Consider the following 288358-nt stretch of genomic DNA (forward strand, 5'->3'; position numbering starts at 1 on the left):
AGTGCATGTTTGCGTACATATCTGGAGACTGAAAGAATATAAAAACAGGCAGGTTCTTGAGGAAAAAGTCAAATCATCAACTAAAATTCAAAGTTGACTTGGAAATTGTTCAGAAGTACAAAGTCTGTATGCTTTATTCTACAACAATTATTTATAGGATTCAACTTGGCAATTGTCTTAAATACGTATCACTGACTTTGAAGGCATGCATCAACAAATTGCAAAGGGCTTTTCCAAATCCCTATAAAATATGAAATTACACTTATAAAGATAAAATCAAAATAATCTATTATATTTTCATTTAAATGGAAGATATCAATAAATAGAGAGAGAGAGAGAAATAGCTGTGGCAAATGATAGTTCCAGCTTTCAAAACAGATAAATGCAACTCTATGGACAAAATATTGGGCATGATGGTTTTGGTGTAATGTGCCATTAAATACTCAGATCATTACTTGAAAATCTTGGCTAATAATTTTTAATGTGGTTACAGTAAACCTGACTAAGGATTATCCCATACTTTTAAATTTGCTTTTAGTAAATATGTATATATGATTTTGTAATTTTTCAGTATTTGATAATTATTTAAAACCAGATAATTTCAAATCTCTCATGAACCTGAACATCAGCTTCTGATGCTTATTATTTCCATTTTATATTTTGCTTTTAATAAAAAATAAATTTTCAGTTGGATTAGAATGCAAAATTATCCATTAGCAGAAAAAAAAACCCAACCCTGTACTCTAAAGCAGGAAGATGAACCATACTTCAGCTTATTCTTATTCCTAGCTAATTCTTTCATAGTGGAGAGAGCCCATCATATTAGTGATGCCACTACAAAGAACATTGCATTTTGTGTACTATCCAGTGTAACATATATGATAATGGAATGAGGTGGTGGTGTCATATTTAACAGTAGAGGTTATTTCTGGCCCCAACAATACTTGTTTTGAAATAAGTATCTTGGTGATTGGTGACATTTTTGATGGGAATTTGTTTTTGTTTATGCAGCTTAACAGTATGAAATAAAGACAAATTTAGTACACGGAACTGGACATACAGACATATGCATCTTCTCTAAAAATAGCATGGTGAAGTAATCCAAGAATCTTTTTAACGTCCCTCCCCAAATCTCTTCCACAGTGAATAATCTGACAAGGGGAGCTCAAAAAGCCAGGGAATGTTCACTTTGCTCTTCTGCCATAAGCACCTTCTCCTTTTGCTAAAGTTTTAACTGAGGTGGTGTCCATGGCACTAACAAACCTCTCAATGGTGGCATCATTTTCAGGTCATCTGGAGTCTGTGATTTTAATAGGAAGGAAAGTTTGTTCTCTCCCCCACTAGCTTCCCCCAGTGCATATGGGGAACCTAATATTCATATGAATAAAGACATCATTGGACAACTCTAAATGATGAAAGCCCAGAAAAGACAAATGAATCTTGAGTTGCAGAAGAGGTAATATTGCTGCAGGATCAAAATTAAAACAAAAGCAGTACGAAGTTTGACTCAGCCTAGCAACTCTATGCAAAGAATATTAGTAAAATGAGTTTTTCAATTTGTTTAGGCTATATGCAGCTCAACTTTCCATAGAGTTAACGAGCTGTCAACCTTTCCCCTGTTTTAGTTTTAATTTTGATCCTGCAGCAATGTTGCTCTTTTGCAACTCAAACTTTATCTGTCTGCAAAAACTCTAAAGATAGTATGGTAAACTTAGCCAAGAATCTTCTCCACCTTTTACCATCAGGTGGCTGAGATAGCAGGCATTTGGAAATCCTACCAGAGAATTAAAACAAAGCACAGAACCCTCAAACTGCCAAGCCGCTGGGTAGAGGACGTGAAATTGAGGAAGATCCATACTACCCATACTACCCATTATTACACACATATTCATACCGTATATATTATGTTGGAGCTTAAATGCATATGGTTATTACTTTTATTCTATGCTCTATGATAATCAACTATGTGATCCTGCCTCACCCATCAGTAAACATTTTGAGGACCTTATAATTGCTACTATCACCACCCCAACCACCTAGGCTGATCATTTACTATTAGCTGAAATTGTAAAAACAACATTTTAGCACACTATAATGGGAAGACTATGACCTGGTAAGTTCAAGGTAGGTTGGAGTTCCTAAAAAAAGAGAAGCTAAAAGCATTATTGCAAACAATTCTAATAAGAAAAAACTGGAAGGCAGCAAAAAATAGCCACAGAAAACTTAAGGAAGATCTCTGTATAATAAGGATATCTCACACACACACACACACACACACACTTATTTATTTATTTATTTTATATCTCTGTATATAAGGATACATCCAGGAAATGAAAAGACCAGGTCCCAAAGGAAGGACTAATGTGAGCAAAAGGAAGCTCAGAATGCATTACACTTAAAGATAAAGGTAAAGGTTCCCCTCGCACATATGTGCTAGTTGTTCCCGATTCTAGGGGTGGGTCTCATCTCCGTTTCAAAGCCGAAGAGCCAGCACTGACCAAAGATGTCTCTGTGGTCATGTGGCCAGCATGACTAAGCACCAAAGGTGCACGGAACGCTGTTACCTTCCCACCAAAGGTGGTCCCTATTTTTCTACTTGCATTTTTTACATGCTTTCAAACTGCTAGGTTGGCAGAAGCTGGGACAAGTAACGGGAACTCACCCCGTTACTCACCCCGTTACGCAGCACTAGGGATTCAAACCGCTGAACTGCCAACCTTTCGATTGATGTTATATTTACATAAAGTACATTACATTGTTAAATTACATTACATTGCATTACACTTAGTGGATGCTTTAAAAATACACACACACACACACAAGGTTAGATACAATCTCTGTAAAAGCTGCTTGGTGAAGTTGACAAAATACTTCAAAATCAAATCAGATCCTTTACTACAATCAATAACCAGATATACCTACAATTCAGTAACAGTATTAATGGGGGGAAATGATAAAGGGGGCTGAGAGCATTTTAAACAAGGCAGAAGAGGAAAGATACAAAGTAGCAAGTAGAAACTGGAAAATCAGAATATGTTTAAAGTTTGTAAGGCAGCAAAAATGGCAAGATATGCTTAACTGTTAAGCAAGCACAAAGCAATATTGCTGTACAAGAACCAAGAACCTAGAACAGTATTGAATAGAATAGAATAGAATAGAATAGAATAGAATAGAATAGAATAGAATAGAATAGAATAGAATAGAATAGAGAACAGAACAGAATAGGAATAGATCTGGAAGGGAGGTCTTCTTGTCCAGCCCCCTGCTCAAGTAGGAGAAGTATTTTCTTTAAAACCTCCAGTGATTGAGTGTCCCTGTGAAGGCAAGCTGTTCCACTGGTTAACTGTCCTCACTGTTAGGAAGTTTCTCTTTAATTCCAGATTGCTTCTCTCTTTGATTATTTTCCAGCCATTGTTTCTTGTTCTGCCCTCTGGTGCTTTGTGGAGTAATTCAACCCCCTCTTCTTCGTTGCAGCCTCTCAAATACTGGAATACTGCTATACTAAATAAATTTATTTAGATCATAGATACATAATAAATACTGATTTATTAAAGCATTTGGACAATTAAAAATGTGGTGATGAAATGCAGCTATGTTCACTAAAATGCAATAGCTCTACCTGGAATACTTTGAACATAATTGATTACCTATGCTTAGTTAATAGTTTAATTGTTGTTGTTGTTGATGATATGGGTAATAGCAGGAAAGTTAAAGAAACAAACTGAGGGACTAATTCTGGCTGCACAAGACCAAGCCTTAAGGACAAATGCTGACAAATCCAGAATTGAGATTGAGCAACAGACAGTAAGTCTTTCTATGCAAAGAAGCTGAAGAAACAGTGGGCCACTTGGTAAGCTGCTGCAAGAAGATCATCCAGACTGACTACAAACAACAAAGTAGCAACAATGAGACATCGGAAGATCTGCAAGAAATATCATGTGCCTGCAAGCAAGAACTCGTATGATCATAAAATATAGAAAGTCATAAAAAAATCTGGATAGTGGATGTGGTGGTACCTGGAGACAGCAGAATAGAAGAGAAAGAATTGGAGAAGATAACAAAATACAAAAACCTACAAATAGAAATAGAATGACTGTGGCAAAGGCAAGCAAGGGTAGTACCAACAGTAATAGGCCCCTTGGGTGCAATGCCAAAACAACTGGAGCACCACTTGAACAGCATTGGCATTGACAAATTCACCATCAGTCAATTGCAGAAGGCGGGTTTACTTGGAACTGCTGCCATCCTGTGAAGATATCTGTAACACCATCTAACACCCAGATCTGCCTATTCCAGGTCCTTGGTAAGGACTTGATAGGTAGACAAAAATGCCAAACCTAGTCTGAATATCAGGCTCACTGTGCGATGATCAACAGCAATAACAACAATGATGATAATTTTCTCCAGGTTATATAAGACTGCACAAGAGTTTACAATAGAGAAAAGAGTTTTAAAAAGTATAGGACAGGGGTGTCAAACTCGTGGCCTGCAGGCCAGATGCATCATGTGATAGCCCTGCCCCCACCTGGTTTAGAGAAGAGGGGGAAAGTCCCAAAATGTCATGTGACATCACCGTGATGATGTGAGTGTGACACCCCCCTGGTATAGCAGAATGGCAGTGAAATTCAGATTACTATTATGTATTAAAAAGAAAATGTGGTCATTCAATTAAAGCTTAAAGGTTATAAGAGCACCACAACCATCATTGACAATGTTAATTTGTGATCTTAGAACAGTTCAGTAAATTAACTCCAAGCAATACTGTCTTAAACCAAACTTCATCTTTTGTTTCTATTTGACTACTTCATTCTGTAACTTCCCTTTAAAGTGGAAGAAAATGTCAATGTTTGAAGTGATTCCGATTATTGCTTTTTTGATTTCAAACTCAGAAAAATGCAGTGTTTTTGATACAAATATGGATGTGTACAGAGGCTTTTTGACACACAAAAAGCAAAATCATCACTGGAAAGCCAGTCTACAGACATAGCTTTAGAAAAATAGTTAAAGTTGCATGAAATGAGAGTAAAATGGCAGCATGCACTTTTTATTTCTTTCATCCATTTATAAGTCACCTTAATCATGTGTATTAAATCCATAAAACAAATAGAAAATGTAAATAATCAGTATCTATTTTGCTACCAATTATTTTGTGGAAAGAAACATGGAGAACTAAGAAATAAAATCTCAGTATTGCCTCAGGACCATAAACTTCCCCCTAGGTCTGCAGAAAAAGCCACATATTCCCGAAATGACAGTAAGTTGGGACCCTGCAAACCTTGATGAACGTACCTTGATGAACGTATCTTTTCTTTTATGTACACTGAGAGCATATGCACCAAGACAAATTCCTTGTGTGTCCAATCACACTTGGCCAATAAAATTCAATTCAATTCAATTCAGATACAGGCAACTACATAAAAGCCACATCTCCATGACATCGTTTTAACAATACCTGCTTAACTAAATCTAAATGCTTTAACAAATTATGCCAAGTGAACCAAGATCAACCAAATCCACTCAGGTTAAAATGTTCCTAAGGCCAATCACATTAAGCCAATAAATGCATATAGTTTGTTCCTTTTTGCTTCACATGTTGCACAAATAGTCACTGTAATTCAAGCAATCATAGCATATCTGAACGTCAGAAGGTGACAGCTATTGGCTGCTTTGGGGTCTGCAGGCTAAGACTGGGGAGTTTGGAAGCATTACAGAAGAAAGCGAACTCCTTTCATTCTCTTACCAATAAAATCACCTAGACTTGTCCATTAAGTTAGCAGCATTTCCAGTGAATTTAAAGGAGCATTTCTCTTTAAATCGTGCAGAAATATTTTCACTCAGTTTTTTCTCTCTCCAAGAAGCAAAAACAACATTACCTGATCCCTAATTCCATTCTGGCCAGATTCACAGGTTGATAAAGTGGCTTGTTTGAAGTTTAACAGCCAACCTACCTTGAATGGTAGGCCGCGATTCTCCCTCTCTCCATCCTCTCTTCCCTCCCCATCACTCAGGTCCTACCCAGGCCACTCCCATTCAATTAGGCCACCTTTAACATGACAATGATTCGTGAAGGTCTGTCTGCCGCAAGGCGGGCCATAAAAGGTACCCCAAGGAGGCTGTGGGGCTTCTATAGCTCTTCCCGTAGGCTTCCGCGTTCCACCCATGAACGCCCAGCTGGCCATAAATACTGCTTATCGAGCCTACACCTCCGGAGCAACGGTCCCCGTAATGGGTTATGAGCAGTATTACTGGCCTTCCCCAGAGGAGAAAGCGCAGGAGCCAGTGGACAGTTCGAAGGGGGGCCCTCCCCCAGAAGCTTTAAGTGACGTGGAGGAAAAGGCGCCCCACAAAAACCCAAGTAAGTTTCCAAGGGTAAGGGCTCCACTTCTAATATTTTGGTGGTTCCCTTGCCTGGGAACGGGAGCGAGTGTTCGCGCATCGGTGCGAGTCTTCTCTCAGTACACGTGTGTAAATCTAACTGTTCTGGTTTGTGTACTTCACTGTTTTACCTGACTCGATGTGTAATCTTAGTCCTAGACGGAGCTGTTCGTTTCTCGAAGGGTCAGAGCCTCTACAATTGATTTGGGAAAGTCTTCGGACGGTTCAGCCACGTGGGATTGCAGCCGAGTAAAACGCATCTGCTGCAGTGTTTCACGTAACCCACGTTTTAAGTCGATAAGAGTGAATTTTCATCATGCTAATTCCATATAACCCGACATAGTAGTGACAAACTACTATGGCTGATTCATAGAAGACTAGAAGCGAGCAAAATTATGTGTGAGCCTAACTTTTAGTGAACTCTTTACTAGAACTTTGAATGAACATGTGTGGAGCTTTTAAGGAGCATCTTAAGCAACTAAAATCCCCTTTGGAGTTGCACCTTGAAAGTAAAATCCCCCAGCGTCTCCATATTTACTCCGAAGTAGTTCGGAGATGGGGAATGAAGGGGATGGGACTGAAGCGGGTCCTTCGCGGCTAAGAGTTCTTAATAGGATGGCAATCAGGAAGAGTCGCCCCTGATTTCCACCTTACCTTGCTTAATCGGCGCGCGAGAGGAAAAAAGCCGCCTTTCAAGTAAGGCGATTGTTCGAGATTGGAAGGTTTCCCACGAGCGAGATAGATCCAAAGAAAAGGAAGCTGGTGCTGGGAAGCGGGCCTGTCATGGCTTGGGTGTTTAGTACCTTCTTAAGTTTGGCCCACAAATTTCTTTTCCAAATTTGAGAGAGTATTCTGGCTGTTTGCTAGTTTTGTAAACTGCAATTATTAATGTTTAGTCATGTGCGTTGCAAAACCAGTTATATGTTTAAAAACTAGGCATTTGGATGCTTAAAAGTGCACTGTTTGTATTTTAAAACAATGGATGTTGCTGTTATGAAATATTATGAAATACAGTGTTAACAATATAAAAACATAAAGACACCAGCCAGAATTTAGTTTCTTTAATTGAATGCAGTGTTTGCTGTCCACTCAGAAATAGTTTGAGCATTTTTCCTGCAAAATAAATGAAAATATTTTTTTTTATTTCACTAGGCAAAAATAAATTAAAATTTAGGAATTTTTTGTGAAACAATTTGATATTAAACATGGCCAATTAGAGTTTGACACTTTTATTAATTGATGACTCTAAAAATCTATTAAAATGTATCATACTGAATTAATACCTTTCATTCTGCATGCACATTTTTTCAAATCTCAAAAATCTAAGAATTTAGATTTAGTTTGAAAGTCTGTACATCATTTCATCCCTTATGCACAGTGAGAAAATAGCTCTTTATTTACTTTATATATATAATCTAACATTATTTGAGGACCTTGGTGTTCTCTGAGCTTAGTGGTTTTCTTGCAGAGGTTTCATTGCCAAACTAGGTAACTTCATCAGTATTAGAAGGCAGTGGGGTTTGTTTTATTCATATACACTAGTGGCTTACCCTGCCAATGTTTAGTAGTTTAGTAATGAGACCTCTGCAAGAAAACCATCACTCTCAGAGAGCATCAAGGACCCGACAGTTTCAACCCTGAGCTATAAAATATTCTATTGATCTAATTTATTTAAAAGTCATCATCTTTTGCCCTTAAATGCTGTTTTATACTTGATTTCTAGATCTTTCTTCAAGTTCTGGAATATTAATTCTTTACACCCCCGACTCTGCCACCAGTCCCAACAGACAGTCCTCTTCTCCACAGCTGACTTCTACACCCCAGAAATGCAAAGAGGAAAATCCGGGAAGCAGGAAAGTCAAAACAAAAACACGCACAGCTTTCTCTCAAGAGCAATTGGAGATACTGCACCGCAGATTTCAGAGCCAAAAGTATCTCAGTCCACAACAGATTCAAGAATTGGCTGCAGCCTTGAAACTCACTTACAAACAGGTAAGGACATCTGGCACAGCCTGAATTCAGCCCAAGACATTTCCATAATTATAGAGAGTTAGTTTGGTGTAGTGGTTAAGACACAAGGCTAGATACCAAGAGAACATGAATTAGTCTTGCCTTAGGCAAAAAGCCAACTAGATGACCTAGCTCAGGCACTCTTTTTGACCTAGAAAAGAGGCAATGGCAAACTATATGTGTATATAATACAGCGATCACCAACTGGTGGGTCCGTGGACCACTGGTGGTCCGCGAGAAATTTTGGTTTTTTATTTTATTTGCATTTTTTATATTGCATTAAATCAGGGGTCCTCAAACTATGGCCCCTGGACTGGATACATGCAATGAACGCTTGTGTTGCTGCAGAGTATCCCCCTTCAGGGTCTTTTTGTATGGGTTAGAGTCTGCTTCAGCCTCCTGGTGTGAGGCTTTGGGCGAAGGCTGGAGGGAAGTGCTACTGGTGGCAAAGAGCCGGAGGACCTTATATTCCAGTGGGACTGCATCATGGCCTGGAACTGGCTGACCATCTCAGCCCACTGAGCCTCCAGGTGCCTGTATCTGGTCTTACATTCCTGCAGGTCTTCCCTCTGCTTGAAAAGCCTATGCTCCTAATCCTCAGTGAGGTGCTTCTGCTGAGCCTCCTTCTCAGTCAGATCCAATTTGAACTGAGTCAGCTGTCTTGCCAACTCTTTCTCATAGTGGCTGCTTAGCTCCAACAAGTGCTTCCTGTTGGGGCCCTAAGGAGCCCAGGCAGGCAGGGGAGGAGGGGAGAGGGGGGAGTAGAGGCCAGTGAAGCGGCCCTTCGGTGAGTGACATCAAGTTGGTCATGCCCACCCAGTCACATGACTACCTAGCCACACCCACCCAGCCAGTCATTAATGGTCCATGGGATTTAAAATTATGAATTTAGTGGTTCCTGAGGTCTGAAAGGTTGGGGATCCCTGATATAATAACAAGGTTGATGTGGGAGAGTTTTAACTGGTCTGGAGGATATCTAATTTAGACAAGTCTGAATCCTAAACCTAAACCTCCAGAATTAGATTTTGAGTTATTTTGACTAGAGGCTCTTAGGATCAGTCTTTAAGGTTGTCTTGGTGTCTCATAATCTTTGAGCATAAGTTCTTTCTTATTCTTTCTCTAGCTATATCTAAACTGCATTTCTCAATCATGTGAATGTTTAAAGTGAGATTGATAGATTCCCAAATAGTTTTTAAGTCCTCTGAACAATTTTTCCTAATTTTTTTTATTTCTGCAAAGCTTGGGGTTCCTTCAAGCCTGCTGCCACCTACTGGGCCCTATCTAGTTGTAGGTAATGACTATTGGTTTTCTGAGCAGCAAATAACAAAATCATCCAAGTGCATTGTATAAGCCTGTCCAGCATCTTTTTTCCTCTTACTGCATGCTGCCAAGAATTGGAAGCATAAGGATATCTGAATTGTCTAGCTCTGCTGGTCTCATTGTTGGACAGCCAGGTGCCTTAGGACAGGGATCCCCAACCCCCGGTCCATGGACCAGCACCAGTCTGCGACATGCTAGAAACTGGGCTGCACAACCAAACAAAGCCCCATCCGCGGGATGCAGGAAGCACGTGAAACCACGCCTCCTCCAGTCCATGGAAAAACCTCTCTCCATGGAACTGGTCCCTGGTGCCCAAAAGGTTGGAGGCCACTGCCTTAGGGAAGATCACATATTCTGACAAGAGAGTAGTAATTCTTTTTCATGTTGTTCCTTAGAATCTGGTGTTTAAGACTGCCTGCAATTCTTAAGGATAAGGGTTCCTAAGATAATTAAGAGCCATCAAGACTCTAGCTGTGAATTTTATCCAGTCTCCTTTGAAAACACCTAAACCAGAGACCTATTACTACATTAAATTGTGGTAAATTCTATACTTTAATTTTGTCTTGTAAAAAGAAACATTTTTCTTTACTATCCTCAGTAAGTGCTAACGTTATAAGAAGTGGAGGCAAATTCTTGACTTATGCCTTCTCTACATTGCATATTTTAAATACTTCTGTAGTAACCAAAAATGTACACTGTATTCCAAGAGCCAAGTCTGCTGGAGCCTTTGTGTCCAGAAAAGGACAATGGCAAATGGTATCCTATTTTTTCATCACATTCCAGGTAAAAACATGGTTTCAGAATCAACGGATGAAGTTTAAGCGAACTCAGAAAGAAACTCTGTGGATGAGAAAAGGAATGTGTCAAACTCAGGTAATCTGGTAACCCACTCTTAACACCTATTAAAAAGATGCTCATTCTTTATTAAAGTAGCCTGATGGTACATGGAATCATAGCTGACAGGTGAAGCACATGTTTTGCATGTTTTCCCGTGCTCAAAGCCTTGCATTTTCAACTGGAACTGCAAAAATGCTTCTGCCATAAAACTTAGAATATGACTAGATAGAGGGAATGTTTTTGACCTAGAGGGAATATTGATTATAAAGCACCTTCTTCTATTTTCAATCCCTATTGTTTAAGAACTGGGGGCTAATGCATATGGGGCTTTTTGAACAAAAATGCACCAATACAACTCTTGTTTTGCTTGTTTCTCACAGAATAGTTATTTGGACATAAACCCAAGCTATCATGAAGGTTACAGTATTGGTGAGGCCAGGAACATCCATTCACTGGCTGCTGTGCATGAGAACTACACCAGCAATCAAAACTATAGCAGTTATAATAGTGACCACCACCAGGCCTACTCTAGTCCTCAGAATTTTTATCCAGTTGGTGAGGATGGGAGCTTCTTTGGAAAAGCTGGTGGGGCCTGTTATAGTCCACAAACCATCAACTATATCAACCACCAAAAGATGAATTTTTATCCTGGCTTCTCTGCAAGCATGGAGTATGCCACCATGAAGATGGAAGATGGGTATACCTTCCAAAATACATCTGCTGCATTACCAGGAGCCCCTGTCCTCCAGCACTATCAAAGTCCTCTACAAACTCAAGGACCACGGAGCAACTGTAACTCCTAAGCTGCTTGCTTTTGTAGTGTTCTTTATTTTACCAAAGTCTCCTACCTCTTCCCACTCCCTCCAGCAAAGGGACCGTGGCACTTTTCAAAAGCTAGGCTTTTGCATAGATAACAGTGTGTTTGTGTGTATGTGTGTGAGTGATTCTGAACTTGACTTTCATTTTGTCTCTCCTGGCTGGCCTCTAGGAAGAGATTGAATATGGAAGGCAGTTCTCATTTAGGAAATGAGAATTCAGGGAACATCAGAATTATTAGCTCTGTGCATGACTTGCCTTTAGTTCCCCCCCCCCATTCCCTTAATGCCACTTTATAAATAATTTAGCTGGAGTTCAGTACAGTTGGGAAGAGGCTCTGATTTGTGAACCAGTTCCTTTGTCTGATGTCCTTAGGCAGATTGGTTGAATTTTTCAACAAACAGATCATTTTGCATGTGGCCAATTTGAGATTTTTAATGGCATTAAAATCCAGGAATCAATATGATAGTGAATTTTTGTTTATGTGCAAGATTCACAGAATGAAGAGATAACTATGATTTACTGTTTATTGTCAGAATAGTCAGTGTAGCAATTCTAAGAAAGTGAGAAAAATGCCTTTCAGTAGGCTTTCCATTCCACTTGCTACCTTGTCTAGATAGCCACTCACCTGAAAGACAAGAGTCATTCTGACTGAACCTGAACCGTGAGCATTTCCCATTTACCTGTTAATAACCTGTGCATTCCTCTTTGTACTTCATCAGATCAAGAGGACAGGTTTTTGTTTGTTTCTCCTTTAAATAAGTATTAGTTGCTTAGAGAATTATCAAGAATCCAGCATCATTGTCGTTAGAATGCAATAGATATTACTAGCCAATTGAGAGACGTTTCTATATTCCAGTTCTTTTTGCTGTGCAAAAATATATTTGTATGAGTGATTTACGTGGAAAGAGCTTTTGTTGTAGTTGGCAGAAGTGTATTTCTTTCCTATGAAACTTTGGTGCTCTAGGTTTATTTCTGATTAGTTCTACTTAACAATTTTTCAGTTCCATAAGTTATCAACAACCAAAAAGCCTGGAAGTTAGAAGAAAAATCTATTGCTGGCAGCTTTTCAGAATAAAAAGTTGTAATATAGTCGCTTTCCAAATAGGGGGAAGAAACTGGTGGAAGTACAGTTTTTGAATTCTTAAGTGTTGCTTTTAATTATTGGAAGTTTGTTACAGGAAGACCTCACAAAATGTTTTGTTAATCTGCAGCATTTTGCTCTATTATCACTAGTTTTTCAACTTACGTACTGTAAGGGATTTATGCTACAGTGTTATAGTAAAAAGCATGAAACCTGACTAATGGGTTCTGTTCTTGAGTTTGATTTATTGTACATATTTTACTGATTTAGGGTTGGAAGGAGCTGCTGAATCTGACACACTATTCAGTTCTGGAGTCTAAGTTAAAGCACCCCTAATACATGATGTTCATCACATATGCAGGGAAGGAAGTCCCACCATTTTCCATTTCTACTGTCAAACTATTGTTTTTATTGGCACTAGCAGCACAGATTATCAATCCTTTGCTCAGTGTGAGCTCTAAAGTATGACTGAAGGCTGACACCTTCCAACCTCTCTATGAAGATTGCCAGTGAAGGGAAAGGTGCCACTACAGGAGGCAACCTAATATTCAGCTGAAATTTGATTTCAATTATTTACTTTTCTGTTCTTTGAGCTGATCCTCCAAGCATCAAGATGACTTGCCAAAATCAGGATCATGCATGTGAAAATGGAGAAAGTGATTTTATTTTTGGTTCTGAATTTGTTTTCAGTTTCAAACAAGAATCTTCCTGGACATTTCATTATCAGGGAGGGTAGATTTTTTAAAAAATAAATTCCACAGCATCTCTGATATATAGAGTAGAATTGCTGTGCTAGAGAAGGTCTATCAATGCTTCAATGTCAAATCACTTTCCACCAGTGCCAATACTAGAGTCCCGTAGTAATCTTGGTGGACTGGGCATAGAATCTCAATAAATCTGTTGGTTAGACCATGGTTACTGAAGCTCAGAGACCAACACTGTTCAAACTTGGAAGCTTATACCATTTGACTAACATTCCAAAAGCAATTGAGAGGAGGGGAATAAATCTACATAAGGACAATTTTCAAAAATCTGTAGCCATATTAAAGCTCTGGGAGCCATAACTTGCCAATTGAGAGATTGGTTCTCCAACAGCTTAGGACATGCCTCCCACCTGACTTTGACAAATATCAGTTTACCTACAGGGGGAATAGGTTGACAGACAATGCCATAGCTACTGCTTTACATTCTGTAGTGAGCCATCTGGAGAAACCCAGGAACTATGTCAGGATACTTTTCAGCTCAGCCTTTAACACCATTCTGCTGAGCATCATTGAAAAGCTGACTGACTTGGATTTTGCCTCTTCCATCTGTGACTGGGTCAAAGACTTTCTGAGGGACCGGCCACAAACTGAGGGTTGGGTCTGTCATATTCACGCCCCTGAAGCTTAGCACTGGCTCCCCACAGGGCTGTGTGCTCGGTCCCTACCTGTATTCACTGTACACACATGATTGTGTACTGTCAGACCCATCTACTGTGATCATTAAGTTCGCAGATGACACCACTATACTGGGTCTTATTATAGGTGGAGACGAAACAGCGTACAGGGAGGACGTTCAAAAACTATCCACATGGTGCTTAAAAAACAACCTGTATCTGAACATCAGCAAGACCAAGGAGATGGTGTTGGACTTTGAGAGGAAGAGAGAGGAACTTGCCCCACTTCACATCGAGGGGAGCTGTAGAGAAAGTTTCCTCCTTTAAATTCCTGGGAATCCATCTCAGCAAAGACCTCACCTGGAAAAACAACACTTGGCCCAACACAAACTCCATTTCCTTAGGGTCTTGCATAAAAATGGTGGAACAACAACTGATGACCTCCTTTTACCAGTCCACAATAGAAAGCATCCTCACATATTGCATCATGGTATGGCATGCTTGTCTGACAGACATGGATAGAAAAATATTACAGAGGGTGATGAGCACAGCACATTGCAAAGCATAAATTACATAAAATTTATAATTTTATATAAATTTACATAAATTGTAAAGCACATTGTAAAGCATAAAGCACTACTTTATCTTCCTTCCTACCTAGATATAGAAGTATAGTGAGTTGCACAAACAGGCTGAAGAACAGTTTTTATCTGTGGGCTGTCAGACTCCTGAATAATAGGAGTCTAACTCCTTACTAACTATGTAGTAAGATGGATTGCAGGGCCGGCTCAATGTGTAACATGTTCACATCGGTGCAATAGGACTGGGTGTTTTGTTAATATGATTTCTTGGGTTAGGGATTTTTTGTCTTCACTGTGAGTTGTATTGTGTTGAGTGGGGTGCACTGAGGGAGCTCAAACAATCTCATTGTAGGTATGTTGTGCACTGACAATAAAGATTTGAATTGATCAAATGCTTTTTTAAAAGAAAATAATGCAGGCCAGTGGCAACAGCTGGTGTGCTACCTGCCCTCAATTTCTAAATTCTTTGTGTGTCCAATCACACTTGACCAATAAAGAATTCTATTCTACTCTAAATGATTTTCTCAACACAAGCTCTAGAGCCTGGACTCTGACACAGGTCAACCGGTAATTACACTAGTGAAATTTCCTCTTCATTTTGATGAAATAATGGCCAGATTTTTTTCAATAGCTATGCTTTTTGAAAGTCTGTGCATATATTTGAAGCATTGCTTTCCTTTAGTCTCTAATCCAGTAAAACATGATTAATCTTCATTTTAAAGTTAAGCAATATGCAGAAATTTAGCATATTCCTCAGCTTGAAGGACTTTTGTCTGCTAGAATTTAAATTGTGTAATTGCAGCAACCACAACTCCAATTCCATTCTATTTTGCTTTTGTACTGGATTGAAGAATAATTGTATTTAATGATTTCTATTACATGTCATATCAACATTTTGAACTGGGGACTAAATTATAGACTGGTCATTTTTGAAACTTGGAAGTATTTGAATAAAAATGGTAAAAAAACCATAGGGATGATGGTTGGGAAGTGACAACATAACAAAAGCAAATTTTAAGCAAAGTGATACTACTCTCTCCAAGTCTTTATGAATGTTAGTCAATATATGAGCAGTATACAAGCCAAAACCAACAAACCTTCATTGTCCCAGTGGAATCTTATAAAAGCCTATTCAGAAGCAAGACAATATTGAGATCACCATCTTAAAAGTATTAAAACAGATTGAGTGGAGTTTCTCCCCCACCCCTTCATTACTCCAGGAAAACAAGCTGGAAAACAATCAGAAGAAAGTTTTGAATTATTTTCTAATCACAAGTTGCAAAAGGGGAATCTTACTGATAAAGATGGAATAAACTTATCCATTTCTTATTCCTACCAGCACATTTCACAGTCCAGTCCAATCTATCTTCTTGCTGGAAGTAACAATAGTTCTTTAGCCCAAAACATGCCTTTGTCTAGGGATTATCCATGGCAATGGGAGAAATAAGAGTGCACAGTAATTATTTGAACTGCACACTGTTTCCACTATAGGGAAGGAGGAATTTCAAAGATAGAAACATTCACTGCCTGCATGACAAATATGCTGTTCTAATAACTTTCTTCTCTAGCAGTTTATTATCTTTCTGCTTGTGGTAACAGATTGCCCACTTTTGTTTTGCTCCAGCATTTATGTTTTCAATAGTTACTTGACATAAAAATAATTTTGTTCATCCTTTACCCATCAATTATCACCAAGTTTTTACCTGCTAAGTTTATTTCCCATACATTAGGCTGTTCAGGATACAGAAAGCATGGAAAGCACAAAAAGTTTTGATTGCAACGATGTGGTACCAGTGTACTTTAAAAAGTTTGCCTAAATTTATTTTTTATTTATTTATTTATTTAGTCATAACAGTATATATAAGCATAAGCATAAGCATATATATAAGCATCAGTATGTAATGACTATATTAATTGGATATAATGAAAGGAGACAATAGGACAGGAACAGTAGGCACGCTGGTGCTCTTATGCACGCCCCTTACAGACCTCTTAGGAATGAGGTGAGGTCAATAGTAGACAGTTTTTGGTTAAAGCTTTGGGGATTTTGGGAAGAGACCACAGAATCAGGTGGTGCATTCCAGGCATTAACAACTCTGTTACTGAAGTCATATTTTCTGCAATCAAGATTGGAGCAGTTAACATTAAGTTTAAATCTATTGTCTGCTTGTGTATTGTTGTGACTGAAGCTGAAATAGTCTTCAACAGGAAGGACATTGTAATAGATGATTCTATGAGTTAAAATCAGGTCATGTCAAAGGTGGCGGAGTTCTAAGTTTTCTAAACCCAGGATTTCAAGTCTGATGGCATAAGGTAGAGAACTTTTTTTATCTTTTACAAAAAGACACTGAATCTAAAAAATATCCAAGTAGCACATAAACTCTCTCTTCCTGAAACTATAGTATGCGACCTATCCCTTGACACTACTCTTCGATTCTTACTATGCTACAGAGCCCCCGACTATGACATTACCCACGCAAATATGCTAACCTCAATGCTAACATGGACTACCTCTTGCCCATACCCTCTTATCTTCCTTGGTGACTTAAATCTACCTCTCATTAACTGGACAACCAATGAATGTTCAACTGACCCAATCCATACTACACTATACAACGCTGTTACAAACCTAGGTCTTGAACAACTTGTAACTAACAATACAAGACTCAACAACTGCCTTGACCTCATCTTCTGCAACAATCCAAACTCAATTTACGGACTACAAATTAAAGAACCTTTTTCAAACAGTGACCACTGCATGATTGGATTTCGTCTCAATATCGTCCATACTTAAATCGCCATAACACCAGAACTCCCAACTACAACTTCAAGAAAGCCAATTACGACCTTATAAACAACGATCTTTCACTTCTGAACTGGCAAAATCTGTTTGCAACCTGCATAACCGCTGATGACCTCTATAGAATCTTCCTACTTGAAATCAATAGAGTCATTAAATTATATGTACCACGAATGACTACCATGTCCAAGAAAAACAAACTACCCATATCAATAAAAAGCTTCAATCAAAAAAATCCTCTGAAAAGAAACAAAAAAGGCTATGTTACAAACTTCAGAAACCGTTACAGAAACATATGCAACCAAATAAAAACTGAATGCACAAATTACCACACCAAGCAAGAAGAAAACCTTCTACGCACAAATTCCAATCGTGCCTTTTATAATTTTGTCAACAGTAAACTTAAAGATTCAAGATCCATCCCACCACTAAAAGATTCTAACAACAAAGAATGCAATGACACAGTCAAAGCAAACCTCTTCAACATTTTCTTTGGCTCAGTTTTTGTTAACTCCGATAACACATATCCAACATTCCACAAACGAACCAGCAATGACTATGATGATTTAACTCATATAGATTTCACAGAAGACAACGTTGGTAAAGCTCTTCACAACTTAAAACCATCGCTTTCTATTGGACCTGATGGTCTATGTGCATATTTCTTAAAAAAACTTTCCATTAATATAGCTGAACCCCTAAGTATTATCTTTGATAAAGCTTTCACTACCAGTTCTCTTCCCAAACTTTGGTCACTAGCCACAGTCATCCCCATCTTCAAAAAAGGAGACCCCAGCTTAGTCGAAAACTACAGACCGATCTCCCTTTGCTGCGTCACCTGCAAAGTCATGGAATCTATCATCAATCAATCCATTACCTCACACTTAGAAACTAACAACCTACTCTCCAACAAACAATTTGGTTTCAGGAAAAGTTATCATGTAACTTACAACTTCTCCACTGCAAAAACATATGGACTTCAAATCTAGATCAAGGCAAATCAATAGATGCAATCTACATAGACTTCTGCAAAGCTTTTGACTCAGTAGTACACGATAAACTTCTCCTTAAACTAACATCCTATGGCATCTCAGGACCCCTCCACAAATGGATATCTGCTTTTCTGTCTAACAGACAACAAGTGGTCAAAATTGGCAATGCTTTATCAAATCCTGTTCCTGTCAAGAGTGGCGTTCCTCAAGGCAGCGTCCTTGGACCAACACTCTTTATTCTATACATTAATGATCTTTGTGACCATATCTCAAGTAATTGTGTTCTCTTTGCTGACGATGTCAAACTATTTAACACCACAGACAACACTTCTATCATTCAAAACGACCTTGACCATCTAACCGCTTGGTCTAAAATTGGCAGCTCCAAATTTCAACCAGCAAATGCTCAGTCTTACATATAGGAAAAAGAACTCTAAAACTAAGTACATACTAGATGGACATTACCTTACAGACGACCCCATCCCGTTAAAGACCTTGGAGTTTTCATGTCAAATGATCTAAGTGCCAAAGCCCACTGCAACTACATAGCAAAAAAGCTCTAAGAGTTGTAAACCTAATTTTGCGTAGCTTCTTTCCAAAACACCACACTACTAACCAGAGCATATAAAACATTTGCTAGACCAATTCTAGAATACAGCTCACCTGTTTGGAACCCTCACCACATCTCTGACATCAATACAATTGAACGTGTCCAGAAATATTTTACAAGAAGAGTTCTCCATTCCTCTGAAAACAACAAAATACCTTATCCCACCAGACTTGAAATCCTAGGCTTAGAAAACCTGGAACTCCGTCGCCTTGACAAGACCTAAGTTTAACTCACAGAATCATCTATTGTAATGTCCTTCCTGTCAAAGACTACTTCAGCTTTAATTGCAATAATACAAGGGCAACCAATAGATTTAAACTTAATGTAAACCGCTTTAATCTAGATTGCAGAAAATATGACTTCTGCAACAGAATCATCAGTGCTTGGAATACTTTACCTGACTCTGTGGTCTCTTCCCATAATCCTAATAGCTTTAACCAAAAACTTTCTACTATTGACCTCACCCCATTCCTAAGAGGACCATAAGGGGCGTGCATAAGCGCACAAACGTGCCTACCGTTCCTGTCCTATTGTTTTTCTTTTCTTCTTCCTATATATGTTTATATGTGTATATACTATATAATCTTTTTGTATGATGTTGTGACAAAATAAATAAATAAATAAATAAATAACTCTTGTAAAATATTTCTGGACACGTTCAATTGTATAAAGTCAGATAATCAGGGCCAAAGCAATACAGCCAATTTATTTGATATATTTATCTGTACAAACGACCATCTGGGTGGATGTATTCTGTAATAAAGTTGGTGCTGAGATGAATTCCAAATTAATAATTTCTTTGGCCATCTAGTCCATTTTACTTGCCAAAGACCACACTTTTAAATACTACATTCATCTAGCTCTTAATACTTCAATGTAATTTGGCCTTTTCTGATGTGGCCCAGATACTTGCAACTTTTGCAGTGCAAATGCCCTCATATGATCAAATGATCTTCCTCTACCAGACTTTTACCCATAATTGGCTGCCATAGGTGTTTGTTTTAGGGGAGATGTTTAGAGCTCATGTATTGTTTTATTCTTGGAATATTGTAATACGCCCAGAGTTTGGAGTGAGCTGTAAAATTTATAACAAAATTGATCATACAGTATCTACTCTCTTGAGTATCAACTACTCAAATCTGCCCTCAGACACTCGACTGCAGTTTTTTCAGTTTGTCTACAATGACTACATGGTTAAAATGAACAAGTACTGAGAGTGAGTTGGACCACCATATAAATTTTCTAAAAAATTTTATGTAAATGAAAACAGTGGGTAAAATAAAAAGCCAAGACATTTCAGAAGCTACAAGTGGAATATAAATCCACCCACTGTGCTATTTTCTTGCTTTGCTTTCAGAAATTATTGCAGCTATAATAACATTACACTTTAAAGCCTGTTCAACAAGATTGGTTGATAATGCTGGAAGCTACCAAGAGGTGATACTTTTCTATACAAAATTATAGCTCTCCACTCCAACCATTTATTTCCTGATATAAGGAATATATCTGATATATCTATTTTCCATTTCTAAGACTGGAAATCAGATTGAAATTGATTTAATTAGTCAAAATAATCCAAGGTTGCCTGCAACTGAAACTTTATTCCCTCCTTTCCATTATTTAACTCAAGAATAATATGTCAGATGAAAAGCAATCATTTGTCGAAGATTACAGAGAATATTTTCTGACGATACCAAAAATCCTATTTCATCTGCAGAGAAGCAGATACTGTATTATTTTTAGTACTCAGCAGATCCAGTATTTCACTATTGAGCTCCTGAATGAAATCTCTACGGTGATTGGTTGTGTAAAGTGGCGGCTTTGAGCCACTCACTCTGTCTCAGGTAAACTCTCTAACAGTTGATAACATTAGGAGAAATTAACCTGTAAGGCAGAGAAAGTTTTTTTTTTGTGTGTGTGAATATAACATACAATGAACTTAAAGGCAGTTCCAATAATAGTATAGTTTCCTCTATTTAACTACTTTTGATAAAGATAATTGTTTTGTCTTGCTCATCCTCTTGTTGCAAAGGATATTGATTAAACTTCACATAGCTTCCCTGCTATTTATGGACCCTGAGATCCCCTCAAGACTGCACCCCACAAAAATTCAATGAAGTCCAAATCACAGAGGCTGGATTTTACCATAGTTTTCTACAGAAGCGAGAGGTAGAGGGGGGAAGAGAGAGAGAGAAGAAATACAAAAGGAAGGGAGGGAGGAAGGCAAAAATTTGGTAAAGCAATATGTGTGGGCCAAATAAAGAGATAAAGAGATAAATACCCATGATATGCAAGAGATTGGGCAGGGGGAAAAAATCATCTCCTTTTGCAAATAGTTTCAGGGGCTCAGTCCATGCCCGAAGGAGAGGCAATTTTGCATTTCATTTTGCAGTAGCCTGAGGCTTTGGCACCCCATGCTATGTCTGCACTTTCAGGAAACCTGGGACTGAGGATGTTGATTGAATGAATGGTCAGTCTCAATAAGAGTCAGTTTCCTTGTTGCAGCCAGGGTTGATTTCTTTGACATTTTCTTGACCTGTGGCATTAGAGGAAAAATTTTTGCATGAGAAACTGCAAAGCTTAAGCCTTAATGCTTGGATATATCACTTCAGGGGACAATTATAATGGCCCTGCTGTTCTGTCTCATTTTCACCCAAGTAGGGGGAAAATACCTTGCAGGCTTCTTTATAAGGATTACCAAGATTATGCATGCATGGCATTCCAGAGCATATAAATGCTAATATATATGATGATTTTGAACAGTGCTTGTGGAAGAAATAGGAAATCCAATTCATAAGGAAGTTGGAGGGCAAATGTGTCTATTTTTTCTGGCACCAATTCATTTTAATTTGAAGTTTTAATAGATCCTTTTTGTGTTCAAATGCCAACAGTAGTGGCCAAAATTGTGGAAACCTTTTGGGAAAAGTGTATTTTCTAAAACTAGCTAATAACACCACTTTTTTTAGTAGTACCATAAAATTATATATCAATGGAAAGATAATTTAATCAAGAATGTATTGCAATAATTTTTATGAAGGATTTGAATAGCAGTTACAGTATAAAGAAGAAAAGTGAAACACGTCGAAAAAACAAGATTTACAAAAATTATCACCATAGAAAAAATGAGATATTCAAAAATTATCACTTCAGTTAATACTTAGTTGGGTATTTATTTATTTTATTTATTTTATTATTTAAATTTATATACCGCCCTATCTCCCAAAGGACTCAGGGCGGTTCACAGGCATATAAAACATCAATATACAAAATTAAAATAATCTTTAAAAAAAAAAAAAAAAAAGGGTAACCTTTAACATGACCTTATAACATCTTCCCATGGAGTGAACCAAGTCTTTTAATTCTACAGCTGTTATAATGTGAAACCAAGATTGAATGAATGATTGCTTCTATTTACTGGGTTTTATTGCTGGATCGCTTCTGACTAACAAGTTTCTTTAGTTAGCTCCATAGCTTTTCAATTGGGTTAAGGTCTGGGCTATTCCCAGGCCATTCCAGCAGTGGAATATGATTATCTTGAAACTCCCCCCAAAAAGTGGTGTTATTAGCCATCAAACCTCAAAAATACATGTTTCCCAAAGTTTCCACAATTTTGGCTGCTATTCTACTAAAAAAGTTCCACAGGCATATATCTCTTTCATATGCAGAATGGATGAGGCAATTATTTAATAAAACTTAAACAGCTCATATATAAACCCCAGATGCCAACATTTTTCCATTGTCCAAACTTCTCAGATGTGAAATTATGTAATGCTATAAAATTCAACCTATTGGAAGAAATAAAGCAGAAACATACCAGACCCCACAGAAGTCTCTACAGCTAATGCTGTATAGTAAATAAACCTATACGATGGGAAAGGTTTGTCTATTCTAACTCCATTCCTGAGTTTTTAAAAATAGTTTGTTGTGCAGATATTAAGCACATCAGATGAAATCCAGGTATGGAAATAAAATGATCAGGGAAGCCTCACTGGAGCCTTTGAAAACTTACTGCCACAAAGATGGGGGGGGGGGGCATCAACCTATTTTCCAAAACAGGTGGCAGGATAAGAAACAATGAATGGAAACTAATCAAGAAGAGAAGCAACTTAGAACTAAGGGGACATATCCTGACAGAACAATTAGCCAATGGACTGTCTTGCCCTCATAACTTGGGGATGCTTTGTCCCTGGAGGCTTTTAAGAAGAGACTGGACAGCCATTTATCTGAAATAATATAGGATCTCCTGCTTGACCAGAGGGTTGCATAAGAAGACCTCCAAGGTCCTTTCCAACTCTGTTATTCTGTGGTTATTATTACTTGGATTCCTGAGAGGCATACAAGCAGGTTCTTTAATCAAATATCTGAGGTTCAGAGGCAAATAGTCCTGATGCTCAGGTGACTCTGAATGACGAGAAGACTTTGGCAGCAATTCTGCTTTCTCCTTCTCCAGAAGGCCAACTTGCACTGAAACTTTTCAAAGCCAAGACCCTGCCACAGCTTTCATGTGGAGCTCAGTTAAACCTAAGCATTACCTGTGATAAAGAGAGTCCCAAACTGCCTTCCAAGACAGTTATTCTGAGAACTGAAATTTGTTCCTAATGTTATCTACATTGGGAGGGAGGGAAGAAGGAAGGAAAATGATATGTTGAAAGCTAATTTTAATCAAAGTTTGATACATCTTATTTTAATAGAAGAGAATATATGAAAGCTCAGCCTGACAATGTGGACAATTAATGAGTGGAAAGGCTTGCCTCCAGAAATTGTGGATGCTCCATCACTGAGGTTTTAAAGAAAAGATTGGACAATAATTTGTCCAAAATGATATAAGGATTCTTGTCTTGGGCAGGGGGTTGGAGTAGAAGACCTCGGAGGTCCCTTTCAGCCCTAGGATTCTATGAACTGCTTCTTGGTGATTTCTTGGTGCTATCTGGTTTTGATTGCTTGCAGATATTTCATTACCCAACTAGATAACATAATGAGTATGAGTGAATGCTGGGTTTGCTGCTTGTTTATGTATAGTACCTTACCCTGCCAGTTTTGGTAGAGGCATGGTTTCCTCCTTGGTGGTTCCTTGATTATTCTTATTCTGATAGACAAATATTTTTATTTCTGCAACCAAAAAATATAAGCTAAATTACAATAACTGGATTTTCCAGCTGAAAGGTTGATGTCCATAGGACACAAGCAAAATATAATAGTTCTCAAAGGATTTCAGTATAAGACAAACAGAAGAGCATAATCCTTGACTTTAAGGCAGCATTATATTTTGACTGACTTAGATTTTGTAGGTTTTTCATATTATTACTATTTAATATCTTGCTATCAGCTCTGCTGGAAGGTAAAATTTGGAAATTGATTTATTTATTATGTGCCATCAAGTTATTTTTTTTACCGTAAGCAACCACAACCTACTCTCCAATAAACAATTTGGTTTCAGGAAAAAATTATCATGCAACTTACAACTCCTCCACTGTAAAAACATATGGACTACAAATCTTGATCAAGGCAAAACAATAGATGCAATCTACATAGGCTTCTGCAAAGCTTTTGACTCAGTAGTACACGATAAACTTCTCCTAAAACTAAAATCCTATGGCATTTCAGGACCCCTTCACAAATGGATATCTGCTTTTCTGTCTAACAGACAAGAAGTGGTCAAAATTGGCAATGCTCTATCAAATCCTGTTCCTGTCAAGAGTGGCATTCCTCAAGGCAGTGTCCTTGGACCAACACTCTTCATACTATACATTAATGATCTTTGTGACCATATCTCAAGTAATTGTGTTCTCTTTGCTGACGATGTCAAACTATTTAACACCACAGACAATACATCTATCATTCAAAAAGACCTTATTTATTATTTATTTATTTTATTAGATTCTCCCGAAGGACTCAGGGCGGTGTACAGCCAAGATAAAAAGAGACAATATACAATTAAAAAATAAATTAAAAAACTTATTACACAGTGTGGCCGAAATTAAAATAATTAACATCTAAAAACCCCAGTTAAAACTAAAAATTTAAAATTATAAACTAAACAATTAAGAAAGCCCCGCACGAACAAACAAGTATGTTTTCAGTTCGCGGCAAAAAGTCCGAAGGTCAGGTATTTGTCATAAACCAGGGGGAAGTTCGTTCCAAAGAGTAGGGGCCCCCACAGAGAAGGATCTTCCCCTGGGGGCCGCCAGCCGACATTGTCTGGCGGACGGCACCCTGAGAAGGCCCTCTCTATGGGAGCGTACGGGTCGGTGGGAGGCATGAGGTAACAGCAGGCGGTCCCGTAAGTACCCAGGTCCCAAGCCATGGAGCGCTTTAAAGGTGGTAACCAAAACCTTGAAATGCACCCGAAAGGCAACAGGAAGCCAGTGCAGTCTGCGCAGGAGAGGTGTCACATGGGAGCTACGTGAGACTCCCTCTATCACCCGCGCAGCTGCATTCTGGACCAACTGAAGCCTCCGAGTGCATCTCAAGGGGAGCCCCATGTAGAGAGCATTGCAATAATGCAATAAGGCGGGAGGTAACAAGAGTATGAGTGACTGTGCATAGGGCATCCCGATCAAGGAAGGGGCGCAACTGGTGAACCAGGCGAACCTGGTGAAAGGCTCTCCTGGAGAAGGCCGCCACATGATCTTCAAGCGACAGCCGTGCATCCAGGAGAACACCCAAGTTGCGCACTCCCTCCTTTGGGGCCAATAACTCACCCCCAACAGTCAGCTGCGGTTGCAGCTGAGTGTATCGGGGTGCCGGCATCCACAGCCACTCCGTCTTGGAGGGATTGAGCTTGAGCCTGTTCCTCCCCATCCAGACCCGTACGGCTTCCAAACACCGGGACAGCACTTCGACAGCTTCGTTGGGGTGGCCCGGGGTGGAAAAGTACAGCTGAGTATCATCAGATGACCTTGATCATCTAACCACTTGGTCTAAAACTTGGCAACTCCAAATCTCAACCAGCAAATGCTCAGTCTTACATATAGGAAAAAAGAACCCAAACACTAAGTACATACTTGATGGACATTACCTTACAGATGACCCCCATCCCATTAAAGACCTTGGAGTTTTCATGTCAAATGATCTAAGTGCCAAAGCCCACTGCAACTACATAGCAAAAAAGGCTCTAAGAGTTGTTAACCTAATCTTACGTAGCTTCTTTTCCAAAAAACACTACACTACTAACCAGAGCATATAAAACAGCGGTTCTCAACCTGTGGGTCGCGACCCCATTGGGGGTCAAATGAAGATTTGCCAGGGGTCGCCTAAGACCATCGGAAATATGGGAAGTATACTTGCGAGTCGAAGAATCGTGCTCCAATGGCTGACTCCACAAGCCAGCTGCAGGCTCTTCAAATCGCCAGCCGAATTCAGCTTCAGGCATGATGAATTAAAAAAGAGAGAAATCTTTGCTCTGATGTCTCCCTCTCAAGCCAGCTGTAATCACTCCCAATCGCTAATCTAATCGCCTAATCTGGCTTCAGGTGCGATAAACTTAATAGGGGAGGAGTCTCCGCTTTAATGCCTCCATCCTCAAGGCAATCGCAAGCAGTTCAGATCGCTAGCCAATACGGCTTCAGACGTGATAAATTCAAAACAAAAAATTTTTTATGGTTGGGGTCGCCACATCGTGGGGAATTGTATTAAAGGGATTGCAGCACTATAAAGGTTGAGAACCACTGATATAAAACATTTGCTAGACCAATTCTAGAATACAGCTCACCTGTTTGGAACCCTCACCACATCTCTGACATTAATACAATTGAACGTGTCCAGAAATATTTTACAAGAAGAGTTCTCCACTCCTCTGAAAACAACAAAATACCTTATCCCACCAGACTTGAAATCCTAGGCTTAGAAAACTTGGAACTCCGTCGCCTTCGACAAGACCTAAGTTTAACTCATAGAATCATCTATTGTAATGTCCTTCCTGTTAAAGACTACTTCAGCTTTAATTGCAATAATACAAGAACAACCAATAGATTTAAACTTAATGTCAACTGCTTTAATCTAGATTGCAGAAAATATGAGTTCTGTAACAGAATCATCAGTGCTTGGAATACTTTACCTGACTCTGTGGTCTCTTCCCATAATTCTAAAACCTTTAACCAAAAACTTTCTACTATTGACCTCACCCCATTCCTAAGAGGACCATAAGGGGCGTGCATAAGTGCACAAACGTGCCTACCATTCCTGTCCTATTGTTTTTCTTTTCTTCTTCCTATATATATATATATATATATGCTTATACCTCCTAATATTTACTCATATATATGTTTATATACTATATAATCTTTTTGTATGATGCCTACATATATTGTTGTGACAAAATAAAGAAAGAAAGAAAGAAACAAACAAACATGGATAGATTTTCAATCAACCCTAACCAAGTTTTCCAGGTGTTCCAACAGGGCATGGATTGTCACTGTAACTGAATTCATCTACTTGGCTGCTGGTCATCCTCTTCTTCTCTTTTCTTCCACTTGTCCAGAGAGTTGGGTCTTTGCATAGCATCCGGATAGGATAATTTGAACTGACCATTTGTACCTTGAGTGAGAACTCTGGGTTGATTTGTTGGATGATTCATTAGTTTGTTTACTTGTCTTCCCAGGTTATTTTCTGGCCTCTTCTTTAACATCAAAGTACAAAAATATCAATACTCTTCCTATTCTGCTTCTTCGAAGTCCAAATCTCACTCATAGAGTGCCACAGAGAATACTATGACTTTCATGATTTTGATCTTTATGGACATGGACACACCCCAGCATTTGAATACTTTTTCAAGACTTTCTTGGCTGCTCTACCAAATACTAGTATGTTGGGCATTTCCTAACTGCTTATTTCTTTATTATTGGTGGTTGATCTTAAAAGTCAGGAACTATCTGTTGTGCCTTGCCCACTCTCACTGCAGCCGGGGCCTTCTTATCTGCTTCCGAACGCTGAGGAATGTCCTAGTATGCCTCCCAGCCCCAGCCCTGGCTCCATGCCCAGACAGGCTGAGGAGGAGGAAGCACCTCCCGGCCCCAGCCCTGGCTCCATGCCCAGGCAAACGGAGCAACTAGACCCCTCCCCCTCCCCTACAGCATGTGAGCCTGAGGGAGGTCAATTACTAACAGCTGCCGACTGGAGTGACCCTCGCTTCAGAAGAATTGATAGGCGGCGGCGTCAGAAGGAAGGGAGGGGCAGGCCTGGATAAGTGCTGAGTCATGGAGCCACACCCCATGGCCTATATAAAGGATCTGCTTTCTGGCATTCTCTGAGTCAGGCAAAGACGAACATATCTTGCTGAAGTCACTTTCTGGTCTCCTGCCTGCCTTGAGGACTTTGCTAGGACTTTGGCAAAGCTGCAGAGGCACGCCTGATTCGGATTTCCCTGACCCGGCTGTCAGCGGAGGAGTGGGACACAACATCTTGCCTGACTCCTACACATCTACACCACAAGATGGATCAGCAAAAGCTGGCGCAGATTGTGCAGCAGCTACAAGCAGATAACCAGCAACTGCAACAGCAAGTCGCCCAGCTGACTGCTCAACTGGCTGCTGGGAATGCCCCAGCAGTCCAACCTCCTCCTCTTCCTCCTCAGCGCCATAGCCCGGTACCGGTGCCGGAGAAGTTCTCAGGACGGATGGAGATGTTCCCGGCCTTCATGGCCCAGTGCCAGATCTACATGGCAATGCGGCCGGGGGACTTTCCAGATGACCGGGCCAGGGTGGCCTTCGTGATGAATCTGTTGTCTGGCTAGGCTGCTCAGTGGGCCACGCCTTTGGTGCTCAGGGACAGCCCCTTGCTGGCGGACTACCAGGGGTTCTGGGGGAAACTGCGCCTAATGTATGATGACCCCGTGTGGGCCTGGACGGCCGCCCAGTGCCTAGGAGAGATCCAACAAGGGCCGCGCCCCCTCCGGGAGTACATCGCGGAGTTCCGGTTGCTGTGCCACGATTTGGACTGGAACGACATAGCACTGGCAGACACGTTCCAGAAGGGCCTTTCGGAAGAGCTCCAGGATGAGCTGGCTCGGGTGGAGGCGCCACGGACCCTCGTTGACCTGGTGCCCCTCTGCCTGCGCCTCGACACCCGTCTCCAGCAACGCCCGTCCCGTCGCCACCAGCAACCGTCAACGACCGTCGCACTCCCTCGACCCGTGCCGACCCCGTCCCGTGCCGCCCCGCGCTTTGTGGCTGCCGCCGAGGAGCCCATGGAGTTAGGAGCGGCCAGGCCTCGCCTGACGGCCCAGGAGCGGAGCCGGAGGCGCCAAGGGGGGCTGTGCTTGTATTGTGGGGAGCCCGTCCATTTCGCCGCCGCATGGCCCAGGAAGCGCGGCGGAGCACGTGCGCCCGTCCCCGAATCCCGGCCTGGCCAGTCGGGAAACGGGGCAGGCCCGGCCTAGGAAAAACCTTAGGCTGGGTACGGACCAAGTCCCCGCCAGACATGGCCGACGTGGACCCCGGGCCCCCTCGGCACCTGATTTTGGACACCCGGGTGTGGGTGGGTGACCGGCCGGAGGGGATCCCGGCGCACGCACTGGTGGATTTGGGGCCACCACGAACTTTATGGACCGGGCCTTCGTGGACCATTTTGGGGTCCCCTTGGTACCGGTGGACCCTCCGATGAGCGTCGAGACCATCGACGGGAGGGAGCTGGTGGCTGGACCCATTAACTTCGCCACGCAGCCCTCACCATCGGGGACCACGAGGAGTCGATTCGCTTCTACGTGACGGCGGACCTCCACTTCCCGGTGATCCTCAGACTGGCCTGGCTGCGGACTCACGACCCTCAGGTGGCCTGGTCACGGAACGCCATCTCATTCCCCAGCCTGCAGTGTGTCGACCACATCCGCCACACCTGTGACAGCCAGGACGTCTTCACCCCGGCCGTCACCGTGCCCCCTGAGCTGCAGGACTTCGCTGACATCTTCAGTGAAAAGGAGGCGGACCGCTTGCCCCCGCACCGGCCCTACGACTGCCCCGTGGACCTGCAACCCGGCGCCCCGCTGCCAACGGGACGCCTGTATTCCATGTCCGAGCCCGAGTTGGCCGCCCTCAGGGACTTTCTTGACAAAAATCTGGCCCGAGGGTTCATCCGGCCTTCCAAGTCCCCTCTGTCGGCCCCGGTCCTCTTCATGAAAAAGAAGACGGGGGATTTGCGCCTGTGTTGCGACTACCGCCGGCTGAACGCCATCACGGTGCGGAATCGCTACCCCTTGCCGCTCATCCCGGAGCTGATGGACCGGCTGCGGGAGGCCTCCATCTTTACCAAGCTCGACCTCCGGGGGGCCTACAACCTGGTGCGGATGCGTGAAGGGGATGAGTGGAAGACAGCGTTCGGCACCCGGTACGGACACTACGAGTACACGGTCATGCCGTTCGGGCTGACCAACGCCCCCGCCGTCTTCCAACATTTTATGAACGATGTGTTCCGGGACATGTTGGATCGGTTCATGGTGATCTATCTGAATGACATCCTGGTCTACTCCCGGTCCAGGGAAAGTCACCTCCAGCACCTCCGCCTGGTCCTGCAGCGCCTGCGGGAGCACCAGCTCTACGCCAAGCTGGAAAAGTGCTTTTTCCTCCGGACGTCCATCGAGTTCCTCGGGCACATCCTCTCACCCGAGGGGATCGCCATGGACCCGCGCAAGGTGGAGGCCCTGAGCAGCTGGGAAGCCCTGCGTCGGGTGAAGGATGTCCAGCGGCTGCTGGGCTTCACCAATTACTATCGGACCTTCATCCCGGGCTTCGCCACGCTGACGGCTCCACTCACCCAGCTCCTCCAGAAGAAGGTCCCGTTCCGGTGGGGTTCCCCGCAGGAGGAAGCCTTCACGGCTCTCAAGAAGGCTTTCGTCACGGAGCCCATCCTGCGACATCCCGACCCGCACCGGCCTTTCGTGGTGGAGACGGATGCCTCCAACGTCGCCCTCGGAGCGGTGCTGCTACAGGCCCCGGCGGATGGTGGCACTCTTTTTCCCTGCGCATACTACTCGCAGAAGCTCAACCCTTCCGAGCGCAACTATACCATCTGGGAAAAGGAGTTGCTGGCTATCAAGGCTGCGTTCGAGGCATGGCGGCACCACCTGGAGGGGGCCCGGCATCAGGTGGAGGTCCGAACGGACCATCGGAACCTCGAACATCTCACCACAGCTCGGAAGTTGAACCAGCGGCAGATCCGGTGGTTGCTGTTCTTTGCCCGGTTCAACTTCCGCGTCACCTATATCCCCAGCGGCCACAACCGGAGGGCAGATGCCCTGTCCCGTAAGCCGGAGTACCTGAGCGCCCAAGACCCTCTTCCTCCACGGACAGTACTGCCGGCGGAAGCCTTGGCCGCCGCCCGGGAACCACTGGACTTATGGGCCTGGGTGCGAGAGGCGCAGCGCCAAGACGCCTGGTCTCAGCAGCGGCGAGCGGAGGCGGGCCCCACGTCTCCGTGGACATTGGAAGACGACGTACTCAAGTTCCGGGGGCGGTTGTATGTGCCCACGGGACCGCTCCGGTCCCTCGTCCTGGCCCAGTGCCACGACAACCCTGCCGCGGGCCATTTCGGGTTTTTCAAGACTCTCAACCTGGTGACGCGGACCTTCTGGTGGCCCCGGGTGCACACTTCATCCCGTGCCACGGGCTGCCCACCGCTGCCAAGACGGCCCATCTCTTCTTGCAGCACGTCTTCCGCCTCCATGGTCTGCCGGACAGGGTGGTGTCCGGCACCGTGGGTCGCAGTTCACGGCTCGCTTTTGGAAGAGCCTAATGGCCGCATTGGAGGTACAGGTTTGCCTGTCGTCGGCGCACCATCCGGAGACCGACGGCGGGACGGAGAAGGTCATTGGCGTCCTAGAGCAGTACCTCCGGTGCTTCATGAACCAGCAGCAGGACAACTGGGCTGATTACCTGTCCCTGGCGGAGTTCGCATTCAACAACTCCCAACACACCTCCACCCAGACCCGTTCCTGGCCAACTTGGGGTACCATCCGCGGCTCTTCCCACTGGTGCCCCCGGACTCCCCGGTTCCCGAGACACAGTCCTTTCTCTCCGAGTTGCACGTGGTCCAGCAGATGGTGCGTTGGCAGCTGAATCGGGCGAAGGAGGACTACAAGCGGGTCGCTGATCGTTCCCGACGGGCAACACCCCCGCTGGTGGTCGGAGACCATGTGTGGCTCTCCACAAAGCATCTCCCGTCCGACCGGCCGGTGAGGAAACTGGACCACCAGTTCATCGGTCCGCTCGCCGAGGCGGTCATCAATCCGTGGCCTACCGCTGACCCTGCCGCGGGCCATTTCGGGTTTTTCAAGACTCTCAACCTGGTGACGCGGACCTTCTGGTGGCCCCGGGTGCACACTTCATCCCGTGCCACGGGCTGCCCACCGCTGCCAAGACGGCCCATCTCTTCTTGCAGCACGTCTTCCGCCTCCATGGTCTGCCGGACAGGGTGGTGTCCGGCACCGTGGGTCGCAGTTCACGGCTCGCTTTTGGAAGAGCCTAATGGCCGCATTGGAGGTACAGGTTTGCCTGTCGTCGGCGCACCATCCGGAGACCGACGGCGGGACGGAGAAGGTCATTGGCGTCCTAGAGCAGTACCTCCGGTGCTTCATGAACCAGCAGCAGGACAACTGGGCTGATTACCTGTCCCTGGCGGAGTTCGCATTCAACAACTCCCAACACACCTCCACCCAGACCCGTTCCTGGCCAACTTGGGGTACCATCCGCGGCTCTTCCCACTGGTGCCCCCGGACTCCCCGGTTCCCGAGACACAGTCCTTTCTCTCCGAGTTGCACGTGGTCCAGCAGATGGTGCGTTGGCAGCTGAATCGGGCGAAGGAGGACTACAAGCGGGTCGCTGATCGTTCCCGACGGGCAACACCCCCGCTGGTGGTCGGAGACCATGTGTGGCTCTCCACAAAGCATCTCCCGTCCGACCGGCCGGTGAGGAAACTGGACCACCAGTTCATCGGTCCGTTCCCCGTCGAGGCGGTCATCAATCCGGTGGCCTACCGGCTGACCCTGCCGCGTTCCATGCGGATCAATCCCGTCTTCCACCGGTCCTTGCTGGTCCCTGAGGCCCCGCCGTGTCCCCTCTGGTGCCCGGCGGCGCCCGGCGCTGTCGACGAGGACAGGGCGGAGGAGTACAAAGTGCACAGCATACGCGACTCCCGCTGGCTGAAGGGGCGCTTCCAATACCTGGTCGCGTGGCAAAGGTACGGAACCGAGTTCACCTGGGTCAACGCCTCCGACGTCCACGCCCCGGACCTTCCACGAGCAGAACCTGGCCCGACCGCATCCCGATCGTCAGCCCCGGGGGAAGGGCCCTGCGGTGAGGGATAGTGTTGTGTCTTGCCCGCTCTCACAGCAGCCGGGGCCTTCTTATCTGCTTCCGAACGCTGAGGAATGTCCTAGTATGCCTCCCAGCACCAGCCCTGGCTCCATGCCCAGACAGGCTGAGGAGGAGGAAGCACCTCCCAGCCCCAGCCCTGGCTCCATGCCCAGACAGGCTGAGGAGGAGGAAGCACCTCCCGGCCCCAGCCCTGGCTCCATGCCCAGGCAAACGGAGCAACTAGACCCCTCCCCCTCCCCCACAGCATGTGAGCCTGAGGGAGGTCAATTACCAACAGCTGCCGACTGGAGTGACCCTCGCTTCAGAAGAATTGATAGGCGGCGGCGTCAGAAGGAAAGGAGGGGCAGGCCTGGATAAGTGTGCTGAGTCATGGAGCCACACCCCATGGCCTATATAAAGGATCTGCTATCTGGCATTCTCTGAGTCAGGCAAAGTCGAACATATCTTGCTGAAGTCAATTTCTGGTCTCCTGCCTGCCTTGAGGACTTTGCTAGGACTTTGGCAGAGCTGCAGAGGCACGCCTGTTTCGGATTTCCCTGACCCGGCCGTCAGCGGAGGAGTGGGACACGACACTATCTACCATGTCACTATCTTCATTGTCAATTCTAAGTGGATGCTCTACCTGTTAACTGTTAGTTTGGTCTTTTTATATTTAACTAGCTGGATACCCATGCTTCACTATAAAACTATGTGATCAGGCTTGATAAATCAACACTTACAGCTTGAAAATTAATGAGTAGTTATGATCAGCCTCTCCCCTCCACTCAGCCTTGCCTACAGAAACGTCTTCTATCCTATCCCCTTCTCTCCCTCAGGCTTGCCCCACACAGGCCTCCCCTATCCTATCCTCTAGCTTTTGCTGTGAAAGTAAAACTGAAAGTGAAACTTCTCTCCTTTGCTTGTGTTTTGCATTTGGAACAGATTTCTTTTCAGGTGGGGCGGGGGAGTAGAACTCCTTAGCATCAGAGCATGTTAATCATAATATAGGAAATACTAATGCTCTGATGGTGATTTCAAAAAATCCTTTTTTAGTGAGCATCTAAAAGCCAAGAGGAACATACGGGGCAAATTTCAAGTTTGTAGGCTTTATGGTTCTGGAGTTTTCATGATTATGGCATGAGTAGTTTTCGCTTTTATATACATATAGATTTTAGTCCCAGTTTTTCACTGTGCTCCTTTGCTTTTTATTATTAGAGTTTGCAGGCCCTCTGCATTTTTGGATATCAGGGTAGAGTCTTCAGTGTGGATTATTCACATTTTTTCCTCCAATTTTAAAGCCACACTAATCTTCCAATCCAATTAATATATATTCAGCACAAAGAGGAGAGTATGCAGCCTAGTCACACTCTTTTGCCAACCAGAAGCAAGTGTTTCTCATCATGTTCTGGCTGTTTTCTGGCTTCATGACTTCTGTATATATTTCTCATGAGGACAATGAGTTGTTCCACAGTGTGATGTTATTCACACAATCAAATTGATTGCACAATAGTTTGCACACTTTGTTAAACTTTTTTTTTGGTTTTACAGTGTAACTGACCTCTTCCAATCTGTTGGCTACTGCGTCACTCTCCAGATTTGCTGGCATACAATAGCTTGGATAGAACCTTCATTGAACCTTCTTCTATTACATGCCATATTTCAGTTGTATTCCATCAATTTTTGTAGCCTTCCAATTGGTAACGAACAGAGTGCTAATCAAACTTCATCTTATAGAATTAGAGATTCTTGTAAGTAGGAAATATTTTATACGATTTATTGAAAGTTGGCATCTCTATTGTACAGTGTTTCAATATATTCCTTCCCTTCCTTGAATGAGATATTAATAATTTGCTCATTTACCAAATGAACAAAAGAATTTTATATACTACTATTATAGATAAAGAGCCTAAAACAATTTTTTCTATTGCTAAGTTTATAATTGCAGCCTGTAGAACATACAGTATGCATTGCTAATAGCAATCTGCAACTAAGTGCAATCACAGGCTTTTTTATCCCATGTGTTCTGAATTTGTGACTTCTACTACTACTACTATTGCTACTATTACAGAAGAAGGGGCATTCAAAGAAAAAGAATATGAAGAATGCTGAAAAACTAATTTCTGCAGATAGGTAGCCTCAGTGATGGGATTCAAATAATTTAACAACCGGTTCACCCAGGATCAGATTGGCTATCATGGGTGGTGTGGCCCATTTTCCAGCTCTGCCCCACAAGCGGGATGAGCCTCCCACAACGGCCAGCCTGACCCTAAGCGAACCGGTTGTTAAATTCCTGGGTGCTGTGCTACACTGGAGAAATGGGTAACAGAGCAGCCAGCAGGAGGGAAGGAGGAGGGAAAGTGGCCTTGTCCTTCCCTCACCCCAGCCACTCTGTTGCCCATTTCTCCATTGGAGCGCAGTGCCCACGATCCACTTCGATAGTGGGGGGTGGGTAATTTAACAATCTGAACTGGCATGAACCGTCTGAATCCCACCACTGGGTAGCCTGCTTGCTGCAATGTTATTCTTGGATGCTCTTGGAGTTTATTTTTAATATGCAGAGGTAGAATGTGAAATTTGCTAGGATGTGCTAGCAATAGTGCTAGGACACAGGGCCTTAAAATACTTTTGGGAGAAGTCAATGTAATAAGTTACCTTTTGTTTTCCACTCCACATCTTCCTCAGAAATTGATGCATGCTTAGTGATTTTGGTAGAGGCAGAAGAGAAACTGAAGAATTTTGAAGAGACATGAAGAAGATATTTGATCTGGATAAAAGAATTTAACGTTTACCCAGATTCAGTTAGATTCTCAGATCATGTTAAATCATGGTTTATTGAATGAAACACAGCTGGCTGAGTTTACACAAAACATTAATTGAAAACTCAAAACCCACATACTTAACATACAGTACCAATCAGTCTCCACAGTTTATGTGATATTGATCAGCATACTTATTCCTCCCATCCCATTTACTTCAAATCTGGCCAAGACAGCTTGCCTGGGGTCCCTTACTACCTCCCCAAGTACCTTGGATGAGAGGGATATTCAGATGAGAGATAGATCCAGCCCAAGATCCCTGAGAGAACAAGGAAATATTAATTGAACACAGAAAGTTCTAATTTTCAAGGAGCAATATTTGATATTTGCTGATGTCAGCAATAATCTACTACTTCCAGATTTCAATCTGTGTTGCCCATTTCCTAGCTTGGATCTTTTCCCTACTGTTCAAACATACAGTACAGACAGGGCATTGGCTGAATTCCAAGTAATTCATTGTTGGCTTCTGGTATTATCCAGAGACATTTTCCTGTAATCTTCCACAGATTTGTATAGACAAGTGGGGGGAGGGAGGAAATCCTCTCTTCAGATTGTTTACTACTGATGTAGCTTTTTCCTCTCTCTTTAAGCAACCGCTTCTGCCACCTGGCTACAAAATACTGTAACTACAGCTGTCTTTTTCTCATTTCCAATTGCTGCCACTTTGTGGGTATGCTTTATTTATTTATTAGAATATAGAAAATAGAATAATAAAGTTGAAAGGGACCTTGGAGATCTTCTAGTCCAACCCCCTGCTCAAGTGGGAGATCCTATAACATTTTAAAGAAATGGTTGTCCAATTTCCTTTTGAAAGCCTCCAATGATGGAGCACCCACAACTTCTGAAGGCAAGCTATTTCTTTGGTTGATTGCTCTCACCATTAGGAAATTTCTCCTTAGTTCTAGGTTGCTTCTCTCCTTGATTAATTTCCATCCATTAATTCTTGTCTTGCCTTCTCTTGTTTGGAAAATAGTTTGACCCCCATTTGACTTTTTAGGAGCCCCTCAAATACTGGATCCCTGCTATCATGTTTCCCCTAGTCCTTTTCATTAGACATTAGACCCGTGATGGCGAACCTATGGCATGTGTGCCACAGGTGGCACACATAGCCATATCAGTGGTCACGTGAGCTCACCCCTGGTATGCATGCGCGCGCCGGCTAGCTAATTTTCAGGCCTTCTAGGAGTCTCTGGAGGCTGGGGACAGCAAAAAAGTCACTTCCTGTCCAACCGGAAGTTGGTAAACAGGCCATTACTGGCCTCCGGAAGGCCCCTGGGTGTGCGTGGGAATGGCTGTTTTCATCCTCCCAAGACTCATAGAGAGGCTCTGGAGCCACGTGAGAGAGAAAAATGGGCCTACCGGGCCATCATATGCCAGGAGTGGGGGGAGGAGTCACACATACATGCACGGGGGGGCGGGGCGCATAGAATTATAGGTGTGGGCATATGCGCATACGACCCCTGCTCCCCCCTCCTGGCATGCAATGGCAAAAAGGTTAGCCATCACTGCACTAAACATACGCAATTCTGGTAACCGTTCTTTGTATGTTTCAGCCTCCAGCCCCCTAATCATTCTTGTTCTTCTCTGCCCTCTTTCCAAAGTTTCAACATCTTTTTTTATATTGTGATGACCCGAACCAGATGCAGTATTCCAAGTGTGGTCTTACTAAGGCTTTGTAAAGCAGTATTAGAACTTAGACTTTGGGTTCATTATGTAAATCTAGGGGATTTTTTATTTGCTTTTGACTCAGTTGTTGACTCCTGGTGGCAACCAGGAACAGTCTGTGAAGTTTTCTTGGTAAGATTTTGGAAGTGTTTTTCCTTTGCCTGCTTCCCAGGGCTGAAGAGTGTGGTCCAGTGGTTAGAATGCAGGATTGCAGGCTAACTCTGTCCCCAGCCAGGAGTTTGATCCTGATGGGCTCAAGGCTGACTCAGCCTTCCAAGGTTGGTAAAATGAGGACCCAGCTTACTGGGGGCAATATACAAACCGCTAAGAGACGACTGTAAAGGACTATGAAGCAGTACATAAATTCAAGTGCTACTGCTACTGAAGGCCCAAGAATACTCAGTTGGCTTCCTATCTAATCTGGGATTACTTTAATAAAACTATCTAGTATATATGAGATAATTATTTAATCTGTGATTCACACTGTTTTCTTGCCTGATGCCTTCACTACACCAGACTAACTCTCCTATTTTGAAATTATTACAATCTGTGAAGTATTTATAATTCATAGACTGTAAAATTTTAGATTACTTGCAGTTTATTATATCATTATAATAGTTTATATTTTATTATAAAAATACCATGTTATGTTGTCATTTTATCTCACCTATTTAATATTACCTTCATGCTGTAAGTTCCCAACTGGAAGAAAAAACTAGCAGTATGCCTACAAACCAATTTAAAATCATACACATATATTAATGATACAATCTTGAGAGCATACTTTTCAATTTTACAATGAGGAATGGGGCTGTCGTTATTCCATATCACTTTTTCTTTAATATTTTTCATAATGTATGTTTTGAGTTCATTTTAGCAAACAAACCTCTTAAAACTAATTTTTTATCATAGCATTATTTCCCGACTTGTGTTTTTAATTGTACTTAAACCATAAATCAAACAATGCAGATCAATGAACTGTGACAGTTCTGAAAACAGCTCAGCTAACTACATGAATTTACATAGCACCCCACTCAAACAAGCCATGAGTGCCATGTCAACATATTTAAGAAACATGACATTTTTAAACAGATCCATATGTTGTCCTAAGAGATGCAGTCCCCAATATCCAAGGTTGTACACTCAAATAAGGGAGGGAAGTAGTTGCTAATTTCAGCAACCTCTGCCTTCTAGAAATCCCTCTGGGGTTATTATATGGTGTGACTCAGTGAAAAAATAACTGTATCCAGGTTTGTCTTGATAAGCTAACAAGTTTATTCAGCTGAATAAAATGGATTCTCTTAAAGATGGAGGAAGCCTGAACACAGCATGAGGCAGATATGTATACATTTCTTTGCTGTCACTTAGTTACATAAGAGGAAACTGGCATGCAACACATAAGGTATAGAAATACAGAAATTATAAAAATAAGTCAGGCACGCCTTTTATGGTTTTGGTCACATGCTTAACCCACAAGTGATGGCGAACCTTTTCGGAACTGCCAAAATGGGAGCATGCGTGCACGTGGGTGAGCGTCGGAAACTGGAAGAGCAGCTCCCAGGTGCGCATGCGCGGGAGTGCTGGAAAACCAGAAGAGAAGGTGCACATGTGCACGCAGGGAAACTGAGCTTCCGGTTTCTGGCGTGCGCATGCACCTGGTCTTCTGGTTTCTGGCTCACATGAATGTGTGAAGACACGCATATGCATGCGGAAACTGGAAGCTCAGCTTCCTGGTGTGTGCATGCATGCCAGGGAACTGCTCTTCCTGTTTCCAGTGCTCCCACGTGTGTGAAGACCAGCTAGTCTTCATACATGCATGTGCCCCAGAAACCATAAGACCAGGTATCCGGCGCTCATGCACACACTGGAAACCGGAAGAGCAACGGGTAATGGCTGGCATGCCTGGAGAGATGGCTTTGTGTGCCACTTCTGGCACGCGTGCCATAGGTTTGCCATCGCTGGGCTAGGGGTTTCCTGTGTAACTTTCCATGGCCTCCAAGGCCTGAACTGTAATTTTGACATCTCAACATATGCTCCTTTCAGACAACCATTAGAATCCTCAGATTGCTCACCAACAGGGTTTTAGAACATCAATATTTACATTATTCAGTGATGTATAGAAAATTTACAAAGGATTTGCAGAAATTTGATAATCTGTTATTTACGTCTTGGAAAAATACATAGAAAAGACTTGGAACAGATTTATAGAAATTAATATTTTGAAAATGAAGCAGACGGTATTAAGCTTTAATTTTACAATAAATGTAACTGAAATGTAACAAAATGAAAGACCCTACAATATTTTTTTAAGCTAACGTGCTGGTTTGTAAAGAAAAAAAGTGTTGGGGCTTGGAAACCATATTGCCTTGCCTTTTAGCAGAATCCAAACAGAAACTGAAGTGAAATTGAGCATTTCTGATAGGGAACAAATATTATGGAACTTTTCTTATTGCCTTTAGTGATATGGAAAGATTATGAGACTGATCCATTTGTCCTCCAATTTGCATAAGATTTCACATTACATTTAGAGAAAAAATGAGTATCAAGAGATAATTATTATTAATTTATCAATCACTTTAGGTGGCACTACAAATTGCTCATCAAGCATCTCCTCAGTTTTGGAAAGGATTTATTCTTGTATCAGGAATATAGCCTATCAAGAATACAGCAATGAATAGTTGCGTCCTAGAAAAAAATAGAAAGATGAATAAATGAAGTACTTTGGTTTGTTTTCTAATACTATATTACAGTCACTCAACTGCTTTAATTAAGAGTGCAGTTGCCCTTGATTCTCCCTGTCAGCTTCTTCGATTTGCTCTTCTGTCAGAATCACAGCTTTGTACTTCTCATCAAAAAGTTTCTCGTTGGTTTCTGAGTGCAAGTGATTAAAACAAATGGTCCTGAGATGCTCTGGCAGGTACTGAAACTCTTCATTGTTAATGTCTGAATTCTGCATTCTAGAGTGCAACACCCACCAGCGCCCCCAGAAGCCTACATCGAGGACCCGGCTGGGAAACTCAGTCCACCGTGGCTTTAAATACTTGCAGTGCGCTTGATAAAGGTCTGCTCCGGTGTCGAAAGGCGCCTTGTAGAGAAGTGAGAAAAACACAAGGTTCTGAACCCGCAGCTGGCCTCGGTTTCGGAGCACCATCAGCCGCTGGGTGTGCTTTTCCGAGCTGCTGCTGCGCGTCCACGGCGAGAGGAGTAGGAGAGTTCCCGAGGCATCCAGGAGGCTGGAGTCGAATGAGGCTTCACTGGGGTTGCGGAGGCTGCAGCTCACCGTTCCAGCTAGCAGCGATAGGTAGAGCCCTGTTTTCACTGGCCGCTGCCGGATGCCTTGGGCGACTTCTCGGCAGGCTTCAGCATAGTCGTGCAGGAGACTCTTCCACCACAAGGCTGAGGAGAGAGAAAAGATAGAATTTTTTATTGGCCAAGTGTGATTGGACACACAAGGAATTTGTCTTGGTGCATATGCTCTCAGCGTACATAAAAGAACAGATACCTTCATCAAGGTACAACAACATTTACAACACTTAAATATATATAGGAAGAAGAAAAGAAAAACAATAGGACAGGAAAGGTAGGCACGTTTGTGCGCTTATGCACGCCCCTTATAGTCCTTAATGATAGTCATAGGGTACAAATTTAACACTTAAGGATAGTCATAGGCTACAATTAAGCAATCAGGAAACTATCAATATAAATCGTAAGGATACAAGCAACAAAGTTACAGTCATATGTGGAAAGAGATGGAAGGAAGAATGAGATCACATTAAGAGGAGCGGAAAAGTAAGTTTGGGGGGGAAGGGGCAGACGCTCCTCAAACAGCCTCCCTCTTCGGCCTGCGAGGGGCAAAACGACTTCGGCTACCTAGGCGGCCGGCGCGGAGACGGCCCCCAAAACTCGGCTTCTTCTCCCCCGTCTCTCCGGGATTCGGAGTGCCCGTCATGTCCGCTCGTCCTGAGATGCGACCGGACGCGAAACCCGACCGGACCGCCAAAACGGTAACCAAGAGGAAGTCAGGGCTGGGAGGGAAAGGGCAGCGTGTCACGTGGTTGCTGCCGGTAGTTCCTCCCCGAAGGCAAAAGCTCATCTTGGCGTCCCTGCGCCGGCATTTAGGGCCGTAGGGGATGGTCGGGAAGTATAAGGGGCCAGCTGTGACAGTTTTACATTCGCAGCTGTTTATAAATGCTCATAAACAGGAAGATACTCTGCCACCAAATAACCAGGCGCGGAATGCAAGGCTTCGGGGTCTTCAAGAAAGATCCGCCTTCCCTCGCTTCCAGTGGCCACAACTGCGGCAGGGGAAGGATAATCTAGGTGCCCCGTGACGAAACCGCGGCGGCCTCCTTGGCGTAGCCGGTAGGGGAGGAGTTTCGGATAATACTCGAGTGCAGCGCCGGATATTTCCCTTCATCAATAGGCCTTCCGTGGCTTGGCTGTGGGCTGGGAGTTCCTCGCCTTCCCGTCCCCCTCCACGTAGGGAGATTGAGGCGGTCCTATGAACGACGTGGAGACGTGGAATAAACACGGTTTCGCAAGTGAGTGGTGACAGGTGACTAGAGTGTGGCTCTCGGCGTCTCTGAGCATCTGCAGAGTGCCTTTCCACAGTCGGTAAGCAGCGCCTGACATCCTCCTCTCATCCTTCCACCTCTCCCAGGTGATCAGTGCGGGAGGGCCGGGTAGGGCAAGGCTGGTTTGTCATGGAGACTCGGCGTTTCTGTGGATGAAGGAAGAGAACCGAGAGGCTGAAGGGTGTCTTCTGCCCCATCCACCGAGCTGCCTTTTATAGTCGTGTTTTCTCTGAAAAGCTGTCTCTTTCCCTTTGTAGGTACTCTGGCCTCATAATGGCTGCTTCAGATGAGCTCAAGTTTCGTGGTGAGTATTTTCTCACCATTTAAGCAGATATGGACACCTAGTCAAGCAATGTTTTCCCTTTTGTTAGGTTTTGTTATTTATGAGATACCTCAATTATGCCATGTAGCTTACTGTGTCTGCACTAGAAGCACTCTTGTCATCCTAGAGCAGGGGTCCCTAACCTTTTGGACCTCAGGGACCACCAGGCCCATAGTTTTAAATCCCGGGGACCACTAATACGAATCCAGCGCGCCGCTTGCTGAAGCACCTGGACTCCCAATGATGGGATGGGGTCCTTCAGGCACTATCCCTCCTCTCTCTTTTTCTCTTTCTCCCCCCCTCCCCTCTCTCTCCACTCTTTCTCTCATTCTGTCTCCTCCCCTCTCTCTTTCGCTGTCTCCCACTCATTCTGTCATCTCTCTTTCTCTCCTCTCTCTTTTTCTCTTTCTCCCCCCCTCCCCTCTCTCTCCACTCTTTCTCTCATTCTGTCTCCTCCCCTCTCTCTTTCGCTGTCTCCCACTCATTCTGTCATCTCTCTTTCTCTCCCCCCCTCTCTTTCTCTCTCTCTCCCCCACTCTTTCTCATGGGCCAGCCAGTGTCTTGGGACTGAGAGGAAGTCAATCGTCCCCCCGAGACTGAGGTGCAGAATCACCAACAATGGATGGAAGAAACTTGCAGCTTTGCAGTGCAGCCCTCGCCGGCTGGAATGAGATAATAGTGCAGGGGGGGGATGGTGCAGGTGGGCCAAAGCAACGGGTGGTGGGAACCCCAGGCTGTTTCTTCCCCCTGCTTTAGCTTCCTGTCGGCTGAATCCACCAGTGGCTGTCCCCGCCCCTCGCCCTCCCTTTCCAGTTACTTCTCACCTGGCAAGGGAAGGGGAGGGGGCGGAATGGAGATTCGCTCCATATTCCAGAATGGGAGTGAAGCTTCGTCTCTTGCTGGATCTTTCTCTCTCTCCCACTCTTTCTAATGGGCCAGCCAGTGTCTTGGGGCTGAGAGGAAGTCAAGCATCTCCCCGAGAAACCAAGATGCAGGTGCACCAACAAAGGCCAGAAGAAACAGCCGTGAAATCCAGCTCCCGCTCTGGAATATGGAGCGAATCTCCATTCCCCCCCCCCCTTCCCTTGTCAGGCGAGGGGCGGGGACAGCCACTGGTGGATTCAGCCAACAGAAAGCTACAGCAGGGAGAGCCTGGGGTTCCCGCCACCCGTTGCTTTGGCCCGCCTGCACCGCCCCCCCCCTTGCACCATTATCTCATTCCAGCTGACGAGGGCTGCACTGTAAAGCCTCAAGTTTCTTCCATCCCTTGTTGGTGCTTCTGCACCTCAGTCTTTCGGAGGGATGATTGACTTCCTCTCAGCCCCAAGACACTGGCTGGCCCATGAAAAAGAGTGGGTGAGAGAGACAGAAATAATGAGAGAGAAAGAGTGGGGGAGGGAGAGAGAGAAAGGGGGGAGAGAGAATGAGAGAAAGAGTGGGGGAAAGAGAGAGAAAGATCCAGCAAGAGATGAAGCTTCGCTCCCATTCTGGAATATAAAGCGAATCTCCATCCCCCACTCCCCTTGCCAGGTGAGGAGTGACTGGGAAGGGAGGTTGAGGGGTGGGGATAGCCACTGGTGGATTCAGCCGACAAGAAGCTACACCAGGGGAAGAAACAGCCCAGGGTTCCCGCCACCCGTTGCTTCGGCCTGCCTGCACCGTCATTCCCCCACCCTTGCACCATTACCTGATTCCAGCTGGTGAGGGGTATGCTGCAAAGTTACAAATTGCCCGAACCTCCTTCAACAGCGGAGATTTACAGTCCCACCATGAGCTGCGTGGCTAATCCCATCTTCTAGAGCTCTAGTCATGGGACATGGCCAATGCTTATCCCAGAACAGAACTCCATTCGGGTGCACCACGGACCACCAACATTTTCTTGCGGACCACCAGTGGTCCGCAGACCATTGGTTGGTGACCGCTGCTTTAGTGAACAACTCTTATTACATTTGTGATTTTCCATATCATACTTTTAAGCTGCACTATATTCTGATTTTTCTGAATGTATAAGATAATGACTTTAGTAATACTGAAAGGGAAATATAACTCTTATGGATAGTACACATAGATAAAATGATCCTGTTACTGTAAATATAAATGTAGCTCTTTTCCCCCACTATTTTGACAAATATTGAGTGATATTCTTATGTGTTCTTAGAAATTCTTTTAATTTCTAAGTCTTGCATTTAAATGAAAGAAAATTCAAACTTTGTGGATATTTTTTTCTTCTTGGGGCATCATTAACATTTCTAAGATTTCTCCAAAAATCTCTGAGGAAATGTCTTCTAATTTCCTACTTTTTTTGCTTAAAAATCCAAATTGTCTGCAAAAGCTCAGATCCTTTTTCTGCCTTTGTTCACATGCTTCTTAAATACTTAAAAAAATATTTTTTATTTAGTATGCACTAGCAAAATTTCCTAAGTTTAGAAAGTGCTGTTGCAGGTGGCCCTTTAATGTCAGACTGAAGTTTGATTTGAGTCAATTGGATGAAATTGATATTTTCTCTGCAGAATTTAATGAAGCCATGGATTTGCTGGCTGGGAATGCTGATGCTACTACTCCTAGCATTAGTGAGAGGCAAAGCCACACAACTCTAAATATGTCTTCCAGCTGTAATGAGGAATATGAGCCAGATGAAGAAGATGACAAAACTGAGGTGAGTTTTGGGGAGATGGAGGAAGCTGCGTGAACTTAGTCTAGGGACGTTTTGACATAAATTGGGAGATAGTGTACACATGAGAGACATAGATAATAATCATGTTTTGATTAGCAGAGTAGTAGACATACTTATTTATTGCAGAAAATATTTTTCCTAACATGTGTCAGAGGAACATAGAAATGTATTTGTCATATATATATATGCTAAATTTATGTTTTTCCGAAAGTTTGAGGTGATGTATGCAGAATTTAATTTTGTGTGCAATAACATTCCTGCACAGTATGTAAAGTTGGGCTGAAGGATGACTAGTCCAGAGTTGTTTGTTTTGCTTTCATAAGTGAGGATGGACTGGAACTGAGATATCCAGGACCTAGCTGAAAACTTTAACCACTGGCTGTTTAGCTATTGGGTAACTATCTTACCTGTCCTGGCTACTATGAAATTTGACCTCAATATTTGATATACATTTAATATGATGCCCATTTTATCCCAGCAGGGAAGAGTAGGAAAATTTGCATCTTAATTTCTGACACCTCCCTACTTTTTCACTGTAACTGATGATTTTTATTCAGCTGTTTATAAGATTTAATATCCAATCTTCCAATACTACTCCATCAATCAAATATAATTTCAAATAAAATCTCTCAAATATATTATTCATCCACAATATAACAGTAAGCAGTTAAAATCATTACATCCACATTATCTAAATTCATAAATTTCACTTTCCATCCTTCACAATTGAATAATATCATCCCATAGATTTATACCATACGAATAGCAAATAACAAAAATCCTATAATTTATATCCTAAACAAATCAATTCCAAAAATTAACCATAATCATCATATTCACATCTTAAACATTCCTCCCCTCTCCCATTCTATTTTCCATCATTTCCAAACCAATTAACTTAGCATCTAACAACAAAGGATTCCCACTCTTTAAAACATTAATATAAAAATGTCTCGCTTTCATAACTGAATTAAGAAAATACTTTCTGCCTCTAAAATTCACTGACAAACCCATTGGGACTTCCCATCTAAAATATATCTGATGTTTCTTAAACTCATCCACTAAAAAAGCAAATTCTCTTCTCTTTCTTAACATTTTAGGAGGAATTTCCTTCATCATTTTATATCTTGTCCCAATATTTGAAATATATTTTTATAAAAGGCTTGCAAAATTTCATACCTAACCTTTTTAGTTGTAAAATAAATAACCACATCCCTCGGTACTCTATTTTGTCTTGCCCACCAAGAATTAACACGATAAATTCTTTCAATATTAGTCTCAAAATCTTCTGGCTCCACACCCTTTATCTGAGCAAAGGCTTGCGTAAAAATCTCCTTTAAATTTTCCTTCCTATTTTGTTTCAACCCCCTCACCCTTATAGCATATTCCATTAATCTATATTGTAATATTACTCTTTCTTCATCTGCCCTATCTATCTTTGCCTGTATATCTTCCATCTTATTATCTAAGTTCCAATTGTTTTGATTTTTTTGAGTTTCTTCTATTTTCCTTTGCCACTCTAAATTAGCTTTATTAATTTCTGCAAAATCATCCTCCATCTGAATACAAGAGCTCAATATTTGCGCAATTGCATCCTTTACCATTTTCATTTCCCTCTTCTGCTCTTCCACCACTTCCTTAAAATCCAACATCTCTTTCTCTATTTCATCAAATTTTTGATCTATTTCTAAAAAATGACTCTCCAAAAACTCCTGTAAAAAATTTCTTAATTCCTTTTTAATTTCTTCTTTTAATTTTTGAATCTGAGCTGAAGAAATTTCAAAGTTTTTAATGACTTTTGGCACTATTTGCTTAAAAGCCATTTTTTTAAAAAAAATATAGCTTAATAATGGACCAAGAAGGGAAAAAAAAATTAAAAAAGAAAAATTCAAAAAACTTTTCTTCTAAATCACTATAATCCCAAAGAAGAAGAAAAAATATAAATCATAAGATTCTCGTTTCTTCCATTTAATCATTCCTATATATCTTCTATTTCGACACTAGCTGTTAGTAAGCATTTCTTTAACTTTCGTTTTCAATATACACATTCCACAAAACCGCCATTTGCTTTCTTCTCTTCTATCTTCGCAGCAAATATATCCTCAGGGGCTTGCAGTCTTCTTACAAACAAATGTTAAAACTCCAGTTTCTGCTCCGTCCACGTTACAGTCCATCATAAATCAACTCCAACCGTGGAAATTGGACGCTTCGTTTGTCCGCCATAAAGGCAGAAGCCTCGCCCAGCCAGGAGCTTATCAGGCTATGGAAGGAGATCTCCCTGTAAGCCTTTGAAGCTTATTAGGGTGTCTCAACTTCAAACCTGAATGCTCATCTTTCCTTCTTTGCCCGAAGGAGAGAATTCCAAGCTGTCGGACCCAGATTTACGATGTCCTGACAGCTCTTACTGACTAGGGAGTTAGCAGCTAAATCATAGCTGCTCTCCACGAAGCGGAGCCATACCGGAAGTCTAACTATAGTATTTCTTGACAAATTCACATTAAAGCTCCAAAAAGGAATTGGTTATAATTTGGAATTCATGCAACAAATTAGGAATAAAATTAGCTCTGTTAGTTTGCTAACATGAACAGGGCAGAAATAATCATATTTTTTAAAAATAGAGAAATTAGCAAACTCAGCCACAATACAGAGATCAAAGTGACAATGGTGAACTCATTATTCCTATCTGATACTCCAAACGCTGAAACTAGCTAGGATGGGCAATGTTTGAGGGACTAAACTTCAGGAGGCCATATAATCTTTAATCTCCTAAACATGCTTATGATTACTAAAGAAGGGTACCCCCTTCTCTGTGGGGGCACCTACCCTCTGGAATGAGCTTCCCCCAGGACTTCGACAACTTCCTGACCTCTGGACCTTTCGCCGCGAGCTGAAGACGTATCTATTCTTCCGAGCAGGACTGGCTTAAATAGGGTTTTTAAATATGGATTTTATTGGGGTTTATTTTATATTTTGTATTGTATTTTAAATTTTAGGCCACATTGAATAAGTTTTTTAAAGAGTGTTTTTATTGTAATATATTGTATTATTTTATCTGCCTGTTTACCGCCCTGAGTCCTTCGGGAGAAGGGCGGTATAAAAATTAAATTATTATTATTATTATTATTATTATTATTATTATTATTATTAAAGAAGTTGAAAGGGTTTTAAATTGGAGAACAGAGGCAAGCTCAATTTTTGGCCGTTTGGGGAGCAGTTAAGGTGTTTAAGGGTGGGGATTAAGAAAATTAACAAAATGCAGATTTTTTTGGGTGCTGAATTTTAGCAGCAGAATTTTGGAGATGGTGATGTTTTACACACCATGTGGGTAGAGCTACTATTCTAGCTTCTATTTACATTTTTTTTTAAAAAAGTTTATTTTATTTCTTATAAACACATTGTAAGTGTGCATTCTCTTATTCATGGTTAATCACACGTATACATATAATTTTTTTAATAAAAAAGTTTATTTTTACATTCATATCCAACAACTCATCCAATGTACAGTCATATACAATTAGTCAGGCTTGCCCAGTCACCACCCCCTCCTTTTAACTCTCTTCCCTCTTCTACCTTCTTCTACTTTCCAGACCTTCCTCCCCTTCTCTTATCTACATCCTCTCCTCCCGCCACCCTAGACCTTCCTTCTCCCTCTTCTACCCCTCTTCCTTCCTCTTCTCCCTCTTCTACCCCTCTTCTCCTCTTTCCTACCTCCTACTCTCTACTTTCTCCCTCCCCACCATTCTAAAATGGTAGCTGGGCAGACCCGACCCTACATTAATTATATTTATACATCTTCAGTAATCTCTGTACATTAACTATCACTCCATCCTCTACCCTCAAACCCACCCACCCCCGTTCCACTTCCCCTTACCCCCCACCCCCCCACCTGACTTCCCAGAACAAAATGCAGGGTATCAAAACTAACAATCATAATCCAAAATAAATCTTAAATTATAATCTCTAGTCACTCCACACATAATCACACTCTTAATTCCCTTCTCCTTCAAAAATATATCTAATACAAAATATTTCCTAAATTTACTCATATGCTATTCGATATTTTTTTATCTGATACTTATTTTGAATATAATCAATCCACATTTTCCATTCTAAAATATATTTTTCTTGTGTATAGTCTTTTAAATAAGCAGAAATTTTTGCCATTTCTGCCAGATTTGATACTTTAAGTGTCCATTCTTCATTTGTAGGTAATTATTCTTTCTTCCAATATTGAGCAATCAAAAGTCTTGTGGCTGTTATTAAGTTCAAAATCAATTTAGTCTCTATAGCTGTACAATCCATAATTATTCCTAGTAGAAAGAACTGTGGAGTAAACTTAATCTTCTTTTTCAGAATGTTCTGCATGATCCACCATACTTTAATCCAAAATGCTTTAACTTTTTTACAAGTCCACCATACATGGTAATATGTGGCATCTTCACAATCACATCTCCAACATTTAGCCTGTACATTAGGATACATACATGACAACTTTTTGGGGTCTAAATGCCATCTATAAAACATCTTATAAAAATTTTCTCTCATATTTTGCGCTTGTGTAAATTTAACATTCCTCACCCAAATTCTTTCCCAAGTTTCCAACATTATTGGTTGCTGAAAATTTTGTGCCCACTTAATCATACAATCCTTAACCAATTCAGTCTCTGAGTCTATTTCTACTAATACATTATACAACCTCTTAATATGCTGTTGACCTTGATCTCTCATTTGTTTTAACAAATTATCCTCAGTTTGCTTAATACCTATTTTTTGATCTAATTTCCATCTAGCTTGTAATTGTCCATATTGAAACCATGTATAATTTTTCCCTTCTTCCCCCATCTTTTCTCTGGATTTTAACTGTAATTCCCCCTTTTCCATACAAAGGAGTTCTTTATAAGTAACTACCTCCATCTTTTGATACATATTTATATCACGTGTCTCGGGATTGCCCATATTGGAATCTTTCCATCTAATTTATATTGATATTTCCTCCAGACCCTCAATAATGCATTTCTAATTATATTATTTTTAAATATCTTATCAGCTTTCTTATCATATAATAAATAGGCATGCCACCCATATAACAAACCATAACCTTCTATATTCAAAACTCTTTCCTCAGTTAAATTAATCCAATCAGTAATTAATGATAAGACAACTGCTTCATAATACAATTTTAAATTAGGCATTTTAAGACCCCCCTTTCCCTTGTGTCCTGCATTATTTTTAATTTTATTCTTGGTTTTTTGCCCATCCATACAAATTTATTAATCCCCTTTTGCCATTCCTGTAATTTAATATCATTCTTAAGCACCGGTATCATTTGAAACAAAAATAAAAACCTGGGCAAAACATTCATTTTTATAGCCGCTATTCTTCCCAGCAAAGATAGTTGTAACTTCTTCCAACTCTCCATTTCTTTCCATACCTTCTGCCACAATACCTCATAATTATTTTTGTATAATTTGACATTTGAAGCTGTAATATATATTCCTAAATATTTAATCTTTTTAACGATTTCAAAACCCGTAGTTCTTTCTAACTCTTCTTTTTGTTGTGTATTCATATTTTTAGTTATCATCTTTGTCTTTTGCTGATTCACCTTAAATCCAGATACTTTACCATACTGACCAATTATTTCTTTTAAACCAGTAGCTGAAAATATTGGTTGTTTTTTTTTTGTTTACATTTATACCCCGCCCTTCTCCGAAGACTCAGGGCGGCTTACAGTGTATAAGGCAATAGTCTCATTCTATTTGTATATTTTTACAAAGTCAACTTATTGCCCCCCCAACAATCTGGGTCCTCATTTTACCTACCTTATAAAGGATGGAAGGCTGAGTCAACCTTGGGCCGGGCTCGAACCTGCAGTAATTGCAGGATTTGTGTTCTTAATAACAGGCCTTACCAGCCTGAGCTAAACCGGCTCAGTTGGTTGAGATACAGTAACAACCAAGTCATCTGCAAAAGCTCTTAATCTTTGGCATTGAGGGACGCGAAACATTCATACGTTTCCTCCCTCATTGCGTTGGCAGATAACCACCCGGCCACCCTGTTTCGGGTGACCCGCTCTCTCCTTCAACAGGAGGGGCGGGAGGACCCATTACAAGGGTGTGCCGAGGAGTTTAACGGTTATCTATACGATAAAATCGTTCAGCTTCGGGATGGATTGGATCAAAATTGGGTAGATCCAGGCGAGAGGTTCGAGACTCGTCTTATTGAGACTGTTTGGGATAGTTTTGACCCTGTGACTCCCGAGGACATGGACAGGTTGCTAGGGAGCTTGAATGCCACCACATGTTTACTGGACCGTGCCCCTCCTGGTTGATACTGGCCACGCGGGAGCTGACACGAGGCTGGCTCCCGGGGATTACAAATGCTTCTTTGCGGGAGGGGGTCTTTCCTGCTGCCTTGAAAGAGGCGGTGGTGAGACCCCTCCTCAAGAAGCCTTCCCTGGACCCAGCTGTTTTAGGAAATTATCGTCCGGTCTCCAACCTTCGCTTTACGGCGAAGGTTGTAGAGAGTGTGGTGGCACGTCAATTACCCCAGTACCTGGATGAAACTGTCTATCTAGACCCGTTCCAGTCCGGCTTTCGACCCGGATACAGTACGGAGACGGCTTTGGTCACGTTGGTTGATGATCTCTGGAGGGCCAGGGACAAGGGTTACTCCTCTGCCCTGGTCCTATTAGACCTCTCAGCGGCTTTCGATACCATCGACCATGGTATCCTGTTGCGCCGGCTGGGGAGTTTGGGAGTGGGAGGCACCGTTTATCGGTGGTTCTCCTCCTATCTCTCTGACCGGACACAGATGGTGTTGGCAGGGGGGCAGAGATCGACCCCGAGGCGCCTCATGTGTGGGGTGCCGCAGGGGTCGATTCTCTCGCCTCTCCTGTTCAACATCTATATGAAGCCACTGGGTGAGATCATCAGTGGTTTTGGGGTAAGGTACCAACTGTACGCTGATGATACGCAGCTGTACTTTTCGGCCACCCCAACGAAGCTATCGAAGTTCTGTCCAGGTGTCTAGAAGCCGTACGGGTCTGGATGGGGAGGAACAGGCTCAAGCTTAATCCCTCCAAGACGGAGTGGCTGTGGATGCCGGCATCCCGGTACAGTCAGCTGCAGCCGTGGCTGACTGTTGGGGGCGAGTCATTGTCCCAGATGGAAAGAGTGCGCAACTTGGGCGTTCTCCTGGATGGGCGGTTGTCTTTTGAAGATCACTTGATGATTGTCTCCAGGAGAGCTTTTTATCAGGTTCGCCTGATTCACCAGTTGTGCCTCTTCCTGGACTAGGATGCCCTATGCACGGTAACTCATGCTCTTGTTACCTCTCGCTTGGACTACTGCAATGCTCTCTACATGGGGCTCCCCTTGAAGAGCACCCGGAGGCTCCAGTTAGTCCAGAATGCAGGTGTGCTGGTGATAGAGGGAGCGGTTCGGAGTTCCCATGTAACACCCATCCTGCGCAGACTGCACTGGCTGCCTGTTGTCTTCTGGGTGCGCTTCAAGGTATTGGTTACCATCTTTAAAGCGCTCCATGGCTTAGGATCGGGATACTTACAGGACCGTCTACTGCCATCTTCTATCTCCCAGCAACCTGTGTGTTCTCACAGAGAGGGACTCCTTAGGGTGCCATCAGCCAAGCAATGTCGACTGGCGGCTCCCAGGGAAAGGGCCTTCTCTGTGGGGGCTCCTACCCTGTGGAACGAACTTCCCCCTGGACTTCGACAATTACCTGACCTTCGGACCTTTCACCGCGAACTTAAGACTTATTTATTCTGTCTTGCTGGACTGGCTTGAATTTTTAAATCTTTTAGCTGATTTTATGGGTTTGAAATTTTTATTAATTTTATAGAGTTGATTGTATTTTAAAATGGGGCCAAATTGAATAAGTTTTTTAATGTCTGTTTTTAGTATTGTATGCGTTGTTGCTGTATTTTATCTTGGCTATAAACCGCCCTGAGTCCTTCGGGAGAAGGGCGGTATACAAATTAAATAATAATAATAATAATAATAATAATAACAATAACAATAATAATAATAATAATAATCATCATCATTATTATTATTATTATTATTTTGCTGTTTAATTCTAATTCCCTTTATTCGATCGGAACCACGTATTTTATTCAAAAGAATTTCTAAAGTTAAAATAAAAAGTAATGGAGACAAGGGGCATCCCTGTCTCGTCCCTTTCCCAATTTTAAAAGTTTCTGTTAACCCAACATTTACTATTATTTGTGCTGGTTGCGTCTGATATATTGCTTTAATTGCATGGATAAAATAATCCCCAAATTGCATTTTTTCTATTACTTTAAACAAAAACTGCCAATCCAATCTGTCAAAGGCTTTTTCAGCGTCCAGAAAAAAGAGTGCCGCTGAAACTTGGTTGTTTCGTTCCAAATATTCAAGTAAATTTACAATTTGCCTCACATTATATCTCATCTGCCTACCCTTAATAAATCCTGATTGATCATTATGAATTATTTGATTCATCACTGGCATTAATCTATTAGCAAGTATCTTGGCAAATATCTTGTAATCAGTATTTAAAAGGCCTACAATTCTCTGGTTTAATACCATCTCGATCTTCCTTCGGTATTAACAAAATAAAAGCTGTCCTCCATGAAGGGGGAACATCCCCTCCCATTTGAATTTTATTAAATAACTCTTTAAGTGGTTCAACCATCTCATTTTGTAAATTTTTATAATAAACAGCTGTTAAACCATCCGTACCTGGTGCTTTACCGATTTTAAGCTGCTTAATTGCTAACAAAATTTCCTCTGAAGTAATTAATTGATTCAATTCTTCCCTTTGATTTTCTGTAAGCTCACAAATATATTGTTGTTGTAAATATCTTTCTAGCTCTGTATCATCAATCATATCCCTAATATATAACTTAGTATAATACTCTAAAAACACTTTTTTAATCAAATTCTTTTGATCACTTCCTTGCCCCTATATTCTATTTTATCAATTGTTCGTGATTTCTGTTTTTTCTTTATTAAATAGGCAAGCCATCTTCCTGGCTTGTTAGCATTATTGAACGTATTATGTTTTACATATTGTAAATTAATTGCTACTTGATCTGCCATCAACATGTTAAACTGACCTCTTAATATATTTATTGATTCTTTTATTTTACTATTTCCTGGGCTATTTATCAATAACTGTTCTTTCTTTTTAATTTCCTCTTCCAATTCCTTTTTCTTTTTCTGCAGTTTATTTTTATATTTAATGTTCATTTGTATAAGATTTCCTCTCATATAAGCTTTACTAGCGTCCCAAATCATCTCTATAGATGTCTTTTTTTTCATATTCATAATAAAAAATTCTTTCATTTGCTTTTTACATTCATTTACATTTTGTTCGTATTTAAACAAGTTCTCATTCAACCTCCATAATCTCCTAGGCTCCTTTTCCTGATCAAACTCAATCCAAACTGGACTATGATCAGATAGAGTTCTTGAATAAATCTTCGTCTTCTTCACTCTGGAGTACAAATCATTAGAAATCAAAATAAAATCAATCCTCGAAAATGATTGATGCCTGTCAGAAAAGAAGGTAAAATCCCTCTCTTCTGTATTATGTTCTCTCCAAATATCTCTTAATTCCAAGTCCTCCATCATTTCAAAAAAAGCCTTTGGTAGTTTTGCCTGGCTTGAAATCTTCCTTAAACTTTTTTTGTCTTTTCGAGTATCCAACACACCATTCCAATCGCCCATTAATATATATGATTTATAATCCCAAAATACTATTCTTTTATGTAAAAACTTGAAAAAAAATTCTTCTTGTTGATTTGGAGCATAAACTCCTATAATGTCTTCTTTCCCTCAAACAAAAGTTCAATAGCAATATATCTTCCTTACTTATCCACCTCAATTAATTTTGCTGATATATCCTTCTTTATATATATAACTAAACCGTTGTTTTTTTCCAAAGAGGAGGCAACAAAATGTACTCCCAGTTTTGAATTTATCAAATATTTCTGGTCTAAAGATCTAATATGTGTTTCTTGTAAACAGATAATGTCGTTTTTAAATTGTTTCAAATAATGAAATACTTTCCTTCTCTTCTGTGGTGAATTCAAACCCATTAATATTCCAAGATAATAGTTTAATTGCCATTATCGGCCAAAGGAAACTTTTGGAACACCAGCCGTAGATCACATTTTGCATAATATACTATTATACCAGTTGGAATATCCCATCTATATTCATTCTGGCGTTTTTTAAGTTCATTCACCAGGAAGGCAAATTCCTTCCTAGCCCTTAACATTTTTGGTGGAATTTCCTTTAATATTAAGATATCTTGACCAGCAACCTGAATCTTCTCCTCCTTATATGAAGCTTGCAGAATCTGATTTCTCACTGTTCTATTTGTAAAATAAATAACAACATCCCTTGGCAACATTTTTTGCCTTGCTATCCAAGAATTCACACGATATATTTTGTCAATTTGATAAGCCACATCTGCTGGACGGGCTTCTAATATCTCAGCAAATGCTTCAGAAAAAATTTCTCTTAAGTTCTCTTGTCTATTCTCCTTTAAGCCACTGATTCTTAAAGCAAATTCCATATTTCTGTATTGTATCAAAACTATTTCATCATCTGTTTTTTCCATTTTACTTTGAAATTCATCCATTTTATTTTCTAATTTTGAATTAAATTGCTTGATTTCCTCAACTTCCTTTTCTAATAAAATTACATTTGTTGCCAAACTTTATACTGTAATTACAAATCCTTCTTTAACTTCTTTATTTCCCACTTGAATTTCTAATATCTGCTCTTTCATTCAGACATTTCATCAGTTATTACTTTAACTTTTTCTTGTATAAAATCCTTCAAATTCTCCTGTAATCCTCCAAATTCAATGTTCTAATATCTGCTGTATGAGCTGGAGAGGCATCAGCTGATGAAATTCCAGAGCCCTTTGTTACAGTAGACTTTAATTGTTTGGCTGCCATCTTCTATAAAATTGTTTATTTATTTATTTATTTCCAACTTAATATTCACTTTAAATCTTCTTAACCTCCTAAAAACACAGTCTTTTAAAGCAATATTTAAAAATCTCCCCTAGATTCTATCAGCAGGCAGCAAGGAGTTAAAGTAGCAAACAGCATGCAATTTACCAGCGGCACATGGCAAGCAGTAAAAGTTCTGTCACTTTCGCTTTCCACTCGTTAGCTTAACAATTCGCCACCATTTTCTTGCTATTTTCAAGCTTGTTACAAAGTAACGGGGAATTGGCTTGGCTACTTGCATAAAGTTCTCCCACTTTCGTTCTGTCCGGTATAATCCTTTATTGTCCAAAATAGATCTTGGCGTTTGGTCGTGGTGATTGAATCCGCCAAAGCAGAAAAATCCTCGGATCTGGAGCACTTCGGGTTGCTGGAGGGAACTTAACCCTTTTTTCTCAGGGGTTTTAGGGAAGTTCTACTTCTACCCTGCAGCTCACCTCCTCTTCTTCTCCCGAAGAGGGTTTTTTTCGAACCGCTGGACGGCAGATTTAAGCTGTCCTAGCGATTCCACATAATCCAGAGGTTGGCGATCGTAAACATCGCCGCCATTACCTACGGTGCCAAACCGGAAACCTACATATACATATAATTTTTAAAGAAAAAAAACACTTTTGAATTACATTCAGGATTGCTCTTCTACCCTTTCTTTTCTCTCATTTTACAACAAACCTTCTTTCTTTCTTTCTTTCTTTCTTTCCCTTCCCTACCTTCTTCTCTCCTCTCCTAATTTCTTCTTTCCTCCTCTCCTTCCTCTTTCCTACTTCCTCTTCCTTTCCCCACTCCTCCCTTCTTCTCCCCCTATTTAACCACCTCTCCTACTCTTTTCCCCTATCCTTTCTTCCTCTCCTTTTCCCTTTCTTCCATTCCTCTCTCCTCCTCTCCTATCTTGCCCTCTACTACCCTCTCCTTTCTTTCTCCTTTGTTGTCCAATATTTCCACTCTTGGTATCCGAGCAGCCCCAATTTTCTATTAATATATACTTTCTTTTCAATTTTACCCTTTACACATCTATCATCATAATTGTACATTTATATAATAACATTTTTCCCCATCCTCTTTTTCTATTTACACTGGTGTCCCCTGGGTTTCTATTTCCTTTTGTCTTCTCTCTCATTTAACTTTACCTTGTCATTTATGTCATCTTTTATTCATATTTCTTTTCTAACCATACATAAAATCTTCCCCATGTCTTGAAATACACCGATCCCTCTTTATCTTCTATTCTTAATGTTAATCAGCTCATTTCCGCAGTCTAAAATCTTCTTCATTACTTCATCTTCTGACGGGATTTTTTCTACCTTCCAATTTTGTGCAAATACAATTCTTGCTGCTGTTGTTATTTATGATTAAATATGTATCTTCTTTACTATATCTCTCCGGTAAAATACCCAATAAAAAAATCTCTGGTTTTAATTATGTACACTGATGTAACATTTCCTCTAACCATGTCTGTATTCTAAACCAATATTTTTTGCTTCTGTACATGACCACCAGATATGATATGATCCCGGCAAATTCAAACATTTCCAACATTTAGCTGATTTATCCTTACACATTTTTGATAACCTTTCTGGTGGCATATAAAACATTTTATATATATTTTCTTTATATGCAGTTGCCATTGTTAATTTATAATTCCTTTCCCATAGTTGTTGCCATCTCTCTAATTCTATTGTATAACCAAAATTTTTCACCCATGTTATCAATGTCTCTTTTACTTCTTCATCTTCTAATCTAATTTGCAATAAGTAATTATACAGTTTTTTAATCATTTTTTCATCTGTTCCAGTCATTTTCTCATCCAACTCTGATTTTCCCAAATTAAAACCATATTGTTTCAAGTCTTTATCATATCTTGATTGTATTTGCAATTGCATGTACCAGTCAGTCTCAATCCCTTGTTTTTCTAGTTCTTGTTTCTGTTTTAATTCTCCCTTCTCTGTTAAAATGTCTTTATATCTCACAATATTTTCCATGTTGATCGTATTTGGATGTGTCAATGCTTCTATTGTTGAAAGCCACATTGGTATTTCGATATGTTTTTCTTTCACTCTCTCCCATACTGTTAACAAACCATTCCTTATTACAGTGTCTCTGGAAGTATCCATGTATCCTGTTTTTCCCATACCATAGAAAAGCATGCCAGCCTAGTTGCAGATCATGTCCTTCCAAAGTCAATAGTCTTGTATTTCTCAATAAAATCCATTCTTTAACCCAAGTCAACATCGCTGCTTGATGATAAAGTTCCCAATTTGGTAGGCCGAACCCTCCTCTAGTTCTAGAATCTTGAAGTAGTTTAATTCTTGCTTTTTTTCCTTGCCATATATATTTCCATATCATTTTATTCAAATTTTCAATGTATTTTTTCTCCAATTTTATCAGAATCGTTTGAAAGAAAAACAAAATTCTTGGGAGTATATTTATTTTAATTAACACTATTCTTCCCATTAGTGATAATTGCAAATTTTTCCATTTTCCCAAATCTATTTCAATTTGATTCCTCAATTTGTAGTAATTATCTTTCTTCACAGTAATACACCTTGAAGTTAATTTAATGCCCAAGTATTTCACTTTCTTCAGTATTTGAATATCTAGCTTCTCCATTAGTTGCTTCTTTTGCTTTTCTCTCATATTTTTAACTATAATTTTTGTCTTATCTTTATTAATTTTCAATCATGCTACTTCTCCATATTCCTCTATTTGCTCAATTAACTTTGGATCGTTTCTGTTGGTTCTTCCCTAATAAATAAATGCTTGTAGTTTATAGTCTTCTCTTTTGATTTTCATTCCTTTTATTTCTTTATCTTATTTTTCTGTTTAAAATTTCTAGGGTTAAAATAAATAATAATGAAGATAGCGAACATCCTTGTCTGGTTCCTTTTCTAATATCCACTTTTTCTGTCATTTCACCATTTACTATTACCTTTGCCGATTGATCTTTATATATAGTTTTGACCATATTAATAAACCTATCCCCAAAGTCCATCCTTTGTAGTTTTATAGTCATAAATTGCCAATTCACATTATCAAATGCTTTCTGTGCATCTAAAAATAACAATGTCATTTGTTATCGGAATGTGTTTCATAGTATTCCAATGTATGCATTATAATTCGTATATTATCTCTAATCTGTCTTTTAGGTAAAAAACCATTCTGATCTGGATGTATGAATTCATTTAACAACCTCTTCAATCTTTCAGCCATAATTGATGTAAATATTTTATAGTCTGCATTTAATAGTTAAATTGGTCTATAATTCTTTATTTGTTGTAGATCTGTTTCTTCTTTTGGTATAAGAGTCATATATGCCTTCATCCATGAGTTTGGAACCTTGGCTTCTGTTAATAAATCATTAAATACTTGTAACATTGTATTGCTTAATAAATCTTGCAGCTTTTTGTATAGTTCTGCTGGTAATTCATCTGCTCCTGGGGTTTTTCCATTCTTCTGTTTTTTAATTCCCTCCATCAATTCCATCATTGATATTCTTTCTTCTAATGTCTTTTTAAATTTTTCTGGAATTTTAGGAATCATCACTTTTTCCAAATATTGTTCTATTTCCCCCTCTAGTATCTTCTCTTGTTGGTACAACTTCCTATAATATTTCTCAATTATTATTTTTCTTTTCCTCATTTTGATAACATATCTTTCCATCTTGATCTTATAATTGATAAATCAATTCCTTCTTCATTTTATATGCCAGCCATCTTCCTTTCTTATTTGCATTTTCAAAGAAATTTTGCTTTGTTGATTTTATTTTATTTGCCAGGCCTTTATTTTCTATTAAGTTCAATTTATGGTTTTGCAAGTCCATTAAATTTTTAATTTTTTTGTCTTGTGGATTTTTTTGCAAATCTTTCTCTAATTTGTTCTATTCCTCCTCCAACTTCTTTTGAGTTTGTCTATTCTGTTTATTCCTTTTTCCTACGTAAGTCATTACCAGTCCTCTTACATATGCTTTACTTGTATCACATAAATTTTGCAATGATGTATCTTCTTTTCTATTTTCTTTAAAGAAAACGGTCAGTTCTTTTTCCATGTATTGTAAAAAGTCTTTTTCATTTAATAAATTTTGGTTTAATGCCCTTCTCATTCTTTTTCTCTGCCCTTTCCATGTCATTGTTATTGGATTGTGGTCTGCCCATATATTTGCTTCTATATCAATCTTACATATCTTGGATATTAAATCTGTTGACAGCCACATCATATCTATTTTTGACCATGACATATGCCTGAATAGAATGTATACTGCTTCTCCTTTAAATTTCTTATTCTCCATGCATCTTGTAAACTTAATTCCTCTGTCATTGTATGAAATGCTTTGGGGAGCATCTTTCTTAAGAATGAGAGAGAGGGAGAGAGAGAGAGAGAGAGAAAGAATGAGAGAGAAAGAGGAGGAGGAGAGAAAGAATGAGAGAGAAGGGGGGAGAGAGAAAGATGAGAGAATGAGAGAGAATAAATGGGAGAGAGAGAAAGAGAGAATTATAGAGAAAGAGTGGGAGAGATGGGGGGGAGGAAAGAGAGAAAGAGAGAGGAGGGACTGCCTGAAGGACCCCAGCCCATCACTGGGAGTCTAGGCGCTTCAGCAAGCGGCACGCTGGATTCGTACTGTGGTCCGCGGGATTTAAAATTATGAACTTGGTGGTCCCTGAGGTCCAAAAGATTGGGGACCCCTGGCCTATAGCATATTTTTTAATTCTGCATTGGTTTTCTCTTGCTGTATTGTACTTTCTCCTGTCTTTTGTCCCATGGTGCCGGATGCTGTTGATATTGATGGTAATGATAGATGTGTTGTTTTCTTCATCTTGTTTCTTCTGTTCAAACTGCCCAAATTGTAATCCAAATAATCAAATTTTGAATCCAAAATCAAAATCAAGCTTAGGTTCAGGTTCTTGTTAGCCAATCCACTTACCGTATATACTCGAGTATAAGCCGAGTTTTTCAGCACGTTTTTTGTGCTGAAAAGCGCCCCCTCGGCTTATACTCGAGTCTACGTCTCGATGTACTTCGGGAACCCCGCACAGGAGACGCCAAAGAGGCGGCGAGATCGTCCGGCGGGATTTGCCCAAGGCTGAGCAGTTGCGCGGACCGAGCCAAGCGGTCCCAGTCAGCGAGCGGTGGCGGGCGGCGCTCGGCATGTCGAAACCCTCCTCCCTCAGCCGAGAAGGCTGGCGGCTCCCCGCCCGCGCGCGGACCGAGCCAAGCGGTCCCAGTCCAGCCAAGCGGTGAAAGCGACATGCGGCGCGCTCCGCTTTCACCGTTCGGCTGGACTGGGACCGCTTGGCTGGTCCGCGCGGGCGGGGAGCCGCCAGCCTTCTCGGCTGAGGAGAGGTTTCCCGACATGCCGAGCGCCGCCCGCCACCGTTCGGCTGGACTGGGACCGGCTTGGCTCGGGTCCGCAGTAACTCCCGCCAGGCTGTGCCGCGAGGAAACCATTTAAAAGCCCAGCTTCTGAAGCACGGAGGGAGAAGAAAGAAAGCCCTGGCGGTGCAGTGAGAGGGCGGGGCGGGGGAGCCGCCAGCCTTCTCGGCCGACGCTTTCACCGTTCGGCTGGACTGGGACCGGCTTGGCTCGGGTCCGCGCGGCGGGGGAACCGCCAGCCTTCTCGGCTGAGGGAGAGAGGGTTTCCCCGACATGCTGAGCGCCGCTCCACTTTCACCGTTCGGCTGGACTGGGACCGGCTTGGCTCGGGTCCGCAGTAACTCCCGCCAGGCTGTGCCGCGAGGAAACCATTTAAAAGCCCAGCTTCTGAAGCACGGAGGGAGAAGAAAGAAAGCCCTGGCGGTGCAGTGAGAGGCGGGCGGGGGCCGCCAGCCTTCTCGGCCGACGCCACCGTTCGGCTGGACTGGGACCGGCTTGGCTCGGTCCGCGCGCGGGCGGGGAGCCCCAGCCTTCTCGGCTGAGGGAGAGGTTTCCCGACATGCGGCGTCGGCCGAGAAGGCAGGCGGCTCCCACGCCCCGCCCTCTCACTGCACCGCCAGGGCTTTCTTTCTTCTCCCTCCGTGCTTCAGAAGCTGGGGTTTTAAATGGTTTCCTCACCGCAGGCGGGTAGGAGATGCTCGGGAGCAGCGGCGGAGGCAACCACCACGTCAGGAGGCTTTCAAGAAGGCGGCGTCCGAGGGGAGCAAGGCCATGATGCAGAAGCGCGCCAACCCCAAAGGCCCCGCCGGGGTGGCGCCCAAGACGGCTGAGCTGAAGGTCTTCAAGTCGGACAGCGTGGAGGCTCGCTTGCCGGTGGCCTCAAACCTGCGCAAGCAGAAGTCCCTCACCAACCTGTCTTTCCTGACCGACAGCGAGAAGAAGATGCAGCTCTACGAGCCGTAGCCTCAAAGGCGGCAAGCAGGCGCCCTCGCTCATGTCCAAGAACCTCTCCCGGTCCGAGCACTCACTCTTTCAGGCTAAGTTGGCCCCGGCCACCAGCAACAAACCGCCGCTGGCGCCGTTGCCTTCCAACCTGGGCAAGCCCAGCCGCATCCCGCGGGGGCCTTACGCCGAAGTCAAACCGCTCGAGCTAGTAGTCACCGTGCTGGGCGACCTGGAGCAGCTGCTCTTCAGCCAGATGCTCGGTGAGTCAGCCCGTCCCCTTCCTTCCCGTGGGGGTCTGCCGGGATTTCCCTTTGTTTAGAGCTGGGAATCCTCCTTCCTCAGCGGCCTTTCCCTGCCCCAGTCCTCAGAGCTCTCTCTCCGGATCGCTCTTCTAGTTGACCCTATACTTTAGGCTGGAACAAGCGGTTTGAGAACTGGGTTATTGCTTTACTATCTTCTCTTGCTTTTTCATGCTCGGGCAACCCTGGGCTTTCCCAGCACAATTGCAGAGTAGACGTTTTGCAATTTTCGTTCAAATAAATATTCATGTTATTTTACTTGGCTCTATCTTTATTTTTTACATTGACCAGTAGCTGCCTCATTTCCCACCCTAGGCTTATACTCGAGTCAATAGTTTTTCCCAGTTTTTTGTGGTAAAATTAGGTACCTCGGCTTATATTCGGGTCGGCTTATACTCGAGTATATACGGTAAGTAAAAAAAAAAAGTCTTCGTTGAAGAGAAAAACCAAAAATCAATATTTAAAAATTAAAAGCCCAAAATATATCAAGAAAAAGGGGTCCAAAAAGGCAATGAAATAAAAAAAAAGAAAAGAAAAATAGTCACTAAAAAAAATTAAACCAAGGGGAAAAGGCAAGAATAACAAATTTTCCAATGCCAAAAAATACAAATTAATCCAACAAGCGAAAAGCTGATTAAAAAGAAAGAGAAAAAAATATATCCAAAAATCCACCGTTTCAAATTTATAAATCCAGCAGGTAAAAACAATAGACAGTTCATTCTTTAACAGTTTGCAAATGTTTTATAACTTTCTTCCCCCTGCTGCAAAATCACAAGACTCTTTCTTATCAAAGTTCTCTTGCCAACTTTCAAAACACCGTCCAAGATCTTTTCACTCTTATCTTCTCCTTTATTCAGATTTTTTGTTTAATTTTCTGAAGCACCATTAGATGGCACTGCAGTTTACTCCCAGTACTTTTAAAATTATATTCAATCTAGTTTTCTTCTTCCAAAGTCAAATATAAATCTCTCTGACCGGTCGCAGATGGTGTTGACAGGGGGGCAGAGATCGACTGCGAGGTGCCTCACTTGTGGGGTGCCACAGGGGTCGATCCTCTCGCCTCTCCTGTTCAACATCTATATGAAGCCGCTGGGCGAGGTCATCAGTGGCTTTGGGGTGAGATACCAACTGTACGCTGACGATACACAGCTGTACTTTTCCACCCTGGGCCACCCCAACGAAGCTGTCGAAGTGCTAACCTGGAAGCCGTACGGGTCTGGATGGGGAGAAACAGGCTCAAGCTCAATCCCTCCAAGACAGAGTGGCTGTGGATGCCGGCACCCCGGTACAGCCAGCTGCAACCACAGCTGACTGTTGGGGGCGAGTCATTGGCCCCAATGGAAAGGGTGCGCAACTTGGGTGTTCTCCTGGATGGACGGCTGTCGTTTGAAGATCATTTGGCAGCCGTCTCCAGGAGAGCTTTTTACCAGGTGCGCTTGGTTCGCCAGTTGTGCCTCTTCCTTGACCGGGATGCCTTATGCACGGTCACTCACACTCTTGTCACCTCTCGTTTGGATTATTGCAATGCTCTCTACATGGGGTTCCCCCTGAAGTGCACTCGGAGGCTTCAGTTAGTTCAGAATGCAGCTGCGCGGGTGATTGAGGGAGCGACACGTGGCTCCCATGTAACACCGCTCCTGCGCAGACTGCACTGGCTACCTGTGGTCTTTCGGGTGCGCTTTAAGGTTTTGGTTACCACCTTTAAAGCGCTCCATGGCTTAGGGCCCGGGTACTTACGGGACCGCCTGCTGTTACCTTATGCCTCCCACCGACCCGTACGCTCACACAGAGAGGGTCTTCTCAGAGTGCCTTCCGCCAAACAATGTCGGCTGGCGGCCCCCAGGGGAAGGGCCTTCTCTGTTGGAGCTCCTACCCTTTGGAACGAACTTCCCCCTGGCTTGCGTCAGTTACCTGGCCTTCGGACCTTTCGCTGTGAGCTGAAAACGCACTTATTCATTCAAGCAGGATTGGCTTAAATTTTTAAATAACTTTTAAATGGGGTTACTATTTTATGCATTTTAAGGTTTTAAATTTAATTATTTTAAATTTCGGTCATCTGTGGAATATGTTTTTTAAGTCTTTGTTTTAATTGTATATTGTACTGTTTTAAAATTGGCTGTACACTGCCCTGAGTCCTTCGGGAGAAGGGCGGTATAAAGATATACATACATACATACATACATACATACATACATATATATATATATAATCATCTATCTATCTATCTATCTATCTATCTATCTATCTATCTATCTATCTATCTATCTATCTATCTATCTAAAATTTCAAAAGTCATTCATTTTACAAAAAAGTCACTTTGCCCAATCTGCTTTCTATTTTTAAAAACAAAGTTTCAGCTTTGTCAATTTAGTTTTCATTAATGTCATCCGCTTTTTCACCACTGTTCCCAGAAGTGGGGAGATAGCTTTATTCCGTTCCCTTCCCTCTCCTCTTTGCCATTTTCATTCAGAAATAAAGTTTTTTAAAGTCAGGGAGTATATTATATATATAATAATATTTTAAATATTTCTAATATTTTAAAGATGTCTGTAAGTATTCTCTTCATCCAAATTGTAAATAAAAATATTGAAGAATAGAGGACCAGGACTGATCTGTGCAATGCCCCACTTAATGCTTCTCCAATCTAATAAAGAGCCACTTGACAAAATTTGGGTTTCACAGCCTGGAACTGATACTTAAATACGGTACTGTCAGTTATTGGCCTAGCCTAGTAGAATACTTGCCAATTAAAGTGCACTGCTGGTTCCGGGTAAGTTATCTCAATGCTCATTAAATCACACTGTGAGCTCTGCAGTGGCAATGTATTTGAAAATCATTGGGAAACTTTAGTAGGTGCTGACCTGCCTCCTGACCCTATTATTTCCATCTTGAACTAACTGCTTTTTATGTTGTAATTATTTGATGTTGCAGACTGTACTTTACCTTTATAATTTTTAATGCCCAATATAAAACACAGGTTATATAACAGTTATAACAGTTATATATATTTATAACGTTCATAACTCGAGTTATGAACGTTAGCGAATGTTTGAAGTTATGCAATACGCGCCCCCTAGTGTTTATGAACAAGTCCCAAAACTACGAATGTTGTAGCACCATGGCAATTGTTTACCCTTACGAATGACCATAGAGGGTCTGCAATATTCGTCCTGCCAATCCCCACCCCCACCCTGGGACTTCATAGGCACTGTTAGGCCTGTTTTGGTACTTCAGGCCTTTGGTGAGTACACAGAGAATAGAGGCCGAAAGTACCGAAAGATCACACAAGATCAGTAGTCCCAAGATCTCATGCTACTGATCTCTAGTGATCTCATGGAATTTAGGTCTCTGCTCTCTGCAAATGGAGGCCTGAATAAGATCTGCAGCAAAAGTCTTTGTAAATGGAGGGAAGGCCTGAAACATTGAAGCTTTCCTTCCATTTGTGAAGCCTTTTGCCACCTTTGCAAAAAACCTTTGCTGCTGAGAGTGGGCCAGGAGGGACACACATGTTGCTTCGGAGCTCCGTTTTTGCCAGGAAAGGTCTTTCCTCAAGGCCTCTGCCAAAGAGAACAGAGCCTCCAGAGAGAACATGCATCGCTCCGGAGCTCCATTCTCTTCGGCAGAAGCCTTGAGGAAAGGCCTTTCCTGGCAAAAGCAGTTTTGGAGCAATGCACGCTCCCTCCAGGAGCTCCGTTCTTTTTGAAGAGGCCTTGAGGAAACACCTTTCCTGGTGAAAACAGAGCTCTGGAATGACGCACTCTTCCTCTGGGGGCTCCATTCTCTTCAGCAGAGGCCTTAAGGCAGGGGTGTCAAACTCAATTTCATTGAGGGCCGCATCAGGGTTGTGTTTGAACTTGGAGGGCCGGGGTGGGCATGGCCAGCTTGACATCACTTGTGTTGGGGTGCCTGCGGTGGCTCAAGTGCTCTGCCAGCAAAAACAAGCTCCCGAGCTGCGTTTTGGCTGCGACGGCTTCCTGCAACCTTCTGTCAGTGAAAATGGAGCTCGAGAGGGCTGCACACAGCTCTCCCGACCTCTGTTTTCATTTGCAGAGGCACTGCAGGCTGGTCCTTTGCTGTTTCCAGGATGGCTGCACAGGCCACTGGCCCCCAGGCCTTGAATTTGACATCCCTGCCTTAAGGAAAGGTCTTTCCTGGAAAAAATGGAGCTCTGGAGCGATGCGTGCTCCCTTTGGGGGCTCTGTTCTCTTCAGCAGAGGCCTTTCCTCAAGCCCTTTCCTGGTGAAAACAGAGCTCCAGGTGCTCCCTCCGGGTGCTCCATTCTCTCCGGTAAAGGCCTCCTCAAGCCCTATGGAGTTCTTTGAAATGGCACCCCATAGCCTCATAAACACTTTTCGGCCAGAGGCTGAAAGCTTCTGGGGGCCATGATCTCTTGCGACTTCAAGCACCCATCCACTTTTGCAGAGAATTGGTGCCTGAAGTTTTTCAAGATTAGGGCATCCAAAAGCTACCAGTCTGTGCACAAAAAGTTTTTGCATGCCAGTGGGAGGCTTCAAGCCTTTGGAGGAAAGTCACCGACGTTGCCTACCACTTCAGAAGTGGCAGGCAGCCTTGGTGAGTCAGAGAAGCTGAACAGGGCATGCTCATCCTGCTTTCCCTCTTCTCTTGCAGAACTTCACAAGGTAAATGACCCAGTGTGGCAGCATGGGTGTGTGTGAGCAATTGTGGGAACCCCAGGTGACGGAGAATGAGGTATCTCGGGGCATCTGGGAAGGCATGGGGTACTTTGAAGCAGGTGGCTTGTTCCATCACTAGGCCCCCCATGGCCTTCCCCACCCTGAGATACCTCATGTACACTTAACAGGCGAAAGGAGGGAGTGATCACTGCTTTTATCGTTTTATTGCTCAATTAATTGTTTTATTGCTGTCTTTAGTGCTAGGCATTGGAAGGGGGTAATGCTTCTTGAACTATGAGCCAGCTGCTTCGGCTGCCATAGGTGGGTGGGGGAGAGCAGTTCACTCCTATGAATCCTTGGGTTACGAATGGAATGGGTAGGCTCTGTTACATTTATAACTTGAGGATTATTTGTATACCCATTTTCTCTCCTGGACATGAAGAAAGCAGTGATTTCCATTTTCATTCTTGCAGCTCTTGATCTTCCAGAAGAAGAATTCCAGTTTCTGGACGTTTGAATATTACCAGGCCTTTTTCAATGTTGACACATACCAGGTACTAGAATCCATGGGCCATATTTTGAAGGCAAAGTGAAAAAGCAAATTCTGAAAGCAGTTCTAATATGTGCCAAAATTACTTCAAGTCTCTTGAAAATTTTTTCTTTAGAGTAACCTAAACTCCAAATTTCAGGAAATAGAATTTAAACATAGCAATCATTTAAATATTCTTTTAATTAAATAATTCATTAACCTAGTTATTTTTGAGCAGAATCCAGTGTTGTACTAGTACAGAGTTTTTATTGCTAAACATTAAAAAAATAAAACACTGAATAAACACTACAAGATTTTTGTCCTCCGCCTAGTATTGAAGTGGGGGAAGGAAGAAAAGAACGATTAATAAGCCATCATGTGTGGTTTGAATGCCCTATGCTTCTGAAATCTGTTTATGTGACAGGATTTGCTTCTACTCCACTCCTCCCCCTCTTCCCTTGCATTTGTTTCAGATGGTTCCCTTGCAAACTCCATGGGACAAGTTCCATCAATTAAAGCTGTTTTTGAGGAAAATATTGTTCTATGCACAAAATTGGTTTTTAATTGGAAGCAAATTATTTTATTTATTTATTTATTTATTTATTAGATTTTTATACCGCCCTTCTCCCGAAGGACTCAGGGCGGTGTACAGCCAAAAAGATAAAAACTCAATATATATACAATTAAAACAAAAATTTAAAACAGAGCATATTAGAAAAAGGCCGACATTAAAAATTTAAAAATTTAAAAACCCTAACACAATAAAACCCAATTAAAATTAATAAAACTATTAAACCAGTCCCGCTTGAATAAATAAGTATGTTTTTAGCTCACGGCAAAAGGTCCGAAGATCAGGCACTTGGCGTAGGCCAGGGGGAAGTTCATTCCAGAGCGTAGGAGGTCCAACAGAGAAGGCCCTGCCCCTGGGGGCCGCCAGCCGACATTGTTTGGCGGACGGCACCCTGAGAAGACCCTCTCTGTGTGAGCGTACGGGTCGGTGGGAGGCATAAGGTAACAGCAGGTGGTCCCGTAAGTACCCGGGTCCTAAGCCATGGAGCGCTTTAAAGGTGGTAACCAAAATCTTGAAGCGCACCCGAAAGACTACAGGAAGCCAGTGCAGACTGCATAGCAGTGGTGTTACATGGGAGCAACGAGTGGCTCCCGTTACTACTCGCGCAGCCGCATTCTGGACTAACTGCAGCTTCCGGGTGCACTTCAAGGGCAGCCCCATGTAGAGAGCATTGCAATAATCCAAACGAGAAGTGACCAGAGCGTGAGTGACTGTGCATAAGGCATCCCGGTCAAGGAAGGGACGCAACTGGCGAACCAAGCGTACTTGGAGACGGCCGCCAGGTGTTCATCAAAAGACAGCCGTCCATCCAGGAGGACGCTCAAGTTGTGTACCCCCTCCCTTGGGGCCAGTAACTCGCCCCCAACAGCCAGCCGCGGTTGCAGCTGACTGTACCGGGGTGCCGGCATCCACAGCCACTCCGTCTTGGAGGGATTGAGCTTGAGTCTGTTTCTCCCCATCCAGACCCGTACGGCTTCCAGGCACCGGGACAGCACTTCAACAGCTTCGTTGGGGTGGTCCGGGGTGGAAAAGTACAGCTGAGTATCATCAGCGTACAGATGGTAACTCACCCCGAAACCACTGATGACCTCCCCCAGCGGCTTCATATAGATGTTGAACAGGAGAGGCGAGAGAATCGACCCCTGAGGCACCCCACAAGTAAGGCACCTCATGGACGACCTCTGCCCTGTCAACACCATCTGCGACCGGTCAGAGAGATAGGAGGAGAACCACCGATAAACGGTGCCTCCCACTCCCAATCTCTCCAACCAGTGCAGCAAGATACCATGGTCGATGGTATCAAAAGCCGTTGAGAAATCTAATAGGACCAGGGCAGAGGAGCAACCCCTATTCCTGGCCCTCCAGAGGTCATCCACCAACGCAACCAAAGCCGTCTCCGTACTATAACCGGGTCGGAAGCCGGACTGGAACGGGTCTAGATAGACAGCTTCATCCAGGTACCGGGGAAGCTGCCATGCAACCACACTCTCTACAACCTTCGCCACAAAGCGAAGGTTGGAGACTGGACGATAATTCCCCAAAATAGCTGGATCCAGGGAAGGCTTCTTGAGGAGGGGTCTCACCACCGCCTCTTTCAAGGCAGCGGGGAAAACCCCTTCCACCAAAGAAGCATTTGTAATCCCCCGGAGCCAGCCTTGTGTCACTTCCTGAGTAGCCAGTACTAACCAGGAGGGACATGGGTCCAGTAAACATGTAGTTGCATGCAACCTCCCCAGCAACCTGTCCACGTCGAGAGCCACAGAATCAAACTCATCCCAAACAACCTCAACAAGACGCGTCTCCGTCATCTCGGTTGGATCATCGCAATTTTGGTCCAAACTATCCCGAAGCTGAACGATTTTATCGTATAGATAACCGTTAAACTCCTCAGCACGTCCTTGTAAAGGGTCATCCCGTCCCTCCTGATGAAGGAGGGAACGGGTCACCCGAAACAAGGCGGCCAGGCGGTTATCTGCCGATGCAATGAGGGTGGAAACGTAAGAACGTTTCGCCTCCCTCATTGCCACTAGGTAGGTCTTAGTGAAAGACCTCACTAGTGTCCGATCAGCCTCGGAACGGCTAGACCTCCAAGTGCTCTCTAGGCGTCTTCTCTGGCGTTTCATCTCTCTCAGCTCCTCGGAAAACCAGGGAGCCAATTGAGATCTACGCCGGGTCAGAGGCCGCAAAGGCACAACACGGTCCAAAGCCCCAGCCGCGGCCCGTTCCCAGGCCGCAACTAGTTCTTCAGTCATGCCGTGGGCCAGATCCTCAGGGAAGGGCCCAAGCTCCGTCCGGAACCTCTCCGGGTCCATCAGGCGCCTGGGACGGAACCAACGCATTGGCTCCGTCTCCCTGCGGTGGTGGGCGGCAGTCCGAAAGTCTAGGCGGAGGAGAAACTGATCTGACCATGACACCGGTTCCATCACTATATCTCCTAATTCCAGATCATTAACCCACTGACCAGAGATAAAAATCAAGTCTAGTGCGCCTCCCCCAATGTGTGTAGGGCCATCAGTTACTTGAATCAGGTCCAAGGCCGTCATGGAGGCCTGGAACTCCTGAACCACCGTGGATGACAAGCCGGCCGATGGCAAGTTGAAATCCCCCAAGACTAAAAGTCTGGGAATCTCAACCGCCACCCCAGCAAGCACCTCTAGTAGCTCAGGTAGGGCTGTAGTCACGCAGCAAGGAGCCAGGTACGTGATCAACAGACCCATCTGATTCCGATGGCCCCACTTCACAAGGAGGGATTCACAACCAGCTATCTGAGGTACAGTGGACTACCTCGACTCCAGACTCTCTTTAATCACAATCGCCACCCCCCCACCCCTACCTTGGGCCCTTGGCTGATGGAATGCGCGGAAACCCGGAGGGCACAGTTCAACCAGGGGTACACCCCCCTCTGTGCCCAACCAGGTCTCCGTAATGCCCATAAAGTCCGCAGACTCCCTCTGAATAAGATCACAAATCAGGGGAGCCTTATTAACCACAGACCGGGCATTGTAAAGCATCAGCCTCAGACCCAAGCTCTGAGGGTCCTGACCATCCGGGGAACGAGTAAGGACTGAGGGGCCGGAGCACGTGATCGCTTTTAGACATTGAACATGTGCTCCCGAAGAATGATACGGCCCCTTGCCTCCGCCATGTCTGCCTCTCCCACTTACCGTGCAGATGGAATGACACTCTCTGCTCTGAACACTCCCCTCCCCCCGTCTTCGGACCAACTAAAGTAATGCTGTGAGCGCGCGCTGAGACTGGACATACCCCTCCCCTGACGTGTTTCCCCCAACACCCGCCCTTACCCTCCCTACCCTTAAAAATTCCCTATTTAAAAATCCCCAAAGGCTCTTTCTCGACGCATGCCACCTCTGTGGGTCCCAAGACCCGTCATTGAGGCCGGCCCTAGGTAATGAAGCGGGCCATTCCTGCGAGGCGGGGGCACCTCGCAGGCGCAAGAGTTCATGTGCAGAGTATCGCATGAAGGAATAAGAGTCAGCGAAAGATGGTCATATCCTCAGATAGGCAAAGCATATTAAATGATGGTCCGCCCTCCGTTGATGTCAAATGCCGCAGATGAAAAAGCGACCAGAAGCCAAGTCATGGCCACATCAGGTCGGGAAACAGCCGATGGAATATCACGGCCATAAGACAAGGCCCGCCACTGATGCCGCAGATGCCAAACACGGCCAGGGAATCGGGTCAGACCAGGCCGGGGTGCTGACCCAAACCACGGCATGGCCACCACAGGACCGATCAAAGGCCAAAGGGACTCAAGAAATCGGAAGATCACCAATACCGTCTATACCGTCCATACTGCCATTAATAAGCCGCTGGTGGAAAACATGGCTGATGGAAAAATACCGCTGGTGGAAAGCACAGAAAGCGCGGTCGAAAAGTCAGGCCACTGGTGCGTCGCTCCGCCGCCATCCATACCACCATTTAATATGCCGCTGGTGGAAGCGCGGCTAATAAGAAACGCAGCTGATGGAAATGCCACTGGTGGAAGTCGCTGATGGAAAACGCTGTGAACGAAGACCAGGCTACTGGTGCGCCGCCGGTGGTTATCGCGGCTTAAAAACCCAGGGCCAGGTCGCGGCCAGGAGCCAGGCCGGGAGTCGGGAGCCAGGAGCCAGGCCAGGAGACGGCCGATAGTCAAGCCAGGAGCCAGACCGGGAGACGGCCGATAGTCAAGCCGATAAATTCCGGCGGCTAAAATCCCGCCTGCTACTGCCACCAGTGCCGCCAGCATCAGCCGCGGCCAAAAATCCCAGCCGCCGATGCTCCAATGTTCCTCAGTGGTATGTAGCAGGCCAGACCAGCCAGAAAGAAAAACGCCGACCTGGGCCCTAAAAATGGCCGCCGCCATCCGCTGCCTGCCCCAGAACTCGGCTCCGTTCTCGGCAACCGGGGGTCCAACGAGGCCCGAAGACCTCCCCCTCGGTTGCCGGCATGATCATCTAACGAAGCGGAGGAACCAGACAGCCCGGCGGTCGGTATTTCGGCCCCTTCGGCCAGGGAAAGCCCTGCCTACCATCTCCATGAAACTCAAAATGCTGCCATTCGAGCATGCGCAGAAGAGCACATACTTTTTTGCATGAGATCTGAACTCTCATAGAAATCCATATTATTAGAAATGGTTCTAATAGTTTAATTAGAAATTAATTTCTGCAAAACAGAAGGCCATTACTTTCCAGTTCCTATTGCCTGCAGCCTACAAGATTGAACTCAGTAACTCTCATTAATAAATCAAACTGAATTAAAAGGATCTGGCTAACATCAGTTTTGAATCTAAGGCAGTGTTGGGATTCAAACAATTTAAACACCGGTTCTCTGCCTTAATGATTTCATCCATCAACCAGTTCATCAAACTGCTCAGAAAGTTAACAACCGGTTCTCCCGAAGTGGTGCAAACTGGCTGAATCCCACCACTGATCTAAGGTATTATAGTATATGCAGAAAGTACCAATACAGAGAAAATATTGTGATAGTAATGCTATCATTTATTCATGACTAATTCCTCATGGCTCAATCCTTGTAGTAGAATTACAGCTGCAATGGAACATATATTGGCCTAGTCTAGTGGTTAAAGCACCAGGCTAGAAATTGGGAGACTTGAGAGTTCTAATCCAACCTTAGCCATAAAAGCCAACTGGGTGACCTTGGGTCAGTCTCTTTCAGCCGAATTCACCTCACAGGGTTGTTGTGGGGAAAATAGGAATAAAAGTTGTTTGCTGCCTTGAGTAATTTGTAAAAATAATAAAAGGTGTGATATAAATAAATAAATATATATAAGGTTTCTTAAAGTAATCAGTTAAAAATAGACTATTTTAAAAGGCATTTTTCAAGTTTCGTTTCATTCCCATTTTTTCCTATCACACAAAAATGATCCTTGTGAAAATGTGCTTGTATTACAGAAACATTGGAATTGAACTTACCATATTTTTCGGAATATAAGATACACTACCCACCCCAGAGGGTGGAAATGTTGGTGCATCTTATACACCGAATACAGCCATTTTTGGCCTCCTAAAACCTCACCCTACTCATCTCATTTATAGAGAATTTGGGAGTTAAATTGCTGAAGCATGGTGTTTCCCTATTTATCAGGTGCTGGACAGAATAAAGGGCTCCCTACTTCCTCTACCAGGGAAAAACTTTGTTTGGCATCACTTGCAGAACAATCCTGACCTCTATGGTGAGTGGAGAAGCTCCTACTCCAATAATATATTCTTCTTTATTTGATCACAGAATGACTGAGTTGGAAGGGACCTTGGAGGTCTTCTAGTCCAACCCACTGCTCAGACAGGAAACCCTGTAACGTTTCAGATAAATGGTGTCCATTTTTTTCTTAAGTCTCCAGTGTTTAGTGCTATTCCAAAAGAGTGATAAACCCACATTCAAGACCAGTCTAAACAATACTGAATAGACGAGGGAAGAATTGATGCACAAATAATCTATTTCTCCTGCCACCAACAGTCAATGTTCAGACTGATCCAGGTCTCTGATTTGGGGATCAGCTCATAAATTTGATGGGTAAAGAGCAAGATCTCTTTTTAAAAGAAGTCTTCACCAAATAAATGGACAAAGTGAGGCTTAGAGTCCATCCCTTAAGAATCATCTACTTGCAATACAATACAAGCAGGCCTCAAAGTACAACTATAACTGGGACCATAATTGTGGTTGTTGAGTTGTTTTGGTCATAAGTTGAGGCATCCACATGACCAGACCTGATCTTTTTAGCATTTTTAAAGCAGTTGTTAAGCCAATCACATAGTCATTAAGTGAATTCACTTTCTCGAATGCATGTCTTTTGACGAAAACCATTGCAAATCACGTGACTATAGGATGCTGCAACTGGTCGCAAATGCATGTTGATTGGCAAGCATCCAAAATGTGTTCATGTGACCATGGGGAAGAGAACAGCACATTTTCCAACAGAAGCGTTTTACAGCACACCCTTTCTAAGGCCACTGTAGCTCCAATTGGTTGTTAAACAACCGGTTGCAAGCCGAAAACTACTTGTAGTTGATGAATCACAGACCAGAAACTGTAAGAAACCTAGATCAAAGGTAGTTTCTTGCTTTACTATCACAGATGCAAGAAATATGCAGAAAGCCTCACATTTTCCTAATTTTCCATTTACTCTGTCAAATGCACACAGGCCCTATAGCAGCCCTTCGTTTTTAGCCCATTATAGCAGGGTTGGGAAAGGCCATGCAGCATTTTTATAGTAACAAGTAGATATAGTAGGCTGAAGCACCATGGTTATTTTTTTTATTTCAAGGATGGTTCCATTTACCACAAGATCTCAAATTCTGTGCTGAGATACATGCCCCATTGTTAAAGTGCTGCTAGGTTTCAAATTTTTTTGCCAAAGTGCCATTTCTCCTTTTCCTTATCCCTGATAATGGAAATGTAGCTTTAGTGCTGTTGGTCCTATCTGTCCTCAAACCTTATAAAATTAAGGAAGGTGGCAAAATTTACTGATACCCAATTCTGATATTGGCTCTTTTGCCCCTCATAGGACCTTTCTGGATCTGTGCCACGTTGGTATTCACATTAGCCATCAGCGGTAATTTATCTTACTTCCTGGAAAAAAGAGGGAGCTCCTCCTTCCACTACAGCCCTCAATTTCACAAAGGTGAGATTTTGATATGAAAGTACTTCCTAGAACGTCAGTTCTGAATGTCAGCATATTACTTGTTGAATTATATTGCTAATCATTTTTCGTGTATAATTTATATACAGAAACATATGTTTATATGCCACCCATCTTACTGTGGAGTGACTCTGGTTGGTAGAAGTGTATCCATATCAATAGGCAAGATAAATATGTGGAAAAATATTATTTTGTTGCCTGCTGAGTATTGATACATAGAAATAGCACTTAAGACTTATATGCTGCTCCATAGTGCTTTACAGCACTCTCTGAGCTGTTTACAATGTCAGCATATTGCCCTCAACAATCTGGGTCCTCATTTTACCTACTTGGAAGGCTGAGTCAATCTTGAACTGGTCAGGATCAAACTCCTGGCAGTGGGCAGTGTTAGCCTACAATACTGCATTTTAACCACTGTGCCACCATGGCTCCTGATTTATACATACAGATGAGTATCTGTTTGGCTACGAGTAAAGAACTATCTCCTTGTCTTGTATTTAAAATGTGCAAATGAAGAACATTATTAAAAATGTATAAATCCTGGCTTCCAACTTTTATTTAATCCCCTTAGAATTGGAACAAAGGCATGTATTGTTTACTTATCAGTACTGAGAAACAGTTTGCACAGAAACCAAAAGATTTGAGTTTGCCTTAGGCATGAAATTACTTTGGGCCAGTCATTATCTCTCAGCCCAGCCCACTTCACAGGGCTGTGTGGGAAAAATAGGAGGCAGGAATCTTAGGCACGTTTGTCAGTTTGTCATCTTGAGTTATTCGTAAAGGTGGGGGAATCAAAATGATAATAAAGGACTACTTTACAGACTATTATAAAACATAATTAGTTTATTCTATGAATTCCCTTCTCTTCCTAGATATGATGGAAGGCTATGACATGTTTCAGTTTTAGTTCTTGCTAGAGAATGGTGCATTTAATACAGTTTTCTTTTTGCGCAGTGACTATTGCAAGCATAGTAATCTACTGCTATGCCTGGCTGGTCCCCTTAGGTTTGTGGGGCTATCTACAATGGCGAAAGGGAATTCATGTCACCACTGATGTGTATTCTTTTCTGGAAATGGTGTGCATTTATGGCTACTCACTGTTTGTGTACATTCCTACTGCGGTAAGTTGTCAGGCATTTGGCAGATTTATCATTCATTCTCTGTAGAATATATTCTTGCAAGGAATTGCCACTTTTTGGGAAAGATGGATTCTTCTTCAAGTTGACCTTAACAATTTTGACCGACTGATTCATCTTCCTTAATAGGTTCTGTGGCTAATCCCTATCCCATGGCTGCAGTGGCTCCTGATCATACTTGCAATAGGGTTGTCAGGCTCAGTTTTGGTCCTTACCTTCTGGCCAGTTATCCGTTCAGACAGCAAGCCAGCTGCTTGTGCTGTAATGGCCATTGTTGTTTCTCTTCATATCCTCCTAGCTATTGGATGCAAGGTATGTATCTTCTGTTCTGCACTAATGTATTTTAGTTGCTGAGAGAAACAGACAATTGGAGAATAAGCATGTTTAGGTTTTTGTTTTTTGAGCCTAGATTAATATATTTTATGAAAGAGTTTGACTTGTATATGTTTCAGTTAGGGTATATAATTTTTTTCTGTATAATCGCTCTTTTTCTGTGGACTGTGTTAAGATTCAGCCTTAATTGAGCCAAATGTAATATCTGTAATGCATGTCTCCAAGTTGAAAATAAAGGTTAAATGCTTTTAAAGTGTGGAGTTGCAAATTGCAAAGTGTTAGAGCACTGAACATCTTTGAACACTCATCAGACTATCCTGAAGGGTAAGTGGGGGGAAGGAGAAGAATAAGTGAGCAGTATCTGTGAAGCCAGGGTTTGGAATAAAAAAGCTGCTCTGTTTGCTCCTTTGAACATTTTAAGAAATTGGGTAAGAACAGTCATTATGATGAAATCCAGGTTATTGGTGGAGGGGACATGGGACGGAGAGTCCTATTTGATTCCTGCTTCAATCAATTTAATCTTGTCTTTTTGAAGCTCTATTTCTTTCAGAAACCAAGCAGCACATCTTCTACTCCTATTGCTTATACAACTGCAACTCAGCAGCAGAAGCATACACTCTCATTTACTGCAGCAGAGGGAAAAGGAATCTGATAACACCCTGCACTAGACTTTGAAAAATATGCAAGTATTTTAATTCAACTATTACTATTCCCTTGCTCATCCATATTAATGGAAATGCAGAATCACAACACTATTGGAAAAGTTTGACCTTTGGATCTCTCCCTAATATTTGTTTTATTGAATTGCTTCTTTTACAGACATTGATCTTCAGTATCCAGTATCCGGGAAGAGCACTCAAGACACCCTATTGGAGAGACATAAAAACCCTGACCTGGAAGAGGATCCTGCTAGTGTGCCAAGCAAAGGCATTACCATTTCAAAATTCATTGTTTTACTGCTGTCAGCCAGAGCACACCCGCAGTTGGCCTGATTTAGGAAGCAGCTTACACTAGAAGCCACTTGCAAGGCCTGGCAGTTTTAAGCATTTAGAGCTGCTTTGGTTGATACAGCTGCCAATTGCTCTGCTGTAGCCGGGTGGCCTGTTGCAAGAGGACAGAAGAGATGGGCTGCATGAAGGCTTTGTCTCTTACATCTATTTCAGCTAAATCCTAGGTCAATTGCAACAGAAAAAAGCAGGAAAATTTAACTAAATGGGTGCATTCCTGTGGGTTTAGCAAATAATTACTATGCGAGTGAAGTTCTCATATAAGCCAAAATATCACTTAAAATTAATTTAACCATTTAATTTCTTTGGCATGCAAGGCTAATTTGAATTAAACTATCATCTCTGGAAAGTACATTAGCTTTTTCTTAACTTCCTATATTAATATAGAGCAGATCTTTGCAGGGATGTCTGTTAAAAAGCCAGTACTTCTGCTGTATCCAGGACTTGTCTGGCGACTTGTGATCATGTTAACGGTTAAGAAGCCTAACAGAGAACACAATAATTTCCTAAACTTTCCTTAACTATGACTAGAAGAGAGAATCAAGTGACTCTTTAGCAATGTAAGAAAAGTCAAATCATTTGATGAATATTTCTGGTGGGAAGGCACTTCTTTCAACTGCACTTCAAAATAGGTGAATACAAATAAATTTTAAGCTGTTTCATCTAAACCTGGGATTGGGAAACCAGCTACTACAAACAGATCTTCAAAACCCTCCCAGTTTTATTCAATAGTCACAAAATCATTGATCAGCCAGACCCAACAATTGGCTTTATAGACCCACAATCCAGCCACTGAAGGTTCTCCAGAATGGTCCCACCCCTCCCCCCAATTCAGCCACTATTGGGACCCAAAAAACATTGCCTTAAGTAAGCCACTTTTCTCCTCCATAAAATAGTTGCTTGTCAAGTCCTTTCAGAAATATTGGCTTGAGGCTCTTCAGAAGGAAAAAAAGAATGGGTTACAAATTACACATAAAAGTACTACAAAGGGACTCCATAACAATTGCCAATCTATTTAGAGTCTCTTGGTTACTGCGGGAAGCAGACAAGTTACATACTAAACCACTTGGCATCCACTTTTGCCCAGAAGGGAGGAACTAATCATAGGTGCTGTTACACCTTAAGAACAGATTAGAAAATGGGATTAGGTTTAAAATGAGCAACAGGAAATTGATACACAAACCATTTTCAGTCAGCAACAATATTTTTGGTACATTTGTGTTTTAAATTTTTTAACCCTTTGATGCTCCATCAATATTCCCAAGAGATAGGCAATCATCAGACCTGCTGATAAGATGCTTGTGGCATATAAAACAGTCTTCTTTCCTCTCAGATGTTTTTCACATGGCCCAAGACTTACAGCAGTAAGATGCTGGAGCTTTTCTGAAAGCCAGGAAGTTGATGGGTCTTTGTATTTCCCAGGAGACATTCCTCCTAAGTCTTAATGCAACAAACACTAGCTCAGAGATTGGGATGCCTAAGAAATCAACATGGATATGCTGCTGGATTCTTACCTGTGCCCATTCTACAGCCAGCTGCAGCCCCTTCATTTAAAATACTGGGAGTGTAGCAATAAATGATCAAGTTTCTGTTGTTGGTGGGCTGCCTAGAGCATGTTAGAAGCCCTATGGCAGTTCAGATTTGCAGCCTGTGCCTAATGCCAATCAGTCATGGCAGACTGAGGAACGATACTATTATTGACATGATTGGTTGTAAGACACAGTAAGCACAGGAACTCAGTCATGGTTGAGCAAGTTGAAATTTCCAACATTTCATGAAAAATGTATGCAAGTTCACTATTAAGCCAGTGGGTTTTTGTCTTCTATTGTACAAGGGTTGGACCATCTCTGGGTAACCTACTGGAAGGCAGAAGAGATCCAGAGAACTGACTGCCAACTGGTGACATACAGTGAGCAGGTGGGCAGAGAGGTGGAACTTTTTCTCCATTTGGTTTTCTGATGCTGTCAGTTCAGGGATAAGGGTTTCTTAGCTCCCATAGTGCATTGTGTTGGTGGTGATAGACATGGGGGATGCCATAGAAATGGCTGGTCCCCCCATAGTGAATTGACTGTTGACCGGGTAATGAGCAGTTGAAGTTCCTCCACTCTGGCCACTAGATGAGCCTGTAGCAGGAGAGAAAAGCATTCAGCTGGATATAGCAGAAGGAATTCTAGTTTTCAGCAAAAAGTCTAAGCACAACTAGTCACCTGTTTTTTAAAAGTGGATTCAGATCCATTTCTCATCTAGCAAATTTCAATTTAAAATCAAAACCTCACATTTTGTAATATAGCTGGCAAAATGTAGTTTTAATGCCATGGGAGGGTGGGGGTAAGAAATAGAAGAGGAGACATGCTGTCTTAGAGTGCCATCTATAAAGAAGAGCTTGCTGCCTCTTTTGCATGGACAGGACTGACAAAATGCCAATGGGTTCAACTGCTCAGTTCTAGTCCACATTATGCACCAAAGATAGCAGGCTCTTGCCCCTGAAAACTCAAGCCAGAATAAACCAGTCAATAACCATAGTGCCCCCAAAGCTGCCTTGATGCAAACTGATCTGATGCCAAAATCAGCTAGTAGAATTTATTCCATCTAGAATTTTATCTAGCTTAAGTTTCAATTTCAGGAATAATGTCAATTTCAAAATGTACTGTAAAAGTATTTGCCCCTTCTCAAACCCAACATGCTGCCTGCTACTTTTCTCAGCCAAAGTGTTCAAAATCCTACAGAGGAGAAGAGAGCACACAGGGCCACTTTCCCCTCAGTTCCAAAAAAGCCCAAGGGCAGGTTTACCTTGGACAATCCCTGTGCTCATGATGGATCCCATCCGGGAATGGGTGTGATTGACAATCCCAGTGTTGGCTGCTTGGGAAAAAAGAAAAATACTCAGACAGGCCTATCTCTACACGGGGCTACTTCACCTTTAACATGTTTCCATCATCTGCAAGTACACACATTACAGATGCCTCATCCATCTCTAGTCCAAAAACAGGCCATGTGCATGCAAAAGGTCTAATCTCTTACACTCTTATCTGATTAACAACTCAGTGAGTCATCATAAACGAGAATGGAGATTGGGAATTGAGAATTTTTTCTCCTGCAATTACCTGAAGGTCAAACAGAAGCCATTTCTCACAAATTAAAAGGGAGGGAGCAACTAGAATATTAAATTTTAGAAATCTAAAGCTGAGCTGAATGTGACTAACATTAATCTCTCTCTAGCCTCTTGAGATACACCACTTTTCCAGCTTGGCAATATTATAACCTACTGTGACAAAGAAGCACTGTCTTGATAAAATTATGCGGGGAGAAGCAGATTTGATTTGGAGGGTTGGGGAGCAGGAGTGTCCTATCCCAAGGGTGTTCCAGAATAAAGCCTTTTACTTCTTCTGACCCTAAAAATAGCAATTATAATTTGTTCCTAAGAAAATGCTTTAATAGAACACTATGAGGTGGCTGTGAGAATGATCTAACCATCAACAATAGGTATCTCCTGGGAAATCGGCTCAAATATAAAGTCTCCTTTAAAAAAACCATTTCATTTCATCTAATATCAGCAAGTTTGAGATGTGCAAATCTTTTTATGTTTCCATCCTGTAACCAACAACCCTAAATCTTCCTCATCCGGAATACCTTGGGCCTGAATATGCCTGGCAGATATTTGGGAGTTCTTTCCCAAATGAAACATTAATTGGCAAGCAGATGAAGAGATTCAGCTCTCTTCAAACTGTTTTGCAAACATGCAAAATGACCTGTGGGCATTTGTTAGGCACTATTTCTTATTGTCTTCGAAAACACAGAATAATCTTTTTTGTTATTATACAATGATTCATGTGGGTTCTAAATCTGGTACTTACAGAATTAGTATTTTATCTAACTACCCATGCCTTAAGGAATGGCTTGAAATTCAGCTCTTTCTTGGCTATAGCTGAATGAATTTGCAAGGATATAATCCCCCATAGAGTATGTTGTTTCTCCCCATGCTCTTGGCAAAATTCTGCAGCATGTTTTTAATGTTCTAATAACTTAGAAGTTTTGAGCACCACAGCTGTATCTGACAAATCAGTTCAGAAACAATCACAAATACCAGAAGAATAGGCATACTCTTTACACTATAAGGTGCCATGACTTTGATTCTCATTTCTACTAAAAAGTCCCCAGAACAAATAGAAATGGGGAAAAGTGATTCAAACCCACTTTGCTGTCAAGGTTCATTAATAAAGTCTAACTCAAAAGGACAGGGGAAAGTTCTTTCTACAAAGTCATTTTAAGTTCAAAGGTGGTATAATGTCCACCTCTCTCTTGTATAACTGCTTTTATTCTGAAATTATGCTGGAGTTCATTTCTGAAGAGAGATTAACATTACCAAAGCTAGGTGCCTTGGAAAGCTCTGAGATATCCTTTCTGTGAGGAAAAAGTCCTGGTTTGCTACTTTTTATTCCAATCGTGAATACAATGTTTATGTTTTATTAGGTTTCCATATGCTATTATCCTCTGATATCCAGTAGAGGAAATAGTCTATTCTAACAAGGGGCACTAAGATGAACTGAGAGTTATTTGATTTTCTATTAAATCACTGAACTCTGCAGTGATCTTGCCTAATCTATACCATTTATGTAGATGGAAACACAATTTCTGTTAAGTATTTAAATATGTGGAACCCAGACTTGACAAGTCTTTCTGCCGACCTGACCCTGTTTTCATGAGGACATCATTACCCATCAGGGAAATCACGTTATATTGCTTGTAAAATTAGGGATTTTGACTGCCTACTGATGAATCCACCATCAATTGCATTGTTTTTCATCCTGTTTTGCTTTAACTTATTTTTGTTTCTATCTGTAATTCTGGTCTGTGCCATAATAAAAATTATATTCTATTCAGGGAAATCAACTTAGAAGATACCCAGATAAAAAAAAACAGAGATCGCAAGAGGAAAAATCAGGGGTAATGAGAATTACTCTTAATACATTTGCTGGTTTCTGGCCATAATAGCTTTATCTATTACATAAGCTTTCAATTGTCAATATTAATGCAAATAACCAATTTAGATACTTTCCCAATGAAACATGTTGCAGGTACTTTTGTTCAATTACACTGTACAGAAACAGATTATTTAAAACCATACCATTTTAAAACTTATTTTTCTGAACCAAAAAATTATAAAATACTACCGCTCTGGAACTAAATTCATGTTGAGTTCTAAGGCAGTAGAGTACATTTTTTTCTCACAGGGGGGTGAAACAGGCACAGCATAAGTCAAAAAATAGAAACAATTCTGTGGCCGAGGGTCCACATACCCTACCAGGCATTCAGAGGAGAGTACTTAGATGAAGCAGGATATATTAGCTTTCCGAAGGGCTTGCTTACGAGTGTTGCACCATGTATAACACCCCAAAGACTCGATACTGAGGTCATGGTGGTGATCTGGGCTCCTCAGGTCTGCCACCAAGACTGCTTCCTAGGACTCCCCCTTTAAGCCAGAATCTACTGCACAATGCAAATAAACTCACCTAGAGGAATAAGGTTGTTGTGGCCAACATTAGTGCCACCCGCAATCACACTGCTGAGGTCATAGGCTGTGGGCATTCCTATAGCACATTAGAAAGGAATAGAGTCAAATGTGAGCATGGTGCTATTCAAGACACAGATCTTCAAGGACTCTGCCCAACCCTTTTGGACACTTAAAAAGCACTTACAGACATAGGAGTCTCTTTAGGGAGATGCAGATACTCTCTCTATAAACACTCTCTCTATAAGCCACATTTAAATGGGATGTTTATTCCTGCCCAATCTGAAAGCTTTTCTACCTAGGTATATGAATGCAGGACAGTAAAATAAGTGAATACACAAAATTATATTCTAGTATGGAGAAGTATGGGAGACAAGTGATAACACAGATGTGGCTGACATCATCGGCGGACAAGGACTCTTTAGACTCAATTTCCCAGTCAGAAGACTAAGACTAGCAGTCAGTGTTGTTTGGGAGCTGAAGGAGGAAAAATGATGAGAAAAAGCAACTTTATGCATGTGCTTGGTAAGAGACAACTTAGTTTTTCTTCTGCTCTCAATAGATGACACAAATGTGATACACTACATAACCATTATCATAACATAATCAAGACTCTTCCAGGAATGGTGATAATGCCAATGGAATGTGTGTCACGCTTATACTGTTCACCCAGAGGAAAAAGGTGCCATATCCCAAGCAGCAGCACTCTTCTTGCAAAGGAACCCTAAAAAACATCGAGCCTATCCTTTCAGAACTCTTTAAAGCCATCCTTTTACTTTATGGAAAGATGCCAAAGGATCCTACTGTAATGATCCTGATTGCTCATGTCCTAGACCCAAACTAAACAAGAGGTGGATGTAAAACAGTATCTTAGCCCAGACGTGAGAAGCAAGAAATACAGTACCAGCAACGGCCATCCCTGTGTTCATGTTGTAGGCGCCACCTGTGTTCCACATGTTCTCTGAAGGAGATGTATAGTGTGAACCTGGCGGTGGTGAAGGAGTTGTACCTGTGTACCTGAAAGGCAGACACACACACATTCACTTAATCACCAGCAACAATTCTAGTACAATCCCCTCTTGCTCATTAAGCCATAAAGTGCCATAAAGGATAAAGTGCCCATTAGCCTTTCTAATGTGAAAGATCCTGTATAAGAACCTTACAGCTCATTTGCAGAAAGACATCATGTTTATTCTGCAGTGGTTATTAGAACTCACTGTGTCTAGTTTCTAGCCTGATGTCTTAACCATTATATTAAAATGGGCCTTCCTATACATGCTTAGATCAATAATATAAACTCACTACCCTTTAATTGACAGTTGCAATCAATATTTTTTAAATATTTAAAATTATGTTTTTTAATGTGATACAGTAATGAAAGAAAGTAATTAAAATTAAATAATTAATACAGTAATTAAAAGAAAAGATAAAATTATACAAAAAACATTTAGATAGCGTCTTCTCTTTCATTTTTCCTCCAGAGTTTATGCTGTTTCTCTATACTTTTTGGGGATGTCTTCAAGCCGCTATTGCAGGAAATATTTTTCCCCATTTTAAAAGAGTCTTTTGTCTTTTTATAGAATAAAGCACTACAGAAATTTAAGTCCATACTGTTTGTTAAGAGGCCATGGTGGACCACAATAAAAGTGCCTCCTATCTTTTCATCCCTGAAATCTCCTCTCCAAATAAAACTAATGGAAGAGATTGAGTTCAGATTCTCTCTTCTGTATCTCAAAGGTGCTTTTTCAACAGGCAACTGGACTTTGTTTTTCCTTGAAGACATTTCGCTTCTCATCCAAGAAGCTTCTTTAGTCAGAGTGCTGATTTACCACCAATACTTAGAAGGCAAAGTCTGAACAACAAACGACAGCTAATATCTTAAAAGCCAGCCATAAACATATCCCAATCAACATTTTAAAAAGCCACATACAACCGGCACTAAAATAACACATAAAGAACAGCACACATTCTGCTAGAGAGAAGATGGGCTCCAGCATGAGTCTGAAAGCTTGGAAGACAAAACTTCTGGTCGCAATGACTGACCCAGATTGGATCTTGCAACATTATCCTGGGACATGTATATTTGTCTTCAATAATTTTTATCACTCCGGAATTGCAGCAGAAGCTGCACAGAGATTCCTTCATCTGTCTGATTTCCCACTGAAGATGCCAATAACACCAAAGCAAATCAGTTACCAAAAGATGGTTCTCCTTCCCTCTTGCTGATCAGTATTAGTGGAGAGATACCATTTTCCTTTACTTTGCCTTTTCTGATGCTTTTCCATTTTTGAAGCAAGATGATTTCAGCCTAAATTCTAGTCACTACCTGATCCAGTCCTGCTTTCACAGCAGCTAAACAAAGAAGTCTCTTCTTGTGAGACTGGTGGCCATATAGATTTGATAGATAAATAAATAAATAAAAATAAAACAACACAAAAATACCCTTCTATCCCTGGCCCTTTGCTGTTGCATCTCCTTGCCCTTTACCTAGCCTTTCAAGCTTCTCAGTGATCCAGACTATAATTTATACTCTGTCTAGGTTTACACACACTTAAACTGGGTTAACAAAACCTAATTGTTGAATGTATTCACACAATGAGAGACAAGGGAATGCCGCTGAATTCCAGTTTGATATCCTTTTGTTTATCATGGTTTTTAAATGCTCAGTAGCCCTGCCAATTTAAAAACAATTCTATCAGCAAACAGGCCAAATCTGCATGGATATCTCCTTCTTCAAAATAGTGACTAAATTAATAGACCAGCGAAATACTGTGGACATAATATAATTAGACTTCAGCAAGGCATTTGACAAAGTAGACCACAACCTACTTCTTCGTAAGCTAGAAAAAATGGGATCTTCACCACCAGATGGATTTGCAACTGGCTGACAAACCGTACTCAACGAGTAGTCCTTAATGGGTCTAAGTCTACATGGAGAGAAGTAAGCAGTGGGGTGCCACAAGGTTCTGTTTTAGGCCCAATACTCTTCAATATCTTCATAAATGACTTAGATAAGGGAATAGAAGGGGAACTCTTCAAATTTGCAGGGGATACTAAGCTGGCAGGAATAGCTAACACCCTAGAAGATGGGCTCAAGATCCAGATGGAGCTTGACAGACTTGAACACTGGGCCCTATCTAACAAAATGAAATTCAATGTAGAGAAAAGTCTTACACATAGGTAAGAAAAACCAAAATATATACATATAAACACATATAAACTAGGAGAAACCAGACTTAATAGCAGTGACTGTGAGAGGGATCTTGGAGTCTTAGTGGACAATCAGCTAAATATGAGCCAGCAGTGTGCAGAGGCAGTTTTAAAAAAGCCAACACAATCCTAAATTGCATTAACAGAGGGATACAATCAAAATCAAGTGAGGTACTAATACTACCCTATAAAGCCCTAGTAAGACCACACCTAGAGTACTGCATCCAGTTTTGGTCACCACACTAGAAAAAAGATATTGAGACTCTAGAAAAAGTGCAGAGGAGAGCAACCAGGGTGATTAGGGGACTGGAGAATAAAACACATGAAGAACGGTTACATGAACTGGGCATGGCTAGTCTAGTGAAGAGAAGGACCAGAGGAGACAGGATAGCCATCTTCCAATACTTGAGGGGCTGCCACAGAGAGGAGGGGGTCAAGCTGTTTTCCAAAACACCTGAAGGCCAGACAAGGAATAATGGATGGAAACTGACCAAGGAGAGATTCAACCTAGAAATGAGGAGGAACTTTATGACAGTGAGAACAATCAACCAATGGAACAGTTTGCCTTTGGAAGTTGTGGGAGCTTCATCACTTGAGACTTTCAAGAAAAGATTGGACTGCCATTTGTCGGAAATGGTATAAGGTCTCCTGCTTAAGCAGGGGGTTGGACTAGATGATGCATTAGGTCCCTTCCAACTCTGTTTATCTGTTATCTGATACCTTGGGGTACCCCAATGCTTACCTCCCTCCATATAGATGTAGTTCCATTAAAAACTGCATGTTGAAGTCAGTTTGTCAGCCAGGTACATATCCATCTGTTGGTGATGGTGTTTTTCTAGTTTAGAAAGAAGTAGGTTTTGGTCTACTTTGTCAAATGTTTATTCCAAGTATACTATGTCCACAGCATTTCCTAATCCACCAATTAAGTCACATTGTCAAAGAATGAAGTAAGATTTCTTTGGAATGTTTGCTTCTGGTTATAACTTTGCTTGCTTCTAAGTGTTTGCAGATCTATTGCTTGATTATCTTTCCCAATTATTGATTAGGCTTCAATACTTCCGAGATCATATCTGGCATTTTTATTAGAACTCTGGGGTGTAATCAGTCAGATTCTGTTGATTTGAACTTGTCTAGGGTGGATAGATGTTTCCTTACCATTTTCTTGCTTATTTTAATTTGTATTACTTTTTTCTTTTTGCATGAAGACAGGTGCAAAGATAAAGCAACTCTGCGTTCTCTCAGCTGTCTTCACTTCCTTGCTGCCATCTCTCATTGGTGGACCATTACTTCCTTGACGAGTTCTTGTTTTTTACATGTTCAAAGAATGTTTATTATTATTGACATTTGTTGCAAGCCTTGCTTCATTCTGAGCCTCAGCTTTCCTGAATTCATCTGTGCAGATTAGGGCTATTTGCTGGTATTCTGCCTTAGTTATATCTCTCCAATTTTTATACTTATCCTTTTTTTTCCTTTCAGTTTATCAGAGTTCTTTGTGCAACCATGCTGGTTTCTTCTTGAATTTCTTATTTTTCTTTTTCAGTGGTATTGAGCTGGTCTGGGCTTTTATAATCATATTTTTCAGTTTCCTAAACTTCTTCACCCCTTCATGGATTACTGCCTTGTCGTGGCGAAGGGGCTTGCGTAGCTCAATGAAGCTATGAGCTATGCTGTGCAGGGACACCCAAGACGGACAGGTCATAGCAGAGAGTTCTGACAAAACGTAATCCACTGGAGAAGGAAATGGCAACCCACTCCAGTATCTTTGCCATGAAAACCCCATGGACAGTACAAAAAGGAAAAAAGATATGACGCCGGAAGATGAGCCCCTCAGGTCGGAAGGTGTCAAATATGCTACTGGGGAAGAGCGGAGGGCTAGTACTAATAGTGCCAGAAAGAATGAAGCGACTGGGCCAAAGCCGAAAGGACGTTCAGCTGTGGATGTATCTGATGGTGAAAGGAAAGTCCGATGCTGTAAAGATTTTTTCTCCATAGGAACCTGGAATGTAAGATCCATGAATCAAGGCAAGCTGGATGTGGTCAAACCAGAGATGACAAGACTGAACATCAACATCTTAGGAATAAGCAAACTAAAATGAACAGGAATGGGCAAATTTAATTCAGATGAGCATCAGGTATACTACTGTGGGCAAGAATCCCTCAGAAGAAATGGAGTAGCCTTCATAATCAATAAAAGAGCAGGAAAAGCAATACTGGGATACAATCCCCAAAATGACAGAATGATCTCAGTTTGAATCCAAGGCAAACCATTCAATATCACAGTAGCTCAAGTCTATGCCCCAACCACTGGTGCTAAAGAGGATGAAATTGACTGGTTCCATGAAGCCCTATAGCACCTGATAGAATTAACACCAAAAAATGATGTCCTTATCATCATGGGAGATTGGAATGCTAAAGTAGGAAGCCAAAGGATAACCGGAATAACAGGCAAGTATGGCCTTGGAGTACAAAATGAAGCAGGGCACAGGCTGATAGAATTCTGTCAAGATAATACGATGGTCATAGCAAACACTCTTTTCCAACAACCTAAGAGATGACTCTACAAATGGACATCACCAGATGATCAACACAGAAATCAGATTGACTATGTGCTCTGCAGCCAAAGATGGAGAAGCTCTATGCAGTCAGTAAAATCAAGACCAGGAGCTGACTGTGGCTCAGCTTCTTCTTGCAAAATTTAGGCTTAAACTAAAGCACCAGGCCACTCAGGTATGAACTAAATCATATCCCTGATGAATATACAGCAGAGATGACAAATAGATTTAAGGAATTAGATCTGATAGACAAAGTGCTTAATGAACTGTGGACAGAGGTTCACAACATTGTACAAGAGGTAGAAACTAAAACCATTCCAAAGAAAAAGAAATGCAAGAAAACAAAATGTCTGTCTGAGGAAGCTCTGCAAATAGCTCAGGAAAGAATGGAAGCAAAAGGCAAGGGAGAAAGACAAAGATACATCCAGTTGAATGCAGAATTCCAGAGAATGAGCTGCCTCCGGGGTTACGCCAACTCCCCGACCTCCGGACCTTCAAACGTGAACTGAAGACTTTATTATTTCATCGTGCGGGACTAGCCTAAGTGTATTTTAATTGTAATTTTAAAGGGATTTTATGTCGGTCTATGACCGTTTTAGTTAATTTGGCCTACTAAATATTTGTTTTTAATTCTTTTAAAATTTGTTATTTATATTCTGTGTTTTAATATGGCTGTAAACCGCCCCGAGTCCTTCGGGAGAAGGGCGATATAGAAATTAAATTATAAAATAAAATAAAGAAAGAATAGCTAGAAGAGATAAGAATGCATTCTTAAATGAACAGTGCAAAGAAATAGAAGAAAACAATTGAATAGGGAAAACCAGAGATCTATTCAAAATATTGGAGATATGAAGGAAACGTTTCATGCAAAGATGGGCATGATAAAGGACCAAAATGGCAGGGACCTAACAGAGGCAGAAGAGATTAAGAAGTGGTGGCAAAATTACACAGAAGAATATACAAGAATGAGCTTAACATCCTTGATAACCATGATGGGGTGGTCACTGACCTTGAGCCAGACATCCTAGAAGGTGAAGTCAAATGGGCCTTAGGAAATCTGAGCAACAACAAAGCTAGTGGAGGAGACAGTATTCCAGCTGAGCTATTCAAAATCTTAAAAGATGATGCAGTAAAAGTGCTACACCCAATTTGCCAGCAAATTTGGAAAACTCAACAATGGCCACAGGTTTGGAAAAGGTCAGTTTAGATTCCAATTCCAAAGAAAGGCAATGCCAAAGACTGTTCAAACTATCCCACTATTGCACTCATTTCACATGCTAGTAAGGTTATGCTTAAAATCCTACAAGCTAGGCTCCAGCAGTATGTGGATCGAGAACTACCAGAAGTACAGGCAGGATTTCGTAGAGGCAGAGGAACTAGAGATCAAATTGCCAACATACGCTGGATCATGGAAAAAGCTAGGGAGTTCCAGAAAAACATCTACTTCTGCTTCATTGACTATGCTAAAGCCTTTGATTGTGTGGATCACAACAAATTGTGGCAAGTTCTTAAAGAGATGGGAGTACCAGACCATCTTATTTGTCTCTTGAGAAACCTGTATGCGGGTCAAGAAGCCACAGTGAGAACTGGACACGGAACCACTGATTGGTTCAAAATATGAGTCCGGCAAGGCTGTATACTATCACCCTGCCTATTTAACTTATATGCAGAGCACATCATGAGAAAGGTGGGGCTAGATGAATCAAAAATTGGAATTAAGATTGCTGGAAGAAATATCAACAACCTCAAATATGCAGATGATACCACTCTAATGGCAGAAAGTGAAGAGGAACTAAACAGCCTCTTGATACGGGTGAAGGAGGAGAGTGCAAAAGTTGGCTTGAAACTCAACATTAAGAAAACTAAAATCATGGCATCCAGCCCTCTCAATTCCTGGCAGATAGATGGAGAAGAAATGGAGGTAGTGACAGATTTTATTTTCCTGGGCTCCAGCCAAGGGGACTGCAGCCAAAAAATTAAAAGACGCTTGCTCCTGGGGAGGAAAGCTATGGCAAATCTAGACAGCATACTAAAAAGCAGAGACATCACCCTGCCAACAAAAATGTGTATAGTCAAGGCTATGGTTTCCCAGTTACAATGTATGGCTGTGAAAGTTGGACCATAAGAAAGGCTGAGCACCGGACTTCCGGTTGGCTCCGCTTCGTTGATGGCGGTCTTTTTTTGACCGCTTACCCTGTGAGCCCGTAGAGCTGACAGGACGGCGCAAATCAGCTGTCCGGCAGCTTGAAAATCTCCCCCTTGAGTGAAGAGGGAGAGAAGAGCATTCGGGCTGAAATTGAGCACCCCGGAGAAGTCCCAGAAAAGTTTCTGGAGACTCGAGGGGAGTGCTCCTTCTAAAGCCTGAAAGAAGCTCCGGACCCGGAGGGCATCTGCCTTTTGGCAGAAAAAAACGTAGCGTCCAATCTCCGCGGCAGAAATGGATTTGTGCTGGATTGTAACGCGGACAGAGCAGAAACTGGAGTTCTAGCATTTGTTTGTAAGAAGCCTGCAAGCCCCTAATAGAGGATACATTTGTTGCAAAGATAGGAGAGAAGAAAGCAAATGGCAATTTGTGTATTGGAAACGAAAGTTAAGGAAATGCTTATTAACAGCCAGTGTGGAACCAGGAGATATACAAGAAGATACTGACTATATGGAAGAAATGAGAATTTTATGATTTATATTTTTCTTCTTCTTTGGGACTACAGTGATTTAGAAGAAAAATCTTTTGAATCTTTACCTTTTAACCCCTTTTTGTCCCCTGTTACTGGGTAGGTTATATATTTTTAAAAAATGGCTCTTAAGCAAATAGTACCAAAAGCCACTAAAAACTTTGAAATTTCTTCAGTTCAGATACGAAAATTAAAAGATATTAAAGAGGAATTAAGGAATTTTTACAGGAGTTTTTGGAGACTCATCTTTCAGAAATAGATCAAAAATTTGATGAAATAGAATGGAAGTTATCACTTACAAAGAGCTTTTGACTATGGAAAAAGGGGAATTACAGTTAAAATCTAGGGAGAAATTGAGGGATGAAGGAAGAAATTATACATGGTTCCAGTATGGACAATTGCAATCTAGATGGAAAATAGATCAGAAAATTGGTATAAGGCAAAGTGATGATAATCTGGTAAAACAAATAAAAGATCAAGGTCAACAGCATATAAAGAGATTATATAATGTATTGGTTGAAATTGATTCAGAAATGGAGTTGGTTAAAGATTGTATGGTAAAATGGGCACAAAATTTTCAACAACCTATAATGTTAGAAACATGGGAAAAAATTTGGGTGAGGAATGTTAAATTCACGCAAGCACAAAATTTAAGAGAAAATTTTTATAAAATGTTTTATAGATGGCATTTAGATCCTAAAAAACTGTCATGTATGTATCCAAATGTGAAAGCAAAATGTTGGAGATGTGATTGTGAGGATGCTACCTATTATCATATATGGTGGACTTGCAAAAAGTTAAAGCCTTTTGGATTAAAAATATGGTGGATTATGCAGAACATTTTGAAAAAGAAGATCAAGTTTGTTCCACAGTTCTTTTATTAGGAATAATCTCAGATTGCACTGTTATAGAGACAAAACTGATTCTGAATTTAATAACTGCGGCAAGATTATTGATTGCACAATATTGGAAGAAAGAAGACTTACCTACAATTGGAGAATGGATTAGTAAAGTATCAAATTTAGCAGAAATGGCAAAATTTCTGCCTACTTGAAAGACTGTACACAAGAAAAATATATTTTGGAATGGAGGAAGTGGATTGATTATATTCAAAATAAGTATCAGATTAAAAATATCAATTAGTTTTTGAGTGAAGTTAGAATTATTATGTATTAGTTTAAGAAAGAAGGAATTGATAGTGTGATGGTGTGAAATGGAATATGTTTTATGTTATATTTTAGATTATGTTTGTTAGTTACAATACCCTGTATTCTGTTCTGGGAAGTCTCGGGAAGGAGGCGGGAAGGGAAGACTATAAATTGATTGGTTGCCATTGTACAGGAATAATGGTAGAATTAAACAAGTTGGAATGGTGTAATGTCGGGACTGCTCGGCAAACACTCCCGAAGGAAAGGGTAAGGAAAGAGGAGTAAAGAAGGAAGAAAGCAGGTAGGTAGGTGGGTAGGGAGGAAAGAAGGAGGAGAAGAAAGGATAGGAGGAGGAGAAGAAGGAGAAGATAGAGGGTTAGAAAGGATGGTAGTGAGAAGTGGGAAAGAGGAGGGGAAGTAGGAAAGCGAGGAGAAGGTGGTGGGGGAAGTTTAAGAAGGATGAGAAGGGAAGAAAAGATTAAAGGGGGGAGTGGCAGTCGAGCAGCCCTGATTGAGTATAATTTGAGTATAGGACTGATTGTTGGATAAGTGATTGTATTGTACACTGGTCAAATTGTGGGAATTATTATGGAAAAATAAAATAAAAATTTAAAAAAAAATAAAAAAAATTTGATGAAATAGAGAAAGAGATGCTGGATTTTAAGGAAGTGGTGGAAGAGCAGAAGAGGGAAATGAAAATGGTAAAGGATGCAATTTCACAAATATTAAGGTCTTGTATTCAGATGGAGGATAGTTTGGAAGAACTTAATAAAGTTAATTTAGAGCTGCAAAGGAAAATAGAGGAAATTCTAAAGAATCAAAATAACTGGAACTTAGATAATAAGATAGAAGATATACAGGGTAAGGTAGATAGGGCAGATGAAGAAAGAGTAATATTACAATGTAGATTAATGGAATATGCTATAAGGGTGAGGGGGTTGAAGGAAGGTAGGAAGGAAAATTTAAATGAGATTTTTACGCAAGCTTTTGGGTGTGGAGCCAGAGATTACCGAGGGATGTGGTTATTTATTTTACAACTAAAAAGGTTAGGTATGAAATCTTGCAAGCCTTTTATAAAAATATATTTTAAATATTGGGACAAGATATAAAAATGATGAAGGAAATTCCTCCTAAAATGTTAAGAAAGAGAAGAGAATTTGCTTTTTTAGTCGATGAGTTTAAGAAACTTCAGATATATTTTAGATGGGAAGTTCCAATGGGTCTGTCAGTGAATTTTAAAGGTAGAAAGTATTTTCTTAGTACAGTTATGAAGGCAAGACATTTTTATACTAATGTTTTAAAGAGTGGGAATCCTTTGTTGTTAGATGCTAAGTTAACTGGTTTGGAGATGATGGAAAATAGAATAGGAGAGGGGAGGAATGTTTAAGATGTGAATATGATGATTATGATTAATTTCTAGAATTGATTTGTTTAGGATATAAATTATAGGATTTTTGTTATTTGTTATTTTTAAAGTATAAACCTATGAGATGATACTATTTAATTTTGAAGGATGGAAAGTAAAATTGATGAATTTAGATAATGTTGTGGATGTAATGATGTTAATTGTTTACTGTTATATTTTGTATGGAACTTAAATGATTATTCGTTTTAATTGATATGCTTTGGATATAAGTTCATAGATAGCAAAAGTTATGAAGTTAAGTTGGAAATATCGTATCTGAGTGACTTTATTTGTAATGATACCTGATTGATGGAGTACTATTGGAAGATTGGACAGTAAACATTAAGACAATTGAAGAAATATATAAGTGATGAAAATTTGAGCTCGAGAAGATGGACTGTAATTTAAGAAATGGACTTATGAAATTTGAAAAAATATACAAGTGGAGAAAATTTGAGAAGATGGACTAATCTTAAAAATGGACTGTAAGAACAAGTAATATATGAAGGGAAGATTGTATTTGTATTGTTTTTTTTCTGGTTTTTTTTCTTTCTTTCTTATCTCTTTATTTTTATTGTAAGGGGATTTAAAGTTTTAGAGAGGGGTGGGAGTTTATGTATATTTTGTATATTTTAGCTTGTGATTGTTGTAATACCCGGTATTTGCTCTGGGAAGTCTGGGGGGGGGAAGGAGGGAGGAGGGGGAGGGGGGGAGAGAGGTGGAAAATGATACATGGATTGGTTATCAATGTACAGTAATGATTGAAGATATGAAATTATAATTTGAAATGAAATTGGGGCTGCTCGACTGCCATTTCAGAAGGAAAGGGAGAGAGGAATAGAAGGAAGGAAGAAAGTAGGTAGGAAAGAGGTGATAAGAAGGTTAGAAAGGGTGGAAGAAGGGACGAGTGGAGAAGGAGGAGAGGAAGTAGTAAAGTGAAGGAGATGAAGGAAGGGGAAAGTAGTAGAAGGTAGAGGGAGGTGTGAAGAAAGGAAGTGGCAGTCGGGCAGGCCCGAATCAGCAATAAATAAAAATTGAGGATTAATGATGGATAATAGATTGTAGATAAATATGATGTTGGAAAATGGAAATAAAATTTATATATATATATATATATATATATATATATATATATATATATATATATATATATATATATATATATATATATATATATATATATATATATATATATATATATATATATATATATTTGTTTTCTGAGGTTTTCACGGTGTTTGTATATAGGTCTTTGGTTGTTGGGTTTTCTCCGTGTAAAATTGGAAGTGTCTTGGCGACGTTTGAAGTCTCATTTCATCTTCAGGCTTCAGCTTCGTGCTTCTGGGAGCAATGTGTGATGCAGCTGTTTCTTCCTTTTAACTGCTAGTGGGGTTTGAACTGATTGGGTGGGAGCTTGGCTGTGCTCTGATTGGATGGGGGTTTTCTGTGCTCTGATTGGATGGGGTGTGTCCTGTGTTGGTGGGGGCTTGGTTGTGCTCAGTCTAGTCTGTGCTGCAGGGGATTTGAGCTGGTGAGCTGCATAGCTGTTGTTTGGCTTTGTGGTCGTGCTACATCTTCATAGTGGGTGTCAGTCTGCTGCATGAATGGATTGGAGGGTTTGAAATGGCTAATGTTGCAGCTGCGGTCTGGCTTCTGGTCCTTGGTGGTGCTTCATGATCAGTGTGGGTTTGGGTCTGCTTTCTGGGTGGATGTGCGGTGGTGACATCCTGTGTGGACCTTGTGAGTGTGGATCTGGTGTCATTCCTCGTGTTAGGGACTCGTTTGTCAATAAGGCGGGTTTCCAAATGGCTGGTAGGCGGAGGTGTCATCTCGTTTGTTCATGCTGTGTGGGCGTTTTCTATCTCAATGGCTTCTCTGATTATTCTGTTGTTAAAGTGTTCAGTTTTGGCGATAGTTCTGGTCTTTTAAAGTCAATATCATGTCCTGTGACTTTAAAGTGTTGGACCAGGAAGAAGTTGGTTCCTCTTTTGAATGAGTTCTTGTGTTCTTCAATGCGTGCACTTATTCTTCTGTTGGTTTGTCCAATGTATGTGGTGGGGCAGGCGGTTGCTGGGATTTCATATACTCCTTGATTTTCTAACTCAATTTTGTCTTTGGGGTTTCTTAGGATGGTGGATATTTTTCTGTTTGTGCAGAATGCTGTCTTGATGTTGTGTTTGTGGAGGATCTTGCTGATTCTGTCTGTGGTGCCTTTTATATATGGGAGGAGGGCTGTGCCGTTTTCTTGTTCTCTGTCTTGGATTTTAGTGGGGGGTTCTTTTTGGATTAGCTTGGTAATCTTATTTCTTTGGAATCCATTGGATGTTAGTACGTTAGTGAGAGTGTCCAGTTCGGGTTTTAGGTGTTGTTCATCAGCTAAGCATTTTGTTCTGGAGATGAGTGTTTTGGCTACGGAGTTGATCTGTGCTGGGTGGTGGTGTGAGAGTGCGTGCAGATAGCGGTTTGTGTGTGTTTTCTTCTGGTAGATGGTGTGTCCTAGGGAGCCATTGGGTTTTCTGTAGACTAAAACATCCAGGAAGGGAAGTTGGTTATTAACTTTATTTTGTTTCTTTATTATCATAAAGAAACAAAACTTACAGCCCAGCGACCTACTCGTGAGCTTTGATGTCATATCCCTCTTCACCCAAGTGCCAATCAAAGAAGCCTTGACAGCTATCCAAAACAAATATAACCCCCCCAAGCACATCCTAGATCTGACCAACCACTGCCTATCCAACACATACTTCATCTATAATGGACAAAAATACAAACAAGTAGAAGGAGCACCCATGGGATCACCCCTCTCACCTGTCATTGCCAATCTCTACATGGAACACTTTGAAACCCAAGCTCTAGAAAAATCTGATCACAAACCCAAACTCTGGCTCAGATATGTAGACGATACCTTCATAATCTGGCCACATGGGAAAGAAAAACTTGACAACTTCCTCACACACCTCAATAGCCTACACCCCAAAATACAGTTCACCATGGAAACAGAAGTTAATAACCAACTTCCCTTCCTGGATGTCTTAGTCTACAAAAAACCCAATGGCTCCCTAGGACACACCATCTACCAGAAGAAAACACACACAAACCGCTATCTGCACGCACTCTCACACCACCACCCAGCACAGATCAACTCCGTAGCCAAGACACTCATCTCCAGAACAAAATGCTTAGCTGATGAACAACACCTAAAACCCGAACTAGACACTCTCACTAACGTACTAACATCCAATGGATTCCAAAGAAATAAGATTACCAAGCTAATCCAAAAAGAACCCCCCACTAAAATCCAAGACAGAGAACAAGAAAACGGCACAGCCCTCCTCCCATATATAAAAGGCACCACAGACAGAATCAGCAAGATCCTCCACAAACACAACATCAAGACAGCATTCTGCACAAACAGAAAAATATCCACCATCCTAAGAAACCCCAAAGACAAAATTGAGTTAGAAAATCAAGGAGTATATGAAATCACATGCACCGCCTGCCCCACCACATACATTGGACAAACCAACAGAAGAATAAGTGCACGCATTGAAGAACACAAGAACTCATTCAAAAAAGAGGAACCAACTTCTTCCCTGGTCCAACACTTTAAAGTCACAGGACATGATATTGACTTTAAAAAGACCAGAACTATCGCCAAAACTGAACACTTTAACAACAGAATAATCAGAGAAGCCATTGAGATAGAAAAACGCCCACACAGCATGAACAAACGAGATGACACCTCCCGCCTACCAGCCATTTGGAAACCCGCCCTTATTGACAAACGAGTCCCTAACACGAGGAATGACACCAGATCCACACTCACAAGGTCCACACAGGATGTCACCACCGCACATCCACCCAGAAAGCAGACCCAAACCCACACTGATCATAAAGCACGACCAAGGACCAGAAGCCAGACCGCAGCTGCAACATTAGCCATTTCAAACCCCTCCAATCCATTCATGCAGCAGACTGACACCCACTATGAAGATGTAGCACGACCACAAAGCCAAACAACAGCTATGCAGCTCACCAGCTCAAATCCCCCTGCAGCACAGACTAGACTGAGCACAACCAAGCCCCCACCAACACAGGACACACCCCCAGCCAATCAGAGCACAGAAAAAACCCCATCCAATCAGAGCACAGCCAAGCTCCCACCCAATCAGTTCAAACCCCCACTAGCAGTTAAAAGGAAGAAACAGCTGCGATCACACATTGCTCCCAGAAGCACGGTTGAAGCCTGAAGATGACGAATGAGACTTACGAAACGTCCAAGACACTTCCAATTTTACACGGAGAAAACCCAACAACCAAAGACCTATATACAAACACCGTGAAAACCTCAGAAAACAAATATTGCACCTCTACGAGGAGGAAATCCACCATCTGACCAGGACCTATGAAAAACTAGAAGTCCAAAGAGCTTCCATTTTATGTGACCTCGCATTCCTACGAAACTGCCGCGATCAAAATTTAATCCCCAAATGCTTCCAATTGAAATTCCACTCCAACTCTGCAGCCACCAAACGATCCTAAAAGAACAGAATTGGCCTTAATCAGAAATGAACTTCACACAAAAGATTCCTCCTAGATCAAATCAACAAAGATCTCCTCACACTTCACCTCAAACTCAGCAACAAGATGCACCCTGCACTTTGGGACAAATCCAAACAACTTGCCGCCTGAGAGCAAACACAGACCACCCTCAAGACAGACACGCACACCAACAAACTCAAGACTACAAGAACGCCAGAAACAAACCCCTCCACCCTCACAGCAACACATGAAACAAACAGTGCATAACATCTCAGATAGGATCCTCACCAAAGCTGAAACCGATGTCCTTTCCAAAGGATTCAACTTTGCAGTCACTCCCAAATACATCCCCACTGAAACCATTATATGCGGAGTTGAAACCAGCCTGACCAAAATCAACCCCGATGACGCTAACAAAATCAGACTCGAGATCTCCAACATCCTCTGCACCAGCAAGCCACCCAAAAGCAACTTACCCAAAGAGGAACAGACAGCACTACTTAACCTGAAAAAAGATACCAGCATAATAATCCTACCAGCAGACAAGGGCAACGCCACGGTGGTTATGAACACATCTGACTACCAAACCAAATTAACCAACCTACTCCAAGACCCTGCATACAAGCCCCTAAACACAGACCCCACCACCTACCTAGAAAAACCACTAGATCCAAAATAAAAGCCTCCCCATCAGCGAAGAAATCCAACAAAGAATCATTCCCAGAGAGAAATCATCCAGATGCCCTAAGCTCTATGGCCTCCCAAGATACACAAAGAAGGAACCCCCACTCAGACCCATAGTCAGCTCCATAGGCTCACCTCTACAAAACCTAGCCAAATTTCTCGCCAAACAACTACAGCCCTATGCAGAATCCATCACCTCACACGTAAAAACTCATTCCAGTTCATAGAGATCATAAAGAAACAAAACTTACAGCCCAGCGACCTACCGTGAGCTTTGATGTCATATCCTCTTCACCCAAGTGCCAATCAAAGAAGCCTTGACAGCTATCCAAAACAAATATAACCCCCAAGCACATCCTAGATCTGACCAACCACTGCCTATCCAACACATACTTCATCTATAATGGACAAAATACAAACAAGTAGAAGGAGCACCCATGGGATCACCCTCTCACCTGTCATTGCCAATCTCTACATGGAACACTTTGAAACCCAAGCTCTAGAAAAATCTGATCACAAACCCAAACTCTGGCTCAGATATGTAGACGATACCTTCATAATCTGGCCACACGGGAAAGAAAAACTTGACAACTTCCTCACACACCTCAATAGCCTACACCCCAAAATACAGTTCACCATGGAAACAGAAGTTAATAACCAACTTCCCTTCCTGGATGTCTTAGTCTACAAGAAACCCAATGGCTCCCTAGGACACACCATCTACCAGAAGAAAACACACACAAACCGCTATCTGCACGCACTCTCACACCACCACCCAGCACAGATCAACTCCGTAGCCAAGACACTCATCTCCAGAACAAAATGCTTAGCTGATGAACAACACCTAAAACCGAACTAGACACTCCCACTAACGTACTAACATCCAATGGATTCCAAAGAAATAAGATTACCAAGCTAATCCAAAAAGAACCCCCCACTAAAATCCAAGACAGAGAACAAGAAAACGGCACAGCCCTCCTCCCATATATAAAAGGCACCACAGACAGAATCAGCAAGATCCTCCACAAACACAACATCAAGACAGCATTCTGCACAAACAGAAAAATATCCACCATCCTAAGAAACCCCAAAGACAAAATTGAGTTAGAAAATCAAGGAGTATATGAAATCCCATGCACCGCCTGCCCCACCACATACATTGGACAAACCAACAGAAGAATAAGTGCACGATTGAAGAACACAAGAACTCATTCAAAAAGAGGAACTAACTTCTTCCTGGTCCAACACTTTAAAGTCACAGGACATGATATTGACTTTAAAAAGACCAGAACTATCGCCAAAACTGAACACTTTAACAACAGAATAATCAGAGAAGCCATTGAGATAGAAAACGCCCACACAGCATGAACAAACGAGATGACACCTCCGCCTACCAGCCATTTGGAAACCCGCCTTATTGACAAACGAGTCCCTAACACGAGGAATGACACCAGACCCACACTCAAGGTCCACACAGGATGTCACCACCGCACATCCACCCAGAAAGCAGACCCAAACCCACACTGATCATAAAGCACGACCAAGGACCAGAAGCCAGACCGCAGCTGCAACATTAGCCATTTCAAACCCCTCCAATCCATTCATGCAGCAGACTGACACCCACTATGAAGATGTAGCACGACCACAAAGCCAAACAACAGCTATGCAGCTCACCAGCTCAAATCCCCCTGCAGCACAGACTAGACTGAGCACAACCAAGCCCCCACCAACACAGGACACACCCCCATCCAATCAGAGCACAGAAAAAACCCCATCCAATCAGAGCACAGCCAAGCTCCCACCCAATCAGTTCAAACCCCCACTAGCAGTTAAAAGGAAGAAACAGCTGCGATCACACATTGCTCCCAGAAGCACGAAGCTGAAGCCTGAAGATGACGAATGAGACTTTGTCGAAACGTCGCCAAGACACTTCCAATTTTACACGGGAGAAAACCCGAACAACCAAAGACCTATATACAAACACCCGTGAAAACCTCAGAAAACAAATATATATATATATATATATATATATACACACACACATACATACATATATATATATATATATAGATAGATAGATAGATAGATAGATAGATAGATAGATAGATAGATAGATAGATAGATAGATAAAGAAATAAAGAAAACTCAGACTTATTTATTTATTTATTTTATCGTATTTGTATACCGCCCTATCTCCCTACGGATTCAGGGCGGTTCACAGGCAAATAAAAAGGTACATATAAATACAGAATAAATTATCAATTAAAAAACTTATTCTACACAGCCAAATAGTCAAAAAGAACAATATAAATAATAAAACCCATTAAAACCCGTATAAATTTAAAATCTAATCCAGTCCTGCGCAGATGAATAGATATGTTTTAAGCTCATGCGGAAGGTTCGGAGGTCCGAAGTTGGCGAGGTCCTGGGGGGAGTTCGTTCCAGAGGGTGGGAGCCCCCACAGAGAAGGCCCTTCCCCTGGGTGTCGCCAAACGACACTGTCTAGCAGACGGCACCCTGAGGAGTCCCTCTCTGTGAGAGCGCACGGGTCGGTGAGAGGTATTCGGTAGCAGCAGGTGGTCCCGTAAATAGCCCGGCCCTATGCCATGGAGCGCTTTAAAGATAGTTACCAGAACCTTGAAGCGCACCCGGAAGGCCACAGGTAGCCAGTGCAGTCTGCGCAGGAGAAGTGTCACATGGGAGCCACGAGGGGCTCCCTCTATCACCCGCGCAGCCGCATTCTGAACTAACTGAAGCCTCCGGGTGCCCCTCAAGGGGAGCCCCATGTAGAGAGCATTGCAGTAATCCAGACGAGACGTCACGAGGGCGTGAGTGACCGTGCATAGGGCATCCCGGTCTAGAAAGGGGCGCAACTGGCGAACCAGGCGAACCTGGTAGAAAGCTCTCCTGGAGACGGCCGTCAAATGATCTTCAAAAGACAGCCGTTCATCCAGGAGGATGCCCAAGTTGCGCACCCTCTCCATCGGGGCCAGTGACTCGCCCCCAACAGTCAGCCGTGGACTCAGCTGACTGTACCGGGATGCCGGCATCCACAGCCACTCTGTCTTGGAGGGATTGAGCTTGAGCCTGTTTCTCCCCATCCAGACCCGTACGGCTTCCAGACACCGGGACAGCACTTCGATAGCTTCGTTGGGGTGGCCCGGTGTGGAAAAGTACAGCTGAGTGTCATCAGCGTACAGCTGGTACCTCACACCCAAGCCACTGATGATCTCACCCAATGGCTTCATATAGATGTTGAACAGAAGGGGCGAGAGAATCGACCCCTGAGGTACCCCACAAGTGAGGCGCCTCGGGGCCGACCTCTGCCCCCCTGTCAACACCGTCTGTGACCGATCGGAGAGATAGGAGGAGAACCACCGATAAACGGTGCCTCCCACTCCCAATCCCTCCAACCGGCGCAGCAGGATACCATGGTCGATGGTATCAAAAGCCGCTGAGAGGTCTAATAGGACCAGGGCAGAGGAACAACCCCTATCCCTGGCCCTCCAGAGATCATCCACCAACGCAACCAAAGCCGTCTCCGTGCTGTAACCGGGCCGGAAACCGAACTGGAACGGGTCTAGATAGTTTCCTCCAGGTGCCGGGGAAACTGACATGCCACCATACTCTCTACAACTTTCGCCGCGAAGCGAAGGTTGGAGACCGGAGGATAATTATCTAAAACAGCCGGGTCCAGGGAAGGCTTCTTGAGGAGGGGCCTCACCACCGCCTCTTTCAAGGCGGTCGGAAAGACTCCCTCCAACAAAGAAGCACTCGTAATCGCCTGGAGCCAGCCTCGTGTCACCTTCTGAGTGGCCAGTACCAACCAGGAGGGGCACGGGTCCAGTAAACACGTGGTGGCATTCAACCTACCCAGCAACCTGTCCATGTCCTCGGGAGCCACAGGGTCAAACTCATCCCAAACAATGTCAACAAGACCGCCCTCAGACGCCCCATCTGGATCCCCGCAATTTTGGTCCAGACCGTCCCGAAGCTGAACGATTTTATCGTATAGATAACCGTTAAACTCCTCAGCACGTCCCTGCAACGGGTCATCCCGCTCCTCCTGGTGAAGGAGGGAACGGGTCACCTGAAACAGGGCGGCTGGGCGGTTATCTGCCGACGCAATGAGGGACGAGACGTAGCAACGTCTCGCTTCCCTCAGTGCCACAAGGTAGGTCCTATTATAGGACCTAACTTGTGTCCGATCAGCCTCCGAACGACTGGACCTCCACGAACTCTCTAGGCGTCTTCTCCGGTGTTTCATCCCCCTCAGCTCCTCGGAAAACCAAGGAGCCGGTTGGGATCTACGCCGGGTCAGAGGCCGCAAAGGCACGACGCGGTCTAAAGCCCCAGCCGCGGCCCGTTCCCAGGCCGCGACTAGTTCCTCAGCCATGCCGTGAGCCAGACCCTCAGGAAATGGCCCAAGCTCCCTCTGGAACCTCTCCGGATCCATCAGGCGCCTGGGACGGAACCAACGTATTGGTTCCGTCTCCCTGCGGCGGTGAGTAGCGGTCAGAAAGTCCAGGCGAAGGAGGGAGTGATCTGACATGACAAAGGTTCAGTGACTACATCCCTCAAGTCCAGATCCTTCAACCACTGACCAGAGATAAAAATCAAGTCCAGCGTGCCACCCCCTGTGTGAGTAGGGCCATCGACTACTTGGGTCAGGTCCAAGGCCGTCATGGAAGCCATGAACTCCCGAGCTGCTGTCGATGATGTGCCGGAAGATGGCAAGTTGAAGTCCCCCATGACTATAAGTCTGGGGGTCTCCACTGCCACCCCAGCCAGCACCTCCAAGAGCTCGGGCAGGGTGGCTGTCACATAGCAAGGAGCCAGGTATGCGACAAACAAGCCCATCTGACACCTATGATCCCACCTCACAAAGAGGGATTCACACCCGGCAATCTGAGGTACAGTGGTCTCCCTCGGCTCTAGACTCTCTCTAATAACCACCGCCACTCCCCCACCCCTACCCTGAGCCCTCGGCTGATGGAGTGCACGGAAACCCGGTGGGCACATTTCCACAAGGGGCACACGCCCTTCAGTGCCCAACCAGGTTTCCGTAACGCCTATAAGATCCGCGGCACCCCCCTGAATGAGATCATGTATTAGGGGGGCCTTATTGACCACGGACCGGGCGTTGCACAACATAAGTCGAAGGCCCTGGCTCTGAGGGTCTTGGCCATCCGGGAAACGGGAGAAGGAAGGGGGATCGGGGCGCGCGATCGCCTGTAAACATCGAGCGCGCCCCCCCCAAAAACTATACGATTCCCCCCTTCCGCCATATCTGCCCCTCCCATTTACCGTACAAATGGAACCACCCTCACCAAAAGGAACGCAATCCTCCCCCGTAACCTTCGAACCTATTAAATGGACACCGCGAGCGCGCGCAGGAACTGGCTCCCCACCCGACGGGCTGCCCCCAGCACCCGCCCTTGCCCTCCCACCCCTTAAAAATTCCCTATCTAAAAAACCCCAAAGGCTCTTCCTTGACGCATGCCACCTCTGTGGGTCCCAAGACCCGTCATTGAGGCCGGCCCTCGGTAATAAAGCGGGCCACTCCTGCGAGGAGGGGGCACCTCGCAGGCGCAAGAGTTCCTGTACCGAATATCGCATAGATGTCATATAAATATCACGTGACTAGAAGAAAGAATTCTCCACCAGGATGGTCCAAGACTAAAGATCTCTCCAGGCCAGCCCCTCGCTCCAAGAACTCCAAATCTTGTCCAAAGGCCTGACCACTCCACAGGTCCAGGCCTTTTCCAAGAACTAGGCCAGGCCACGCCAGGCCAGGCACCTCCGAAGGGGCCGACACGTTGTAAAATGCCGCAGGTCCCAAGCGCGGCGAGGAGCGGAATAAGGACGGTCCAAAAGAGAGTTTCATACAGGGAGGGCAGTGTGGGGGCCAGAAACAACCCTCCATCCCCCTCACACCTAAAAACAAGTCCAGGGGGCGGTCGAGACACCGTAATTAATCCGATGCAGGAAAAGTTATTCTGGTGCGAAAAAGCAGAAGAACAGCCGCGGCCTCGTCTATCAGCAACGAACAACGAGCCGCGGCCTCACCTCACATCCGGAGTAATGGCCGCCGTTCGCCGCTCGCCCTCGCCCTCCCGGCCTCATTCTCGGCAGCCGTGAGTCCGAGAAGGCCCGCAGACCTCTCCCACAGCTGCCGAGAGGATGGTAAAGCGGGCCGGGGGGTGCAAGCAGCTCGGCTAGCCACCTGGACGCTGCCATCCAGCGAAGAACATCCCGTCAGCGGCTCCGATCTTCTAGCAAGCCGCCATCTTGCGCATGCGCAGAGACTTCAATGGATAATTAGAACTACAGAACAATTGCTTACAATCTCTTTCATTGAGGACCCGTATACTGCATGAGCCAGAAAGAGGGGTGTGAAAATATCTAGACCCCACACATCCTGGACATAAACTCTTTCAACTTCTACCCTCAAAACGACACTACAGGGCACTGAACATCAGAACAACTAGACACAAGGACAGTCCCTCCCCCCATTCCGCAAAAGGTAGTAAGTCCACCCAATTGTCTTGTTGATGATTTATGTAACACCGCAGATATTGTTCTAGTACCGCGTTCGAGTGTTCACAACTTCCATTAGTCTGGGGATGATAGGAGGAGCTTAATCCTTGAGTGGAGCCTATCAGCCACAAAAACTCTTTCCAAAACTGAGAAGTAAACTGAACTTGATCCGAGATTATGCGTTCTGGAACTCCGTGAAGTCTGTAAATGTGTTGTACAAACAATTTTGCCAAAGTTTTTGAAGAAGGTATTTTGGAACATGGGATGAAGTGGACTTGTTTGGAGAACAGGTCTGTAACTACCCAGATTACTGTATTGCCCGCACTTTCGGGTAGCTCCACTATGAAATCCATGGATCTTTCCTTCCAGGGGGCTCCTGGCCGGGCTACTGTTTGAAACAATCCAGGAGGCTTACCTGGTGGTCTTTTAGATGATGCGCAAATTGGGCAACTTGCTATATAAGATTGAATGTCCTTTTTAAGTCCTGGCCATCAAAATTGTCTCTTAAGAAGGTGTAAGGTTTTCACAAAACCAAAACGCCCTGCCATTTTAGCATCATGGCATCGTTGTAGTATGGTTTCTCTAAGTGATGCAGGAACATATAGTTTTGCTTCAATCCAAGCTAGTCCATCACAGAGCGTGCATTCGTGCGAAAGAGCCAAGAACCAGTCATCTGTGTTCAGAGCCTCTTTGAACGATTTAGTTAATTCATCTGGTAGTGATGTTTCGGTTTTGGTATGGCTTCGGGTTACATCCGGGGCTGCTAATTGTTGAATGGGGAGCATTGGCCGTATCACCTCGGAACGTGTTCCATTGTATTGAGGTAGCCGTGAAAGAGCATCTGCCAGGAAGTTCTTTCCTCCGGGAATGTAATGTAGCGTAAAATTAAAACGGTTAAAATATTGAGCCCAGCGGGCTTGTTTAGGCGAAAGTCTTCTAGGAGTTTTTAGGGTTTCTAAATTTTTGTGGTCAGTCCATACTTCAAAAGGATGGTTAGATCCCTCTAAGAAATGTCTCCATGTGCGGAGAGCCCAATGAACTGCAAAAGCTTCTTTTTCCCAAATAGCCCACCTCCTTTCAGTTTCAGTCAATTTTTGGGAAGTGAAAGCACAAGGTTGTAGTTTACCATCAGCGTTGTCTTGGAGCAAAACTGCTCTGACTGCTACATCACTAGCGTCCGCTTGTACTACAAAAGGAACATCCATGTTGGGGTGTTTTAAGATAGGCTCAGCAGCAAACAGTCGTTTTAACTTTTCAAATGCTACTTGACATATCATTGTCCATTCAAGGGGTAATGAAGGTTTGGGTTTTGTATTTCCTTTAGTTTTTAGGAGGTTGGTGATAGGGAGAGCAATTTGAGCAAAGGAGGGGATGAATTGACGATAAAAGTTCGCAAATCCCAGAAAGCTCTGCAACTGTTTGCGCGTGCATGGGGGTGCCCATTCCAAGACCGCTTTTACCTTCTCCGGGTCCATTTCTAATCTGTCCACTGAAATGCGATATCCTAGATAGTCTATTTTTGTTTGATGAAATTCACACTTGGATAACTTGGCAGAGTTTGGCTGTGAGTAATTTTTTGAGCACCGCTCTTACTCGTTTTATGTGTTCATCCATTGTTTCTGTGTAAATAAGTATATCATCAAGATAAACGAGGACCCCTTTAAACAAGTGTTGATGGAGTATTTCATTTATCAGTTGCATGAAAATTGCGGGAGCTCCTTGCAAACCAAATGGAAGCATTCGAAACTGAAAACATCCCAGGGGGCAGTTGAAAGCGGTTTTCCATTCATCCCCTTCCTTTATACGAACTCTGTAGTAAGCCTCTCATAGGTCTAACTTGGTAAAAAAACTTCCCTTTTGCTAGATGGGCTAACATGTCTTTCATGAGCAGCATGGGGAATACATTTTCGGCGCAAATGGCGTTTACGTTCCTATAGTCGACTATAAGACGAAAGGAGCCATCTTTCTTTTTTTGGAACATCACTGGTGTAGGCACTCGAGGCCTAGCCAGTTGAATGAAACCCTGCTCTAAATTCTTGTCTATAAATTTACGTAGCTCCTCCAATTCTTTTTGGGTCATGGGGTAAGCTTTTGGCTTTGGAAGCTTTACCCCAGGAAGTATGTCTATTGCACAGTCAGTAGGCCTATGAACTTACGAGAAGTCTTTCACTAAAGACTTCTCGTAAGTTCCAGTATTCCTTGGGGATCCTCTCCTCCCCTTCTATCCGTTCCGTCATTGCCCCCATCACATCGTGGGGCACGGCAAGCTTGACCCTAGTGTGTCTTTCTTTCACTTTTGGTGCTTTAGAGCGAAAACGTAGAACCCTGTCTTCCAGTTAATACGTGGGTTCCATTTTCGGAGCCATGAGAGGCCTAACAGCAGAGGTTAGTCCTGTTGTGTCTTGCCCGCTCTCACCGCAGCCGGGGTCTTCTTATCTGCTTCCGAACGCTGAAGAATGTCCTAGTATGCCTCCCGGCCCCAGCCCTGGCTCCATGCCCAGGCAAACGGAGCAACTAGACCCCTCCCCCTCCCCCACAGCATGTGAGCCTGAGGGAGGTCAATTACCAACAGCTGCCGACTGGAGTGACCCTCGCTTCAGAAGAATTGATAGGCGGCGGCGTCAGAAGGAAGGAGGGGCAGGCCTGGATAAGTGCTGAGTCATGGAGCCACACCCCATGGCCTATATAAAGGATCTGCTTTCTGGCAGTCTCTGAGTCAGGCAAAGTCAAACATATCTTGCTGAAGTCACTTTCTGGTCTCCTGCCTGCCTTGAGGACTTTGCTAGGACTTTGGCAGAGCTGCAGAGGCACGCCTGATTCGGATTTCCCTGACCCGGCCGTCAGTGGAGGAGTGGGACACGACAAGTCCATTCCCAGGGCTACTATAAAATTTAGGACCTCCCAATGGTCTCCGATCGTCATTTCTATGGGTTCCGTAATGAAGTGGGAAAAACATCCCCCTGCCACAGAGCCATCCAATTGGCAGAAAGCTATAGGCCGACTCAAGGTTTTTAATTTTAGTTCCATTTTCTCAACTACTTCAGGGCTATTGATGCACCTGGTACACCCGGAGTCTAGAAGCGCTAACATTTCCCCTTTATTCCCCGAGGAAGGAACATGCAGTTTGACCTGGATTATCAAGGGCCCCCCTTTCCAACTCACTAGAAGGTCTTCATCAGAATCGGACGTGGTTTCGCTGTCACTGGACTCGGTCGGCGTCCCACGGTCCTCCTCGATGGGAGTGGCCTTCTTGGCGACTCACGCCTTCTTAGTTGGCTTTCCTGGTTCCTTTCCACCACTAGGGGTTGTCTTTGACACCAGCTACACTCGGCAGTCAGCCGCTCGGTGGCCTTCTTTTCCACATTTGAAGCAAGTGGTGGAATGTTGCCTCCCACTCTCCGTAGGGCGTCCTTTGGAGGACCTCTAGGGAAATGGGCAGGGTTTTGCCTTCCAGTGTGCTCAGCTCGACTGCGATCCTTTGCCAGCTCGATTTCCATCTCCGTTGCCAGGGTATGCCAGCCGTACAGTGTGGTTGGAGAGGCCCATGCCCAGCACAGCGCATACAGATCTCCATTTATTTATTTTATTGATTTATTTATTAATCAAAATTTTATACCGCCCGTCTCCCGAAGGACTCAAGGCGGTTTACAGCCAAATAAAATAGCAAACAAAATAAATACAGAATAAAATACGACTTAAAAAACTGATTCAATTTGGCCCAAGTTAAAATATCACTAAAAAATAAAACCCACTATAATTAAAACCAAACAATATCTAAAACCCTATGCCAGACCTGCGCGGATAAACAAATATGTCTTCAGCTCGCGGTGGAAGGTTCGAAGGTCCGGAAGTTTACGAAGTCCTGGGGGAAGCTCGTTCCAAAGGGTGGGAGCCCCCACAGAGAAAGCCCAACTTCTGGGGGCCGCCAGCCGACATTCTTTGGCGGACGGCACCCTGAGGAGTGCCTCTCTGTGAGAGCGCACGGGTCGGTGAGAGGCAGTCGGTGGCAGTAGGCGGTCCCGTAAGTAACCTGGCCCTAAGCCATGGAGTGCTTTAAAGGTAGTAATCAACACCTTTAAGTGCACCCGGAAGACCACAGGTAGCCAGTGCAGCCTGCGCAGGAGTGGTGTCACATGGGAGCCACGAGAGGTTCCCTCTAACACCCGCGCAGCTGCATTCTGACCGAACTGGAGCCTCCGGGTGCTCTTCAAGGGAAGCCCCATGTAGAGAGCATTGTGGTAATCCAAGCAAGAGGTAACAAGAGAATGAGTGACCGTGCATAAGGCATCCCGGTCCAGGAAGGGGCGCAACTGGCGAATCAGGGAAACCTGATAAAAAGCTCTCCTGGATACAGTCATCAAATAGTCTTCGAAAGACAACCGTCCATCCAGGAGAACGCCCAAGTTGCGCACCCTTTCCATCAGGGCCAGTGACTCGCCCCCAACAGTCAGCCGCAATTGCAGCTGACTGTACCGGGGTGCCGGCATCCACAGCCACTCCGTATTGGAGGGATTGAGCTTGAGCCTGTTCCTCCCCATCCAGACCCGTACGACTTCCAGACACCGGGACAGTACTTCGATAGCTTCATTGGGGTGGCCTGGGGTGGAAAAGTACAGCTGTGTATCATCAGTGTACAGTTGGTACCTCACCCCAAAACCACTGATGATCTCACCCAGTGGCTTCATATAGATGTTGAACAGGAGAGGCGAGAGAATCGATCCCTGCGGCACCCCACACATGAGGCGCCTCGGGGTCGATCTCTGCCCCCCTGTCAACACCGTCTGCGTCCGGTCAGAGAGGTAGGAGGAGAACCACCGATAAACGGTGCCTCCCACTCCCAAACCCTCCAACCGGCGCAGCAGGATACCATGGTCGATGGTATCAAAAGCCGCTGAGAGATCTAATAGGACCAGGGCCGAGGAGTAACCCTTATCCCTGGCCCTCCAGAGATCATCCACCAATGCGACCAAAGCCGTCTCCGTACTGTATCCGGGCCGGAAGCCGGACTGGAACAGGTCTAGATAGACGGTTTCATCCAGGTACTGGGGTAATTGACATGCCACCGCACTCTCTTCAACCTTCGCCGTAAAATGAAGGTTGGAGACTGGATGGTAATTTCCTAAAACAGCTGGGTCCAGGGAAGGCTTCTTGAGGAGAGGTCTCACCACCGCCTCTTTCAAAGCAGCGGGAAAGATCCCCTCCCGCAAAGAAGCATTTGTAATTCCCTGGAGTCAGCCTCGTGTCACCTCCTGCGTGGCCAGTACCAGCCAGGAGGGGCACGGGTCCAGTAAACATGTGGTGACATTCAACCTCCCCAATAACCTGTCCATGTCCTCGGGAGCCACAGGGTCAAATTCATCCCAAACAGACTCAACAAGACGGCTCTCCGACCTCTCACCTGGATCCACCCAATTTTGATCCAAGCCATCCCGAAGCTGAACGATTTTATTGTATAGATAACCACTAAACTCCTCGGCACATCCCTATAATGGGTCATCCCGCTCTCCCTGTTGAAGAAGAGAGTGGGTCACCCGAAACAGGGCAGCCGGGCGGTTATCTGCCGATGCAATGAGGGAGGAGACGTAACAACGTCTCGCTTCCCTCAATGCCACAAGGTAGGTCCTACTATATGACCTAACTAGTGTCCGATCAGCCTCCGAACGGCTGGATCTCCAGGAACTCTCTAGGCGTCTTCTCTGGCATTTCATCTCCCTCAGCTCCTCGGAGAACCAAGGAGCCGGTTGAGACCTACGCCGGGCCAGAGCCGCAAAGGCACGACACGATCTAGAGCCCCAGCCGTGGCCAGTTCCCAGGCCACGAATAGTTCTTCAGCCGTGTCGTGAGCCAGACCCTCAGGAAACGGCCCAAGCTCCGTCCGGAACTTTCTGGGTCCATCAGGCGCCTGGGACGGAACCAACGTATTGGTCCCGTCTCCCTGTGGTGTTGAGTGGCGGTCCGAAATTCCAGACGAAGGAGAGTGATCTGACATGACAAAGGTTCAATGACTAGATCTCTCAAGTCCAGATCCTTCAACCACTGTCCAGAGATAAAAATCAAATCCAGTGTGCTTCCCCCAATGTGAGTAGGGCCATCTACTACTTGTGTCAGGTCCAAGGCCATCATGAGAGGCCATCATGAGAGGCCATGAACTCCCGAGCTGCTGTCGATGACATGCCGGTCGATGGCAAGTTAAAGTCCCCCATAACTATAAGTCTGGGGGTCTCAACCGCCACCCCAGCAAGCACCTCCAGCAGTTCGGGCAGGGCTGTTGTCACGCAGCAAGGAGCCAGGTACGTGACCAACAAGCCCATCTGACCCCTATGACTCCACCTCACAAAGAGGGATTCACAACCGGCAATCTGAGGTACAGTGGTCTCCCTCGGCTCTAGATTCTCCTTAATAACAACCGCCACCCCCCCACCCCTACCTTGGTCCCTCGGTTGATGGAATGCTCGGAAACCTGGTGGGCACATTTCAACAAGGGGCACCCCCCCTCCGTGCCCAACCAGTTTCCGTAACGCCCATAAGGTCCGCGGATCCCCCCTGTATAAGATCACAAATTAGGGGGGCCTTGTTAATCACGGACCGTGCGTTGCACAACATCAACCGGAGGCCCAAGCTCTGAGGGACTTGGCCACCCGGGGAACGGAAGAAGTCTAAGGGGTCGGGGCGCGTGATCGCCTTCAGACATCGAGCACACGCCCCCAAAGATCGATATGACCCCTCACTTCCGCCATATCTACCCCTCCCACTTACCGTGCAGATGGAACCACCATCACAAGTAGGAACGCACTCCTCCCCCATAACCTTTGAACCTATTAGATGAACGCCGCGAGCACACGCAGGAACTGCCCCCCCGGATGGGTTACCCCCAACACCTGCCCTTACCCACCCTCCCCTTAAAAATTCCCTATCTAAAAATCCCCAGAGGCTCTTTCTCAACGCATGCCACCTCTGTGGGTCCCAAGACCCGTCACTGAGGCCGGCCCTTGGTAATGAGGCGGGCCACTCTTGCGAGGTGGGGGCACCTCGCAGGCGCAAGAGTTCATGTACAGAGTATCGCATAGCAAAATAGGAATTGGCGAGAGATGGTACTGTCCCAGTTGGCAGAGTATTATTATATGATGGTTCCTCCAATGGATACCCATTATCTGATGACGATTCAAATGGGGGCTGGCATATGATGACAAAGATGGTATAAAGATGGAAAGAATAGACAGATAGCATCTATGGCATCTAGTCCATGATAAAATCCTGATAGAAAGATCTCCATAAGTCAAGGATATACTGCTAATCCGTCCATGACCCAGTCCTAAAATCCTTGGATATAAGGTGAGCGGCGCTTCCATCACCCCCATTGATGCCCACCGTTGATTCCCAGATAAGTCCCCCAGCAGATCACAAACCAGTCCCAAAACGTCTTCCACGATAGTCCCAAGGGACCATTTACGGCCAAAGAATCCCAACAAGGCCATGTAAAATGCAGATGATATTGCACTATTAGGAAGAAACAAGCCAAAATAGGCCATCTTTGTAAATGTCCACAAGGGTCACCTCCGACCATCCTCTCATTAAGGGAACGAGATCACTAAACTCCTGGTTGTAGTCAGCCACTGGTCTCCTCCCTTGCCTCATGGTTTTCATCCGGCCTTTGGCCTTCTGCTCTGCCAGGGGGTCCTCGAACCTCCTCCTCAGCGCAGTCATGAAATGCTCGTAGTTTTGCAGTAAGGGGGAGTACCTGCTGTATAATGACACAAACCACGCAGTTGCTCTTCCAGTTAGGTTTTGGGTCACAGCTCTAACCTGCGCTGCCTGCGACCAATATTCTTCCCCCCAGTCCATCATATGGTTATTCACTAACGCCAGGAACAGTCCTAGCTCCTTGGCATCTCCATCAAATTTCCCAGATGGTGGGGGGGAAATTTTAGGCTTTTTCCTTCCTCTGCGCAGCCTCACTTGGCCAGCAGGTGGCGTACACCCTCCATCCGACTCAGCTGCCTCTGGGAAGGGGATTTCTGGTTCTGGTTGTTCCAAAATCTCTACACATTGGGAATCTCCCCCAGTTGCTCCCCTGGCAGTTCCTTCATCCTCTTCTCCCTCCCCCCTGGAGGACCGAATAGGGGATTCATACCTTTGGCGAGCTGCTTGCCTTACTTTCACCTCTCGGTAAAGACGCAATGCCTCATCTAACTGGAGCCTGTCTCTGATTTCCTGCTCTTGTTTCCAATCTGAAAGCCTGGCCTTCCCCTTTCTCCTTTTAGTCACTCCAGAGGGAAGCTCTTCAGGATCTGGCTGCCACATTTTTTCTTCCAGGTGCAATTGTTCCATCCACCGGGCTCTGCAATCCTCCAGTTCAGGGTTACAACTAACAGAAGAAATATCTCCGGGCGGCTCCTCCAGTTCAGAAGCTGGCTGGCTTCCCCGCGGTATTTAGGTTTAAATCTTGGTTGGTCGACATGGTGAGATCCAACTTAATGTTGAGCTGTCTCTGATTATATTTAGGAAAGAATACACCTTGACTTCATTTGTAAATAAAGAAAAGTACTTTTACTAAATACATCCGTACTACAGCTGTTTAAAGTTGGATCTGAGACAGAATATGACTAAAATCCCATATCCCCTCGTCAGTCCTTCTGTCAGGCCTGGAAACCATATTAAACTTTAGGGTTCCAGACGCTGCCACATTTTTCCCCTGAGGGGAGGAAGGGGGGCTGAGGGGTATGGTAACATTCTTCAAGCGGTCAAGGTCGGATGGTGTTCACATCTGCAGGAAGAGTGGCAAGAAGATATTCGAATGAACTGGGAGAACGTGGGACCATGTGACCATCAAAAAGGTCAGGGGGGTGGGACTCTTGGGGTTTGTATAACTGGGAAAAGAATCTGGAAATTCAGTTTTGGAATTTCACTCATCGTGTGCCAGTTTCCTCATGCTAGTAAAGAACTCTGGAAAACAATGGCTTCTGAGTTTTTTTTTAATGCAGAAGGGGTTTTTCTGGAACCTTGACATTATTCCAAAACCCAGTCCAATGCCAGCTCCCTCCCGCCCCCCCGTGGTAATCCTCTTCCGAAGGTCTCCGGCAGTTTATTATCTCAGGAATGCAGGGTTCGTTGGAAAGCCCGCTGTCTGGCGTTTATGCTGATTCAAACATTTGCTGCCCCCTCCCCTCCTTTTATGTCAGATGACACTCTTAAAGGGCCCTCTTCTGTTAATCTGAATAGGAGAATATACATCTTAGGTTCATGGCTATTTTACGTTAACATACTGACACTGCAATCTAACTACTGAATACAAATTGCACACATATAACACAAATAGAGTGAAGCTTGGAGTGGAGGCTGACACTCCTGCGAGTCCCTTTGACTGCAAGGCGAACAAACAAGTCAGTCCTAGAGGAGATCAACCCTGACTGCTCTTTAGAAGGCCAGATCCTGAAGATGAAATTGAAATACTTTGGCCACCTAATGAGAAGGAAGGACTCCCTGGAGAAGAGCCTAATGCTGGGAAAGATTGAGGGCAAAAGAAGAAAGGGACGACAGAGAACGAGATGGCTGGATGGAGTCACTGTAGCAGTAGGCATGAGCTTAAATGGACTCCAGAGGATGGTAGAGGACAGAAAGGCCTGGAGGAACCATGGGGTCATGATGGGTTGGACACGACTTCGCAACTAACAACAACAAAACTTCTTGAGTTTTTTTCCCCTTTACAATTTTCATCCATGAAATCCTTCCCAGGCGCTAAGTTTTATTAAAAACAGCTCTTTTAAAGTCTAAGGCACTGGTTGTTTATGTTCTCTTGCTTTTGTCTGCTTTATATTGAATTCCAATATGACATGGTCACTCTCCTCCAAAGTTCCTGCAGCTTCAACCTCCTCTAACACTTTTTCTCTGTTAGTAAGAATTATATCTAGTATAACTGTCCCAGAACTGATTCTCATTATTTACATCTATCGTCACACAAAGGAAAAAAATAATCCAACCTATCAAAAGCAGCAATGCAGAAGACAGAATAGGAAATACAAATCAAAATAGGCAAGAAAATTGTAAGAAAATACCTATCCACTCTAAACAAGTACCAGGACCAGATGGATTACATCCCAGGGTTTCAAAGGGACTGCCAGATGTGCTCTCAAAACCACTAAATAATCTCTTTCAGATGTCCTGGAACATGGGGGAATTATTAGAGGACTGGAAAAGAGCTGATATGGTTCCAATCTTCAGAAAGAAAAACAGAATCTAGGAAACTATAGATCAATCTGTAGTTACCATAATTAACATTAACAAAAAACATGAATATCTAGAAAAATCCTGGAAAAGGTAATCAAGCAGCTGATTTATGAGCCCCTAGAAACAAACAAGGCAATTACTAGAAGCCACATGGGTTTATGAAAAGCAGACCATGCCAGACTAATTTTATTGCCTTCTTTGACAAAGTGACTAAATTAGTAGATCAGCAAAATGCTATAGACATAGTTTAGTTAGACTTCAGTAAGGCATTTGAGAAATTAGTTCATAGTTTACTTCTAGGTTAAGATAGAATATTGTGGGATAGACGGTACAACAATCAGATGAATTACCAATTCTCTGATCACCTGCACTCACCATGCAGACCTTAATGCAGAGACTGGCAATTAAAGAGTCAAAGGGCTCGATTTGGGCCATAAAATGCCCAGGTCTGCCTTACTGAAAGGAAGAATACTTCTTAGGCCCAGTACTCTTCAATATACTTACAAATGAACCAGTTGAGGGACACAAGGGTGCCCATCAAATTTGCAGATGACACCAAGCTGGAGAGAATAATTAACACTTTGGAACAGGCATCCTCAAACTATAGCCCGTGGGCCGGATATGGCCTGCCGACACAATGTATCCAGCCCATACAGTGGTGGAATTTAGCCCCGCCCTACCCCCACCACTTCTCGTATTGGCAGCCAGGGCTTCAATGGGGATCTGGCTTTCCCCACTCAGGGTGGCCGCAGCCTGATGAACCTGCGCAAGCTGCTGACAGCATTGGTGATGTGTGAGGGGAACATGCCTTTTTAACTAGCCCCTTCACCTCCTTCGGGCTGCGTGGGTCTGCTGAGCAGCGGCAGAGTTGCCACCCAGGAGCTGCCAGGGGTAGAGACCGCCAATGATGTGCCTCCTTCACCAGGAATGTTCGGCAGGGAGAGCAGAGCCCCGCTCTGTCCTACGAGGCAGCAGCTCCACAGTGATTTCGGGGCACTGCTCAAGTGACACAGCTCCTTCAGACAGAGCCCCAAGGCTGCAGTCCCTTTCCCGGACTGAAGGCAGCCTTCTGCCGTGCAGCTACCCCCCGCCGCCACATCTCCATTCCAAGCTCTTGCACCTGTTGGCAAAGTGGGGCTGGCGAGACACGAACGAACTGGGGAGTAGGCGCAGCAACAACTACCGCCTTCTCCCTCCCCCACTTGGCTGCTCATCCTTCTCCCACTCAGCTGTCCGCTCCTGAAGGAGGACAGCCATTTCCGCCACTGAACAGGGAGGCAGAAAGGGTTGGCTGGCCAGTGGATCAGCGCCGCTGAGCTCCTGTCTTGGAGCTTCCTCGCCACATCCACTCCAAGAGATCCCTGCCCGGCCTGATTCTGCCTGCCAAATGAGTGGAGTCCTTGCCCGAGCCTTTTGTGCACATTCGGCATGCATGGAGGAAGCTCCGGCCAGCGAGATTCCAAAAGCAGATTGAGACCGCCGCAATGTAATTGGAATGAAATTCAGCAAGGTTTCTCTTCCCCACCCCCATTTGCTCTTCTAGGAGACTTCTTTTCTGACAAGAGATGTGTGTGAGAGAGAGAATGGAATGGAATTCAGAGACTTTTGTTTCCTGAGAGGGATGAGAGAGAATGGAATGGAATGAAATGGAACTCAGCAGGTTTCTCTTCCCCACTTCCATTTGGTCTTCTAGCACACTTTTCTTGAGAGAGAGAGAGAGAGAGAGAGAGAGAGATGTTGATTATAACCTCCTTGGGGCTGAGAAGAATTGCTGCAAAACTGAGTTTTCTGAAGTGGACCATTAGACTTGTAAACAATTTAAAAATGATCTAGTAAAAAGAAAAGTCAAAGAAAAGCAAATAAAACATCCCCAGGAGGAAAACTAATTTGTTTAGTTTAATTTGTGTGCACTGTTTAATAGACTGCTAAATTGGCAAAATGGACTCCTAAATTGGTCACGCCCACCCAGCCATGCCCATCAGTCATATGCCCATCAAGCCACACCCATCCAGTCACATGACCACCCAGCCACTCTCACCTAGCCAGTCTGGCCCCCTGCCAGTCTAAGGGACCATGAAGTGGCCTCCTGTTCAAAAAGTTTGAGGACCCCTGAATTTGGAAGATAAACTTAAGATACAGAAGAATCTTGACAGATTTGAACAGTGGGCACTATACAACAAAATGCATTCTGAGTTGGAAGGGACTTTAAGATCTTCTAGTCCAATCCTCTGTTCAAGCAGGAAACCCTATACCAGTGATGGCAAACCTTTTTGCCATCACATGCCAAAAGCGGGGGAGGGGGGGGAGCGGGGTATGTGTGTGTCATGCGCATGTATACCCAAACCCATAATTCTTTGCGCCCTGCCCCGCATATGTGCGTGAAACCCCCTGTGCTCTCCCCGCTTTTTGGTGGGGAGAGCACAGTAGGTGGGCCCAGTAGGCCCATTTTTTGCTCTCCAGAGCCTCTCTAGCAGACTTGGGAAAAACAGCTTTCTCCATCCCCACCTTGGAGGCCCTCCGGAGGCCAGAAATAGCCTGTTAGTTGGAAAATGAGCAGTTTCCGGCCTCCGGGGGTGATGAGGAAGGCTGTTTTCGTCCTCCAAAGGCTCTTAGAGTGGCTCTGGAGCCTGGAGAGATCAAAAAACAGGCCTTCCAGTCCCACCAGAAGTTGGCAAACAGGTTGTTTCTGGCCTCCAGAGCAGTAGCGAAGGCTGTTCCCCCCACCCCCAGATACCTAGAAAGGTTCTGGAGCCTGGGGAGAGCAAAAAACGGACCTTCCTTTTCCTCTCCTTCCTCATACCTACTTCCCTTTCCTCTCCCCTACTCTTCTCCTCTTTCCCTCCTTTCTCACCTTCTCTCCTACTCTTATCCCCTAACTTATCTTCCTCTCCTTCTCCTTCCTTCCGTCCCTCTCTCTCCTTCACCTCCTCTATCTTACCTTCTATTCCTCTCTTCTTTCCTTCTTCCTTGTTGTATATTATTTCCCTTGTTTGGTATCCGAGGAACTCCAATCTTCTGATAATATATACTTCCTTTTCGGTTTCTTTTCTATTTTACCCAATCCATCATTTCATGGTTGTACCTTTATATCTATAATCTTCTCTTCTTCTTTTTTTTAAATTTGCATTTATATCCCGTCCTTCTCCGAAGACTCAGAGCGGCTTATACTATGTCAAGCAATAGTCTTCATCCATTTATATATTATATACAAAGTCAACTTATTGCCCCCAACAATCTGGGTCCTCATTTTACCTACCTTATAAAGGATGGAAGGCTGAGTCAACCTTGGGCCTAGTGGGGCTTGAACCTGCAGTAATTGCAAGCAGCTGCTATTAATAACAGACTGTCTTACCAGTCTGAGCCACAGAGGTCCTTCTTCATCCCCCCTCCCCCTTTTCCATCTATTTTGGTGATATCTGGGTTTCTATTTCTTCATTACCATTTTTCTCATTTCTTTTCCATTTATTAACATTATCTATTTATTGACTTTCATTTCTGTCTCTTTTCTAACAATACATACAATCTTTCCCATGTCTTGAAATACACCGATTCCTCTTTATCTTTTATTCTTAAAGTTAATCTATTCATTTCTGCACAATTTAAAATATTTTTTATTACTTCACCTTCTGATGGGATTCTCTCTAACTTCCAATTTTGGGCAAATACAAGTCTTGCTGCTGTTATTACATGGATAATTAAATACATTTCTTCTTTGCTATATCTTTCTGGCAAAATACCCAATAAGAAAATTTCTGGCTTTAATTCTAGTCTGGCTTTAACCATGTCTGCATTCTAAACTAATATTTTTTTATTCTATACATGTCCACCACATATGATAATATGACCCTGGCAGGGGTGAAATCTAAAAATTTTCCCTACCGGTTCTGTGGGCGTGGCTTAATTGGTGGGCGTGGCTTGGTGGTCAGATGGCTGGGTGGGCGTGGCCAATAACAATAAATAATAAAATAATAAACAAAGTATAAAAAAACAATAAGCGGTACAAAAAACCAACTTTCACACTTTACACACACACACAACACAACTGACTCACACACAATGTAAAAGCAGCTGCACTTCACACTTCACACAGCCACAAAAAGCTCAAAAACCAACTTTCACACTTTACACACACACAACACAACACATAATGTAAAAGCAGCTGCACTTCACACTTCACACAGCCACAAAAACCTCAAAAACCAACTTTCACACTTTACACACACACAACACAACTGACTCACACACAATGTAAAAGCAGCTGCAATTCACACTTCACACAGCCACAAAAAGCTCAAAAACCAACTTTCAACTTTACACACACACAACTGACACACACACACACAAAATGTCGCATACAGCTTTCTGAAATTTTGTGTGTTTGTGTAGTTAGAGTGAAACACTACAGAAACACACCAAATCTCAAAAAGCTGCACAAATATTTTATTTTATTATTTTATTTTATTTTATTGTGGACTTCAAATCCCAGAGCCAGCAAAGCCAGCCAACTGATTCACCGAGGAAATAGATTAGCTGAGCGATTGATTCTGTCTGGCTGAAACTGAAACTGCTTTCGGGCTGTGGCCATGTGTTCATCAGTAATCAGGTAAGTGTCTTGGAATCTCTACTGTTACTTGTAGAAAACATCTTTTCTACAGGTAAGAGTACAAGTAAGGTTCTGCTGATGAGGAACTCAGGTGAGATCGCCAGAGGAGACTTTAAATTTTTTTTTAAAGTTTAAAGTCTCTGCCGATCTCAGCTGAGGGGCGGGATCCTCAAAGGCTTTTTTTTTTACTGAAGCAAAACCGGCTTTTAAAAGTAAAAAAAAAACCCTCTGCAGATGGTGTGGCTCAGCAGAGGCAGGGGGGTGGGGCCAGGGATTTTTGCTACCGGTCCTCCGAACTAGCAGCCGCCATCGCTACCGAACACACGAGCCGGTCTGATCCGGGAGCATTTCACCCCTGGATCCCGGCAAATTCGAGCATTTATCTATACGATAAAATCGTTCAGCTTCGGGATGGATTGGATCAAAATTGGGTAGATCCAAGCGAGAGTTTCGAGACTCGTCTTGTTGAGACCGTTTGGGATAGTTTTGACCCTGTGACTCCCGAGGACATGGACAGGTTACTGGGAAGGTTGAATGCCACCACATGTTTACTGGACCCATGTCCCTCCTGGTTGGTGCTGGCCACGCAGGAGATGACACGAGGCTGGCTCCAGGGGATTACAAATGCTTCTTTGCGGGAGGGGATCTTTCCCGCTGCTTTGAAAGAGGCGGTGGTGAGACCTCTCCTCAAGAAGCCTTCCCTGAACCCAGCTGTTTTAGGAAATTACCGTCCAGTCTCCAACCTTCGTTTTACGGCGAAGATTGTAGAGAGTGCGGTGGCATGTCAATTACCCCAGTACCTGGATGAAACCGTCTATCTAGACCCGTTCCAGTCCGGCTTTCGACCCGGATACAGTACAGAGACGGCTTTGGTCGCGTTGGTGGATGATCTCTGGAGGGCCAGGGATAAGGGTTACTCCTCGGCCCTGGTCCTATTAGATCTCTCAGTGGCTTTTGATACCATCGACCATGGTATCCTGCTGCGCCGGTTGGAGGGTTTGGGAGTGGGAGGCACCGTTTATCGGTGGTTCTCCTCCTACCTCTCTGACCGGACGCAGACGGTGTTGACAGGGGGGCAGAGATCGACCCCGAGGCGCCTCATGTGTGGGGTGCCGCAGGGATCGATTCTCTCGCCTCTCCTGTTCAACATCTATATGAAGCCACTGGGTGAGATCATCAGTGGTTTTGGGGGGAGGTACCAACTGTACGCTGATGATACACAGCTGTACTTTTCCACCCCAGGCCACCCCAATGAAGCTATCGAAGTACTGTCCCGGTGTCTGGAAGTCGTACGGGTCTGGATGGGGAGGAACAGGCTCAAGCTTAATCCCTCCAAGACGGAGTGGCTGTGGATGCCGGCACCCCGGTAAGTCAGCTGCAGCCACGGCTGACTGTTGGGGGTGTCATTGGCCCCGATGGAAAGGGTGTGCAACTTGGGCGTTCTCCTGGATGGACGGTTGTCTTTCGAAGACCATTTGATGACCGTATCCAGGAGAGCTTTTTATCAGTTCACCTGATTCGCCAGTTGCACCCCTTCCTGGACCGGGATGCCCTATGCACGGTCACTCATGCTCTCGTGACCTCTCGCTTGGACTATTGCAATGCTCTCTACATGGGGCTCCCCTTGAAGAGCACCCGGAGACTCCAGTTAGTCCAGAATGCGGCTGCGCTGGTGATAGAGGGAGCGGTTCGGAGCTCCCATGTAACACCCATCCTGCGCAGACTGCACTGGCTGCCTGTTGTCTTCCGGGTGCGCTTCAAGGTATTGGTGACGACCTTCAAAGCGCTCCATGGCTTAGGACCAGGATGTTTACGGGACCGTCTACTGCCATCTTCTATCTCCCAGCGACTGGTGCGTTCTCACAGAGAAGGACTCCTTAGGGTGCCATCAGCCAAACAATGTCGACTGGTGGCCCCCAGGGGGAGGGCCTTCTCTGTGGGGGCTCCTACCCTGTGGAACGAACTTCCCCCTGGACTTCGCCAACTATCCGACCTTCGGACCTTTCGCCGCGAACTTAAAACCTATTTTTTCCGTTTAGCTGGACTGGCTTGATTTTAAAATTTTTAATTTGCTTTTATGGGTTTTAAATTTTTGTAAATTTTTATAGGGTGTTACTGTATTTTAAAATTTTTGGCCAATAATATTATATGTACTGTTTTCTTTGTATTTTATTCTGGCTGTGCACCGCCCTGAGTCCTTCGGGAGAAGGGCGGTATACAAATTAAATTATTATTATTATTATTATTATTATTATTATTATTATTATTATTATTATTATTATTATTATTATTATTATTATTATTATTTCTTCCAACATTTAGCTGATTTATCTTTATTTTTGACTATTTTTGCTAGTCTTTCTTGTGGTATGTGCCATCTATAAAGCATTTTATATAGGTTTTCCTTATATGCCGTTGCCATTGTCAATTTGTAATTCTTTTCCCATAGTTGTTGCCATTTCTCTAATTCTATTGCATAACCAAAATTTTTCACGCATGTTATCATTGTTTCTTTTACTTCTTCATCTTTTAGTCTAACTTGCAATAGGTAATTATACAATTTTTTAATCATTTTTTCATCCTTTCCAGTCAGTATCTGATCCAACTCTGATTCCCCCAAATTAAAACCATATCATTTCAAGTCTTTATCATATCTTGATTGTATTTGCAATCTTGTGTACTAATCAGTCTCAATCCCTTGTTTTTCTAATTCTTGCTTCTGTTTTAACCCTCCCTTCTCAGTTAAAATGTATTTACAACACACAATATTGTTCATATTAATCATATTCGGATGTGTCAATGCTTCTATTGTTGAAAGCCACATTGATATTTCCATATAGTGTTTTTCTTTCACTCTTTCCCATTTTGTTAACAACACAATGTCTCTAAAAGTATCCATGTATCCTATTTTTGGCATACCAGAAGAAAGCATGCCAACCTAGTTGCAAATCATGTCCTTCCAAAGTCAATAGTCTTGTATTTCTCAATAAAATCCATTCTTTAACCCAGGTTAACATCGCTGCTTGGTGAAAAAATTCCCAGTTTGGTAGGCCAAATCCTCCTCTAGTCTTAGAGTCTTGAATCAGTTTAATATTATTTGTTAAAATTTTAATATATTAAAATATAATTTAATATAATATAATATTCTTGCTTTTTTTCCTTGCCATATATATTTCCACATCATCTTATTCAAAGTCTCAAAATATTTCTTCTCCAATTTTGTCGGAATTGTTTAAAAGAAGAACAAAATTCTCGGCAGTACATTCATTTTAACTAACGCTATTCTTCCCCTTAAGGATAGTTGCAAATTTTCCATTTTTCCAAATCTATTTCAATTTGGTTCCTCAATTTGTAGTAGTTATCTTCCTTCAATGTAATACATCCTGAAGTTAATTGAATGCCCAGGTATCTCACTTCCTTCACTATTTGAATATCTAAGTTCTGCATTAGTTGCTTCTTTTGTTTTTATTTCATGTTTTTGATTATTATTTTAGTTTTATCTTTATTTATTTTCAATCCTGCTACCTTTCCATATCCCTCTGTTTGTTGCATTAACTTTAAACCCGTTTCCATTGGTTCTTCCATAATGAATAGTAAATCATCCACAAATGCTTGTAGCTTGTATTCTTCTTTTTTAATTTTCATTCCTTTTATTTCTTTATCTTGTCTTATTTTTCTATTTAAAACCTCTAACATCAAGATAAATAACAATGAAGATAACGGACATCCTTGTCTAGTTCCTTTTCTGATATCTACTTTTTCTGTCATTTTGCCATTTATTATTACCTTTGCCGATTGATCTTTATATATAGTCTTAACCACGTTTACAAATCTAACCCCAAAATCCATCTTTTGTAATTGTGTAATCATAAATTCCCAATTCACATTATCAAATGCTTACTGCGCATCTAAAAATAACACCACCATTTGTTTTTCTGGATGAGCTTCATAATATTCCAATGTATCCAATATGATTCGTATATTATCTCTAATTTGTCTTTTAGGTAGAAAACCATTTTGATCTGATTGTATAAATTCATTCAACAACCTCTTCAGTCTTTCCGCCATAATTGATGCAAATATTTTATAATCTGCATTTAATAATGAAATTGGTCTATAATTCTTTATTTGTTGCAGGTCTGATTCTTCCTTTGGTATAAGAGTTATATATGCCTCCATCCATGACTTCAGTGCCTTGGCTTCTATTAGTAAATCACTGAATACTTGTAGCATTTTATCACTTAATATATCTTGCAATTCTTTATACAATTCTGCTGGTAATCCATCTGGCCCCGGGGTTTTTCCATTTTTCTGTCTTTTAATCCCCTCTATCAATTCCATCATTGATATTCTTTCTTCTAGTGCTTTTCTGAATTCCTCTGATATTTTAGGAATCTTTGCTTTTTCCAGATATTGTTCTATTTTCTCTTCTGATATCTGTTCTTGTTGGTATAGTTTCTTGTAATATTCCTCAGTTATTTTTTTCTTTTCCTCATTTCGATAGCATATCTTTCCATCTTGGTCTAACAGTTGTGTTATTAATTTCTTTTCTTTTTCTTTTTTCATTTTGTATGCCAACCACCTTCCTGGTTCATTTGCATTTTCAAAAAAAAAATTGCTTTGTTGATTTTATTTTTCTGGCCAAATCTTTATTTTCAATTTGTGTTTTTTCAAATCCATTAAGTTTTAAATTTTTTTGTCTTGTGGATTTTTTTGTAAATCTTTCTCTAATTTCTTATATTCTTTCTCTATTTCCCTTTGTATTTGTTTATTCTGTTTATTTCTTTTCCCTGCATAAGTCATTGCCAAACCTCTTATATATGCTTTACTGGTGTCCCACACATTTTGCAATGATGTATCTTCTTTTCTATTCTCTTTGAAAAAAAAAGTCAGTTCTTTTTCCATGTATTGCATAAAAAATTTTTCATTTAGTAAGCTTTGATGTCCATCTCATTTTTTTTCTTTGGCCTTTCCATACCATCATTATCGGGTTGTGGTCTGCCCATATATTTGTCTCTATCTCAACCTTGTCTATCTTAGATATTAGATCTGTAGACATCCACATCATATCTATTCTTGACCATGACATATGCCTATTTGAATAAAATGTATATTGCCTTTCTTTTAAATTTCTCTTTCTCCAAGCATCTTGTCAACTTAATTCATCTACCATTGTGTAGAAAGTTTTTGGGAGTGTTTTCCGTGGTTTTTTACTCATTTTTGTAGATTTATAGTCCAGTTCATTATACACTATTGCATTATAATCTCTCATTATACAAATATTTTCATATTCATATTCTAATATTTTTCTATGTAATTTTGCATAAAATTCTTCTTGATTATTATTCGGAGCATATATTCCTACAAGTAATATTTTTTTATAATTCATTACAATTTCTACCATTAATACTCTTCCCTCCTCTTCTTAAAGCAGAGCTGCTTAACTCATTCTTTGCATTAGTCTTCACATAAAAAGAAGATATAGCCCAACCTACCAAAAACATAACTGTAAAAGACAGACTTGAAATAAAAATTAGAATAAGCAAGAAAATGGTTAAAGAACACCTGTCTGATAAATCACCAGGGCCTAATGGATTACATCTCAGAGTTATGAAGGAGCTGGCAGATGTTATCTCATAACCATTGTACCATATCTTTAGAAAATCCTGCAGCACTAGGAAACTACCAGAGGATTGGAAAAGGGTTGATGTGGTTCCCATCTAAAAAAAGGGGGAGAGAACAGACCCAGGAAACTACAGACCAATCAGCCTAACATCAATACGTGGGAAGACACTGGAAAAAATAATTGAAAAAAAGCAAGCACGGGTTTGTTAAAAACAGATCATGCCAAATTTATCTTATTTCATTCTTTGACAAAGTAACTAAATTAGGAGACCAGTGAAATGCTGTGGATATAATATATTTAAACTTCAGCAAGACATTTGACAAAGTAGACCACAACCTACTTCTTGGTAAGCTAGAAAAATGTGGAATAGACAACATCACCACCAGATGGATTTGTAATTGGCTGATAAAACGTTCTCAACTAGTAGTTTTAATGGTACTACATCTACAGGGAAGTAAGTAAGCAGTGGGGTACCACAAGGTTCTGTCTTAGCTCCAGTACTTTTCAATATCTTCATAAATGACTTAGATGAGAGAATAGAAAGGGAACTCATCAAATTTACAGATTACATTAAACTGGCAAGAACAGTCAACACCCCAGAAGACAAGCTCAGGATCCAAAAAGATCTTGACAGACTTGAACAATGGGCCCTATCCAGGGATGAAATGCTACCAGTTTGGTCTGGTTTGCCCGAACTGGTAGTAATAAATGTAAAAAAAAAAAAGTTCCAACGATCAGCTGAGTGACACGCGATTGTTGGAACTTTTTTTTTTTACTCTTTAGGCATTTTTTTACTACTGGTTCTCCGGAACCGGTAGTAAAAAATGCTTTAAAAAGGTAAAAAAAAAAATGCTCCAACGATTGCATGCCTCAGCTGTGATCGTCAGAACCTTTTTTTTACCTTTTAAAAACATTTTTACTACCTATTTGGGCGAATAGGTAGTAAAAATGCTTTTAAAAGGTAAAAAAAAAGGCTCCAGCGTGCTTCAGCTGTGATCATCGAAGCCTTTTTTTATTTTTTAACAGCATTTTTAAAATATCTATTTACCCAAATAGATTAAAAAAATGCTTTTAAAAGGTAAAAAAGCTCAGACGATCACAGCTGAGGCATGCGATCGTCGGAGCTTTTTTACCCTTTAAAAGCATTTTTAACTACCTATTCGCCTGAATAGGTAGTCAAAAAATGCATTAAAAAAAGTAAAAAAAGGCTCCGACGATCACAGCTGTGGTGCACGATTGTCAGAACCTTTTTTTTACTTTTTTAAAGCATTTAAAAAATGCTTTAAAAAAAGTTTAAAAAAGAGGCTCCGACGATCGCACTCCAACTGATCACCCCCCTTGCACGCTGTTCTACTTACCTTCCTTCCCATGCTTCCTTTTGGCGTGCACTGCATGTGCGCACCTTGCATTTGGCGTGTGGTGTACAGTGCACATGCACAGCCACCAAACTGGTAGTAAACCAGTTCAGATTTCACCACTAGCCCTATCCAATAAAATGAAATTTAATGTGGAAGAAAGCAAGGTTTTACACCTGGGCAAGAAAAACCAAAGGTATAAATTGTCAGGTCCCATGTATTTCTATTGGGACACTGGCATTCTGGTGGGAGGGGGGATGATTGGAGGGATCTCTATGAAGTTTCTGTTTCTATTTACTGCTTGGAGAGATCTCTATATTAAGGTTCTGTTTCCTGCATTGCTGTGCTGTGAGTTTCTGTTTTCTGCATTGCTATATAGTGGGAGGGGCTTTGTTTGCACTACTTTAAATTGCTGTTTTTAGGTAGGGAAATTTAGTTCCTGCCTAGACCTCTTGCTATCACAATCCTTTCAATAAAAGCTCCTTTTGGAACAACTTCAGTTTCAAGAGTCCTGCTTTCTTAAGAAGATTGGAGAGGCAAGACCTTACATTAGGCAGCAACTATAGTAAAAAAAATGCTTTAAAAAAGTAAAAAAAAAAAGGTTCTGACAATCAGCTGTGACAATAAGCTGTGCCATGCAATCGTTGGAACTTATTTTTTTACTACCTATTGCCTGAACCGGTATTATTGTGTAAAGTGTGATAGTTTGTTTTTGAGCTCTCTATGACTCTGTGAGATTCCTGCTTGTTGCAGGGGCCATTTTGTGTGAAGTCCACCTGCTTTTGCATTGTGAGTCAGTTGTGTAGATTTTGTGTTATTTTTGTGTAAAGTATGATAGTTGGTTTTCCTGGTCACATGACCAAGCCACACCCACCCACTCATATGACCACCAAGCCATGCCCACAGGGAAAAAAGTGAGACTTAAAGCATTGCTAGATTTGGGGTGCACGAGAAGTCTAATAAGCCGGTCGCTGGTCAGGGAACTGGGCATTCAACTAAGGCCACTAAAAACCCCAGTCTCATTTTGCCAACTTGATGGCTCCATTGCAGGGGGCGCCCCGGCCAAGTTTGCCACTGAACCACTCGAACTAACGATGGCAAATCACTCCAAAACCACTGCTTTTATTGTGACACCAGGGATGGACTGGCGCCTAGTTCTTTTTGGAACAACTTCAGTTTTAAGAGTCCTGCTTTCTTGGGAAGATTGGTGAGGCAACACATTACACAAGTTCAGATTAGGCAAAACTTGAGTCAAAAACAGTAACTGAGAGGGACCTTGAAGTCCTAGTGGACGATCACTTAAACCTGAGTCAGCAGCAAGCGGCAGCAGCCAAAAACCCTAATACAATTCTTGATTGTATAAATAGAGGTATAAAATCAAAATCACGTGAAGTACCACTTTATAAAACCTTAGTAAGACCACACCTGGAATATTACATCCAGTTTTGGTCACATTACAAAAAAAATGTTGAAACTCTGGAAAAAGTACAAATATGAGCAACTAAGATGATTAAAGGCCTGGAGACTAAAACATATGAAGAATTATTGCAGGATTTGGGTTTGGCTAGTCTAGAGAAAAGAAGGACTGGGGAGACATGATAGCAGTATTCCAGTATTTGAGAGACTACAACAAAGAGGAGCGGATCAATTTGTTTTTCAAAGCACTAGGGGGCAGGACAAGAAAGAATGGATGAAAACTAATCAAAGAGAAAAGCAACCTGGAATTAAGGCGAAACTTCCTAACAGTGAGGACAATTAACCAGTGGAACAGCTTGCTTTCAGATGTTGTGGGTGTTTCATCACTGGAGGTTTTTAAGAAGAGACTGGACAGTCACTTGTCTGAAATGGTATAGGATTCCCTGCTTGAGCAGGGGGCTGGACTAGAGGACCTTCAAGGTCTCTTCCAGCTCTATTCTGATTCTGTCCTTCTATTAATGCAACTTAGTAGTGCATTGAGTTTTTTTGGTTGCTGCTGCAGCACACTGCTGGCTCATATTTAAATAATTATCTATTAAGATTCCAAGATCCCTCTCCAAAGTACTGTTCTTGAGCCAGGTTTCACTTAATCTGTACCTGTATAACTGGTTTTTCTTGTCTAAATGTAAAGAACCTTACTTTTCTCAACACTGAATTTGTTGGATAGGGCTGTGTTGTCTGTCAAGATCCATTTGGATCTTGAGCCTATCATCTGGGGTGTTCGCTGTTCTTTCTAGCTTAGTGTTGTCTACAAATTTGACAAGTTCCCCTTCTAATCTCTCATCTAAATCATTTATGAAAATATTGAAGAATACGGCATCTAAAAGGGAATCTTGTGGTACCCCACTGCTTACTTTTCTCCATGTAGGTGTAATTCCATTAAAGGCTACATATAGAAGGGTATTTGTTAGCCAGTTAAAAATCCATATAATGGTGATGCCGTCTATCCCACATTTTTCTAGCTTACCAAGTAGTAGGTTGGGTTCTACTTTGTTAAATGCCTTACTGAAATCCAAGTATACTATGTCCACTGCATTTTGCTGATCCACTAAGCCACTTTGTCAAAAAATGACATAGTTTTGTTTGGCATGAGTCTGACAAACTCCTGTTGGTTGTAACTTTGCTTGTAGGAAATAAGATGTGTTCACAGATCTATCTGTTGCTTATCTTTTCCTGGATCTTCCCAGGTACTGATGTCAGGCCGATGGACCTATAATTTCCTGAATGTTTTTTTATATTTTTTGAAGATGGGAATTACATCAGCTCTTTTCCAGTCTTCTGGTAGTTCCCCAGTTCTCCAGGATCTTTGAAAGATATGGTTCAATGGTTCTGAGATCACGCCTGCCAGCTTCTTTAGAACTCTAGGATGTAATCTGTCAGGTCTCCGAGATTTGAACTCTTCTAGAGCGGACAGGTGTTCTCTTACCATTTACAAGAAGAATAGAATTTATTGGCCAAGTGTGATTGGACACACAAGGAATTTGTCTTGGTGCATATGCTCTCAGTGTACATAAAAGAAAAGATACGTTCATCAAGGTACAACATTTACAACACAATTGATGGTCAATATATCAATATAAATCATAAGGATTGCCAGCAACAAGTTATAGTCATACAGTTATAAGTGGAAAGAGATTGGTGATGGGAACTATGAAACGATTAATAGTAGTGCAGATTCAGTAAATAGTCTGACAGTGTTGAGGGAATTATTTGTTTAGCAGAGTGATGGCCTTCGGGAAAAAACTGTTCTTGTGTCTAGTTGTTCTGGTGTGCAGTGCTCTATAGCGTCGTTTTGAGGGTAGGAGTTGAAACAGTTTATGTCCAGGATGCAAGGGATCTGCAAATATTTTCACGGCCCTCTTCTTGATTCGTGCAGTATACAGGTCCTCAATGGAAGGCAGGTTGGTAGCAATTATTTTTTCTGCAGTTCTAATTATCCTCTGAAGTCTGTGTTTTTCTTGTTGGGTTGCAGAACCGAACCAGACAGTTATAGAGGTGCAAATGACAGACTCAATAATTCCTCTGTAGAATTGGATCAGCAGCTCCTTGGGCAGTTTGAGCTTACCGAGTTGGCGCAGAAAGAACATTCTTTGTTGTCCTTTTTTAATGATGTTTTTGATGTTAGCTGTCCATTTGAGATCTTGCGATATGATAGAACCCAGAAATTTGAAGGTTTCTACTGTTGATACTGTGTTGTCAAGTATTGTATTTTCTTGCCTATTTTAATTTGTATTCCTAATCTCTCTTTTACAGTTATGTTTTGGGCTAAGCAGCACTGCTTTCTCTCTACTGCCTACTGCCTTGCCATCTTCTCTTTCTCAGTTGGCGAACAGTTCTCTTCGCCAACTGTTTACTAGACTTTTTTCTTGTTATTTATATGTTGAAAGAAATTATTTTTATTAACTTTGACTTTCGTTGCAAGTCTTTATTCATTCTGAGCCTTTGCTTTCCTGACTTCGTCTTTGCAAATTTAGGCTATTTGTTGATATTCTGCCTTACTTACGTGTTCCTCTTTCCATTTTTTATATTTATTATTTTTGTCTTTCAGTTTATCAGTGAGGCCCTTGAGAAATTATGCTGGATTTCCTGTTTTTCTTTCTAGATTCTTAGGCAAGAAAAACTAAATGCACAGATATAGAATAGATAGTACCTGGCTCAACAATAGTAATGTGAAAGGAAACTAGGTGTCCTAGTGGGCCATCACTTAAGTATGAGCCAACAGTGTGCTGCAATTGCCCAAAAAAATCAAACCAAAATGAGGTCTTAGATTATCCATCTACAGAGGGATAATATCAATATCATGTGAAGTGATAATACCCCTTTAAATTGCACTGGTGAGACCACATTTGGAATATTGCATCCAGTTCTGGTCACCATGATACAGAAAAAAGATGCTGAGACACTTGAAAGAATACAGAAAAGAACAACAAAGATTATTATAGGACAACTAGAGGCTAAACTGTATAATGAATACTTGAGAGAACTATATTACGTCTAATTTAACAAACAGAAGGACTAGTGGGTGACGTAATTTATTTATTTGTAGCCCATCTTTATTATATGTACAAATAACTCAAGGCAGTGAATATATCCAACACATATTATTCCTCCTATTTTCTCCACAATAACAACCCTGTGAGATGAGTTGGATTAAGAGTGTGACTAGACAAAAGTCACCCAGCTAGCTTTCATGGCTAAGGTGGGACTAGAATCAATCTCTTGCTTTCCAGTCTGGTGCCTTAACCAGTAGATCAAACTAGCTCTTGATAGAAGTCTTCCAGTACTTGAAGGCCTATCACAAAGAAGAGAGTGTCAATCTATTCTACAAAGAACCTGAGGGCAGGACAAGAAGTAACAGGTGGAAACTTACCAATGAGAGATCCAACCTAGAACTAAGCAGAAATTTCCTAACTGTGAGAATGATTAATCAATGGAATGGCCTTGCCTTCAAAAATTATGGGTGTTCCATCGGTAGAGGTTTTCAAGAAGAGACTGGACAACCATATGTCCAGAATGGTATAAAGTATCCTAGTTGGGCAGCAGGGTGGGTTACAAGACCTCATGGTCCCTTCCAAACTTGTTATTCTATATTCTATAACTCTAATTGCAACTTCCACATTTTCCCTTGTTCTGTGACATGCTCCTGCCAGCAACAGTTTAACCAGTTTAAGACCTTTGAATTTTGTAAAATTCAAAAGAGGTTGGAGTTGATCCACTCCACTGCATCTTTATCAGTTCCGCTCACAACCGGACAACAGTTATAGGAGAGGGAAGGCATTGGAATGTAAGGGAGGCCTGGGAGGGAAATTTGAATGCCAGCTGGCATGCATCTGAAACCAAAGATTGAGAAGTCTGAGCAACTGGCCGCAGCAACAAAGGAGTGAGTGAGAGATGTCCTGTACCAGGAGCCAAAGACCCACTGGGCAACAAATGTGGGCATGGCAGCCGAGCCAAAGACCCCTTTTTCCCTTCTTGGATCAATGTGGTCTGAGGCGGGCAAGTGGAAAGCGAAATGGCTAGCAGAACGGGACAACCCCGCTGAGTGGAAGCTCCCAATCACCGGCTGCAGCCTGTTCATGGAACAGTTGAGGGAGGGATTCATGCTATGGCAACACTGAGAGGCACAACCACCATCTGTTGTGTCTTGCCCGCCCTCAGAGCAGCCGGGGCCTTCTTACCTGCTCCCCAACACTGAGGAATGTATGCCTTCCGGCCCAAGTCCTGGCTCCATGCCCCCACAAACTGCAGAAGAAGGAGCATCTCCCTGCCCCAGCCCTGACTCCATGCCCAGGCAAACGGAGCAGCTAGACCCCTCCCCCTCCTCCACAGCAGGTGAGCCTGAGGAGGGTTTACTCCCAAGAACAGCTGATTGGAGTGACCCTCGCATCAGAAGATTGGAGAGGCGGAGGCAACAGAGGGAAGGGAGGGGCAGGCCTTAATGAGTGCTGAGTCATGGAGCCACACCCCATGGCCTATATAAAGGAGCTACTTTCTGGCAGTCTCTGAGTCAGGCAAAAGTCAAACTTATCTTGCTGAAGTCACTTACTGGTCTCCTGCCTGCTCTGAGGACTTTGCTAGGACTTTGGGCAGAGCTGCAGAGGCAAGCCTGATTCGGATTTCCCGGACCCAGCCGTCAGCGGAGGAGTGGGACACGACATCTTGCCTGACTCCTCACACATCTACAAGATGGATCAGCAACAGCTGGCGCTGATTGTGCAGCAGCTACAAACAGACAACCAGCAACTGCAACAGCAAGTCGCCCAGCTGACTGCTCAACTGGCTGCTGGGAATGCCCCAGCAGTCCAACCTCCTCCTCCTCCTCCTCCTCAGTGCCACAGCCCGGTACCGGTGCCGGAGAAGTTCTCAGGACGGATGGAGATGTTCCCGGCCTTCATGGCCCAGTGCCAGACCTACATGGCAATGCGGCCGGGGGACTTTCCAGATGACCGGGCCAGGGTGGCCTTCGTGATGAACCTGTTGTCTGGCCAGGCTGCGCAGTGGGCCACGCCCTTGGTGCTCAGGGACAGCCCCTTGCTGGCGGACAACCAGGGGTTCTGGGGGCAACTACGCCTGATGTATGAAGACCCTGTGCGGGCCCAGACGGCTGCCTGGCACCTCGGAGAGATCCAACAAGGGCCCCGCCCCCTCCGGGAGTACATCACGGAATTCCGGTTGCTGTGCCATGATTCGGACTGGAACGACACGGCACTAGCGGACGCATTCAAGAGGGGCCTTTCGGAAGAGCTCCAGGACGAGCTGGCTCGGGTGGAGGTGCCGCGGACCCTCGTTGACCTGGTGCCCCTCTGCCTGCGCCTCGACACCCGTCTCCAGCAACGCCCGTCCTGTCGCCGCCCGCAACCGTCAAAGACCGTTGCCCTCCCTCGACCCGTGCCGACCCCGTCCCGGGCCACCCCGCGCTTCGTGGCCGCCGCCGAGGAGCCCATGGAGTTAGGAGCGGCCAGGCCTCGCCTGACGGCCCAGGAGCGGAGCCGGAGGCGCCAAGGGGGGCTGTGCTTGTACTGTGGGGAGCCCGGCCATTTCGCCGCCGCATGCCCCAGGAAGCACGGCGGAGCACGTACGCCCGTCCCCGAATCCCGGCCTGGCCAGTCGGGAAACGGGGCAGGCCCGGCCCAGGGGAAACCCTAGGCCGGGCACGGACCAAGCCCCCGCCAGACATGGCCGACGTGGACCCTGGGCCCCCTCGGCACCTGATTTTGGACACCCGGGTGTGGGTGGGTGACCGGCCGGAAGGGATCCCGGCACACGCGCTGGTGGATTCAGGGGCCACCACGAACTTTATGGACCGGGCCTTCGTGGACCATTTTGGTGTCCCCTTGGTTCCGGTAGACCCTCCGATGAGCGTCGAGACCATCGACGGGAGGGAGCTGGTGGCCGGACCCATTAACCTCGCCACGCAGCCCTTGCGCCGCCATCGGGGACCACGAGGAGGCGATTCGCTTCTACGTGACAGCGGACCTCCACTTCCCAGTGATCCTCGGACTGGCCTGGCTGCGGACGCACGACCCTCAGGTGGCCTGGTCGCGGAACGCCATCTCGTTTCCCAGCCTGCAGTGTGTCGACCACATCCGCCACACCTGCGCCGGCCAGGACGTCTTCACCCCGGCCGTCGCCGTGCCCCCAGAGCTGCAGGACTTCGCTGACGTCTTCAGCGAAAAGGAGGCGGACCGCTTACCCCCGCACCGGCCCTACGACTGCCCCGTGGACCTGCAACCCGGCGCCCCGCTGCCCACGGGACGCCTGTATTCCATGTCCGAGCCCGAGTTGGCCGCCCTCAGGGACTTTCTGGACAAAAATCTGGCCCGAGGGGTCATACGCCTTCAAGTCCCCTCTGTCGGCCCCGGTCCTCTTCGTAAAAAAGAAGACGGGGGATTTGCGCCTGTGTTGCGACTACCGCCGGCTGAACGCCATCACGGTGCGGAATCGCTACCCCCTGCCGCTCATCCCGGAGCTGATGGACCGGCTGCGGGAGGCCTCCATCTTTACCAAGCTCGACCTCCGGGGGGCCTACAACCTGGTGCGGATGCGTGAAGGGGACGAGTGGAAGACGGCGCTCGCACCCGCACGGACACTACGAGTACACGGTCATGCCGTTCGGGCTGACCAACGCCCCCGCCGTCTTCCAACATTTTATGAACGATGTGTTCCGGGACATGTTGGATCGGTTCGTGGTGATCTACCTGAACGACATCCTGGTCTACTCCCGGTCCAGGGAAAGTCACCTCCAGCACCTCCGCCTGGTCCTGCAGCGCCTGCGGAGCACCAGCTCACGCCAAGCTGGAGAAGTGTTTTTCCTCCGTCGTCCATTGAGTTCCTCGGGCACATCCTCTCACCCGAGGATCGCCATGGACCCGCAAGGTGGAGGCCCTGAGCAGCTGGGAAGCCCCGCGTCGGGTGAAGGATGTCCAGCGGCTGCTGGGCTTCGCCAATTACTATCGGACCTTCATCCCGGGCTTCGCCACGCTGACGGCTCCGCTCACCCAGCTCCTTCAGAAGAAGGTCCCGTTCCGGTGGGGTCCCCCGCAGGAGGAAGCCTTCACGGCTCTCAGGAAGGCTTTCGTCACGGAGCCCATCCTGCGACATCCCGACCCGCACCGGTCTTTCGTGGTGGAGACGGACGCCTCCAACGTCGCCCTCGGAGCGGTGCTGCTACAGGCCCCGGCGGATGGCGGCACTCTTTTTCCCTGCGCGTACTCCTCGCGGAAGCTCAACCCTTCCGAGCGCAACTATACCATCTGGGAAAAGGAGTTGCTGGCTATCAAGGCCGTGTTCGAGGCGTGGCGGCACCACCTGGAGGGAGCCCGGCATCAGGTGGAGGTCCGAACGGACCATCGGAACCTCGAACATCTCACCACGGCTCGGAAGTTGAACCAGCGGCAGATCCGGTGGTCGCTGTTCTTTGCCCGGTTCAACTTCCGCGTCACCTATATCCCCAGTGGCCACAACCGGAGGGCGGACGCCCTGTCCAGTAAGCCAGAGTACCTGAGCGCCCAAGACCCTCTTCCTCCACGGACCGTACTGCCGGCGGAAGCCTTGGCCGCCGCCCGGGAACCGGTGGACTTACGGGCCCGGGTGCGAGAGGCGCAGCGCCAAGACGCCTGGTCTCAGCAGCGGCGAGCGGAGGCGGGCCCCAAGTCTCCGTGGACATTGGAAGACGACGTACTCAAGTTCCGGGGGCGGTTGTATGTGCCCACGGGGCCGCTCCGGTCCCTCGTCCTGACCCAGTGCCACGACAACCCTGCCGCGGGCCATTTCGGGTTTTTCAAGACTCTCAACCTGGTAACGCGGACCTTCTGGTGGCCCCGGGTGCGGCATGATGTCCATGCCTATGTGACGTCCTGCGTGCCGTGCCGGCAAGCCAAGGCCGCCACGGGGCCCCTCGGTCTCCTCCAGCCCTTGCCGACTCCTGACAGACCCTGGCCGGCGATTTCCATGGACTTCCTGACGGACCTGCCGCCGTCCTCGGGGTTCACCACGGTGCTGGTGGTGGTGGACATGCTCACCAAGATGGCACACTTCATCCCGTGCCGCGGGCTGCCCACCGCCACCAAGACAGCCCATCTCTTCTTGCAGCACGTCTTCCGCCTCCACGGCCTGCCGGACAGGGTGGTGTCGGACCGTGGGGTGCAGTTCACGGCCCGCTTTTGGAAGAGCCTGATGGCCGCATTGGAGGTGCAGGTGTGCCTGTCGTCGGCGCACCATCCGGAGACCGACGGCGGGACGGAAAAGGTCATCGGCGTCCTGGAACAGTACCTCCGGTGCTTCGTGAACCAACAGCAGGACAACTGGGCCGATTACCTGTCCCTAGCGGAGTTCGCATTCAACAACTCCCAACACACCTCCACCCAGACCACCCCGTTCCTGGCCAACTTGGGGTACCATCCGCGGCTCTTCCCTCTGGCGCCCCCGGACTCCCCGGTTCCCGAGACACAGTCCTTTCTCTCCGAGTTGCACGCGGTCCAGCAGATGGTGCGTCGGCAGCTGAATCGGGCGAAGGAGGACTACAAGCGGGTCGCCGATCGTTCCCGACGGGCAACACCCCCACTGGTGGTCGGAGACCGCGTGTGGCTCTCCACAAAGCATCTCCCGTCCGACCGGCCGGCGAAGAAACTGGACCACCGGTTCATCGGTCCGTTCCCCGTCGAGGCGGTCATCAATCGGGTGGCCTACCGATTGACCCTGCCGCGTTCCATGCGGATCCATCCGTCTTCCATCGGTCCTTGCTGGTCCCTGAGGCCCCGTCTCCCCTTGGCGCCGGCGCCACCCATCGCTGTCGGCGAGGACGGGCGGAGGAGTACAAGGTGCACAGCATACGCGACTCCCGCTGGCTGAAGGCGCTTCCAATACCTGGTTGCGTGGCAAGTGCGGGACCGAGTTCACCTGGGTCAACGCCCGACGCCCACGCCCGGACCTGGTGCGGGCCTTCCACGAGCAGAACCCGGCCCGACCGCATCCCGATCGTCAGCCCCGGGGGAAGGGCCCTGCGGTGAGGGATAGTGTTGTGTCTTGCCCGCCCTCAGAGCAGCCGGGGCCTTCTTACCTGCTCCCCAACACTGGGGAATGTATGGCTTCCGGCCCAAGTCCCGGCTCCAAGCCCCACAAACTGCAGAAGAAGGAGCATCTCCCTGCCCCAGCCCTGACTCCATGCCCAGGCAAACGGAGCAGCTAGACCCCTCCCCCTCCTCCACAGCAGGTGAGCCTGAGGAGGGTTTACTCCCAAGAACATCTGATTGGAGTGACCCTCGCATCAGAAGATTGGAGAGGCGGAGGCAACAGAGGGAAGGGAGGGGCAGGCCGTAATGAGTGCTGAGTCATGGAGCCACACCCCACGGCCTATATAAAGGAGCTACTTTCTGGCAGTCTCTGAGTCAGGCAAAAGTCAAACTTATCTTGCTGAAGTCACTTACTGGTCTCCTGCCTGCTCTGAGGACTTTGCTAGGACTTTGGGCAGAGCTGCAGAGGCAAGCCTGATTCGGATTTCCCGGACCCAGCCGTCAGCGGAGGAGTGGGACACGACACCATCAGTGGGCCAGGAGTTGTGAAACCCCTGGTGATCCTGGCTACTGCTCCCCCCTATTCTTCAGCCGGCTACAGCCAAACCCTGGCACAGGTGTAAACAGTCTTCGCCACTCCTTCTCCATTGCAGCTGGCAGCACTGATGGCCCCTGCCACAGTCAGGGTTACAGCACAAGTAGCCATGGTTGGAATCTCAGCACCAGGGGCGGCAACTGGAATTCCGCCCCAGGGATTTGTCCTGGTATGGGAGGAATGCCACTCCCCCAGTGGCCTGTTTCAATGGGCGCCCAAGTTACCTAGCCCATTTCCTGGCTCAAGCCTGATACCACATGGATTACATTACCACATACATTATGAAGCAATGTACCCAGATGATATGGCCTGGGTCCATGTCATCACAGTCAACCTGTGTTGACTGTGTTGGTGTTGTTGCATGATAAAAATGCCACCGACCTGGATGACCTTGACGTCTTCATGCAAGCCCTGCAAGAGTGGTTTGAAGACCCCATGGTGGCCCAGCACTGAAGCCCATATCCATACCCTGAAACAGGGGAAGCAACTGGAGTACATTCAAGATTTCTGCTGCCTAGCCAGTCACTTGGGAGACTGATCTGCCATTTCCAAGAGGGATTGAACAAGAAACTGAAACAGAATTGCCTACTCCGGGGGGGGGGGGTGCCACGTAACCTGCGAGCATGGGACTATGTGGCCATTGAGGTTGAGATCGACCTGATGGGAATTCCACGAACATTGGCTAGCAGAGAAGCAAGTGGTTCCTAGAAGAGGAAAAGGGCCTCCATCCAGAGGAGGAAGACCCACCAGAACCTTGGTGGCTGCTTTTGCTGAAGAAAGGAGGGCACCGAGCCTCCTAGTGTCTTGCACCATGACTAATGACTGCTACCCCACCTCCGAGCCAACTGAAGAATTGTTGTTAGTTGCGAAGTTGTATCTGACCCATTATGACCCCATGGACAACGTTCCTCCAGGCTTTCCTGTCCTCTACCATCCATTTAAGCTCACATCTACTGCTGCAGTGACTCCATCCAGCCACCTCATTCTCTGTCATCTCCTTCTTCTTTTGCCCTCAGTCTTTCCCAGCATTAGTCTCTTCTCCAGTGAATCCTTCCTTCTCATTAGGTGGCCAAAGTATTTCAGTTTCATCTTCAGGATCTGGCCTTCTAAAGAGCAGTCAGGGTTGATCTCCTCTAGGAGTGACAGGTTTGATTGCCTTGGGACTCACAGGAGTCGTCTCCAGCACCAGAGTTCAAAGGCCTCAATTCTTTGGCGCTCAGCCTTTCTAATGGTCCAACTTTCACAGTCATACATTGCAACTGGGAAAACCATAGCCTTGACTGTACGCACTTTTGTTGGCAGGGTGATGTCTCTTCTTTTTAGTATGCTGTCTAGATTTGCCATAGCTTTCCTCCCCAGGAGCAAGTGCCTTTTAATTTTTTGGCTGCAGTCCCCATTTGTGGTGATCTTGGAGCCCAGGAAAACAAAATCTGTCTCTACCTCCATTTCTTCCCCATCTATTTGACAGGAATTGAGAGGGCTGGATGCCATGATCTTAGTTTTCTTAATGTTGAGTTTCAAGCCAACTTTTGCACTCTCCTTCTTCACCCGCATCAAGAGGCTCTTTAGTTCCTCTTCACTTTCTGCCATTAAAGTGGTATTATCTTAAAGTGATAATATCAACAATCTGCATATCTGAGATTGTTGATATTTCTCCTGGCAATCTTAATTCCAACTTTTGATTCATCTAGCCCTGCCTTTCTCATGATGTGCTCTGCATATAAGTTAAATAGGCAAGGCAAAAATATACAGCCTTGCTGGACTCCTTTCCCAATTTTGAACCAATCAGTGGTTCCATGTCCAGTTCTCACTGTTGCTTCTTGAGCCGCATATAGGTTTCTTAAGAGACAAATACGATGGATTGGTATGACCATCTCTTTAAGAACTTGCCACAATTTGTTGTGATCCACACAATCAAAGGTTTTAGCATACTCAATGAAACAGAAGTAGATATTTTTCTGGAACTCCCTAGCTTTCTCCATGATCCAGCGTATGTTGGCAATTTGATCTCTACTTCCTCTGCCTCTTGTTTTGTCTGTACTTCTGGTAGTTCTCAATCCACATACTAACGTAGGATTTTAAGCATAACTTTATTAGCATTTGAAATGAGTGCAGTGGTGCGATAGTTTGAACATTCTTTGGCATTGCCTTTCTTTGGAATTGGAATGTAAACTGTTCAGTTTTCCAAATTTGCTGGCAAATTGAGTGTAGCACTTTTACTGCATCGTCTTTTAAGATTTTGAATAGCTCAGCTGGAATAATGTCACCTCCACTAGCTGCTCAGATTTCCTAAGGCCCATTTGACTTCACGTTATAGGATGTCTAGTATATTATGTCCACATTATTTCACTGGTCTACTAATTTAGTCACTATGTTGAGGAATGAAATAAGATAAGTTTGGCATGATCTGTTTTTAACAAACCCATGCTAACTGCTCGTTATTACTTTACTCGTTTCTAGATGTTGGCAGATCTATTTTTTTATTATCTTTTTCAGTATCTTCCCAGGTATTGATGTTAGGCTGATTGGTCTGTAGTTTCCTAGGTCGGTTTTTCCCCCTCTTTGAAGATCAGCTCTTTTCCAGTCCTTTGGTAGTTCCTGGTGCTCCAGGATTTTTGAAAGACATGGTACAGTGGTTCTGAGATGCCAGTGGTACAGTGGTTCTGCCAGCTTCTTTAGAACTCTGGGATATAATCCGTCAGGTCCTGGTGATTTGATTTGAATGCATCAATTCATCTCCACATTCGCGCAAATAACCCTACTGATCATGAATTTATTGAAGATGAAAGGGGAAGCCAAGCTTGCTTCAGAGTTTTACTTGGAGTTGGGGTTTTTTCTGGAACACTGACACTCAGTTCATCCTGAACTGGTCACTCAAGTGCCAAGCCGCTGTTGTGGTCCGCCAGCAGCCTGCGGATCTGGCAGCGGAGTCGGACAGTGAGGAAGCTGGGGAGGACAATGGGCCAGTCCTGAAGTCAGGGGAAGGCCCGGACGAGGGATCTGTGCCGGAGCCAGAGATGGGCCAGGGCCATCTGGGAACAATGTGTGGACTTTGGAGCCTCCAGAGGCAGACAGCAGAGAAGCAGAGGAACAGGAGGAGCCTGTTCCTAGTGCACGTATGAGAAGAGCTGCCAGAAGGCAAGAGCAGCTGAAACAAAAAGGACGACTCGGGAGTAAGGGCAGAAAATGATTGGCCACACATTAAAAAAAGGAAGATTTGGGTCTTCGGATATGTCCTCATGATTGCCAAAATCCACGTTCTCGAGGTACAGGTACCGAAGCATCCAATTTTCCAAGCGCATAGTCCACGAATGGTTTCCAAGTCTTCCAGAAAATATCTTCTTTATACACACCACTTCTAATTTTAATATCACATGTCATTTTATCATTTATGGCTAATTTCCACATTTCAGAATTCCACTCTTCTATTCTAAAAATCACATCTAATTTCCAATATCTAGCTATTATAATTCTACCTATTATAATCATAATTTTAATCAATTCTTTTTCATATTTTGTTAATTCTATTTCCTTAATTACCAACAATAATATAGTTTCCACTCTCAATATTATTACTTTCCCCATCATTTCAAATATCATTTTCTCCAATTGTTGCCAAAACTTTTTAACCTTGTCACATTTATACCACATATGTTCATAAGTCCCCAATTCCATCTCACATCTCCAACATTTTTTACTAATTTTTTTATCCATTTGTGACAATCTTACTGGAGTCAAATACCATTTCCAAACAACTTTATAATTATGCTCTTTAATCCTTATAGATAAAGTTCTCATAATTCTACTATTCCAATTCACATTCCAATCTGACTCTGGTATTTCAATATTAAGATCTTTTTCCCAATTTGTCCTCATCACTCTTTGTAATTTTTCATCAGAATTTATAATCTTATAAACCCTACTAACGAGTCCCTTTAGCCCAATTTCATCTTTCATAATCCGAGATACTAAATATTCAAATTCAGTTTCACATCTATTTATCGAATAATTTTCCCTTAATTTTTTTGTCCATTTTTCTATCTGTATTTTTTCAAACCAACTTAACCCTAATTTTTCAATAATTTCTTTATTCCTCCTTTCATTTTCCATAACTTTTATCCAATCTCTAATAATTTCTATATTTTCCTCTTTAATCACTTCATTACGTTTTATATTATTTTTAATCGGCCAATTTCCAATTGTCTACCCCAAAAGATTATATCCGAATTAAAATTTTAACAAATTTATTCCACATTTTTACTTAATCCCTTTAACCAATAACTTCTAATTACACATTTTGAGTTTGCTTTATCTAAAACCACCTTGATCCAAATTTCTATATCCCTTAACTCTAAGTCTCTCCAATAGTTATCTTCACCTTTAAATATTTTTACCACTATCCGGATACCATACGCACAGTAATAATTAAATAATTTGGGGATTCCTAATCCACCTTCCTTTTGATTTTGATACCACATTTTCTTCACTAATCTAGGTCTTTTGCCACCATTACAAAATTTGTCCAATTTTTTCTGGTATCCTTCAATATCTTTCTCTGTCAAATTTAGCGGTAGCATCTCGAATAAAAAGTTGAACTTGGGCAGCAACATCATCTTACACATTGCAATTCTACCAAACCAAGACAACTTTAACATTTTATATTTGTCTATCTTCTTCTCAATTTCATTAATCACCACATCATAATTAAGTTTTTTCAATTCTTTAACCTTGAGTGAAAGCACTATACCCAAATATTTCAATGTATTTTAATCCTTATCCCAAATTGCTCTTGCATATTCTCAGACTCATTACCATTACTATCCATCAATAATTCTGACTTTGACCAATTTACTTTCAGACCTGTCATTTCCTCAAATTCTTTCAAATGCTTATATATCTTTTTCAGGTCTTTCTCTACATTTTTCAAAATAATTAAAGTATCATCCATACAAATTTATCTTATACCCCTTATATCCTTCTAATTCTTCATCTTTTTCTATCATTTTTGTCAAAATTTCCATAGCTAATAAAAATAATGTTGGGGACAAGGGACATCCTTGTCTCGTACCTGCTTCTAATTTTATCTCTTCAGTTAATATTCCATTCACCTTCACTCTTGCACTGCTTTTTTGGTACAATTTTGAAATAACATGTATAAACTTATTACCAAAACCTAAAGCCTCCACAATTACTTTAATAGTTTCCCATTGTACAGAATCAAAAGCTTTAAAAATATCCAATGATACTATACCAATTTTATCACCGTTATATTCAGCTACATCTATAATATTTAATACTCTTCTAACAATATCACTCATGTATCTACCCTTCACAAAACCTACTTGGTTGTAACTTATATATCTATCTATAAATCTATTTAATCTATTACTTATAATAGCAGTAAATATCTTTGCATCCTGATTAATTAAAGAAATGGGCCGATAGGACTCAATCCTTTCTAAATCTTTATCTGGCTTAGGAATTAGGGTATCACCGTTCTATTCCATGACGAAGGTACTTCTCCACCATGTAATATTCCATTAAATAATTTTTGCAATCTTGGTATTATTAATTCTTTAAATTCTTTATAGAACTCAGCAGGTAATCCATCCTCACCTGGAGCTTTCCCTAATTTTATTTTTTGTATAATTCCATTAATCTCATCTTGTGTTATATCTTCTTCCATCAATTCCTTATATGTTTGATCAATTTTCACCACATATTTTTTAAATAGCTTTGCAATTTTCCCCGATTAACTGGTTTCTTTGAATATAGATTCTGAAAAAAATTTCTAACCACTTCACATTTCTCTAATTTTTTATAACATCTTATACCTCTGTCATCTATCAAGGCTCCAATTTCTCTCTTCTCTCTTTTATTTTTCGCCATCTTTGCCAATAACTTAGAATTTCTATTACTAAATTCAAAAAAATTCCTATTTAAATATCTCAAATTTCTTTTTACTAACTCTGTATCCTCTTCTATCATTTTATTTCTTAAAATATTAAGCTCCTGAAGAATTTTTTTTTTCTTTAGTAAGCAAAAATTGATTTTCCAATTCTTTAATCTGGTTTTTATCTCTTTCCATTTTAATTTTATAATTTTTATATTTCCTACTTGATAATTTAATATTCTCCCCTCTAAACACCGCTTTCATCGCATCCCAAACAATTTCAAATTTAACCTCCCCGTTATCATTTAATCTCCAACTTTCCTCCAATTTTTTAAGTATCCATTTTTTATCCTTTTCATTTTTATACAGTTTCTCCTCATATCTCCAATAGCTTCTTTTTTTCTCAAAATTAAAATCTAAATCCACCATAACTTCTGCATGATCAGAAAATTCCCACATCTACCTTATCCACATTATTCAACAAATCTTTAGAAAGAAAAATATAATCAATTCTAGAATATGTATTATATATCTTAGAGAAAAAAGTATATACTCTTTCAATTCCTTTGACCTCTCTCCACACATCCACCACGCCGTTTCGAAGCATCCACTTATTTAAAATCCCCATTTTATTTGCTCCTCCACAGCGGGTGGGGTTAGTACTGTCTATTTTACCTCTGATTAAATTAAAATCCCCAGCCACAATTACTTTCCCTACACTTTCATTCTCCAAAATTTTTGTTATTTTTTCGAGAAATTCTCTTTGTTTTTCATTCGGTAAATATAAATTAACAAGTGTCACTTTTCCCTCATTAAGATTTCCAACAATTATTACATATCTTCCATCTTCATCCAAAATTACCTGATGTTTTTCAAAATACACCCTATCTGATATCAGTGTTGCAACTCCTCTGGCTTTTGAAGTTCCAAATGCTTTTTCATATATTTGCATACCTTTTATATACATTCTATTTGAATCGTCAGATTTCTGATGGGTTTCTTGTAAAAATAAAATATCTGGTAAATCTCTTTTAATCTTAAATTCCAATCTTCTTCTTTTAATCTGATTCCCTGTACCCTTCACATTCCATGACATTATTTTTATGACTCCCATTTAAAATATAAATTTTTCAATCCTATCCCCGCATCTTCCTTTCTGTGCCCACAACCCAACATTAAACTCCCATATAACCAACATTTAACATATAAAAAAGGATAAGAAAACAAAAACAAAAACAAAAAACAAGACAAACAATAAAATACAAACAATCTTCTTCCCCCACATCCTCATCGGTTTCGCCTCTATAAAGAGAATGGGGGAGAGGGGACGTGCCAATGTCCGGGCCACTTCTTTCGGGCTGTCTATTTAAATTCATCACTCAAGAAAAAAGATAATGATGGTTCTCTCCCGCATTCGGCTTCTTCCTTTTTTTTATGTATAGCACAAGGGTGTAATAATGTATTTTCTTTTTTTGTTTGTTGGAAAAAAGTAATTAAAAAAAAAAAAAGAAAATGATTGGCCACTCCCATAAGGCTTAAAAGAGCAGCAAAGAGCCTTTGGGTTCTTTGTGGAAAAGCAATGTTGAATTCCATTGCTTCTTGTCAGTGTCTCTTGAACTTTGTGGGGTTTTTGCCAAGAAAAGCCTTTGGCAGGTTGCCAAAGACAACAAAGTTTGGTGATAAGGCCGAAGGACTGTTTATAAAGAATTTGTTTTGGAATAAGCTGAGAATGAATTAATTCTCAGCTGTTTTAATAAAATAAGTTTGTTCAGGACTGAATTGTGTTTGGTAATCACTACTTGGGCCTCGGTCACAACAGAAACTAAAGCATCTTTTTGCTGCTGAACTGGTCCTAGAGCATACTGACCCAGATGAGCCCTTTGTGATACAAGCAAATGCCAGTGATGTGGCCTTGAGGGTGGTGCTGCCCCAGAAGAATGCAAAAGGAGAGTTGCAGTTATGAACCTACACATCCCACAAGCTTTTGGAGACTGAGAGATGATGGGCTACCTGGGAAAAGGAAGCCTACACAGTCAGCTAGGCTCTTATAATCTAGAGGCGATTCTTGGAAGGCAGTAAGATTCCTTTCGAGGTGTGGATGGACCACAAGAACCTAGAAACACTGAAGGCTCCTTGAAAGCTGTCTCCCAAGAACAATAGGGCCAATACTTCAATCACTTCAACTTCACTCCGCTATCTACTGGGAGGGTGAAATTTCTTGGTAGACGCCCTCATAAATGCAACAGTACAACAGTGCTCAAGAGGAGGTTGTCAATTCCATTATTCCCTCCAAATAAGTAGCAGCACCAGCCCTCATGAGACAGCAAGAAGCATTGCCATCACCGCTGACCAAAAATCTAATGCAACCTCTAACAGAAGCCTTGGCAGGGGATAAGTGATTCCAACAATACAAAGGTGAGCTGTCCTTAGGGGACTGATTGGCATAGATGGGGAGCAAACTATACATCCCATTGAGTCAACAATCTTAATATTGCAGCGGAGCCATGATGAGAAGGCAGCGGGCATTTTGGATTTGTACATACCTTTCACCTCATAAAGAGAGTGTTTTGGTGGTGAAGAAAGACATAGAAGACTAGATAGCCAGCTGTCCTGTTTGTGCTTCAGTGAAGAGGCTGCCCAGCAAGCCTCCAGACTGTGCCCAGCCCTACGGCTCCCTCAAGGGAAATATTTGTGGACTTTACTGGGGAGCTGCTGGAGGACGCTGGAAATACTGTGATCTGGGTCATTATGAATTTATTCTCTAAGCAAGCCCAGTTTGTGGTGTGCCAGAGGATCCTTTCTGCTCAATCCCTAGCTAGACTCTTTGTACAGCTCGTGTACCGACTGCATAAGTGTTCCAAAATGGATGATCTCAGATTGGGGAATGCAATTCACATCAAACTTTTGGCCTGAGTTATTGAGCTTGTTAGAGTCCTCCCAGGATCTTAGCTCTGCCCAGCATCCTCAAATGAATGGCACCTGTGAACTTACGAATATAGTCTTAGAGCAGTATCTTCGATGATACATGGACTATCAGCAAGACAATTGGGATGAACTTCTGCCCTTCATTGAGGTGGCATAGAATAATGCTATACATAGCAGCACTGCGTTTACCCCCTTTTGACTGGCCATCGATGTGGAATTTTTGCCTACACCAGAGCTCCCTCAAGAGACTTCTTTGTCAACTTCATTGGCTGAGTGGATAAGTACTTTGAAAACCATCTGGCTTGTGGTGCGCAAAGCATTAGAAGCAGCATGGGAAGAGCAGAAGAGACAGGCTGACAAGAAGAGACCACCTAGGAATTTAGAATAGGAAATGAGGTGTACCTGTCCATGAAGTTCTTGCAGTTGCGGTAGCCCTGCAAGAAGTTGGGGCCTAAGAACATAGGTCCTTTCCCTATCATCTGGGTTGGTGAATCTGGTGATGGTGGAATTGAAATTGCCAAAAAACCTCAAGCACATTCACCTAGTGTTTCACTGTAGTTTGTTAAAGCCCTTCCGTAGCTCACCACTGAGGCCATTCATTGAGCCTCCCCCTCCCTATATGGGTAGAAGGAGAAAGATCAAGGAGATTCTTGACTCTCAATGCTACAAGGGGAAGTTGCAATATTTAGACTTATGGAAGGGGTTTCCTTTGGCAGAGGCAGAATGGATGACGGCAACGAAAGTCCATACCCCTAGACCACTGGTGTCAAACTCGCCGCATCACGTTACCATCATGTGATGTTTCATGACGTGTTTCCCATTCGCGGAGCTGGGGTGGCCTGTGTGTGATGCATCCAGCCCATGGGCTGCCAGTTTGACACCTGTGCTCTAGACTCATTCAGAGGTTCCATGCTAGGTTCCTGGATGAACCCCGATAGGTTATAATAATACATGTGTTTGTTTCCTTGTAGGATTAATCATCTTCGTGGACGGTTGTCATGTCATGATTGACTCGCTACGCAGCCCTGCTTGCAACCAGACAACAGTAACAGGAGGAGGGAGAGAAGGCACTGGAATGTAAGGGATGCCTGGGAAGGAAATTTGGAATTCAAGTGTGCTGACTGGAAGCCTGAAACAGACTCAATCAATACCACAAGGTTACTGACTGGAAATGTTGCAGGCAGACACATCATTCCCAAAACAAAGTGAGTGCAAATGATTGATGAAAAATGGACATTGGGAGGACTAGGAGGAGAAAGGGAAAGTTTTCCTATACTGTTTGTGTGCGAAATAGTTAGAACTGGCTTTTCTATTTCTGTACCCATATGGAATTTTCAGTAAAGTTATACTCTTGGTAACAAAAAATATTCCAGCTGTTTCTTTTGCTGTCTTACCAATTTGGATAGTTGACAGTATTAATGTGAACTGTATTTTATTAATCCCTCATAGCATATAAAACTGAACCAACTCATACATCTTAAAGTCCAGTTTCCAAGGTTTTGAAGCATCAGTAAAACATTAGAATAATATTAAGTCTTACCTTAAATCAGAGCTTTTAATTGCTTCTGTGCCTTTTGACCAAGAACAATATAAAGGTTTTTTTAATTACAGATATTAAATATATTTGTTGGATATATAGCTAAAATTTGTATTTTGGTTCTTTCTGCTTGATAATATATTAGAGTAGTCTCTTCTTTCAGACACACCATTTTCAGACCACAGACCTATATTCTCTCACTCTCACACAGAGGCAAAGATACATATAAAAATTCAGTGTGGTACCTAAAAAAGGGATTTTTCAGGTCAAGAAGGTTGCTGGATTTAGAGCCTGTTTGATCCACTTGAGCAACAATACTTATGTCATAACTCTGTCTGAAAAAGAAGAGTAAGCAGTATGGTGAATACTCATTTAGTTATCCTTTATGACAATTAGACAAGACCAGTTCAAGCTAATGGAGATTCTAATGAATTGAAAGACAAGAGAAAGCAATTATGAACTTGATTTAAAAAGGAAATTTTAGAGACACTAGAACCAATTTCAGCCACTGCTCTTCTGAAGTATTATAGAAAAGATTAAACATTTTCTGCTACAATATTTAATCTAGAAAGTGAAATAACTGTAAATAAATAACTAATTTTATGTAGGCCTACCCTATTTTATTTCATGAATACACAGATATAGCTTGCTTCTTTTCAAGAAGTGTTCTCAAATGTACTGTATTGAAAGATAATCAGTAACATTAGAGATAATGAAGGCAAGCTGACAATAAAATCCTAATTGCAAAATGTTTACTTGAAAAAATAGTTTTTATGTTAAATTGTAACTGATTTTGGAAATTGTAACTGATTTTGTAACTGATTTTGGAATCTGTGAAGTAACAATCAAGTCACAACACCTAACAAACATATTTCAAATAATTTTTGCTATATTCAAGTTCATTATTGAAGCCATTAGACCAGGGGTGTCAAACACAATTTTACTGAGGGCTGCATCAGCATTATGGTTGCCCTCAAAGGACCAGTTGCATGTAAGACTATGATGACTCATAGCAGCCAGGTAGATGTGTTTGGGTAAGCATGGCTGGGTGATCACTGCCGGGTCACCACAACTAGGTGGGTGTGGCTGGGTAGGTATGACTGGCTTGATGTCGCTCACTGGGCATGGCTGACTCGGGATGACTGGGTCAGGATGGAACAAGTTACACTGACTAACTCGACGTGGGGATAACTCGGCGCCCCACAAGCTCACCTCCCCAAACTACTAGCAGACAAGCACGTGCACGCACACGTGCTACATTCCAAGTTTGGGGACTTTTATTTATAGATGGAGAGGGCCTTCTCCCCAAGCCTAGGCATGATTGGCAACTTGCTAGCTCAGATGTTGGATAACCATCTGTCTGAGATGGTGTAGGGTTTCCTGCCTGGGCAGGGGGTTGGACTAGAAGGCCTCCAAGGTCCCTTCCAACTCTGTTGTTGTTGTTATTGTTGTTATTATTATTAGATGTAGATAAAAGTCTCCAAGCTTGGAATGGTGTGTGTGTGTGCATTTGCATAGCACGCCAAAGGAGATGTTCCTCTCCCAATCCCAGACATCATTGGCATTTCCCTGTCTGGTGCCCCCTCCCAGCAAAGCAGGAGGCGGAGGACACTGCTGCGTGTGAAGGTGCAAAGGAGAAAGTTTGCAGGAAACAGTTTCCTCCAAGTCCAACTTCTGCCTTGACAGATCTCTAGAGAGGAGAAAGGAGTGGCAGGGGAGCAGCACTGCCAGGTCCTGCACGAGGAACGCCAGCCCTTCTTGAAAGGGAATCCTCATTTCCAATCATGTGTGGCAAGGATGCTGGCTTGTTGGAGCAGCCTCCCCACCCCCGCAGCTCCACCACCACTCCTCCTCTCCAGAAATCCTTCAAGGCAGATTTTGGGACTTGGATGAAACTGCTTCTTGCAAACTTTCTCCTCCATACTTCTACACGCAGAAGCGTTGTCCTCCACCTTCTGCTTTGCTGGGTGGGGACACTGGACAGGGAAATGCCAACCATGACTGGGATTGGGAGAATGTCTCCTTTGGCATGCTGTGTGCATGCATGCACTCACATTCATCATTCCAAGCTTGGAGACTTTTATCCACATCTGAGCTAGCAAACTGCTAATCATGCCTGGGCTTGGGAAGAAGGCCCCCTCCTTCCTCTGTGCATAAAAATCCCCAAACATGGAATGCAGTGTGTGTGTGTGCATGCGCACATGCTTGGCTGTCAGCAATTTGGGGAGACGAGGAACTTGTGGGGCATTGAGTTGTCCCCACATTGAGTTAGCTGGTGCAACTTATTTTGTACCGAATCAGCCATTCCGAATCAGCTGCGGCCAGTGAGTGGCATCAAGCAGGCCACTTTGAACCAGCCACGCCCATCTAGTCGCAGTGACCTGGCTGTGACCACCCAGCCATGCCTACTGAGCCACACCCACCTGGTCTTTGTGAGTTGTCCCATTACCGTGGCTGGCTGCCCCCTGCGGTTACAGCTGCCGCATAGCTCCACGCATTAGAGAGGCTCCCACTGCCTGTTCTCTTCTAGTGCTGCTGCCATTGACAAGGCACCCAAAGAAACGAGGACATAACTACTCAATCACCTCCTCCTGCTAGTCTGCTTGCGGGCCAGATCTAAACATCATGGGCTGGATCTGGTCTGTGGGCCTTGAATTTCACATATCTGCATTAGACTCTCAGCCATAGCAAACTCTGACAAATTACTTTGAGGACACTTGGCCATTTTCTCAAGATGATTCTTCAAATCTTACCTCTTGTTGGCAATGAGCAGGCATGTCCCTGAGAGGGTGTCACCAGCCTTAGCAAAAAGCGGAGACTGAAACAGGCACCGAACTTGATACCAGTGGGTAAGAGGTTCTGTGGGAGCAGTTGAAAGCCAAACAGTCATTCTAATAGAAGGATAGAGACAAAAGTCAAGAGTAGAAACTTTATGAATGCATAGTCCATCTTTGAAATATTTACTCTGGTTTTAAAAACATATCCACCTGCACAATTGGTTTGTGCAAGCCAATATAATATACATTAGAAGTTAATATGTAACTTAGTAGGTGCATAGATTTAGGGTCAAATAACACAACTTTAATCAGTCTTGCGATAAATAATATAGGATTAGGAAACTCTTCATTCCCAAATAAGAACAATAAGAAAGAAAATGCAGAAATGCACATTTTCTTTCTTTTATTTCTTTTTCACATATTTAGCCGCAGGACACAAATCAAAAAATAATTGCCATTTATAATTGCTATTGTAATCTGGTATGTTCAAGTTAATGTTGTACAAGATTGTAATAACAATTAAGTTAACACTTGAAGGTAGGAAAGTACATCTTTGTCCTCACTTACACTGAACCAATGAAGGCTACATCAAACCAGAAAGCCAACCCATGGATTAATCCTGAATGCAGCATGTGGAATTTGAATGGAATTTCTATCCTGGAAAATAAAAGTCACAGTGAGTTGCATGAAGTTAACTTCTTGTAGACACATTTTTCTATATACATGGACAACATATAGTGCACATTACATACTAGGAATATAATAACCCCTTTCACACAATATATAAGGCACAATTACTCAAGCCAAACATTATAGTCTGGAGCAATGCTGAGAATTGTATTCAGAACTTTCCCAACACAGAAGAATTCTCACTGCACACTTTAGAAACGCAGAATGGCTTATGTATTGACATTTTGACAAAGAGGGTAACAGTTTTCCTTGAAGTATTATTTGGTTAAAGAAGTGTTTCTCACTCTTCCCAACCTTAAGATATGTTGACGTTAAGAAAATCTGGATTAAAGAAATGTAATCTTTCTTTTTAAAGTCAGGTTCTTAATTCCTATTTCAATTTAAATTTACACATTCACATTTCAAGATAAAAAGATCTTCAAACAAATATTATGTACAACAATTCTATGTTAAATGTTTATCTATGCTGATAGCTCAGAATTATCAACTAGGTTCCAACTTTGATGCCAAAAGAAACCTACCTGGATTGAGAACAGGCATTAGCTAAATAATATGGATCCTATTTAGGGGAGGGACTATTTTTAGACTTTCTAAGAAATGACAACAATCAGCAAACATTGAAAATGACCCCACCAGCACCTAATCCACAGCAATTCAAATAATCCACCATGATGATTTTTCCAGTACTCAAAACCTATTTCCCCAAGATACTGAGCAATTAAGTCTTGGCTTCCCACAAGCAAAGTATGTTTCATATAGACACATTCACCAAGGCAAAATCTACATCCCCAGTGTAAGAAAAAGAGGCTAACCAGAAACATGATCTATCTTGGGTCAGTTCTGGATCACCATGGAAAATATTTCAGGAAAAGGTTCTATCAACTCCAAAGTAATGAATGAAAATTCACAAAAGAGGAGGTTTAGGCTATTCTTCATGGCAGTTTCCCAAACTATAAGCCTATGATCGCTCATCTGTACAGATTCCGAATGGGAAGTACATGGAAGAAAGAGAGTTATATCATCAAGTGAGGTCAAAAGGTAGCTGCAAAAGTTTGCCAATGTGCTATAAAAAGTTACTGACCATAATTATGATTGTTGATATTTTGGCATCTAATTTTCCTTGAAGTATTAGTAAGAAACAAGAATTACTAATGTTAAAACAAACATAACATTTCTAAAGGAAATATAAGTTCTCCAACATGGAATCACAGTGGGATCAGACTCCTGAATTTTTTGGAGAAAAGATTACCTGTGCAAATCTGCTTCTTTGGCATCTAAGAAGTTTACGGTGTATTTAACAGATTTGGCCATTAGAATCCTAATATCAAAGGTATCCTAGGAACAAAAAAACAGATTAATGATTAGTTCTGGTTAGGGTAGTATGACTAAAACCTTGGCTCCCAATTAAAAGGAAGGATGATAATATATTGTCTTATAGACCTGAAAATGTCTGGGGGAAAATAAATCTTTCAGTTGATTTTTGCTCAAGCTCATCTGCAGTTCACCAAATGGAGAAAGCTAGACTATATTATAGGATTGTGAACTTTCCACAAAGACTGAAAGCTATCTGTCAGTACACACATATAGTACTGTAAGGGACCTGCAGACTGTAAATATATGTTTCCTGTGACACTGACATATATATTATGCCTATGAAGCTATAAGACAGACATGCTGGCATCCTGGATTGTTATTGGGACTTCATTCCCAAAGTATCTGGCAATTGTCAAACTATATCATTTGATCAGACTCTCCCCACCCCATTCTGGCTGAGAACGTGTATGTCACCCTCAGGGGGATAAATAGCCAAATGTGAAAATGTGAAAATAAAAGAGACAAATGGTGCCCATTAAGAGGCACTATCCTTTTTCAAGAAATACACAAACCAGATTCCAGGATATGCAGATGCCAGAGTTGAGGATTTATGACCTTTTTGGTATAAGAGGACATTGCTTTTTTTCGTGAGTTTGGAGTTCTTCCTTGCATGTATGTATGTATCATCTTATGTGTTTGGAAGGATTCACCATTTGAACCTGATCAGGATTAAATGCTATTTTACTCAAGCCTCTGTTTAAGTCTCTTGTTTGGCATTTATGAGCTTAAACAATAAGTGAACCTTACAGTACAAGTCTGCAACTCCTTAAACCAAGCACACATTTTTCTGGTATTGTGCTAGCAGCTGCACAATCCTGGGAAAAAACATAGCTATATCAGATCTAATGCATTGCACAGTTCTATTATGCTACACTTTCCTTCTTGGTTTTCAGGCACACTGAAGCAGAAGCAGAGGTAGATAGTGGGCAATGAAACAAACTGCTTTCTGATTTAAGCCGCCCCCCTCTAGATCTAACACTTTAGCCAGTCAATATTTTGGTCACAATTAATTCCAAAAATCTTTAAATGAAGGCAAACCATCCATCCATGAATTAACACAAAGATTAAACTAATGGAACCACAAGCTTGGTGTTTGCATTCAGAATTCTCGTTGTAAGTAGTCTTCTTTTCAAGAAAAGAAACAAGGATGTGTAAGCTGTGTCACAGTTGACATACTGCTGCTGCTTCACTTTGCATGTTGCCAGCCTGACATAGCAACAGTGGGAGGAATTGGAATGTGGGTGATTTGAAGGGACTGGGAATTGAAGCAGAGTCGGCCCTGATGTGAGGAGTATCAATCAAGAACAGGTCAACAAAAGGAATGCGGCAATGGAAAAAGCTCAAACATCCAAAACAACCTGAGAACTTTCAATTGGACAGTGACTGATTACAGAGGGATTGGCCAGGGAAAAAGGAAAGTTAATTACAGCGTTATCACGCCTAGCCAATAGATTCTGTCTGCTCTATTCTGTAACTGCTTTATTATCAGTTCAGCATATACCCTTGGAAAAAGAGCTGAACCAGGAGTCTTTCTTTGCTAATTAGTTTAAATGGGATGTATGACACACTGAATCTGCGCATGAAATTCTTAACAGAAAAAAGTTCTCTCTCACATTGTTTGCTTCTTTGTAAAACTTTAAGGGGGAGGAGTTGTATCAAATTTCTGTATGAGTCAGACTAAGTTCTGCTCAAAGAACTTCCAAGATTTCTATAAATGTGTTCAAAATCATAAAGTGGTATTTGAGATGAAGAATTCCAGCCAACTGGAACTGATTAATGACAAAAGGACAAATACTAGTGAATTTAGTTATTCTGTGTGAGGGAAAGGTGCTATTTATTGAACATGGGCCAAGAATGAGGAAACTGGTAATCAAACAACTATATCTAGGATTAGAACCACCATGGGTAATATTCATGCCAATACGGCCTTGAAGACATGTTAGCATAATGTCTGTACTTAGCACAATTGCATATGTATGGCCTTCACTGCATGCTATCACAGGTTAATTATTTCAACTACTGCCAACCTCCAAAATGTTATAGGAATAATCCAACTTACCACAACAGGCTGTCTGAAATATTCATCTACTGCTGCACCTCGGAGTGCTGATAAATCTACTCCATGAAAAGATGGCTGATACCTACAATATAAGATACCACCAACTGATAAGATGAAAAATATAAAATAAAATATAAAATATTAAAGAGAAGAAATCCAAGAGGAAACTGATGCAAGATTTGAAAAGGAACACATCTCACATACATTAGCTTCATCTGAAAAAACCCATTCCGGAAAGATAGCTATGGCACTGCAGAACACCTGGAAGAACCTGCCTGCTACTTAACTAGAGTAGGCAGCAGCACTAAGTTCAAATGAAACCAGAGATTCTTCATGTAGTTCAACATTCTGGCAACAAATTCCATAGCTCTTCTTCATACATGTCAAATCTTATACATTTGGGGTGACCCAAGTGGGGAAGGCTGAAGTACAAGTTCAATTCCTGTTTTTTGTGGGATAAACTACAGTAGCAAAAACTGGATTTCAGAAGAGAAAAGACGTACCAAAAGTTAGCTTTTGTGAACTGTTCCATGTATAGCTGTTCATCTGTAAATGGGGCTAGATGGACATCGCCAATAGTTGGAAACATATTTCCTAAAATGGAGCAGAAGACAACATATATTTATAGTTTCATTTATTTTTTTGAATAGAAACATTTTATCCTGGTTTTCAATTTCAATAAACTCTCTGAAGTTGGATCAAATATGTTTTAAAAACCAAACAAAACATGACATCAACTGTCAAGACTGATAAGCTATCAAAACAAAATAAAACCAAATTCACAAATCAAATCAAAATTCTGTCCCACCTCATTTTTGTTTTGTTTTTGTTTAAAATACTGGCTGACAAATTCCAAGGAACTCAAAAATTTGCATACAATTGAGTTTACCTAATAAAGCTACCTTATACTATTAATGGTACAAAATTATAAGCAAAGAAAATCATTTCAAGTTAAAGCATTAAACTTAAATGAGCTATTCTACTTACTGAAAATGTTCAGAACTTACCAAGAGAATTCTATCCATGAAATGGCCCATCACCAAAATGTTTTGGTAAAGTCTGAATAGCCCATTTGAAGAGGTTTGAAACCTCTGGTATATCTTTGCTTAGAACCCCAAATTCTCTTTACATCCTGACCAAAGCACTTGAAAGACAGCCACAGCATTATCAGTAGAACAGCTTCACAGAAGGGAACTGAAGTTTAATCAAACCAGTGCTTCAAAACTGATCCTGAAGCCCTAGCTATTTCAAATAGGAATGATCATCTTTCATGAAGGATTGATGCTTCTTCCCATTACTCCATTGTTCTTCCTTTTCAAAAATTATATGTATAGAATAAGATATAAATAGATGTGCATAAGTAAAAGCACCATATAGAAGACCACCACTACCGATATTTTGTTAAACTTATTAATTAAAAAAATTATGGTGCTAGAGTTTGATATAATAACTAATAGCCAATTCCAGCAGTTGAGTGCTGATCAACTTGAAAGCAAACCAAGATCATTCAAATGTAAGGGAATGTTCATTACATCTTTGGATGTTTTTTAAAATAGGAGAAGAGTACTGGTATTGAAAGAATAGTGATAAGTGGGCCAAAATAAAATTTATGGATGAAGTTAGTTATTCTTAATATAAAAGAACTGCAGGAATCTAAAAGTTCTCCATAAACCTAACATATTTAAAATCACTAATTGAAGATACTGCTTCAGGAGACTCATTTAATAAAACAGGATAAATTTCTATCAATGAAGCAGAAACAGGGTGGAAGCAGGATGGGGCAGGTTCTAATAGCTTCTTTGATAAAAACTAGCTTCCCCTTCCCCAAGTCTTGCCATGCTGTCTCACTGTGGCCAGGGGTATTTGTATGTTTCTGGGAGGGATGCAAGGGTGAAATGCTCCCGGTTCGGACCGGATCGCCCAATCCGGTAGCAATGGCGGCTGGTGGTTCGGAGAACTGGTAGCAAAAATCCCTGGCCCTGCCCCCTGCTGAGCCACGCCATCATCAGAGGTTTTTGGGTTTTTTTACTTTTAAAAGCATTTTTTCTTCAGCCAAAAAATGCATTTAAAAGTAAAAAAAAAAGCCTTTGATGATCCAGTGGCTCAGCTAGGCTTCGGCCAAAGAGGTTGTTAAAAAAAAAGAGTTTTAAAAGGCTTCTCTGGCAATCCCAGTTGAGTTGTCTGATCAACAGAACCTTTAAAAAACACATTTTCTACAAGCTCTTCGGCTGAAGAGGTTGTTAAAACAATCCTTTTAAGTGGTTCTGGGCTGCGGTCAGGGAACTTCAGCTGGGATCGTCAGAGGAGCTTTTAAAATCTTTTTTTCTTCTGGTGATCCCAGATGAGTTTCCTGATCATCACAGGCTTTTAAAATCAATTTTTAATAGCCTGCTACAACAGCCTTGGCCCATGCCCACCCAATCACCCCACTTACCTAATTACTGCTCCTTTCGGGCTCGCTCTCCCTTGCTTTGGCTGCTGCAATCAGTTGCATCAGCTAGCAACTGATTCTGCCTTCCTGTAATCCAGCTCCTCAGTGAGCAACTCAATCTGCCTGCCTCTAATTGGGTAAGTAAACTATTAAAAAATAGTTAACTGGGTTTTTTTTTAAAGAGTTGGGTTTTCTTAGACAGCAATTTAAAGTTAAGGAAGTTTTAAATTTAGCTGCTTTTATCTAAAACAGGGCTCTCCAACTTTAGTAACTTTAAGGCTTCAACTCCCAGAGTTGAAGTCCACAAAACTTAAAGTTACTAAGGTTGGAGACCGCTGATCTAAAAAATATAAATAAAATAAAATAATAAAATATTTGTGAAGCTTTCTGAGATTTGGTGTGCTTCTGTAGTGTTTCACTCTAACTACACAAACACACAAAATTTCACAAAGCTGTATGTGGCATTTTGTGTGTGTGTGTGAGAGAGAGAGAGAGACAGAGAGTCAGTTGTATTGTGTTGTGTTGTGTGTGTGTGTGTGTGAAGTGTGAAAATTGATTTTTGAGCTTTTTGTGGCTATGTGAGGTTCCTGCTTGTTGCAGGGGCCATTTTGGGTGAAGTGCAGCTGTGTGAGTCAGTTGTGTCGCTCCCCTTTCCTTCTATTTATTCTCCAGCTAGGGAGAGGCCATTCAGCATCCACGTGTACCTTTCTTCCCAAATCGACTTGTCCTCAGTTGTTCTCCTCTCCTAACAGCTCTGCACATACACATATCTGGAACAGGCCCCAGCTGTTCTTCCTCCCCACTTATCTCAGCTTCCGAAGGCAGCTGCCTCTCCGGTGGCTGGGAAATGTTGGATGGCCCTGGCTCTATCTCTGCTTCCAACGCAAAGCAACCATCAGAGCCTTCCTCAGACTCCAGAACTGGCCCAAGTTCCTCCCCAACCTCCTCCTTATCCAAGACTGCCGCCAGCTCCACTAGCAGCTGGCGGGCCACTACAAAAAATAGCAATTATACTTTGTAGACAACCCTTTCATATGACATTCAAATAATTTTATGCTCCAAGCACTTTTTCAAAAAAAAAAAAAAAAAAAAGGAGGAGGACGAGTTTTATAATCAATTTAAAGTTGAGAGAAAATGCAAGCAAGATGTGCTACTTTGTGACTGGAATGCCAAACCTGGAAACCTTAATGAGGAAAATGTATTTGGAGTATAAGACTTAGGTAAACAAAATAAAGCAGAGCACCAACTTATCAATTTCTGCCACTCCAACAATTTAATCACAGTAAAGTCGGTCTTCTAACAAACAATAGATAAGTATATAAACCAAGGGCATTTGCAGACACTTTGGTTTAATTTTGGAAAAACCTATGGAATAATTGAGGTATTAATGGAAGAGTTCAAGGAATATTGTACATTAGCTGGATTTAAAATTAACAAACTTGTCCTCTGAAAATGTTAATAAAATGAAAATGGAAAATTAAAAAGAAGTGTTTGCAAATTTTCAGAAAAATTTGAGAAAAAAGTAAAATACCTAGATTTTTTTTCTTCCATTCAATTATGTCTGATTCTCAGAGACTGCCTGGAAAATACACTACTGTTTCCTTGGCAAAGTTCTTCAGAAGCAGTCTATCATTGCCTTCTTCCTAAATCTGAAAAGAACTGGTTGGTCCAACAGCAATCAAGCAGCTTTGTGTCTAAGATGGGACTAGAACTCCTGGTCTCTTGTTCTCTAGCCTGTTACTTTAACTACTACAATGATCCGGTTCTCTAAGTGAAAACCTTTAGATATTCAGATTAATCTCTTCCAATGAGCTATTTTGGCTTGTGCTAGCTATAAATTCTCCATTCTAAGAGCTATTGCTACTTTATTCTACCGTACCAGGAACAAATGCCTGACTCACTATTTAGAAAAGGGGCAATAGAAGCAGTCCTTGACTTACAGCTGGTCATTTAACACCTTGTTCAGTTATGGTGGCCTCGGACAATATCACACCACCTGTCCCCTCACAGTCACATGGCCAAGTTCAGGCATTTGGCAAATGGCTCACATTTACAAGTGGCTTTATCACCCCTGGTCAGGTAACTGCAATTTGCTACTTTTTTTGCCAGTTTCTGGCAAAAGATGCCCATTTGGGAAGAATGAATTCAGACTTATGACTGCATGGTTCGTTTAATTATTTGTTTAATGACCGCCATAAAAGCAATTGTAAGTGGATACCCCAACCTATGACTATCATGAGTTATGACTGAAATTCTAGTCCCAATTGTTGTTGTAAATTGATAACTATTTGTAGTTAGTGAATGATCAGAATATAACCAGTGTTACTGTCATAAATAATGCTGATTTGATAAACGTTATTGTTGGAGGAGCCAACATGTAACCAAGTAGCAGCATATACCCAAATTCCTGACTTATAACCAGTCTTATCCCCTCTGGTCCAAATCCTCTGGTCTAGACACCATCCAGAACAAAGCAAAGAAACCAAACCAGTTACAATAATGATATCGAGTGCCCAGAATGCAGAGAAAAATACAAGAAGAGATTCCCATTTCCCATCAAAGAGGCAGCCAAAACAGTGTGTAATAGATTTATGGTTACTAACCTATGTTAACTAATCGAACAATGCCTAGTATCAGAATTCCCAACACCAGCCTGAGCTAATAGGCCAGAAGTGAGCTCCACTTCCTCCTTCCTCTATTTTGTTATCATTGTGTGACCTGGGCCTAGTCACATTCTCCCAGCCCTAGGAAAAAGACAATGGCAAACCACTTCTGAAAAACACTGTCAAGAAAACTGCAGGGATTTGTCCAGATAATCTCCAAGAATTGAACACAACTGAACACAAGAAAAAAAGTTACTTACCACTAGGTTTTAAATACTTCTTGGCATGTAGATAACTCTCCAGCATTCGTTCATTGAAAAGCATATAGCCCATTGGCTCAGAAATAATAATGTCCACCTGTTCTGGAAGCGAGATTTCCTCTACCTTCCCAGGAATGACCACAATTCGATCAGTAAGATTATTACTCTTCACTAAAACCTGGACGGACAGAAAGAGGGGAAAATTAGAAAGCCATCATTCCACAGATATTTACAAGAATTTGGTTTTCAGATAGCTGATAATTAGAAAGAAAGAGGTGCTTTAGATACAGGAGCATACTAATTCACCCCAAACCTCCTGTCAGCCTGCACTCCAATCCTCACATCCCTTTGTACACTTTATATTCAGTAGTTAGATTGCAATGGGTTTTTATGTGTAATGTAAATAGCTCATGGATTCAGGTTAAGTGGAGAGGGCCCTTTAAGAGTGTCGTCTGACATGAGATCAAGGGGAGGGGAGATTGATGGGGGCCGAGAAGGAACTGGCATTGGACCAAACCTGCCTGACCTCTTGGGGGAGGAGGGACTAACGAGGGGATATGGAATGTTAGCCATATTTTGTCTCAGATCCAACTTTATATTGCTGCAGTCCGGATGTATTTAGTAAAAGTACTTTTCTTTATTTACAAATGAAGTCAAAATGTATTCTTTCCTAAATATAATCACAGGCAGCCTGACACCTCCACTTATAAATGAAATCCAGTTTGGACATAAGAAAAATCTGCTGCTTGCCAGCCAGGTTAGGTTACTACATTTACAATAAAATATTTGCTATAAGTAGTTGTTGTATCTTCCTTTCTTCCCCAGGCATGTTATCAAATGCAGTTTCATGGGTAAATTCACAGAAGCCCCAATCATATCAAGTTTCCCTGAAAATAAGACCCTGTCTTATATTTTTTTTGAATCCTGAAATAAGCACTTGGCCTTATTTTCGGGGGAGGTCTTATTATTTTGGGGCGCATGGAACAAAACAGAGCTTCTCTTGCCGTCTTACCTGATTTCCACCTCTGTCTCCCTAACCCTAACCCGAGGAAATGGCAGGGACTGGCTGAGCATGCGCTTTAATATTTTAGGGGAGGGCTTATTTTAGCGCATGTGCTCAAAAAGCCCAATTGGGCTTATTATCCAGGGAAGTCTTATTTTCGGGGAAACAGGGAATGTATGTTTGTCGAAGTCGTAGTTCCTATTCCTGGTCACCCTTGAGAAGGATTGCCTCTCTAGCCTTCAGGAAGTTTGCATTCACTAACTTTCTAGTTGAGCCTCTCATTAGCCGAGTGCACTTAGCAGCTGCAGGGGGAAAAAAGGGAAGTGGATCCAGGCTTGGGGGGGTGGGGAGAAGGGCATTAGTAATGGGAAGAAGTAGGTCAGGTTTCTCAGAAATGGGAGAGGAGAGGGTGGAGGCCCATAAGCCACTGGGCCCAGCCAGCTGAAGCCTTCCAGCACATAGCATATTTTTGTGCACCAGTAGGCTTAGCTGGCTTTTTGGGAGGCGGCCCGCATGCAGTTAGGCCTAGCCAGCCAAGGCCTTTCAATCCGTGGAAAGTTTCTATGTGCCAGTGGGAGCCAGATCGCCCAAGACCTCTCCCACTTGAGATACCCCTGGCATGGTCATTTAACAACGAAACAGGAAAGCTGGGATTGTGGTCACTGAATGAAGTAGCCATGTGGGTGTCTCACACTAACCTCTGCATGTTGAGCCATCGTGCTTGCTTCCACTGCATAAATTTTTCTTGCTCCAGCTTGGGCTGCAAAAAATGACAGAATTCCAGAACCACAGCCGACATCTAATACAATCTGGAGGAAAAATTAGATCAATAAAATCACAAAAACTAAATATCAGTAAAACCTTTTCTATAAAATGTAGTCTTACAATTTATTAAATATTTATTAAATACTAAATATGTAAGGTAAAACTAAGCCATCCTTACTGACAGCTATAACATTTAGAAGAGTGGACCTTATATCCAAGCTCCGGTTGCACAGAGTTCTAAATTTGTTTATCGTATTAGTGCATTTATTAAAGATATGCAGCTATTTGGATCCAAAGCAGAAAAACTGCTTTGAAGAAGATACAGTTTGAATGCTCATGCACAACCTCTTTAGAATTAATGTCCAATGAAACTGGAGGGCACCAGATTAGGAGATCTGTAGCAATTCAAATATTTGTAATTAGGGCATTAATAATTATGGCATAATCATCTCTACAAGACAGTGTAGTTGATGAACAAATAGAAGCTGATAATGCCTATTCTCTGGCTACCAGTAATTCAATTTACAGCAATCATTTATTAGAAATCCCAAATTGTGTACCCTGCCTTTTGATCCTCACTCAGGATTAGCTGCAGACCACCATCATGATTTTCCTTTTCACGGTACCTTATTTGAGAGAAACTTTATTCTACTATCCCTGTGTTACTAAATCAGACCATATCCTTCTTTTTTCAAACTCTTCAAGGTTCCATCATTTCCAGATCGACTAAGCAAAATATTTTGAGCCGAAGAGTAAACTGACTTAGATATATTTGAATATATATAGAATAGAATAGAATAGAATAGAATTCTTTATTGGCCAAGTGTGATTGGACACACAAGGAATTTGTCTTTGGTGCATAAGCTCTCAGTGTACATAAAAAAACAGTATGTAAATTCAGTCTTACCCTTTACCAACTATGCAATATTCAGAAGGAATCTTCATTGGTTACACTTAAGGCATTATTAAACTTTAGCCATACCTTATCTTTGAAATCACTGTGGTTTTGCAGGATTGCTCTCTGATATGTGCCTGTTCGGACATAATCCTGCATCATATTTTGCTGTTGGGATAAATATCCATAAAACTGAAAGAGGAAACAAAAAGTCTCTGCTAAAATCAACACGCTCATTCACACAAAGAAATGCAATAATTTTAAAAAATGCAAACTACCATAAGATAGATATGTCTACAGAAATGCACATGATCAAAGATAAAACCTCTCCAGAATGTCTATTGGTCAGTATAAAAGGGAAAAAAGGGACATTGCCATACCTATATATTACAGGCCACCCAACCAATCAGAATAGATGAACTCTGCCAACCAGTTAACAAATGTATGTAGGAAACATACCACAGTAGTAATGGGATACTTTAACTATCCAGGTATCAACTGGGAGACAAACTCTGCAGTGGGAGATCAAACAAATTCCTAACCAACCTAGCTAACAATCATCCTTTTTATCATCCAAATTAGCTGATCGTTTATCATCCAAACAATAAGTTTTTTTATCATCCAAAAGGTAGAGGAGGGAACTAGAAGTAAAGCTATATGTACCTAATTCTTATTAATAGAGAAGAAGTGATAGAGGGAGTTGAAGTTGCCGGAACCTTGAGTGAAAGTGACCATGTCATACTGGAGTTCAATGTAATGCAAACACAAGCAATAGAAAATAATCCAACCAGTGTCTTAAATTTTAAAAGAGCTAATTTTAACAAATTCAGAGAGAACCTAGAAAAGATTCCACGGATGAAAATTCTAAAGAGAAAACAACTCAAGAAGCATGGGGAAGAAACTGGAAGCATCACAGCAAGACCAGATGGAAAAATAGCAGGCTCTGATGAGCTCCGTGAAAATCCAGCTGGACAAACCGCTGTCGGGGGGTCTAGGGACTGGAACTGTCCTGTAGGGATAATGAAGGAGAAGTGTGTCAGACGACCAAGAGGAACAGGCAAGTTCCTCAAAAGGTCGGAGGCAGGTCTTCGAACCAGCAGTGGAGGTGGCAGCCATTGTAAAATGACTGTTCTGAAGCTGGGGCAACCGGACTAAAATTTTTGTGCAGGAGTGGTGTCTGACTGGAGTGCTGGTACCGGGTGAGGATTGGCCAACTCACAGGTAAAAAAAGAAAAATTTTAATAACTTTAAAAGGTGTCCCGAAGTGGAAATGAGTGGCTAATTGGCCCTTAGGAATTTAATGGAGGGAGAAAAGTACTTTTTATGTGGATTTAAAATATTTTTGATAGTTTTGACATTTGAAGAACAAAGAGGAGGTTAAAATACCAAAGCCCAAGAAAGAAAATTTTACAACTGGATTTAAAATTGAATTTGGAGAAACTAAAAATAATAAAAGAAAAAAAATGAGGAAATTTTAAAAAATGTGATAATAAAAGCCCAGACCAGCACAACATCATTGAAAAAGAAAAACAAGAAATTCAAGACAAAACCAGCATAGCCGCATAAAGATCTGACAGACTGAAAGACAAAAAGGACAAGTACAAAAAATGGAAAGAGGGACACACAATTAAGGCAGAATATCAACAGATGGACAGAATCTGCAAAGACAGTCAGGAAAGCAAAGGCTCAGAATGAACAAAGACTTGCAACAAAAGTAATAGATAATTTAAAAGAGTTTCTTTAAACAAATATAATAACAGAAAAAAGTTAAGGAAACAGTAGGTCCATTAAAGAGGGAAGATGGCAAGGAAGTAAGAGGCAGTAGGGAAAAAGCAGAGTTGCTTAACTCATTCTTTGCATCAGACTTCATGCAAAAAGAAAAGATAGCCCAACATACCAAAAAAATTACTGTAAAAGACAAACTAGAAATAAAAATTAAAATAAGCAAGAAAATGATAACAGAACATCTATCTGACCTTGACAAATAAAAATTACCAGGACCTTACAGATTACACCCTAGAGTTCTTTATTTCATATATTTATATTATATTTATATTTATTTGATTTTTATACCGCCCTTCTCCCGAAGGACTCAGGGCGGTGTACAGGCAGAATAAAACCAACAAAAAACAATATACAATATACAAAATTAAAATCAGTTAAAAACTTATTAAATGAGCCTGAAAAATTTAAGAAATTTACCATAAAACCAATAACCCCATTAAAATTGCTAAAAATTTCATGTTTTATTTACTTTATTTGAATAACATAAAAATTCCATTTCAATCAAATAGTGTGTTGTCTGGGAACAGATGTTTTTAGGCGATTGTAATCAAAATGTTTACAACAACATTCATCACAATAACATTGATGCTATAATAACAATAATATTTTATTTGTCTATTTTATCAAATTTCCATTTTAACATTTATCCTTTTTATGTCCCTGCATTTCTAACTTCTGATTTTATTGTCTAACCATTGGTGAAATAAGCCCCATGTCAAAAAGTATTCAGTTTCTTCTCTGTCCTTAAAAGTAAGTGTTAGTCTATCCATTTCTGCATATTCTAATATTTTCTTTATGACACTCTTATCTGTCGCAATCTCGTCACTCTTCCATTGTTGAGCATATACAATTCCAGTTGGAGTTAATAGATGTAAAATCTAGTATATCGTCCCTTTGTCACATCTTTCTGGCAGCATGCCCAATAGAAATATTTCTGGTTTCATATCTATATGCTGTTTTATCATTTTTTCCAACCGAGTATGCATTTTCGTCCAGTCTTTTTTGCCTTTTGGACATGTCTACCACATATGGTAATATGAACCAAGTATTTGGTTGCATTTCCACATTTAGCAAATCTATCCTTATACATTTTTGCCAGTCTTTTTGGTGCCATCTATAGAACATTTTATACAAATTTTCTTTATAGGCAGTTGACATAGTCAATTTAACATTTCTATCCCACAATTTCTGCCATTTATCTAGTTCTATTACATATCCAAAATTTTTAGTCCAGACAATTTACCTGCTCACTTTCAAGTTTGATCCCTAATAAGTAACAATATATTTTCTTTATCAGTTTTTCATTTGTTCTGGTTAATATCTGGTCCACTTCTGTTAACTCTTTACTGAAACCATACATTTTAGCATCTTTCTCATATTGAGATTGTATCTGCATTTGTGGCCACCATGTGATGCCCATCTCTTGACTGCTAAATTCCTGGTTAGTTTTTAATTCCCCTTTTTCATTCAAAGTATTCAAAAATCTTACAATTTTTCCATGTTAATATAACATTAGGATGTATCAATGCTTCCATTATGGAAAGCCAGACTGGTATTTTCAAGTAGTGTTGTTCTTTAATTTTAAACCATACTGATAACAATACATTTCTAACATAATGTCTTTGAAAGTAACTATGTAACTTATTCTTCCCATACCATAAAAAAGCATCCCAACCTAGTTGAAGATGACCTTCTTCAGTTAATAGTCTTTTATGCCTCAAACTGATCCATTTTTTCACCCATGTAAGTACCAAGGCCTAATAGTACAATTCCCAATCTGGCAAACCAAAACCCCCTCTTTTTTTGCAGTCTTGCAACATTTTCAAAACTATTCTTGACTTTTTCCCAAACCAAATGTATCTTGATATTATTTTATTCTTCAAAATATTTTTCCCCAATTTTATTGGAATTGTTTAGAATAAATATAATAGTTTTGGTAAAACACTCATTTTTATAGTAGCTATTCTTCCTATTAATGACAGTTGCAGATCTTTCCATTTCTCCAAGTCTAGTTTAATTTGTCGCATCAGGTTCATATAATTGTTGTCTTTAATTGCTAAGCATTTTGTTGTTAATAAGAGCCGTGGTGCAGAGGTACTTCTGCTGATCACCAGCTGCCAGTAGTTTGGCAGATCGAATCTCATCAGACTCAAGGTTGACTCACCCTTCCAACCTTCTGAAGTGGCTAAAATGAGGACCCAGATTGTTGGGGGCTGACAGAGTTATGCTGACTCTGTAAACTGCTTAGAGAGGTTTACAGAGTCAGAGTTTACACAGTTTAAAGCACTGTGAAGCGGTATATAAATCTAAGTGCTATTGCTAACTGTATTCCTAGATACTTCACTTTTTTAACTATCTGTATATCAATTCTTTCCATCAATACTCTTGCTCTGTGAGATTTTTAACTAAAATCTTTGTTTTGTCTTTATTTATTTTAATCCTGCAACTTCTCCATATTCTTTTATCTTTCTAATTAACTTCGGTCTAGTTTCTAACGGATCTTTCAATATAAAGACCAAGTCATCTGCAAACGCATGTAGCTTAAATTTCCTTTTTTTATTTTCATTCCCTTTATTTCTTCATCTTGTCGGATATTTCTAGCTAAGATGACCAGAGTCAATATAAATAGCAAAGGGGATAGTGGACATCCCTGTCTAGTACCTTTTTTAATATCAAAGTTCTTTATCATGTCTCCATTTACCATCACCCTAGCGAATTTTTTTTTGGTATATTGCTTTAATCATATTAATAAATCTCTCCCCAAAGTCCATATATTTTAATTGTAATAGCATAAATTGCCAATTAACATTGTCAAATGCTTTCTGTGCATCTAGGAAAATCAGTGCCATTTTTTTTCTTGGGTGTGTTTCATAATACTCCAATGTATTTAAAATCATTCTCATGTTATTTTTAATCTGTCTCTTTGGCAAAATCCATTCTGATCTAAATGTATAAATTCATTCAAAACCCTTTTTAATCTCTCAGGTATTATTGAAGCATATATTTTGTAATCTGCATTCAATAGATATTGGCCTGTAGTTCTTTATCTGTGTTAAGTCTGAGTTGTCTTTCGATAAAAGAGTAATATTTCCTTCCTTCCTTGAGTTCGATAATTGTTTATAAAATTTTGCCAGTAATCCATCAGGCCCTGGTGTTTTATTATTCTTTTGTCTCTTAATCGCTCTGTCAATTCCATCATGGTTATTTGTCCATTCAGGATAACTTTGACTGATTCTTTGGGGAGTTCAGATTGTTCCAAATATTGAATTTTATTTTCTGGAATTTTCTCCTGATCATACAGTTTACCATAATACTCTTATTTTTTGTCCTCATTTTGATAATAAAGGGTCACTTTCTCATCTATTAATCGATGTATCATTTTTCTTTCCCTCTCTTTTTTCAGTTTGTATTCCAGCCATCTTCCTGGTTTATTCACATTTTTAAAAAAGTTTTGTTTTGCACTTTTGATTTTTTGTGCCAATTCATCTTTTCCCAATAGATTCATTTTGTGTTTTATTAACTCTAATTAGTTTTTAATTTATTTTTTGTGGTTCTTTCTGTAATTCTGATTCTAATCTTTTGTGTTCTTCTAGCGTTTTCTTATTCTGTTTCTTATTTTTCTTCCCCATGTCAGTTACAATTAGCCCCCAGATATACGCTTTAGCAGTATCCCAAACAGTTTGCAAGGTGTGTTTCTCTCCATATATCTTGAGTTACTATTTCTTCCATCATTTTTAAAAAGATTTTAGGGAGTGTTTTCCTAATTTTGCCTGTTTTACTGCTTTTGTAGTCAAGTTCTGTATTTACAATTGCATTAAAGTCTCCTACCACACATATATTTTCATATTCCAATTCTATAATTTTCTTATTAAGTTTTCCATAAAACTCATCTTGTTTATTATTAGGTGCATATATTGCTATCAACAACATCTGTTTTTGATTCATTGTTACCTCCACCATCAATATTCTCCCATCTTCATCTGCAAAGATTTGTCTAGCCTTTATTGTTTCTTTAATATATAGAACCACCTCCCTTTTCTTTTGCTATGCTAGTGAAAAATATAGTTTCCCAATTTTGGGTTACTCTAAATAGTTTACAGTATTGTTTTTTAATGTGAACTTCTTGGAGACAAATTAAATCTAGTTTTAATTTTTCTAATTTATTAAAAATCTTTTTTCTTTTCATAGATGAGTTTGATCCATTTATGTTGATTGATAATTTTGTTTCTTCTTCCCTTGCTTACTTGTAAATAGGTTTTGTTGTTCTAGTTGCTCTTATTTCTCTTTGTCCTTTGTCTTGCCCTTTCTCATTCCCTTCTCTTTTTGCTCTGTTTTCATTTCTTCATGTTGCATGCTTCTCTCTGCTATTGCTTCCTCTTGTTTTTTTGCCATTTATTGCCTCCCTTCTCTCTTTTTCCTCATATGCTGCAAAGTGCTGATATGTTGTGTCTCGTCCGATCTCATCTCAGCCGGGGTCTTCTTATCTGTTTCCGAACACGGAGGAATGTTCTAGTATGCCTCCCGGCCCCAGCCCTGGCTCCATGCCCAGACAGGCTGAAGAGGAAGAAATACCTCCAGCCCCCAGCTCTGGCTCCATGCCCAGACAGGCTGAAGAGGAAGAAATACCTCCAGCCCCCAGCTCTGGCTCCATGCCCAGGCAAACGGAGCAACTAGACCCCTCCCCCTCCTCCACAGCCTGTGAGCCTGAGGGAGGTCTATTGCCAACAGCTGCCGACTGGAGTGACCCTCGCGTCAGAAGACTTGATAGGCGGAGGCAACGAAGGAAGGGAGGGGCAGGCCTGGATAAGTGCTGAGTCATGGAGCCACACCCCATGGCCTATATAAAGGATCTGCTTTCTGGCATTCTCTGAGTCAGGCAAAGTCTAAACATATCTTGCTGAAGTCACTTTCTGGTCTCCTGCCTGCCCTGAGGACTTTGCTAGGACTTTGGCAGAGCTGCAGGGGCACGCCTGATTCGGATTTCCCTAACCCGGCCGTCAGCGAAGGAGTGGGACACGACATGATAGTAGAATTGTTCTGCTTTATCTATTGTATCTAGTCTGTATCTTTTTTTCATCCAGGTCACCAATATTCCTTCAGGTATTAGCCATATAAAGTTTACATAATGTTTTATTAGTTGTCTCATTTATTTATTTATTTATTATTCGTATTTGTATACCACCCTATCTCCCGAAGGACTCAGGGCGGTTCACAGGCAAATAAAAACATATATATACAAATTAAGAAAACCATTAAAAAACTTATTCAAAAAGCCAAATTATTAAAAATAGTATAAATATTAAAACCAATTAAAACCCCTATAAAATTTAAAAACTAGTCCAGTCCTGCGCAGATGAATAGGTGTGTTTTAAGCTTGCGACGGAAGGTTCGGAGGTCCGGAAGTTGACGGAGTCCTGGAGGGAGTTTGTTCCAGAGGGTGGGAGCCCCCATAGAGAAGGCCCTTCCCCTGGGTGTCGCCAGACGACACTGCCTAGCTGACGGCACCCTGAGGAGTCCCTCTCTGTGAGAGCGCACGGGCCGGTGAGAGGTATTCGGTAGCAGTAGACGGTCCCGTAAGTAACCCGGCCCTATGCCATGGAGCGCTTTAAAGGTGGTTACCAAAACCTTGAAGCGCACCCGGAAGGCCACAGGTAGCCAGTGCAGTCTGCGCAGGATAGGTGTCATACGGGAGCCACGATCAGAAATTGGTACTGTTTCCTTGTATCTCTTGCTCTTCTGGGTATTTGTTTCAAGACTGCTATTTCTCTCACTTTGTAATTCTTTTTTTTTTTTATTCAAAAAGTTTTACAAAATTTTCCCGCCTTCCCCCCCTCTCCCCCCCCCCGACTTCCCGGAACGAACACAAGGTATAGTTAAAAATAAAATAAACATATGCTAAAAAAATTTCATCCCAACTTAATTATACCCCTACAATCATCAATTCCTAACTTCCCCCGAAAACAATCAAACATAATACATCATAATCATTCAAAAACAGTCTGATAACTCTTAGTCTGATATCTACGTTGAATATAGTCAATCCATTTTTTCCATTCCTTTAAGTATCTTTCTTGCGTATTGTCTTTCAAAAAGGCTGATATCTTCGCCATCTCGGCCAAATTGGCAACCTTCAATATCCATTCTTCTATTGTAGGTACTTCTTTTTTCTTCCAGTATTGTCCTATTAGTAATCTTGCTGCTGTTATTAGATTTAAAATCAATTTAGTCTCAATTACTGTACAATCCGTAATAATTCCCAACAAAAAAAATTGCGGATCTTACATTTTGTAAGATCCACCATTCTCACTTTGTAATTCAATGGTGCATCTTTTCCTCTTTGATGTATTTCTGCTCTTATTGCCTTTTTTGAAAATCTCACATGTACCTCTCTGGAAAGTTTGTTCCTTCTCGCATAGCTTGTATATATTCTAAATATTTCATCAATTCCAGAGAGGACTTCCTGTTTATTCTTTTCCAACGCATTTCCCAACAATTCTTCCATGTTTTCAGCAAGATCTTCCCTTTTCCTTCTCAATAGTCTGAAATCTCAGGAAGAATTCCACTTTATCCATCTCCAGATTAATTATGGATCACTCAAGCTTATTATCTACCTTAGTCAGTCTGTAATCCATTTCTTCTACTTTCTTATCTGTTTGCTCCATCTTGTCTTCCCTTTTTGAATCCATTGTTCATTTTTAGTGATTATTTGCTGGATGTTATCTATTTTATCCTCCATCTTTCGTTCCATCTTTTGCATCCTATCTGCCAAATCATCATGATTCTTAGCCATGGCTTCTTGCATGGTTTTCATTTCTGACTGAAAAGTATTTAATCTTTTGTTTTGCAACAAGGTGTCTATTGATTGTTGACTCACTGGGCTTGAGTCCAGCAGCTGCTGGTTGGTTGGTTGAGCAACCAACAGTTGCTGCTGCTGCTGTTGGTGCAGATGATGTATCTTTTCTTCCTGTTTTGCTTAGATTTGTATTGCTTGTCATTTTGATAGTTTTAGGTAATAAAATATTTTAAGTAATAATTATTTAACAGAGACAACCAATCAATAATCAATCAATAACAAATCCAAAATGCAATACTCCACAGTACCAAACTTAAAGAGTACACCTGAAGCAGCCCAACAATTTCCTTTCTAATTCCCAGTTGTTGTTTTCAGACCTCTAGGCACTTCACTTTTTTAGCTGTTGTATTTCACAAAGCCAAGATATCCATAGTCCAAAGTTCTCTTCAAGAAGATTGTATCAAACCGATAATAAATCACCAAACAGGAGAGCTAAAAGATCAAAATCTTCACTTGCTTTATAAACAACTTCTATTATCTAAAAGTTTTAGTTGTTCAGTTTATAAAATCCTTATGCAGTCAGAAAGCTACATTGTTTAAAATTTACAGTTTCCACTCTCTTTCTCTGCAGTTCTCTCTGTAAACAGTTCCCAGGTGCAGACAGTGTCAGCTTTGGAGGCCATATTAACACTGGACGCTTCCATGCTGCCACCTTCTTGTGCTGGGAAAATTAGGAGGGGGGATTTAGCAGATGGAATGTAGTTAGACAAAATAGTATTCTTCTTTTCGGTCAAGGTCATGGCAGTACTGCATCTGGAGAAGGAGTGGTTGAAGTAGAGTCTTGAGATGGGACAGATGGTGATTGGACCATGTGATTGACTGATGGGTGCAGGGGCTGGATTTTGGGTTTTGATATACTGAAGGAAAACCCGGAACTCTCAGATTCAGGTTTTCCCAGATGTGCCAGTTTTCCCAGATGTGCCACAATGGGAACTTTGAGAAAATGTCTATCTCAAAGTTTTAAATTGGAACTAGGTTCTTCTGGAACACTGACAGTTTATCTGTGTCTTGTAACAATGTTCTTTCAATAAGCCACCCAAGGTCAATTGTTATCTCACTTTCTTTTCTTCAGTTTCTTTCTATAACAATTTTTTCTGGCCAGCAGGTGTCACTGTTGCTCTATTTCTCTTCTACTCCCCTCCTTTAATTTCCTTTAACATACACCAAATCTTTTTCCTTTGGGGGTTCCTGAGCCCGAGTTTTATATTCCAGAAAAAAAGTTTTAATTCAATGAAATCCAATTAATCTACTTAATACTATCCTTTGAATAACCAGTCCGGATTTCCTCTTTTAACACTTATTTCTCTCACATAGTGCAAATAGTTCAAAAATCTTATTCGGACCTATTTCAGCTTTGTGCTTATTCACTGCTATTCTGAGGAGGTGGAAGGTAGAAAAATCCACCCCATTCTTTTACAGTCCCACTGTCACTCAAGCCAGTTTTAAAAGGGGAAAATTCCTCAACAAAAGTTGGAAAATTCTCACCCAGTTGCACCACTGTTCTGCCTCAATCTTCACTCATTCTTCTCCAGTCAGGCTGTCACAGCCACGATCAGGCACGCAATGGCCGTCTTTTTCTTCCTGCTGGTTTGAGAACTTTCCTCCAGATCAAACAAGGAGTTTGCAATCTCCTTGTAATCTACGGAGTGTCCTCTTTTCTTCACCATCCTTCCAGGATTTCTTAGGTTCCTCAAAATCCTCTGGCAGTAGGAATTTGGCAAACTTCCACAGAGCCCAATGAAAAGTACACTGTATTGCCACGATGTCAGCTCCGCCTCTTCCCAGAGTTCTGAAGGAGCTGGCAGATGTATCTCAGAACCAATATAACATATCTTTCAATAATCCCGGAGCACCGGAGAAATACCTGAGGATTGGAAAAGGGCTGATGTGGTTCCCATCTTCAAGAAAAGGAAAAAAATTGACCTAGGAAACTACAGACTATCAGTCTAACATCAATACCTCGGAAGATACTGGAAAAGATAAAAAAACAGATCTGAAAGCACGGACTTGTTAAAAACAGATCATGCCAAACCAATCTTATTTCATTCTTTGACAAAGTAACTTAATTATTAGACCAGTGAAATGCTGTGGACATAGTAAGTAGACTTCAGCAAGGCAATTGACAAAGAAGACCACAATCTTCTTCGTAAACTAGAAAAATGTGGGATAGACAGCATCATCACCAGATGGATTTTTATTTTTCAAATCTTTCAAAAGTCCTGGAGCACTGGGAAAGTACCTGAGGATTGGAAAAAGGTTGATGTGGTTCCCACCTAAAAAAAAGGGGGGGGGGAACAGACCCAGGAAACTACAGACCAATCAGCCTAACATCAATACGTGGGAAGACACTGGAAAAAATAATTGAAAAAAAGCAAGCACGGGTTTGTTAAAAACAGATCATGCCAAATCTATCTTATTTCATTCTTTGACAAAGTAACTAAATTAGGAGACAAGTGAAATGCTGTGGATATAATATATTTACACTTCAGCAAGACATTTGACAAAGTAGACCACAACCTACTTCTTGGTAAGCTAGAAAAATGTGGAATAGACAATATCACCACCAGATGGATTTGTATCTAGTACTTTTAATGGTACTACATCTACAGGGAAGTAAGTAAGCAGTGGGGTACCACAAGGTTCTGTCTTAGCTCCAGTACTTTTCGATATCTTCATAAATGACTTAGATGAGAGAATATGATGAACTCATCAAATTTACAGATTACATTAAACTGGCAAGAACAGTCAACACCCCAGAAGACAAGCTCAGGATCCAAAAAGATCTTGACAGACTTGAACAATGGGCCCTATCCAGGGGTGAAATGCTACCAGTTCGGTCTGGTTCGTCTGGTAGTAAAAAAGGCTACTGGTTCACCGAACCAGTAGTAATAATTTTTTTTAAAAAAAGTGCCGACGATCAGCTGAGTGACGCGCGATCGTCGGAACTTTTTTTTTTTTTTTTTTTTTACTTTTTAGGCATTTTTTTACTACTGGTTCTCCAGAATTGGTAGTAAAAAATGCTTCAAAAAAGTAAAAAAAAAAAAAAAGAGGCTCCGACGATCGCGTGCCTCAGCTGCGATCGTCAGAACCTTTTTTTAACCTTTTAAAAGCATTTTTACTACCTATTTGGGCGAATAGGTAGTAAAAATGCTTTTAAAAGGTAAAAAAGCTTGGACGATCACAGCTGAGGCGTGAGATCATTGGAGCTTTTTTACCCTTTAAAAGCATTTTTTACTACCTATTCACCTGAATAAGTAGTATAAAAATGCTTTTAAAAAAGTAAAAAAAAGAGGCTCCAACAATCGCACGCCAGCTGATAACCCCCCTCGCGCGCTGTGGACATAGTATACTTAGATTTCAGCAAGGCATTTGACAAAGTAGAGCACAACCTAATTCTTGGTAAGCTAGAAAAATGTGGGATAGACAGCATCACCACCAGATGGATTTGTAACTGGCTGACAAGCCATACTCAACCAGTAGTTCTTAATGGTTTTACATTGACATGGAGAGAAGTAAGCAGTGGGGTACCATGTTTCCCCGAAAATACGACATGTCCAAAAAATAAGGCCAAGCCTGATTTTTGGGGTGGGCGTAAATATACGCCCTTCCCCAAAAATAACCCCTAGTGAAGGGATGGGCATGGCCAGCACAGGAGACAGCCCTTCCCTTCCTCAGTCACCTCAGGGCCTCTTGGACCTTTAATTGGATCAGCTGAGCCGCTCCGGCTGCCATTCACGAAACAGCTGATTCGTGGGTGCTACTAGGGCTGCTGCCTCCAGCAAGCACGTCCACTTTTGCAGCCAATTGTGGCTGCAAAAGAAGCCAGAGGCCAAGCAACGCACTCCACTTGCCTCGCGCCCTCTTTTTTTTTTTTTTTTTTTTGTTTACATTTATACCCCGCCCTTCTCCAAAGACTCAGGGCGGCTTACAATGTATAAGGCAATAGTCTCATTCTATTTGTATATTTTTTTTACAAAGTCAACATTGCCCCCCCAACAATCTGGGTCCTCATTTTACCTACCTTATAAAAGGTGGAAGGCTGAGTCAACCTTGGGCCGGGCTCGAACCTGCAGTAATTGCAGGCTCTGTGTTCTAATAACAGGCTTCTCTATTGCCTGAGCTATCCCGGCCCCTTTAACTGTGACAGTCACAGCAGGCAATTCTGTCCACAGAACAGGAAAGGAAGGGATGGAAATCCATACACCTGGGACATCAGAAGCAGCTCTGTGAGGAGACGCCGCTGCTGATGTGCAGGAAATCTCCCCCACACACACACATACTTGTAGATCATCCTTTCAAAGAGGAGTTTCACCAGGACGAAGAGGTGGCTGGAGGCAGCGTTTGTGTCAGGTTGGGCTTTCTTTGCAGGGGGGATGATCTGGGGAACAAGAGATTTAGGAAGCCTGGGCTGGCGTGGGGCAGTTTCTCCAGTGAAGTGTCTGATTTATCCCCAGGGATGAGCGTCTTGTGGGTTGGCCAGAGAGGGTGAGTCTGTGCTGAGCTTCAGAACAGGGTGAGGGACGGGAAAATCCCCCCTCCCCTTTTTCAAGCCGTTTGCAAAAACACCCCATTCCGAGCCTTCAGCATATTCCAGGATTGCAACATTGAAGGCTTGGAATGGGGTGTTTTGAGAATGGCTTGAAAATGGGGAGGGGGGATTTTTCCTCATCCTATTCTCAATCTGTGCTGAGCTTCAGAACAGAGTGAGAGGCAGGAAAATCCCCCCTCCCCATTTTCAAGCAGTTTGCAAAAACACTCCATTCCAAGCCTTCAATGTTGCAATCCTGGAATATGCCGAAGGCTTGGAATGGGGCGTTTTTGCAAATAGCTTGAAAATGAAGGGGGATTTTCCTGCCTCTCACTCTGTTCTGAAGGAAAAGGACAGTGTGTATGTGTGTATGAGATAGAGAGATCCGTAACCCTCCTCACCCCTCCCAAGGAAGCCACATGCCTCCACTAACCTGCTTTTCTGCTCCATTTTCCACTGCCACGTGCAGGGCATGAAAAGTAGTCTGTGGAACTCCAACTTCGCAAGATCCTTTTTTTTTTTTCACAAAAAGTTGGAAGGTCTGAATTTTTGGTGTTTTTTTTTTTACCATAGTCGCACAGACTACTTTTCTTGTCCTGCACGTGCAGTGGAGAACGGAGCTGGAAAGCAGGTTAGTAAAGAGATATGGCTGCCTTGGAGTGGGTGGGGTTGTATGAGGGACCTGCGTGTTTGTGTGTGTGTGTGTGTGTGTGAGTGAGTGAGTGAGTGTATGTGAGGTGGGGGGGAGAGAGAGGTATGATCCAATCTTGGAGAGTTACCATATACCAGGGCTGACGCCGGTGTGCTCTCTCTGTCTCTCTCACACACACCAACACACCAATAGAGGTTTCCAGGAGCTCTTTACCCTCCTGGCAGCGCTGCTCTCAGCCACCCTGCTGGGCTGCTCCTGCCTGGCGTGGGATGAGTTGGCCAAGATCTACGACCTCTGGAGTGCCTTCCCCCTCCACTGCTGGCCTGCCAGGGCCCTTTGCCAGTGGCCACCGCTGGCGCCAAGCCACTTCACTGGCTGCTGCTTTCAGGCTTCTGAGCGCCTTCCTGCAGGTCTACTCGATGCTGCAATCTCCAGGTTATGAGCTGAGCCTGACAGTCTTCAGGCCCTGGTGGGCACTAGCTCTCATGCTGGCGGCACGAGGCGGCACGGGTAGCAGAGCTCCATCAGAAGCAGAGGGGCACTCCGGAGGTCATAGATCTGGGACAACTCGCCCTGCACCAGGCAGGAGCAGCCCAGTAGGGTGGCCAAAAGCAGTCTGCCAGGAGGGTAAAGAGCCCCCGTGAGGCCAGAACAGCACAGTCAGCTGTTCAGCAGCCATCCAGCAGCAGGGCAGCGGAGAACTTGGGTCATTGTGGCCACAGGCCACAGGCAAGCAGGTGGTGGGATGGAGAGGGTGGAGCTGATGGTCTTGCTGCCTCCTGCACCTCAAAAATAATATCCCCGAAAATAAGGCCAACCCTTATTTGGGGGGGGGGTCAAAAGAAAATGTCTTATTTTCGGGGAAATATGGTAACACAATGCTCCGTCTTACGCCCAGTACTCTTCAATATCTTCATAAATGACTTAGATAAGGGAATAGAAGGGGAACTCATCAAATTTGTAGATGACACCTAAACTGGAAGGAATAGCCTTCCAGAAGGCAAGCTCAGGATCCAAAAAGATGTCGATATAATTGAACAATGGGCCCTAGCTAACAAAATGAATTTTAATGTGGAGAAAAGCAAGGTTTTACATTTAGGCAGGAAAAATCTAAGGTATAAGTACAGATTAGGTGAGTAACTGTGAGACGGATCTTGGAATCCTAGTGGATGATCACTTGAATATGAGACAGCAATGTGCAGCAGCAGCCAAAAAAGTTAATACAATCCTGGGTTGTATAAACAAAAGGCATAAAATCAAGATCACGTATAAAACCCTAGTAAGATCACACCTGGAATACTGCAACCAATTTTGGTCATCATACTACAAAAAAGATGTTGAGACTTTGGAAAAAGTTCAGAGGAGAGCAACTAAAATGATCAAAGGCCTGGAGACTAAAACATATGAAGAAGGGCTGCAGGATTTTGGTTTGGCTACTCTAAAGAAAAGAATAGTTGGGGTGACATGGTAGCAGTATTCCAGTTTTTGAGGGGCTGCCACAAAGAAGAGGGCGTCAATTTATTTTTCAAAGCACCGGAGGGCAGGACAAGAAACAATGGTTGGAAACTAATCAAAGAGAGAAGCAACCTGGAATTAAAGAGAAACTTCCTAACGGTGAGGACAATTAACCAGTAGAACAGTTTGCCTTCAGAAATAGTGGGCGTTCCATTACTGGATATTTTTAAGAAGAAACTAGACAGTCACTTATCTGAAATGGTATAGGTCTGTGATGGCGAACCTATGGCACATATATCAGAAGTGGCACATAGAGCCATCTCTCCGGGCACACGAGCCATCGCCCATTGCTCTTCCAGGTTCCGGCACATGGGCCAGCTGGTCTTCACACACGTGGGGGCGCCAGAAATCAAATAAGCAGCCACCCAGTGGGCATGCATGAGCCGGGAAGATGATCTTCCGATTTCTGGCATGCGCGCCAGCCACCTGGTCTTCCAGTTTCTGGCATGCATACATGCACGAAGACCAGCTGGCCAGGAAGATCATCTTTCCAGCATACACATGTGCACCAGGCAGCTGCTCTTTCAGTTTCTGGTGCTCCTGTGTGCATGAAAACTAGGTGTCTTGCATACCAGGACCCAGAAAAGCAAGAAGAGCAGAACTGCCAGCCAGGATGGGTGGGTGGGTGGGCCGAAGCTTGCTTCCCTCCCCGCTCAAGTGGGCTTCTTGCGCGGCCCCAGCTCTCCAGCACATGGCACTGACGTGCATCCATGGTCCTGAGTACCTGGTCAGCTTGGGCGCACAAGGCAGGATTTGCTGGCTGGGCAGCCAGCCGCCCCGCCTGCTGCTCCTGCCACCGCGAGGGGCGAGGGGGCAGCGGTGGTTCTCACACTGCCATTTCCGGCCAGGATGCTGGAGCAGCCAGGAGGAAAAGGAGCTGCCATCAGTGAGGTGAGCTGCCCCAGGAGAGCCAGAGGAGAACACCAGCTCTTCATGCATGGAGACACTGCCGAGGGGTAAGTGGGGCACCCGGCCAAGTGGGAAGGCACCGCCAAAGGATGGCTCATTCTCAGTGCCAAGTGGGGGGGGGCACTTCACCCTGGCTAGAGTTTGGGCGAAGCTCTCCTGCCTGCTGGCCCTCCAAGCTGAGTCCTGGGAACGCCAATGTCCCTTCCCTGCCCCGAGGCTGGGAAGGAGCTCTGGCTTTCCAGCAGAGGCAGGGGGAATTCCCTGCCCCACTTTCTCTCCATGTCCAGGGCTGCGGAACTGAACCGCACCATCGATGGGGATGTCCCCCCATATTGACAGGAACCAGGGGATCATGCAGGGAGGTGCAAGGACCCCCAAAAGGCCAAGCGGAGCTGGGGCACGCTCATCGGATAGCTGGTCTTCATGCACACATGCGCTCCAGAAACTGGAAGAGCAGGTAGCCACTGCGCATGCGCGTGCCAGAAACCAGAAGATCATCTGCTTTTCCAGTTTCCAGCACACGTGTGCACACGCTCCTGTTTTGGCACTCAATGCTGAGAAGGTTCACCAACACTGGTATAGGTTCTCCTGTTTGAGCAGGGGGCTGGACCTCCAAGGTCCCTTCCAGCTCATTCTATTCTATTCTATTTCTATTCTATCCTATTCTATATACCCAAGACCTGGTAATCGTGAGCCCAGGTCTGAGACCCTGGCACTTAAGAATCTTTAGTTTCTGTTCAGAAACTAAACTTTAGTTTCTGTGTATTGGTAATTTTCCTGCATTTTAAGCACATCAAGAATCTACACGGTGTTCTGGCAGAAAAAGTCCTTGTCAATTTCTTCATTAGCTAGCCCGCTACAGTTTCGTTTTCAAGAACATGCAAGCAACTGATCCTCAGCAGTGGACCCAAAGAGTTGTCACAATTCCTCCCTCCCCTCCACCAGAAAAAAACAACTATTGAAGTCACCTACCTGGAAGTACTGCACAGCAGATGATTCCTCTGTGCGCTCACTGAACACTGACTGCTCCATGTTGTGCCCTCGGCAATTTTTCAAAATATTATAAAACGAGCAGAAGTCTAAAGATAAAGCCAAAAATGCTTTTCAGACTTCAAATGACATTGTTCCAATTACATCCAAAAAGGGTACAAACAACTTGGTTAGAGATGTAATCCAATACCTGATGGTACCTAATTATTATGGGAACGTTTGCCTAGGATTTTTCTCTAGGTGCATTTAATCAGGTTATGTGATACAGATATTCCTCGACTTACAACAGTTTGTTTACTGACCATTCAAAGTTATAATGGCACTGAAAAATGTGACATGACTGTTTTTCATAGTTATGACTTTTGCAGCATCCCTATGACCATGTGATCAGAATTCAGGATGCCTAGCAATTGGTCCTTTGCTGTCTCCCAGGGTCATGTGATCACCTTTTGCAACCTTCTGATGAAGTCAGTGGAGAAGTCAGATTCACTTAATAACTAGGTTACTAAGTTATCAACTACAGTGATTCACTTAACAACTGTGGCAAAAAAAGTCATAAAAATATGGAAAAATTCACTTAAATGTCACACTTAACCACAGAAATTTTGGGCTCAATTGTGGTTGTATGTTGAGGACTACCTATACTTATTTCTAAGACTAAATCACTTCATTTATTTACTGGAATTATGCCTTACTTTTTTTTTCTTTGCTTACTCAAGGCACTTAGAACATTTCAAATAAAAATGCTAAATTTAAATGTAGCATTCAAATGTAGCATTCAGACGCCTAGAGAGTGTTTGGAGATCCAGCCGTTCGGAGGCTGATCGGACACTAGTTAGATCCTATAGTAGGACCTACCTAGTGGCACTGAGGGAAGCGAGGCGTTGCTACGCCTCCTCCCTCATTGCATCGGCAGATAACCGCCTAGCCGCCCTGTTTCGGGTGACCCGCTCCCTCCTTCACCAGGGAGAGCGGGATGACCCGTTGCAGGGACGTGCTGAGGAGTTTAACGGTTATCTATACGATAAAATCGTTCAGCTTCGGGACGGTCTGGATCAAAATTGCGGCAATTCAGATGGGGCGTCTGAGGGCGGTCTTGTTGACATTGTTTGGGATGAGTTTGACCCTGTGGCTCCCGAGGACATGGACAGGTTGTTGGGTAGATTGAATGCCACCACGTGTTTACTGGACCCGTGCCCCTCCTGGTTGGTACTGGCCACTCAGGAGGTGACACGAGGCTGGCTCCAGGCGATTACGAGCGCTTCATTGTTGGAGGGAGTCTTTCCGGCCGCCTTGAAAGAGGCGGTGGTGAGGCCCCTCCTCAAGAAGCCTTCCCTGGACCCGGCTGTTTTAGGTAATTACCGTCCGGTCTCCAACCTTCGCTTTGCGGCGAAGGTTGTAGAGAGTATGGTGGCACATCAGTTTCCCCTTCACCTGGATGAAACTGTCTATCTAGACCCGTTCCAGTCCGGTTTCCGGCCCGGTTACAGCACTGAGACGGCTTTGGTCGCGTTGGTGGATGATCTCTGGAGGGCCAGGGATAGGGGTTGTTCCTCTGCCCTGGTCCTATTAGACCTCTCAACGGCTTTTGATACCATCGACCATGGTATCCTGCTGCGCCGGTTGGAGGGATTGGGAGTGGGAGGCACCGTTTATCGGTGGTTCTCCTCCTATCTCTCCGATCGGTCGCAGACGGTGTTGACAGGGGGGCAGAGGTCGGCCCCGAGGAGCCTCACTTGTGGGGTGCCTCAGGGGTCGATTCTCTCGCCCCTTCTGTTCAACATCTATATGAAGCCGTTGGGTGAGATCATCAGTGGCTTCGGTGTGAGGTACCAGCTGTACGCTGATGACACCCAGCTGTACTTTTCCACGCCGGGCCACCTCAATGAAGCTATCGAAGTGCTGTCCCGGTGTTTGGAAGCCGTACGGGTCTGGATGGGGAGAAACAGGCTCAAGCTCAATCCCTCCAAGACAGAGTGGCTGTGGATGCCGGCATCCCGGTACAGTCAGCTGAGTCCACGGCTGTGTTGGGGGTGAGTCATTGGCCCCGATGGAGAGGGTGCGCAACTTGGGCGTCCTCCTGGATGAACGGCTGTCTTTTGAAGATCATTTGACGGCCGTCTCCAGGAGAGCTTTTTACCAGGTTCGCCTGGTTCGCCAGTTGCGCCCCTTTCTAGACCGGGATGCCCTATGCACGGTCACTCACGCCCTCGTGACGTCTTGTCTGGATTACTGCAATGCTCTCTACATGGGGCTCCCCTTGAGGGGCATCCGGAGGCTTCAGTTAGTTCAGAATGCGGCTGCGCGGGTGATAGAGGGAGCCCCTCGTGGCTCCCATGTGACACCTCTCCTGCGCAGACTGCACTGGCTGCCTGTGGCCTTCTGGGTGCGCTTCAAGGTTTTGGTAACCACCTTTAAAGCGCTCCATGGCATAGGGCCGGGTTACTTACGGGACCGCCTGCTGCGACCGAATACCTCTCACCGACCCGTGCGCTCTCACAGAGAGGGACTCCTCAGGGTGCCGTCAGCTAGGCAGTGCCGTCTGGCGACACCCAGGGGAAGGGCCTTCTCTGTGGGGGCTCCCACCCTCTGGAACGAACTCCCCCCAGGACTTCGTCAACTTCCGGACCTCCGAACCTTCCGCCGCGAGCTTAAAACACATCTATTTACTTGTGCAGGACTGGAGTAGATTTTAAATTTTATATTGGTTTTATATTGGTTTTAATGGGTTTATTATGGATATGGTTTTTTAAAATAATTGGGCTATGTAGAATAAGTTTTTTAATTGTTATTTTATCCTGTATTTATATGTATTTTTATTTGCCTGTGAACCGCCCTGAGTCCCTAGGGAGATAGGGCGGTATATAAATTTGATAAATAAATAAATAAATAAAATAAATCAACAGATCAAAAATCAGTTAATGTGGAAGTGATATGCTCTCCATTTCACAAAATGTTCCTCTCCAGGGAGAGCATCCATAGTCAGAGACAAGAGATGAAACAAACAAGCCACTATCAGCAGGGCATCTTTTTCAAAAAGTCTTCTCTTGCTAATTTCCATGAACAGGCAAACATGCGATCCCTGAAGAGACTCAAACCCTAAGCTGTGTGGGGCTTTAAAGGTCAACATCACCACATCATCCGTGCCCAGGAAGCAATCAGCAAGGAGGAGAGATTTTTCCAAAAGGAATCATACCATTCCTATAATTTCTACTGTTTAAGGAATATATTTTGGCCCAACTGCAATTCTTAGATGCTTTTCAAGGGACCTACCATACAGCATGTTATAGTAGTTAAGCACAAGGATGTAACTAAGGATGTAACTAAAGTATAGATAACTATGTCTAAATCACTGCTGCAAGGATCACAGCTGGCACCCTAGCCATATCTAGGCCAATGTTGTCCAGGCCACAATAATCAACTGTGAATCCAATGACAATTGAGCATCAAGGAGCATCTTTAAACTGTGCATCTTTCTAAAAATCACATTTTCATTATTTAAAGTTTTCAATAGTAGTTCATGCTTACAAATGGCAGAATTGCTTGCAATTTCTTCTCTAATGCTACATGTATGTTTAGTTAATTTTTGGATACAAAAATAGAATGTATATTTTTATGTAACAAATATAGGCGAATAGTATTACACCACATGCATCAAAAATCTTATATTCATGTTTAAGTTAAATTAAGTACAGATAACTGTCCATAAAAATGTTACAATTTTAGCATGATAAACACAATTTTGTCTTTTGGTTTTCTCACAAATATCCTTTCTCTTATATCTTAACTTTTCTAAATGTTCCAAATGTTGCAGCAACTGTCCAACTTGTCCACTAAATACAGCATAAGTATCAAAGGTTTAAAATTAAACTCTAGACAGAGTTGTACTTAACATTGCATAACTTTGCCACTTGATGGTCCAAAATTTCTATTAAGGAGAACAAACAGCAGATAGTGTCATAGGAGAGACTATCAGACTGAATTATTTATCAGGACAGATGTTATCCTTCCTGTAAATGCTATGTGTTGGCAGAGCATAGAATTATTTTCCAGTGCAATATTACTGTTTCCCAAAACTTCAAATACAACTCAAAATTGCTAGTACATACCACTTGGCGTTGCAAATTGTATAAGGACACTATTGCATCCCAATGTGATAATAAAGGACTGTTTTCCCACTCGGCTGCATTCTGTCTCCTTTGATATAGAACACTTGAATACACAAACATCATCTTCTAGGAAAGAAAAGAGAAAAAAACAATGATTCAGCAAACCTTAGAGATTTTGCTTTTTTAAGATGGAGAAAGCCATTCTGGATCATTCCTACTTTCCAAACTGTCAAACCTACTTTCCAAATAAAACAGAAGCAAATTATCTCTTTCACGTGCTTCTGAATTTCATCAACTGATATTTGGGGTCATATTAGGCCTGCTCATAGGGGTAGTATATGATCATAACCAGTAGTACTAGCAATAGCACTTAAGACTTATATACTGCTTCATAGTACTTTACAGCACTGACTGATTTACAAATGTCAGCATATTACCCCCAACAATCTGGGTCCTCATTTTACCAACCTCAGAAGGATGGAAGGCCGAGTCAACCTCAAGCTAGTCAGGATCTAACTCCTGACTGTGGGCAGAGTTAGCCTGCAATATTGCATTTTAACCACTATGCCACTTGGCTCCCTACAGACTACTTGCTTTTAGCTTTTCTGTAGAAGTGAGAATTTACTAAATTTTTAGCTACTTATTCCCTATATCTGACAAGAAATTTCTATTGGCAGTTTCTAGAAATGTTCAGAAAAGTGAGCAGACATCTTTCTAATAAAGGAGAATATTTGTAACTCATTGTTGAAATGAGGGGTCCTTGGTGTTCTCTGAGCTTGGTTGTTTTCTTTCAGATGTTTCATTATCTAAATTAGGTAATACCATGGCTAGCACTGATGATATTACCTGGTTTGGGTTATGAAACGTCTGCAAGAAAACAACCAAGCTCAAAGAGACCCAGACCTCTCAGACATCTATTTGGTCAGGACAAATCTGTGAAAATCACACTGCCTTTTTTACCTTTATATCCTCTCCTCAGGCCCCTTTTTCTTTGCATCTAAAATCTATGGCCAGGACCATAAAACAGTCTTTTTCTCTCAGCCTCTAATCTTAATCTACTATCACAGGGGTCCCCAGCCCTTAGGTTGCGGACTGGTATCAATCTGTGGCCTGTTGAAAACTGGGTCATGCTGCGGGCAAACACAGGAAACTTCATTTGTGCATGCGCGGGAGCAAGGTGGTGCGTGTGCAACCATCCCCTCCCTCTCACCACTGGTCCATGGAGCCAGAAAGATTGGGGACTGCTGTACTACCAGATCAATTATACAGTATTCAAAATAAGAGTTTGCACAAACTGGATCCAACACATCACACTGAACCAAAATATGATTTTCATAATTTTATAAATCAACTGTCATTAATAATATACTATGGTTCTACAGCTTAGGTCAGAGGTCACCAACCTTTTGGACCTCAGGGACCACTAAATTCATAATTTTAAATCCCGCGGACTACTAATATGAATTCAGCGCACTGCTTGCTGAAGCACTTGGACTCCTAGTGACAGGATGGGGTCCTTCAGGCACTCTCTCCCTCTATCTCATCTCTCTCACCCCCCTCTTTCTCTCTCTCCCTCCCTCTCTCTTTCTCCCCTCTTTCTTTCTCTCTCATCTCTCTCCCCCCTTTCTCTCTCTCATCCCCTTTCTCTTTTGCTCTCCACTTTCTCTCCCATCTCTTTCCCTCTCCCCTTCTCTCTCTCATCTCTCTCCCCCTTCATTCTCTTATCTCTCTCCCCCTCTCTTTGTCTGTCTCATCTCTTTCTCCCTTTCTCTCTCATCTCTCTCTCCCCCCGCCCCCCGTCTGCCTCTCTCATTCTGATTCTCCGGCGCTTTCTGGGTCTCGCAGGTGCTTCTTTGGCCTTTATTGGTGCTGGACACACGACCTGCTCTCTGCCCTGAAACACTCGTGCGACCTGGCAGCAGCCGATGCTCCACGTTACAATGGGCTGCAGGAGGAGAAGGGGATGCCATCTCTCACACTGTGAAGCGCGCTAAATTTAACTGCACAGTGTTGTGGCCCAACAGCAGCCAGCAGAGCTGGCCGTAGATTCAGACAGTGAGGTGGTTGGGGAGGAACCTAGGCCAGTCCTGGAGTCTGGGGAAGGCTCAGACGGGGGCTCTGAGTCGGAAGCAGAGAGGGGGCCAGGGGCGTCTGGTTGTTCTTTGCTGCCTCCGGAGTCTCCAGAGTCTGACATCAGCAAGGCAGAAGAAGAGTGTGAGCCTGTTCCCAGTGTGCATATGCACAGAGCTGCCAGGATACAGGAACAATTAAGGAAACAGAGTCAACTTGGGAGTAAGGCTTGGAGATGATTGGCCCCTCCCATAAGACATAAAAGAGAAGCGAATGGGATGTGAGCTTTTGCAGGAAGCAATTAGTTCATCTGGCTGATTAAAGATTTGACACTTGTTTGTGACTCTGCCAAGTTTGGCCTTGCTCTGCATCTGGAAATTAGCTCTTTGGCAGTGTTCCACGTGAGATAGGTAGGTGTTGATAATCTTCCTCTGAAAGACTGTTTATCAAGCCTTGCAGACTGTAAATGAAAGTAATTTACAGCCATATGAATTGAAAAGTGTTGTGTCTCATCCAATCTCACCTCAGCTGGGGTCTTCTTATCTGCTTCCGAACACGGAAGAAGAAATACTCCAGCCCCAGCCCTGGCTCCATGCCCAGACAGGCTGAAGAAGAAGAAATACCTCCAGCCCCCAGCTCTGGCTCCATGCCCAGGCAAACGGAGCAACTAGACCCCTCCCCCTCCTCCACAGCATGTGAGCCTGAGGAAGGTTTATTACCAACAGCTGCCGACTGGAGTGACCCTCGTCAGAAGACTTGATAGGCGGAGGCAACAGAAGGAAGGGAGGGGCAGGCCTGGATAAGTGCTGAGTCATGGAGCCACACCCCATGGCCTATATAAAGGATCTGCTTTCTGGCATTCTCTGAGTCAGGCAAAGTCTAAACATATCTTGCTGAAGTCAATTTCTGATCTCCTGCCTGCCCTGAGGACTTTGCTAGGACTTTGGCAGAGCTGCAGATTCGGATTTCCGAATCCTCGCCTGATTCGGATTTCCCTGACCCGGCCGTCAGCGGAGGAGTGGGACATGACAAAAAGGTTTGCTGGGACTAAGTTTGTGCTGTTTAATTTCTGATGAAGTCTAGGTCAGAACATGCTGGAAGAGCAGCGGGCAGGTCATGGAGGCGCCAACAACAGCAGGGGAGAGAAACAGTCATGCCAGGCTAGTGTCTCGGGGCTCAGAGGAAGTTGCATGTCTCCCCGAGAGACTGAGCTGCGCAGAGCACCAACAAGGGCCGGAAGAAACACCTGTGAGACCCAGTAAGAGATGAAGCTTCACTCCCGCTCTGGAATATGGAGCGAATCTCCATCCCCCAGCCCTTCCCTTCTCAGGCCAGGCGAGGAGTGACTGGGAGGGCGAGGGGTGGGGACAGCCAGTGGTGGATTCGGCCAACAGGAAGCCACAGCAGGGGAATGAAAGAGCCGCTGGTTGCTGACACCCGTTGCTTTGGCCTGCCTGCACCCCCCTCCACCCTTGCACCATTACTCATTCCGGCCAGCTGTGCTACTTTTTGCACGTTGCATCTCCAGCAAAGTTGCAAGTTGCACACTGCAGACCATCAAAATTTTCTCATGGACCACCAGTAGTCCCCAGACCACCAGTTGGTGACCTCTGAGATAGGTCACTACAGTTTGTTCCATAATGATTTAGCATAATCTGAGAAACACGGTGTGGCCACTATATATCCTGTGCCTGGTTTTCAAACATTTCCATTTCCAATATTCAAGAAAAGACCAAACCATTTATTTCTTAATGGTTAAGTCTGCAAAATATGCCAGACACAGGGTGTAAAGAAAAAGATACTCCAGTCTGAAGCTTGCCTGAAACTGCAGGGCAGCATCATTGAGTATTTATAGCCACTTAAATAAAGAAATATGTTGTCTTTTCTTCCATCTTACTTCTTGGCTCCTGCTGCCTTTTTCATTACCTTAGCAGTACTTATAGTTTGGTTTCACAAGGACAACTATGGAGTCTCATATTCAGGAAAAAAAGCTCTGACACAATATTTGGGTTTAATAATATTGGCGTGCTTCTTTCTATTAACAATCATAATCAAAGCCAAATACATTTTTATCGACTATGCCAGGAATAAACCGACTGACACAGGAATTTTCAGTGAATCCATATACCGGATGAGATTCTGTAAAAGAACCAAAAGTGTGTCACAGAAAAAAAGTAGCAAGAAGAAAGTAAAGGATATGAACTTAAATAGATGCTGTGGCCTGCTCTAGCACTCCTTGAAGACATAATTTCCATTATCTATTATGAGGAGGGATGCAAAAATACAGATAACTCTAATGCCAGTTGCTGCCACCTACTAATCAACTTACTTTTTTCAACCTAGATATGGAAGCCCTCTAAAGGACTGACTTGTATCATTAAACCATGTGAAAATTAACTTTGTGTATGCTCCTTGAAATACTTTATGAGACATGTCCAGAATCTTCTGAGAATAAATGGTTTGGAAACAAGACTACATCTGCGACGTATTGTGGGATAAGTAAAACCTTCAGTTTAGAGCCCAACTGAAGATTTTATCTACTGTACCATTTAATGGAAAGCAGTTTTTACACAATAAATTAGAATCTTGATACATCCTATTATACTAGTTTACAAAATCATTTTCAAAATACAACTGAGTTTCCTGGAAACTCTTCATCCTCTCTGCCTTATTTAGTTGGTCATGGATTCAGATCATGAGAATCCAGTAACTCTTCCCTTGTTACAGAAAGTCAATAAACTCTGACAACGCGGGGTTCCTCCTTAGTGTAATTTGCAGCAAGCCCAGATCTAATCTGAACTTACTCCACTGTTGTTTTTGGAAACCCCGAACTGCAGCATGCCAATGTGCTGTCTTTGGCCAATTGTAACCCTGCCTTTTGACTCGGATATCCCATCAATTTCAGATAACTGATTCCAAATGTTACAGTATAAGGATTATCTTTTTAATTCTCTGAAAAACATAAGAGATCTCTCAGAATGGACTAATTAAACAGTCATCAGTTTTGAACCATGCATTCAACTTGGATACTGTAACTAAACAGTATAACAGAAAGGGACTTCGGAGATCTTCTTGTCCAACCCCCTATACAGGCAGGAGACCCTATACTATTCTGACATTTGTCCAGATCTCTTCTTAAAAACCTCCAGTGATGGAGCACCCACAACTCCTGAAAGCAACCCATTCCAATGGTTAATTGTTGTGTCAGGAAATTTCTCCTAGTTGCTTATCTCGATTAGTTTCCAACCATTGTTTCTTGTCCTGCCTTCTGGTGCTTTGGAAAATAGATTGACCCTCTCTTCTATGTGGCAACTCCTCAAACATTGGAACACTGCCATCATGTCATACCTAGGCCTTCTTTTTACCAGACTAGACATAACCAATTCCTGCAACCCTTCAAGTGTCAGTTTCTAGCCCCTAATCATCTTTATTGCTCTTTTCTGCACTCTTTTCCAGTCTCATTTTTTTTATATTGTTATGACTAAAACTGGATACAATATTCTAAGTATGGTCTTACCAAGGCATTATAAAGCGGCACTAACACTTTATGTGATCTTGATTCTATCCTTCTGTTAATGCAGCCTAGGATTACATTGACTTTTTTTGGTGGCTGCTGCACACTGCTGACACATATTTAAGTGGTTGTCCACTAGGACTCCAAGATACCTCTCACAGTTACTGCTATTGAACCAGGTCCCATCTATTTTATACCTGTACATTTGTTTTTTCTTGCCTAGGTATAAAAACTTAACTTTCTCACCACTAAATTTTATTTTGTTAGATAGGGTTCAAATCTGTTGAGATCCTTCTGGATCTTGAGCCTATCTTCTGGGATGCTGGCGATTCCTTCCAGCTTGGTGTTGTCCATGGCAGACTGATATCGAGTGAATGCAGAGTGCAGACGTGATATAGCAGTTCTGACAATGAGTTCCTCGCCTGTTCGCTCAATTACATCATTTATGAAGATATTGAACAGTACCAGTACTAAAACAGAACCTTGGGGTACCCCGCTACTCATTTCCCTCCATTAAGGACTACATATTGAGTGTGGTTTGTCAGCCATGAGGTGGTGATGATGTCTATCCCACATTTTACTATTTTATCAAGAAGTAAGTTATGTTCTACTTTGTCAAATGCCTTTCTGAACTCCAAGTAATACTATGTCCATAGCATTTCGCTGGCCCACTAATTACCATATTTTTTGGACTATAAGACGCTTTGGGACTATATGACGCACCTAGCTTTTGGGGAGGAAAACAAGAAAAAAAAATCTGCTTCTGCCTCCCAGCAATTTGCCTCCTTGCAGCAACAGCCTGGTCAGCTTCAGCACAGCCTGATTTAGCACAAGCAGCTGATTAGTGGTTGGATCGGCCTTCTGGAATATCTTCTGGAGTTCTTTATGCAATCATGCTGGTCAGGGGTGGGTTCTAATTTTTTTTAATACCGGTTCTGTGGGCGTGGCTTATTTAATGGGCATGGCTTGATGGTCATGTGACACTGGGCATGGCTTGGCGGTCAAATGGCTGGGTGGGCGTGCCCAATAACAATAATAAAATAATAAATAATAAACAAAATATACAAAACAATAAGAGGCATCAAAACCCAACTTTCACACTTTACACACACATACAACACAACACAACTGGCACACACAATGTAAAAGCAGCTGCACTTCACCCAAAATGGCCCCTGCAACAAGCAGGAACCTCACACATCCACAAAAAGCTCAAAAATCAACTTTCACACTTTACACACACACAATACGACTCCCTCTCTCTCTCTCACACACACACACACAAAATGCCACATACTGCTTTGTGAGATTTTGTGTGTTTGTGTAGTTAGAGTGAAACACTACAAAACACACAGAATCTCAGAAAGCTGCACAAATATTTTATTTTATTATTTTATTTTATTTATATTTTTTAGATCAGGGGTCTCCAACCTTAGTAACTTTAAAGTTTGTGGACTTCAACTCCCAGAGTTCCTCAGCCAGGAAAGCTGGTTGAGGAACTCTGGGAGTTGAAGTCCACAAGCCTTAAAGTTACTAAGGTTGGAGAGCCCTGTTTTAGATAAAAGCAGCTAAATTTAAAAGTTCCTTAACTTTTAATTGCTATCTAAAAACCCAACTCCTTAAAAAAAACCCAATTAACTATTTTTTAATAGTTTACTTACCCAATTGAGGCAGGCAGATTGAGTTGCTCACCGAGGAGATGGATTGCAGGCAGGCAGAATCAGTTGCTAGCTGATGCAACTGACTGCAGAAGCCATGGCTTTGTGAACCCAAAAGGAGCAGTAATTAGGTAAGTGGGCATGGGTGGGGACTACTGTAAGGGGTTCTTAAAAATGACTTTAGATATGGTTGACAGCGCATTGCAAAGCGATAAAGGAGAATAATTACAACAAATTATTACAAGAAACAAAAAAAGATTTAGAATTGTGGATGAAGATGCAGCTGTCACTATTAGGAAGAACAGCAGCCGTAAAGATGTCTATATTACCAAAATTCCTATATTTGTTTCAGACTATTCCAGTCAAATTCGAAAAGACCTTTTTAATGACCTTAATAAAACAATTGGGAAATTTATTTGGCAGGGGAAAAAACCTAGAATAAAAATGAAATCTCTACAAGATATGAAGAGCAGAGGAGGATTTGGACTGCCAAATTGGGAACTATATTATAATGTAGCAACACTATTTTGGTTAAAAGATTGGATCAATTTAAAGAATAAAAGAATACTAGAGGCGCGGCCAGCATCGCAGGTGAGATGGTCGCAAACCCCGATGCCTCCGGGGTTTGCACTGATATCCCCCCAACTAGGGGGTCCGTCCAATCTTCGGAGTGGACCATAGCTGCCTCGAAGGAGCAGCAAAGAGTGGGGGAACCATCGGAGCGAACGGGGAGGCAGCAAACTCCTCGCAGCTCTGGATATTTTCCCTCGACCCAGCAGAGAGGAATGCAGTGCCACAGTCCATCATGGCAGCTGCACCAGAGCCGCAGCGGCCACAAGAGCAAGCAGGAGGAGGAAGCATTAAGAAACAAACTGTTGAAGTCGGGTGAGTGATGATCTCATGAAGAAGTAACAATTTAAAATAGGCACAAGCCTTAGAGAGAATCTTTAGATTGACAGCTAATTGAATAACAAGTGAAAGTGAAAGGAACCAATTTGGAGAATATACATTCTGGAAGTGAAAGAGCGAAGACAGGGCTTGGAATGGAAGCAGAGCCCCAATTAAACAAAGAAAAAGAAAATAATTTTTTTCTCAACTAAACACTGGTTTGGAGATTCCTAGAAGTTTTAATGGATTATATTGGAAATCAAAGAAATAAGCAAAAAGAGTAAAAGAAACTATTGAACTGTTTTTATGTGAATATCTTAAATCCCTCTATTCTAAAATTATGGAATATTAAAGATACTAACAGGAGATAAGAATTTGGAAGATAAACAAGTTGAGAACTATAAAATGGACATCATGTTAAATTAAGATTGTAATTTAAAAGAAGATAATTAAAAATAGAAGAAAATAAAAGAAAAATGAAGGGAAAATTGTTGTTTTGGATTTAAAATACTTATGTCTCAACTTTATAATACAATTAAAGGAAAATTTGGAAAATTTTCGTACCAAGTACCAAAGCATTAGAGAACAAAGGATTTTTGTCACCAAAATGGCTACTTACTATCTGTGAGTCGTAATTGTTTAAAAAGGAGCAATCTAGAGGCAGAGGAAGATAGCTAGAGTCAAATAGCTTTCTTGTGACTATTCCCATGAGGATTGGTGTTGCTGGGATCCCACAACAGTTTTAGAAAAGTCTTTCAAATGGTGTGCCTTTGGATTATAGATTCAAGCGGAATTCCCTACTTAAGTGGAACCCAGAGGCAAAGAAAGAATGCAAGAATGGAATAGCAACTATTCCCATGAAGAAGGTGCTGTTGATGTGGACACACCACATTTTTTTTGAAAGGAACTTATGGCTGCTTTTAGAGTTAAGAATTTAAAGGAGACAACTAGAGGCAGAGGAAAATAGCAAGGGTCGAATAGCTCTCCTGTGACTATTCCCACAAGGACTGGTGTTGCTGGGACCACACAACAGTTTTAGAAGAGATTTTCAGATGGTGTGTCTTTGGATTATAAATTTAACGGAGAATTCTCTATTTAAGCAGAACCCAGAGGCAAAGAAAGAATGCAAGAATGGAATAGCAGACTATTCCCATGGAGAAAGCGCTGTTGATGTGGGCACACAACATTTTTTTTGAAAGGAATTAATGGCTGCTTTTAGAGCTATGTTAAGGAATTTATTTAGAAAATGTTAATATCTATGTTAAATATGAGTGACAATTATGACAACAAGAATTGAGGTTTTGGGAAATGGAGGGAAAGATATTAGAATATGTTGGGATAAGAGGAAAATGAGTGTTATTATATTGAGGAAAAAGTTATCCTTTTCTCTTTTTGTTTTTACAAATAAGTAAGGTAATAAAATGATTTGATAAAACTTCTAAGGAAATAGTCAACATATTGGGGGAATAACTGGGGGAAACAACTAGTGAATACCTTTGTAAATGTTAATTTTTTTGTTTGGTATTAAAATGAATTAGATGGAAAACTTTAAATACATGTTTTTGATTCAGAGGCAGAGAAAGATGATAAGAGAAGAAAGAAATTGTCTATGTGATCTCTGGGCAGTTTTAAGAAACAGATTTTAGATAGTCTGACCTCTGATTAGTAATGTAGATATAAAGCTGAGATTGGCGAAATTTTGAAACATAAATAGAATTTATTAATGATGTTATAGGGAATTAAATATGGGGACTAGACTTCATTTAAATACCTTCCTGAATGGGCTGAATTTGATCTATTTTTACCTATTAGACTTTGTGCAAATAAATAATTGAATTTAAGAAGAAGAAGGAAAATACTTGTATTAGATTATAATTTAGGTGAAATTTAAAATGTTCAAAAATGTACCTGACCAATAATTTGTTCACAATGATTTTTTTTACTATGTTTGTAAAAAATAAAAAATTTTGGCAAAAAAAAAAAAAGAATAAAAGAATACTAGCCAAAGAAGGCCACGACCTACAGAGGATGGCATCCCTTCTTGTGGGAAACAGGCCACACAAAACAACAGTATTTCTACAGACATCTGATTAGAGATTCCCTAATAAACAATTGGATTAAAGTTAAAAAGAAACACTATATAAAAATTCCAATCTGGCTATCCACAATGGAAGCGATGATTCACCCAAATAATTTAGATTTGAATAAAATGCTAAAATACAAAGATCTATTGGATATTCATGGAAAATTAAAAATGTTACAGAACCTTCAAGAACAAGGACTACGAGTTGACTGGTGGGCTTACCTTCAATTACAAAATCGATACAAACAAGATATAAAAGAATATGGAATATATCTTAAACTACAAAAATTAGAAAAAATTTTGGGTTTACTAGGGCAAGACAAAAAAAATATTACCCAAATTTATAAATATTTGCTGGAAGTAGAATTGGAAGAAGTAGTAATGAAAGAATGTATGATTGCATGGGGTCAAAATATGGGATATAATATAAATTTATCAGACTGGGAGAACATATGGAACCGAAATTATAAATTAACAAAATCAGCAGCATACAAAGAAAATGCATCTAAAATGTTCTACAGGTGGCACCTACCCCCTTCGAGATTAGCTAAAATGTATCCCAAAATGAGCCCCATATGTTGGAAATGTAAAAATAAAGAGGGAACATATTACCATATGTGGTGGTCCTGCCCCGAATCCCGTAAATATTGGTTAAAAATTAAAGAGTGGCTACAGGAAATCACGAATGAACAATTGGATCTAGAACCGGAACTCTTTTTATTGGGGATTTTTAAAAAAAAATATGTGAAGAGTATAAAATATTTAATACTACACATATTAACTGCTGCTGCTCTGGAACGAACTTCCCCCGGGACTCCGTCAACTTCCCGACCTTCGAACCTTTCGCCGCGAGCTTAAGACACATCTATTTATTTGCGCAGGACTGGGCTAGGATGTTAATTTTAATTTTGTTTTTAATGGGGTTTTTGTATTTTAATTATAATTTTAAATTTGGCCTTATTTAATAAGTTTTTTAATTAGTGTTTTATTTTGTATTTATATCTGTGTTTTTGTGTTTTTAATAGGCTGTAAACCGCCCTGAGTCCCTTCGGAGATAGGGCGGTATAAAAATGTGATTAAATAAATAAATAAATAAATAAATAAATAAATAAATAGGATGGCCTTTGCTCAATGTTGGAAACAGCCATGTATACCTACAGAGAAACTGGTTATACAAAAGATCATGAACTGCGCAGAAATGGACAAACGCTGAGTTTAAAAGATAAAGAGACATCGGTATTTTATAATATATGGGAATGGTGGTATAAATGGATAGAAAGGAGATAGACAAGGATATTTAGTTACTAAGTATAAACAATATGTAATCATTGCACGGATTATTGTTATAAGAAAAACACCACAAATAGCTGTTAAATGATATAACCTTTTCTTTTTCCTTTTTTCCCCTATGTTTTTAATGTAAAAAAAGTTAAAGTATATTTAAAAAATGATTTTAAAAGCCTGTGATGATGAGGCCACTCAGCTAGGATCGCCAGAGGAAAAAAAGATTTTAAAAAGCTCCTCTGACGATCCCAGCTGAAGTTGTCTCATTGCAGCCCAGAACCTCTTAAAAGGCTGAAGAGCTTGTAGAAAACATGTTTTTTAAAGGTTCTGGTAATCAGGCAATTCAACTGGGATCCTCTGACGATCCCAGCTGAAGTTGTCTCATTGCAGCCCAGAACCTCTTAAAAGGCTGAAGAGCTTGTAGAAAACATGTTTTTTAAAGGTTCTGGTAATCAGGCAATTCAACTGGGATCGCCAGAGGAGCCTTTTAAAACCTTTTTTTTTAACAACCTCTTCGGCCAAGGGAACCAGTTCGGGGGCGTGGCCAGCTGGGCATCGTTACCGGTTCTGCAAACTTGGCCAGATTTTTGCCAACGGTTCTTAAGAACCGGTCAGAACTGGTAGCAACCCACCACTGATGCTGGTTTCTTCTTAGATTTCTTATTCTTTTTCAAAAATACTGTGGTGGTCTGGGCTTTTATAATCAAATTTTTCAAATCCCTAGCTTAATGAGTTGGTTTCCCCTTTAATATTTTCATCCATGGAATCCTTCCCATGCTCTAAGTTTATTGAAATCAGCTCTTTTAAAGTATAAGACACTAGTTTGATTTTGTTCTATTGCTTGCGTCTGCATTAAATTGAATTCCAATATGAATATGTTTACTTTAGATAAATATTTAAATATAAACATTTACTAAACAGTGTGTCAGATCTGTGAATCTGGCATTTCTCAAGGGGGAAGAGGGGGACCCCTGCATTTATTATTGCATTCATACTTCATGGCTTTCTCCCCAATATATCCTGTATTCTGCAGTTTACTAATTTATACCTTCTAGCCTGGTACCTAAGGCCTGGCATTTTTTCACCTTTTGGGGAAAATGCCACCTTAAGGGGAGGGAGGGCCATGTGGATTCCATTGCTCAAGAGCAGGATGACCCTGAGAAAGTTCCCTTAACACTTTCTCAGAGCAGCTGGTACAATGACATCTTTGCACCTGTGGATTGACTGAATCTACATCAGACTGTTGGGAGGGGTTTCTAATTCCTTTATTCTAACTGCATGACCTGAGGGCCCTTAGAGCCTGCTTTCTTTTCTCCCTGCTATCACCTATATTCAATAAAAGGTTCCTTTTGAAATGCCAAGTTTCAAGAGTCTTTACTTTCTTGAATAAGGGGGAGAGGCCGGGCCTTACACTATTTCTTCACATCAATCTGAAATCAAACTTAAAGCCACTTGTTATGCAGTTCATAATTTAGAAAAATATATCATAAAATCAAGAACTTGTGTTCAGTTCTAAAGTCAAGTTTAAGAATAGCAATATTCCTTGAGAACCAACTACTCAGAATGATTAGAAATTATTAAGCAGAACAACATTTCCTCATGTCTTGCAAATTGAATAATCAAGCACTTGAATACTATTACTTGCAGAATAGTATTCCATTCATATTCAGTATATGGAACTACAAACACAACTTCAAAAAACACAAATCTACTTTACAGACTTAAAAAGAAGCTACTCTGAAAAGCTAAAGAATCAGTACTCAACAAATGAAGCAGCAAATATGTGGAAAACTTAAAAATATCACCGGCTACGGCAAACCTCCTTCCCAGGCTGAAGGAAATCAACAACTGGAAGATGACCTGAATGTGTTTTACTGCAGGTTTGAAAGGAAACTACAGCCTCCTATCTCCACAGCCCCCATCTCAGACACACCAACAACAGCCAAGCCTCCTGCAACTGATCCCATCCTATTGGGTTCACAACCCCTAATGATCACAGAAAAGGAAGTGCAAGACCTATTTCACAGACAAAAGCCATGAAAAGCTCCAGGCCCAGACAAGATAACTCTTTCTTGCTTAAAAGTCTGTGCTGACCAATTGGACCCCATCTTCACCCGAATCTTCAGTAAATCACTACAGATGTGCTATGTTCCTTCTTGCTTCAAATGCTCTGCTATCATCCAAGTGCCGAAGAAGTCCGCCATCAAGGAACTCAATGACTACAGCCCAGTTGCTTTAACATCTGTAGTCATGAAAACCTTTGAAAGGCTAGTGCTGTCCCACTTGAAAACCATCACGGATCCCCCGTTAGACCCCGAGCAAAAGATCAACAGATGATGCTGTTAATATGGTTTTGCACTACATCCTATAACATCTTGAATCTCCAAAGACCTATGCAAGTTCCTCTTTGTAAACTTTAGTTCAGCATTCAATACCACCATTCCAGACACTCTTCTAATTAAGCTAAACCAGCTACAGGTACCTGAAAAGACTTGTAAGTGGATCACAAGCTTCCTAACAAAACAGAAAGCAGCAAGTGAAGCTAAGCAGAATCACCTCAGATATCTGTACAATCAGCACAGGGGGCCCCCAAGGCTGTGTGCTCTCCCCACTTCTCTTCTCTCTGTATACCAATGACTGAATCTCTAACGATCCATCTGTTAAACTACTGAAGTTCGCAGATGACACAACAGTGATCTGTCCGATTCGAGGCAATGATGAATCCGCTTACAGGCGGGAGGTTGAATGACTAGCGACGGGAACAATCTGGAACTGAACACACTCAAAACCATAGAAATGGTGGTAGACTTTAGGAGAAACCCTTTCATACTTCCACCTCTTACAATACTAAACAACACAATATCAACAGTAGAGACCTTCAAATTTCTAGATTCTACCATATCACAAGATCTAAAATGGACAGCTAACATCAAAAACATCATTAAAAAAACACAACAAAGGCGCCTGATGGACCCGGAGAGGTTCCTGACGGAGCTTGGGCCATTTCCTGAGGATCTTGCCCACGGCACGACTGAAGAACTAATTGCGGCCTGGGAACAGGCTGCGGCTGGGGCTTTGGACCGTGTCGTGCCTTTGCGGCCTCTGACCCGGCGTAGATCTCAATTGGCTCCTTGGTTTTCTGAGGAGCTGAGAGAGATGAAACGCCGGAGAAGACGCCTGGAGAGTACTTGGAGGTCCAGCCGTTCCGAGGCTGATCGGACACTAGTTAGGTCTTTCTCGAAAGCCTACCTAGTGGCATTGAGGGTTGCGAAACGTTCCTACGTTTCCACCCTCATTGCGTCGGCAGATAACCGCCCGGCTGCCCTGTTTCGGGTGACCCGTTCCCTTCTACACCAGGGGGGACGGGATGACCCCTTGCAGGGACGTGCTGAGGAGTTTAGTGGTTATCTATACGATAAAATCGCTCAGCTTCGGGATAGTTTGGACCGAGATTGTGATGATCCAGATGAGATGACTGAGACACGTCTTGTTGATGTTATTTGGGATGAGTTTGATTCTGTGACTCCCGAGGACATGCATGGACAGACTGCTAGGAAGGTTACATGCCACTACATGTTTACTGGACCCGTGTCCCTCCTGGCTGGTGCTGGCCACTCAGGAGGAGACACGAGGCTGGCTCCGGGGAATTATAAATGCTCCTTTGTTGGAGGGGGTCTTTCCCGCCACCTTGAAAGAGGCGGTGGTGAGACCCCTCCTTAAGAAGCCTTCCCTGGACCCAGCTATTTTGGGTCCAGTCTCCAACCTTCGCTTTGTGGCGAAGGTTGTAGAGAGTGTGGTGGCATGGCAGCTTCCCCAGTACCTGGATGAAGCTGTCTATCTGGACCCGTTCCAGTCCGGCTTCCGGTCCGGGTATAGCACGGAGACAGCTTTGGTCGCGTTGGTGGATGACCTCTGGAGGGCCAGGGATAGGGGTTGTTCCTCTGCCCTGGTCCTGTTAGATCTTTCATCGGCTTTTGATACCATCGACCATGGTATCCTGCTGCGCTGGTTGGGGAGTTTGGGAGTGGGAGGCACTGTTTATCGGTGGTTCTCCTCCTATCTCTCTGACCGGTCGCAGACGGTGTTGACAGGAGGGCAGAGATCGACCGCGAGGCGCCTTACTTGTGGGGTGCCTCAGGGGTCGATTCTCTCGCCTCTCCTGTTCAACATCTACATGAAGCCGTTGTGTGAGGTCATCAGTGGCTTCGGGGTGAGTTATCAGCTGTACGCTGATGACACTCAGCTGTACTTTTCCACCCCGGGCCACCCCAACGAAGCTGTCGAAGTGCTGTCCCGTTGCCTGGAGGCCGTACGGGTCTGGATGGGGAGAAACAGACTCAGACTCAATCCATCCAAGACGGAGTGGCTGTGGATGCCAGCTGCAACCGCGGCTGTCTGTTGGGGGCAAGTCACTGGCCCCAACAGAGAGGGTACGCAACTTGGGCATTCTCCTGGATGGACGGCTGTCGTTTGAAGATCACTTGGCGGCCGTCTCCAGGAGAGCCTTTTACCAGGTTCGCCTGGTTCACCAGTTGCGTCCCTTTCTGGACCGGGATGCCTTATGCACGGTCACTCATGCTCTCGTCACCTCTCGTCTGGATTATTGCAATGCTCTCTACATGGGGCTACCCCTGAAGTGCACTCGGAGACTCCAGTTAGTCCAGAATGCAGCTGCGCGGGTGATCGAGGGAGCTGCACGCTGCTCCCGGGTAACACCGCTCCTGCGCAGTCTGCACTGGCTACCTGTGGTCTTTCGGATGCGCTTCAAGGTTTTGGTTACCAACTTCAAAGCGCTCCATGGCTTAGGGCCCGGGTACTTACGGGACCGCCTGCTGTTACCTTATGCCTCCCATCGACCCGTACGCTCCCACAGAGAGGGTCTTCTCAAGGTGCCGTCCGCCAAGCAATGTCGGCTGGCAGCCCCCAGGGGAAGGGCCTTCTCTGTTGGAGCACCTACCCTATGGAACGAACTTCCCCCCGGTTTGCACCAAATATCTGACCTTCGGACCTTTCGCCGGGAATTAAAAACTTACTTATTTATCCAAGCGGGATTGGCCTGATTTTTAAATTTTAAATTTTAAATTTTAACTTTTTGTAATTTTATATGGGTTATTTTAGGTTGGGTTAATTGACGGTTTTAATTCGGCCATTATTGAATATGTTTTTTAAATTGATATTTTAACTTTGTATATTTTATTGTTTTTATCTTTGGCTGTACACCGCCCTGAGTCCTTCGGGAGAAGGGCGGTATAAAAATTTAAATAAATAAATAAATAAATACTGGGCCTAAAACAGAGCCTTGGGGTACTCCACTGCATACTTCCCTCCATGTGGATGTAGTTCCATTGAGGACTACGCGTTGAGTGCGGTTGGTCAGCCAGTTGCGAATCCATCTGGTGGTGGTGCTGTCTAACCCACATTTTTCTACTTTATCTAGTAGTAGGTTATGGTCTACTTTATCAAATGATTTGCCAAGTAAATGATTTGTCCAAGTAAATTATATCGACAGCATTCCTCTGGTCTACTGATTTTGTCATTTTGTCAAAGAATGCAATGAGTTCAGACACAGTTTCCTCTTGAATCCCTGGGCAAGGCCTACCAGAGGTTTTCCATTTTTGAGAGGAGGAAAATCCAAATTGGACTTACCGTATATACTCGAATATAAGCCGATCCGAGTATAAGCCGAGGTCCCCAATTTTACCCCAAAAACTGGGGTAAACTGGGGACTCGAGTATAAGCCGAGGGTGGGAAATGAGGCACCTACCGGTTGAAACCTCCTCCCTCAGCTGAGAAGGCTGGCGGCCCCCCCCCCCCGCCCTCCCACTGCACCGGCAGGGCTTCCGTCCGGTAAAATGTGAAAAAAAGAAAAAAAAAAAACTCGAGTATAAGCCGTATATACTCGAGTATAAGCCGAGGGGCTTTAAAAAAAAAAAAAACTCGAGTATAAGCCGTATAGACCCGAGTATAAGCCGAGGGGAAGTTTTTCAGCACAAAAAACGTGCTGAAAAACTCGGCTTATACTCGAGTATATACGGTAATCTCCATTCATGTCTCTGTTCTAGGTGAACTAAATACTCACCCAGGAGACCTATATTGGCCTTAATAGCAACAGATCAGTGGAGGGGAATAGGACTTGTCTCTTTCTGAACCGCCCAATTCTCCTCCCACCTGCCAAAGTTGTTCTGCTTTTCAGACAGTTTTAGCATTCTTCTGGAATAATAATCTACACATATGCAGCTGCTTTTGAACATGGGTACAGCATGTTCTAAGATAGCATTACACCTGTTGCTTGTCATCTTCTTGCCACTTTCTCCCAGCAATGGGCCAAGTGTTTCCTTGACTTTTTTCTTGTTTTTAACATGTTGGAAGAAGCTTTTTTTTGTTATTTTTTTACTTTTGTCGCTAGCTTTTGTTCATTGTGAGCCTTAGCTTTCCTCACTTCATCTTTACAGGCTCGGGCTATTCTGCCTTAGTTATTTGCCCCTCTTTCCACTTTTTATATTTGTCCTTTTTGTCTTTCAATTTGTCAGATAGTTCTTTATGCATCCATGCTGAGATCTATTATTTTTCTTCTTCATTGGTATTGTGCTAGACTGCGCTTTTATAATCTCACTTTTCAAAATTTCCCAAGCTGTTGTTTTCCCCCTGAGGATTCTCATCCATTGAATCCTTCTTAAGCTCTCTCTAAGTTTATTGAAATTAGCTCTCTTAAAGTCCAAGACTCTAGTTTGACTTTGTTCTACTACTTGTATTTGCTTAATGTCGAATTCCAATATTGCGTGGTCACTTGCCCCCAAGGTTCCTGTAGCTTCCACACCTTCTATCATTTCATCTCTGTTAGTGAGAATTAAGTCCAGTATGGCTGATCCCCTTGTTGCCTTCTCTATTTTTTGGGAAACAAAGTTGTCTGCTAGGTTTGTTAGGAACCTGTTGGATCTTCCATTTGGTGCAAAGTTTGTTTCCCATTTGATGTCAGGGTAGTTAAAATCCCCCATTATTACTGTGATGTGTTTCCTACATACCTTAGTTAGCTGACTAGCAAAAAGTTCATCTACTTCCTCTGTTTGGTTGGATGGCCTATAGTATAGACCTATGGCAATATCGTTTTTCACCCCTTTTATATTGACCCAAATACATTCAAGATGATTTTCATCATTGTTGTGCTCTATTTCTGTAGAGATGTAGTTATTTCTTATATATAGTGCAACTCCACCTCCTCTTTTATTTGGTCTATTTCTTTTAAATAATTTATATCCCTCTAGCTCTATGTTCCATTTGTCAGTTTCATCCCACCAAGTTTCCGTAACGGCAACAATATCATATCTAACCCCTGGAATAGATTTCCTGGCTCAACAGTAGTAACTGTGGGAGAAATCTAGGTGTCCTGATGGATCACTGCTTAAATATTACTCAGTGCAGTTCTAGACTGCATCAATAGATAACATCAAGATTGTGGGAGGCGATAATATGGCTCTATTCTAATGTGTCCAGTTTTGGTCACCATGATACAAAAAAGAATCTGAGGCCCTACAAAGATTGCAGAGAACACCAACAAAGATGATAAAAGGGCTGGAGGATAAATGAAGAAGTGGAAAAGCCAGTTCTAATATTTAATGTGCAAGAAGGATGAGATAAATTTCCCTTGGACCACCCATGGACCTTTGTCCACCAATCGGTTGCACCTGAGTTGTTTTGAGAATGATCTGTCTGCCTTGTATGTTCCCAGAGCTGATGCTCTTGGGATGGGACTGATTCAGGCTTCCAGATGGCAAACTTGCATTCCAGAATTTCCCTCCCAAACCACCATCATATTCTAATGCCTTCCCTCCCTCCTCCCATTATTGCTGTCTGGTTGCGAGCAAGTTAACCATGACATGCCGACCCTCCAGAAAGAAAATTAATCCTACAAAGACACAAACACAAACATTATTCCTACAATAATTTTTGCGCACAAATATCCTATTGAGGTCGATTTGGGTACTTGGCATGGAACCTCTGGGGGCATGGACATTCCCTGCCAACACCCACTCTGCCTCCACTAAGGAAAACCCTTTAAACAAAACCAAATACTGCAACCTCCCCTTGTGGTACGGAGAGTGGGGCGTAAATGTGGGATCAAGACGTAAGACAACTCTGTCCGGGTGGAAGATGCAGAGATCTTTGTGGATAGAAAGAGCCGCAAGTTCAGAAGTTCGTCTGGCTGATGTAATGACAACGAGGAAACAAACTTTCTGAGTTAGAAACTTGAGGGAAACATCTCGAAGTGGTTCGAATGGAGATTCAGTCAGTGCTGAAAGAACTTTGTTAAGATCCCAAGATGGGTATCTGTGCACTGTAGGAGGATGAAGGTTGAAGGTCCCTCGAAGAAATCTGCGAATTCCTGGGTGAGTAGCCAGAGACTTATATGATGTGCAGGTGAGGACCGAGGCAATAGCCACCACCTGTCGATGTAGGGTGTTGGATGATAAGCCAGAGTTCAGTCCCTCCTGTAGAAAACCTATGACATGAGGTATCTCAGCTTGTGTGGGTATGATAGTTCTCCTACGGCACCACCTACCGAAACTCTTCCAAGTAGTCTCGTAGATCCTAACAGTTGATGGTTGGTGAGAAGCTTGGATGGTAGGAATAGCTATGTTTGGAATGTGAAAACAAATTAAGATGTCCCGCTCAGCCTCCAAACGGTTAGTTGGAGCCATTGGGGTTCCGGGTGGTGCAGAGAGCCCTGTAGTAGTTGGATCCTCAAGTCTGGGATTCTCCAGTGCCTGAATACAGACAGAGCTAGCATATCTGCAAACCATGGCCTGCGGGGCCAATGAGGTGCGATCAGGATTAACTCTGCTTTCTCCTCTAGAAGCTTGCGAAGCACCCTGGAGATAATTGGGAGAGGAGGGAACGCGTAAAGCAGGCCTTGCGGCCAAGGAGATCGTAGGGCATTGACTCCCTCGGCTCTGGGTGAAGGGAATCTGGTGAAAAATCTGGGAAGTTGGTGATTGCTCTCTGAAGCGAACAGATCTACCTCTGGGGTGCCAAACTGGTGAACTATGTCCTGAAAGAGATCTGGAGGTAGACTCCATTCTGACTGGTCTATCTTTTGTCTGCTGAGAGCATCCACTTGAATGTTTGCTGTTCCTGATATGGTCGGCTCGGATGAATAGAAGATGTTTCTCTGCCCAATGACCCAGCTTGAATGTTTCTGTCATGAGTGATTTCAAATGAGTCCCTCCCCACTTGTTGATGTGGGCCTTCGCTGAGACGTTGTCTGCTAGAATTTATTTATTTATTTATTTATTTATTTATTTATTCAAATTTGTATACCGCCCTATCTCCCTAAGGACTCAGGGCGGTTCACAGGCAAATAAAAAACATATCAATACAAAAAGTAAAATAACCATTAAAAACTTATTAAATATAGCCCGACGATTAAAACAGTATATATAATAAAACCCATTTAAAATTTACATTTAAAAACCTAGTCCAGTCCTGCGCAAACGAATAGATGTGTTTTAAGCTAGCGGCGGAAGGTTCGGAGGTCCGAAAGTTGACGAAGTCCTGGGGGGAGTTCGTTCCAGAGGGTGGGAGCCCCCACCGAGAAGGCCCTTCCCCTGGGTGTCGCCAGACGGCACTGCCTAGCCGACGGCACCCTGAGGAGTCCCTCTCTGTGAGAGCGCACGGGTCGGTGAGAGGTATTCGGTAGCAGCAGGCGGTCCCGTAAATAGCCCGGCCCTATGCCATGGAGCGCTTTAAAGATGGTTACCAACACCTTGAAGCGCACCCGGAAAGCCACAGGTAGCCAGTGCAGTCTGCGCAGGAGAGGTGTCACATGGGTGCCACGAGGGGCTCCCTCTATCACCCGCGCAGCCGCATTCTGAACTAACTGGAGCCTCCGGATGCCCTTCAAGGGGAGCCCCATGTAGAGAGCATTGCAATAATCCAGCCGAGACGTCACGAGGGCGTGAGTGACCGTGCATAGGGCATCCCGGTCTAGAAAGGGGCGCAACTGGCGAACCAGGCGAACCTGGTAAAAAGCTCTCCTGGAGACGGCCGTCAAATGATCTTCCAAAGACAGCCGTTCATCCAGGAGGACGCCCAAGTTGCGTACCCTCTCCATCGGGGCCAATGACTCGCCCCCGACAGTCAGCCGAGGACTCAGCTGACTGTACCGGGACGCCGGCATCCACAGCCACTCTGTCTTGGAGGGATTGAGCTTAAGCCTGTTGGAGGGATTGAGCTTGAGCCTGCCAAATTAGGATATTGTGACCAGTCACTTGATTGCTGAAGTGTAGGAGAGCCCTGGAAATGGCTCTCAACTCTAGTGTCGTGTCCCACTCCTCCGCTGACGGCCGGGTCAGGGAAATCCGAATCAGGCGTGCCTCTGCAGCTCTGCCAAAGTCCTAGCAAAGTCCTCAGGGCAGGCAGGAGACCAGAAAGTGACTTCAGCAAGATATGTTTAGACTTTACCTGACTCAGAGAATGCCAGAAAGCAGATCCTTTATATAGGCCATGGGGTGTGGCTCCATGACTCAGCACTTATCCAGGCCTGCCCCTCCCTTCCTTCTGTTGCCTCTGCCTATCAAGTCTTCTGACGCGAGGGTCACTCCAGTCGGCAGCTGTTGGTAATTGACCTCCCTCAGGCTCACATGCTGTGGAGGAGGGGGAGGGGTCTAGTTGCTCCGTTTGCCTGGGCATGGAGCCAGAGCTGGGGGCTGGAGGTATTTCCTCCTCTTCAGCCTGTCTGGGCATGGAGCCAGGGCTGGGGCCAGGAGGCAAACTAGGACATTCCTCCGTGTTCGGAAGCAGATAAGAAGACCCCGGCTGAGGTGAGATCGGACGAGACACAAAATCTAGAAGGTTGATGGAGAGAGACTGTTCTTGGGGAGACCAGGTCCCTTGAGACATGAATGGGCCGAGATGGGCCCCCCAGCCTGTGAGACTCGCGTTGGTGGTGAGGGTGAGTCTGGCAGGCTCCCGGAACCTGCTCCCCTTGGAGATGGCGTCGGAGGTCCACCATTGAAGAGATGTGAGAACCGGCTGTGGTAGACGGAGTTTGGAGAGAGAAGTGGCTAAGGACTTTTTCTGGTACGGGAGAAGCAACCATTGTAGATCCCTGCTGTGTAGGTGAAACCAAGGTACAATTCCAAATGTGGAAACCATCTTACCCAATAATTGAGATGAGGATTTTAGCGATACTGAATGAGCCTGAATGGTTTGTGTTGCTAATTGTTTCAAGCTAGTTTGACGTTCTGGGGAGAGGTAGACCATGGAAAGTTTAGAATCAATTACCGCCCCTAAGTGAAGAAGCTTGGTGGTAGGTATTAGGTGGCTTTTCTCCCAATTTATGGAAAAGTTGTGTGAAAGACAGGTCTGAACGAGCTGTCTGGGCTGAATTAGATAGTATAAGGATACCATCGAGATAGAATTGGAGACGAATGGGTCTAGAGCGAATATGGCCAATTAAAGCTCCCAGAACCTTAGAGAATACTCTTGGGGCCGATGATAACCCAAATGGTAAGGTAGTGTATTGAAAGTGGGAGCCCTTATAAGAAAACCTAAGATATTTCCTATGTTCCTGAGCTATGGGAATATGGAGGTAAGCCTCCGTAAGATCAATGGAAGATAGGAAATCACCTTGCCGAATTGACTCCAAAATAGATTGCAATGAATGCATTTTAAATTTTCTATAAGAAATGTAAAAAATTAGTGATTTTAGGTCAAGAATTGCTCTCCAACCCCCCGAAGATTTGTGTACCACAAATAGGCGTGAATAGAACCCCTGACCACGAGAGGGAAAGGGGACCCGTTCGATGGCCTTAATATGTAATAAATGTGCGATGGCTTCCTCCATCACAGCCTGGTTGGACCTGTCACGAGATACAGGGCATGGCAGGAAATTTTCTGGAGGGAAGGAGAGGAATTCTATGAACAAGCCAAAATGAATTGTGTGTCTAACCCAAGCATCTGAAATGGAAATGTCCCATTGATCAGCAAAATAGGAGTCTGCCGCCAATGGGAAGAGAATAAAGGGAACTATCTGTTTTTATGGAATCCCCTGCCCCTGCCACCTCTGAAAGGTTTCTTGGGGAAAGCTTTTGAGTTGGATCTGACCTGGCCTTCCTGGGAGAAGGTCCCTCTGGATTGAAATGACCTTTCATTCTGGGCTGGTAGAAACCTGTATCTGACTGACGAAAGGACTGCTGCCTTGAATATGATGAAAAGCGGGCTTCTCCGCGTCTTGAAAGAGAGGGCAGAATCTTCCTCTTGTCACGGGTTTCAATGAGGATGGGGTCCAATGAGGTGCCAAACAACTTATTTCCTGAGAAGGGGGAGGAAGCTAACCACCTCCATTTGTTTCTGTTATCAGCTTGCCAATTTCTGAGCCACAATAATCTGCGTGAAGTGATGAAAGAGCCTAGAGCTTTGGAAGCAAATCTGGTAGCGTTGATCATGGCGTCAGCTGAATATTCTAGAGTGGCGATGATTTTGTTGAGGTCCTGATGAGACCTGGTATCAGTGGAAGGAGTCCACGCTTGTAATTGTTTGAGCCAGATAATAGTAGCCCTGTTGAAGAATGTGGCAGAGGCAGCTGCTTTGACTGACCATGCTGCAGCTTGATGTCCTTTGATTAATACCTTCTCAGCACGTTTGTCCTCAGGACGAAGAGATTCTTCGGGTGGACCCGTGAGATGAGTGGCTGATGATAAAGCAACTATAGGTGCATCTACTACTGGAACCTGAAGAATGTTGGACATCTCTGGTGCCATGTTGTAGAGACGTTTGTCAATGTTGTTAGGGTAAGGCCCTGATCCAGGAACTAACCATTGACGCTGTACTACCTCAGTGAAGAGTTTGGGTGCAGGAACCATATCAGAAGAAATAGTTGTTCCGAAAACAGTGAACCTGAGGGACCCTCCCCTGCTGGATTGCAGTTCTTAAGGGTAGAAATGTCTCCTAAGCCTGTGGAGACTTGAGCCTTGTAAAGGAGGGATTTAAAGAGTTGAGCCTACAAAGGAAGGCTGATCCAGGTCCAAACCTTCATCTTCCGATAATGCATCATCTGGTGGAATACCCACATCATAAATGGATTCCTGATCAGAATGGTCTGGTGACTGGGCCCCACCATGTTCTGAGATAGAAAGATCTGGTATATGGAATAGTTGTTGCGCCTGAACTCCCGAAGTACCAGATGCAGACATCTGGGGGAGACACTGAGTAATGCCAGACCTGATAGCTTCTGCTATGACTGCTCCAAAGGCTGGAGGTAATTGCCAATTAGAAAAATCTGCCGAAAAAGGCTGGGTTGTTGGATTAGGATTGATAATTTCAGCAGGTTCCTCTGATGGAGTTGAAACTGCTGGTGCCATGGTGGACCTATGAGGAATCTCTTGAAAAAGAGATGCAGGGACAATGGAGCGGACTAACCCTGAAGTGTTGGGAGACCAATTAGGAGGCAGATTGGAAGGCACATTTATTTGTGATTGAGGGGAAACCACCTCAGAAGCCCTGTAAGAGAGCTGGGTTCCCCGATCAGCCCTCTCCAGTGCCTTATGGCGCCTAACCTCCTCTCTAGTAGGCTTAGACCCTTTACTTTTCTTGGGGGCTGTAGCTCCAGATGTTCCCTCTAAGAAATCCTGAAGATGGTGGCATTTTGCAGTAGCCTTTTTTGGCTGAGGCTGTGGTTGATCCGCCATAATACAGAGTAGAGATTAGGGATATCAAATTTAATCTAAATGATTAGAGCAATAGGAAGCTGGATTTATGGTTAAATTAGGCTTGTCCTCTATGAGAGAGTATATCAGCCAGATAATATGGACAAAGAAGAGAAGGCAGCTCCGTTTAGAGGAAAAGGGGCTTCCAAAATGGTGACCGGAGTTTTTGCGCCAAAATTAAGCCTCCCGGTCAGACAGCAAGGCGCCTGCGATAAAGGGCCAGCCAGCTACTGCCCACACAGTAAGAGAACCCACTGCACCAACAGTGACTTACAGGCCTTGGGAGAGGCTTGATTCTAGTCCGGACGAGCCTCGCAGCCACCCAGGCGGTCCCGATACCGCGATCGGAAAGATAAGCGCCTCTCAGCTGTTCTGAAGCGTGCGCGCTGCTGAAAGACCACTCCGGAGCTGAAGAGGCAATTAAAATTGCAGGCAGCAAAGGGAGCACCCGGGAACTTAGCAAACCTCCGGGTTTAGCAAATTGCACGAAGGCAAAAAAGAAATGCTGCTGTCAGAGCTGCCAGCCGGCTGTCCAATGCCTGTCCACGGCCTTCAGCGGTATCAGATGTAAGAAGTCCTTCACGCTGGAAAAATTATTGAAAATTGAAATGTTTTGTAGATAAAAATTTAAGAGTCTAGAAAGACACATTCGTCCAGCTTGGGACCGAGTCAAAAACTGGAGCCAGCAGGAAGAGGCGGGGCTTAAACAGTTGCAGACTCGGTCCTCCAAGCTTGACGGACAGGTCAACCCCATCATCCTGAATGCCGTTTTTATTTATTTATTTATTTTTATTTATTAAACTTATATACCGCACCATCTCCCATAGGACTCAGGGTGGTTCACAGGCATATTAAAACAATATAAAACAATATAATAAATAGACTTTTAAAACCCAGATTAAAACTAAATATTATCAAGGCCTGATCACTAAAACAATAAGAACCAATAAAACCCCCATTAAAATTTGTTTAAAACATTTTTGTTCTTAGGCTAGTCCCGCGCGCTGAAATAATAGAGTCTTCAGTTCACGTCTGAAGGTCCGGAGGTCAGGGAGTTGTCGTAATCCAGGAGGAAGCTCATTCCACAGGGCTGGTGCCGCCACAGAGAAGGTTTCTCACCGGTGTGGAGAATCAAGGATTTCCTTAATCTCAAAATTCTTCACCCATACGGGTGGTGATGGTAGTAGAGATGGCTTAATGGCTAGCATTAAAGAAGACATATGAAAGGGCTTCAACAAACAACAGTGAAACATTGGGTGAATGCGGCTGAGATTTTTGGATACATTGTCACTGAATTTAAAACCTGCATAATGGGGAAAGGACCCAACTTCTTGCAGGGCTGCCTCAATTGGAGGAACTTCATGGACAGGTACACATCCCCCCCTATCCTAAACCCTATCCTGATTGTCCAAACACCTGGACCCTTGTGTGAGATTCTTTCTCACTAAAGACCTCGGCCAGGTCACAATATTCCTTGGGAAGCAGCGGTTCTGAGCTATCACTCATTTTCAGTGTATTGGCAGTTTCCACTTTCACTTTCTTAACCGCAGGCACTTTCTTAGCACTTTTTCTAACCCTTCCCAGTTGGATACTTTCCTTCAAGTGTCTTTGTCCCAACTGATAGATGGGATCCATTTTTTCCATCATGCCAGGCCCAGGAACATGGCCTCTGTCATCCCTGGGACCACAATAAATCTATTTTGTCTGTATGTGGGTCCCAGCTTTTATCTTCACAGTCTCGGTTAGACAGGTCGCTGCCATAAGCTTCCTTAGCCTCATTCCTACCTTTCCTGCCACTTGGGGGCTGACCAGGCATCTGGTGCATCCCGAGTCCAACAAGGCTGTAAGGGTCCACTTTATTCCTGAGGATACCAAAACCTCTACCTTAGCAGTCAAGGGGACGTTGGTGCCACTTACCATTGGGTCATCTTCTCCTTTGCTGTCGTTCTCATAGAATTGCAGCAGCAGGAGTGATGAAGGCTACTGCTGCTTGCACTGGGGTTGCAGCTGTTGCTGCCAGTAACCGGCTGAAGCATAGGAGGAAAGGGAGTCACCAGGACCATTGGGGTTTTCATGGGCCCTAGGCCAGGGCAGCAGTCATGGCTCCTGGTGTCACTGCTGCATGAATCTCCATCCCTCTGAACTTCTCTCTCAACTGCTCCATGGAAGGGCTGAGGCAGAGCTAGTCGCTTCACTTTCCATCTACTGCCTCAGACCATGGCTACTGCCTCAGACTCCAGTAGGAAGAAGGACTTCGAACTCTGCAGTCTTGCCCATGTTTGTCATCCAGAGGGTCTTTGGCCTCTGGTACGGGGGCTTCCCTCACTTGCTGCTTCACAGATGTGGGTGGCTGCTCAGACTTCTCAGGTTTTGGCTTCAGGGGCCCCCAGTGGCTTGCATCCTGCTCCGGCTTGAAGCAGTGCTGGGTATTACCAAGCTGGGATCTTTCCCAGCTTCTTTTTCTTCTCCATGTCTTTGGCCACAGCCAACATCTTAAGGTTGACCTCCTCATGAAGTCCAGGTAGGTTATTACTGTGAAAACTGGCTTAATGTCAACCGTCCCAATATGCTAGCCAGCAAAAGAAACTCCTGAGACATTTTTTTCTCCAAGAGTATACTTTACTGAAAAGAATGTGGGTACAGAAGTAGAAAAGCCAATTCTAGCATTTCATGTGTGAAAAGCATGATAAATTTGCCTTCCCCCCTCCTCCGGACCTCCCATTGTCCTTTGTCCACCAATTGGTTGCACCTGGGTTGTTTTGAGAAAGTTCTGTCTGCTTCTGACTTCCCAGAGCTGATGACCTTCGGATGGAACTGTCTCAGGCTTCCAGATGGCATGCTTGCATTCCAGAATTTCCTTCCCAAACCACCATCAGATTCTGATGCCTTCTCTCCCCCCTCCCATTATTGTTACCTGGTTGCAAGCAGGCTGCATAATTAGTCAACATTGATACAATGCAAAAAGGGCTATCACAGGGAACAGAATATCAATTTATTTTCCATAGCACTTAAAGGCAGGACAAGAAGCAATGGGTAGAAGCTGGTTAAAGAGAAATCCAATGTGGATCTAAGGCAGGGGTAGTCAACCTTGTTATACCTACCGCCCAGTTTTGTATCTCTGTTAGTAGTAAAATTTTCTAACCATCCATCAGTTCCACAGTAATGCGCCATGTATTGTCGTTTGTGCATGCCTCTTGCGCAACGTGGATTGGGTTGGGGGGGGCACCGGCTACCAGCTCTCCTTGTCTGTTACAGCTGGGTGGTGTGGGGGGGAGATGCGTGAGCTATTCTGGGATGAGGCTCTTTTGTTTGCAGTCGCACAATACTGCCATTTAGTTTCACTTACATAACGTGAACTAAACTTATGCGCGGGCGATACAAATAGTATATTTTCAGAAATTTAAATTGTCATGGGGAATTTTATGAAAACCTAATGAAAATGTTTTTAAATAATGGTATGAAATTTTTTTAAAAAGTCAATTAAATTAAAAAAAAGGAAAATGCTTCAGACAAAACCCCTACTGCCCACCATGAAAGCTGAAACACCCACTAGTGGGCAGTAGGGACCAGGTTGACTATCACTGATCTAAGGAGAAATTTTCTGACAGTGAGAACATTTAATCACTGAAACAGCTTACCTCCCAGTGTTGTAGGTGCTCCATTGCTGGAGGTTTTCAGGAAATGATTGGGCAACCACTTGTCCAGGATGGTATAAGGACTCCTGCTTTGGGCAGGGGTTGGCCTAGCAGACCTCGAAGGTCCCTTCTACCCTGTTTCCCCCAAAATAAGACATCCTCTGATAATAAGCCCAATCGAGCTTCTGAGCACATGACAATAAGGCCAAGCGCTTATTTCAGGGTTCAAAAAAATGTAAGACAGGATCTTATTTTCAGGGAAACATGGTAGCATTATGAATATATGAGAATAAATAACTAAATACACCCACACCCATAGACATTGAACTCAACTTTTTTTAGCAAAATAAGCAGATACTCAGCCAAATAAGAAAAGGTTTATAAAGTTTCAAAAGTTTAATTTATCATATTTAAAAAAGAAAGGGCTATTAAAATAACAGGATAAAAATACTTGCCAGCCAAACTTTAATTACATAGCCTCAAATAGGCTGGGACTTTGAATCATCAAGATAATACTTCTGATCTTCCTTTACCAGCTTAAGAAAGATAATTCAGAAAGGACTCTACTAGGTCCCTCACACCCTTGTGCGTAATTGTGGGGAATAGTTTCTGAATCTATTACCAAGCACATGGCACAAGAGAATAAGCTGTAGGGGATCTTTGGACCTTCCTAACATCAGGAGTGAAATGCTCCCAGTTCGGTCTGGTTTGCCCGAACTAGTAGTAAGAGGCTATTGGTTCGCCAAACCGGTAGTAAAAAATATTAAAAAAAGTTCTGACGATCAGGTGAGGGACACATGATCGTCAAAACTTTTTAAGCATTTTTTTACTACCAGTTCTCTGGAACCGGTAATAAAAAAAGAGTTCTGAAGATCACACGTCGCTCAGCTGATCATCGGAACTTGTTTTAAAAAAACTTTTTAGGCATTTTTATATCACCAATTCTCTGGAACCGGTAGTAAAAATGCTTTAAAAAAATAAAAAAAGGCTCTGACAATCACAGCTGTGGCGCATGATCATCAGAGCCTTTTTTTTACCTTTCAAAAGCATTTTTTACAACCTATTTGGGAGAATAGGTTGTAAAAAATGCTTTTAAAAGTAAAAAAAAAAGGCTCCGAAGATCACACTCCACAGCTGATCACACACTCCCCCATGCGCTGTTCTACTTACCCCATGCCTCCTTTTGGCATGCACTGCACATGCATACCTCACATTTGGTGCATTGTGTGCACTGTACATACGCAGCGCATTCGGCATACAGCACGCATGCGCAGCCAGTGAACCGTAGTAAACTGGTTCAGATTTCACTACTGCCTTACATCCTACCTGTTTACCCTCATAAGCTTATTCTGACATGCTCCATCAAAACACCAAGAAAATCCTGAATATAAAGGAAAATGATTACAGACAAGGTTGGGGAGGACTTCAGGACTACAATGCTAAATTATGTTCAGAACCTCTTAAATAAGCATTGGTGTGTCTTGGCCTTCAAAGAAATAGAAACTTAATTTTGCGTCTTTTCTCTTTTATTTTAATGAAGGTAAAACTCAGGGTATTTTATGTTGCTTTGCTTGAGGTAAGCTAGATTTCAACCCACTGTTATTGCTAACTTTGAATTCCAGATCTCAGTTGGTACAACTTAATGCCCATAATTTCAGCCTTGTTAGAGAGTTATGGGGAAAAGCTCAACCACAATCTCTACCATTCTCCCAACAAAAAGATTCACACTGTTCCGAACTCTAAATATTCTAATTTTGGGAATACAATACTTTCATTTATTTCATATGTTAAATACAGAATAACTTTTTTACTGGAATTGTATTAATGCTATAGGAATTATACACATGCGCATACTCAACTTGCAAGCACTCATAACATTCATAACATTTACCTGCCAGCTCCCACTACACAAGCATGCAGAACATAAGCAAAAAAATTGTATGGTTTAAGTTCCCTCAAGTAAACAACGTATTTCTTAGTAAGCTAGAAAAATGTGGGCAAACAGTATCACCAGATTGATTTGTAACTAGCTGACAAACTGCACTCAATTGAGTAGTCCTTAACGGTACTACTCTACATGGAGGGAAGTGAGCAATGGGATACCACAAGGTTCCGTCTTAGGCCCAATACTCTTCAATGTTTTCACAAATGACTTAAATGAGGGAATAGAAGGGCAACTCATCAAATTTGCAGATGACAATAAGTTGACAGAAACATCCTAGAAGACAACCTCAGGATCCAAAAGGATCTTGACAGACTTGAATAATGGGCCCTGTACAAAATGAAATTTAATGTGGAAAAAAGCAAGGTTTTACACTTAGGCAGGAAAACCAAAGATACAAGTACAGATTAGGTGAAACCTGGCTCAAAAACAGTAACTGTGTGAGGGATCTTGGAGCCACAGTGGACAATTACTGTATTTTTCACACTATAAGATGCAGTCCCCCCCCCCCCCGAAAGTGGGTGGAAATGTCTGTGCATCTTATAGAGCGAATATTGCAGTGGGGAGAGGGAGGTTGGTGCAGCGGCTGCCGCCGTTCACCACTGCCAGGGAATGCTGGAGCTTTCGCTGCCAAGCAGCTGATTGGCAGTTGGATTGGCCTCCCGGGATACAGCTGATCAGCTGTTCTTGGCAACGGGGATCGCCACCACTGCCACTCACTGCTGCAGCAGCGAACAGTGGCAGACAATTCCCGCCACCTAGAACAGCTCATTGGCAGTATTCCGGGAGGCCGATCCAACCACCTATCAGCTGCTTGGCAGTGAAGGCTTCAGCGTTCCCTGCTACCCGCAGCAGCTCAGCACAGTTGACTGGTGGTGGGCGCAATGGAGCAGAGCCCTGACGAGCCATGTGCTGGGGCTGCGATAACATGTTGAATCTGATCAGGCTGTTTGCTGCAAAGACGCTAGCCAGATGAATACCAGACAGATGCTGGGAAGCAGAGGCAGATTTTTTTTCTTGTTTTCCTCCTCTAAACCATATGTGAGTCATATGGTCCGGTGCATCTTAATAGTACAAAAAATATGGTACTTAAATATAAGCCAGCAGTGTGAGGAAGCAGCCAAAAAAGCTAATACAATCCTTGGTTGCATAAACAGAGGCATAGAATCAAAATCACGTGAAGTATTAGACCGTTTTATAAAATCTTAGTAAGACCACACCTGGAACACTGTATTCAATTTTGGTCACCACATTACAAAAAGGATATTGAGACTTTGGAAAAAGTGCAGAGGAGAGCAACTAAGATGATTAAGGGGCTGGAGACTAAAAGATATAAAGAACAGTTGCAGAAATTGGATATGGCTAGTCTAGCGAAAAGAAGAACTGGGGTGAAATGATAGCAGTGGTCCAGTATTTGAGAGGCTACTACAACAAAGACAAGGTCAACTTATTTTCCAATGCACCAATGGATGGAAACTAATCAAGGAGAGAAGCAACTTGGAATTAAGGAGAAACTTCCTAACAGTGAGAACAATGAAGCAATGGAACAGCTTGCCTTCAGAAGTTGTGGAGGTTTTTAAGAAAAATCTCACTGGAGATTTTTAAGAAGATAACCATTTGTCTGAAGTGGTACAGGGTCTCCTGTGAGCAGGAAGTTGGACTAAAACAGGGGTCTCTAACCTCTGGGCTGCAGCCCACCTGTGGGCTGTTAGGCATTTGCAACCAGGTCGCGAAAATGGCAGGTGAGCGCACAAGCATCCCCACTTACACAAGCAGTGGGCAAGAAACAGTGAGTGCTCCATTTGATTTAGCTGTGAACACGTTTGCAGCTACTCACATGGAACCATCCCCCTTCCCCACACCCCATTGTTCTGCAAACCTGTTAAGGTTGGGGAACCCCAGAAGTAGAAGATCTCCAGGGTCCCTTCCAGCTCTATTCTGATTCTAAGTAACACAGTATTCGAGTTGGCTTTTGGTATAAGACAAATACAAAAATTAATTCAATGAAAAGATATTGTGCAACTTTAACAGAAAAGCTACCAGACAGAGGTAACGACTTTGAAGTTCCATTATGCAAACATTCCTAATTTCCAGTCAGGCCTCTTATGCAGGGCACAAGGATCTAGACAGCAGAACTGAGATCAAGAATTCCACCAAGCAATTTTCCTGCTCACAGAGAACTGCCAATTCAATGGAAATGCAGAGATCAGACTTAGGAGCAGGAATCCTTTTATTGCAGAGTATTAATACAATGAAGCTTTGTTTCTGGAAAGCATAAGAGACCAAGGCAGGACATGAACAATGGGTCAGACTTAATTAGATTAGAAAAGCAAGGGTTAGCTCAAGACCAGGAGGAGAGGGGGGAAAAGCCCAAAAGCATTTGTCTGGCATATAAAAAACACAATTCAGATCCTAGAAAAGAGAGCCCTTCCTTTTCAAGATATTGCCTTTGGAAGATATTCAATGCAAATGTCTCCCATGCACATTAATTAGTCTGTCAAGCTGGGCCTCTCTCAGTTCTTTGTGAGCAATAAAGGGGATAGCAGATGCCCTAGGGCTTCCATACACACATCACAAAAGGGCTAAATGCCTGGTAAAATCAAGGGATTCAAAAGGCTGCCACAGAACTGTCACATCAGAGCTGGATTTATGAGTTGAAGAGATGCTTTCCCCACCACACCACTCTTTAAAATGCTTTTGTTTAAAATGCACACCATTTTGGACCTGCAGTTAAGTTTACACAAATACTCAGTGCCTATGATATAAAAGAGATGGCCTTCAATAATTTGATTCTGTAACACAGAACTTGGGATTTAACAAAAAACATGTGGACAATAAAAGCAAGCATGAGGTACAGATCACTTGACAGCTTCATGGATATTGGTCAGTTTTATGACAGACTAGTTTTTTAATTGCATCAAGATGGCTACTTATATTTGTCAGAGCAGCAGATATAGCTCCCTGCTCTTATGATGATTTTACACATTTTTAAAAAATAGTCATTATATGTTTAAACTCTAAATAAATGTCAAAATCAGTTAAATCCTTCCATCATAAACATTCTGTATATTTACAAAGTATTACTATTGAAAGCTGATAATAGTATAGAACTGATGTTCTCCACCATACATTTTAGGCTGCAGTGCCTTCCACTGATCATCTTGCTACTGTTAAAGTCTCAAATAGAAAGCTTTAAGCTGCTTTTCCATAATTGTGAAATGCAAAAAATTATTTTGGAAATTACAACCCTACTGCAAAAGTGTTTGAGATATTTAGAAGCATGACAATTTCTGACCAATTTTTCAGATATTTTAAACTTATATAAGACAATTTTCATTTACAAATGTCAAGACTTCTATTTAGAGATTTACCTTTAAACAGGAGACATATCCAGACTCAATTAGTCAAGGATTCCTAAGATAAAAAATTAAAGATATTTTACTCATTGTAATTAAGGAAGGTGATTATTCCAGCTAATTGGCATGGTACAGAAATGTGAAAATATGTAGCCCTCAATGCTCATTTTAGCTGACTGAAGTTAAATTCAGCATTCCTGAAATACATCTCATCCCTATGTTGTGTATAAAGGTTCTTATCTGATATAAAATCTTTTCTTTTTCCTCAGTATAAGTAGAACTGAGGTGGACATTTAATACCATTTTATGGGTTATTCCCCCATCCCCAATACTCCAACTCTTAACCAACCAGGGTATATACCCAAGGTATATAACATCATTTTAACACTCTTAAAATTTGTTTTTAATGACAAAATGTTAATAATATTTTGTCATATTATATTCCACTTACATTTAAAAAGTCACATTGGTCTTTTGCTTTTTTTTTCCTGATTCTTGTTTGATGGTGATCATTGAGTGAGATAAAAACTAGAAGATACCGCTTTCATTTTTAATAACTGAAAAGCATGTCATCTCAAAGCAAGCCAGCAATCCAAATTTAATTTCAGGTTCTGATTTCAGACTCCTGTTTATTAGGGGAGCTATTAAACCATAGCCATCAACTGGCTATATACTAAGCTTCTCTAGCAAATTCCAGATTACTGATTCTATTCCTAAAAGACGCAGTACGATGGAGGCACCAGAATGCTAACTCTTGAAGAATACACTTGGATCCTCCAGAAGTAACCAAGAAACTGCAATTATTTCAGTACTCTGTACATTCTTTTCTCCCAGAACAGATATGATCTAAATAGAATTATAGAGACATTTTGAAATGCTTCCATTCAGTAAACTGCAATTATTACAAAAATTAATCACAATTTAACTAAGAGATTTCTAACATAAACAATTTCCTTAGTTTTTTAAGTATTGTTAAACCAAATCCTCTTCCAATGATTTCACTACACACAAAGATGGCTTTTAATAACATAGATATTATTTTTATATTTTCACATTTTTTTCCTCTTGCAATAAAATTAATTACAATTCTGTATTCTTCTCCAGAGAAACAATGAGGAATGACTAGACTGACTTTTTAAAAAAACTACCCTTTTTAATTGACAGTATCCAGCAAAGTTATTCCTCCTCCCCTTTATTGTGTTTTACATTTGGAATTTCTGAGATTCAACCCCTGATACATGCAGAGAAGAAATATAAAATACAATGACTCTTGATTCAGCAGACACCTATGTAACAAACTTTAAATGCCACAGACAACAACATCCCTCCCAAATTAATGAACTGCATTAAAAAACTTAAAGGTAAAGGCAAAGGTTCCCCTCACACATATGTGCTAATCGTTCCTGACTCTAGGGAGCGGTGATCATCTCCCTTTCAAAGTCGAAGAGCCAGCGCTGTCCGAAGTTGTCTCCGTGGTCATGTGGCCGGCATGACTAATTGCTAAAGGCATACGGAACGCTGCTACCTTCCCACCAAAGGTGGTCCCTATTTTTCTACTTGCATTTTTAATGTGCTTTCAAACTGCTAGGTTGGCAGAAGCCGGGACAAGTAACGGGAGCTCACCCCGTTATGCGGCACTAAGGATTTGAATCACTGAACTGCCGACATTTCAATCGACAAGCTCAGTGTCTTAGCCACTGAACGACCCTATGTTCAAAACTTACATTGATGCAAATGACATACTTTGGGGATATAACAGACATTCAGAAATAATGGTCACATACATCTCCAAATTAATCAAGGATTTATTATAGCACTGTTTCCAGATAGTATTTACTGATTAATTCAAATCTGCCATTACAAAATTAATTGGTTTGGATTTTTTTTCCTAATATGATACTAATTGCCTCTAACCTGAACTGATATCCTTAATTGTTACTAAGATGTTATTATTTCAAGGGGACTCATAAGAAACAGGTTATTTGAACTGAGAATATTTAAAGACAGGCCTCAGATTATTGTTCATAAAAATATGGAAGACTGAAATATCTAGGCTCAAATTCAATATCTGAGATAAAATTAATAACATAAAAATGATTTCCATGGAAAATTTATATATATGATATTCCTCTCTATATTTCTGAAACATATATTCAAAAATCTAATGGACTACTCCAGAAGCTTATCTGGAGAAATTCTTCCTCTCATTTTTCACTTAGAAAGCTTGAATTTTTAGAAAAGGGTTTAATTGTTTAGATTAAAAAAAACACATACTGTAACTTTCTTCTTAACAGTGATTTGAAATTGGAGTTTGGAGACTTTGAAATCAGCGCATTTAACACATCTAATAAGTTGAAGGATCTTGAAGTCCAAAAACTGCAGTGGCTTCACTGAAACTACAAAATGTAAGAATCTAGGAGTATGAAACTGGTCCTCCTATATTAGCAACAATGGAGCTACTCTGAGCATTCTGATCATGCTACATTAACATTACCGAGATTCCAAACAGAAACATAGCATGATAATGCTTTCACTGAAACATTTGGATGGAGTTTGAGCATGTATTTAGTTTAATAAGATTAAATGATAAATTTGAGGAATTGCTTTGGCAACAATCCCAGCCCACAAAATCAAAAACACAGGGGTTTCTTGAGAGAAGATACTGCACAAAATAATAAACCTAGAGTAATAATTTATAAAAGTATGTTAGGACATCAGAATATTAAAAAATACAGGAAGGCATGGAAAATGAATCGGAATATCTTGTACTAAACATCTATAGAGTAAATACCTGGTATCTAAATATCAAACTTTAAAATTAACAATTAACAAATATTACTGAATTAATTAATATCAATAGAAATCCTTGGACTTTTCATGTTTCCAAGAAGAAACAGATGATTCAACTAACTGTTGGAAATTGAAAGGGCTTGAAATGCAACACTGGTTCATAAAAAGTGGTTTGGTGTTGTAGCAGCTCCATTATGGAAAAAAGATCTTAGAATAGAATAGAGTTGGAAGGGACCTTGGAGGTCTTCTAATCCAGCCCCCTGCTCAGGCAGGAGAACCTATACCAATAATGGAGTGCCCAAACTGGAAGGCGCACACGCAAGCACGTCCACCAGAGCACCAGAAACCCAACAATTAGCTGGCTGAGCTGGGGCAATGGCACGCGTGCCCACAAGGAGGGCTCTGCGTGCCACCTCTGGCATGCATGCCATAGGTTTGCCATCATGGACGTATACAATTTCAGATAAGTGACTGTCTAGTCTCTTCTTAAAAATATCCAGTGATGGAGCGCCCACAATTTCTGAAGGCAAGCTGCTCCACTGGTTAATTGTCCTCACTGTTAGAAAGTTTCTCCTTAATTCCAGGTTGCTTTTCTTTTTGGTTGATTTCCAACCAGATATTTCATAGAATAATTCTGTTTGGTGAGATTTTTTGGCTATTATAGATATTTCTGTTTTTAATTATCCATCTTTTTCTACATTCAAATATGTATTTAATGTCACAAGATCCAAATATAAGAGATTTAGATTTCATACACCAATTTCAATATTTAATTTCCCATTTTTCCTATAGTAAATTAAAAACATTAATAATTTATTTAGCAATATATTAATATAAATGAACACTTTTATTTAATGACTGAAAAATGCATACTTTTGTGTGGAGGTGGTTCTTTTTTCTTGTTTCTTTCCCCCATTTTAGCATATGTAATAAAAATATTTTTTAAAAATATACTTGGGTTTTGTAGTCGGGTCTCTAGAGAAAAAAAAAACCTAATTACGAGTGGAAAACTTGTAAGCACCAGAACATAAAAGAAAAAATATATTCTGTAATTAAAGTTTCATCTACTTTAGACTAAACCAGCCAAAATGTAGCACAATTTCCACAATGATTGATGTTCTGTTGATAACAATAGTTAAATTCAATTTGGCAGTGTGAACTAAAAAAAAAAGGTTGGAAGTAAAAATTCACATCACACTAAGAAAGACTGACTCTGGCAACTTTCAAATGTTTTAAATATGCATAATGTTCTGCAGTTTGCAGAATAATAATTATAATTAGGTCAGGGATAAAAAAAATCTGTAAGCTCTAAGAATTGTTGACTTACAGCCAGTGGTGGGATCGGGCAAACCAGTAGCGGTGGCGGCAAGCTCTGCACATCTCCACACCTGCCCATCACTGTGCATGCACAGAAGCTTCTGTGCATGTGCAGAAGCATCACATGTGTGTGCGTCCACGAGCAAACCAGTAGTGACAGGATTTGAAACCCACTACTTGCTTACAACTCACCACTGTCTAAGCTGCTTAAACCCTCAATATCTGGAGGGTCAGAGTTACTCTACCCTTGATTTCAGATACAATAACCTATAACAGCTGAACTCAAAAACTTCAGCTATAGGGATGATGTAGAATGATTCTGTTTCCACTGGACTGTCAAACTTTCTTGTACACTCTGCCATTCTAGAGGTGGTTCAATGAATCCCAAAGTAGTTCAGAATCAGACTATTGTGCTTCAGACTTCGTGTTCTAGACAAAACTTTATCTGCTTTCAAAATACGGGAAGAGGTTTGGAATGCTCCCAAGGGAAGGAGAACTTAGCTATTCTGCTCATAGTTAACCTATCTAGTATCCACTCTACAACAAAATGAATTTCTATAAGTGATCAACTTTAGCTCATGAATTTCCTCATGGGAATTACAATACTGTATGTTTCTTCTAATAGTTTTAGTAGTCTCCCAAAGAAGTAATACCTGAATATGTTCAGAGACTCTACACATACAAAAAAACCCATTCCCTTTGGACTGTCTCATGAAGATTTCAAAGTCTATCTAACATACAAAAAAGCTCAGGACCATCTTATCTGCAATCTGGAGTCCACAAATTATCCTAGCGGAGGCATGCTTATTCCAACTACAAGCATCTACTTTACATGCTAGTTTAGTAATTTCGTACTTTATCCCTTGTAAAATTGCCACTTACTTAATGACTTTAACTGTTTCTCATTTGCTCCAAATGCTGAAGGGAGTTAGTGAATAGACAATGCTGCCTTTTCACACCAACATTGAACAGCCAATATGTATGTTAAAGTTTCCCCATCATGTCCTCATAAACATCATATCCCCAAATCACCCAGATTGAAAAAGTGGCCTCCTTACTATCCCAGACCTATAAATTAGATATACTTTCTGCATTCATGTGAGGAAGTCCAAAAATAATTGCTTGCATACAAAGAGAGATTTCAACAGAATTACTATAGTATGTAAAAAGGTTGAATTTATCTCATTCTAATATTCAGTTCAAATTTACTAATCTAAATAATTAAATATTTTGTATACAAGTCTCCACCTCTCCTGGTATAATATCAAAAATTGTCAAACAATACAGAGATCAGTATACAAAGTAATTTGAACCCACCTAACATGTTCAAGTTATAGTATCATTCTGAATTACAGTAATTGAGTCACAGTGCAGAAAACCACACTGCAGTATTCACATTTACATCCAGTATAGCCAATTTAACATTATGAACTGTCTAAACAACTCACATTATCAAGCAAAAACCACAAATGTAAGTATACGCATTAGCCTCTATGAAACTAGTTGTTGATTCATCATACTGAACAGCAATGATATTCATTGCAAAATACCTGTTTGTAAAAGATACCAATATTGAAGGCAATGAACTATGGGATGCACACTCAATGTAGCCATTTGATGCTCAATTATGTCAACATACAGATCCAAATCAGATCCCATTGAAGGGAAAGAAGTGTAATAATAATTATTACAAAAAAGTGTAAACTAGCCAAATTGTCTCAAGGATTAGAGGGAAAAATACTAAAAAGTAGTTAATAATCAATGAGGGCAAATATAATAATTCAGAATGGTTTTATGGAATTATTAATGAAACAGTTTCAGGAGTTATTAAAGCTGTGTTCTTAAAAAAGCTGTTTTATGCTCAGAACAAACACTTAAGTCTTTTTACATGTATTCCTCCTGTACCTACAAATATGTTGTTCAAAAAAGAACATTCAGAAAAACCCAGTTCATTCAACCTACAAGTTTGTAAGATTTTAATCTCAATTTGCCAATATAAACAGTTCTAAAATGCACTTTTCCAATCCCAATCCCATCTAAAGCCTAATTTATTTTTTTATATTACCCACAAACCTACTTTTCTCTAATTTACTTTTCCCTGTTGTATCATCAGAATACATATGCCTTTAAGTGTACGGCTTACTAATCTTTAATTATTGTGACTTTTGGGAATACATGGGATGGTGATTAACTTTTGACAGGTTAGTTTAAAATACTTTAGATTAATCCTGGCATTACATTATTAACAATGTTTTAAATCGTGGAATTTCTGAGACTGGTGCAAAATTATTAGAAGTTTGGGGCAACAGTCATGGACCATTTACTTGGCTGAAACATAAAAAGCCATGGGGTATTATCCTTTATTTGCCTGCAAACGAAAATAAATGGACGGTTCTCCAAGGAAAGCTATGCTTTGTTAGGACGGAAATTCAAAAAACTCCGGAATATGTCGCGACCCCCATATCATTTCCCTGATGTGTTCATGGGTGAAACTTGGGTCTCCTTCCTAGGAGCTACTATGAAGTAGTATAGATATGAATTGCTCTTCGCACACGTTCAGAAACCTTTGGCCTTCAAACACAGGGGCGACAGACCTCTCTCCCTCGCAACCTCAAGCAGAAGCGATGGCGAGAAAGCGGCTCCTAGAAGTAGTTAGCAGCCCGTCCGCATCCCCTCACCGGTTGTCCGTCCTACAACTCATTCAGTCATTCATCCTTTTCATTCATTCATCCGACCTTCCCTTTTCACGCGACTAGGCCCCCACCGGCCCGCTTGTCAGCGAGCATGCCCGCCAGCTCAGCCCCATTTTGCCACTCACGGCTATACAAAGCGAGGCAAGCGGCGTCAGACCCGGTACGAGCCTCGAGACGCAGCGCTTGCTGCTCTTGGTGCCGTTGGATTTCCCCGTTGGCATCGCCGATAGTCAGGAGCCGCACACCCGGAAAGACCGATACCACCGCCGCCGCCATCTTGGCATCCCAGGCCAGCTCGGCGGCGGCGGCGGCGGCAGCTGTAGGTAAAGCCCGAAGGCGACTGAGGAAGGCGTCAGAGAAGGAGCGGCCGGAAGCCGTGCCTTTTGAGCACCGCTAGGCTGGATGAGGCAGAGAGCGGACGCGCCCTCTACTGGCCGGCGGGATAAGGAAGGGGTGCGTTTCGGGCCAATCGGCGTGCTAAGGCGAGGCGCTGCCGATCGAAAGGATGGCAAGCTAAGGTGATGGGAGTAAGATGAAAGAGGACTAGTATTCAGTGCCGCTGAGAGAAAGGACAGAGTCCAGTTAAATTGGCATAAGAAACTGGGCTGTAAATTATCAGTTACAGATATTTCTTTTTATTTAAATTGGATTTTTTAAAATTTAAATCGGATTTTTTTTATTTTTATCAAATTAATTTTAATAAAATGCTTTTGGAGTAAAAATCTATCTAAAGATAGTTTACTATTTAAAATGCATTAATAATTTAGTTTATTCAGCATGAAATGGAGCTTAGTTATGTAGCATGAGGCTGTAAATTCTGCAATATTGGGACTGTCGGTGAGTCAACAGCAGATCAGAAGTGGAGCTGCTGCGGGACAGAGATGACAGTGCTCTTTAATAGAATAGAATAGAATAGAATTTTTTTATTGGCCAAGTGTGATTGGACACAAAAGGAATTTGTTTTGGTGCATATGCTCTCAGTGTGCATAAAAGAAAAGATACGTTCATCAAGGTACAACATTTACAACACAATTGATGGTCAGTATATCAATATAAATCATAAGGATTGCCAGCAACAAGTTACAGTCATACAGTCATAAGTGGAAAGAGATTGGTGATGGGAACTATGAGAAGATTAATAGTAGTGCAGATTTAGTAAATAGTTTGACAGTATTGAGGGAATTAATTGTTTAGCAGAGTGATGGCCTTCAGGAAAAAACTGTTCTTGTGTCTAGTTGTTCTGGTGTGCAGTGCTCTATAGCATCATTTTGAGGGTAGGAGTTGAAACAGTTTATGTCCAGGATGTGAGGGATCTGTAAATATTTTCACGGCCCTCTTCTTGATTCGTGCAGTATACAGGTCCTCAATGGAAGGCAGGTTGGTAGCAATTATTTTTTCTGCAGTTCTAATTATCCTCTGAAGTCTGTGTCTTTCTTGCTGGGTTGCAGAACCAAACCCAACAGTTATAGAGGTGCAAATGACAGACTCAATAATTCCTCTGTAGAACTGAATCAGCAGCTCCTTGGGCAGTTTGAGCTTCCTGAGTTGGCGCAGAAAGAACATTCTTTGTTGTCCTTTTTTGATGATGTTTTTGATGTTAGCTGTCCATTTTAGATCTTGTGATATTAAAAATTATGATTTAAATCAAGCCTTTTTACTAGTGATTTAAATCAAATTCATCCTGTTTCCTTGTATCTCTTTGCTGCCACCCAATAAATATCTGGAGCTTTGCACTCTAATCATGCTAACCCCTAGGTTGGAAGATCATGTATCCACAGAGCGGACGATCAACCCAAGAAAATATATTTACTTATTTTATTCAATTGCAAAGAAAGAAATTCACGGTTTTGCAGGACAGATAACAATTGAACCAAATCAGAATTTCATTAATAATGCTTTATTGAAGGAATAAAATACCAGTAACCCATAATCGTCAGAGCTCTCTCTTACCATGGTGGGTAAAAACTGATATATAGCTAGAAAAATGTTTGTGGGGAAGAGCGCTCACCTCCAAGGTACCTTCCAGCCCTATGATTCTATGAGGCGAAGAAATATTCTTCCACTGGCTGTCTTGGAGTCTGAATACCTCTGCAGTTTTAGCATGCAAAATTCTGAAGCTTTTGCACAGACCAGGTATGCCACTGAGCACTGTTAGCAAAAACAGATGGACTAAAGGCACTTTCCTTCTATCCTTGTGATTTTTCTAAAGATTTTCTATTATCATTTTGAAAAAGAACAATATAAAATGGTACTTAATAGGTTGCTACCAATGTTTTTCCATCAAGCTGGAAGAGGTGTTGAACGAATGCCGGTGTTCTCCAATTTGTGTTTTTTTTTTATGAAGATGAAGAGAGAATACACAACATTCATAAAAGAAATATGTCCAATAGTTGATACAAAAGATGGATACAACATTCAAAACCAATCTTCATGGTTACAGATATAGCCTTAAAATAACAGGAGGACTGACACAAAGTCCAGTGGATCAAGACTGCTGCCCACATGCTCTTAGGCATATGAATCATATAATTCAAAATCTAAAACAGGAAGGCTAAAAAGAATATCTATTTGCATTGACTCTGTTAAATTAGTCCTTGTGAAGACAATTTACCTGTTTAGAAAACAGCAGTAGTTCATCCTTGTTAAGTGCTTCTGTGATTGCAATTTTATTTTAGAATGACTGGCTTAATTCAGAGCAACACTTCTTTTACAGCTATCTTTCATGGTAATTTGGATACTGTCCTATTTGTAAAAAGATTGCTAGTGTACATGAGGTGATTGCTTATGTAGAGTCTGTAGTCGGTGCTCTCCAGGCTGAAATTAGGTGTCCAACTTAGCCAGTCTGTTTTATTGAGCTGCCCCGCTATCAGCCCCCTCCACCACAAGATCCTGCAGGAGAAAGGCAATAAGGACAACTTTGGGATCTGGCACAGTGAGAGCTGTGAACCATAAACAAAGCTTTTGGTATGTCTCTGCATAATAGATACAGTACCATTGCTGAATTTAATAGGGAAACTAAGGTGGCAGGTTCAGCTGTTCATGATGATAATAATGACTCAACTGAGCAGGAGATTGTGGTCCATGTGGAAGAAGTTGTTTTGGATACAAGAAGGTGTGAATCAAGTATTGCAAATCAGTCATGTAAGGTGAGCAAAGTATCTAAAAGGAGAAGTCACTTTCTGATGGTGAGTCAATTATAAGAGATGTTAATTTAGGAAAGGATGTGGAAGTTTTGAAAGAGGTGAGATTTCTGTTTGCCAGCAGAAAAAAGAGGCACATTGTTAAGAATGCTAGTAAGGATTGTGATGTCTGTCAGCCCCAAAGCACGGTCGCGTGTCAGGGCTGCTATTCCGATGGGTGTGGACCTTCTGACGATGCAGCGGCTCCCATGGCACCCTGGCTCTTCAGCTTACCTTCTGGCCACCAAGCAACGTGAAGATCCCTCTCCCAGCTTGCGCCCTCACCACTCATCAGCTGCAGGTGCTGCTTAATGATGTGGTTGTCGCCGTGGCAGCCTCCTCTGGACATTTAAGGTACTCGAACTGGCAGCAAGCAATGGACTTGGCAATGAGTGCAGCTGGGAGCTGCTGACTGAGCAACTTCTTGAGGGCGGCTGAGAGACTGAGAGTTATAGAGAAGTTTGGAAACGGCTTTAATGATGACTAATCTGGAGAGGCTTGTAAATGGCTGGAATGCTGGCCAATCTGGAGGAGTGGCCAACGGGCTGGGAGCGTGCACGAGTAATGCCTAATTGTGGCATCTAATGGAACAATGATTAATGAATAGGGAGGAGCCAGGTTAAGGGTCACCTGGGTGATAAAGCTTTATAAGGTGGTGAGCACAAAGCATTAGCTCCCAAAAAATCTTCCTGTATTGCTTTATGGATGTTAGTTCGTACCGGTAAAGGATTCAAACCATCATTTGTGTGTGTGGCATTTTCTTTATTCACCAGAACCTGACAGTTTGTTGGAGCTTACAACGATTACCATGGCTGAAAGTACAGTGCCAGGGCTAGAGGCTGCAGATTTGGAGGAATCCATGGCAGAGGTTACTGTGCTGGAGGCTGTGGAGCAGAGGGAGTTCCCCCAGTAGTAAGACCAAAGGAACGCCTGGCCTTGGGGCAAGGAACATTGAAAGACCAGGAGAGTTTGGAGTCTGGGCAGCATGGAACATATGAGTGATGGCTGAGGGCCCCGGGACCAGGGGACTGCCAGGCTCAACAGTCTGCTGATCAGCAGCTCACCCCTTCCGGAGTCCCTTTCTCTCAATAGAGAGAGAGAAGAATCTCAGATGACGACTGGAGTTACTCCACAGTGGTGTGCAGCCAGATGTTGGATGTTTTACAAGCGATGTTTGGGGCTGTGGGGTTTAGAGATGCAGGCCAGACTAGGGACTGGCAGACATCCATAGCAGTGGCTCATCCTCTGCAGGAACAATGCCCTCTAATGCTGTGCCCAGCTGACACTGGGAACCCAGGGAGGGGCAAGGATATGCGAGGCAAAGCTCCATGGGAATGCAGGACCATAGGCCCCAAATGGACATGGCACAGGCAAGCCAAGTGTTGTATGCCTTGTGGGCGGATACGGAGGACCCTCGGGGCTATGGGGGCCCAGGCCCCATGGTACGTACAGCTGCAGGACATGTCCAAGGCCAGCCTTCTGTGGGACTTTGGGATCCATCAGCAATTGGGTTGGCATTCGACGGGAGTGAGGAAAAGGTGGCCCTTTTTATAGGGAAAGTACTAAACCACATGGATCGGTACGGCCACCTCTATACCTCCCAGTGGGACAGAGTAATGGCCATTACAGTGGTGATGGAGGGGGAGGCTGCAGATTGGGTGGCCAACCTGTATGGAGAGCATGTTGAGGAATTAGGTGACCTCAGCCTTTTCTTGGCTGTTCTCCAGGATCGCTTCAAGAATACCACCAGGGCCCAGCAGGCAGAGGCAGACCTGTACAGTGTCTAACAAAGAGGATGGCCTGCTAAGGAGTACATTTGCGACTTCAAGCATCTGACGGGTAAAGTACAAAATTGGCCAGAACGCCTATTAGTCCATCGTTTTCAAGAAGGTCTCGATTGTACTCTACAGCATGCTTATCTGTGTAGGGGTTTGCCTCACTGCGTGATGGCCTGATATCAGGCAGCTACTGAACTGGGACCTGAATTTCTAGAGGAAAGGGTGAAAGGGTCTGTTTGGGTTCAAAAAGCCCCATTTTGTCCCCCCAACCTGAATGTTCAAAGTCAGCGGACGACGGTGCTGCCTCAAAGGGCAGTGGAACCAAATATGTCACTATGCAACAAACCCCCTTTGACATGCTTCCGTTGTGGGAAGCCAGAGTATAAAGCAGCCAAATGCACAGATGGGGACCAGAAGAAGTCTGTCGGTAACCCCCATACACGAACAATGATGGCGAGAAAGAGCATCAAGGGCACCCTGGAGAAGTTAAGGGAGGCGCAACAGACGATGCCTATGACCCCAGGTGCGGTGACAGTCAGTCCTGGCAAGGAGCCAACCACCACCAGCAGCAAGAAAGAAGCTGAACTGCATCCAATGGTAAGCTTGCCCTTGGTTAAACTCTTCATTATTCCAATAGTGTTAGAAGCACAGGTACAAAGGGACTGTACAGCTGTTAGAAGAACGGGTACGAAGGTACTGTACAGTAGACACCAGCTGCACCAGGTGCTTAATGAGCACAGGGGTGGCCACAGAGTTGGGGGTGGGACTATAAAGAAGGCAGTCCCAGAAATAACCAGGCAACAACTAGAGCCACAACAAATCAGACTAAAGGATTATCAAGGAAACAACATCCCAGTCCTGAGAAGAGGATTTTTCCCTGTCAAATTCAAGGAATTCAAGGGCCACCTGCAACTAACAATCGTGGATAAAGACCTGCCCAGCCTGCTTGGAGTAGAATGGTTTAAAGACATCGGCATAGAACTAATCATACATTCCCTATAAGGAGAGGACCCTAATGAATTGCAAGCAGAGTTGCAGTTGGAATTCGAGGACATTTTTGAAGGAAGCCTGGGCAAGTATATGGGGACCCCTATATCTTTTAACTTAGACCCTAGCATTAGTCCTATCAGGCTGAAACTGAGGTGAATTCCTATTCCCCTTTGGCCCAAGGTGGATGAACAAGTAGACAAATTAATTCCACAGGGATTTTTGAAGCCAGTCGACCACGCTAGGTGGGAGACACCTATTGTCAGACCTGTGAAACCAGATGGGTCAGTTCACGTATGCACTGACTATAAGGCGACAGTAAACAAAGCACTGCAACAGAGTGCCTACCCGTACCTGTAGTAGGCTCGGGGGGGGGGGTGCAGACACAACAACATCTGTTGCATTCCTTTGGAAGAGGAAAAATCTTTGCTAAACTCGATTTGGCCCAAGCGTATCAACAATTACCAGTAGATGAGGCTACTGCAGAGGCACAAATCATTGTAACCTACAGGGGGGCTTTTAAATGCCGCAGACTACAATTTGGGATTAGTGTGGCCCCAGGAATTTTCCAATGCTTAATGGAGCACCTCCTACATGGCATTCCAGGGGTGGTGCCTTACTTTGATGATGTCCTCGTGGCTGCTGAGAACAAAGAACAATTAACACAAAGACTAAGACAAGTTTTCAGAAGATTCCAAGAGGCTGGCCTTAAGATAAAGAAGGAAAAATGCCAAATAGCAGTACCTAGTGTTGAATTTCTGGGATACTTAATTGATGAAGCAGGCATCCACCCCACGAATGGCAAAATCAAGGCAATTAAGGAAGCCCCTACCAACTTCCTGTTTGGCACCGTAGGTGATGGCGGTGATCTTTACAATCACCAACCTCTGGATTATGTGGAATCGCTAGGACAGCATAAATCTGCCGTCCAGCGGTTCGAAAAAACCCCTCTTTGGGAGAAGAAGAGGAGGTGAGCTGCAGGGTAGAGGTAGAACTTCCCTAAAGCCCCTGAGAAAAAAGGGGTTTGAAGGGTTAAGTTCCCTCCAGCAACCCGAAGTGCTCCAGATCCGAGGATTTTTCTGCTTTGGCAGATCCAATCACCACGACCAAACACCGAGATCTATTTTGGACAATAAAGGATTATACCGGACAGAACGAAAGTGGGAGAACTTTATCCAAGTAGCTAAGCCAATTCCCCGTTACTTTGTAACAAGCTTGAAAATAGCAAGAAAATGGAGGCGAATTGTTAACAAGCTAACGAGTGGAAAGCGAAAGTGATACTTTTATTGCTTGCCGTCTGCCACTGGTAAATTGCATTTATTTGCTACTTTAACTCCTTGCTGCCTGCTGATAGAATTTAGGGGAGATTTTTAAATATTGTTTTAAAAGACTGTGTTTTTCAGAGGTTAAGAAGATTTAAAGTGAATATTAAGTTGGAAATAAATAAATAAATAATTTTATAGAAGATGGCAGCCAAACAATTAAAGTCTACTGTAACAAAGGGCTCTGGAATCTCATCAGTTGGTGCCTCTCTAGCTCATATAGCAGAGACTAGAACATTGAATTTAGAGCCGTTACAAGAGAATTTGAAGGACTTTATACAAGAAAAATTTAAAGTAATAACTGATGAGATGTCTGAAATGAAAGAGCAGATATTAGAAATTCAAGTGGGAAATAAAGAAGTTAAAGAAGGATTTGTAATTGCAGTAAAAAGTTTGGCAACAAATGTGATTTTATTAGAAGAGGAAGTTGAGGAAATCAAGCAATTTAACTCAAAATTAGAAAATAAAATGGATGAATTTCAAAGTAAAATGGAAAAAACAGATGATGAAATAGTTTTGATACAATATAGAAATATGGAATTTGCTCTAAGAATTCATGGTTTGAAAGAGAATAAAGAAGAGAATTTAAGGAGAAATTTTTCTGAAGCATTTGCTGAGATATTAGCAGTCCGTCCAGTAGATGTAGCTTATCAAATTGATAAAATATACCGTGTGAATTCTTGGATAGCAAGGCAAAAAAAGTTGCCAAGGGATGTTGTTATTTATTTATTTAAATAGAACAGTGAGAAATCAGATTCTGCAAGCCTCATATAAGGGGGAGAAGATACAGGTTGTTGGTCAAGATATTTTAATATTAAAGGAAATTCCACCAAAAATATTAAGGGCTAGGAAGGAATTTGCCTTCCTGGTGAAAACATCCTGACTTAAAAAACGTCAGATTGAATATAGATGGGATATTCCAACTGGTATAATAGAATATTATGCAAGGAAAGTACATCGTTTCAATACAGTTGGAAAAGCAAGAGAATTTTATGTTGAGGCATTAAAAGTTGGAAGTCTTCCCCCATTGGAAGCTAGAAGAAGGGAGGCTGAAGTGAAGGAAAGAGAAGTGAAGCAGGTACAAGAACAGATTGTGATGGAGGAAGATTTATTACAAGTGTTGGAAATACCTACGATGGGTTCAGATTCAAAGGAACAAAGGCTGACAAGAGCTGCTGCTAAACGCAAGGAACAAGAGATGAAGGCACAACAACAACTGGCAACTACTACAACGGAAACAGTGGGAGGAGCAAGGCCTAAAGCAAAATGTGATCTGCGGCTGGTGTTCCAAAAGTTTCCTTTGGCTGATAATGGCAATTAAACTATTATCTTGGAATGTTAATGGTTTGAATTCACCACAGAAGAGAAGGAAAGTATTTCATTATTTGAAATAATTTAAAAATGACATTATCTGTTTACAAGAAACACATATTAGATCTTTAGACCAGAAATATTTGATAAACTCAAAACTGGGAGTACATTTTGTTGCCTCCTCTTTGGAAAAAAAAAACGGTTTAGTTATATATATAAAGAAGGATATATCAGCAAGATTAATTGAGGTGGATAAGCAAGGAAGATATATTGCTATTGAACTTTTGTTATATTATATTTGAGAGATGGATGTAATGTTGTTATATGAACTAGAATTTAATTGTTATAACTGATATATTTTGGATAAGTTATAGGTGTAATTTTAATAATGTTATTTGATATAAGTAAGGTAAAGTGAAGATTTTAATTATTACAATTGATATATTGTGGAGATAATATAGGATTAATAATAATATTTGTAATCTGATTTGATGTATGTAAATGATACCGAAGATATAAAAAGATGGATTATTGTTTATCTTTGAAGGCTGGACAGTAAAATTTAAGAAATGAAGTTGGAAATATGAACTATTTTTGAGAGACTGCTTAAGGAAGAAAGACATTTCAGAAGAATCCTTGGTGAATATTGGAAGATGGAACGTTGTTTTGGTACTGATTGATGAAGGTTGGATATTAAAAACTATGTACTTTAATGAAGAACAAATACGAACTCAATTGGAAATTTCTGAGATCGGGGAGTCGAGATTTTAAGAAGTGACTATGGATTATGATTTGTGTTATATTTTAATTTTTGATTGTTAGTTTTATACCCTGTATTCGGTTCTGGGAAGTCTTGGGGGTGGGGGAGGGAGGAAGGGAGGGAGGGGATGAGGTAGAAAATGGATTGATGGTTAATGTACAGAGATGATTGAAGATGTATAATCAATGTAAGATCGGAGCTGCCTGGCTATCATTTCAGAATGATGGGAAGGAAGGAAGTAGAAGAGAGAAGGAGGTAGGAAAGAGAAGAGGAGGAAGAGGAAAGGAAGGAAGAGGGATAGAAGAGGGAGGAGAAAGGAGTAGGGAGGAAGGAGGAGAGGAGGTAGATAAGAGAAGGGGAGGATGGTCGTGGAAAGTAGAAGAAGGTAGAGAAGGGAAGAGAGTAGGAAGGGGGTGGTGACCGGGCAGGTCTGATTAATTGTATATGATGGTACATTAAATATGTTATTGGATATGAATGTTAAAATAAAACTTTTTATTAAAAAAAAAAAAAGGAAGCCCCTACCCCGACAAATAAAACAGAACTTCAAGCATTTCTGGGGCTATTGAACTTTTACAACATTTTTTTTACCACAGAAGGCGACTATTGTGGAGCCACTGCATTGATTGCTTGATAAGTCAGCAGAATGGAAGTGGGGATGAAAAGAAATGTCTGCTTTTGCGGCAGTAAAAGAACTATTTTCTAAGAGTGTCTTCATACAATATATTGAGACACTGCCTCTAGTATTGACTTCCAATGCATCCCCCTTCGAGATAGGAGCAGTCCTCAGCCACCGCCTACCAAACAGAATGGAGGCTTCAATTGCTTTTTATTCAAAAATGCTGTTAAAAACTGAACGCATTTAAACTGGTTAAAGAGGCATTGGCGGCAGTGGCAGGGATTAAGCATTTCCATGAATATGTCTACGAGGGTGAATTTGAACTAATTACAGACCACAAGCCATTGTTAGGCCTCTTCGCAGGCGACCAATGAACCCCAAACTATTTGTCTTCCCGAATGACAAGATGGACCGTCTTCCTGGCCGCGTACAAATACTGACTCATCCATTGGCCGGGAAAAACCATTGATCATGCAGATGCCCTGAGTCGATGACCACTGCCAGACCTCGTCGAAGACCCAGTCCCAGCCACATCTGTCCTGCTGATAGAGGAGTTAGAGAACAGCCCAATAACAGCGGCAGAAATTGCCAGACTGTCAGCCAAAGATAGACTCTTGGCACGAATTTTAAACTGGGTGTTGAGGGGACAGCCAGAGGTAGTAGTGAGCGAATTTAAGTCATTTAAAACTCGCCAACTTGAACTAGCTATAATGAAGGGTTGCTTACTATGAGGGGATAGAGTTGTAATACCCCGGGTATTTTTTATTTTTTATTTATTTTTTATAAACATTAAAAAAAATCATTGTGAACAGAATATCAGTCAGGTACATCCTTAAACATTATTTCAAATTTCACCCCCCATTATGGCCTAAAACAATATATTTTCTTCTCCATTTTTTAAAAAGAAATTGTTATTTGCACATATCTAATATAAAAAAAATTCTATTCCATCCCATTCTGAAAAATATTTAAATGAAGTCTAGTCCCCACATTTAATTCCCCAAAACATCATTGATAAATTTTCTGTTAGCTTCTTGAGTTTCACAAATCTAAACGTATTTCTATATTTCTTAATCAGAGGTCAGACCATCTAATAACTCTTTCTTAAAACTGCCCAGCGATCACATAGACAATTTCCATCTTACTTAGGAATAATCCTGAACTCACAAAGATTGTTCCCTCTTGTCATCCTCTTCTGCCTCTAAATAACATACATTTAAAGAAAAAAAAATCCATCTAATCAATTCTCAATAAAAAACCCGAAAAACTTAAAATTAAAAAGGGTAATTGCTGCTTATTTCCCCCAATAAATTCCTTCATTGTATTCCACTAGTCCCTTGGAAGTTTTTATCACTAATCATTTTTATTACCTTTAATATTCTTTAAAGCAAAAGAAATAACCTTTTCCCTCTACATGATAACACTCATTTCCCTCTCACCCCAGTTTATTCTGCAGTCTTTCCCTCCATTCCCCAATACATCATTAATAATTATTCTATAATTGACACTTGTATTCTTATATAGATATTAACATTATCTACTTAATTCCTTAATATAAATCTGAGAACAGCATTTAAAATCCTTTCTTCAAAAATGTCGTGCAATCACAACAACATAGCAATCTTCGTGGGAATAGTCCACTATTCCATTCCTACATTCTTCCTCTATCTCTAGAAATCATTTTTTAATACAATTACAAATTACAAATAATTAGACATTAAATCACAATTTAGTTTCTTCTTGTTTTAAATGTTTTCTTTTGTTCCATATTTGTCACTTATATTCTTACTTAAATAGCAAGGTTTTCTCTTAATTCTATAATCCAAAGGCAGCCGTCCAGGATCCTTTCTTAAAGTTGTTGTGTAAACACAACAACCTCCATCTTCGTGGGAATAGTCATAAAAAGAAAGCTATTTGACTCTTGCATTCTTCCTCTGCCTCTAGAGGTCACTCTTTGATGCAATTGCAAACCACAAGTAACAAGTAGCCATTTTAGGTGACAATTAGATTTCTTCTTATTCTTAGATGTTTTAGATCATGGAGGTCAATTTTCCAATATCTCTTCTTGAATGCATCATAAAATCACATTTATAGGTATCTTAAACTTGGAGAAACAATTTCTTTCTTTCATTTTTCCTCTATCTTTAAGTATCTTCTTTTAAATTACACTCTCAGTTGACACAGTGTCCATTTTATTTCTATAGTAGTAAACCATGCCTTCCCTTTGTCTCAGTTTGTTTGTCTTTATTCCAAATCTTGTCCCCTTTTAATAATTTCTTTAAATTTCTTCTAGTCCCAAATTAGAGGATAGAGGGATTTGAGATATTCCATTAAAGTCAATACAGTATTCCCTTTAATTCTTTTTTCTTGTTTTTTTATACTAAATAGTCCAACAAAACTTCCTGGGATCTCAGAACAATTGCTTAGTTAAAAAATATTTACTTTCCTTTCTTATTTAGATAGGGCTCTTAACTTCTATTCCAAGCCCTCACTTTCCACTTTCCAGAATTTGTGTATTCTTTAAATTGATTCCTTCCACTTTCACTTTCCAGTACATTTAGCTGCTAGTTTAAAGTTTTTTCAAAGCTTGTGCCAATTTTAAATTAAGGTTTCTTTGTGAGTTGGTGATAACTCACCCAACTTCAGTGATCTGTTTCTTTTGTACTTCATCCTCCTGCCCAATCTTGTGGCCGCCATGGCTTTGTTGCAACTGATGGTGGCTGCAATCCTCCCCGCTGGGTCAGGGGAAAAGAATCCTCGCATCCTGGATATAAACTGTTTCAACTCCTACCCTCAAAACGACGCTATAGAGCACTGCACACTAGAACAACTAGACACAAGAACAGTTTTTTCCCGAAGACCATCACTCTGCTAAACAAATAATTCCATCAACACTGTCAAACTATTTACTGAATCTGCACTACTATTAATCTTCTCATAGTTCCCATCACCAATCTCTTTCCACTTATGACTGTATGACTGTAACTTGTTGCTGGCAATCGTTATGATTTATATTGATATACTGACCATCAATTGTGTTGTAAATGTTGTACCTTGATGAACGTATCTTTTCTTTTATGTACACTGAGAGCATATGCACCAAGACAAATTCCTTGTGTGTCCAATCACACTTGGCCAATAAAAATTCTATTCTATTCTATTCTATTCTATTCTATTCTATTCTAGTCTAGTCTAGTCTAGTCTAGTCTAGTCTAGTCTAGTCTAGTCTAGTCTAGTCTAGTCTAACTGCAACCCAACAAGAAAGACACAGACTTCAGAGGATAATTAGAACTGTAGAAAAAATAATTGCTACCAACCTGCCTTCCACTGAGGACCTGTATACTGCACGAATCAAGAAGAGGGCCGTGAAAATATTTACAGATCCCTCACATCCTGGACATAAACTGTTTCAACTCCTACCCTCAAAATGACGCTATAGAGCACTGCACACCAGAACAACTAGACACAAGAACAGTTTTTTGCCGAAGGCCATCACTCTGCTAAACAAATAATTCCCTCAACACTGTCAAACTATTTACTAAATCTGCACTACTTTTAATCTTCTCATCATTCCCATCACCAATCTCTTTCCACTTATGACTGTATGACTGTAACTTTGTTGCTGGTAATCCTTATGATTTATATTGATTGTTCCTGATTACTTATTTGTACCCTATGATTATCATTAAGTGTTGTATCATTAAGTGTTAAATTGTACCCTATGACCATCATTTGTGTTATAAATGTTGTACCTTGATGAAGGTATCTTTTCTTTTATGTACACTGAGAGCATATGCACCAAGACAAATTCCTTGTGTGTCCAACCACACTTGGCCAATAAAAATTCTATTCTATTCTATTCTATTCTATTCTATTCTATTCTATTCTATTCTATTCTATTCTATTCTATTCAACCTTGCTGGGCCGGTACATGGCCAAACATTTCTCATAGTGGTACATGCATATTCTAAATGGCTCAAAGTAGTTCTCATGAAAACAACCATGACAGAAGCAGCCATCAGAGTCTTGAGGAGATTGTTTGCCACCCATGGAATATCAGACATGGTAATGTCAGACAATGGGCCCCAGTTCACAGCCAACCAGTTTGAAATGTTCCTAGCCAGCCAAGGGATCAGACAGGCCCTGGCAGTGCTGGCGCATTCGGTGGCTAATGAATTACCCGAAAGGACAGTCTGGTCAACAAAGGAAACACTGGCCCGAATGGGCCCAGAGGACTGGCAGGAAAAGATAGATAAGCTACTTTTAGTTCAACACATTACACCTAACACAACCACACACAAAAGCCCATCCGAATTGTTAATAGGCCGGAAGATAAGGTCTCAAATGGACAGGCTGCACCCTAATTATAGTGAAAGTTGGAAGTCAATGCTTCTTTTTCTTCCCCCTCACATCTTTTCTCATTTCACTTCCCCCTTTCCCCTCCCCCCTCACTGTTCTTCTATTTACTTTTGTATTTTATAACCTATAACTTAATAAAAAATGTAATATGGCAAAGAGAATAAATATTTGCATGAGCAATAGAGTGAAGGTACATAGGATTCTCCTGGAAGATGGCGGCCAGCAAGGTAGCCTCGGAGGAACGCTCTCTGTAAAAGAGTGAAAGCTCTTTAGGAGGGCAATCCCCGAAGCTCCAATTTAGCCCAAAATCAAATTTAAACAAAATTAAATTTAACCGCTGGAGCTGTTGCCGCCACCGCCGCCGGGATTCAAAAGACAGGCGCCGCTACGATCCGGGTGGCCGCGGCTTGAAAAGACAGCCGCCGCGATCCATGATCCAGAAGGACCCAGGAGGCTGCCGGCGATCCAAGAGGCTACCCAGGAGGACCCAGGAGGAGATCCCAGGAGACAGCCACCGCTACGATCCGGGCGGCTGTGGAGGCTTTCCGCGGAGGCTATCAGCGCTACGATCCGAGCGGCCACGGGGACTTCGAGATCCCAGGCTTCGAGATCCCAGGATTCAAGCCGATTCAAGCCGCTCACCACCACCACCGAATTCACGCTGCAGCCACGATCCACACCACCGGGAATCAACTCCCACGTTGCCAGGATTTAAAGCCAAACAACAACCAGGAATTAAAGCCGCCAAGCGACTGCTGGTGAGTTCCGAGGAGACTCCAGTCTCCCAGCTTCTATTGACTTTTTTGAAACTCCCGCCATTGTGTCCACCCTTAAAGAGGCTTCTTCAATCACCCATTCTCACCATTTTAAATTTCCCGCCAAATTTCACCGTTACCATAGTGATTCCCCATTACCATAGCAATTACCAAAGGAATTGCCATTAAAGTTAGAAAGAGAGAGATAAAACTAAGAAATATTTGATTAAGGGAGAGATACTTCTTCATTACTAAAATTAGGAAGAGTGTGAAATAAAACAAAGAAATAAGAAAGATACTACTTCAATACCAATTACATAAAAACTCAAATTATCACTATGCCAGCCAGAAAATCCAACGCTGACAAAATCTTAGAAACAAGATTAATAACTATTGAACAAAACCTAGAAAAAAAAATACAAGATATTGAACAAAACTTAGGGAAAAAAATCCTTACAATCATTGAACAAAATTTCACTAACTTGATAAAACAAATTTCAACACTAAAAAATGAAAACTCAAATGAACTAAATCTCTTCCCAACTCATCTATCATTACACAATTCACAACCTAATACACAACCTACAATTCAACCTAGACAACAAATAAATACAACACAACCTAAACAACAAATAACTACTAACCAACTAATCAGAGATGCTATGGAGAGAGGACAAAAAATAAACAATGCAATATTATTTGGACTAGAAAACACTAACGAATCTGATATCAATAAGATTCAAAACATCATTGGATATAACTCATCAACCATCTTCCCAAATGAAATAATTGCTGTCTCCAGAGATGGACCAGAATATAAAAACGGTGATGGGACAACAGCACCAAGATTTTGTAGAGTCACATGTATAAATGAGGACAGCAAACGTAAATTCATTTATACCATAAACTCAATTGCTAAAACAACCCCGCCTACAGTAAACTTAGATCACGTCCTGATCTATCTTTTCTACAATGGATACGTTCTCGTGAACTTCACACAGAACTTGGGGAGGGAGGGATATGACAGGTGGGGGGAAAAACCTGTCGGGGAGGGGTTCAGCCCCGGTGCTTGTTCGCGGCACTACGCCATCTGGTCCGAAGGCAGAGGGGGATGGGTTCGTTCTGGGAGGAGAGAGTTGTTCAATCTGTACGGTAAGTGGGAGAGGCAGATATGGCGGAAGCGGGGGGCCATATCAAGTTTTGGGAGCACGTGCTCGCTGTCTCAAAGCGATCACGTGCTCCGGCCCCTCAGTCTTTACTCGTTCCCCGGGCGGTCATGGTCCTCAGAGCCTTGGTCTCCGGTTGATGTTATGTAATGCTCGGTCCGTGGTCAATAAGGCCCCCCTGATCTGCGATCTTATTCAGGGGGAAGCCGCGGACCTTATGGGCATTACGGAGACCTGGTTGGGCCCGGAGGGGGGGTTTCCCTTCGTGGAGTTATGCCCGCCAGGTTTCCGAGCATTTCATCCGAGAGCCCAAGGTAGGGGTGGGGGGATAGTGGTTGTTATAAGGGAAAGTCTAGAGCCGAGGGAGGCCACTGTACCTCAGATTGCCGGTTGTTGTGTCTTGTCCGCTCTCACCGCAGCCGGGGTCTGCTTATCTGCTCCCGAACACGGAGGAATGTATGCCTCCCGACCCCAGTTCTGGCTCCATGCCCAAGCAGGCTGCAGAGGAGGGAGCATCCCTCCTTGTGAAGTGGGGCCACCACAATCAGATGGGGCTGTTGATCACGTACCTGGCTCCTTGCTGTGTGACTACAGCCCTACCCGAGTTGTTGGAGGTGCTCGCTGGGGTGGCGGTTGAGACCCCCAGACTTATTGTCATGTGGGACTTTAATCTGCCATCGACGGGCTTGTCATCGATGGCGGCTCGGGAGTTCCAGGCTTCCATGACGGCCTTGGACCTGATTCAAGTAATTGATGGCCCTACGCACACAGGGGGAGGCACACTGGACTTAATTTACATCTCTGGACAGTGGTTAAATGATCTGGAATTAGATAAGTTAGAAACAGTACCGGTGTCATGGTCAGATCATTTTCTCCTTCGCCTAGATTTTCAGACCGCTACCCACCACTGCAGGGAGACGGAACCAATGTGTTGGTTCCATCCCAGGCGCCTGATGGACCCGGAGAGGTTCCTGATGGAGCTTGGGCCGTTTCCTGAAGACCTGGCCCACGGCACTGCTGAAGAACTAGTTGCGGCCTGGGAACGAGCTGCGGCTGGAGCTTTGGACCGTGTCGTGCCCTTGCGGCCTCTGACCCGGCGTAGATCTCGGCCGGCCCCTTGGTTCTCCGAGGGACTGAGGGAGATGAAACGCCAGAGAAGACGCCTAGAGAGTGTCTGGAGGTCCAGCCGTTCCGAAGCTGACCGAACACTAGTTAGGTCTTATTCTAGGACCTACCTAGTGGCAATGAGGAAGGCGAAGCGTTCTTACGCTTCCACCTTCATTGCGTCGGCAGATAACCGCCCGGCCGCCCTGTTTCGGGTGACCCGCTCCCTCCTACATCAGGAGGTGCGGGATGACCCATTGCAGGGACGTGCCGAGGAGTTTAGTGGTTATCTATACGACAAAATCGTTCAGCTCCGGGATGGCTTGGACCGAAATTGGGATGATCCAGGTGAGAGGGCGGAGTCGTGTCTTGTGAAGATTGTTTGGGATGAGTTTGACCCTGTGGCTCCCGAGGACGTGGACAGGCTGCTGGGGAGGCTGCACACCACGACATGTTTACTGGACCCGTGCCCTTCCTGGCTGGTGCTGGCCTCCCGGGAAGTGACACGAGGCTGGCTCCAGGGTATTATCAACGCTTCTTTGTTGGAGGGAGTTTTCCCTGCCGCCTTGAAGGAGGCGGTGGTGAGACCCCTCTTCAAGAAGCCTTCCCTGGATCCAGCTATTTTAGGCAATTATCGTCCAGTCTCCAACCTTCGCTTTATCGCGAAGGTTGTAGAGAGTGCCGTGGCACGGCAGCTACCCCAGTACCTGGATTAAGCTGTCTATCTAGACCCGTTCCAGTCCGGCTTCCGACCTGGATACAGCACGGAGACAGCTTTGGTCGCGTTGGTGGATGATCTCTGGAGGGCCAGAGACAGGGGTTATTCCTCTGCCCTGGTCCTATTAGATCTCTCAGCGGCTTTTGATACCATCGACTGTTGTGACCCAGGTTCCTGGACCCGGACTCCTGGACTTGGATGATTCAGAAAGTGAGGGAGAAGACCTGGCAAGCCCTGCTTCTCTTGAGCCCTTTCCCTCCCTGGCACCCACTCAAAGGGAGGAGGAGGGGCCGGCAAGACCTGATTCTCTGGAGCCTTCTTCTGATTTGGCAACGCCCCAAGAACAGTTTTGGAGTGATGCAAGACTGCGCAGGCGTGACCGGCGCGCGCAGCAGAAGCAGCGTTGGGATAAAGCCAAGTCATAATTGCCATGCAGTGACATCTGCAGAGACTATAAATAGGAGGCGGGACTTCCTGGTTTTTTGTCTTGGACAAAGCAATGAATTTGCGCGGGCAAACTGTATCAATGGAGGGAAGAATATATTCGTGAGTAATTCTGGCCTTATCTATAATTTCCTCGTTATCTCCAGGAACTTGGCAGGCCCAAGTTTAGACGTGGCCAGGACATCTATTTATGTAAATAAAAGGAGAAAAGAAGGCCTCTGACTGACTCTTTGCTGGGAGTATTGGGGGGAGGGAAACAGAATATTTTGTCCAAGACCCCGACTAAAACATCTTCCACCAAAGATGGACCAGCAGCAGGTACAGCAGCAGTTACAGCAGCTACAAGCGGCTAATCAACAGCTCCAGCAGCAAGTGGCTCACTTGGCAGGCCAACTTGCTGCCGGGAATGTGCCTGCAGCCCACCCCCATCCTCCCACTCCTCCTCCTCGTCGCAAGTGCCCGATAACCGTGCCGGATAAGTTTTCTGGGCAGCCTGAGATGTTCCCAACCTTCTTGGGACAGTGCCAGCTCTACATGGCTATGAGGCCAGAGGATTTCCCAGACGACCGGGCTAAGGTGGCCTTCGTGATTAACCTTCTTTCCGGCTCGGCTGCTCGATGGGCCACACCCCTCTTGCTCCAGGACAGCCCCCTGCTGGCGGACCAACAGCGTTTTTGGCAGCACCTGCGCACCATGTACGAGGACCCCGTTCGAATGCTGACGGCAACCAGGCGCCTAAAGGAACTTCGTCAAGGGAAACGCCCCCTGCAGGAGTACATCGCCGAATTTCGTCTTTTGTGCCAGGACTCTGACTGGAATGATGCAGCGCTGGTGGACGCGTTCCAGGAGGGACTCTCAGAGGAATTGCAAGACGAGCTGGCCCGAGTGGAGGCACCGCGGACCCTCGACAACTTGGTGCCCCTTTGTCTCCGCCTCGATGCCCGTCTGCAATGGCGACCGTCCCGTCGCACCCCCCGGGACCCGCGTCGACATCTGCACCACCACTTCCTGCACCACCAGCACCCAGGGTCGCCCCACGTTTTGTAACCGCTGCGGAAGAGCCCATGGAGTTGGGAGCGGCCAGACCTCGCCTGACAGCCCAGGAGCGGAACCGGAGGCACCAAGGGGGATTGTGCCTGTACTGTGGAGAGCCCGGCCACTTCGCCGCTTCTTGCCCCAGAAAGCGAAGTGGGGCACGCACGCTGGTCCCCGAATCACAGCGTGACCAATCAGGAAACGGAGCAGGCTCGACCTCGGGGAAACCCTAGGTCGGGCACGTACTAAGCCCCCACTGGACATTGCGGAAGTAGACTCTGGGCCACCTCGGCATCTGATTCTGGACACACAGATATGGTTGGGGAACCAGTCGGACGGGCTCCAGGCGCATGCGCTGGTGGACTCAGGGGCCACAACAAACTTTATGGACCAGGCCTTTGTGACCCAGTTTGCGGTCCCCGTGGTTCCGGTGGACCCTCCGATGCGGGTAGAGACAATTAATGGACGAGAACTGGTGTCTGGCCCCATTAAATTTGCCATCCAGCCTTTGCGCCTGGCTATCGGGGACCATGAGGAGGCGATCCAGTTTTATGTCACGGCGGACCTTCATTTTCCCTTGGTCCTTGGGTTGGCCTGGCTTCGGACCCACGATCCTCAGGTGGCCTGGTCGCGGAACGCCATCTCTTTCCCGAGTCTGCAGTGCGTCGATCACATCCGCCACACCTGTGCCGGCCAGAACGTCCCCACCGCTGCCATCACCTTGCCTCCTGAGCTGACGGACTTCGCCGACGTGTTCAGCGAGAAGGAGGCGAACCGACTACCCCCGCATCGGCCCTACGATTGCCCCGTGGACCTTCTGCCCAACGCACCACTGCCTGTGGGACGCCTGTATTCCATGTCGGAGCCCGAGTTGGCCGCCCTCAGGGACTTCCTGGACAAAAATCTGGCCCGAGGGTTCATCCGGCCTTCAAAGTCCCCTCTCTCGGCCCCGGTCCTCTTCGTGAAGAAGAAGACAGGGGACTTGCGCCTGTGCTGTGATTACCGCCGGCTAAACGCCATTATGGTGCGGAATCGCTACCTCCTGCTGCTCATCCCGGAGCTGCTGGAGAGGTTGCGGGAGGCCACGATCTTCACCAAGCTCGATCTCCAGGGGGCCTACAACCTGGTGCGAGTGCGAGAAGGAGACGAATGGAAGACGGCATTCGGCACCCGATATGGACACTACGAATACACTGTCATGCCATTTGGGTTGACCAACGCTCCCGCCGTTTTCCAGCACTTCATGAACGACGTGTTCCGAGACATGTTGGATCGGTTCGTGGTTATCTACCTGAATGACATCCTGATTTACTCCCGGTCAAGGGAAAGCCACCTTCGACACGTCGGTCTGGTTCTGCAACGCTTGCGGGAGCAACAACTCAATGCAAAGCTGGAGAAATGCGTCTTCTTCCGGACTTCCATAGAATTCCTCGGGCATATCATCTCGCCCGAGGGCATAGCCATGGACCCATGCAAAGTAGAAGCTTTGTGTAGCTGGGAAGCCCCTCGTCGGGTGAAGGATGTTCAGCACCTGCTGGGCTTCTCCAACTACTACCGGACCTTCATCCTGGGCTTTGCCACACTGACAGCTCCACTTACCCAGCTCCTCAGGAGGAAGGTTGCATTCCGGTGGGGTCCCCCGCAGCAAGAAGCATTCACCGCCCTCAAGAAAGCCTTCGTCACAGAACCCGTCCTGAGGCATCCCGACCCGCTCCGGCCTTTTGTGGTGGAAACGGTCCAATGTGGCTCTGGGAGCAGTGCTGCTACAGGCTCCGACAAATGGCGGCACACTTTTTCCCTGTGCTTACTACTCCCGGAAACTCAATCCTTCCGAGCGCAACTACACCATCTGGGAAAAAGAGTTGCTGGCTATCAAGGCTGCATTCGAGGCTTGGCGACACCATCTGGAGGGGGCCCAACATCAGGTGGAGGTCTGAATGGACCATCGGAATCTCGAGCACCTCACCACAGCTCGGAAGTTGAACCAGCGGCAGATCCGGTGGTCGTTGTTTTTTGCCCGGTTCAACTTCCGTGTGACCTACATTCCCAGCGGTCACAACCGGAGGGCGGATGCCCTGTCCCGCAAGCCAGAGTACCTCTGCGCCAAAGACCCCCTTCCTCCACGGACGGTGCTGCCGGCAGAAGCCTTGGCCGCAGCACGGGAACCAGTGGACTTGCGGGCCCAGGTGTGAGAGGCGCAGCGCCAGGACGCCTGGTCGCAGCAATGGAGAGCGGAGGTGGGCCTCACGTCTCCTTGGACCTTGGAGGAGGACTCACTCAAGTTTTGGGGGCAATTATATGTGCCCACAGGACTACTCCGAGCCCTCGTCATGACCCAGTGCCACGACAACCCTGCAGCAGGACATTTTGGGTTCTTCAAGACCCTCCACCTGGTGACACGGACCTTTTGGTGGCCCCGAGTGCGGCATGATGTACATGCCTACATGACATCCTGCGTACCATGCTGGCAAGCCAAGGCCGCCACGGGGGCCCCTCCTGGGCTCCTCCAGCCCTTGCTGACACCCAACAGACCCTGGGGGGCGATCTCCATGGTCTTCCTGACGGACCTGCCGCCGTCCTCTGGGTTCACCACGGTGCTGGTGGTGGTGGACATGCTCACCAAGATGGCACACTTCATCCCATGCCGCGGACTGCCCACAGCTGCAAAAACGGCCTGTCTCTTTCTGCAGCACATCTTCCGCCTCCATGGTCTACCGGACAGGGTGGTTTCGGACCGCGGAGTTCAGTTCACAGCTCGCTTCTGGAAGAGCCTAATGGCCGTGTTGGAGGTGCAGGTGTGTCTGTCATCATCGCACCATCCGGAGACCGACAGGGGTACAGAGAAGGTCATCGGTATCCTGGAACAGTATCTCCGTTGCTTCATCAACCAGCAACAGAACAACTGGGCCGATTACCTGTCCCTGGCGGACTTTGCTTTTAACAACTCTCAGCACACCTCTACTCAGATGACCCCGTTCTTTGCCAATGTGGGGTACCATCCGCGGCTCTTCCCTCTGGCACCACCGGATTCTCCTGTTCCCGAAACACAAACCTTCCTGATGGAATTGCATGCGGTCCAACAGTTGGTACGTCAGCAGCTGGATCGGGCAAAGGAGGACTACAAACGATCCGCCGACCGTTCCCAACGGGCAACACCCCCGCTGGCAGTTGGAGACCGGGTGTGGCTCTCCACCAAACACCTCCCGTTCGACCGCCCGGTAAAGAAGTTGGACCACCGATTCATCGGCCCGTTCCCTGTCGAGGCAGTCATCAACCCGGTAGCCTACCGACTGACCCTGCCATGATCCATGCGGATCCACCCCGTCTTTCACCGGTCCTTTCTGGTTCCTGAGGCCACACTGAGTCCCCTTCGGTGCCCAACAGCATCCATCACTGTCGCCGAGGACGGGTCGGAGGAATACGAAGTCCACAGCATACGAGACTCCCGCTGGCTGAAGGGTCGTTTCCAATATTTGATCGCGTGGAAGGGATACGGGACTGATTTCTCCTGGGTAGATGCCTCCGACGTTCATGCCCCTGACCTGGTGCAGGCCTTCCATGAGCAGAACCCAGCCCGACCGCATCCCGATCGTCAGCCCCGGGGGAAGGGCCCTGCGGTGAGGGATAGTGTTGTGACCCAGGTTCCTGGACCCGGACTCCTGGACTCGGATGATTCAGAAAGTGAGGGAGAAGACCTGGCAAGCCCTGCTTCTCTTGAGCCCTTTCCCTCCCTGGCACCCACTCAAAGGGAGGAGGAGGGGCCGGCAAGACCTGATTCTCTGGAGCCTTCTTCTGATTTGGCAACGCCCCAAGAACAGTTTTGGAGTGATGCAAGACTGCGCAGGCGTGACCGGCGCGCGCAGCAGAAGCAGCGTTGGGATAAAGCCAAGTCATAATTGTCATGCAGTGACATCTGCAGAGACTATAAATAGGAGGCGGGACTTCCTGGTTTTTTGTCTTGGATAAAGCAATGAATTTCGCGGGCAAACTGTATCAATGGAGGGAAGAATATATTCGTGAGTAATTCTGGCCTTATCTATAATTTCCTCGTTATCTCCAGAAACTTGGCAGGCCCGTAGGTAGACGTGGCCAGGACATCTATTTATGTAAATAAAAGGAGAAAAGAAGGCCTCTGACTGACTCTTTGCTGGGAGTATTGGGGGGAGGGAAACAGAACATCGACCATGGTATCCTGCTGTGCCAGTTGGGGGGGTTGGGAGTGGGAGGCACCGTTTATCGGTGGTTCTCCTCCTATCTCTCTGACCAGTCGCAGACGGTGTTGACAGGAGGGCACCTTACTTGTGGGGTGCTGCAGGGGTCGATTCTCTTGCCCCTCCTGTTCAACATCTATATGAAGCCGTTGGGCGAGATCATCAGTGGCTTCGGGGTGAGATATCAGCTGTATGCTGATGATACTCAGCTGTACTTTTCCACCCCGGGCCACCCCGACGAAGCTGTTGAAGTGCTGTCCCGGTGTTTGGAGGCCGTACGAGTCTGGATGGGGAGAAACAGGCTCAAGCTCAATCCCTCCAAGATGGAGTGGCTGTGGATGCCTGCACCCTGATACAGTCAGCTGCAGCCGCAGCTGACTTTTGGGGGCGAGTTATTGGCCCCAAAGGAGGGAGTTCGCAACTTGGGTGTTCTCCTGGATGCACGGCTGTCGTTTGAAGATCGTTTAGCGGCCGTCTCCAAGAGAGCCTTTCACCAGGTTCGCCTGGTTCGCCAGTTGCGCCCCTTCCTTGATCGGGATGCCCTATGCACAGTCATTCATGCTCTCGTTACCTCTCGCCTGGATTATTGCAATGCTCTCTACATGGGGCTCCCCTTGAGATGCACTCGGAGGCTTCAGTTGGTCCAGAATGCAGCTGCGCGGGTGATAGAGGGAGCTCCACGTAGCTCCCACGTAACACCCCTCCTGCGCAGACTGCACTGGCTACCTGTTGCCTTTCGGGTGCATTTCAAGGTTCTGATTACCACCTTTAAAGCGCTCCATGGCTTGGGGCCTGGGTACTTATGGGACCGCCTGCTGCTACCTCATGCCTCCCACCGACCCGTACACTCACACAGAGAGGGACTTTTCAGGGTGCCGTCCGCCAAACAATGTCGGCTGGCGGCCCCCAGGGGAAGATCCTTCTCTGTGGGGGCTCCTACTCTTTGGAATGAACTGCCCCCTGGTTTACGCCAAATATCTGACCTTCAGACCTTTCGCCGCGAACTGAAAACATATTTGTTTGTTCGCGCGGGGCTCTCTTAAATCGTCTAGATTTTAAATTTAAATTTTTAAAGTTTTAAATTGGGGTTTTTTAGATTTTATATATTTTAAATTTCTCGGCCAAACTGTATAATAAGTTTTTTAATTTATTTTTAATTGTACATTGTTTATTTTGATCATGGCTGTACACCGCTCTGAGTCCTTCGGGAGAAGGGCGGTCTAGAAATCTAATAAAATAAATAAATAAATAAATAAATAAATAAATAAATAAATAAATAAATAAATAAATAAATAAATAAATAAATAAACTTAAACGAAGACAAGACAATGGTGAATCCAACCTATACATCGACTACCGTGCAGATTGCATAAAAAATAAAACCTTCAATCAAAAAATTACCTCCAAACCCCCCATCACCCATAACAATCAACCAGTCATCCCATTATTCAACCAAGTACCCATCACCCTACCATCCATTCAACCATCCATCCAACCTACCATCCATTCAACCAACCATCCAAACAGCCATCCAAATAGCCATTCAACCAGCCATCCAAACAGCCATCCAAACAGCCATCCAACAATCCACCCAACCAGCCATCCAAACAGCCATCCATCCAAACAACCAAACTACCATCCAACCAGCCACCCAACCAACCATTCAACCAAACATCTCAATACAAAACATCCAACCACCCATCCAACCATCTATTCAACCACCTATTGTGCACAACCCCCAACCTACAAACATCCAAAACTAGGTATGCATGCCCCTTACCTCTACAACACCAATTACTACAGATCTCAAATGCAAATTGATAAATGCAAGAAGCATTGTTAACAAATTACCTGAATTTATCCTCTTGTTAAACAGTGGTACATTAGATATTATTTTTGTTTGTGAAACATGGCTGAACTCATCCCTTCCTGACTCCATTATCTCAAACAAAGAATATCAAGTTTATCGATCAGATCATGAAAACCGAAGAGGTGGTGGAGTGGCTATCTTTTACAAAAAGTCACTGAATCTAAAAAATATCCAGGTTGCACAAAAACTTTCTCTTCCTGAAACTATTGTATGCGACCTATCCCTTAACACTACTCTTCGATTCTTACTATGCTACAGAGCCCCTGACTATGACATTACCCATGCAAACATGCTAACCTCACTGCTAACATGGGCTACCTCTTGCCCATATCCTCTCATCTTCCTGGGTGACCTAAATCTACCTCTCATAAACTGGATAACTAATGAATGTACAACCGATCCAATCCATACTACACTATACAATGCTGTTACAAACCTAGGTCTTGAACAACTTGTAACTAACAACACAAGACTCAACAACTGCCTTGATCTCATCTTCTGCAACAACTCCAACTCAATTTATGGACTACAAATTAAAGAACCTTTTTCCAACAGTGACCACTGCATGATTGATTTTCGTCTCAATATACATCCATACTTAAATCGTAATAACAATAGTATTCCTAGCTACAACTTCAAAAAAGCCAACTACGATCTTATAAACAACAATCTTTCATTTCTGGACTGGCAAAATCTGTTTGCAACCTGCACAACCGCTGAAGACCACTATAAAGTTTTCCTACTTGAAATCAATAAAGTCATTAAACTATATGTACCACAAATGACCACCATGACCAGGAAAAGCAAACTACCCATATCAATAAAAAAGCTTCAATCAAAAAAAAAATCCCTCTGGAAAAGAAACAAAAAAGGCTGTGTAGCAAATTTCAAAATCCGCTACAAAAATATATGCAACCAAATAAAAACTGAATGCACAAATTATCACACCAAGCAAGAAGAGAACCTTTTGCGCACAAATTCCAATCATGCCTTTTATAATTTTGTTAGCAATAAACTTAAAGACTCTAGATCCATCCCACCACTAAAAGATTCTAACAACAAAGAATGCAATGACGAAACAGTTAAAGCAAACCTCTTCAACATTTTCTTTGGCTCAGTTTTTGTTAACTCCGATAACACATATCCGACATTCCACAAACGTACCAGCAATGATTATGATGATTTAACTCATATAGATTTCACAGAAGATAACGTTGAAAAAGCTCTTCATAACTTGAAACCATCGCTATCTATTGGACCTGATGGACTATGTGCATACTTCTTAAAAAAACTTTCCACTAATATAGCAGAACCCCTAAGCATAATCTTTGATAAAGCTTTCACTACCAGTTCCCTTCCCAAACTTTGGTCACTAGCCACAGTCATCCCTATCTTCAAAAAAGGAGACCCCAGCCTAGTTGAAAATTACAGACCGATCTCTCTGTGCTGCGTCAACTGCAAAGTCATGGAATCAATCATCAACCAATCCATTACCTCACACTTAGAAACTAACAACCTACTCTCCAATAAACAATTTGGTTTCAGGAAAAAATTATCATGCAACTTACAACTTCTTCACTGTAAAAACATATGGACTACAAATCTCTATCAAGGCAAAACAATAGATGCAATCTACATAGACTTCTGCAAAGCTTTTGACTCAGTAGTACATGATAAACTTCTCCTAAAACTAAAATCCTATGTCATTTCAGGACCCCTTCACAAATGGATATCTGCATTTCTGTCCAACAGACAACAAGTGGTCAAAATTGGCAATGCTCTATCAAATCCTGTTCCTGTCAAGTGTGGTGTTCCTCAAGGTAGCATCCTTGGACCAACACTCTTCATACTATACATTAATGATCTTTGTGACCATACCGCAAGTAATTGTGTTCTCTTTGCTGACGATGTCAAACTATTTAACACCACAGACAATGCATCTATCATCCAAAAAGACCTTGATCATCTAACCACTTGGTCTAAAACTTGGCAACTCCAGATCTCAACCAGCAAATGCTCAGTCTTACATATTGGAAAAAAGAACCCAAACACTAAGTACATACTTGATGGACATTACCTTACAGATGACCAACACCCCGTTAAAGACCTTGGAGTTTTCATGTCAAATGATCTACGTGTCAAAGCCCACTGTAACTACATAGCAAAAAAGGCCCTAAGAGTTGTAAACCTAATCCTGCGTAGCTTCTTTTCCAAAAACACTACACTACTAACCAGAGCATATAAAACATTTGCTAGACCAATTCTAGAATACAGCTTGCCTGTTTGGAACCCTCACCACATCTCTGACACCAATACAATTGAGCGAGTCCAGAAATATTTTACAAGAAGAGTTCTCCATTCCTCTGAAAACAACAAAATACCTTATCCCACCAGACTTGAAATCCTAGGCTTAGAAAACTTGGAACTCCGTCGCCTTCGACAAGACCTAAGTCTAACTCATAGAATCATCTATTGTAATGTCCTTCCTGTTAAAGACTACTTCAGCTTTAATTGCAACAATACAAGAGCAATCAACAGATTTAAACTTAATGTCAACCGCTTTAATCTAGATTGCAGAAAATATGACTTCTGTAACAAATCATCAGTGCTTGGAATACTTTACCTGACTCTATGGTCTCTTCCCATAATCCTAAAAGCTTCAACCAAAAACTTTCTACTATTGACCTCACCCCATTCCTAAGAGGACCATAAGGGGCGTGCATAAGCGCACAAACGTGCCTACCGTTCCTATCCTATTGTTTTTTTTCTTTTCTTTTTTTCTTCCTATATATACATATTGATGCTTATACCTCCTAATATTTACTCATATATATGTTTATATACTATATAATCCTTTTTATATGATGTTGTGACAAAAATAAATAAAATAAAAAAAATAGGATGATATTCAAGTTACGCTGCAGTGTATCATTAAATTTAGTGTCAAGGTAAACATAAGGGTATTTTTTTCTAGATGGTGATAATTTTAATGTGACCTCACATGATCTCCAACCAGCATAATTTTCTCCAAGTGATCATGTGACTTGTCAACCACATGGCCAACTGACCATGTAAACCATACAAGACCATGTTGTCGTGTCCCACTCCTCCGCTGACGGCCGGGTCAGGGAAATCCGAATCAGGCGTGCCTCTGCAGCTCTGCCAAAGTCCTAGCAAAGTCCTCAGGGCAGGCAGGAGACCAGAAAGTGACTTCAGCAAGATATGTTTGACTTTGCCTGACTCAGAGAATGCCAGAAAGCAGATCCTTTATATAGGCCATGGGGTGTGGCTCCATGACTCAGCACTTATCCAGGCCTGCCCCTCCCTTCCTTCTGACGCCGCCGCCTATCAATTCTTCTGAAGCTGAAGTTGGTAATAAACCTCCCTCAGGCTCACATGCTGTGGGGGAGGGGGAGGGGTCTAGTTGCTCCGTTTGCCTGGGCATGGAGCCAGGGCTGGGGCCGGGAGGTGCTCCCTCCTCCGCAGCCTGTCTGGGCATGGAGCCAGGGCTGGGGCCGGGAGGTGCCCCCTCCTCCTCAGCCTGTCTGGGCATGGAGCCAGGGCTGGGGCTGGGAGGCATACTAGGACATTCTTCAGCGTTCGGAAGCAGATAAGAAGACCCCGGCTGCGGTGAGAGCGGGCAAGACACAACACATGTAAAAGCAGAGGAGAACTGAAACAAGACACTTCAACCAAAGTCCCACTGATTATGTTACCTAGCCTGATGATGAAACATGAAGATGGCAAACAGCAAGCTCAGAGAACAAATCACCACCAAGAAAAAATGAGTTGTTGCAATATAGCCATACGGATTCCATCTGAGAGATCGCCTATGTGCTAGATTAGCGTGTGAATCCCCCAGCTAGTTGGATCACATAGGTAGAAACTTCTTTGATGTTAGAGTCACATCAGAGGAGCAGGATATTTACCTCTATGGTGTGAAGATGCATTTACAGTTTTACATCCCTTTTCCTTTACTTGATAAGATCTTCCTCACAAAGATCTAAGGAATCCCTTTATGTGAAGATCAATTGGTATGCAAGGTTAGGATGTCACAGGATGTATTGCTATGTTTTGCTACATGATCGATATACAAGATTTTGTTTGATGTATTGCTTTCTGATAGACTCTCTTTGATGTATGTGCCTTCTGATGTTATTGTCTTCTATGCAAATGCTTTCCTGTAAGAATCCTAATAAAAGGAGAGGCTTAGATTTTGTTCTGGGCTCTCATCCCAACGAAAACTTTGCTTCTGGTTCATTGCTTCATGAGAGACCACCGCAATGAGTTCCATCTTTAATCTTTAGAAGATATGGAAGAAACAGCAGGACTATCTAAACATCTTTGTCACAAATTAACAAACTGTTCAAAAACATCAGAGGAATGTAGGAGTGGACAAATACTGTTGAACTGGATTTTTATTTATTTATTTATCAAACTTCTATACCGCCCTTCTCCCGAAGGACTCAGGGCGGTGTACAGCCTTCATTTAAAACAGTTAATATACATATTAAAATAACAATTAAAAAGCTTATTCAATAAAAGGCCAAATTAAAACCGTCAATTGACCATCTAAAATACCCAATAAAATTACCATTAAACATTAACATATTACTGATAATAAACCATTTTTCCTTGTTAGTGGAAGACAGCAAATAGGTTAGTTTTTAAATGTTCAAGCAAATAATCTGTCTGCACCATATAACCATCTGAACCAGTTTGTCTTTCCAGTCAGATGTACTGATGGAAATGAGTGCAGATTTCAGTTTTTGAAAGCAAAAGATCACTTTAAGGCCATCTGCTGAACACAAGACATCAAGAATAGGACAAACTTTAAATAGTTTCAGGATTGTGATCTCAGTGCCTGGGTTCACATACCACACCAAATAATAACATGGCTTATAGGATTTTGGTTTAGGATTTTGTGTGGATTCATTCAATGTGGCTCATTCAACAAACAAAATATGAACAACAAACTTTTTCAAATTGGATTCATACCCACCCCAATATGAGACTCTTAGAAAAAATGGTCTAGGATATAAAACAAATTTGGAGGCAAAGGTTTCTGAAATATAAAAATTAATTTCATGTTCAGTGGAAGATAATTATTTACAGAAAATTGTAGGAATTATTCAACCATACTAGCAATAGATTCAACATTTATTTTAAAACCCACAAACTAAATTAAGTCTGATTTAATTTCATGGTACATTTAAACCAGCAATTTCGTACATTTAACGTTTTAATTTGTTCCAGATGAACATATTATGTTTTTTCCTGTTTATTATTTTCTCTTTATCTATGAGGATAGTCATGTATTTCATGAGGTGAGCTTTAGAGCTCATGCCTTAATAAACATTTTAGTCTTTAATATATCACAAACCTTTATTGCTTTGAACTAAGAAACATATTCTGAATGTCCCACTATGTCAGTCCATAGGAGATAAACAATGAAGTTATGCATCACAAAATTCTAATGCAAAGTCCACTCCTTTTGTATTTGTCAGCAGAATTTCCATCCTGACATTGTAAATCACATTTTGGGCTTAATGTAACTAGTTGCAGGTGCCTTTCTATCCCTTTGCTTAGAAAAGGTGAGCAAAACCTTTGGTGCAGAAGGTAATCTAATTCTTTTTATAGTTGTATACTAAGGCTGTCTGATATGTTTTCATTTAGGATTTCATTCTGATGCTCTGAATGTGGAGAAATCTTGCTTTTCCAGGGAGATTCTGGATACTAGTCTTGGGCTGGTGGCTGAGGAGATTGAAGCACCCGGATTTTCTACTGTTGGTTTGATTTCCTGGTTTGATTTCTTGTGGAATAAAAAAGATCAAAAGATGAGAAAGGGAAAGATACAAAAAATGTTAGATGATGAAAAAAGGCATGAGGATCAGTGGTGGGTTTCAAAATTTTTTACTACCTATTCTGTGGGTGTGGCTTGGTGGGCGTGGCAGGGGAAGGTTACTGCAAAATCCCCATTTCCTCCCAATCAGCTGGGACTCGGAAGATAGGGGCCAGGGTCAGACAGAATTTTTACTACCGGTTCTCTGAACTACTCAAAATTTCCGCTACCGGTTCTCCAGAACTGGTCAGAACCTGCTGAAACCCACCTCTGATGAGGATAAAATTCCAGACATAATTCAAATCCAACTTGTGCTGGTGAAGTTACATACGTACGTACGTACATACATACATACATACATACTTACATACATACAGTTAGAGCAATTAACCAATGGAATAACTTGCCTTCAGAGGTTCTGGGTGCTCCATCACTGGAGGTTTTCAAGAAGAGACTGGAAAACTTTCAAGGCCCTTTCCAACTCTGGTATTCTGTATTCACTTTCAGAACATAGAAAATAATAGAGTTCAGAGAGACCTTGGATATCTTCTAGTCCAACCCCCTGCTCAAGCAGGAGACCCTATACCATTTCAGACAATAGTTGTCCAGTCTCTTTTTAAAAGCCTCCACTAATGGAGCTCCCACAACTTCTGAAGACAAGCTATTTCATTGATTAATTGCTCTAACCATTATGAATTTTCTCCTTAGTTCTACCTAGATGTGATGAGTTACTTTTAAGGTGTCATTTCTTCAAATGACGTGACCTGCCCACCAATTCTTTGATAGCTTACCTCTGAAATGATGAACAGACAGTTGTCAAAGGATGTCTCTGTGAGAAGAAGCAATGTCATATAAACATCTTAACTTCTAAACAGGTTTATTTTTAAGGATGTTATTACAACTACATAGAAATAGGATTATTGCTGATTATAACAGCAGCTTAATTTCTTTTACTGATTTTTACATACTTTTATAGATTATGCTTTTTCATTATCTCAATAAATGAATATATCTGGTTCTCTCTAAACATACCCAAATTGCATCTTTTTATGGCTCTGGAAGACAGAGCAAACAGCAAACAAAAGATAGAAGTCACCATGTACGAGATAACAGGTATAAGTATAAACATGGACATGAACACAGAAAATGAGTACAAATAAATGGGGACAGTAGGACAGGTACGGTAGGCATGCTGATGCGGTTATGCACGCCCCTTTACAGACCTCTTAGGAATGGTGTGAGGACCACAGTAGACAGTTTAAGGTTGAAGCTATGGGGGTTTGAGGGTGTAACAACTGAGTCAGGTAGAGCATTCCAGGCATTGACCACTCTATTGCTGAAGTCATATTCCCTGCAATTGAGTTTGGAGCAATTTACCTTGAGTTTGTATCTATTGTTTGCCTTTGTATTATTGCGGTTGAAGCTGAAGTAGTCGTTGACAGGTAGGACATTGTAGCAGATAATTTTGTGTACTATGCTTAGGTCAGACCATAGGCAGCGTAGCTCAAGGTTGTCCAAGCCCAAAATTTCAAACCTGGTGCCATAAGGTATTCTATTGTGAGCAGAGGAGTGGAGTACTCTTCTCGTGAAATACCTCTGGACCCGCTCAAGTTATTAATGTCCGATATAGAGTGTGGATTCCAGCCAGATGAGCTGTATTCAAGGATTGGTCTGGCAAAGGTTTTGTATGCCCTAGTTTGCAGTACAGTGTTACCAAAGAAGAAGCTTCATAAAATTAGGTTAACAACTCTTGAAGCCTTTTTGGCAATGCTGTTACAGTGAGCTCTGGGGCTTAGATCGTTTGAGATGAGTATGCCTAGGTCCTTGGCAGAGTGAGGGTCAACTACAAGGTCATATCTATACAGCTTGTATTTGATGTTCTGATTTTGGTTGCCAAAGTGTAAAACAGAGCATTTGTTAGTTGAGATTTGGAGTTGCCAATTGTTTGACCATTCTGACACATAGTTAAGATTGCTTTGTAGGGCAGCAGTATTGTCGGTGGTGTTAAATAGTTTTACGTCATCAGCGAAGAGGACACAGCTGCTTATAGTATGATTGCAAAGGTTATTTATGTAAAGCAGAAAGAGTGTGGGTCCTAAAATGCTGCCTTGGGGAACACCACTATTAACTGGTGCAGGGTTTGATAGAGAGTTCCCTATTTTGACTACTTGTTGCCTGTTTGACAGGAACATGGCTATCCATTTGTGCAGGGATCTGGAAATGCCATAAGAGCTTAATTTTAACAGTAGTGTGTCGTGTCAAAGGCTTTGCAGAAGTCTATGTAAATTGCATCTATTGCTTTACTCTTCCACAAAGTTTTATCCAAAGCTAAGCTATTAAATTGCTGTTTTCTCCTACAACCGGTTTCTTGAATTCTACTAAGAAACTGCCTCATTGCTGGGGATTTCTTTTGCTTCACAAACTTTCCTTTGAGGCTATTGATCCACTGTCAACTTCATGTAATGAATGAGCTGGGTGATGGGATATGACCAGACAGATGTTGGTCGTTTTCCTCTTCAGTTGTGGAGAATGGGACACAGCGCAAGCTCTCTTTAAATTTTAATTAAACTACCAGTTCTTTCTTTCCAATACCCAAATAACCTGCCTCTGCTGAGTCTTCCTCATTTCATATGTTTCTTCACAAATACTTCTAACCTAAATATTACATTGAGAATAAAAATAGTTCAATATTTCTAAATATGTATCGTTATGCTCCTTGAGAGGGGGCACTTCCTTGACATGTCAATAAATATCAGAACCTTCTTTGGGAACCTGGGAAGGGGCATCTGTGAACTCCAACAAAAACTAGTTCCAAGTATTGATAACTTCTAGTTTTCTCTGCTGGTAATTCACCTCCTTGGCTGTCCAGCTCTGATACGTCATAGCAATTGGAACTTCAGTTACATTTTACATACCTGCGGTGGGATAGCTTGTTTCTGCCCAGCAGGACTTCAGCTTCCTAAGCAAACAAAGTGTCATATCAACGAATGGTCATATTTGGCCATCCTACAATGCATCATTGAATCTGAAAAAGGGCAATTTGAAGGAGAGGGGAAGAGGAAAAACTGGCTATGTCAAGTATCAAAATAAGACTTGTGGTTTGTAAAAATTAAATAGCAGTGGGTGGTTTACAGCTATTAGGAGCTGGCAGCAATGCCTCCTCACAGCACTTCAATAATTTGTTACAATTTGCTGGGGAACATTTTCTTCAAGGAGAAGCATCCCCTCAAAGAGGACTCAATACTCTAGTAAAGTAGACAACAGGTTACCCGGCTCCTACCACAAATTCTGAGCACCATAATTTAGGATATTCTCCTCTCACCTTTTCTTCTTTCTTCTTTTAACTAGTAAGAAAGGGAAAATGAGGATGCATTAGGAAATAATATTATAAATACTGTGAAACAAAAGTCTGGCACACCCATTTAGAGAAAGATCAATGGAAGATCAAATAGCAATGTGCTCTGAGTGTGCCTCACTAGTTAAGACTTTCTTTTGTGCCTATGCCTGATACTACTTTGCTTTACAATAATTCCAGGATGCTACCCCATCCATGGGGAGATGGTCTACCTCTACCATATCTCCTCTTCCCTCCGTTTAGCTTCCCATAGGGACATACAAATTTGTCTTTATATGTCCAAATCATTTTCAAATCATTTTCTTGACTTAGAAGAATTTCTGGCTTGGCCTTATGCAGATCAAATACATCAATATTTGCTCCCTTGATAAGTTTGCACTCTATTTCTGTCCTGTATTTTATTAATATGTTTTTAAAATATGTTTCTATTACATTTGAAGTGTAATAGAAACATAGTAATTTAAGCACATTACAAATAAATAATTGTTTACCTGGCTGCAAAGAAAGAATCCTGTAATTAAACCTCTTCCTTTATCACAGATAAAGCTATTTGAATAATTAATAATAAGTAGGAAATAATTAAATCTAGAAGATACAATTATCTTCCTAACAGTCCATACTGGACCAGATACCACTGTATACAGTTGGAAGGGACCTTGTATGTCATCTAGTCCAATCCCCTACTCAAGCAGGAGATCCTGTACAATTTTTGACAAGTGGCTGCCAGTATATTCTTGAAAGCCTCCAGTAAAGAGGGTTGTGAAAATACCTACAGATCCCTCACATCCTGAACATAAACTGTTTCAACTCCTACCCTCAGAATGATGCTATAGAGTACTGCACATCAGAACAACTAGACACAAGAACAGTTTTTTCCTGAATGCCATCACTCTGCTAAACAAATAATTCCCTCAACACTATCAAACTATTTACTAAATCTGCACTACTATTAATCTTCTCATCATTCCCACCACCCATCTCCTTCTACTTATGACTGTATGACTGTAACTTTGTTGCTTGTATCCTTACGATTTATGTTGATATTGTTTCTTGATTGCTTATTTGTACCCTATGACTATCATTAAGTTGTATCTTATGATTCTTGATGAATGTATCTTTTCTTTTATGTACACTGAGAGCATATGCACCAAGACAAATTCCTTATGTGTCCAATCACACTTGTCCAATAAAAAATTCTATTCTATTCTATTCTATTCTATTCTATTCTATTCTATTCTATTCTATTCTATTCTATTCTATTCTAATGAAGTACCCACAAATTCTAAAGGCAAGCTGTTCTGTTGGTTGATTGTTCTCACCATCAGAAAATGTCTTATGTCTAGGTTGAATCTCTCCTTGTTCAGTCTTCATCCATTATTCCTTGTCTGGCCTTCAGGTGCTTTGGAAAATAGCTTGAACCCCTCTTCTCTGTGGCAGTGTCTCAAATATTGGAACACTGCTATCATCTCTCCTCTGGCCCTTCACTAGACTAGCCATGCCCAGTTTCTGTAACTGTTCATCGTACGTTTTATCCTCCAGTCCCCTAATCACCCTGGTTGCTCTCCTTTGTACTTTTTCTAAAATATCAACATCTTTTTTATAGTGTGGTGACCAAAACTGGATGCAGTATTCTAGGTGTGGTCTTACTAAGGCTTTATAGAGCGATACTAGTACCTCACGTGATCTTGATGTTAATGCAATTTAGGGTTGCATTGGCATTTTGGACTGCTGTTGTACATTGCTGGCTCATATTTAATGGATTGTCCACTAGGACTCCAAGATCCTTTTCAGAGTTATTGCTATTAAGCCAGGTTTCACCTACAGTATCTGTATGTGTACTTTGGTTTTTCTTGTCTAAGTGTAAGACTATTTTTGTCTTCATTGAATTTCATTTTTTTAGATAGGGCCCAATGTTCAAGTCTGTCAGATCCATCTGGATTTTCAGCTTATCATCTAGAGTGTTGATTATTCCTGCCAGCTTAGTATCATCTGCAAATTTGATAAGTTCCCCTTCTATTTGTCATTGGGAATTGATTTTTTAAAATTATTATTATGAGCATATTATTATTTTTCCATATTATTATGTAAAAATCATGCCTGTATAAGACATGGGAAGATAATAAAGAAAACATTTCTCTGGAATAGACTGACAGTAATTATCCAAAATCTCCATTTTAAAAAATTGAGCCAAGAATTGGCCATTCCTGCTGAAAGGCAAAAAGATTATTACTCTGTTTAAAAGTAATAACAGCCACAGTGGGGGAACATTCATCCTTTTTTTTTTCTTACATTGCATACATTGATATTATTAAGATGCAAATTAAAACAGAAAGAAATATGTTCTCTTTACAATGTTAGAACAAAAACATCCCCTGCATGCAACCATGCTCACAGACAAGCTAGTAACTTATAATTATAGTTACTAGTTAAGCTATAATGGCTTAGACTATAAGCCAAAATATTTGCCAAACATTTAGCCTTTTGTCAAGAACATTTTGTCAGTAGCATTGCTACCCATTGGTAATAAAGCCTGTGCAATCACAGAGAATAGCTGCTTTGGCTGAGTTGTTCTTCAGGTATGTGTCAAAAAGCTAGACGTGAAAGAAGCATGTCCCAGAAGTCTCCATCCTAGGCAGCATCTGTGATAGTCAGTCTGAAATAGACACCCAGTTTCTGTATTCCACCTACGGTATGCAGTTGTTCCCACAGCTGCAGAAAGGATCAGAACCAAAAGCAGAATTCCAGTTACACAAAGGGTAATGGGGAGAAACCAGGCTGCACCTGGAAATGGAGGAAAGATCAGATACAGTTACAGAAAATAATAAAACGGGAGTGCATCCTTATCCTTCCTTTTCTTTAAGTAATAGAGAAAGCAGAAGGTTACTCTTTCTCTTCCCAATCACTGTCTGTATTTCCAACCCCAGTTCTGCACCAGATACAGTATTTATTTATTTATTTATTTATTTATTTATTTATTTATTTATTTATTTATTTATTTATTTATTTATTTATTTATTTATTTATTTAGTGTATAGCATATCATACATGGACTAGCAATATATATTAACATTTCATTTAGATTAGTACAACACAATAAAATATAATGCAGTAAGATGCAGTAACTTCCTCCTATAACAAGTTTCCATCTTTCTCATGGCAGTCCTGCTTGTGGGACTTCTATTGGAAGCTGGAGTTTCCTGGTCAGAAACATTGGCTATATCAATAACCAACAACTGCTTACCTCTAGAAGTGGGAAAAAAGGGTGGATATCCTTTAAATCACAAGAAAGCTGGAAGAAAATGTCCAATATCCAGATAGCTTCTGCCAAGCTAGAGCCAGGCAGCCCAACATGGCATGTCCTCAGATCTGTTTCTCCAACACTTGTTGGTCACTTTTCAGAGAGGATACTTTTGCCAAGCTGGGCAACCCTTTTGTTGCTGCTACAAAAGATTGAAGGGAGCTGAGGAAAGTCCAACATGCCTGGAAGCCCCAAAGTGTGGAAAACTACTGTTGGCAAGGAAAGCCTTGGCTGTAGCACTTACCTTTGGAGGATCAGATGAGGAAGGAAGGAAGGAAGGAAGGAAGGAAGGAAGGAAGGAAGGAAGGAAGGAAGGAAGGAAGGAAGGACTGAAACACAAGGTGAGAGGACTAGGTACTACCCCCGATCCAGGGGTGGGAGTCAGCCAGTTCAGACCAGTTTGGGCGAACCAGTTGTTATGATTTTGGGCAGTTTGGAGAACCAGTAAATCAACCAACAGCTAGCCCTGCCCTTCCCTGGCTTATATGTTGTCTTCCCTTTGCCACACGGTCCAGCTAATCTCCATGCCTCACCACCGCACCTCGCCCGCTCTGCTCACTAAAGGTAAGCATGCCACCCACTCGCCCTTCACCTCAGGTCAGGGTCCAGGGACATGGCATTCCCCATCTCTGGCCTTGCCTCGGAGCTGCTGCCCACGCTCCGCCGCCCCCCTCTGGCCTCAAACTACATCTGGGTTCTTCTTACGTAAAGCACTGCAGCGGAGATCTTGCACCGTCCCTCCGTGAGCGAGCCGTCCTGCTCGCTCACGGAGATGCTCCATATGGTCTCCAAGTCAGCAGCTGCCTCTCTCCGCTGCTGCTTGTTCTGTTTCCCTCCCCCCAATACTCCCAGCAAAGAGTCAGTCAGAGGCCTTCTTTTCTCCTTTTATTTACATAAATAGATGTCCTGGCCACGTCTACCCACGGGCCTGCCAAGTTTCTGGAGATAACGAGGAAATTATAGATAAGGCCAGAATTACTCACGAATATATTCTTCCCTCCATTGATACAGTTTGCCCGCGCAAATTCATTGCTTTATCCAAGGCAAAAAACCAGGAAGTCCCGCCTCCTATTTATAGTCTCTGCAGATGTCACTGCATGACAATTATGACTTGGCTTTATCCCAACGCTGCTTCTGCTGCGCGCGCCGGTCACGCCTGCGCAGTCTTGCATCACTCCAAAACTGTTCTTGGGGCGTTGCCAAATCAGAAGAAGGCTCCAGAGAATCAGGTCTTGCCGGCCCCTCCTCCTCCCTTTGAGTGGGTGCCAGGGAGGGAAAGGGCTCAAGAGAAGCAGGGCTTGCCAGGTCTTCTCCCTCACTTTCTGAATCATCCGAGTCCAGGAGTCCGGGTCCAGGAACCTGGGTCACAACACTGCTCTTGTTGGGAGAGAGAGTGTCTCTTGTGCAATTTAGCAGTTTTGAGCTGCCACTTTCCTCTAAGTCTCATCCAGAAAACATGCAGTACAGAGAAGCAGCATTCAACATGGCTGCAGCCAGCAAGAGCAGCAGCAGAGAGAAGCAGCCGCTGTCCTGGAGAGCAGAAATGGAGTGGAGCAGGTCCCAAAAGGCTGTTCAGTCGACCCTCGTCGCATGGCGGAAGCTGTGCATGCGCAGAAGCCATGCATGCATGCACAGAAGCCATGCGCATGCACATATATGTGCCACTCACATTTTTTGCGAACTGGTTGTTATGTGGGTTGAATCCTACCACTGCCCCGATCCCACAGAAAAATATGCTCACATTAAGGTTCCAAGCTGGAAACTGTGAGACTATGAGTTCTAGCCCTGCCTTAGGCATGAAACCAGCCATCTGGGTAACTTTGGAAGGCAGTGGCAAACCATTTCTGAAATCTTGCCAAGAAAACTGCAGAACTTGTCCAGACAGTCACTAGGAGCAAAGACTGACTTGAAGGCACAGAAAGGGGCCAGCCTTGCAAAACTATACTACTTTTTCATTTAAATTTTGTATACAGATAGACCCTGACTTACAACCACAGTTGAGCCCAAAATCTATGTTGCTAAGCAAGACATTTGTTAAATGAGTTTTGCCTCATTTTATGATTTTTATGGTCATTAAATGAACTTTTGTAAGTCAAGGATTACCTATACTAGGGAAAAAAAGTGTTTTGACCCAGGGCTGTACCCAATTTTCTATCTTACTTGGGTGCTGCAGGGGTACAGTTCATACTGATAGAGTGCATAGAATCAAGAATTTGGACCATGTTTTTGTGTTTTTGAAAAGTTCAAGGGGAGAAATTGGGGCTTTTAGCTTTATAGATCAACCAGGCTAGGAAATATTAGCTTATTCCTGCCATGAATAATTTACCATAAAACTAAGCTGCTCAAAAAAATAAAGGGAACACAAAAATAAGACATCCTAGATCTGAATGAATGAAATATTCTTATTAAATACTTTATTCGTTACATAGTTGAATGTGCTAACAACACAATCACACAAAAATTATCAATGGAAATCAGATTGAGCAACCCATGGAGGTCTGGATTTGGAGTTACACTCTAAATTAAAGTGGAAAACAACACTACAGGCTGATCCAACTTTGATGTAATGTCCTTAAAACAAGTCAAAATGTGGCTCAGTAGTGTGTGTGGCCTCCACATGCCTGTATGACCTCCCTACAAGGCCTGGGCATGCTCCTGATGAGGTGGCGGATGGTCTCCTGAGGAATCTCCTCCCACACCTGGACTAAAGCATCCCCCAACTCCTGGACAGTCTGTGGTGCAACGTGGCGTTGGTGGATGGAGCGAGACATGATGTTCCCAGATGTGCTCAATTGGATTCAGGTCTGGGGAACGGGTGGGCCAGTCCATAACATCAATGCCTTCGTCTTGCAGGAACTGCTGACAGACTCCAGCCACATGAGGTCTAGCATTGTCTTGCATTAGGAGGAACCCAGCATATGGTCTCACAAGGGGTCTGAGGATCTCATCCCGGTACCTAATGGCAGTCAGGCTACCTCTGTGCAGCCCCCTAAAGAAATGCCAACCCACACCATTACTGACCCACTGCCAAACCAGTCATGCTGGAGGATGTTGCAGGCAGCAGAACATTCTGCACGGCATCTCCAGACCCTGTCACGTCTGTCACATGTGTTCAGTGTGAACCTGCTTTCATCTGTGAAGAGCACAGGGCACCAGTGGCGAAGTTGTCAGTCTTGGTGTTCTCTGGCAAATGCCAAACGTCCTGCATGGTGTTGGGCTGTAAGCACAACCCCCTCCTGTAGACATCGGGCCCTCATACCACCCTAATGGAATCTGTTGCTGACCGTTTGAGCAGCCACATGCACATTTGTGGCCCGCTGGAGGTTATTTTGCAGGGCTCTGGCAGTGCTCTTCCTGTCCCTCCTTGCACAAAGGCGGAGGTAGCGGTCCTGCTGCTGTTGTTGCCCTCCTAAGGCTTCCTCCACATCTCCTGATGTACTGGCCTGTCTCCTGGTAGCGCCTCCATGCTCTGGACAGTACGCTGACAGACAGAGCAAGCCTTCTTGCCACAGCTCGCATTGATGTGCTATCCTGGATGAGCTGCACTACCTGAGCCACTTGTGTGGGTTGTAGACTCCGACTCATGCTACCACTAGAGTGACAGCACCGCCAGCATTCAAAAGTGACCAAACCATCAGCCAGAAAGCATAGGAACTGAGAAGTGGTCTGTGGTCACCACCTGCAGAACCACTCCTTTATTGGGGATTGTCTTGCTAACTGCCTATGCTTTCCACCTGTTGTCTATTCCATGTGCACAACAGCATGTGGAATTGATTGTCGATCAGTGTTGCTACCTAAGTGGACAGTTTGATTTCACAGAAGTGTGACTGACTTGGAGTTACATTGTGTTATTTAAGTGTTCCCTTTATTTTTTTGAGCAGTGTATAGATAATTTACAGAATTAGAGTTACAGAATACCAGAGTTGGGAGGGATTTTGGAGGTCTTCTAGTCCAAACCCCTGCTCAAGCAGGAGACCCTATACAATTTCAGACAAGTGGCTGTCCAGTCTCTTCTTAAAAGCCTCCAATGGCGCAGCACCCACAACATCTCTTGGCAAGCTGTTCTCTAGTGAGTAATTGTTCTCATTGTTAGGAAGTTTCTCCTTAGTTCTAGGTTGCTTCTCTCCTTAATTAGTTTCCATCTGTTGCTTCTTGTCCTACCTTCAGGTGCTTTGGAGAATAAATTTACTCTCTCTTCTTTGGGGCAGCTATTGGAAGGCTGCTATCATGTCGCAGTTTTTCTTTTCTTCTTTTGCTAGTTCTTTTTTTCACTAGGCTAAACATACCCAATTCCTGCAAAGATTCTTTGTATGTTTTAGCCTCCTAATCATCTTTGTTGCTCTTCTCTGCACTCTTTCCAGCGTCTCAACATCTTTTTTATATCATGGTGACCAACACTGACAAACAAAGCAAAGAAAGAGCCAAGGAAGAAGCAAAAGGAAAAAGAGCTACCATGGGCTTCCCTTGACTTCAAAAGGCTGGCATTGGTGCCTGTAAGGACAATGCCCACCATGGCCCACAAAACCCCTCCCTCAGCAGCTAAGAAAGCGGGGCAGCCACAACATTTGCCTTCCTCAGCCCACAAGATTTTGGCCCTCCAGTGTCAGCAGGTTCAGGGCCCCAGATCCTCCCGAGGGCCCAGACTATCCAAAGTTGCTCACTCAATTTAACAGATTATTTCGGGTGAAAGAGGGTCCATTAAATACAAATGTTTATTAAATCTAAACTGATGTAGTTAATGTAATTTACATAGAGTAATTATATAATTGATGTTTTTATGCAAATGACATATTGACCTAAATGACATAGAGTAACAATTGAATAATTATGTACAAAACACATAAATAATGAAAAAAGACTCTCTATTGTCTGGACAAATGTCAGAAAAAAAGACTTGTCAGGTGTTTTTCAGGTGTTAAGTCTGAATGCAAATTTGTGATATTCCATCCAACACTTGTTAATTGAAGGCTCATTATATTAATTTCACTTTACATTAAAAATGGGAATAATGATTTCCAAACAGAGTAAGTACAACTCTTGCCCATCCTACCTCCTAAACATTTTTTCACATTGTTTGAGAAATACTTACCCTTCACTGTAATCTCCAGGACTTGGCTAAATTCAGACTCCTGCAACTGACTCCCATTATAGAGCCCATACTGGCATCTATACCTGCCTCCATCTCTAGTCTTGATATTTTCCAGAAGGAAGGTAACATTATGCTGAGCCTCTGCAGCAGGCAAAGTCTTCAGTGCCTTGGATTCATTATTCTTGAATAAAAAAAACCAACCATCTATGTATTCACTGGGTGCAAAACATGCTATCTTGAGAGAATCTCCTTCAGTCACTTCATCAGAAAGAGCATTCAGGAAAATATGTGGAGAGGGAAACTGGCAGAAAGCTGCCACGCAACCTAAAACAGCATAAAATAGAATGAGAAGGACTGAAGTTTATAGACATTGTATTAAAATATTAGAAAACAACTATTATGGATACAAATTCATGCCATTTTGGCAAGATTTCAATTTATGAAATGATATTAATCAGTCTTATAAATATTTCCAGCAAGTGATAAAATAAATCAGAATAGTTTTTTAAAAGAATGAAGTGTAGTTCACAAGCTGTTTGTTTTGGGCAAAGTACAGCCCACAAAATCTTACAGACAGTTCTGGAAACCTCCAAAATTCAGAATAACAGAGTTAGAAGGGACCTTGGAAGTTCTAGTCCAATCCTCTGCTCATTCATTATCAAACTGTATTTTTAATATGTTAGAAGAGGACATCAGCATCTTTTTTGTATCATGATGATCAGAAACGGACCCAGTACTCCAAGAGTGGCCTCACTAGTGTGGTATAAAGCAGAACTAATACTATTATGTACCATATAAGGAGTGAGCTATAGGTTTCACTCAAATTCTCCAAAAGGGTGGGAAAATACTTAAAGCTCATTGGTTAAGCTATCTGGCAGCCCTCTATAAAAGAGGACACTGCCAGACAGGCTCTCCATTGGATTGTACTGGTCTACTAATAAAGAGCTTTGTTACTGAAAGAGCTGTGTCCGTCTCTTCCATCATTGAAACTAACACTGCCAACAAGGATGGGATCGGAAGAATAAGGACAAGTAGACCAGAGTCCCAACAGAGTAGGAAACAAACCAGCATTGCTTGCTGTTCTGCAGAAACACCTTCTGCCAGCATGATGACAACTTATGCTCCGCCGGCTCTGTTCAACCCTGCCGTCGACAATTGGGACTCCTATATGAATCATTTTGAATGCTTCAGGGAGGTGAACAACCTCCTGGGACTGTTCAACAACCACAAGCTAGCACTGTTCCTCAGTTATTGTGGTATGGACATATTTGACACGGCCAAGGCACTCATCGAACTGTCACAGTTCAAGTGGTACTGTGGGTCATGCTACAGAACACACTTCAGGCACATTATGCCCTGGTGCAGTCAAAATTCATATGGTGGTGTGAGTTCCACTGGAGAGTGGAGGAAGAAGGTGAATCTATGAACCACTATGTAGCGGCACTCAGAAAAGCTGCCGCATATTGCAAGTCAGAGAGCTGAAGGTTGTGCTGTTGGAACAGCTCATAAGCAGAGTGAGGGATGTTAGCCTACAACAGTGATTGTTAGCAAAGCCAGCCCTCACTCTACAAACGGCCTTAGATGAGGCCAGAGCAGCAGAGAACTCACAGAAATCAGTCACGGCCCTGCAAAGAGTGGGAAACATGCTGACTTCACGCCAAACCGTCGCAGTGCATCAGGACAGCACAGAGCTGATCGAGTCATCAGAAGACGAAAATGCCATCTACTGGCTCCAAGAGGAAAAGAAAAGAGCCTATCCTGATGCAGAATGGAGACAACCTCTGTGTGCAGGGTGCGGAGGGCCACATTCCAGAGCAACATGCAGATACAAGGACACTTGTGTGCCAGAGGTGAGACCAAAAAGGGTACCTGGCTCGAGTCTGCCATGCCAGCATGCCGTCCGCATTTAGAGCTAAACAGCAACTGGTTGTCACTGCCATGCCAGAGAAGAAAAAAACCAGGCCATGGAAACCCAAGCACAGGGAGAAATCTCCCACTGCTGACAGAGAGATGTACCAGACAAATATTAGACAGACCAGCTCGTCAGCCAAGAAGATCCACGTAACAGTGCTGATGGAAATCGACATGGGATCGTCCCTGACTATTGTTGCCTGGAACACCATGAAGAACACTGTTCTGGGCATCAGGAAAAGAGACTTGAGGCCGCAGCGGTTACAACTCAAAGACTACCAAGGAAACCACATTCCCGTTGTGGGCAGCAGAACATTCAAAGTGCAATTTAGGGGATTTTCTGCCCCCTTAAAAATAACCATGGTCAAAGGGGCATTGCCAGGCCTGCTCGGCTTGGACTGGTTCGGGACCCTATTTATTTATTTTGTCACAACATCATACAAAAAGATTATATAGCATATAAACATATATATGAGTAAATATTAGGAGGTATGAGCATATATATATATAGGAAGAAGAAAAGAAAAACAATAGGACAGGAACGGTAGGCACGTTTGTGCGCTTATGCACGCCCCTTATGGTCCTCTTAGGAATGGGGTGAGGTCAATAGTAGAAAGTTTTTGGTTAAAGCTTTTAGGATTATGGGAAGAGACCACAGAGTCAGGTAAAGTATTCCAAGCACTGATGATTCTGTTACAGAAGTCATATTTTCTGCAATCTAGATTAAAGCGGTTGACATTAAGTTTAAATCTATTGGTTGCCCTTGTATTATTGCAATTAAAGCTGAAGTAGTCTTTGACAGGAAGGACATTACAATAGATGATTCTGTGAGTTAAACTTAGGTCTTGTCGAAGGCGATGGAGTTCCAAGTTTTCTAAGCCTAGGATTTCAAGTCTGGTGGGATAAGGTATTTTGTTGTTTTCAGAGGAATGGAGAACTCCTCTTGTAACATATTTCTGGACTCGCTCAATTGTATTGGTGTCAGAGATGTGGTGAGGGTTCCAAACAGGTGAGCTGTATTCTAGAATTGGTCTAGCAAATGTTTTATATGCTCTGGTTAGTAGTGTGGTGTTTTTGGAAAAGAAGGTACGCAAAATTAGGTTTACAACTCTTAGAGCTTTTTTTGCTATGTAGTTGCAGTGGGCTTTGGCACTTAGATCATTTGACATGAAAACTCCAAGGTCTTTAACGGGATGGGGGTTGTCGGCAGGTAATGTCCATCTAGTATGTACTTAGTTTTTGGGTTCTTTTTTCCTATATGTAAGACTGAGCATTTGCTGGTTGAAATTTGGAGCTGCCAATTTTTAGACCAAGCGGATAGATGACCAAGGTCGTTTTGAATGATAGAAGTATTGTCTGTGGTGTTAAATAGTTTGACATCATCAGCAAAGAGAACACAATTACTTGAGATGTGGTCACAAAGATCATTAATGTATAGTATGAAGTGTGTTGGTCCAAGGACGCTGCCTTGAGGAACGCCACTCTTGACAGGAACAGGATTTGATAACAGGAACAGGATTTGATATAAACCCTGGGCATGGGTGTGACCGGCATCAACAGCATTGCAGATGATGGCACTGAGGACCTTGTGTGGGAGTTTGAGAATATATTCTGCAGCGGCCTAGGCAAGTACAAAGGAACACCTATTTCCTTCAGCCTAGATCCCAAGGTAGAACCAATTAGAATTAAGCCCCGTAGGGTTCCCCTTGCAATTAGACCTAAGATCTATAAGGAATTAGATAAATAAAGGCCTGTAAACCATGCCTGTTGGGAGACCCCTATAGTCATGCCAGTCAAAACTGACGGCTCAGTCCGCATCTGCACGGACTATAAGTGTACAATCAACAAGGCCTTACAGCAGAATGCCTATCCTGTTCCCATTGTTCAGCACTTACTGCATTCATTGGGAACTGGAACAACATTTGCCAAATTAGATCTTGCGCAAGCATACCAACAGCTGCCGGTTGATGACAGCACAGCTGAGGCGCAGACAATTGTCACCCACAGGGGTGCATTTAAATACTGTCGCTTGCAATTCAATGTCAGCATGACACCAGGACTATTCCAAAGCTTAATGGAATGCTTGTTACAGGGCATCCCTGGGGTGGTGCCCTAATTTGATGACATCCTGGTGTCCACTACCAATAAGCCTGCCCTATTTGCCCGTCTCAGAACTGTCCTAACCAGATTCAGGGAGGCGGGCCTTAAAGTTAAGCAGGAAAAATGCCATATTGCAGTGCCCCGGGTAGAGTTCCTAGGGTATATGATCGACGGCTCAGGGATTCACCCCACCAAGTCCAAAATCGCCGCCATTCAGAATGCCCCGACCTCTCAAAATAAAAGGGAGCTGCAAGCCTTTCTAGGTTGCTCAATTTCTACAGCATATTTTTAAAACATAAGGCTGAACCTTTCATAGGCTGCTTGGAAAGAAGGCTTCCTGGTTCTGGGGCCCAGCTGAGGCATCTGCTTTCACTGCCGTAAAGAACTTGCTGATATCTGACACCGTGTTGGTCCATTACAGTGACTCTCTGCCCCTGATTCTGACTTGTGATGCTTCATCTTTCGGGGTGGGGGCTGACCTCAGCCATCAGCTTCCTGATGACTGGGAGGCTCCTGTCACTTTCTATTCCTGCAGTTTGTCTACCGCCAAGCAAAACTACAGCCAGCTGGACAGAGAAGCGCTGGCTGTAGTTGCTGAGGTATGGCGGTTCAATGACTATTTGTACAGCAGCCACTTTACCCTAATGACTGACCACAAAACCTTGCTGGGTTTATTGGCGGGTGGGCATTTGACTCCGACCGTCATGCCACCTTGAATGGTGTGATGGTCACTATTCTTGGCATCCTACAGCTACCGGCTTATTCACCAGCCCAGAAAGTCCCTTGGCCATGCCAACGCGCTGAACCGCTGCCCCCTGCCTACTTTGGTGGAAGACCCTGCGCTGGTCTGCCAAGTCCTCCTGCTAGAGGACATTGCTTCGGGGGTCATCACTGCTGCTGAGATTGCTCGGCATACTGCTAAGGACTTTGAACTATTGCAAATTTTGAACTATGTGTGGCGAGGTTGGCCAAAAAAGCCTGAATCTGCTCGCCCTTACTTCTCACACTGGAATGAACTGTCTGTTTTAAAAAGTTGTTATGGGGGGAAAGGGTGGTCATTCCCTCCAAATTACGGAGGGAAATACTGGAAGTTTTTCATGCTGGGCATCCTTGTATAGTCAGGATGAAAGGGCTGGCCAGGAGCTACATCTGGTGGCCCAAAATGGACCAAGACGTTGCGAAATGGGTCACCACCTGCTCCCTGTGCCAGGAATCCCGACCGGTTCCCCCCACTGCCCCGGCTAAAACATGAGAAACACCCCAGGCACCTTGGGCCAGGGTGCATATTGACTTCTCAGGGCCAGTAAAAGGGCAAACATTTCTTATTGTTGTTGACACTTACTCTAAGTGGTTAGAGATAATCCTAACGACTTCAACCACTGCCAAAACTGTCATTAAGGCACTTAGAAAACTGTTCACTACGCACAGCCTCCCTGACGTGCTAGTTTCAGACAATGGCCCACAATTAACGGCCATCCCTTTCAAGGCCTTTTTGGCCGACTTGGGCATCAGACATGCGCTGGTGGCACCATTTCATCCAGCCAGTAATGGGCAGGCTGAAAGATTAGTGAGATTTACTAAAGAGGCATTAGCCAGAATGGGCCCGGGGGATTGGCAGGCCCAAATTGATAAATTTTTACTGATTCAACATATCACCCTTTGTGCAGCTACCAATAGAAGCCCCTTGGAGCTCCTCATGAGATGGAGAATCCGATCACAATTGGACCGATTGCATCCAAATTATATTGCTGACACACTCACACTCTGATTCCACGGGAAAATTAGGAAATTTGAAATTGGGAACAGGGTCTATGCCCACAATTATGCCAGGGGCACTCTCTGGATTCCTGGCACGGTCATAGAAATATCTGGTCCTCGTTCTTACAAAGTTGAGCTAGAGGATGGGAGACTGTGGGGTCTGCATTTGGACCAACTCCGAGGCCGACTTTCAAACTCTCCGCTTCGCACATCAGACCAAACTCAATCTGACAAGCGGACAGATCATGACTATCCTAAACTGTTAAATCCAATGTCTAACACTAATTCAAACCCGATTGTGCAGCTTGATTGCCCACCTGTGGAACCAAGACTCCAGTGCAGACTTCCAGAGGCATTGGACCTTCCATCTCCTACCACACCCAGCGACATGTTCCAGGAGGTTCTATTGACGGGTTCAGAGACTGCAACTAATCCACCCACTCAAGTCGACACCCAGGACCAAACTGAACTGCACAGGTCAGCTAGGGCTTGCACCAGCCCCGCTTATCTGCGTGATTACATCTGTAAATATGTACATATATTAAACTAAGTAAATATATTCTAGGAGGGGAGAGCTGTTATGTACCATATAAGGAGTGAGCTATAAGTTTCACTCAGGTCCTCCAAAAGGGCGGGAAAATAGTTAAAGTTCATTGGTTAAGCTGTCCGGCAGCCCTCTATAAAGGAGGACACATCCAGACAAGCACTCTGTTGGTATTGTGACCCGGGCCAAGTAGGTAGTAAGAAACTCAGTTCGTGAAAAAACAAACAAGCTTTATTCAACAGCTGAGAATTATTTCATTCCCAGCGTTGTTCAATTCAAATTAAAACAAATGCCTCACAACACAAATTCCTCAGTTCTCTTGCAAACCTTGGTCCAATTAGGCAAATTGCCAAAGGCCTTTCTTGGCAAACGTTCACAAGTCACAAAAATAAAGGCAAGACGTAGACGAAGCAGAAGACGAAGCTACCAATGTTGTTTTCTGGCAAAGCTCAAACGCCGGTGCTGGTCGGTTTTAAGCCTTATGGGAGGGGCCAATAATCTCTTGGCCCTACTCCTGAGTTGTCCTTTTTGCTTGAGCTGCTCTTGCCTTCTGGCAGCTCTTCTCATGCATGCATTAGGAACAGGCTCCTCCTGTTCCTCTGCCTCACTACTATCAGTCTCTGGAGGCTCTGGAGTCCGCAACTCACTTCCTGATGGCCCTGGCCTCACCTCAGCCTCATCGCTGTCTGACTCCCTTGCCAGCTCCATAGGCTGCTGATGGACCACAACAGTTGGGTTGTACTGGTCTACTAATAAAGAGCTGTTGTTACTGAAAGAGCTGTGTCTGTCTCTTACATCATCAAATCTAACAATTACTTCTTGTGATCTTGATGCTATCCCTGTGTTGATTAAGCCTAGAATGGCATTGGCTATTTTGGCAGCTGCAACATATTGGTGGCTTATACTTCAGTGGTGGTCCAGAAGGACTCCTAAATCTCTCACAGGTATTTCTGTTGAGCCTGCTTATGCTGTATCTATGCATTTGGTTTTTCCTGCTAAAGTGCAAGACCTTATTTTTTTCACCACTGGATAGGACCCAATGCTGAAGTCTGTCAAGATCCTTCTGACTCTTGAGTCTATCTTCCAAAGTGTTAGCAGTTACTCCCAGGTTAGTGTCATTTGCAAAATTGTTAAGTTCCCCTTCTATCCCCTCATCTAAATCATTTATGAAGATGTTGAAGAGTACTGGGCCCAAGACAGAACCTTGAGGTATCTTACCCCATGCTTTCCTCCATGCAGACATAGTTCCATTGAGGACTACACACAGGGTGCAGTTGCATTCATATTGTCTCCCCTAGGAGTTCAAATCTTGGTAAAATAGTAAGAGATTTCCTAGGGTAACTATATGCCTTCACTTTCCATCTATTTATGATAGCATTCAGAAATGGATATAAGAGAAAAGAGAAAACATACCAGTTAGAAGAAAAATAATTTTCAACTCCACGTCACTATGGAACATCTCGTATCTTTTGCAGACAGATATGGGAAATACCATTAACTTACAACTAAGTTTTGTAAGATTGAAATAACAAAAAGGAGAACATGCTTGCTTAATGAGGAGTTTTGCCTTTTGAGGAAATTGCACTTTGTCTTTTTGCAAGGCCTTTCTACTTCCTGCTACAGATTGATTTTATAGATTCCTTCTCAAATTGTGGTCTTATGGAGGACAAAATCTAAATGGATTACTTGGTTTAAAGTCCATAAGCCATCAGTTTGGGCAATCTGAACAAATTTCAAAATATGACATTAAAAAAAATAATACTCCATATATTTTTCAAAATAAAGTTCTAAAATGTTAAAATCTGACTGTTTATACTGTTTATAAGAGTCTAATCTTAGGATACATTTCATTTCAACATTCTTCAATTTTTATACCTATTACATCAACCAGCAAAAAATTGGGCATGCTGTCAGGTATAGTTTCAGATTCTCCTTCAAAGGTAGGCTGGTTTTCCTTTATAGCAAAAGCAGCATAAAGAGTTAGAGGGCAATATTTTTATCATATGTGGTGGTCTTACAAATATGTGAAAATATACTGGCTAAACATAACAGTGACAATGCAAAATTATTTAAGAAACAAATAATAATGAAACCTAAAGGTTTTCTTTTAGGTATGATGGGCAAGTCAATTGAAAAACAATTTGGAGTGCTATTCCTTCACATGCAAGGATTGTACTTGCCAAACACTGGAAAGAAAAAGAGATGTCGACTGTTGAAGAATGGATTTTGAAAACGACTGAATTAGCAAAGATGGCAAAATTAACTGTCTTAATTAGAAATAATGGACTAGATACCTTTATAAGAGACTGGAAACCATTTGTGGACTTTCTACGTGCTAAATATCATAGCAGATGGTTAACAGAGGGATTTGAAGATTAGTGTAATGTTTACCTCATCCTGTTAACTGCTTTTTCATTATGTGTGTGTGTGGGGGGGTGATTGCGCATGTGCACACACACACATGTATATGTATATGTATTTGCTTATTAAAGAGAGATCCAATCTGGAACTAAAGATATATATTCCAATTCATATGAAGCCAGTTAAATGAATGCAGAATTCCCCTTTCAGAACAAAAGTTTCCAGTGGCAGAAATGTCCTCCTTATTCTTCCTCTTCCTTAGACTTGAGGATGGGATCACTAAAAATATTATTTTACCATATGTCCACCAGTCTGCCTTTGCTCCCATTTCTTTTTTAAAAAAAGCTTCATGGGGAGACACCCAAAGGGGCATCCTCATAGAAAACCTTATTTTATATTTATTCCAAACTTTTAGAATGGCATAACAAAGTGACTGTCAAAAATTGATATTAAATAAACTCGTCATACCATAAATAACTGTACCATTCAAATTTTAATTCGTGACCTTCTAAATCAAGTAGCCTCTCATACTGGAGTTCACCCACTGTTTTACATATTTACAACTGAAAGAAAGATTTAAATTAGACAAAAAGAGCTATGGGTTTGACTGTTAAAAATGAATTGGAAATCCTACTATGTAGTAGTGATGAACATATCATTGCTAAGGTCTATAAAATGTTATTGAATTTGGAAAGTGAATATGTAACGGATTGCATGATTCAGTGAGCAAGGAACTTTGGATATAATGTAAAGCTTGAACAATGGGAGAATATGTGGACGAAAGGTTTAAAATTTACATTAAATTACAATTCAAAAGAAGAAAATTATAAGATGATGTATCATTGGTATTTAACACCAGATAAGTTATCAAGAATTTATAAAGGTATTTCAAAGGAATGCTGGAAATGCTAATGTAAAGAAGGGACTTTTTATCATTTATGGTGGATATGTGATAAAGCAAAGAAATATTGGAGTAGGATTCATATTCTAATACAGAAGATTCTTAAAATAAATATAAAGATGAAAGTAGAAACTTTTGGGGGGGGTTAATGGAAAAAGATTTGGGGATATAACTTTGATGTTATATATGTTGATGGCAGTAAGATTACTTTATACATAAAAGTGGAAGGATTCTTCGATCACCACAGTGGACAAATGGTTGCAAAAGCTGATGGAGTTAGCAGAGATGGCTAAATTGACTGCTTTGATAAAAGAAAAAAAACACAAAGTACTTTTGTTTCTACTTGGAAACCGCTTCTGGACTTTGATTTGAAATTTGATTTTGGATTTTACTGATTAGATAGATCTGTTGTTATAGAAATAGCTAGTTTATGTAAGAGTAAAAAGTTGAGGTTCAATGTTACTTCTTACTCTACTTCGCCAAAGGGAGTCAGAAGTCAATGTTTTGTTTTGTTTTTCCATTCTCTTCTTTACACTTTTCTCTTCCCCCCTATTTTTCCTATTATTTGCTTTTGTATTTTATATTATGAACTAATAAAAAAAAGGGGGGGAGGACAAATTTTTCCAGTTCAGTCTTATGAAAGATTTAAAGAACAAACATGTTGCAATCCATACGAAGCCTCTTAGGGAAAGCAGAAGTCCTCTATTAGAACTAAAGTTCCCAGCTCAGTAAAAGGTCCAATTTTAACAAGAGCTGTTGATTTATATTCTCTCTTGCAAGGAGAATGAAGAAAACTATTTGGCTTCATGAATCTCTATTTGGCTTAGGGGAGATTCAAGAAATAAACCTGTTGCAATCCCTATAAAACCCTTACAATCAGAAATGGAAGGATTTATACACCTTGCAGACATTTGCATTCTTTTAGAGAATTGTTGAGGCCTCTTGGAGGTTTTTCTGTCTCATCAGGGTCACCTGAGTAGTGCAAATGGGTGTGGAGCCTTCTTGGAACTGCTGAAAGAATTGTGTTGTAAACTGGAGATAGATGATATTGTATCCTTCCCCCTCTGTTGAGAGAGGGCTATAAGGTCACTTCCAACTCTGTTAATCTAATCTAAAGCATCTGATGGCAAATGTAGAATTCCACCACTAGTATTCTTCAGAATCTACAGGTTAACTCTGTTAATCTGTTAATGCCTTATCTGTTAAATTCTGAGAATCAAACAGAGAATGGTTGCTGTTTACAGCAGTGGTCACCAACCAGTGGTCCGCGGACCACTGGTGGTCCGTGAAAAAATTTTGGTGGTCCGCAGAAAAATCTTTCTATTTCTCTCGAGCCCAGCCAAGGTTTCCTGTGCCGCTGGCGGTTCAGCGCTTTGATTCCCAGAGACAGGATGGGGTCCTTCAGGCAATTAGCTTGGCTGCCTGTTAGCAGAGAGAAGCAGCCAGAGTCATCCCTGGCTTTGCTGTCCATTGCAGGTGCTAGATTGGCTCCCTGCAAACTCTCGTCTCTCAAGGAGCACTCGGGAATCTTCGGCCGGGCTCGTCAAGAGGTGAGAGTTTGCAAGGGGCTGATCCAGCGTCTGCAATGGACAGCAAAGCCAGGGTTGACTCCGGCTGCTTCTCTTTGCTTTAGTGCTTCCTGAACGTGTTTTACCGCTCCAAGCCCCAAGCATTCCCAGCCCCAAGCACCTCCTCATCAGTCCCCCACAGCAGCTCCCCGCCAGGTCGAGCCCAGCCCCAGCTCTCATATGCCAAGCCGAGCCCTTTGTCTACTTCAAGCCATCCCCCATCAGGGGGACCCCACAAAGCCCTTGCTGCCCCTTCCTTGCTTCTACCCCCAGTTGCCTAGACGAGGTAAAAAAACCAAACCACTGAGGGAAGGAGCCCCCCTGAAGCTGCCGGCGTTGCAGCCACCCCCTCTCCCCATAGCTTGGAGTTCCAAGCAGAAGAGGTCCTCGACTGTTATGAAGAAGCAGCAGCTCCAGGTGCGCCATGCCTGCTTCGTTCTCTTTGCAAAGCTGCTCTCAAAGAGAATGAAGCAGACATGGTGCACCCGAAGCTGCCGCTTCTTTGCAACAGCCAAGGATGGAAGAGTTCGCTCAGGAGCGATGCCGCGAGTAGCTCGAGCTATCTGGGATGGGTAAACAAGTGTGGGAGGCAAAGGGGAGTGGGCTCAGCCCCCCACATGTTGCAACCCCCTCCCAGCCTTCGCCTGCACTTCCGTGCCACCAGCGTGTCCCAAAGCTGCCACCGTTGGAGCTATGACAGGGACTGGGGCAGCCCGGTAAGCTGGGCACCTGAAAACAGCGCAGAGGCTCCCTCAGTCCCTCAGCTCATCTGGGCTGCCCTGAACCAGCAGACAGAGGCACCCCTCCCCAGCCAGATCTTTCCAGATTTGACTTGGAGGAAAGTGCAGCTCATGATTGCTACATTTCGCTGTGCTGGATGAGTGAAGAGAAAGAAACAGCCAGTGGAGAGCACAGAGCTGCTCCAGTCCACATGTTCTCCAGGTCAGCATCTGTTTCTCTCCTTCGTTGCTCTTTATGGGAAAGCGTTTGGCGCAGCACAGCTGTTGTGGCTCCCACCCCCGATCCTGGCCCCATGCCCAAAAGTGCCTTGGAGCCAGGCCTGCTGCCAGAAAGTGACTCGGAGCTGGGCCTGCTGCCAGAAAGTGATTTGGACAGTGAGGGGGAAGGGCCATCAGAAGCACTGGCCTCCCTGGATCAGCTCCAGGAGCCAGAAGCAGGCCAAGCGAAAGAGATAACGAGGCCTCCTTCTCCTGACTCTTCCCCCCCCCCCGCCCCAGGCCATGCCTGCAGACCCAGCTGACAGCAATCAGGCTTGGCTTAATCCCAGGTTTCGTAGGCAGGAGAGAAGAGAACAACAGAAGCAGGGGAGGGGCAGGCCTAGGAAGTGCTGAGTCATGGAGCCACACCCCACAGGATATAAAAGGCAGTAAGAGCTGGTGTGTCTTTTTGAATCAGGCAAATCCATGGATTGACTAGAGCTGAAGGTTGTGACTCACCAGGTCTTGGCAGCCAACGAGGGCTCTTGGCATACGCTGGCTCTTTTGCTGCCAGAGCTGATAAGAGCTGGCTAATTAAGCCATCGTTCAGACGGAGGCGAGGAGGACATAACAACAGCGAAATTTAACAGCCATGAGCCGTACGTTCCTCTAAGCGCTGTGGGCAGCAGAGGAAAACAGGAGCTTTTCTCTGCAGAGAGCTTTTTGGATGAGACTTGGAGGAAAGCATGCCTCATGGCTGTTAAATTTTGCTGTGCTGCGCCAAACGCTTTCCTGACAGGGACGGGGGCAGCCTAGTAAGCTGGGCGCCTGAAAACAGCGCAGAGGTGCTGGCGAAGGCTGGGGGGGTTCAACATGCAGGAGGCTTCCCGCAGTTCTTTGACTCATCTGGGATGCAGCTGAGATGGCAGAGGCCATGCAGGGCACGGCTGGGAGCGGGCTAACCTTGCCCTCCCAGAGTGCCGGACTCTCCTGTTGCCATCGCCCCTGGCCTGCTCTGGCTGCAACCATGGGGAGGGCCCATCAGAGGTGAGAGGGGGTGCTTTTCGGCCAGGAAGGGCAATGGAGGGAAAGCTGAGACAACCACTGCAACCCCACCACGTCCTGCCCTGGATTTGGGGCCGAAGTGTCAAAAAGAAGTGTCAAAAAGTCCCCAAAATTTTTGCCACCATTTCGGTGGGCGTGGCTTGTTGGGGGGATCATGTGACTGAGTGTGTGAGTGACGTCAAGTTGGCCACACCCACTCAGTCATCTTCCCCCATAGCCATACCCACAGAACCAGTAGTAAAAAAAATTTAGAATCCACCCCTGGTTGGGTGGCCAGGAAGAAAAGGAAGAAGAGCAGCAGCGGTTCCAGAAGGAGGAGGAGGAAACCTGGTAGTAGGGTATGTTTGCCTGATTCTGCACAAAGGCTTGTCTCCCACCTGGCTCTTTCCCCTTCTTTCCCTGTGGCTCTTTCTGTGGGAAAAAAAAGACCCTTCCTCCAAAGTTCACTTTTCCAGTGTTAGCTGCTCAAATCCCCTTTGATTGTGATTTTTAAAAAATATTATTTACATCGGCCATCCCTTTCTGACCTCCCGTTTTCACGTTGATTTTGTTCCCCCAACCATTACTTTCCCAAGTCCTCCATTTGCTTCCAACCTGCTTTTTTTTTTTTTTTTTGCCTGTGTGATTTAAAAACAAAGATTTAGAAACTCCGGGCTTTAAAGACTTCTCTTTGTATTGGACTGGTGGATAAATCCCAGGTACGAATATGCCTATGCATTTAATATGGGAATGAGTATAAATTCTTAAAAGAAACTTAGCATGAAGCGGGAGAACTGAGATGTGTTAGCTTTGCTTTTTTTGCTGCATTGCCTTGGTTATGTTGTGCAAAAAATAATAACGGTGCACCAGTTAAAGGCGGCTGAGCCTCCCCCCCCCAGTGGTCCACAGGATTTTAAAATTATGAACTTGGTGGTCCCTGAGGTCCAAAAGGTTGGGGACCCCTGGTTTAGAGCATGTCACAATACAGACTATAGCAAAAGTGCCAACAAGGGGAGAATTAGAATTAGCGGCAGTTTTACTGCAGGAATCAAAAGCAAATTCAGAATTGTCACCTAAATATAGTCTATTCCACTTTTCTAGTTTGACATAACCTCAATGATTGGTCTTATTTATCATTCTCTGTGAAGTATCTACTAGCACATACAGTATTCTATTATTAATAGTAAAGATTCCTGCTCAGTTAAAGGTTTGATTTAAAAACCAACTGTTGATTCATATTGTCCCTCACAAGGAGAATCCAGAAAATGACTTGGTTTAGGGGAGATTCAAAAAACAAAGATGTTGCAATCCCTACGAGGCCTTTATAATCAATGCAGAAATACTACTTTCAGCTCTAAGATTTCTAGTTCAGTCAAAGAGTAGATTGGGGGGGGAAATGACACTTGGTTCATGTTTTCCTAGCAAGAAGAATCAAGAAAAGTACTAAAATCAGGTTTCATGAATTTCTCTTTGACTTAAAAGAGATTCAAACAATCAAACTGAGAATCTTCATTATTTGCTGCATGTCACCAAATAGAGTCCATAACAGAAGGGCCAACAAGGGAAAAATTAGCTACATTATTACTTTAGGAATCCAATCCAAGTTCAGAATTGTCACCTAGTTATAGTCTGATACTTTTTAAATTAGAGATAAAATCAGAGAGTGGCCTCATGCTAGCAATCCATATGAAAGCTGAACTGGACTTAATTCTTACAAACAGAGAAGAAGTGATAGAGGGAGTTGAAACTGCAGGAACCTTGGGTGTAAGTGATCATGTCATATATACATTCAACATAACACAAACACAAGCAATAGAACATAATGATACCAGAGTCTTAGATTTTAAAAGAGTTGATTTTAATAAATTCAGAAAGAATTTGGGAAAGATTCCTTGGATGAAAATCCTAAAGGGGAGAAACAACTTGGGAAACTGGAAAAGTATGGTCATAAAAGCCCAGACCAGCACAATTCCAACGAGAAAACAAAACAAGAAATCCAAGAAGAAACCAGCATGGCTACAAAAAGATCTCTCTGACAAATTGAAAGGCAAAAAGGACAAGTACAAAAAATGGAAAGAGGGACACACAACTAAGACAGAATATCAGCAGATTTCCAGAATCTGGAATCCAAATACGAAGTCAGGAAAGCAAAGGCTCAGAATGAACAAAGACTTGCAACAAAAGTCAAAGATAATAAAAAAAGTTTCTTCCAACATATAAATAACAAGAAAAAAATCAAGGAAACAGTCAGTCTACTAAAGAGAGAAGACGGCAAGGAAGTAACGGGCAACAGAGAGAAAACAGAGCTGCTTAACTCATTCTTTGCATTGGTATTCATGCAAAAAGAAACTATAGCCCAACCACCAAAAACATAACCTTAAAAGGCAGACTTGAAATAAAAGTTAAAATATAAAAAAAAATAGTAAGAGAACACCTGTCTGATCTTGATGAATACAAAGGGCCGGGATACCTCAGGCTGGTAAAGAAGCCTGTTATTAGAACACAGAGCCTGCAATTACTGCAGGTTCAAGCCCGGCCCAAGGTTGACTCAGCCTCAGCTTTAGGTAAAATGAGGACCCAGATTGTTGGGGGGGCAATAAGTTGACTTTGTAAAAAATATACAAATAGAATGAGACTATTGCCTTATACACTGTAAGCCGCCCTGAGTCTTCGGAGAAGGGCGGGATATAAATGTAAACAACAACAAAAAATCACTGGGACCTGATAGATTATATCCCAGAGTTCTAAAGGAGCTGGCAGATGTCATCTCAGAACCATTGCACCACATCTTTCAAAAATCCTGGAGCACTGGGAACTACCAGAGGACTGGAAAAGAGCTGATGTGGTTCCCATCTTCAAAAAAAGGCGGGGTGGGGGGGGAGACCAGAAAACTACAGATTAATCAGCCTAATTTCAATACCCAGGAAGATACTGGAAAAGATAATAAAAAAACAGATCTGCCAACATCTAGAAACGAGTAAAGTAATAACTAGCAGTCAGCACGGGTTTGTTAAAAACAGATCATGCCAAACCAATCTTATTTCATTCTTCAGCATAGTGACTAAATTAGTAGACCAGCGAAATACTGTGGACATAATATACTTAGACTTCAGCAAGGCATTTGATAAAGTAGACCACAACCTACTTCTTGGTAAGCTAGAAAAAAGCATCATCACCAGATGAATTCGTAACTGGCTGACAATGAGTAGTCCTTAATGGGTCTACGTGTACATGGAGGGAAGCAAGCAGTAGAGTACCACAAGGTTCCATCTTAGGCCCAATGTCATCTTTTTTGTTGGATCTTCAGGACTGCCACACTTCGTGGATGAGCATGCTCTGGGAACTGGGGGGGGGGGTTGGATGGCAACACAGTGAGATATATAGTCATAACAACATTCTTTCACTGGGAGTCAAGAACGTTCAGCCTGCACCTAGAGAAGCATGACTGGGACAGTTAGGATGGTGACCTGATTGGACCATGTGATGGACATATGGGTGCAGGGGAAGGGATTTTGACTTTCCTTTGGGTGGGAAAACCCGGGAGACTTCAGATTCGGATTTTCCCAGATATGCCAATATGACATCTCTAATAAAATGGAACTGAGGAAACGCCTGCCTCTGAGTCTTACTTAATTGGGGGTGTTACTTGGAACCTTGACATTAACCCGAATCTCCTTTAATTACTCAACCCAGCTCCCCACTCTTCAGGGTACTGTATGGGGTCCTGAGCCCCAAGCACTGACCCGATTGCCAGATGGTGCAAAGACTCAGGGAAGATGGAGGAGAAGATGGCAACTACAGAAGGAGCTACAGGGACTAGTTCAGAGGTCATCCTCAAGACCATCTACCCCACTTTGGAGACCATGGTAGCAGCACTGGAGGCTGTGGAGGCTGAGTATTGGCAAGGTGCCCGGCCCAAACAGCCAGCGCCCTGGCAGATTGCTCAGCTGGATCCCTCCCTATGGGGTGAAGCCACACTGCCTCAGGAGTTGGCAGTCAGGGTGACACTTCAGGAACCTCAGATTGCAAAAAGCAGAGTGGAGCATGCCCAGGCCTTTGAATGGAGAGTGACGAGGCCTCTTGAGCCCAGTGACTGGGGTCTCCTGCCACTGTCATGGAGCCAGTCACTAGCAGGTCTTCCGGAGTGGTTTGACCAATTCAGCATGGGAAACATCGCACAGCCTCCAACATCGCCCGGCTGGGTCCTAGCTCAACCCATGTTTACTTTTCTGGGCCTGGGAGCTGTGACCCTCCACAGTGGAGCATCATTTCACTTGGCACAAAGTGGATCATGCCTTAGCCTCCCTTGTCAGGCCTGGTCCACCAGGATGACAGCTCCTGCAGGAGTTGGCGCTGCACAGCAGCAAGGGCCACTAGGCCAATCCAGTCCGGGATTGCAGGGAGAACCATTGAGGCTGCCAATACCCACCTTGCCAACTGGTCATCAGACTGCCTCCTTCCAACCAAATCCCACCTGGCTGGGTCATCTATCCTGGCCAAGGGTTGGTGCAGTACCAGTGGATGCTAGCCCCAGTCCCACAGCCTGTACATTGCCAGCTGCCCCCCCCCCATGGTTCAGAGCAACATTTGATGGAACCCTGAGGAAGCTGGTCTATTTCCTGAACTGGATTTGGTCTTACATTGACCATTATGGGGACCAGTACTAAACTGATCAGATATAGTATTGGTAATTGCTGACAGCATGATGGAGGGAGAAGTAGCAGAGTGGATAGCCTAGTTACACGACGAAGGAGCCCCAGAGCTAGAAAATGCTAATGAATTTGTGCAATTGCTCCTGGCCCAATTTGAGGATAGGGCCCACGGAGCAGAAGTTGAAGCTCAAATCAAAGCCCTAAAGCAAGTTGGCTGACCCCACAAAAGAACTTGTCTGGGAATTCCGAAGGCTGGCCAGGAAATTGAGAGACTGGCCTGAATGCCTCTTCATCTACCACTTCAAAGAGGGACTAGAACAGGACCTCAGGCAAGCATGTGGTTACAAGGGAGTTCCGGACTGCAATATTGTCCTATTAGTAATCTTGCTGCAGTTATTAGATTTAAAATCAATTTAGTCTCAATTACTGTACAATCCGTAATAATTCCCAACAAGAAAAATTGCGGCAGGAACTTTATCTTCTTTTTCAGAACATTTTGTAAAATCCACCAAATTTTTATCCAAAAGGCCTTTATGTCCTTACAAGTCCACCAAATGTGAAAATATGTAGCGTCATCACAATTACATCTCCAACATTTTGCTTGC

General features: G+C 42.9%; 5 protein-coding genes across 16 annotated transcripts; 2 read left to right on the top strand and 3 right to left on the bottom strand.

Annotated features, from left to right (window-relative positions):
* Positions 1 to 6159: 6159 nt before the first annotated feature.
* On the top strand, positions 6160 to 11345 carry LOC131190655 (homeobox protein NANOG-like). Its single transcript, XM_058168002.1, has 4 exons — positions 6160 to 6355; positions 8099 to 8367; positions 10489 to 10578; positions 10923 to 11345. The coding sequence occupies exons 1-4, from the start codon at positions 6160 to 6162 to the stop codon at positions 11343 to 11345; spliced, it is 978 nt and encodes a 325-aa protein (XP_058023985.1).
* Positions 11346 to 40178: 28833 nt separating this feature from the next.
* TIMM29 (translocase of inner mitochondrial membrane 29) lies at positions 40179 to 41671 on the bottom strand. Its single transcript, XM_058171182.1, has 2 exons — positions 41437 to 41671; positions 40179 to 40962 (listed from the first exon to the last, which is right to left on the bottom strand). The coding sequence occupies exons 1-2, from the start codon at positions 41657 to 41659 to the stop codon at positions 40334 to 40336; spliced, it is 852 nt and encodes a 283-aa protein (XP_058027165.1). The 5' UTR covers positions 41660 to 41671; the 3' UTR covers positions 40179 to 40333.
* A 299-nt stretch (positions 41672 to 41970) lies between these two features.
* On the top strand, positions 41971 to 78490 carry YIPF2 (Yip1 domain family member 2). 4 transcript variants are annotated; one of them, XM_058171178.1, is made up of 10 exons: positions 41971 to 42107; positions 42398 to 42444; positions 44973 to 45118; positions 67875 to 67955; positions 74109 to 74196; positions 75526 to 75642; positions 76615 to 76781; positions 76926 to 77108; positions 77665 to 77811; positions 77949 to 78490. In XM_058171178.1, exons 2-9 carry the CDS (start codon positions 42414 to 42416, stop codon positions 77779 to 77781), a joined length of 930 nt encoding a protein of 309 aa, XP_058027161.1. In that variant the 5' UTR covers positions 41971 to 42107; positions 42398 to 42413; the 3' UTR covers positions 77782 to 77811; positions 77949 to 78490. The 4 variants fall into 4 exon arrangements, with proteins under 4 accessions (XP_058027161.1, XP_058027164.1, XP_058027163.1 ...); XM_058171180.1 differs by having other exon boundaries at positions 41987 to 42226; XM_058171177.1 differs by having other exon boundaries at positions 41991 to 42180.
* Positions 78491 to 80122: 1632 nt separating this feature from the next.
* Positions 80123 to 227114, bottom strand: CARM1 (coactivator associated arginine methyltransferase 1). Of its 8 annotated transcripts, XM_058171175.1 has the most exons (18): positions 226900 to 227028; positions 223638 to 223739; positions 219990 to 220032; positions 185842 to 185967; positions 181715 to 181821; positions 164588 to 164692; positions 163539 to 163649; positions 161838 to 162015; positions 157047 to 157137; positions 156544 to 156625; positions 154360 to 154445; positions 152988 to 153077; positions 152397 to 152534; positions 149889 to 149978; positions 84550 to 84662; positions 83647 to 83724; positions 80927 to 80995; positions 80123 to 80259 (listed from the first exon to the last, which is right to left on the bottom strand). In XM_058171175.1, exons 5-18 carry the CDS (start codon positions 181772 to 181774, stop codon positions 80123 to 80125), a joined length of 1428 nt encoding a protein of 475 aa, XP_058027158.1. In that variant the 5' UTR covers positions 181775 to 181821; positions 185842 to 185967; positions 219990 to 220032; positions 223638 to 223739; positions 226900 to 227028. The 8 variants fall into 8 exon arrangements, with proteins under 8 accessions (XP_058027158.1, XP_058027159.1, XP_058027157.1 ...); XM_058171176.1 differs by lacking the exon at positions 223638 to 223739 and having other exon boundaries at positions 185842 to 185964; positions 226900 to 227038; XM_058171174.1 differs by lacking the exon at positions 223638 to 223739 and having other exon boundaries at positions 226900 to 227038.
* Positions 227115 to 256867: 29753 nt separating this feature from the next.
* C2H19orf38 (chromosome 2 C19orf38 homolog) lies at positions 256868 to 277832 on the bottom strand. Of its 2 annotated transcripts, XM_058173501.1 has the most exons (7): positions 277703 to 277832; positions 269977 to 270300; positions 264278 to 264370; positions 261557 to 261578; positions 261150 to 261193; positions 259026 to 259063; positions 256868 to 258204 (listed from the first exon to the last, which is right to left on the bottom strand). In XM_058173501.1, exons 1-7 carry the CDS (start codon positions 277782 to 277784, stop codon positions 258073 to 258075), a joined length of 735 nt encoding a protein of 244 aa, XP_058029484.1. In that variant the 5' UTR covers positions 277785 to 277832; the 3' UTR covers positions 256868 to 258072. The 2 variants fall into 2 exon arrangements, with proteins under 2 accessions (XP_058029484.1, XP_058029485.1); XM_058173502.1 differs by lacking the exon at positions 264278 to 264370.
* Positions 277833 to 288358: the final 10526 nt, after the last annotated feature.

The sequence above is a fragment of the Ahaetulla prasina genome, chromosome 2, assembly GCF_028640845.1.
Source record: "Ahaetulla prasina isolate Xishuangbanna chromosome 2, ASM2864084v1, whole genome shotgun sequence".
NCBI lineage: Eukaryota > Metazoa > Chordata > Lepidosauria > Squamata > Colubridae > Ahaetulla > Ahaetulla prasina.

Bases quoted from the DNA above. Each gene is read 5' to 3' on its own strand.
- LOC131190655 (XM_058168002.1), top strand. From the start codon at position 6,160: ATGAACGCCCAGCTGGCCATAAATACTGCTTATCGAGCCTACACCTCC. The intron at 6,356-8,098 runs GTAAGTTTCCAA...CTTGATTTCTAG, and splicing joins GGCGCCCCACAAAAACCCAA to ATCTTTCTTCAAGTTCTGGA. The intron at 8,368-10,488 runs GTAAGGACATCT...ATCACATTCCAG, and splicing joins TGAAACTCACTTACAAACAG to GTAAAAACATGGTTTCAGAA.
- TIMM29 (XM_058171182.1), bottom strand. From the start codon at position 41,659: ATGAGCTTTTGCCTTCGGGGAGGAACTACCGGCAGCAACCACGTGACA. The intron at 40,963-41,436 runs GTAGCCGAAGTC...CTCTCTCCTCAG, and splicing joins TCTCCGCGCCGGCCGCCTAG to CCTTGTGGTGGAAGAGTCTC.
- YIPF2 (XM_058171178.1), top strand. From the start codon at position 42,414: ATGGCTGCTTCAGATGAGCTCAAGTTTCGTG. The intron at 67,956-74,108 runs GTACTAGAATCC...CCTATTTATCAG, and splicing joins TCAATGTTGACACATACCAG to GTGCTGGACAGAATAAAGGG. The intron at 74,197-75,525 runs GTGAGTGGAGAA...TGCCCCTCATAG, and splicing joins GAACAATCCTGACCTCTATG to GACCTTTCTGGATCTGTGCC.
- CARM1 (XM_058171168.1), bottom strand. From the start codon at position 227,050: ATGGCGGCGGCGGTGGTATCGGTCTTTCCGGGTGTGCGGCTCCTGACT. The intron at 162,016-163,538 runs GTTAGTGTGAGA...CTGTCCGTCCAG, and splicing joins CGATGGCTCAACATGCAGAG to GTTTTAGTGAAGAGTAATAA. The intron at 152,535-152,987 runs GTAAGTGAGGAC...TCCTTCTATTAG, and splicing joins GTAGCCTTCATTGGTTCAGT to AATGACTGTTTGGCTTTCAA.
- C2H19orf38 (XM_058173501.1), bottom strand. From the start codon at position 277,784: ATGGTATTTCCCATATCTGTCTGCAAAAGATACGAGATGTTCCATAGT. The intron at 270,301-277,702 runs GTATGTTTTCTC...ATGCTGTTTTAG, and splicing joins AATTATTTTTCTTCTAACTG to GTTGCGTGGCAGCTTTCTGC. The intron at 261,579-264,277 runs GTAGGTGGAATA...CTTTCTTACTAG, and splicing joins TGTGGGAACAACTGCATACC to TTAAAAGAAGAAAGAAGAAA.